The following is a 284,584-nucleotide window of genomic DNA, read 5'->3' as shown; positions in this document are numbered from 1 at the left end:
GTGTAGCAGCCTGAGTGAGAGCAATACAGCATTTGTCTCGACAGAAAAGTCTCACGGGAATATAAAATAATCTGTGCAATTGTTTTTCCTCACAGTCTGTGGAATATCAATAGTGGTCCAATCAGATGGAGGGTAGCAGGAGATAGAGGCTGCGAGTAATTGCAATCTAGCGGAGCTGATAAATGTCTAAAGCCGTTTGGGTTTACTCACAGAGAATTGAGCATGCATTTTAGAAGCATGCAGCGAATTGATCTGAACATTTTTGATGTAACAAGAATTCCTGCTTTGTCTTTAAGGCCAGCCTCACTGGCCGCTTTGTGTCTCTGCATCCAAAACCCTTCAAAGATCCACGTGGCTGCTTTTAGCTTTAGAGCGAGAAAGGTGTGACATGTCCGTCATTAACTAATTCTGTAAACAGTCACACTCTTTAACCTCCTCAAACCATGGCGTGTTCCGTTCTCCTGCCACCAGGGCGTGGTGCTCAATGTCGCCACGAGATGGTGGTATAGAACCACGATTAACCATCACACACATCCACTGCAGTGCAAGAAGAGCTGCACTGTGCAGCAAACCATAAAAAAGATTGACTCGCATGTTGGTGCACTGAGAAATCGCTATTATAAAAATGTACTGACCCGCTCCCCTCTAATATTTTAAGCCAATTACATGTGTGGAACTTTGTTGTTTTGCTGTTGTTCAGGTTTAGTGTTTGTGTCTTCAGGGAGCCGCAGGTTACAGTGACAGGAGAAGACATGATGCTCATTAAAATGGGGTTCAGCTTGTGTGACGGAATGGTTTAAGCAAATTATGAAGCTGAAAATATGACTGCAGCGTTAATAAGAATCTTAATGAATTGACAAAATTGATTGGTTTGACGTTGCTCGTTTATATTTTCTGATGTATAAAACTGAAATGAATCCTTCATAGAAAGAAAAGAACTGTCAGAATGCTGCTCCTGCTGCTGCTGCAGTATTTACCCTTTATAAGAATTTCTGGCTATGTTTATGAAATGAATAAGCTTGCATCCAGTTAATGAACTGATCACCATAATAAGCATCCTCATTGGTGTGATTGCTGATTGCTATGCAGTCGCAATTACGCTCATGTTGTCTTTTTGATTTTATTTTTTTTGCTAACCTGCAGCTCAAAATTTTTCATTTTATTGATATGCATGCAATTTGATGCTGTTTGCTGTGTTTTCATGCATAAAATGTGCATAAATCTGCATTTTTCATGAGATATCCCTGAAAACCACGAAGGCACTTTGCTGCTAATTCATATGCTAAACTGTGCACAGTCCTTTGCACGGTTCTGTTATCTATTTTTCTTTTTTCAAATGATTTAATTAAATTCCCTGACACTCATGTATTATAGCCACTGTATACTGCACGACTAATTTTAATAGTATCACATACTGATTTGTACCTGGGCTTTCTATGATAATATATACAGTTTATTTAGAGTTACATAATGCATTAAGGTATTTGGAGGATCATTCAGTCCACTTACAGTTAGGTAAAAACATAAAAGACAAGTTTGAACCTTTGACGTCTATAGTGAAGGAATCTGAACCCATTATGGTTTTTGCTGACATAGTTTACGACTGTTTCCCTTAGAGGGAAAGGTCACTGCAAATCATCACACAATTGTTTTGAGTGATCACTTTTATCCTGTGATGAAACATTTGTATCCTGTTGTGTGTGCTGGCTATAGATCAACGTGTTAAACCGTTCTCTCTCCATCAACATTTTCAAAACAACAAATGATTGAATATTCAGAGACATAATAGAAAATGTCTTGGGAATATATTTTAGAAAAATGGCCTTTCATCTCTTTAAGAGAATTACAGTGACTTGAAGACTGGCCAACACTTCACTGAGACATGTTCAAGGGGAACAGTAACCCTTTGTCACCCATATTATTATATTTTTAAATGCCCATAACTGGAACAAAATTATGCAAAGTTCCACTGACCACAATTGTAACTCACCACTGGCATACAGTAAAAATCCAGTCTGAACCTGCTTATTACTGCACAGTGACGAGGTCTGGATGAGCTAATTATTAAGACGTATGCGTTATTATTATCATGATGTCTATAATATGCTGTCTAAGGTTCACTTTCTAAGGTGGCCCCATCATTCTCACTGTACTGTACAAGAATATAGGCTACCACACACCAGTGGAATTTTTAAATGATCACCACTCCACACTCATTAAAGTATCTGATGATACAACCGTGTGTAAAATAAAGTTTTCACAGGACTCTCTGCAGTCTCATAAAAAAACACACACCTTATGATTCAGCAGCTTGTAGAACAACCTTTAGCAGTAATAACTTGAAGTTCTTTATGACTTTAACCGTCGCCTACATCGTTATTTACAACATTGATTTAGTTCATGGAGGTTTTGGAAATTAGTTGACATCTGGGCTTTGACTGGATCATTGCAGCACCTTGATTGTTCTCTTTTTCAGCCATTCTGTTGAAGATTTGATGTTATGCTTGGGATCATTGTCCTTGTTGCATCACCCAATGTGGGCCAAGCTGAATCTTTTGAAGAGTTGGCCTTAAATTGGTCTTTGGTTCACGGTCAACTCAGTGACTGCAAGACACCCAAATCACCCCATGGGGACCCCTGCTTTTCAGAAAGAAGAGGTTTTCTCCCGGTAATCCTTCCAAGCATAACATTTACTTACTTAAGGCCTGTAGCATCGGAGATGTAGCTGAGATGTGGATGTTTTTACCTTTTTAAAAATATATCTATAAACATTTCTTAAGAATTCCTGAGCGTGCCAAGATTGTGGCATTGTGTTAACATACACCTGGATGCTTCAGCAAAACGCTGCTTTTACAGGGGCAGCTGATGATCACTTAATTCAAGTGCATTTATCTGATTACTGCTACTTACCCTCTTAGTTCATATGGAAGCAGTAAGGATGTAGCCTGCTTAGTTTTTTAGAGTAAAGTATATACATGTTTTTTTTTTGTGTGCTTTTACTGTAATGCATTGAAATCTATTGTAGAAATCAACTTCAGCTGCATCTGCAACTCAGTCAGTACCAAAACTCAGGTAAAGCATTATAAAAAAAGTAAATCATAAATCAGCTTCTCAGTAAATACCTCAGTAGATGCAGTTTACCTGAAATGATTAAAAATGCAAAACCAGAATCAATAATTCTTGCAGAGCAATCAATCAGTGAAAACTGCACTTTAAATATTACTGACTATATACGACCAAATGCCTGACAATTAAGCTGAATTATAACGATAAGGAAATTATACAAGAATATAAGGGTTTTGACAGTGAGCAGGTAGAATATAAATATAATTATTCACACAGTGATTAAATGAGACAGTAAAACAGAAATCAATTCCAAAATAGAACAGCTCAGGCACAAGTACCTGCTAACTGCTCTGTGCTGCAGCACTTGAACTAAAAATAACTTTCCTCACTTCTTGTGGTCCATTCCGTGTCAGTCAGATTACCTTGCAATTTGCAAATTTGGACCATTGGGGCCATACCCTGCAAATTGAATTTCAATCAAACCATTTAAGCGTTAGCTCACTATGTGTAACACACTCCCCTGTTGTTCATAAAGTACATGGACTAAGCTCTCTGAATGGGGGAGTCTGAGGATCTCCACAGGCTACTTGGAGGACTTATAAAAGGTATATATGGAAGGTATGCAATTATATTAAAGCAAACAGTGCACTTTAAACATGGTGAAGGTTTGAATCACAGATACCAGGAAAACAAACCGGATGACAACCACATGGAGACAGTTTTTCAATTTTTATTGTGATTTTCATACTTTTATAGCAAATATTACTAATCAGATTATTAATGTTTCTGTTCTGTATGCATTAAACCCTGGCCATTTCATTCTAGCATATTATTACAGTCTGCATTGAGTCTGTCATGACTTTGTCGTTTAAAGTCACTTATGTAATCATGCTGTCAGCTCTGTGAATGGCGACTAAAGTGTGTTTACGTCCAGACTTCTGGTATTATGCAAGCTCATGGTAGGTGGCAGTACATTCACACAGCTCTACCTTGAGAGACAAAGCATTCATTTAGCCACCTTTCATTTGTGCAAATAAGGGACATGCAGAGTGGCTCCCTCTGGAAACAAACAAATGAATACTTTTAAACTAAACACTCTAAAAGATTTGTTAACTTCATGGATTCTTTTTCTCATCTCAAATCTTATATATATAAAAAAAAAAAACCCAAAAGACGTTGGTGTGGTCTTTTTGTAATACAGGGGAAAACTTACAATGTGAAATTTGAAACATACAGTGGGTGAATGTTCTTCACATGCACATGCAGGCCAGAGTGTTGCAAGTGCACATGTCAATGCAAACAGTCCATATCCAAAAACAGAGCGGTCATAGGATGAGAAGCTGAAGAAGATGGGTGGATGTATAGAGGAACTAAAATGAAGCTCTGATCATCAAAAGGGCAAACAGAATGGAACCATGCCTTCTTATATGCACTGAAGGAAAGCAAAGGCATCATGGATGATGTGAACATGTGACATGAACAATCACAGTGAGAAAGGTTGCACAGTATCTGCAGGAGCTAAACAGAATACAGATGCCATTCACTGTATTATTTACACTGTGATTTCCCTACTCTGGCAGGTCAAAGTGAGGAAAAAGCACAGCTGAACTGCACCTTTGTGGTTCCTCAACCGACTCAGTAATGCTATTTTGCTGTTATTTTTATTTTTTTTCCACTAGATGAAAGATGAAAATGAAGCGCCATTGCCACTTAAATACAAAGCCAAGAGCCACCTGTCTTTATGCCGGACACATGAGCATTTCAAATTAGTCTGGAACCTCGTACTTGCATTTTTAATCAACAAACTCAGACCAAAATCCCTCAATGCAACTGGACAGAGTTGGCCTACAACCAGTCAGAGCAACAAAGAGCTGAACACCGGACACATGTAAACTGATTACAGCAGACAGAGATGTCAGTCTTTGCACCCACATTAGATAAAGGGGTGTAACTGGACTAGCATGGGCAAGGCTGAGGGGAATCAGTTTGAATGGGAGATACACTCTGGTAGAGCAAATGAAACAGAGCTCAGCCCCTATCATTTTTGTATTTCTTGTCTTATCTGCAGCCAACACCAAGACTCCCTGTGTAACACATTGGACTTGTCATAGCGCGAAACGTATCGGTGTAATTAACAAAATTAATGACCACTTTCTCATATTCAGGTGACTCAGGGAGTCTTACTGCTGAACCAGGGTGCACAATTTGTACAGCTGTTATGAATGTTATTAGCAATATGGGTGCTTTGCTGAAAAAATGTTAAAATGTCTCCTTAAAAAAAAAAAATCCAGTCAAATCATTTAAAGACATAGAAATAAGAGAAATCATTAAATGTGATTTAGCAACTAAATTGAAATACAGTGTCTCTCTTGTACTGCAAACTCCCTCACATAAGCATATGAAATGATCAAAGCGATCGTATTCATGCAGCAATTATTAACATTTATATAATTTTAAAACATATAAATGTTTTAAAATGTTTATAAATCACACTTCTCTGTTTTTTCATATATATTATGTTCATTTCATGATCCCCCTGCAAATGTGATGTTACGTTCTCCATTTGCGTTTCTTTCTTGTGTCACGTTCAACATACGTCACCTGTACGTGACTTAAAGCTCACTCACATTTGTATGTCTCATCAAAATTTTGTTCGGCTCACTTAATACAAAATAAAATATAAAAAATATTAATATAAAATTCATTTAATAAAATTAAATTAATATAAAATAAAATTAAAATTAAAATCTGACAATAATGGCTTGTTTTTCCCCCAAATAACATTCCTTTAAGCAAACAATTCAAGCTCAAACTGGAACTTACTCTTCAGGTAAAATGACTTTCTGAGACTACTGAATACCATCAACCTGAAATCATCCTAAAAGAGTTGCATTTCATACGTAACAATGAAAAGCTTTACAGACATAAAGGGAAAAATACAGAATACACAGTCAGAGTGTGAGTAAGCCCTGCCAGGAACCCTAGTTGCTTAAATCAACTTGGTTTGTGGGGCTTGTTAAAAGTACAGAATTTAAAAGTAGCTACCACCATGTTTTTGCCAGGGTAGGAGGACAGAATGAAAGGCAAGCAGTACAACAACACACTAACACTGCAGTTTTTGCTCTTAATGTGTACTATAGATCATGTTTTTAATGGAAGGCATTTGAACATGCCTTGTGGTTTGCACAAATTCATTCTTCTGTCATTTGGATGAGTGATGAAATGTTTCTCCCAGTGAAAAACATCGTGTCCAGCTTGAACTAAATAAACTTTTTGGGGGGATTTCCTTATGTAACACAGTAACAAGGCTTACTAAATGAATTATACTAATGGACCAATTGGTTTTTATTATAGGAGCACAGTGGTGTGTTTAAATGAGACAGAGACAGAAATGTGAATTTAAAGAATAAGCCGGCTTTAGTGATCTGAACCATAGGTTTGGCCACCACAGTTTTACGGTACTTACAATTATAAAAAAGAAAAATCATTAAAAACTTAATACATAAAACTAGCAGGATAAAGACTTGGCCAAGTGTTAGTTCTCAGTTCTTAATATTGGCTGTAACCAGGTAAACTGACATCTGAACCTTTCTAGAAAAAAACAGATTACTCAAATTCAATTTCCATTCAAATAAAAATCTCAAACAATTCACTTTTTGTAAATTGCAAAACAAAGACTGTTCCAAACATCCATCTGTTTACTCACTGCAACTACTTTTAGCTCGGAAAACCGCTGAAAGTAGCTGAAAGTAGCTGAAAGTAGCTGAACTTATCCACAGCAGGGTTTGTTGCAAGCTTATATCCAGTGCTTTTTCATCTCAAAACTTCAGTCTCTTATGACTCTCCTCCTCATGTCAGCAGGTAACTACACACACAACAATGCGGCAGACAAAAGCAGGTGGGCGGGACACACACACTATCTTTTCTGACCTCTATCATTTCTTACAGAGGTACCCTCATTTTATCTGGGTTATATCCTCCCCTCTTGCCCGTCCCTGGGCATCTGCAGTGTGGCACTGAGTCACATGGCTTTCACATCTCCAACATAATTGCTATTTGGATTCTCAAACTCATTTAAAAGAGCTAATCAATGCCACACTAAGGCCTTGAAAAAGAGAATTCACTATCATTATCAGAGGATTGCCAAGTTTTACATAACGCAATCTCTCAGCTTTGCATGCACTCTTTGAGAGCGATGAAGGGATAGTTCAGTATTTTGAAATTCACTAACCTGGATCTTTACGGGTTCAGGCTGTTCAGCCACAGGTCTATTTACATCACTCAATCCTTCATCACATGCTGCATCAGAGCTCATCTCATCATCTAGAGGAGTTTCCTCAAACCACCACAAATCTGAACTCTGAGGGAATTCTTTGGCTAGTCCAGTCCAGGCAAGATGCCTGCTTCAGATGATATGTCAAGTTCAGGTGAGTTGTCACATTCAAGTGAGTTGTCATCATTACATACATCCTGAATCACTTCCTCACCTTCCACTACTATAAGGGACTCAGTTGCAGGAGGATCAGGTGGAAGGGAAACTATTGACACTCTCTCTTGTTTGGATGAGTTTTGACTATCTCAGCTGCTGATAGAAATCCACACAGGTCCATCTGTACTCTCAGGTTTGACTGTAAAAAATTGGATGTCTCCAGCTTGCTTAAGGACTATGTAAACATCCTCTTCCCACGCAGCCTCAATGCAGCTTCACATTTTGTAGGAGGACTCTGTCTCCAGTTTGCAATGTTGAGTCAACCACTTGCCCATCAAATCTGGCTTTGTTGGGACTTGCATTGTTTTTTGCATTACTGGTGGTAACCCGGTAACTTTCTTCCAAACAAGATTTTAAGTTACTGCTGAGATTTGGACTCTTTCTAATCTTCAGAAGAGAAGATTCTTTGTACACTTATAAACATGTACCAGAGGCTTGACCAAGACTTTCCGGTGGAGTTTATGTGACCAACTGAGTGTCCCAAGCATCTGGAGAAGAGCACGATTGAATCTCTCAAGGGGATTTCCTCTGGGATGGTAAGAGGTTGTATGTACTTTCTTCATGCCAGTAAGTTCACAGATACACTTTGGTACAGTCTGTGCTTGTTGGTTTGGAGTTGGTACCCCTAAGGCATATGATCAGTTATCACAAATACATTAAAGTTAAAATATTAAACAAAAGTAAGAATGCCTGCTTTTGTAACAGAATAAATACACAAAATTAGGCAATGATAAGGCTTCTCATAAAACACTAAATGCAAGAGGGCATTCATATTTGCCAAGTAAGGCTAAAATATGATGCTACAGATGATAATAAATTTTGGGAGCCAAAAGAACCAGCTTTTCTTTGGGAGCCGTACCACAAGAGCCGGCTCTCTGAAAAGACCTGAACTTCCCATCACTGGTGGATGAAAAAGGCAGTACCTGTTCTTGATGGAGTAGTGGACTACAATAAGAACATGGGTGGTGTCTGACGCTCTGATTGGACATTACAGTGCTCGCCACAAAATAATGAAGTGGTATAAGACTTTTTTTGAATGACTTCTTGGACATTGCCGTTATGAAGAGTTTTATTTTGCTTAAGGAGTCAGGAGCAGGAGTCAGGAGCCAGGAACACAAAACAGGCTCCAGGAGCAGCTTGCTACAGAAATGCGGGGCGTTGGTGGTGGTGCTGCCTCAGTACGCCCACACTCACCTGCATGCCACGTTATTATGGCAGCAATGCTACACTATTCAGGAGGTACTGCAGGAGGTGCCAGGATATTGTCATCCAGCGGATGAAAATGCCAATCTATTGTAAGGCTTGCACTGTCCCTCTGTGCCTCATATCCCCCCAAAATATCTGCTTTGAACAGTGGCACAATGAGTAGCAATAAATGCTATAACTGTAAATATGTAAATAGGAACTGAAGGCTTGGGTATTTCCATGTTTGCTTTCTTTCTTGCATGTTAGAACTGTGAGTAAAGTGGCATGATGACCAGAAATAAATGGTAAAAGTGTGAATATGTAGTGTAGGGTTGGACATTTGTTTTTGTTCTTGAAATGCATATTGGAATTTTAATAAATGAGCTCCAATGTGAGTCAAACACAATCCTTTGCTATAGTGTTATTTGAATAATAAAAAATATATTTTTTAGGCATGTTACTAAAGTTAGATACTTTCTGTTATTCAGTAGTTGAGATATTTCAACTTTCACAGATGGTGCCAAATTGAAAAACACCTAAATACATCTTTACTAAAACCTCTGTAACTTTGCTGTATTTCACTTCATTAGCATCAATCTTTGTACAGGTAATGTCCATATGTTTATTCATGATATTCTGGAGTTTGTCTAGCATATTTTCAAAGGGGTTACATGCTATAAAATACAAAAAAATATTTAGACAAGGGGGAAAAAAAAAACCTCTGATGAAATCTCACTAGCATTAGCTTCATTTTGAGATCAAGATTGTTTTCACATAGTTTGTTATTGCAGAGAAATACTCAATTCATTTTGGGCATGTCATTTTCGAGCAGGAACCTCAGAAATACCTTTGGGACTTAAGAGGTTAATCATCTCAGAAGCAGGAGGAAGGAGACGGTCCAGTATGTCATGTGTGCAGTACAAGTCAGACACAGAAGGGTCTTTAATAAGGATTTCAACACTGGCACGCCATGTATCGTAATCTGCCTCATGGCTGGGACATGGACGCTTGCCTGAAAAAGCTCTGAGTCTGATGTGAAGCAAACTGGGGTGAGCTCTCATTGCTGCACACTACTACTGCTGGTGGATTGACATCAATTATGGGTTTAGTACTGGATCAAGATGAGACTGGAAGAGTCTGTGAGGAGCTGAGCTCAATCAGGTTCTCAATGAAAACGGGAGCAGTAAGAGGCTTACTTGCATTATTTGTTGGTGTCAAAATCATGGAGTCTAGAGGTGCCGCTGGTTGTCTTCAGAAAATTCAATAATCATGTGCTTATGGTAATCTGAATCAGGATCGTCTAAGTGGAAATAACATTGATGGAGCCATATTTCTGGAGAAAGGCGGAGACTTCCTCATCAGTCTCTAATCCTGTTAAACTAGCAACTACAGAATGGGGAATTCTGACAGATTCCTGTTGTATGACATCCACTTTTTTTCCAGACTTCATGATTCAGATTTGGCACTTTCGAAAACACGACAGAGAGAGGAATGGGAATTTAAAGAATAAGCCGGCTTTAGTGAACCGAACCATAGATTTGAGCACCACAGTTTTATGGTACCTAGACACAATTATGAAAAATCCCCCACAGAAACAATCCAGGATACAAACAAAAATATAACATCTCAGCACACAGGGTCAGAGGAATGATACAAGTAGTAATTTCGCTGTTCTAGATATAATCCACAACTTGGCTTTTTGTATACATCATATTTGTCAATTTGTAATTAACATAGCAGGTGAGTGGGACACACAGCAGCAGTCTGCATTCCCATTGGTCAAAACAAACAGGAGGCTGTGTATTCTGATTGGTTGGACAGGCTGTCTTTCTTTCTTATCCTCTATCTTTTTTTTTTACAGAAGTACCCTCATTTTATATAGGTTACACTTACCTGGTTTATTATGCGTGCACCATGAAATTATTATCTTTAGAGATTTTGCAGTCAGCATTTCCTTTATTATGCTTTATTTCCAGGTTTAGCAAGTAGCAGTTTTTAAAAGCAAACAGCAAACAGGTTATTTAGCCAGGTGTTTTGCTTTGGTAGTTTAAGACAAAAACGGAGCTAAACAGTAACCTAATTTTAGACCATGGTTAAAAGAAATCCTAGTACAGGTGTAATCGTCTGTTCTTTAGTGTCTGATAATTGTTTAATTATCTTGTAGCCTAGCCTGTAGAAGAGTGTGTCCCTCCATGGATATGAATGCGTCCCCACAATCAACTGGGCTCCAAATGGGCTCCACAGTGCTGGGGAGTGAGCACAGGAGGGCCTGACTTGAGGATGTCAGGCCCTCAGGCTACCCTCATGAACTCTCTTTCTTATTCTTTGGTTAGAGACACTGACACCAGTGTCCTGCTGGAGGTCATTCTGAGGGCTCTGGCAGAAATTAGGCAACATTAGGAGGTAAAGTAGAGAATGCAGAGTCAACTATGACTGAGGCAGTCTTTCCAACATGAAGTCCAAGTTGCTGATTTCCTGTGTGGGTGCCTGGTGGAAAAAAGATGTCTCAAAGTGTTGTCAAAGCTGTACCATCCTCCATGAACCTGGTATATTGTCATCCACAAACAAAAATACACGCACAGAAATCTTTTAAAAATGTAAACATCAAAAAAACTCTCAGCAGGGATTCAACTTCACTTCATGACGTCTGGGAAACTTATTTCCACATCATTTACTGAATGCATCACAGCATTCAGAGCCTTGATGGTCACAGACTATGCAGAGCATACACTGAAAATTAATACATTTCCTTAGGCTTCTGCAGGAAAATCACATCCCAGCTAACGTCACTGCTGAAGATATGATCACTCCTGCACTGAGGGAGAGCAAAAACACACTCGGAGAACAGTGAATTACTCAGACACGTAGAGAGCATCCACCTCACACCTTAAAGTCTGTTTGTAATGAAGAGTAAATGCTGAGATAAAACCTTTGTTTTGGCTCTATTTGAAGGCTTTGGCAGTTTGAATTAGAGGATTTTAATGAAAAGAAGCCTAAGACTAGAAAACTGACAAAAATTGCAGTAATTTGTAGAATTCTTGTCTTATGTTCATTTTCCATTTAAAGAAAACTGTGCTTTTTATGTGTTTTTGTTTCAGATGTATGCAGCAAACATCACAAATAAAATAAAGGACGATGAGTTTCAACCACAGACGCTCCTCAAAGTCACATTTTATATACAATTATTAACAGTTAAACTAGCGTTTCAATATTTAGGTAACAATGAGGATGAAGTCAATTTATTAAACACATTTTCTGTTCAAAGCACAAAAACCTAAAGAACAAATGTATATGGGAGCCTTCTCCTTGAAAGCACAGGTGGTTCCTATTGATATAAGCTAATGAATTTACGCCACAGTATGCCTCTCTCTCTCTCTCTGTTCATATACTGTCAGTTAACATAGCTCACCCAACAGCCTGTTCACTGCATTACTCTCTGACATCAACATGATAGTAATCCTTCAAATAAGGCCACATTTATTTAATTACACTTTGGATCTAAGTGTTTCAGGGATTCCCCACACTGGTCTTTATAATCCACAGCAAAAATAATAATGATAGATTAGTTGCTGTTTTAAAGTATGCATGTGTGAGTATCTGCTTATAATAAATAGAAGTATTAGAAAAATTAACTTCTGCAAATACAAGACTCAGCCTGAGTACCTTCAGTACATTTAGCACTACAAGGGCCCCTCCCAGAGCCTGGTTCTGCTGGAGGTTTCTTCCTTTTGAAAACGAGTTTTTCCTTCCCACTGCCACTGTTGTTAAATTTCTTCCTGTTAATGCTTGTATATCAACAATAGTAGCTGAGATGGGGAAGTAACATAAATGACATACATATCTGCTTCACACCTACTACAGTGGAAATGCTATGCTACTTTGTTAGAGTGAATGTCAGGGTTTCTGGGTCGTTGACCCAGTATTTTTAGTTCATGTTCACTGTTTATTTCCTGCCTGTTCTCACTTCCTGTTTTTCCCATGTCAGCTTGTGTCATTAGTCAGATTATGTTCAGCCCTGTACTCACCCGTTTCCAATCATTGTCATCATTCAACCTGTGTATTTAAGCTCCTGGGTTTCACCAGTTCTTTGTCGTGTCATTGATGTTCTCGTGAGGTTGTGTTGTCGTTTCCGCCCGCGTTCAGTCAGTCAGCCATTCAGCCTTTCAGTCAGTCCTTCAGTCATTCAGCCAGTCGTCCAGCCAGCCAGCCATTGCCTACCTCTGTCTGTTTGTTCACTCCATCGGCAATAAACACCAACCTTCACCTACCTACCTGTGAGTCCAGCGTTTGGGTCCTCCTTCTCTCATCCGCGACACAAATCCTGACAGAGAAGATGTCTGTTCATAGCAGGACCTCAGTGCTTGTGTGTATTCTTTTTGAAAAAATATTAATAAAAGGAACATCTACCTTTAAAATACAACAACAATGCTTTTTCCAGTTTATAAATAAAAAAAACGTTATTTTGCTTGTTCTAATGAAACAGCGTCAGGCAGCTTTAATCAGTACATTTAAACAGTCAGATAGATCAGTAGACTATTAGACTGTCATATGTGACGTCTCTAACTTTTGTGTCTGATAAAATAACAGGAACATGAAGAAAAAAATGGTTATTATAGTGTGTCATATAATTGCACATATTATAAGCCTAATTTAACCTTGTGCTTTTAGATATTTTGCTATTACACCTACGAAACCACGGTACTGTAATTATAGTTCAAGTTTCATAAAAAATAAGTTTGAGCACTGATTTAAACTTTCACAAGTATAAATATAATTACCAATATAACTGATAATTGTTGACAATTATTACACTGTGCCTTGATGATGTAATACCATTACACAATAGGTTAGTTAAGCTGATTATTCTTGCAAGTTTCTGCAAATAAAACATGTGTCTTGTTCACTGGATAAAACTTTAAACAGAATAGTATCCTAAGCATTTTCTTGTTGTGGGTGTAAGAAACCTAAGACTTCCATCTTATACTTATATAAAAATGAAGAAAATAATGCAATGTCAAGCTTGATGCTCCAAGCAAAACTCACTCAATCACAAAATATTTGTCGACGTTTTTTGGTGGAAAAATATCCATTATTGAATTCTGATCAAAATGTCTCAAATGCAACATTTGCAGACTACAGGAGGCAGGAATGGAGGCAGAGAGCAGATCAGCAGGGGTCTCACCTCCTCAGGCTGGGTTATTTATTGTTTTACTTTACCGGATCACAGCCAGCTCAAAGCATAAGCAAACTAAGCAGTTCCCACACCAGCAGGGGTGCGGGGACCCAACCTCTGCCCACATGTATACAGTTAGGAAGTATTTTGTGAATTATCGACACGGCGCTGAATTCATCATTCTATCATACAATTTTAAAACATGTAGTGTATTAAATAATGTGCTAGTTGCTTAATAATATATAGTCCAATCAAACTGTTTTTTATTTTCCCAAACCTCCTCACAGTAGGTAAATAGGACTATTATGGAACAGTACAGTGAATAAAATGACCTCTCTTACAGAATAGAATAGTTTTATTTCAAACATGCAAATATAACTCAAATAATAATGAGTCCACCACAGATGATTCGCAGTCAAATAATCAAGATGTGATTGATGTGCAGATTTTTACTTTTAATTCAAAGGGTTTTACAAGAGATTTACATTAACAGTTTAGGAATTAGATTTCTAGTCGCTCATGTTGAATGGTACACTCACATAAATTTAAATATAATAGTTGTTTATAGTATTTGGGCAAAAATACTTCTCCAGTCTGTAAACGCCTGAAATCTAGAACCATGGACACCAGAAAATGCCGTGTTTGTTCCCTTGAGATGCTCTGCCAGGCCTTTAATGCAGCAGTAACCTTCAGCTGCTGCTTGTTTGGAGGTCTTGCTACCTTCAGTTTTGTCTTCAGTAACTAAAAGGAAGCTTGCTTATTGGCTTATTGGATGGAGACGAGGTGACTGACTTGGCCATTGAAGAATATCCCATTTCTTTCCCTTAAGAAACTCTTGGGTTGCCTTTTTATTACACTTTGGGTTATTATCCAAAGCACTGTAAAGCACTGTGCAATCAGTTTTGCAGCATTTGACTGAATCTGAGCAGAGAGTATAGTCCTGCAATCATCCTGCTGCTTCTATCAGGAGTCACACTCGTGAGCCAATTCCATTGGTAGCCATAGATGCTCCAGATCTCCTTCTCTTTACTTTTTTCTTCCTATCTTGTTTTCATGCATCCAGACAGATTTTTTCCAGAACTGTCCTTTCAGATGATTACTAAAAAAATAATCTGTGGCTTGCTGTTTTTGAGTATAACTTGTGATACTACATAAAGCGACCTAACTGTATCTTGAAATAGTTACGGACATATATGGTTTTTATTATTTAATTACCAGCTCCCAGTTTGAATTTGGGAGACAGACAGCCTCTCTGCTCAAAACTTTTTGATAAAGCATATAGGTAGGGCTGATCGAGTGACCCTGAAACCTCCCTTAACTATGTTACAATAAGTCTAGGTTGCAGGGTGCTTCCCATCAATCCCAAACCAGTCGCAGCTCCACCTCCCTGTGACTGGTTCTGCTGGAGATTTCTTCCTGTTGAAAGGGAGCTTTTCCTTCCCACTGACACCAAGTGCTTGCTCATAGAGGGACCACTGATTATTTGGGTTTTCTATGTATTATTGTTGGTCTTCACCTGTGATTTGGCACTATATGAAGAAAATATATTTAAATTCCTTTATTTCATAAATGATCTTGCACAAATTTAAGATATATGTATTGTATCTATTTCCATAACATTGATCTAAATTTTCACTTGATCTACCAAATATAAACTTTCCTTTTATGCAATTTAGAGGTAATTTGTTAATTGGTTCAATTCCCATTCCACTTTATTCTGAAGTCACTACAAACTTTTTCCACTACAGTAAAGATAATCTGTAGCAGTGGTTTTCAAATTCGGCACTAGACTCATGAAACATTGGCATCAAGTGTCGTGATGCTTACTCAATCATCCCAACAAGTAAATCGCAGATAGTTGAAAGGTGATTCTGTTCATCTGGACATCAAATGCTCTAATGCAATGGGGAAAATAAAGTGTCCACACTTTTTCTACAAATTGCTGATGAGAACCTTTGTGAGACTGTTACAAGAACTGTAACTCCGAATATGCATGCAAACAAAGGAAGGGTTATCACAGACAGTGCTGTGGTCGTCATGCCACCTTCACCCATTCAGTTCTACACAATCACCATCAGCAGCCTTATCAGATGGTGCTATTAGCACGAAATCTTCCCAAAAAGTGCTTTTCCGCTCCTTGTAATGTGCAGCTGCAACACAAGAATGAACCCCCTCGTATTCACCATCTCTCTCACCTTCTCACACAAAGACACACATGCATCTACCTCTGTCTGCCTCTCACTTTGCCCATCTGCGAGATCACTGCAGAATGGCAGTGTTTAGCCTCTATTGAGAGCCCCCGTGCAGGGTGTGCAGGAGTGAGCCCTTATCTGCCCTGAGATCTGTGCTTCTCCCTATGGCCTGCAAACACCATGTAATTGGGCTCCAATTGGAAGCAGGCTCTGAGCTTGTTTATGTAACAAGCGTTTTGTGTGATAACGCCACCATGCTGTTTGTCGCTCTGCCTGACTCTCTGCAGACTTCCATCCATGCCTCTCAGGAGGCAGTGCACACTGAACACAATATCAGTGCTGGCCAAAAAAAGAGGGGCCACACTATCAAACAGACAGTATAAAAGCACAGCAACTTATGGAAGGTTTGTATAATCCAAACCTTCCATAAGTTGCTGTGCAACTCTCTTTTTTTTATACTCTCATAATCCTTCCAAGCTTTATGCAATTCTCTAATCTGTCGTTCTGCATGTTTTGTTATTAAAATCCACATTCTCTTAAAAGCATAGTTAAACTGATCATGCATAACATTATGACCATCTGTTAATATTGTTTGTTCACCTTTTACATGATTCATCTGACCAGACCACCTTTTTCCACTACTCCGTGGTCCAGTTTCAGCAGTGGACATGGGTCAGATGGGGCACCCTGACTGGTCTGCGGCTGGTGTATTTGATATCCTCGCGTTAGGGTTGTTCCTGGATCAACATAATAATGTTTGTCCAGGATTAACATTGCACCTGATTAATCACATTGTTATGATGTCATTGATTTGTGTCTTGGAAAAACACCTGCTGATGTCCACTCGGGAAAAAATCCAAAAAAGGGGGTGGTTATGGTTGGGGTTAGTGTTGGGGGTTAGGTTGTGTTTGCAGTTAGGGTTACGGGGCTATAGGCAGGATTTAGGATTAAGGTTTGGTGTGTGGTGTGACGGTGTTTCCGTGTCACAAAGCCATGACATCACTACAGTGTGATTAAACAATTACAATGTTGAACCAGAACCAACTTTACTACAACACAAACACAACGAAATCAGATATAAGGTTGCAGCTATTTAGCACCATATGCAACAAACTGTGATGCATCATGTAATTCTGTACGGAGCCCCGTAAGGGACATGGGAGAAAAAAAAGTTAAGATGCAAGATCTTGCAAAAGTAACTCGGGATCTCGCAAAACTTTTGCGATATCTCGCAAAATTGACTGCATCCTTTGTAGGTCGCATTTGAAGGCCGAGTCGGTGTATCCTTCATGACCCAACCTATCCCAGAATTCAAAGCGCGGTCCAGCCAATTCGTTTCCAACAATGGCGGCAGCTACTTAGTTTTAACATTACTCTTTCTGAGTCACAAAATTAACTTTTAAGATATTTTTCAGGCATGAATGTAGCTGTGTAAACTTCAAATATCTGCTCGGTTTATCAAGACATCACATATTTGCAAAAGTGCTCCGATGTTTTCCGAGACGTCTGTTACTCACCATCTTGAAGCTAACATGAGGTCGAGGCCCACTACAGCCGGGGGGGACACCGCACTCCCAGGACATCGTGCCTCGACCTCCCGGTCGGCTTTGAGCTGGCGGCCTCCATAGGATGTGGCCAAAACATTTCATCTTTATTTTTTTTTCTCCCATGTCCCTTGCGGGACTCCATAATTCTGACACCTTTTTTTTTTATCAGAACCCGCAATAAAGTTGTTAGTAGTTTAAGCTATAGTAGCTTGTTTCTTGGACCAAATCACACTGATCTACATGCTCCCCATGCAGATTAGTGAGCCTTGGCCACCCATGATCCTTTCACTGGTTCACCACTGTTCCTTCCTTGGACTTTTGATAGATACTGACCACTGCAGACTAGAAATACTCCACAAGAACTGCAGTTTTGGAGATGCTCTGACCCAGTTCTCCAACCATCATAATTTGGCCCTTGTTAGATTTGCTCAAATCCTTACACTTGCCTGTTTTTCCTGCTTTATCAAATCAAATTGTAAGACAAAATACTCACTTGCTCTCTCACATATCCCACCCACTAACAGGCGATGTGATGAAGACATAATCAGTGTTATTCACTTCACCTGTCAGTGGTCATAAAATGCTCTGTGTATAATGCGGTGTATTTTAGTGGAACGGTTAATACCTGGCAGTGGATTTCTAGCCAGTGTCCAAGCGTTTGTTAAGCCCATGCCTCTCTGTATGTCTCTGTGCCGCTCTCTCTGCCTGTATTCTTTTGTGTCTGACCTCAGAGATCTCACTGAGAGCCCATGATGAGTCATAGCTCAGTCTGGAGCCTCTGCATCACAGTAGGGAGTCGGGAATACAGAGCAGCTCTGGTGTTTCAACACACACAGATACACCTTCGCTCAGGCACACGCATTTGCAGATGCATAACGGTGGGCAAACAAACAGGGGAGCAGCAAACTCACAGGAAACGGTGCTGCACAAGTAACATGACCATGCATCTATGTGTGTATAAATATACATGGAGAATGTGTCAGAGAAGTGTGTATGTGGGAAGCAATGAGGTACTAACGTGAACACCTTTGAGAAGCTTATGATCCATACCTTCAAATTAACAAAAAACATTCCTGGACACGTACACGCACATGCACACGCTCACTCACACACAGACATTGTTATTCATAATAATACCTCATCCCAGGCAGCAGATTATCTTATTGTCTAGCCCTGATCCTGTAATATGCAGCACTGTGACGTTCCTGTGATCTTTTTCACTTTTGCAGGAATCGTCAAGAGCCCTCCACGTCCCTGATTAATTTCACTCTGTGCCGTGATTGAAATTCACGCTACCACCTAACGCACCGCTACATTCAGGCACTTTGCGCCGCTGTATTCCTGCCATCTCTCGCCGCTCAGTGTTTGAGTTTCATCTCTCTGTGACTAAAGAGTGTGTTTTCCATTCTCCCACCCCTGCACCCCCTGAGACTGCAGCGGGATCTCATAAGAACAGCATTCTGTGATGTATATTTCAGCTACTTTCTTCAGAAAAACTCCCCTTTTTTCTTTTCTCCATCTTCCATCATGTCTTGCAGAGGCGGTTATGCAGTCATGACATCGACACCTGAAAATGTTTAGCTAGGAAGCTCCTGGATCCTTTTTTTCACCCTCTTTTTTAAGAAAATCTTTAACAAGTTTTCAGCATTGCCCTGATCAGTGACTTGGGTTTGAGCTATGTGATATCACACATCAGATGGGAATAAAGGATTGCACGGAGAAGATCACTCTCCAACTTAGCCAGGTGAGTCACACATGAGTTTAAATGTCTCTGACTTCTAGTGGGTAAAACTACAGAGATGAGCTATGGTTGAGACCTATTTTGTCTCAGGAAAAAAAGCCACAAGTCCTGCAAAAACAATGTTGTGCATGAGTAATGCCAGTTAGTCAATTCCCATTTACAAATCTGGTGTATTTAGACATTCTGAACCTCTGTTGTTACCATGAAACACAGCAAAGGGAGTGTTCAGAGAGGGGAAAGTTTGGTTTAAACTTTCTCTTTGGCTTCCAGTGTGTCCTTATTTTTTGCACATAAACACATGCAGACTGAGTTACGGACTTGTTTTGGATTTGCACTTTTATAAATGTGTTTGACTTGAGAGTTTTAAAATCATGGTCAGAATTGAGACAGCAGGCCACACACTCCAACAATTAAACTCCAAATCCCTAAACTCTTTCCCATCATGCCCCTCATTCTTCAACAGTACTGATGAGTAAATGTTTCTTTTTTGTAAAAGAAAATTTTAATTTAATTTTTGTTTAATTTTTGTTTGGTGGTGTGTGCTGTGGGATTTTTCTAATGTGAAAAATGTGCCGTGGCTCCAAAAGGTTGGGAAACACTGAGCTAGATGACCACCCCTAACTTTGGCCAAATCAGATAATAAAAAGGCTAGTAACGGAAGAGACGGAAGCGGTGCTTGCCAGAAAACTGCTGCAGTATTGACTTCTGAAAATAGTTCACACAATTAGCGTAATGGGCTAACGGCTAATTTACTGTAAACCGTAAACTACTTCCGGATTTGCTTGTGCAATTTTCTTTAGAAATCTGATTTGGTGCAACAAATTCTGATTTCAAGTGCCTGGTGGGAGGCTAGTGAGCGCACTGAGATGAGATTTTTTAGGAAACTAAAAATGCTGATTTTTTCAATAGCTATTACACGTAATGATAGGCTTCATAATAAAAAAGACAAAATGTTATTTAATTCAGTGCTGTATGAATTTGTGTGTGTGAATCAGTGTATGTGGGTTTTAGTAAAAAGTACTCTATAACAGAAATGCAGAAATCCTACCAGATCTAAATGCTGGCGAGATATCAGACTTATCATCCAGAACTACTGCTATAATTACACACAAGCTCAGGATTCTCACAGCAGGGCTTGCGAAAAACCTGTAATCTGCTTTGGCTGCCTTCACTGTGATTTGATGCTGTGTGTCCAGCATTAATAACACTGAATGCGGGCCAAAGGATTCGGGTAGTTCGCTAACCAGCGAAAGAAAATAAATCCTGGTATTCAAAATTGTTTAGGATGTGCGTAATGATGCAACAGTTTAATGGATTAAAAGCCAGTCCTCTCTTTTTGCTCGTTAAATGTCAGATGACTTTAACAGCCAATGAACTCACCACCCATCACCACTGTTAAAAAAAGAAAAGAAAATTTCAGTACAACAGTAATTTTAGAACTGCTTCAGTATAAAATGCACGAGTGTTGCTATTTTGAATCAAAGTTGTGTGCTTTTTGGTAAGTGCGTGGTAGAAGAAATAAAAATAGAGCAACTGGTGTTACTGTTTGTTTTATGTAACACAGAATGACTCATTAATGTGCAGTATGAGAATGACACAATGGAGCAAAGAGGGATTCAAATCGAGGTTAGACAAGTTTCCAACTGGCAGCGCTCCAGAACAGGTTGTGTTCTCCATTCAGAGTGACCAAGTCACAGCGATAAGCTCTTGGCCTCTGCTGAACTGTTTCCACATGCAAGTTTTCTGAACTCATTTGTTTCTCCTGAAAATGAACAAGTTTGTGTTATTCCTCTGGAATGACACCACGTCCCAGGTTTGGGAGATGATTTAACTTTAATTTCCTCAAGTGTATTAATTCAATATTGTCCTTAAGACAAGCCTTTAACAATGGCAAAACAAGTGAAAATGGCTTTGTTATATACGCAAGTGCATGTATGAAATTTGCATAAATCCACTATTAAATTATCATGAATGTAAAGTAGAGAACTAAACTGCAGTGACTCACTCAACCTGACTGAAGACTGTCAAAGGTTGGAAGTCAAAAGACTATTCTGCAGTTTATCAAAGCAGCCAATGTTAGCTCAGAGAGAGAGGAATAAAGAGACCCCTGAAAAAGTAGACAACAAATCAGCAACTAAAGTAGGATTTACATAGGTTTTTGCAACAGTCTGGCTTTTCTGGGGCTTTATTCAGTGCTGTAGCAGCAGCATAACTTCCAAACTGAAATCTGTATGTCTGAGATGCAGCTTGACTGTCTGCTGGATGTATATTGTTCAACTATGCTGGGGTGTCCTTGCTGGATTTTCTACCAAAATAAAGTTTCTGTTCAAGAAGCACTTTTATTTGCAAGGGGTCACCACAGTGCATAGATCTGCATACAGAATTTTGCACAGGTTGCTGATGCAACCTTCGCAGGGATTTGTGTCTCCTCCTGGTGTTATATGGAAGCTCCCTCGCGTGTTAGGTGAATGTGACCACTCAAATCATTTTATATTATTTTTTTATCACATATGGTGACATTAGGGACAGCTGGTTATAGTGATGGTTATGACCAGTGTTGGAGTCATTACACAAAGTAGTGTATTACACATTACTCTTTAATTTTATTAAAATAATGAAATTAATTAATAATTAATTACTCACCCGAGAGAGTAATTTGTTGCACTACTCATTCCATTAGTTTCTTCTTATGCTGTAAAATAACCTGAAATGCATTGTCACCTAATTACCAGTTAAACCTTAGCCTAGAGACCCGTACAGCAACATAAATCCTGAACCTACTCAGGACTCACACAGGATCTTTCTTTTGTATTTACATATAAACACATAGCTGACAACACAAAGAAAACTTTAAAATAAGCCCAAACTCCAAAGAGATAATGAACAGATAGAAACAGGGGCTGCAAGCCAGACTGCTTATCCTCACTGCATTTGTAACCTGTTGAAGATCAGGCTCTGGCTGCTTGACTGGGGTCATCATGCAATCAGCTTTAACATCAGTTTGGGTTCTTACCATGCTGTCTGTGCAGATGCTTTCAAATAGCTGAAGTTCTGTTATTGCCATAATGTGGCCGTTTCTGTCGTGGATGCAGTTTGCACTTTACTGTCATGGCACAGTGGCCCGTGAAAATGGGATGGACTCAAGCGCAGATTCAAAACCGGAGGCTTGAAGTGCTGTGTAACAAAAAATCTTTATTCACAACGTCTGTAGTGGTAAGCAAACTGAAAACTCAGACTAAATTTAGTGCGGAACATAAACTAGACGTCTGAGGCTGGAGAGACTAAAACAATAACTAAACTATGACAGATCACTGTGACGATGGGATGCAGGGACTGGGAACTATGGCAGACCAGGGCACTGAAACCGAGGAGAGAACTGTCAGAGGCATCCAAAGAAAAGTTGCAAGTTAATCCGAGAATTATAGCATTGTGCCCCCTTATGTGCTTGCAGGTGGAGACTGTTTGGAGGGGAAGGCATGAGGCAAAGGTCCAGGTGAGTACTGAGTGCGATGCAGGGAGGCAGGCAGAAAGAACTGGCAGTTTGGGAGGAAACGAGTTACCGGCAGCTGCAAACCAGAATCCAGGAGAACTTATAACAGTAAGGATGGTAGGTGAACTCCGGAAGCCAACTAAAAGACAGAAGAATGAGGTAAGCAACACACTATGATACACCAAGCAAAAGACGAGAGGCTGGGAACTAAGGTTAGCAGATAATCTGGTGAAGACTGCCGGTGTGATTGCCATCAGGTGAGAACCAACAAGGACTCCACCCAGAGGAGGGGAGCCGATGCAGTGGAAAGTTACTCAGATCTGCCCAGACCATGACATTTACCATCACACTCTTGTCTTTTTGCTTAAATATATAAATTTATGAATACAAATGTATAATTTAAGTGTAAAACTGCATAAAAACATAAAATGAAATGGTCACTTTCTACTATGGTGTGCTTGCCATTTCTGTTGTTGCAAAACTAATGTAAAACTACTCCACAATTACTTTTTCTAGTAGTTAATTCAGCATCTGGGCAGCTTCTCACGAAACCTTATAAATTCCCAAATTATTTGAAATAGTTTCTCAATTCATCAATTATTATGTCACCTCTAAAATTCTTAGTTGCAGCCACAGCAGGCTGAGAAAAGGTGCCTCCACCTTTTTCTTCTGCAGAGTACTGTTTATAATTATATTAGGATTCCTAAATCATTCCTTTATGCTGTGGATGTATTCCAGAGTCTAATCGACAGTAGGATGTGCCATTAATCTACTGTGGAACACATCCAAGCTAGACAAAATATATCCTGATCAGATCCTCAAACCTCCTACAGTGTCTCCTGTTAGTATTAAAAAAAACCCAAACAAAACAATACCAAGAAAGCTGATAGGAGTAACATATGCTATGCTAGTTTTATACAATGTAAGTGGAGGAAAATCATTTTTGAGTTTAAAGACGGGCATCATCATTTATCACTAAACACATAGAGACAGACAGCTACACCACTCACACTTATGGTCAGTTTATTGTCACCTAACATGGATGTTCTTTGGACAGAAGGAGGACGCCAGAGTCCACAGAGAGAGCCCACACAGGTACAAGCAAACTCCCAGCTCACCAGTAGATTTAAACTCGGGACTTCCTTGCTGTGAGATTACAGTGTTAACCACTGTATCTGTATATATTGATTTAAATTCAATTTGAACACTTTTTTCTATTTGAGTATCAACACTTTTTTTCGTTGTTTTCATTTTGACAGTGTTTTTCTTCTTTTGTTTGTTTTCCTTTTTTTTGTACCGTGCACTCACCCAAGGATGTGTACACTCTGTTTTCCATTGCTGTCCCTTAAGGTGACATGAATGTACCACCTAGGAATAATGATCAGACCTTGAAGTCACTATCTGTATGTTTTTGAGGGCTAGGAAGGTACACATGTGCACCATTTGTCCCAGAGTTTCAGATTAAAGAACTGTCAGCAGATGTTCAAAACCAGCCTCCGTTATGTACAAGGGTACCAAAAAAGTGCGCCCTGTCAAAGGATCAACAGTTGTACCGAGAGCAAATTGCCCCTGTCACGAGCCTTTGTACTTCCTGAGGTCCAAAAAGCTGCTGTATCCCCTGAAAGTGTACTTCCCATAAAACAAGCAATCATTGTTTTCTGACTTTAAGTGGTGTTCCCATGAATCACGAGACACAAACTAAGGGGGGGAAAAAAGTCAAACCACTGAACCAAGCTCCACCAGAGGACTAGCTTTCAATCTAGCAGTCAAGTGTTTACTGTACAGAACCTCGTCTGTTTGATCCCATTGAATCATCAAGCGCTTGATTATGTTTAACTAAGAAGATTCTCCTTTTTAAGGAATAAGGCACACATTTCAAAAGGTACTCAGAATGGTTGGGTGGTTTTTGATCAGCCGAGTTTGGGGTTTCTTTTTTAAACTGAGTACCCTGTCAAAGATAGCATTTTTCTGCTTTTAAAACAGTTTTTTCTCCCATAAATGGAAAGTGTAGTACCAAAATATGCCAAGGTGAAGATCAAGGTAACTCAGCTCAATAGAAGGTTTTTCACGGAATTTTGAATTCTCTAGCTGTTATGCTCATACTCTTCAAATATTTAAGGGTAGCGAGGGCGAGCAACAGTATCCTTCACGCCTGTGTAGTTTTTAATTTATATAACATTTCAAAATGGCTGCTTATAAGAGGCAGGCATAGAAAGGTGTGAAATGTCAAAGGGTTAAAAGAAAAAAAACACAGAGAAGGCAATTCTACACCACCTGAAATTCATATGCTGCCTTTGTTCCTGCAGAGAAGCTGTTAAAATTGCCAGCGAACACAGCATGAAAGGGAGTAAGGACAAAGAGTGGCAACAGCAGCAGCAAAAGAGAGAGAGAGAGAAAAAAAAGCTATGTTATTGAAATCTCTGATATCGCGTTTCATCTGAAGTAGCTGGTCCTTGTGTTGGGTTGAAGAAACTGGGGAAAGTGGGTTTTTATGGCATACCCCTGTAGTGTAATCAGGAGCGCTGGCTAAGCAGAAGTGACAGCAGCGGTTTGGGATTAGGGTCAGTAGCAGCACACGGCTTGCAGCTGAGAGAGAAAAAGGAAAAGGAGGGGGAGGTATTTTGTTTGCCAGTGGGTAGGGGCCAGCTGGTCGAGGGACCGCCTTGAGGTTTGAAAAAAAAAGAAAAAATCCTAAAGTTTCAATGCTATCAGAAATAACACATCTGCAGCCGAGGCTGATTAACCACCTAGTCACCCAGAAAAAGAAGGTTTCTATTTTTTTTTGACTCTCATGTAGGTCAATTAGCAGGTGTCAGAGGACTTCTTATAAAGTGAAGATTACGACAGGACCCTATTTCACCCTGGACTCTGCGCGACCTTGTGCTCATTAATGGTGCGCTGCAATCAAATGTTAGTGCCCCTCTGAGATTTGGGATAATGTTCTACCCATAATGGCGCCATGTAATGCAGCTGTAAACGCAAATGTTTGGCTCTCAGTGACACTTGTGATGGGTCTGAATCCATTTGCGGTCAGTTTATTTTGGTCCGGAAAAGCGCACAAATAAGCATATAAGCGCAAGTGGACCACTTTAGCTTTGATTGCATGCTGCCCCCTACACTGCTTTACTTACCCCGTACTGTCTTTTAGTGTTTATTCTTGGTATTTTTGACTTTTTGTTAAGAATGTGACCACTCCACAAACCCTCTTCAGGACTAGTCGGGCCTGACCTTATCTCTGCTGCTATAGGGCAAGAAATGCTAGTTTGTTGCAGGGTTAACTCACACAGACAACCATTTACACTCGCATTCACACCTATGGGCAATTTAGAATTACCAAATAAGCTAACCCCACTATCTGCATGTCTTGACCAAATGTTAGATTTGAAGCTGTGAAACAACAATGCTAACAACCACGCCACCGCGTTTAAAGACGTAACCAAAGAAGATTTAACATTCTGGAAGACTCTGAATGCATTCCCCTATTAGATCCTGAACAAGTACTTGAAATTCAGTGTGTGAAGTCTATTTTTTTCAGTACAGAGGAATTTGACTTTACTGTAAAAACAAAAAAGCCCAGCTTACTTTCAGTCAAAAATTCAGAGTCGTGTGTGTCTGTGTGCATATTTTAAGCAAGAAATCAGAGACCTGGAGTCTTTATTTGCAGTCAGCAAACCTGCAGATGGTTGGTGTTTGTGTGTTACCAAAGGAGAGTGGTGGAAAAAGTTTTCACATCATTTATGTTACTGAAATTGGGTGCACCATGCTATACATCTTTAATATCAAGCACAGTCAGAGAGTCAGAGATGTCAGACCATATGTGCTGGACAGGTGACCAGCAAGGGGGCATTATCTCAACTCACACTGTAATTTTGTCAGAGCGCATTTATACCATCGCTTATGTGCATTTCAAACTGTTTGGAAGAGGAATTCCTGTATAATTATAGCCTATACACTTGGCTACCTTTACAGGCTACACAACAAATTCAAGCCTAAACAACTTACTTTAAACAACATCATGAACCCGTAACTAATCACGAACAGGCATGCATAGTATATTTATTTCTAGGTGCTGAAGTGGATTAATGACCTTACCACACCACACATTTCCATTTTTTTTATAGTTTTTGTGTGATATCAGGCACAAAAATGGTCTCTTTTTAGTTCCAAAGAGATGCATACGTGGGGGTTGAGTTATTTGTATTTGTTATATTTTTTAACTGCAGATAAATAATACAATCTTTCACATAAGTTAAATATCTGATAATGATTAGCTTCCAAAGCAAATCTGGTATTTGGTGTTTAAACTTGAACTGAAATATTCGCAGCAGTTGATTTAAATGTGAAAAATTTTGTAAAGTAATTAAACTTTGTGAGGAAAAATATTAAAGGCAAATGATTAATGATGATTTTTTTTTTCAGTTTCAAAACTTACAGCTACTAAAACTACAGCATTGGTGTTATAGTGAAGCTGACACAAGTGCTCCTCCTGCTACAACTGCTGTCACTGCATCTGCTGAGGCTGTTGCTATGTGACTGCTTTTTCAGTCACCAGGTCAGACAACTCAAGGCCTGTAAGTTAATATTTGTATTTAATTTGTGGGAATATGAGAAAAACATTGAACGATTATGTTGACTTATAGCCACAGCAGTATGGAGAGCTAAACATCCTGTCCAAACATTTTCTAACTGCTTTCAGTCCGAGCATTTCTGTCCATACTAGGGTCACAGTTAACTTCACCCAGTGTGGTGCTGCTGACCGGACGTCATCAGCTCGGACAGCATCATTTGCTTCAGCTGAGACTCAATCTGCGGAACCGTTGGCAACTTCATGTGACTCATTGTTAACCTTTGAAGCTGAGAACATGAAGACCGTTCCTGACAGCTGAAGCAGTGCCACAGAGGGCAGTCATCATGGGCGTGGTTACAATGTGTATGAGTGCAGGCTCGTTTGATGCTGCTCTTAGAGCCTCACCCAAATCTTCCTCTGAAGAGGCAGAGTCATCCGTTAATCTGGCAGCGCTCTCTGAGGCTGCTTGAGCAGCTGAGACGGCGTTGTTTCTGCAAGTCATTTCTGATCCAACTGCGGCATCATCTGTAGCAGCGTGAGCCAAAACTGTGGCACAATCTGAGGGTGATTCTTTAGTTGTTGTGGTGTTGCCTTCTCCTGCTGATTTCACCACTGGTGGGGTCTATGCCACTGGATGACGAAAGTTTAATCTCACTGCAGAAGTGTAAGCCAAAAAGTAATACACACAGAAAATGATTCACTCAAAACTGGTGGCATCACTCCGATTTACAGGCGCTCAAGCACGGGTGTGTCAGCGCATCACTTGGTGTAGTGAGGATTCAGATGCAGCATCATCCCCAGAAGGCTGACAAACTTTATCTTGTCCTCATATGTTTTCACATCTGGGTACAGCTGCATTTGGAGACATATTTCATGTATATTTAAAACACCCACTTCCTGACTTACAGATGAATTAAATTCGATTTTACATCCACAGTACAAGGACTACCTACCACCACCAGGTCGTACAGACTTTTGAACTCAGTCGCTTTGCCTCTCTGAGGTGGGAATCCAGTCCCAGTCGGTACGCTTCAGACATCTAAAAAGCAGAGAATATATTTGAGAAGACTTTAAAAAAAAATCAAAAACAGAGAGAGAAAAGGAAAATATCCTTTGATTTGTGCATTTCAGGACAGCATTGCAGACCTGGAGTCCACGTGTGTGTTGAAGAGTCAACCTGGATTGAGTTGAAATATAGGTGAGTTTTGGTGCCTATACTTAGCACATTATCCTTCAGCTGACTGAATATTCAGCATATTACTTATCTAGATAGAGATTGTCAGCAACATTAGACCAAATTACTCTACCATACAAAACGGTAAGGTAACATCCAAGTACATCAGAGGACATACCAGGTAATAGAGACACCACTGAGGGAATAGTGGGCTGCCAAGGTACCCAAATATATCTATTGTCTCTGAGGTAGGAAGACCCAGGAAAACTTCAGGAGATCTCAGAGTGGAAGGCAGGAAGTAGTGATTAGAATGACTTCCTGCAAATGGTTGCATATTAATAAGAGTTATTGACATCAGATCAAATTATCCACAAGGAACCAAACGTAGCCGAAGCTAGAACACAAATCTGGAAACAAAGCGGTATCCAACAGGCTGTGTGATGGAGCTTTGTTACACCTCAGCAGCTTTTATGGCTTAGTGAAAATCTAGTTTAACTGTGAATGGTTGGACTTCCTGGTTTACCAGCATGGTATTGCTGGGTTTAATATTTGAAGCCAGCATTCTTCAGAGAGTTGAGTGCAGAAAACACTTGCATGGACAAAGGAAAAAACTAGACTCTATTGTTCAAATACTTTCAAGCATGCACATTTGCACCCTAAATTAGCAGACACTGCTTCGTGATAGGCTGATGATACCTGCTGTGTTATGGGTTTAATCTCATGAAGGGAGAGTGGTTTGCAGTGTAGCTTCTTTTCCAATATGTCTATATCCACGTGTAGCATTTCAAACACTAGACAAGTGTGCCTTTCTGTTGAAAGTCCTCAAAGAACCGACCAATACTCACAGGGTCAAGCCCACTGATGTTTTTCAGCATGGTCAGCTGGAAAGAAAATATGAGACACCGAGCATGAAATAAAGCCAAATAACATTTAATGTTAATGATGAAATGTGGTGGACAAGAATGACCCACCTCTCTGTTGGGCTTCTGGAACTCATTGGGGCTCTTGAATATCTTTATGGCATAGAACTCTTAGGTACTTCTGCACTTAGCGACTTTGCTAAAGCAGCCATCAAAGCAGAACCGTGAAAACTGGTATTCATTCATTCTGCTGGACAAGTCCTAAGAGACATGGAGAAAACAAATAGCTAGCTATAGTATATTCAGTCAGCACTTGATAGACATGCAGGTATGAAATCAGTGAGGGGGAAAAGTATAAACCAAAGTATATCAGTTGTACTTTATCACTTTTAAAAACATACATTGTCTCACAGCTCCCATTTTTCACAGAACTGTATAATTCTTTTTAGATCGCAAGCTTTTATTCACCCATTTGATCATAAATCTAAATGTAGCCTGAGGCAGATTTCTCTTTATGTTTAACATTTTCTTTCTGTTTTCAACCTGTTCTCACAACTTTACTGGACTTTAATACAGAAGCATAATTGGTAATACTTAGTTTTGTAAAAAAGTACATATGGGAAGTCGAAGATAAGAAACAGTGCTCAGTGACGTCTTTACAGGCTACTGTCTACTATATAGAAACAGAAGCATACTTACACTAACCCTATGAAAAAGAAAACTTCAGCAGAAAACAATCACTAAAGAACAGATGTACATATCTCAGCATGCAGCGTAGGACAGGAACATTTTGCAGTCTGTAATATGTGAAAACATGTTGGTGTGCAGTGTCTCTCACCTGTTTGATTTGAAGATCCTGACAACTGCAGGTTTTGGTTTGCGAGGCTTGGAAATGACATGTTTTTGTCAAGGTTTGTAGAGCAGCTTCACTGTGTTTTTTGTGTCTCCTGCCTCAACAGATGAAACCAAAAAAAAAAAAAAAGAGTTCTGACTGAGTTTCCAAGTATAAAAACCATTTGACATCATTTTGTTCCATTGTATTAAAAAGATGAAGCCTTGAATTTGAGTCAGAGTCCAAAGCACATGCATCGCTTTTAATTCAAAACAACTGAAAACAGAGGAGACACAGGAACGGCGATGCAGGCAGTGTTTGTTTAAATACTGCCATGAATATTCTCATGAAGGGATAAGAAAAGTCTCATCCTTTTGTCTTTCCTGTGCTCGTGCTGAAATAAAACACTATATAGCAGTTCCTTAATTTTTCCTACATTTAAGTTATACTGTGGGATGTTTTTTTGGTTTTTTTTAATTTGGCAAATGGTGCCTTCTAGTTTGGCATACATGCTGTAATAATCAGTGCAGAATTTTAATGTTGCGTTCCATTGCTTTCTGAGGTGAGATATGCCAAAGCAGGCGCTTAGATCCTGCAGATCAGAGCATTCGAACGTCGACAACACACTTGAAAGGTCCTAAAGTTTGATTTATAGGGTTATGCCTACAGACTGTCGACTACCACAAACAACAGCCACTTTTATAGTTGCTAAATAAACGACGAAATAATCTTTTACCTTTTCTGTAATGCAACAAATTCCAATTTTTGTGATTTATCAAGCACATTTCCAGTGGAAACCTTCCTCTGTCATAGCTGTCACTCTATAAAACACAAAGACAAGTAACACCATGTAAAATTTCACATATTCAACAAATGCCCACTGATAAATCCATCATGTGTAACCACTAGGGTAACTATCTCTCAGCTTCCAGTGAAATGAATAACCTTGTTCCTATTGCAGGACTGGAGCTGAGCTGCACAATGTAAACTAAACCAACTGTTCTAGCATCCACCAAGCTTTCTGTACCAGCGCTACATGTGTTGGATTGCAAACAAAAAAGCTGAACAAAAGCATTCAGATAGGAGGTAAAATAGATTTTGAAAAGTAACCCATCTTTGCAGTAATTTAAGCACAGAGTTGTCATTACTTTTTACAGTAATGCATGAGCTGAGTTTCAGTTCCCTTGGTGCTAGCGAACAGTTATTTGACATGCTATTAAACTGGCAATAGTGACACTATCTTTGGTGTTGCTTTAAATGAAATCGGCAGTCGGGATTAAACAACAGCATCATACGCTTTCGTTTTAAGCACCTTAAGACAAATCCACCCCCGTGTGTTCTGACCCAGAGAAACAAATCAGTCATCACTTCTGCGTTGGCTGTGTCACCCTCCACTGTTGCCATCTAGACAGCAATCTAAGTGAGATTTGGCAGCCGCTGGGCTACGCTCGCCTCACCTCGCTGAATCATGATGTATGATATTTACATAGCCATAAAATCCCCTCCAGAAGTGAAATGCTCACTGCTTCCCCTAATTAAGCGCAAGCAGACATAAACATAGACACAACTTCACACAGCGTAGGCACACATATGCAAGGATGCAACATTATACGTGCGTGACTTAACGCTCGCACAGGCACACAGGAATAGAAACTTTTCTGCATGCACACATGCAGAAAAAGACCAGTTCACTTAATGTATTACTCGTATTGCTGTAGGCAAAGGGAAAGGTAGATATCAGAGTTAGTAAGCATCGAGTTTTCCATCTGTCAGAATAAACAATAACATATTTAGATGAGATAGTTGTCTCCCCTGCTACTCTTTTCAGTCAAATACCTAATGTGAAATTGCTGATCAGTATAAATCCTGTAATATCACCTCTCAGATAATACTACCGGCCCGTCTCCTCACTTCATTACTTGAGATTGAAGGCGTTTGGGGATAGTAAAAACAGGTTCAGTGCAATATTTATAAGCGGGAACAGTAAAGTGTTGAGAGAGCTATGATTTTACTGTCAAAGCTTGCAGTGAAATGCAGATTGCTGCACAAACACCTGATGCAGACGCATTTACACACACACACACACACACACACGCATACACACACACACACACACACACGCATACACACACACACACACACACACGCATACACATACACATACACTCTACAAATAAGTCCAGTTGAAGAGCAGTCCACTCTAGATTAACTTGTCACTAAAGTTGAGGACTACAGTCCTCAGGGGTTGTCTTATCCCTGCACAGATTGGCCTGCTAGCTGCTCCTTGTTGTTTGGTGAGCTCTTATCTGCCACTTGGAGCTGTGGCAAGTCAGACTTGGATAAGGACACATTCCTGACATCGCCGACACACTCAAAAAAGCATTTGTGTCAAAAATGGCATTCAGTCTGAAAGCTTTAATTGTAGGGTAACAGTTTTACAAAACAAGATGAAAAGTATCTTTAGAATTTGCATATATACATTTACCAACCACTTCATTAGGTACAGCTTTTCAGCTGCTTCTTAATGCAAATATCTAATCAGCCAATCACATGGCAGCAACTCAGTGCATTGAGGCAGACCTTTTTGAATCTGTGCCACAAGAATTAAAGCAGTTCTGAAAGCAAAAAAGGGTCCAACATAATACAAATGGTAGCTAATAAAGGTGTATCTAATAAAGTGTCCAGTGTTCATTATACATTTGCCGAAGATTATATTTTTATTTTTCAAAAATTTACTTTTAAGCTAATTTTTCTAAAAAAAAACAAAACAGTTTTAATAATAATACTAATAATAAAAATACTACTACTACTAATAATAATAATAAAACGTTCTTTTTTAGCATTCTCTTGATCACCTAAGACTTAAGTGTATATTTATTTTCTTACTCATTTTATATCTATTTATTAGCTTTTTTTGCACTGATGTAACCGGAGCTCATCCTCTTCCTCTCTGTATGCTGTCCTGGATATCGCAGAGATGACAAAAAAGTTTACTTTGACTTTTGACTTTGACTTTGCATCAGGCGACCCCGAACCATCTCTTAGTGTTTCTTCTTCACTCATTTCTTTCCACTATCTATTTAAACGCCAGTACTTTATTTAATTAACAGTAATTATTAAACTTTGTCTCTCTCTTCCATAGCTTGCCTTTTGGCGTGTCGCTCTCTTCTCTTTTCCATCTCCCCCCAGCCTTTAGCGGCTGATGACTGTTCCCCCCATAGCCTGGATCTGCCAGAGGTTTCTTCATGTTAAAAGAGAGTTTTTCCTTCCCACTTTTGCCAAGTGCTTGCTCACAGTATAGGCTACTTTGACCCGTGCCAAATGCAGAAGCAGCCCCTGGTTTGAAAAACAGACTGAGAAGCCCATTGTAACCTTTCCTATCTTGGTGTTTTAAAACACCAGGAGGATCTTAACTCTGAAACCAAGGGACACTTCACACTCTTGTTGTAGTGACTTGTCAGTCACATGGTATGGATGACCTTTTCTTCATTCTTGTTATAATAGGGGACGTTAATTACTGAGTGAACACTGACTTTATATTCTTTAAGGCTTAAAATTAGTACTTGAGCCCATAAACCCATCAGAGTGTTTACTGAGGTCATCAGACAGTCTTATTGACATCTATACTATATAACTACTGTTTGCAACCAGAGGATTTGCCCACTACTGGCCTTATAAAACATAGCAAGCTTAAGGCACTTCTCCACAGGCTTTACTTTTTCAAACCCAGAAGCTAAAAACTATCTTTTGTGTACTGATTGCTGATTGGAATCACTGCATTAAGGCACCACAGAGTGACTCATTCAGGAGTGAAGTACATCTCCTTGCTGCCCCAGGAGGCAACAGAACCTGATGGCATGATAAAATACACCAGCGACCACTGAGCTGGAAAACTGTCAACTACAACCTTGGCTGAAACTGACAGGTGTCTAAAAGCACATGCATGACTGAAGCTTAGTAATAACTTTTCAATGAAGGATGTGCAGTAAAGGTCAAGCAGAATTTGCAATCTCATAAGCTGCAGAGCTGCACGGCAGGTGTGAAGTGTATAAAAAAAAATACAATTTAAAAAGGCTGACCCATTTTCCAGTGAAGGGAGCAGTGTAACACGCACACACACACACCTACACACACACACACACACGCACACACACACACACACACACACACACACACACACAGATTGTAGTGCACTACAACAGTTTCTGTATGTTTTTCAGTCTTCATTTAAGCTTGCTTGTAATTTAAGCTGAACAGACACATCATCAAGAAAGCGGTGAGGATGAAAACATCTGAGGAAGGCAGTGTGAGATTTACATCAGGCCCGTATTAGGACAGATTTTGAAATTACTTGAGATCTCATTTATTCAAACTTCTTGGATGGGTGATGACCGCAGCAATATTTCATTTTTGTGACTAATCATCAGCCTCTCTGAGAGACACGGCACACTTGTTTATCTGTGTGAGTCACAACACCCCCATCCACAGAATAGGAAATAAATAAGTCAATAAGGTAAATGTTAGTATGACTTGAGATAATTTCTTCAACTCTGTGGGGATCTTTGAAGCTGTTACAGCTGCAAGTGTAATTACGCCGACTGCAACAATGACAAGGTTGCCCTCAGGGGATACGCACTGAAGTAGCTTGAGCTGGTGCTAATTGAAGAGGAGGTAAATATGAGTGCACCATAACAGCTTCTTCTTTAAATACATAATTGAGTTGAAGGGCGCTTTAGCATTATTCCCCTTACAGTTTTTATGTTGTAAATACCATGGGGTGATTTGATTTTGTAGCCGGTTTGTTTTCGCAGGAAATCTGACCTCAATCTGTCTTACAGTGACATCATCATTTAATAAACACATCTTGTTTCCTCTTTAGTGAAAATGGTTTTTCTTCGCACTAATCTTCCTGTCAAAATCTAACGGATGATCAGAGTCCGCCGTCAGTAAAGTACGCCTGTAGGTTTTCTGAGCAGATCTGTGTAAATCTCGATAACTGATATGTTTGTAGTCATAAGCCTTGGTAAATAACTGAAATTCAAAACAAGACTAAAAAAAAGAATCTAGCTCAGCTTAGATTGTTTAAAAAAAAAAACCTAAATACCTCTTCCATTAAAATATTTTTGTTCACTGAAGCCATAAAAACAACCCGTAAACAAACTGGAAAATGATGGTGACCCGTCAGCACGCTATGTTTCTGAATCTCCAGTTTAGCTTAGTCAGTTCCATAAGCCTGTGTGAAGGACCTCAGATAGAAGTGTGTTTTGAAAAGAGGTAATCCAAGGCCTCAATACATCAATCATGTGGTATGGATGTATAGATAACACTTAAATCAAAGGATACTAAATAAAGCCGATTCTCACCTCCTTACTGGCCAGCAGGTTCTATAATGTGAAGAAGAGAAGGAGAGCTTGTTTGTCTGAAGTACATTTAAAGGCTTGTTTATCTTAAACTATGCAACATGCCATAATAAACAAATAAAATAATTGTAAATTCTGTCCAGAAATTAACATTAATAGAGAAAAATGGGTGTATTACAGTTACAGTTCAAACAGTATTTTATTTCAGTTTTCCAGTACCTTTTTTTAGGGTACCTGCGAATACTGGCTTCCTGTCTGATACCAGTGTAAAATCAATAAACTGTATTCATCACTGTAACCACGAGACTCTGGGAAACAATCTTTGTGTGTGTGGCAACATCAAGCCAAATAAAAAATAAATTAGAATATATCAAATACATACTTTGCCCAGTATACACTTAATTATTTGAGGATAATAATAAGATAATAAATGACAAATAAAGCAAATAAAAATAAATCAATAAATAAGGGATGGATGAGCAAATCACTTCCTGAGTGGATAACTGTTGACACTTAGTCTCTAGTGGGCATTCCAGGCTCCAGTTGCCTAGGTAACCCTCTCTAATGTATTTATCACCCTGTCATTTGTACTCTCACTTTCACCTCAAATTTAAATTGGGACCCGCCCACTTTACATTGCCAGAGGTTATTTCACCCTCCACTGGTTAAAGTTGTCAAATGTCTTTCACTTTCTGTGATCTTTTTAAGCTTTTCAATATTGTTTGAATAAAAACTGTCATGCCAATAAAACACCTTTGAATTGAGCTGAATTGAATTGATTTGAACATGTTTAAGTGTCCTGAGGTCCATTAGTTCAACTTTGATACTAATCCACAATGTTACAGACAGTGTGTCAAAATGACATCAAACAAGTGTGTAGCATGCCTGGACTGATATGTCTTTTTTAATTGGTTACTATACATATAAGCTAATACTGACACGTCTCCAACATTGTAAAATGTTCCAACGGCTATCGGTCAGTATAATAACTTTTAAATTACCTAATCTGGAAGAGATTTGATAACACGTAAAACCTTTGGCTTCAAACCTCTTTAAAACTAGTGATCATTTATCCAGATGTGTTACATTTTTTTGTGCAATCCTTTTTAGTCATATATTTTCCACACCTCCACAAAAAAGTAATTCTATGAACAATTCATTTTAGAAACAAGAACATGAAAAGACAGCTTCATTGCTCTACAATTATCAAGAGAAATAACATAATTTAACATCTGTAAGACGTAACTAGGAGTACAGGTTGTCAAAAAGAACCAAAGAAGTCAGCTTTATCATGACCCTAATTAATCAGTGTCAGCAAGCTAAACCTGGTGTTCACATTCACAGTGTTTGTAAAGTGAGAAACTGAGTGTTTCGGGCCATTCGAGGACAAATGTGGTTTAGTCTGGTAATGACGTTCAGCAGATGCAATTAGTTGTACATAGTCAAAGTACTTTTTTTTTCAGTGCTTACCAACCCATGACAGAAGCAACTGGCTGTTGTTTATCTGCTATGACTCATACGTCTGGACTAAAGTTTGTTTTTCTTTATAGTTTTCCTCTAATTGTGAGTTCTGTTTTTCTTTGTGGACTGAAGGCGGTAAGAGACTTGATTGGGATGTCACTAGCCCACTCTCTGGTCTGCTTAGCTCTGCGTTCTCAACACAATGACAGGATGCAGGCTGCAGGCAGTCTGGGCCAGGGCTTGCTGGGGTACAGTGGTGACCAGTTACCCACAAATGAATATAAAGACTTTAGTCTCAAAGAGAGCCAGATGGAGAGAAAAGAGTTTATTTCGGTCCGTATTTAGATCCTGTGAATGTGCCTGTAAAAATTGAGTGGTCTGTTTATTTTTGAATGTCTTGAGAATTTTCTGATGTGAATTTTGTTGAATGAAAGGAGAAGGAGTTTTCCCTTATTGAGCGTCTTCGATGTTGAATTATTTTTTTCCCACTGGAGTTTCTGAGAATAGCTTGACCCTTTAGTGACTGACCAGCAGGCACATTAGACATGTCAAGCCCCTTTGAGGATAAATCCTGTTGTCTGCCCCCATCTCCTTGGAGACTCAGGGGCAGCCAGTGCAGAGGTTCTTTCAAAAAGTATAATCTGAAAAAGCTTTCCTCTCACCTAAAACCGAATTCTGGCTATTTCTCAAGTAAGAAATTTGGTCAAAGCGCATTAGCAAATTCTCTAAGGTGTGCTACCTGTTCGCTCGTGGAGGCCAGTCGTTGCTCAGTGCTGTTTGCGGCCAGGGTTCAGACCCCGCAGAACCAGCTTTGTGAGTGACGCCGGGGAATTGGCGTCAACATTTTGCTTGGCGAGCTTCCAGTGTCATGAACTGGAGGGAGTGCGAGGGAAGGGAATGGAATGAGCAGGAGAAAAAAAAGAACGGGAAATAGAGCTAATATTTTTAACTCCTGCAATGCGTCACAGAGATATATGGCCCCATCTGCTGAAAATAAAGGCATCCAGAAAGAAAGGAATCCTCAGCCAGGATCTGATGTTATTCGGTGACATACAATTTGCCTCAGGTTATGACTCCATGATGTCTGTAAGAGGTAGTAAATATCTCCTTGTCTATTTTTGTAGCTATATTTTTATTGCCTTTCTGTGTATATATACAAAAAGGGCCGAGATGCTGCGCATATGTGTGTGTTTGACTGAGACCTCGTCTGTGCAAAGACTGTTGATTCAGCTGGAGCCTCCTGAACGCCTGACAGCCAAGTGACATCCTCCGTCACTGGGTGCCGGTGTGCAATCATGACTCAATAAGCCCAGGAAATCAGGGGAGAGCCGGAGAGTGAAAGAAACACACATTGGGACCGAGCAGAGTGAAGAGCAGTGGAGCAGAGGTTAGCCGGCCTCGGGGGTTTGTGGGCTCCAGAGCTGAGCTTCAACTTGCATACATCATGTTCCAAGACCTCCCTGGAGAGTACAGAATGTGTGAACATGAGAAACCCTTTGGGTGTGTTGGTTCGAACCTGGGTTAATCTTCTCTCCATAGGAGCATATACACAAAGTCAAAACACTGAAGTGTGTTTGGTCATAATAAGTTACTGTGTCACAAAAATATCAACAAGGGAGTGTTAAGCATTATAAAACAAGGTTAAAAATCTTGACAAACCACAGTTATTGCACACCATAAAGTGCATGCAAAAGATGGACGTAGCACAGCGCCTTATACTGGTATTCTTACTACTAGCCAGCAGGGGGCAACTCCTGAGGTTGCAAAATAATGTCAGCTCCCTTGTTCTATGACCTCAAAAACCTATTCACTAGCTGGGCCTGTGTCCTCATTTTAGGTTTGACAGCGTTTTAGTAGATAAAGTGAATGACTTGGACATGAACTGAACTGCGGTTTGGGGAAGGCCTCGAAGGCGACTGGTGGCGGTTCCCAGGCCTAGCAGATCCCCATGTACTAAATAGAAGTGAAGAAGTTAAAGAATTGAAAAGTGGAGGGAGGCTGGGACACGTAAACAAGAATGAACAGCTTGTAGAACTGGGGGAACATATATAGATAAGATCCGGAAGGAGGGTTTGGAGGTGTGGTCCCGCTCCTGAAATTCCGATAATCTCCAATTGAAACCTATTGAATAAAACATGAAGTAAATAATATTCCCCAATATTGTCTGTTAGCACAGTAAAGTAAGGCCTGTGACTGGGAGATTGACAAGTTGTTAGCCAATAAGCAGCCCTTACAATTTGGCCATTACATGCAATTTGATTGCAATAATACAGCTATCATAAATCTTTGCTGTCTACACACACAGATTCACATTTTCTACTCACATTCAGATTTAAGCTAGAACCTCATAGATCTGAAGCAGAAATTTAGAAATTCCTACACAAGTGCTGCTGAATTGGGATTTAACTGCACAAAGACTGAGTTGGATTGATTGCAATGTGTTGCAAATGTGTCTTTATTTAAAATTTAGACATTAATTGTTTGGAAACCAGTCTCTCTGACAGTAGTTGTTATCAGTCCGAGTCCGACCACAATTGTTTGGAGACAGTTTTCCTCCTACCAGATGACCTGTTTAGTTGTCTTCTGATTGAAAGTGGGAGTGCATGGGAAGTTGCTGTCATAATTTTACATGTGACTGAGTCATTATTCAACTTAAAGAATTTGGATTTTGCTGATCTTGCATGTTTCTTATCCCAAACAAGCCTTTAGCCTTGCACCTGATTGGCAACCTGTCCAGGGTGGATGGATGGATGAATGGATGGATGAAACAACTTCCGATGCTTGGTAAATGTATTCATTGTGGGAAATAAAAACCTAGATAAACTCCTGGTAAATATAACTTGAAGCACTAGCCACATTCTGAATGGGAAATTACCTTTAAGAATGTTTAAATTCATATAGTTTACTGATCACAATATAAGCATTAATTTTGCTAACTAGCAAGTTTACAAATTAACCAGGTTTTGTGTCATTTTGTAGGTAAATTACAAGTGTAAAAATGGCATGAAATCAAACCATTACAACCTTTGTGAACAGTTACTAAATTACAGTTTCACTACAGATCTACAGCGTTGTGCAGCAAAAATGACGCCGCCAGGTGCACGACCTCTCGCTCTGTAAAAACTGAAGAGCTTGTTTTGCCAGAGACCTCAGTACCCATCTGCTGAAGCAGCTCCTGCATTCACTCCTTCATTATTGCCAAATGTTGTCATGTTCTCTGAGGAGGACTAATTTTCCTGTGCAGAGTTTTTTTTTTCTTAAGGTTTATATGAGTCAGTCAGGAAGAAATATGTTTGCGTCAGACCTCCACCATTAAGGTCAATATTTTAACAAGGGCAGGGTACTGGCTCATGACAGTTGTGCAATTAAGGTAATAAATTTCCTGCGTATTCCTGCGTTACACTGATGTAGTTATTTTAACAGTAAACTTATCCATGCAGCATGGATATGCTGAAAGATATATTTAACCAAAGCCATGTCTACAATTTGCTGAGTGAAGGGAATTAATTGACATGAACAATAAAAATATTTGAGGATCTTGGCATTGTGTTATCCAGGCCATAAATGTATCACTGTAAGGCTACGCACTGTAGCTGAGACATGGGACGATATCAATTGTAGATTAAAAATGTGGAAACAGACTGGTGGAAATTTCCCAAACAAAAAAAAATCAAAAGAGCATTTAAACTCATACAGTTTTTGCAGTTGGCAACATCTTTAGCACTGTCTGTATTTTCCCAGGTTGATAAATCCCACCCATCTGGCATCTCATCTAGTCAAAATGAATAATTCACACCTGCACACAAGTCTGTTTTTTACCTGTAGTTACTTTCTAAATACACAACATATGCTGAGTGCAGTGATCTGATTTAGCCTGGAGTACACTCACCCACTTTGGTTGCTGTCAGTTTGGATATTTGTGTTGGGGGTTTGTGTACAAACCTACCAAGAGAAAAAACAAAGGCACCAAAAAAAGGGAAAAACTGGAGGTATGAAGGCTTCCTGCTTTTCAACCGAGCCCGTACGCTCGCTCTCTGCAAAGAATATCTCGCCTTTTCTCGTGGGAGCCCTCAGATTTAATGAGCTCAGCTGTTCAAGGCTATCTGCTGTTTAAGTTCTTCTGGGAACGCTCCATGTATGTTTTTCTTTTTCTCCCGGTGATGCCAGCCGTGCCCCTCCTCCTCGTGCCCACAGGGCTGCCGCTTCCTCCCAAGTCTTTGCTGTGGCAGAGAGCTGGTGGAACATTCTGTGTGGAGGCTAAGCCACAAGAGCCAAATAAGAGGTTTTGACCAATTAGAGAGCATTTTGAGCTCAGGGTTCCGGTTTGGATGGCAAACTGAGCGGTTCACAAAAAAGTGTGAAAGCACTGAAGAAGTTGGACGCAGGTGAGGAGGAGAGGGGGAGGATGGGCTGAGGCCGCCGGCAGATCCTGACCATGAAATGCCAGTAAGAATGTGTCACTAAAAAGCCCATCTATTCTCCCTCTTGGCAAACCATCCCCTTGTTGAGGCAGGGCTTAACTGGAGGGGTTTTTTTTTTTTTGGTTAGTAGCATATGCTGTCTTGATTTCCTCCTATCCATCCGCTTTGATGCGGGCGGGAAACAGAAAAGAGATGTTTTTCGTATGAAGGCCGTGTCAAGGATGAGTGGATTTGCAATGAATTAGGGCTGGTTAAAAAATAGAAGCACTTACTGAGTGCGCGCCGTCCTGCAACGGAGATGGAAGCCGACCTCGATGCACTTGCGCCAAAGTGCCCAGCTGTAAGCCCCTCTCAGTGCCGATGAAGAAGACGTCTCCGGAGCAGAGCCAAAGCGTGTCTTTTTAATAGAAGAGGAGGAAACGAGATAAAGAGACATCCACCGACAGGCGTGAAATATCTGCCGTGGGAGAGCTTCGGCTCTGACTCTGCGATGACCTATCTCACTACCGAGAACAAGTAGCAATTATGCTACAGAAAGGGGCATGATAGGGCAGGATATGGGAGCCCTGCTTGTTGCCCCTTGCTATTCAAAGTTTACAGCCACTGAGGTCAGGGTTCACATGCAAGACTCCCCTCAGGGCTGTTTTTAGATTCACGCCATCGCACAAAGCATCCTTGTTTGAAATTGAAGTCTGAAATAGATTCTCTCTGATTCACAATGTGTTACTGCTTTTCTCTTTCCTATTCATTGTTTGTACTATAAATAGAGGACAACCTGAGAACCAGTGTGTTAAACCCAGTCAGGTTATGCAACTTATGCTAACAACAAATCCATTTTGGTGAAGATCACGTTCTCCTCCTCACCCAATTTCCCCAAGAGGGCCCAGTATTGCCATCTAATTCTCATGCCTATAATTGGATCGCACTATTCAGACCTATATATTTTTTCTCTCTATGTGTGTGTGCACATGTACATATCCTGGCCTTTCCCAGCTCTGCGAAATAGACAGTACTGCCCAATAGGTCAGATTACATGTAAAGGGCAGCAGGGAAAGGTTTTCATTCTGCTGTAAAAAATGTCAATAGAAATAAATCTGTTTTTCTAAAATGTTTTAAAAACAATCGGAAAAGCCACAGGAAGGAGTATCTTTATACCAAAGGATCAGCGTGATGTTTTGAAATATCGCTTGTCTTTTTTTTTAAGGAGGGACAGAGAGGAGCTCAAAGGAGCAAGTGAATTTCATCCACCCTGCTGGTAGATTGTTTTCAATATTTTGTTATTTATATGACTTGTTTTAAGACTGGGAATGCGGTTAAAAATTACTTGTGTTTCTTTTATTTCTATGCCCTTTCCTTCCTTTTTTTTCTCTTTTTCTGCCAGGAAATGTTCCCAGGATACCTCATCCTCTCATTGGGTCCCCCGCTCACGCAGCTGGGATTATGGAGAGAGGCTAGAATACTTATAAGGCCGAGTTCAGCGCTGCACCGCAGACAGAGTCGGACCGTGTCTCTCCGCCGGTGCTGCTTGTCAAAGCAACAAAATAAAAGCGGCGGTACGTCAGGCCTGTGCAGCTTTTATTTGTCTCTGACTTATTGTTGTGGATCGACAGACAGGAGCAGAGCGACCTCCATCAGCGCTAATGATGACAAATGAGCAGGCTGATGAAATTTCATGATGACCGTATTGAGATGTGAAAACAAGAGAGGAGTTTATGTGCAGAGATTTTTATGAGACTTCGGGGGAAAGAGTGATTACAAATGAATATACTCGACTTATTGTCCGCAGCCTCCCTTGAAAACAATATCATTGCGAAAGCTGTCATGTGCCCGGTTTGTAAATGAGGTGAAAACGACTGGAGCTCAAGCTCATTGCTGGCATCTGGTTTGTGGTGCTCTGCTTGTATTCTCGGGTGACGGAGAGTGAGAGAAAGCTGCGGAGGCAATAACAAATCCGCACTCTCATAAAAGGGCCTCCAAAGATTCATTCTAGACATCTCTGTTTAGGTCATTATACACGCTCCAAACTTTTACTCAAGTCCTTGCACCGTGCCGCAGTGGTTGGTGGTCAGTGGGTCCACCCAGTCGCTGCAGAAGCGCCGACATGCCAGCCTGCACCGCAGCGTCGTCCATTCTCAAGTTTAAAAGTAGCCCTGGTTTCCCAGATCCTCTTGGCACCTTATTATAGTGAGTCTCAGTTTATTGCTGGTAAATTCATCCCAAGACCCTGTTTAACCAAGAAGGGAAACCAGATTGTTTGGTGTATAACATGTTATTAGATTTTCTACTGTTTTGTACTTCATGCTCTCTGCTTTGAATTACAATTCAACTCTGGCTCTCTTTCACTGTGTCCTTATGTCCTGTTTCCCTCCACTCATCCCTAATCCATCACAGCAGATGTCTGCCCCTGGGCTGGTTCTGCTGGAGGTTTCTTCCTGTTAAAAAGAAGTTTTTTCTTGCCACTGTTGCCAGTTCCTTCCTTGTGGGGGTTGTCTGTTTGTTGGGGTTTTCTTTGTATTATTGTAGGGTCTTACCTAATAATATAAAGCACCTTGAGGTGACTGTTGTTGTGATTTGTGCGCTATATAAATAAAATCAAATAAAATTGAATTGAATCTACGTATCAGCGTAGATGTGTGCCACTCTGGTCTCTCAGTGTTGCATTTTCTTCTCCTTTGTTCTCACTCATATGATGAAGCACTTTAGAAAAATTCATGTATAAATAAACCTGACTTGATTCGACTTGACTTTTGTTGACTAAAGTCCTCTGGGCTTTAAGCTGGTTAAAAGCCATGGGCTCATGTTGGTGTTAGTTGTGTCACAACAATACATGTCACAGGTGCCTAGTGCCCACTCGCATTTTCTCAGACTCCCACAAGCACATGGGAATATGGTAGGGAAAAAAAGATTGCTTGTTTACGCTGAATAGATGTGTGGACAGCTCATATTTGATTCACAGACTCATGACCTCTTGGGATTTGGAAATGAACCTGCCACAGTTCTTTAGAACGAGTTTCTAATCAGTAAGACTGGACAGCAATATGCACTTTGCTTTGCTTTTAAATGAATGGATTACGTATGCAAAAGACATCCATATTAAATACATTACACATAAAGACACATATTTGTAATAAATACAGAGGATTAGTGAGGACACACGTTCTGTCTTGTTATTTTTATGGAAGTATTCTTAAGGAATAGGACGTTAGACATTACCTAAAGGCACGAATTGCAGTTGTCCACCTAATGCCTTCAAAGACCCAATTGTGTTGTTCCACTCATCCATGTTTAGAGCTGAGTTGTGTTGATCTTTTTCTTTTTTTTGGCTGAACTAACGTCGATCATCTCGGCACTCCAGACTGACCTATGAACGAAAGCAAAGAAGAATCCTGCCCCAAAAAGAGCTTTTTAAGCCTCGTTTTTAAGTCCTGGTGACATCAGTCCATCTGTACACTTTCATCTTCTTATCCAATTTAGGGCTGTTAGTGGGGCTGGAACCTGTCACCGCTCTCGAGGCAGGGTACACCCTGGACAGGTCTCCAGTCTGTCACCTGGCTAAGACTTTGAGCCAAACTCTTTTCAGGAAAGTTTGAGGCTTTGTTTTTCATTGAGGCAAGTGTGGCTGTACAACTGACTAATAAATCTTTGTTCCAGTCTTTTCAGTCAGATGCGGTTGTAGTTGTAGTTTTAAATTTCAATGCTTTAAAATGCTTCATATATAGTATTTGTGTGCTTGTGTGTGTCCAGAGGGTGGAGAAACTGAGTTTTGACCAAAGCAAGGAGATTTTGGTGCAGCACTTTCTTTATGACTGATTTCCCTTGGTGTCAGCCAACAACCTCCACTTACCAACTGGTTCGGGACATGCCTTTTTTTCCTTGTGAGATTGCAGTCCGGTTGCAAACTGGTTTCTTTGTCTGTGAGACTGAGAAATTAAACAAAACAATTCAGTAAATGAGAATGTTATAGTTTATATAACTTTTGTTTGACAGTTTGTTGGACTTGATTTAAGTGCAGACTTATGATTCCACGACTTTTCTGGGTCCTTAATGCAGGCCCCACAATTTTATTTTCTAAGTCATATAAATATTACATGACTGCTTTTCACATGCCCAAAGACCATTCGCTTTAAATTCACCTGTATGTTTAATTCTGGGGTCATTTCAACCATCGCCGTCTTTCTTCCAGCCAAAACACAGATGGGGCATTATGGTACTTTTTTATTACTCTTTCACACCCTTCAGATAACACCAGTATTAACGATCGCGCTATGAAACTAGAAACCACCTGTCACATTTGCTTAAAGCCAAAACAGTAGCTTTTTTTAACGCAATATTCCATATTAACGGAACAAGTTTGAACACCTCGAGCCTTTATCCGAAAAGTCATGGACTAATAATGAGTGACTCCCATTTTGCTGTACCCTGGCCTCTTCAAGTTCAGCAGGTAAATATTTAGTGAGGACTGTGATTGCTTGCAGCCAGGGTCTATTCATCTCTGTCACAGAGTAATAATGGAGAGCTGTGAACACTAATGTGCACAAGGGAAAACACAAGAACATGCTCTGCAGACAGACATGTTTGCGTTGCTTGACCAGGACTGACTCCATCCCTTCATTGTGCACTAATGAGGTTTTATTTTGAGTTAATACTGCAGCACTATTTTAACAATAATGTTCAGCGGGATTTCATAGTTTCAATTAAAGTTGTTTGTGCCATTCAAAAGAGGCTGTTGGTGTGAAAATATAGCCGCTGCCAGACAGGAAAACCTTTATAGAACACACTCAAGTACATGGATCTGTTTTCCATTAAGAACATACAAGTAGCTCAGTGAACAGTCATGGCTTGCATCCAAGGAAAGGTTTCCTTAGGGGCTATTAAAGATGGATCACTTCAAATGTTGATGTCAGCTACATCAAGTGACTTTTCTTTGGCTTCCCCAGAGGTCAGCTGGTGGGTAAGATTCTCCTCTGCACTTAGAGGTACGAGGTAAATATACATCTGTGTAAACAAGTGTGACTGACAGTCTGAGGCGGTGTCATGGGAGCACAAGGGCCTCCATATGTGGATAAACAGAGAAGGGAGGGTTGCGTCTTTCTCCGTGTAGCATACTCTTATGGAGAGAAAGGGAGTCCATGTTTGCCTGTCAAAACGGAAGAATAGGAAACACGGGCTGCTTGCAGGGTCAGTGGGAGCGGCTTCAAACCCTCCTTTGTGCTCTCGGGCCTGTGCTGGAGACAATGTGGATAATGAGGGAGGATTTTGGCCCAGGGTGCAATGCACATGGACACACAAACACACAGGGGAAGCACCTCACCCTGGCCCCGGGGAACCTAACTAGCCAGCTGTCTCAGCTTCTGTCCCCCTGGGGCCAAGCCCTCTGTACGGATTATGCCCCAGAAAGAGACGTGATTGATGTCACTGGATACATCGTGTGGGCTGTTCAAAGTCACTATTGCTTGATAAGAATAAGTGCAAGTTATAGGACAGATATTGGGCCAGATTGTTTGCTTTCTGTCTCAAGAGGAAGCAGATGACATCTTGGACAGAATAAAATAAAAAAGACTAGAGTTCATCCAAGCTCATCAGAGTTAATCTAATTTCAAAGAAATGCCCACCGCCTCAGTTCACACTCTCTTTTAAGTACTTCTAAATCCTAAAACATAAAGACATTTAAAGTAGTCTTTTCTGTATTTACTCATTAATCATCTTCATGAGGCCAACAATGCGTTACTGTGTCAACCTTTCCAGCTCATATTCTTTATTTATTGCCATCAGTGAAATGAACGCCAGGTTTACAAGTGTGTCCTCTGCTCGTAAAATGCCAACATCTGCAGCAGCTTTTCACTGCAGCAAATCAAAGCCGAGCCTTTGGAGTTAAAAAACAAGATTCTACTTTCGTTTAGGGGGCATGTAAAATAGTAGAACATCATGTTTCCCAAGATCACAATTCAAGACATTTTTTCCCCAAAAATGTGTGTTTCGCCTGTTCACCAGCGATGTGGCTCATTTTCAGTTTGTGTACAGGTCACGGGAATTGGATACAAACCGGTTCCTTCGTCCCTGAGTGACTGAAGAGACTAAAACAAACAGCAGCACTTTTCATCAGGCAGTGTAAATGTTTGTGTTTGAGAAATCATGGATCTAGAGGACCTCCGGGGACTCTCTGAGGTGGCAAAGACGAGAAAATAGTTTAATTTAGCCCATCTGTGATCTCACTCATTGATTATTATTTGGATGAGAGGATGGGCTTCTTCCCCCTGTTGCTTTCAGTAAGCGCAGTCCGAAAGAAAGAGAAGCCTGAAAGTCTTTTTCAGGACGTTATCTAACGGCCTCTTGTAGCAATGAGAAGTTTATGAGCCCACACCGACGCCTGTAAGGACTCGACGGGGAGGGACTTTCGGGACACTACATGCGCAACAAGTCCAAGGGCGCATAAACTGCGTGATGACAGTGAATGACAACACGGCATGCAGCGGTTCAAACAGAAGCACTTTAAATGGATCGTGAAGGGAATATTTATTGATTTCTCCATGCTGCCAGCGCGAAAGGTAGTGTCGCCGAAAAGTTTACCCGGACGTTGAAAACGCACTTTTGGAAGTTTTCTCCAGAGCACATGACAGAAGCCGGTTTGTAAGACTGTTGTACAGAAATGTCAGCATTTCACACCCGCGATGTTTGACTTTATTCCTGGTTTAAAAGCAAAAAAACAGCGAAAGTATTCAGCTCATTACAGCGCAGCAGGTGACGAGCGGGGTTTGGGATCTGGATTTCGGCTCAGGAACGGAGGGAACTTTATTGTAACGGGAGGCAATGTGAAATGGTCCCTGTTTGTCACAGAAGCTGGGACGACATCACTTGAAAATAGCGGTTTTCTTTCCTTTTTCTTTTCTTCTTCTTATTTTTTAAGTTGTCTCAGTCCACAATGAGGGCGCTGACTTTATTGTGCGTAATAGTCCTGCTGTGCAAGTCGAGCCTGAGCAATAGAAACTGCCCGGATCTGATCATTGACAGCTGTCACTGCTCCGTTGAGAGGTCCAAGGAGTTGAGCAGGCAGCAGGTCCGAATCAAAGTTGTGTGCGACGACGTGGATCTGATGGACACCCTACAGCCCAGCTTCTTACCCAACAGGACCGTTTCGCTGTAAGTAGGAGAAGTCAAGACTTTCACGTCACTAATATAAAGCCCACACACGACGTGGTGTGCGTTTGTGAGACTCTACATATAACGGATTATCAGGAAGAAAATAGTGTGAGAAAAGTGCAAAGATAATTTTATTTCCTCTATTTTCCAATTCATCTACGGGGTCCCCGGGCCCAGTTAGGGCGTCTGCCTGCATGAACAAGAGCATTAAGTGTTATAAATTGATTCCACACGGTTAAACAACTTTGACATAATTTACCGGTAAGTCATTTATCGAGTTGCAGAAGAATAGTACACATGAAAGAATAATGTTACCTTGTACTGTTACCATAAATATGTTGTGAAATATGTGGTTGGCAGCCAGCTTTTCTGTAACCTTATTACATTATTACCCCCGCCCACCCATCCCCACTGCATTAAGGATGCCACTGAAAGGTCACTAAACTTACCCAAGATGCACTCTTCTAACAAAATGATTAAAAAAAAAGTTACACATCAGATTGGTTCCATTTCAAAATCAGAGTGCTAGGAAAATCGCTGAGGTAATCCCCACAGTCATCTGACGTATAATAAGTAAATAATAATGTATAATGTAGTGTACCTACTATTCTTCTTTATCTGCCAAACCTTGAATTAACCTTGTAGTAACTTGCAATTTAAAGAATCTCTTTGTTATCATATTCTGTTTTCCACACTGTAACTGATTTCTGTGATTAGAACAGTATTATAGGGGAGCGCCAAAAGTAAGATACTGTTATAGGTTTATACGGTACGGTTTATACTGGCATCCAACTGCCAAAAAGTTTCTGTTAAATATACAGAAATCTGTTTACACTGCTCCTTTAAAAAAATAAAATCAGGATTTTATTATATACCGCCTTTTCAGTTTGATTTATTCTTATTGCTTATGGTTAAAGAAATGAGGCCGTTAGTTAACACATTATAATTAATTAAATAATGAGATTTTATAACTGGAAAAACTAGTCAAAGACTGATGATAAGTGAAATGAGATCATTGTTAACTCTGATGATCAGTCTATTATTTGGATGGATTAATTATAAACTTTAGCAGCTTTTTTTTTTTTTAATTTTTGAATACAACTGTAAATGAAACTAATGAAAATGATTGCAATTTTAACCCTTTTAACAGTTTTTAATGTGTTAGTCTCGCATTTCCCAAAAGAGCAGCAGGTGAAGAAATGAGAGATAATATGTACAAAGAAATGCAAGAAATGGGTTGCACACACACACATATCAATGGAAGGAATGACAATCACAAAACATATCACAAAAAATGGTCCAAATGAGATGCTCTAGGTTCAATAAGTTCTGTAATTCATTCTGTTTATATGGTGCAACTCAGTCTGTCAGCGTTCTCAGAATGTTTCCTGGTGGGTTACTGGGAATTAGCCCATCCTGAACTCCACTCTGATGAATGACAGTTTTGCATTACAGTCTTATGCATTGGCAGAGTATGCAGGAGGCATTTACTTCTCTTCCTGTTCCTGTACTGACGGGGGTGTTTAGTATGCTGTAATGAAGAGTGATCACTGTTTGTCTGCATGCTGTCTGTAATTTCAAAAGGGAGAGCGCAGAAGCTAGTCCTTGTGAAATCCTGCTCTTATTACTAGATCACTAATTCAAATAATAGTTTGAAAAATCTATTCCTTAGTGTGTTTCTGGACCCAGTTTGAGATCCACCTTCCCCGTGTTAGTGACAGTCAGACCTCATCCATTGCTCACATCTGCATAAATCGCTCTCCCTACCCTCGGTGCTGTTTAGAGGTGCAGTTACCTGTACTGTATTGAAAGTCATTCAAACATTCATAGATTTCGCTCTTCCACACCATCTTGGAGAAACCTCTCTTAGTATTCATCTGTGTCTCTCTTGTGGATGAAATAGCACTTCAAACACTTGAGGGGTTGATAACTTTCCCCCCCCACCTGCTCCCTCTCCCCTTCTCTCTCTGCAGGTGCACAGATTGACGGCAAGATTAATAGACTGCTTTATTCACGGAAACTCGAGGTCTGCCTTTGGAGTGTAAAAGCAAATACTTAATGTAAAGGCCCTTGACAAGTTACAGGCGACTACTCATTCTGAACCACAAGCATAGTTGATTAATGGTAGCACTTTGCTTACAGCAGTTTATCTGGAGTGGTGTTTGTTTCCGTGCAGGCAGAGCTGCTTTTGTTTCTTTTAAGTGGTGAATGGTTAAAAAGCTTTGTTTTATCCTCAGCATTCGTCAAAGTGGAGGCGTTTTTAAGGTTTCGCAGGTACTAACGAGGTTTGATTTTTTTCAAAGCGGTCTACACAGAAAGATAAAGTAAAGGTTAACCTTCACAGTACACGGTAAGTAAGCATCAAACTACAGCGACGCAGGGCGAAGCATCTCTTTCTTTCCAAGTTTGCCTGAGAAATTCGAGGTAGTGTGTGAGCTGTGCTATGAGCCGACATGTACAAGTAATCCTACACCTCACCCAGCACTATTCCTCGGTGAACTCCATTCTACAGCAGAGCTCTTACCGGCCAGGAAGCAGTTTTCCTGCGTTAGGAAATGTGACCTTTGTCAGGCTAAAGTGGCCTCCCCTGCATGCTCCTTTGTTTAGATGTGCTGTACAAATAAACATATATCAGGGGAAGCATGTACATACCAACCCCCCCACCCCATAAACTGTCAGCAAATTTCCCAAATGTCCTTCGGCATGCTCTCTTTATTTTCTCCTGATCTCACCACCTACATAGACAATGAGCCCCTTGTAGAGCCATTTCCTCAATGACAACCTAAGCACAGTATGTCACGTTCAAGTGTACCGGCCCAGATCCGAGCGCCACTTCTGATTAGAGGCACAGATTGTGCTTTGTTGGTTTTCTTTTTGCGTTTCAGTATTGTATCTATAAAATGTTTATGAGGAACAAGCCCTGCAATAATGTGGCGCCCTGCGACTGCCAAAGAAAAACAACTTAACGAGCAAATGAAAGAACATTTGCATAAACGAGAGAGATGAAAATGAACTGTATGAGAGAGAGTGTCAGTAAGTCTGTGAGCCGCACAGCACCCTCGATTAACACCTCCGCCTGTTTTCCTTATCGTCCACGGGGAGGGGTTGGAGTTGAAGAGTTTAGAGCTCGTCCTGACAGCTCGCTTGACCTTGGGACCTATCTGGTGTAATCGTTTCAATGGTGCACAGAAGCACGGGTGCCATTTCATTGCAGAGAGTAGCGGCTGAGATCGTTGCTGACACTTGTCTTAGGCAGTGGTCCAACAGGACGACGCCTCGCTCGTCTCAGGAAGAGGAGGAATAGATTGTGGAAGAGATGCATGGATGGTTGTGGGAGGGGGAGATGGGAGATTAAGAGTAAAAAAAAAGCAGTTAAAGGACTTAAAGGAGTGGCAGAGAGGATGCTGTGAGGATGTCAAGTGTTTGGTAGAAAATCACCTGAGGGCTGAGACTGATGATGAGAGTGATACTGAGGAGATGCGACCACTGCAAACAGTTGGGATGTGGAGGTGCTTGCAGCTTACTGTAAGTGAGCTTGTGAGTCTCTGCTCTGCTGGAATCTACATTCAAAGACATACTGCACATACTGTGCACTTACATAATTGACAACTTTTAATAAACATTACAATGTTTGTACTGCTGCTTTTCTCTCTCTTGCTGAGTTGCTTTGTTGCAGCCTGACCCGGGTCGTGTAATATTTGCATATTGTTTGAATACTCATATATTACCTGCTGAGAGTAGCTCAACGTGTGGAAGCTTAAACTGAGTTTCACATATTTTTCAGCTGACTGTTCTACAACCACACTTTCTCCTGTGGTCCTGTGTGTTAACATAGCACAAAACAGGCAAGTCTGGCTGCAGTTTCTACACATGTTAGAGTGGTATGGATGGATCTAGAGCCCAACCAATACAGGACTTTTAAGACCGATACCAGTACCAATAATTGGTCAATTCAATTCGATTACGTTTCATTTATATAGCACCAATCACAACCTCAGGGTGCTTTATATTGTAAGGTAGATACTCTACAATAATACAGAGAAAACCCTAACAATCAAGCTACTCCAATCACTTGGTGACAGTGGGAAGGAAAAACTCCTTTTAACTGGAAGAACCGTGCAGCAGAACCAGGCTCAGGGAGGGGCAACCATCTGCTGTGATCGGATGGGGGTGATTGGAAGAAGATAAAATATTCCAACATACGAAAAATAAACAGATTACAGCAGGTTGTTGTGTTTGCATTACATTAACAAACAGTTAGCCAATAGCCAATAATATCAGATCGCTAATAAACTGGTTGGGGTCTACATCTGGAAGGAGTCACTGGCTCAAAATAAATAGTTTAAAATATTCCCCTTCTCTTCAAAGCCAAAAATGCATTAACAAATTTGAAAAGAATGGTTTAAGGTGTCAGGGGCCCTGATCCAGTATTTGATACTGGCCAACATCATTGGACTGAATATAGAGAAAAAAAAGTGCAGTGTGATTCATTAGCCTTAATTGTCATTTAAATATATATCCCATAACACAGCATAAAAAGTTCCATAGGTAAGGATGGCAAAACAGCCAACTAAAATGTATGACTGTTGTGTGCAAAGGATAAATAAAAGAAGGAGCAGTATTATTTACGGTCATGTTACTGTACAGGCTGTATTTCTTCATTCAGGGGAATAAAATACTTGTTCCACAGTTTGAGCCTGATGTTTTCTCCACGGCGAATTAAGCAAAGTGCATGTTAACAGTGAGTCAGTTTGTACACTCAAGCACATTTCACAGTTGACAAAGCTGTCAGTACTGCTTGCAGCACATAGTAGTAGTAGAGACAGAATATTGGCCCGTACCTTGATTTCAGTACTCACGAAAAATCAGAAATCCACACTCTGTTGCTTTATTAGGTTGGTTTTCAACCTGTAACATAATGTTTATACTCAAAGTGTTAGTCTATGAGATGAGTGGCTTTGAAATGAAATGCATTCAAGGGTGATTTGTTTTCCTCAAAACAATGTTTCTGTCTTCTACATGTTAGAAAGTGATGAAGATGCTCTTCAGCCCCAGTCTGATCCAATGTTATAGAAATAAACCAAAAAACCTTCTTCTGTTATGTAGTGACTGATTTACGAAGCATAAAGTTTTTTTTTGCTTTATGTTGTTTTGTTTTTGTTTTGTTTTTTTCCCCTTATGAAAATAACTGATTAACCACAGTGGTGTTATGTACTCTGAATCCTGTAAAGGATTTATTATTATGAACTTCAAGTAAATAAATTCAGATGTTCAAGAAAATTGTAAGACACTTGTTTAAATTAAATTAATATGTGCAAAATTTTGAATGTTATATTTTCAATCAGTTTGCCAGTCAAATAAAAGCCTCTTTATTGTCCTTTAAATGGTGCCACATTTGTAAGAAAAATGTGTTTGTGGGTTGAGCAGCAGAATTGAGTATGTGGGTTGCGCCCATGACAAACCAATGAAAAAGCAATGCCAGTGCCAAACAGCTTATTCTTCTATTAACTCTTGTTTTGAGCTTCTGATACCTCAACTGCAGTCAGGTTTGGTGCCTGATTAGCAGCACTGGTGAGCATGGACCCTGCTATAGCAGTCAGTTGGTGTCTGCTCCAAACACACCATGTTGGAGTGATCTGGATAGGTCAACCTTTGGCTGATGTTCCACAAAAGCAAGTTGCAGCATTATTTTTAGTGAGCCCTTATACCATCTCCAAACTGAAGGCCAAATTCCATATAACAGGGGACTATAACATGCCAGATACAGGCAGCGAGGTTGGCGTCCCATGAAGATGACACCGCAAGACGACTGTTTCCTCACTCTGTCAGAACTTAGGAACTGTAGGCAGTCTTCTACAGATTTGCAGACAATACAGAACAGAGTGCACGTAGCCAATATGTGGTCTCAAAGGGTTGCCAGGAGGCCTGCCGCAGCTGCCCTTGACCACCGGGCCAGTTTGTGCTGGTGTCAGCAACATGTGCATTGGAACCTGAACATGTGGAGAAACATATTCAGTGATCAGTCCAGATTCTGCCTACTGCATTTGAATCAATATGTTGATTGCTGCACAGCTTTTGGTGGCAGCATTGTGATGGTGATGTAGAGTGGCATCTCCCTCACTGGAAAAACAAGGCTTGTTATCATTGGAAGCAACGTCAATGTTAAAAGACATCAAAATGCGATTCTGCAGTTTTGGCAACCCCAATATCTCCACAGTCTGGGACCAAACTCTATCCTCCAAGCTTTGTATGGTTCTTCCAGAGCTATTGAGGCATCTGTTTGTTAAATGAATAAATAGTTAAATTGCCAATATGTCTTGTTTCTTCAGATCTTAGTCATCCAATCCAACAAAAGGCACCAGAGAAGACGGAGAACATTTGACAAGTTTTTCACGAACACAGCTCACATACTCAACGCTGTTGCTCAATCCACAAATGCGTTTCCCTTTCCAATGTGGCACCATTTAAGGGGAAATAAACAGGCTTTCATCCTTAGTGCGTCATTGTCTTTTCACCCACATCTGCAAACAGGGAAAAAGGCAACTTGTTACATTAAATGCTGACATTTCAGCCAAATAAATCCCTTTTTAAATATTCATCTCATATCACACAGTAAATGGTTTATTTTTTCTTCTTTTGTGTGGAGCCCAGTATTGTCCTTGTTGCTATGAGCTTCCAGAGTTAAGAGTTCAGCAATAATAAAAAATATAATTGCAGTAGAGCTTTATTTGTCTTCATGTTTTTTTTAATATCTTAATAAAAAAACACAACTATAATAAAATGTTTGTGATTTACAGAAGTGTCAGCTGAAATTGATCTTCTTAATTGGTGCATGTTCTCACGCGCTAAACTCCTTGAAAGCCTGGTTGTTCTCCAGTTTGCCAGAGAGAAAAATGAGGGCATCTGGTTTGGGCTAAAGCCAAATCTGTAGTATCCTCCTCTGTGGACCTTTGCCATCATCATCATCCTTTCAGTTGAAAGACAGGAGGGATGTTTGTGGTGTCAAGAGGGAAGTGATCAGGATAGGGCTGTAGCTCCCTCCAAACCACTACAAGAACATGTCAGTCAAAGTGCTGGCAGGGAAACATTGGAGGAAGCGTGGCCGTAAAATAGTGGGAGGACTTTAGATAATGCGCTTCTTCGCTGTAGGTGGACAGGTTGTGATTAGCATGATCAAAGGATTGAGAAGTTCATATTGATCTGCATTGTCACTGTGAACAAATACTGGATGTCAGAGCATTTTATTTTTTAGTATTGCTATAAATATAATTCTGTATATTCTTTACCCCCCCATTATATTCACTCCAGCTCTTTTCTTCCTTGCTGTTATTCCTTGGGGGCTTTTCTCGTCTGCCGAGGTGCTGTTTGTGCTCTACCCTCCTCTGAGTTCTGAGTACTTCTGCATGAATATTTCATTGCACACATAACCTGCCCATATACTCCTGTGCATTAACTCATTGAACAACCTTGTGAGTGCACAACACATTGGATCAAGACATTCAGAGTGTTAAATGCCTTAAATGATATGACATTCAGATCCACAGAGAGCTGGATGTTAATCTAAAGAGATGTGACCAAAATGACCCTGATAAGACATGATGTATCTACTATCTCACGCTGTGAGGAGTCATGCCAATCTCTTGGTCTTTCTGTCTCTTTCTACTGACTTTTCTCATTCTTATCTCCACTGATATGGAAGATTTTTAAAAAGCAAAAGGTTCATCTTTAGTGCACTCACCAGTATCAGTCATCAAATCTTCAGAGGGTGCAACATTTTAGATCTCCAGCACTTCTATCTTTGCTATTGCCAAGAACCTCTTATGTTATCCGTGTGCTCAAGAACAACAACATGGGCATTGAGCTGCTGCGTATTGGAAACATTAACAGAATATAGAAGATGTAGCTGCAGGGACGTCAGCACTGCCATGTTTGTTTGTTGGAGCTTATTGTAGGAGTTTGTTGGTTTTTAGGCAGAACTAACATTTGCTTCCTCGCTCCCACATCGATGCTATCATTTTATTATTAAACATAACTTGCTAGCTGCTGTTTTAATAATTACTTAAAAGTTGATTAATGCTCATATTTGGATTAGAGTATGGTTAGCAAGCTACATTCATAAATTCGTAAAGCTCAATTCAAAGCTAATTTTACCTGCTAATTAGAGGGTAAGGTCATCGCCATGCTAGAATTTCAAACTTGATATCAATACCCAGGAAAATACTCTCTATTTTTTATTCTTCTTTATTTCTTTAGCTCATGAAATGTATTCAGTAACAGCCCTGTTCATTTCCAGTGCTTCTGGAAACCTGGCACCATTTCATTGATGGTAAAGCAGGCTGTCACCATTTCTGCCTAGGTGCTGGTAGATTACTTCAATTTGGGTCTTTAAGGGAAGCAAAACTCTTTTTACATTCTAATAACTGTGCCTGTTAAATTCCATTTGCTGCCTAGCTCCCACATAACTGTTATGATTGCATTATTAGAAGTAGCTTGCTAGCCGCTGTTTTAATGACAACTCAACAGTTGGCTAATGAGGAGTAACTGCTAGAAGTGAAACAGTAACATTCTTGTTAACTGTTTAATACTTAGGTGTTGTTGAAACAGGAGTTTTACTGACCACACAAAATTCTTCATAAAGACCAGGATGTTGGTCTCTAAGGTGATCTGCAAAGTTTGTGGTACTCCTGTTCATGTGTTCAGCTGATGCTGGCAAATCAATTTTACAAATCTTGGTTATGCCATATTTTAAAACGAGGGATTAGCCACAGTCAATCGAAAGTCATTAGGCAATCAGAAAGCAGTTTTTGAGTCTGCACCCCCTCCCCCCCCACCCTGTCAAATGTCAGCAAAGGCTTGAAAACGAGAAACCAGCGAGTGATGTCGCGGTAGCTATTGTACACCCATCTGTGATAAGCATATCTGAAGAAAACCTAACGTTGATCCTTAACAAAATCCAAATGGCTGCAAATGAATAAATAAATAAATAAAAAAGTCACTCTCCGTACAGTTGGTTAAAGGGGGAAACTATGGAGGCCAAAATCTTTTTGTTCATGTTCATTAAAATTCCCACGGTGCACATTTTTATCATTGGAGTCGATGAGGATTGACATGGTTTTGGAGCCAGCCTAAAGTGACCACTCAAGTGCGGTTTTTACCACTTCCATGTTGGCTTCATTTTACAGTCACAGAGGTGTCTGCTCTTTAAGGAAACTGCCAGTCTTCTTAATAAATAGCCATTACTCAATCTAGTTACCAGCAAATGCCTATGATATTGTCAAGGTTTCTTCAGAGGCTACAGATATATCACTTAGAAGCTGGCCTTCACACTGGCTGCCTGAAAATCTCTCTAACCGCAGTTGACGTGGTTCAGGTCTGATCAGTTCTGCTTTAGACAAAAATGATTCACCGATCGAGAGTTCATGACCACTGGAGCAGTCGCTGTAAATCCTACTGTAGCATGGAAAAACCAAGAATGTGTCAAAACCAGACCTACTACCAAAAAATATTAAGTAAAGACAAATACAGTGTCTGCCAAGGATACTTCTTTGTGCTGCTCTCCCTGCCTCCTTCATACGCCGCTGAGTAAATACTAAAGTTACTTAAAGGGCCATAAATTTGAGAGAGCAGTGGAGGCCAGCTTAGAAGCATGTTGTCTTTACCCCGTTTTCTGACTAACTGTACAACAAGGTGATTAAAACCCTGATGCGTGCTGCTTCTGTTGCAGTGTGTGATCTCAGTGGGAATCGTATTTGCTGTTCTCTTTGTCTCACAGGAGCCTTGGCAGGCTTTTATCAGCGCTGTGTGCTAGTTTATGAGCGTATGCCTGCCTCTGTGTGTGCACGAATCAGGGAGTCACTGTGTATCCATTTGTGTGCATATGTAGGAGCCCTGTGCTTGCATATGTGTTTGTCCCTCAGCTTCTTCACATTTTTCTCCATTCAGTCAACACAAGTCACTGATGCTATATATCTATGTCTGTGGTGAGCCTAATACAGACTGCTTAGGCTTCCAGTCCAGTAGCTTCAGCATTTAGCAATGCCTGTATTTACAAAAAACAAACTTTTAAAAAAATGCTTATTTTCCTATTGAGCTCTACTTTAAATAATTATTAGTGATGTGGCCTTTTTCTTATCTAAATATTATTGCTGGTTAATATATAATTCAATGAATGAACTTTTGAACGTTAAGCTTTTATTATTATAAACTCAAATCTCTGATCTCCAATCGCCTTTATGGCTCAATCAGACTAAAGTTAAAGTAGAATGTCACGCTCCTTGTCAGTAGGAAAAATTGTTGAATTTTTAATTGAATTTCTGAGGTGATCAATTGGTTGTCCTGAAGTTGAGCCGGACTGACTGAAGTCACTCTGTGACTCAAAGGTTTGCAATTACCTGACTGACTATCTACTTTATGAACACAGACTGTTTGCTAATATGTTGCAAACAGTCAATCTGAATCTGTCTGCAGTCATCAGTGCAGAGTGTAGAGCTGTTGATAAGGTAGGACACTAGAGGTGATGTAATCGGAGGTTATTGTTGTGCTGTTTCTGACAACTAAGCAAATTATGAAGTCACATAATGAAAATCAACAAGACATTCCTAAAGGTAAATTCCAAATTTAAGATATGTAATATTTTGCCCTAACAAGAAGATGAAATTTTGCTGTACTATTCAATAGCCAGTGTAAGTCCAAACCCAGTGAACTGTGCACAAAAAGGAAAGTAAGTGAAGACTGCACTCTTCTCTCTGATCCACTCTGATCAGAATGAAGAGCATCTAAGGCATCTGAAAAACTATATAGTTAAAAGCAACAGATAATAATAAAGATTATGATAAGAACTTACTTTTTTGGAATTCCCCAACTGAAGAACTCAACTAAACAGAACTTTCTCTTTTGTGAAAGATAAAGACAACTCAAGCTTCATTTTATTGCTTCATATTTAAGTCAAATCACAAGAATAACACGGAATAACACTCACTTTAGAACATTCTGTAAACCCAAGTAAACAAATCTGACTAACTGACCTCCAACGGTAGAACAATTGTGACTTCAAATTCAGTAATGTGAAGGAAGGACTGTGTCTCAGTCAGATGACCTTCACCATCATTTAGAGGCCATGTGAACATCTGTTGGTAGCTCCTAAAGCAAATTTCCATCCAAGGTCAATGTTAGTAGATGTGAAATATGTTATTTTGGTTAGCCCTGTCTAGTAACTTGATCTTCTAAAAAAACACTGGGTTTGGCTGTTTGAAGAGAAGTGGCTTGAATCCTTGAGGCCAGCAGATCTAAATGTTTGCCATAGTTTAGATTGTGATCTTTACTCCCTTTGCGCCTCATGATCGGTGTGTTGGATTACTTCCGTGGGAGCTATTTTCGTTTCTATTCCTCCATAATGATATAGCTGAACGTCTTTGCTGCAGCCAGACTGGTTTCTAGAGCACTGACTTTGTTCGGCCTCACAGAAATATCCCAGCTGTGGTGTGGAGGGAGATTAAGAGCAAGAGCTCCTGTTTAAAGGAAGAATTAATATATATCTCTTGAGCCACCCCTCCTTTCTTTATATTTGGCTAGGAAAATGGGAAATAGGTGCAGCCATTCATTGAAGCATGTCCAGACATTAGGCAGCTTTCTTGTCATTTCTTTAAGTAGTTCTCCGGGCTCCTTGAAGGACATTCAGTGCCCTTCTTTAGATGTTGGCTGCCTTTTTTTCTGTTCTCTATCAGAATGACCCTACACTGCCTCAGTTATGTGATGGATTAGTATTCTTCTTTGTGTTTTTCTGTCAGGTATGCGTTTGCAGAGGAAGTGTGTTCACAATCATTGTCACGTTTAAAATTAAGCCATAGTAAAAAAAAATCCAGAATGTTTTCATTTATTACATGGTAGATTAGACTATAATTTTCTGTGTTTATAGTCGCATCAATTTTGACATTTTGACAAGATCCCCAACACCATTGGAGTGAAATGCAGTTCTAAATGATGACAGAACCTTCAATTTGTTTTACAGATGACTGTAGACAAGCACTGTCGGACCTCTCTGCTGACGTCCTCCATACATACTGGTGACAGTCATCAGTTTTGCCTTTTCCCCCTGTTTCCAGTTCTTAATAACGGCTCCTTGGCAGCCATCCTTCCACTGAGACCATTTCTAATAAGGCTTAGAAACAGTAGATGGATCAACAAAGGTCCAGACATGTCTCTCAGGTCCCGTGTCGGGTCTTTGCTGGATTTTGTTGTTTTTACTTCTCAAGGATATGACTTTCAGATACTGTTCTTAAGCTGTACATAGTTTTTCGGGTATGTCACTTTTTTATCCTCAACTTGTTCATGTTCCTCAAATTTTTTAAGAGCTCATTGCACACCTTGTTGGGAAAAAACAACACACCACAAAAACAATTTTATGCCTGTTAAACAGTGTTAATGTGAGCAAATGATATGTTTTTGCAACAGGCTGCTAATAAGTGCCCAAAGAAACATTTTTAACATTTTATTTATTCTTGAATTATTAACAGGTTATGTCCAAAACCTTATAAAGACCTTCAGAAAGTCTTGAGAACTATTGCTCAGGACCACTTAAAAAAAAAATTGGGGGTGGCTCAAGACTTTCGCACAGTACTCAGTTCTCATATTTCTCATCAAAACCTTGGCATTTTTATTTGAAAAATGACTCCAGTGTGTATCAGTTATCAAAATACTGTCACACAAATTTACCATCAATTAACTAATCAACTGTTTAACCTTCTGCAGTGCTTCAATCTTCCAATTTTACGCTCGCAAACTCAACATTCACACAAATGAATGCACTACGCCATGTGGGAATTTTGTGAAAATGCAGCATTTACTAGATAAACTATACACATCTGGCTGTGGTTGGCGCTGGAACACAGTAAGCAATGACATAGACCATTTGCTGCAGCCCACAGAGACAATACTGAATCATTTCTCCTCGCTGAAAGCAGCTTATCCACAGAGAACATAATTGATAATGTAAATACAGAGTTGGATGGCTCCTCCACAAGTTTGTCATGGCCTGTTTACATAATGTTCAATTCTGTTTTTCCTGTGATTTCCTGGACGTTGCACAGAGGCCTGAGATAGGCATGCAGGGGTCGGCAAGCAGGCACATCCACACAAATCCGCACACGCATACATGCAGCATAACACAGCACAGGACACGCTTGAGTTTGCACAAACAGTGGCTGCCTGTCCCTGAGTGGGACGTCCGTCCGCAGAGGGAGGTGTAGGAACAGAATGGGAGACACCGGAGAAAACACAGCGACAGCAGTGAGTGTCTCAGCTCGACCACCTTTACTCTGCCACGTTGTTCATATGTGGCTTTAGAAAAGAGGTGCAGCAGTTTTGCCACAATTTATAGTGCTAGCATTTAGAAAAAGCTCAGGAAATACCAGAATCAACTCCACCTGGCCCTTCAAACTGTTTGAGCTCTTTGGTTATCTTTCAGTAATTCTCTGTGTGAAATATTGTGATATTGACCTGCTCGGTTTTCCAAGGAGTTTCTCACCATGTCCGGCTGCTTCCATGCTGGCTTGTATCTGCTGCAATTTTCTGCATGCAGAGAGCTTTTTGTCAAGATGAATTCAAACTGACACAAACGCAGCAGGATACTGATGTCTGGATCAACAACAATAGAAATCCATACAAACTGTTGCTTACTCACATTTGGTGGTCTATAAATCTTGTCTAATCTGACTCAGCTTAAAGGATCAAATTTACAAATTTACTGCACCAATGAAAAACTCTCTTTTGGTGTTAAAAAGCTAAAAAGTGGGTGCAGGTATTTTCATGACTGGGCTTGCTGTGCAGGTCTTTGTAGGAGTTTCAGTTTTAGAGTGGAAAATCAGGAAGGTCTAATGAGGCAATTGGACTAAATTTAATGCATTTAACTTTAGATCATGTGTTATTTTGCAGCTGGTGTGGCTGTGATAGTTGTCCCTAGGAATGCTAATATACTGAAAATGAGACGATTTTATCAGAATGAGTTTGTATATAGTGGATAGCTCAAAGTTACACTGTAAAAAAAGTAACATAATTTTCTGTCAGCACATTATCCTTTTTTAACCGTTTCTGTAAGTGGCAGTTGTAATTGTGAACTGTAATTGTTAATTGTAACATTCAACTGTAGTTAAAAAAATAGGAAAAAACTTAATCGAGAAAATACCTTAAATTGAAAATGGCACATCATAAAATATAAAAATCATAAAATCTTCATCGTTCATGATTTGTTTTTCATGCATATATTGCCAGATTGAAATGACTGTCAAAATGCAGAAATTAATGGGACTCAGACACCTCTAGATAGATCTCTGATGTCTAATGGGTTTTATAAATAAGTCTTCTGAAAATGAGAAAATTGCTTGCATTTCTGCACATAACACAGTAACAGCAAGTTCATCAATGCACAGATGGGTAAGTATTTGATGGTAGATTATGTTTTGTGTTATTCTGCACATCCTACAGATCAGCTGTTGCAGATTTCAGGTTTACAGTGTGGGATAGTTTGTAATAATGCAGCCCTTTTTCTACACAAATCCTGTGCTCCTCTGATTTATCCAGACCGTACGCAGTCCTCAGTCATTTCTAATGGAGAAGTTTGCTTAAAAAAAGACACAAATTACCATTAAGTTGGCTCTCAGTGATCTAAATTGCCATTGCTGTTACTGGAGACTGTTTTATTTTGATTACTAAACTGCTTGTCCATGATCCAGTCTGTTTTTGATTTGTGAATTTAGGTTTTTAGTAAATTAGCACATTGTTAGTTGAGTTGATCACCCACAGAACTTTCTTCCCCTTCAACCCATGACTTAATTTGGCCCTACATTTTCAAAACATGCCCATGCTCCTCCTCATTCCATACTGACGCTGATCATCAGCTGGTGACAGTATGACTTTATGCGGGTGACGAGCAGCTTTGGCCTCAGTCTTCTAACACTAAATTCAGTGGACTGTCAAGCTACAGTCGTTCGTACAGCAGATAAAACAGATTTTCACTTGTTGGCTGGAAATGAGAAGCCTACTGTTTACTTCCATGTGAAATCAGCTGTCCTATCACTGTTTAAAGAATTACTGCAAATTTCAAATGATAAATGTGCCTGTGGTATCAGTGTGTAAAGTGCTTTGTGCAACAATGGAACGCTTGACAGCCATAGCAGCAATAACTGGATGGAGGGGCTTAGTGAAAAGTCTATTATCTCACCCGATTATTTCTATCTTTTTTGTGCATTCTTTGTCTCTTGTATTGGCTCTGCGGATTTTGTCCCGCCTGATCTTCCCACTAGTTCTCTGTCAAAAACAACAACAAAAAAGTAATTTTGGAAGTAATAGAGATACGATCTCCTTGGAAGTTTGCTTATGGGGGAGGTCCAAATATAAATACAAGCTTAGATGTTGACACAAATTTGCTGACACGAGTTTGCGTCCATCCTGGCCTTTTGCTGAGAGGGGACTTCCTGTCATCAATTTAGCTTTTCCTGCCAAGACAACTGTGAGCAGAAAGAGGTGCTTTCCCCAAATATCACCCAGAGCAAACTTGCTCAATTAAATGAGACAATTCTCTGGTGCAAGTGCATTTTTTTTGAGTAAGCAAATATCATTTTTTTATCCTTTCTGTCAAAAACAGAGAGAAATCTTTATAGAATTGTTATTTATTCTCATGACCAAACAGACCAAATATTTATTTCCTGCTGTGAGTTCATGCCTAGTTTGCATGTCTCTTTGTGTCTTCACAAGAACATTTTCATTGTGCACACTCTGCACCCCGAGCAGTTTGGCCAGCGATTTGCCCGTTCAGCACAATGCATTGTGGGATCCCGCTGCTTAATCCTGGGGTTAAAAATGAGCGTGCATCCATAACGAGAGCACCATCGTCACAGAAGAAATCGACACCACACTCTAATTGCCTCTCTCTCCTTAAACCTGGGCAATCATTCCCACAGCCCACTGTGTTAAAAGAAGATGGGAAGATGGGAAGGTGGTGGTGGAAGGTGATAAAAGGATCTGACCTTGTGCAAATCTGCTACTGTCTATCTGTCTGAATGTGTGTGGGTAAGTGAGTGAAGTGGCCATTGGCTGACAAGAAGATACGCAACATGCAAAGGAGAGCTCAAGGCAGCAGATCACATGGGTATGTACGTATCCACAGCATCACAGAGCGAGAGAGAGCAGCCCTGCAGCAGATGATTTAAGAGCTGGCTGGAGAAATCAATATTTTAGCAGATATAAAACCTTGAATCTCCATTGGAGTTGTATTTAAAATTATGTGAATCTGGGCTGCAAAATAAGCGCTGCGTATATCATCATCCCCTCAACTCATGCACCATAGCCTACAGCTATGTATAAAGTTGCATCCATGTGTCTGTAAGGGCAGAGAAAAAGCTTCTTCTTTTTTTTTTTTACCACAACAGTTTCTATCAATACGACTACCTTTAATTACTCTAATTAAATGTGAATGAGAAAATGATGTGTATTAATTTCAATAAATGTTTTACATTTCTTGAAATTTTTACTTTTTTTAGTTTTTTGTTACTTGACACTAATTAGCAGGTGTTTGTATTCATATAATGTGTAACGCACATAATGCATTCATATTGTTCGTGGAAGCTTGGTTAGCAAGTTTGCTGGCATTAGCTAATAACTAAGAACCCACCCAGCTGTTGAAAAAAAAGTCACTTTAGCCACAAAACCCCCACAAAACAAAATACTAATGCAGAAGCAAAACTAATGGATGATCACATGGTAGCAACAACCTCTGTGATCTGAAACTACAGAATGAAATCACGATTCTCTGTTGTTTTTTTAACTACAAGCATCCTCTTCACATAGACAGTGAGTAGTGTAGTGAGTAGTAGTTCCTCATTTATAAAAGCTTTAATCTCCTTTGACAGCGATGTGTCTGTGTGGTTGGATATGATTGATTGGCACCAGGCTTCTGAACTGAGAAGCAAACCGTAGGTGTGGAGTGGCGGTGCAGTAGTTAGCGCTGTCTCACACGGCCAGGGAAGTGTTTGAATCCACTGGCCAGCCTGGGCCCTTTTGTGTGGAGTTTACATGTTCTCCCTGCCTGTCACCTCATGACCTCATGGGAGAGTCTCCAACCCTGAATTAAATCTAAATAAGTCTAAATAGAAGAATAAAGGGATAATTGGTGCATTGTAACATGCATCATGTATTACCACCATCTCGCTGTTTTAAGGAAATCTGAGGAAATCTGTATAATGAAAAAAACTCAAACAGTCTTTATTTGCCAAAACATACTGTGCTCATGGAAGTCTGGCATGAGAGAGAGATTTATTTCAGAGTGGAGCCCTGAACTATCTGTCCTTGTCTGTTGTATCGCTGTATTTCCAGTAGTAACTGGCTCAGAGGTGACTTTGTGTGGTCATGTTATTCTCGACAAACATAGCGAAAGTAATTACTGCAGCGGGCTTCGAGGAGACTCGGGCCCTTATCTGAAATGCCTCTCGCACCCACAGCAGGCGCCCGAGCTTTACGTGGTCTAATAAGTCGCTCTGGGTTTTGTTTTGTTTTTTCTACTGTAAAAAAACCCCACCTGATTACCTTGATATGTCCCGTGTGTGTTTATTTGTTTTAGCTGTGCTCATTTCTGCGGATAGATAACAGAGGTTTAACAGAAATACCGCAAGTGTAGCGTGCGTTAAATTGGATTTGCCTGCGTTTTCGCAACACGATAAGGTTGTGTGCGTGTGTTTGTGCTTTCAAGTACTCTCCGAGAAGTCCTGTCCAGGCGCTATTTTTCCGTTTCCCCCAAACACATGCATCACTCAGAGAAAGTTTCTCATTTTACATTCAGCCCAGACATAATTCATCCCAAAAAAGGGGGAAAAAAAGAGGAAAAGTAGTGATGGCTGTCATAGAAATAATCAAAACGGAGGTACCTCGTCTCTTCTGAATATTAATTCATCACTTAAAGATCCCTGCAGTGCATTTCATTGATTTGTTTGCTGTTGTGGTGTGAGCAATGGATGACTGAATTGTGCTGACCTGGCGTTTCCTTAAGCTTTTCTATTAGGCAGATATTTTGACATGAAGGAGTGCAGGAGGGGGCGTGTGGGGGATGGTGGTGGATGGCTTGGATCATTACACATCTTAACCACAAATGGCCATAAACAAGTCCAAAACGTGGCTTGGATGAGTAATTTACAGCTGCAATCTCATCAGACATAAATCCTTATCTCTTGCCAACATATTGACAGGCAGAGGATAAACAATTTATCAGCCATTTGAATAAGTAATCTCCCCCAGCTCTGTTTTTGTGATATTTACAAATGCGCCTCCCCTCACTTGCTCTGCATGCTCACCTCGACTTCTCTCTCTCTCTCTCATATCTTTTGCCCCTAAACAGAAACCTGAGTAACAACAAGATCTCTCTGCTGAGGAACGGCTCCTTCTATGGCTTGGCTGCCCTGGAAAAGCTGTGAGTACTTAAATCAAGCACTCTTTAATGTTTTGTCCTCCCCAGAGTCCTAATAGCTGTCATCGCAGCAGTAGTCTTGCACTGTAACTGGGAAAAGGCAAACAGGGGACATGGTGGGAATTAGGAGATCCTTGTCAGGTTTTACCCTGCAGGAGGCTTGCCAGTGTTTTTTTTTTTCTTTTACCTTCCAGCCCTTGCGTTTAACCACAATTGCCACAGTAAATGTCCTAAAAGAGATAATATATAGCATCATATTAGGGACTAATGCAGTGTGAGATCAGGGTGCTCTGACAGTGTGACTGACTGTGGCGGGCCCGTGTCGATGACTCTCGCACCATATGCAATCTCCCAGAGGGCTGCATTCATGCAGCCTGATGATGAGCTCCATGATAGCTCTTCCTGTGTGCCCCCCTGAAGTCAGCTATTGATTGCTTTCACCTCCGTGCAGCCCAGTGATAGCTGCTTTTCTACCTGATGGTGACACAGACACTGGCTGATGAGGAAATCAGAAAGGGGCTGAAATCACACAGAGTGGATGGCTTGATAACTTGCTCTGTTTCAGTCAGTCATCCCCAGAGGTATGTGCATGTGAAAGCACACATATTAAGCTCACCATGCACGCCAAAACACACACACACACACACACACACACACACACACACACACACACGCACGCAAACTACATCAGTGACTGCTGTGAATATTATTACAGTCAGTTTTGGCCCCCGTCTCCCCTGACTGCTGACTGACAGTTAAATTTAGATTGGAATAATGGCAGCATTATTTCACTTCTTTTTGGGTGGCTGTGTCGCCTGGTGACCTACAGGATGGTGTCACCTGTCTCTCCGGGCCTTATTAGTGCCATTAAATTGTCCGACTCTCTCTCCAGTTCCATTGGAGTGATAGCGATGATGATTGCAAGGCTTTTAAGGACATTCAGCCAAAGGTCTGTCGCGCCTGACCTTTTGGAGCAGCAGTTTGCGTGGCCCATCCCTTCCTTCACCTCACTCCCTTGGTTCAGTCTTTCCATTCTTCCTGCCACATGCAGCATTTGGCAGAGATACGCCTGTTGCTGAAAGCTGATGCCAAACCAGGTAGCCTCAGTGAGTTGAAAGTGGCGGCCAGCTGTTCCCTCGTCTGGCACAGCCGACTGACTGCCTTCCTGTACGGCTGGCTGACTGAATGGATCTGAGGGTTGTGGAGAATTGGCAGCTGATTGACAAGCTTAATAAGGCATGTGTATATGTTTGCACCACTCCTGCTGCAGCTGCGCTCTCAATGTTCTTCAACAAACAGACCGTTTGGGGCAAGAATGGAAACTTGGATCCCACTGCAAGTTTTTTTTTTTTTTTTTTTTAAATGAAACAGAAACTGATTTGCACATCTTTTCTTATTTAACACTGGCTCTAGATATGCAGATAATTTTAGTTTCATTCATTTTTATTCTGAGGCATTCTGTTTCCTTTCTAATTCAGTTTAGGCACAGACATAATAAGACAGTCAAAGTACTCTGTGCATGACCAACTGAAGTCCAGCAAACATAGAAGGTGGAAGTTGGTAGACGTTTTTAGTACATTTGACGGTTTATTCTCTTTAAGCAGTTTTTATGTCCTGTGGACCACTGAAATTAAAAAAAGTGCTTCAAAATAACCCCCTGCACTGCATGCCGATCTTTGCTTTGGTGTTAGTTCAATAAACAATAACTGTCAAGAATAACTGTCACTTTTTTATCTCTCTGCCATAAAAGGCTGAGGGGGTATTATCGTCACACCACCAGGCGGGTGGGTGGCGTGGACACCCAAGTTTGTGAATGTGATAACCCAAGAACAAGGAGATTTTGAAATTCGTACCGTAGGTGCATCTACTAAAAGTCTCAAATTAGTTTGAATCTCAGTGACGTTGACTTCAAGGTTAAGGTCAAGGTCAGAGTCGAAGTTTTCTTAAGATCTTGTGAACACCATAAATCGAGAAAGATGTCACGTATGATTTTCAAAGTGATACTATAGGTGCATCTACTAGGAGGCTGAGTACCAGATATATTATTGGCACAATATACTAAGCACGCAATTTAATAATTTATTGATGGAAGATCTATATACTGGTACATTTACCAGAATACTGACTTATTAGATTATTTATTAGTTATCAAATCTAAACAATATAAATTAGTAAAATGAAGAATATATTAAATAATATGTATACTGCAAAATTAATGATAAATTCATATAGAAGATTTAATACCTGTTGGGTTGTTCATAAAGTCCCTTATAATATGATGCTTATCCAAACATTGTGTTCTTGTTATGAAACAGCTGTGTGCAGGCAGGAAAAGGACCCAAAGTGCAGACTCCGGAGACAAAACGTAAACTCAAAAAACAGCTTTAATGCTGAACTGAAAAAGCAACAAACTTCCAAATAAACTTACACAAGCAGGCAGCCAGAACACACAGCAAGACGAGGGTGGATAAGGGTAGATCGCAACACAGACACAGAGAAACACAGGGCTTAAATACACAGAGGGAGCAATCAGGGAACGGGAAACAGGAGGGAAACACAGCTGGGGCAACTCAGGCCTAACGAGACAAAGGAAGCAAAACCAGACACATTAACATAAGACATGGACTTTCAAAGTAAAACAGGAAACATAACACAGAGACGCAGACTTGACACGGTGACACAGCAGACAGGGGAGACAGCAACTATGGATCACAGACAGAAAACCAGAACATTAATACAAAACCCACACAGAAAACCTAAACTAAGAATAAACCTATAACCCATAATATAATGAAATAAACAAAATCAAAGAACCAAAACCACAAAACACTGGGTCGATGACCCAGGCACCCTAACAGTTCTTAGCCCCACAATGTTGCTGCCTGCTCTGCTGCAGTATTTTCTAGATTTTAAATGCTTTTATAGTGCCTTATTTCAATAACTTGATCGATAATCAGCGGCCGCTCAGCTGCACCAAAAAGTTAAAAAATTTGCACTGACAGTTAAAGTGCATAACAAACACAAAAACACACTCAATTGAACTGTCAAATGTATAACTATATATGATTTGGGGTTTTTGTATAAGATATTTGTATAAGTCATATGTATGTTAGTGTTCACATTACCAGAATCTTAATTTAGTGCACTTGTTCTTTGGCAAAAGTAGAGCAGAAAAGAAGAGCGTGAAAATTCGATGCACTCATATTTTTAGGTTTAGGCATCAGTTGAATGTTAATCAAATGTAGCACTTTTCATGAAAATCACCACAGTGGTTATACAGTGGCGCTTGGGGAAAAGTTAGGTGCTCCGGAGACAAGGTCTGAGGAAACACTTTAATAGTAATTTCACTCTGAACTAAATGAGCATTAACTTTTTCATCCGAGGTCACGGGGGAGCATTATTAGGCTTCCCAGTCCAATTCTGTGATGAGAGTATACTGTTTTCCTTGTAACTTACTAATCCTAGCTAGGGGCTCGACTCATATATATCATTATTGTTATCATAGTTGATGAATGATGGAATTTCTATAGCACACTAAGCGACTTTATTAATCCCCCATAGAAGTCTCTTTTGATGTGATTTGCTTGCCCCTGTAGGCCAGATAGAGTCCTTTTAATGGAGGGTTCCTGTATTGTGGGTGATGGCCTGAATCCCCCCCATATGGACACCGGCCTACTGCCATCAGCCAAACTGGGTCCCACAGGAGCAAAGCAGAAACAAAGCCCATCACTGTTCTCTGGTCAGGACACTAAATCTAGCTTTTGCCACTTCATCATGTGTTTCCACCGCAGAAGGCCTTGCTGTGCGGAGGGTCTGTCTGAAAGAGACCAGGCTGGCATATCCTTCTCATACTGATTAGACTCATGAGTAAATGTTTTTATACAAAGATTGCACTTAATTTGGAACTATTATGGACATTATAATACTCTATTTACATTCTTTATGCAACATCTAGAGTCCAGTGTAACAATCCAATAACAGCTACAGAAAATAAACGATTCCTTAATGATAAGGTCGAGATTCTTCGAGCACACTTCTGTTGGCTTCAAGCATATTGTTGATTATAGGTGTCAGAGAGAGGAGCGGGTATTTTTGAGATCATGACAGTGGCTATGACAGCAGATTTATCCTTCGCAGACTCTCCAAATGTTTTCTTTACTGAAAGCAGAGGATCTTTTTTTTTTCCGTCTATTTGACCAAACATTATTTGTCTAGCCCTGAGGTGTTTAGAGGCAGGCCGTCAGACTGAGCGGACCACGGCTCAGGCCGGAGACAGTATCAGAATTCAGAGTAGCATCTGCAATTGCTCATCCTGAAAAGTGGATGTCAGAGGTGTGAGGCAGCGTCCTTTAAAAAGTTTTGCGAGTCCTGTTGTTCGTACTGACAAAGTGACGTTTATTCAGTCTTCCCTGTGAACGCCTCTCCTTGGGAGGTGATTGATGATGGAGTGGCAGGTCGCTGAAGGACACATTGCCCCGGCCGGTTGTGCATAAGAATGTGCGGCTGGGTAACGTCCAGGGCTCCGAGTGCAGAGTGCAGGTCCGGAAATGCTCGATGATTATGTGATCATAAACCGGACTGACCCTGAGGTTTTCCTGCAAGGGTTAAAGGTTAATAGAAGGGACAGCTAAAAAAATGAGAGCATTATTAGACTTCTCACAGTCCACATGCAGTTTAAAGGAAAAAAGCCTAAGATTACACGTGTTAGTGTAAAAGAAAAAGAAACAAAATCTAATATTCAAATCATGAACCTTTCCATTACTGATTGACAATTGAATAAGTTCATTTTGTTTTCTCATTAAGAACACTTAATAGATGGAGTGAAGCCATCTGATGAAAGACTCAGAACACATTTCTAGGTAGTGCCACAGCTACTTGTTCAATCTATTTCAATTTGTTAACCATTTATCTGTAATTATTACCAACTTAACTCATAATTGTATTTATCCTTCTTAGGCATGCGCTCTAGTTTTCATGTAAGACAACATTTATGTGGAACATAAACCGCAGGTGAACTTGGGTTTGCTTGCGCAGTGTTAGCTTGCTTTACATTTTCCAGATTTCCCTGCATCACACAGAAGCATTGGTATAACCCCCTCAACCCCCTTTGTTTACCTAAGAGAGGACGTGGAGTATGATCAAGCCTTAAATGGATCAAAGCGCACGCTTGAAATATGAATGCTTTTATTGTTATTTTACAGGAGACCATTGCTGGGTCGCAGCTGAGGTAAAACATGTGAGGAGCATGGGTGTGACCGACTCACTGACCAAGTTTGGAGAAACAGAGGGGGAGACAGAAGAACAATCCGTCTCCCGCTCTGTTTGGGTAATCACAAATAATCGTCACCCGCGATTAAAACAAACAGTAGATGAGGAGCGTAGACTTACAGCGCAGATTGGTTATAATATTCAGGTCTAACGTGGGAGTGTTGGGAGTTGCTGTTTGCTTTGTTGTGTTATGCTATTTAAAAAACCAGCAACCAAGAGGGCATCAAAAGTGTCTCTTAAAAGAACTTCACACTCTCTTTGACCTTTTGTTTTGTTCTAATAGAAATCTCTCACACTGATGAGAGGAGTAGTTCCAAAATTGGATACCGACGCTGAGCTGTTAACAAAGAAATTTTCTTCATATTCCTCAGAAGCATTTCCCCCAGTCTGCTGTAAAACCGCCTTTGATGCTTTTGTGCAACTCTTTTAATTTTAAGTGTTGCTTGACTAAAGGTTATTTTTGCAAATGTGACTGCTTTTACTGTTACTTTTCTTCTAGGTCAGAAGTGAAACCGGAAAAAATCCTGACAAATACTTCACTTGCGCTGTCGATCGACCCGCTAGGAAGGAACCTGCACTCCATCAGTGCTTGAGAAATATTAAGTCGTGGCTTTTAAACCACAGATGTTTAAACTTTTCCCCCCAAAAACAAATATATTCACAGTTCATACAGATTATTTTTAGATTTACATGGGTCTACGGTGACTGTTTGAATAATTCGAATAAGAAGGTTGAATAATTAATTTGTGCCCACAGGTGCTGTGGTGCCTACTGTATGTAATATTTTATAATGCAAACACACACAGGGAAGTCCGCCGTTTTAAGCTCTGGCAACGGTAGCTAGAAGCCTGTCACAATGCATACACATTCACTCTGTTTAATTGGACTGAACTGTCTGACTGTCTGCCTTTTTCCCCTTCTCAGTAAGCTTTCAACACACATTTATTTACAATTCAATAGGTGGTTATCTGTCTCAGTGAGCGTTTGTTATAATTCAGTGGATGTGACCAGGCCTTCCCTCAAAGCACCTGCAAACTCACCCATGAATATTTAACATGTGAATAAATGGTTTTAATAAACACCATCCACATTACAATCAGGTCTGGTGCCAATATACTGTAGGTTACATTTAGTCAAGTTAATGACAGAGCCAGTTAGAGTTTCCATGGGGGCAGCCTTTCATCCAGGTTTAGGTTTAGGGAAGGCTGGAGCCTAGTCTAGATGAGATAAAGGGAAAGGCAGGGTACATATTGACACAGTTCATTACCCACAATTCATTATTATTGCAATTTTCGTTATTTTGCAACATGCAAGGTTTTGCGATTGAATGGGGTCGATTATAAATAGTTGAAAATCACATGTTGCTGCCTTCACAAACAGAAATTCACATTTCTGTGTAACTATTACATTTGCGCTCAGCAATCTTCATGTTCTTTGAGTTGAGTCCTCTTGAACTGGACTCACTGACAAACACTGACGGCAACATGTTGGCGACCTTACACAATCTGTCTAACAGCCAATTAAACAAAAGTTTGCTCGGGTAACTTTATGTCAGGATGATGTTGCATGAGAGGAGCCCTCTTGTTCATAGTATTTCTAAAGTGTTTTCATTTTTTTTAAATAAAATGTTGATATTTGGTGTCCCTGCATTGATACAATATCACCACACAATTTGTCGCAACACTCAGACTGGACTCATTTTAGGTTAGATGTTGCTATCTTCTCCTCTCAGATTACAACATCAGAAAAAATTAAGCAGAATCCACAAAATTGTTATCGAAATTTAGATCACAAATTTGTTATTTTTTAAAATACGCTTGAGTGTGTGATTTGATCTATGAGGTGGATTTTTTTTACACAGCCATATAAGGGAGGAGAGGGTGACTATGAAGGCGGGATGTAGAAAGAAAAGGTAAAAGAAACAGTATAATTTTTTTTTATCTGAAATTTTTGAATTTGCTGAATACAAAGGGTACGTGGCTACAACCCTCTGGAAACCATGAATATGTTTTTTATGGAGCAATTCTTCCAACGGTTGCTAAGATATCTTCAAGTCCATCGATCCATTTTCTTAACTGCATATTAAATTCAAGGCCATGGAGATGCTTAAGCATAACCCAGCTGTCATAGGACAAGTAGCCAGGTCCATCTCCACAGATCTACCACAGAGAGACTGACAATCATTCATATCTGCAATTTAGAGTCACTAATTGATCAAACATCTTTAGACTGTAGAAAAAAGCCAGAATGTCTGGAAAAAACCCATCCAGGCACAGGGAGGAGATGAAAACTTCACACAGAAATGCCCCAGAACCTTCTTGCAGTGAGGCAAGAGTACTAATCACTGCTCCACCAATACAAAACCAGTTGGAGTCAACCTAATAAGCAGCCAGCTTTAGTTTATTACTGATCTAAGAGAAATAATACCAACTGAATATCTAGTCTTTTATACCCTCTCAGTTCTTTCTTAGTTAGGGAAACTCTTCTTTTGTTATCTGTCAGCCTCTATCATCACTCTGTTTACCTACTCTGACAGTGGGGAGTTTTCTACAGTTATGGTTCAGTCACACTAGAATAAAAATAGGTCAGCAACCTCCTTGAGACTTGAATAAAAAACACTGGTTGCCAAGAGAATGCACTGGATTTTTTCAGACTGGGTAACTTTCTGCCAGCAGCTGCAGCAAACAACTGATCGCCGAGATGTTGAACGTGTAACACACTTAACTTCTGCATGACCACTTTCAATTGCAAGACAATTACACCAGTCACCTGCTGGGATGCAACCGGTCTCCAAATATTTGCAGCCCCACAGACTAAACGCAGTCACTCTCAGACAGATAGAACATTCTGCACTGATGACTCGTCTGCGACACATCACTGTGCAATACAGAACTCAAATGGTTTTATTGCTATATTAAACCGAGGTTTCTGGGTACCTTGCATCGTTGGCAGTTAACCTGCCATCCTGCAGCTTCTGCATCACTGTTTGTGGAGGAATTTCAGTTCCAGATCTATGAGGATCTGTCTGGACTCTGAATGTAAGTCATTTCTGTGTATGTATACACACTAGATTTGCTTCATATGGCAACATTTATTCATAAACAGATTGCATGTAATTGTTAATGTGGCCCCATTCAGTCACAAACTGATAGCAGACTGACTCCGTCTTATTGCCGTTTTATTGCTTATTCACTCACACGAACTTGACACACAAAGCAACCATTTCAAAGGCAACACGCTTGTAAGTTAATTACATATGGTGTCAATAATTTTGGTCGTACTGCAGTCCCCGACTACTTTCCCCTAGTGTGACGGTAGCGTTATTCTGGTCGTTCCACTGGCCACCATTGTAGCTACATGGGGAGAGTGATCAACAAAACTGGGATGCTCTTTTTTTTTGGTTGAGCAATGAGGCTTTTATTTTCCTGCAAGATTTTGTAGCTGATGGCAGACTGATTTGAATCGTGAAAATGAGTTTTAGTAGGAACCAGTCAAAATGCAGGTGTTGTCATTATTCTAAGACCACTAGACTGTACAGCTGAGACTTCTATTACTAAGTAAAGATAAGTGAAAGAAAGAAAATCTGTCAAACTTAAGACATGGTGCTTGAACGTTTGGGAATCACTAAAATACAGTGTGAACAGCATTTTGAAATCCTTTGAACAGTTGTTTATTTATTTATTTAATTTTTTGGAATAAAATCGATGAAAAAGTTAAGGAGTTATCCAAGTTGGTGCACTGCTAGTTAAACCATTTTTAACTCTACCCCATCTAGTCTTGCCTGCAGTGGTATGTGTGGGAGTGCAGTATCTTTGTATCGTCACTATTCTGAATATTAGTCTTCTGTTCTCTAAAACCAAGATGGCCTCGCATTCACAAATGCTGAGACAATATTGCGCCACTGAGAAATACGATGCAAGTTCAGTTAATGAAAGCACGTTGTGGCCTCATTTCATTAACTGTGCACACAATCGAATACGTCATGCGGCATCACTTTCCATTTGGACGAGTGTCCGAGTACCCATAGGAGGCTGCAGTTTTATTTGCTTATGTACTTCAAGTAGAATTTGACTTTCAGTGAAACTGATGGCGCTCTGATAATTCAATCAACACTGAGATTTATTTATGGGGACTATGCATGATTAAGTATGGCTTGCTTTTAAAGAGAAGGCAGTATTGTGTCTGGAGCATGTGTGTGGTGTGTTCTGCGTGTGGAGATTTATCACAGCGACTGAACGCCTGTGCACGCTTCTTTATTAGCGTAACAGTGTGGTGCGGTAATCATTTGGATTCGTGGAGGAATCCACACATTAGTGTCACATTGCAAACAGGCTGCTCTCCTCGGGATCACGCGCGTCAGGAGAACCTGAGCTGGCTAAGATATACAGTCCAGTTTAAATTAATTGGGAAGCACTTCAGTAGCTTTTCAAACATTAACCACAAATGGTGGAGTTTAAACTTAGGGTCGCTACTGCTACTCAAACAGGCAGGACCGGGGGAGTAGAAAATGGTTATTGTTTAAACACTCGTCTCATTTGAGCTGCTCCAGCTGTATCTACAGCGGATATGTGGGGCAAGTCTCCCCAAGGTAGTTATCATTTGTTTGTGTGTGTGTGTGTGTGTGTGTGTGTGTGTGTGTGTGTGTGTGTGTGCGCACGCATCATAAATACTCAGTAGTGGCCAGAGCTTTTGTTTACCTCAGCTGAAGAGAGAAGTGGGCTTTTATTTGAGTCGGGCTATATTATCAGACTCACCACTTATATTCGATTTCCCCTTAAATATACTCTATAAGTATATTTAATGTGGTGAAGCTAGGAGACTCCTTTTTTTGACATTTTCTCCACTTTGCTGTTATATGCTGCCACTGTGTCCTGTTACTTCAGATTCAGAGCTTAGAGCCTGAGGTGGCATAATCTCTTTTCTTCCTTAGAAAGCATTTGCTGTAAAACTGCAACTGTTTACGCAGGAAGTGTGGAGTTTTTTTTTTGTCAGTATACACTAATATGCAGATTAAACCAGTGTGAGATATTTTCCTTTCTACATTACAGCCATAATGTAGATTTTACTGAGTTTACAATACAAGTTATTATAGTTGTATTAGCTGTATTTTGTGTGGTTTGTCATTATGCTTGTACACATCTTCTTTATGTTCATAGTCCCCAGGTCTCTGCTGCTGGTCACTTGTCTCACAGCTAGTTTTACAGAATTATGGAAGTTAATGGAGGTTTCCTAACTGGTGAGTTGCAGGCCAAAGTTGCCTCACTGTGAGTGGATCTTGGATGGGTTACAAACATATGGCTTGACTTTGTCAAAAAAAAGAAAAAAAGGTCTGAGTGTTGGTTCTTGCTGTGTGCTGGAGTGGTTTTTCCACTATCAGAGACAGAAAAGAAACAAGTTCACGTCCTAATCTAAGTCAAAAATGACATGGAATATTTGGCACAGATGAGACAATGACAAAGAACGTTTCTTTTCAGTCAGATTTAAAAAAAAAAAAAATTATTACCAGGCTTAGTTACAATTATTTTAGAAAAATGTTTGAATCCTGCAGGGAGATCCTAAATTGGACTGACCTGAATATTACATGCAGAGCTTATAATCCCTCCATAAATCTCTGGAGCTGTATAGAAGTCCATATTTTTCCTACATGTAAAGTCTAGTAAACATTGTATCGGACTAAATATTAGATCTAAAAGGTACAAATAAGTTTTATTAGATTTTAAGATGCAATGAAAAGAAACTACTTGTGTTCAGCCCAGTACTAAAGAAAATGAGGCAATACATTAATTTAACCGATAAATGATTTTCTTTTTTATTCAAGTTAACTGGAAAGCAGATAATATACTCTGACAGGGTGCAGCGGTTCATCAAGACTTCAGGGTAGAACTGGCCTACCTTGAATCCAGAGCTCTCAGCAACTGAAAGCATTTGGCACAAAGAACACCCCGGACTGCTGAGAAGCTTTAATCCTATATTAGGCAACAGTGGGGCAGTATTTGTCTTTCAAAAGTTAAGTAGCTGCTCTCATTAAATCTCAGATGTTAATGGAGTGTTGTTAAAAGAAGAGGGGATGCTACACAGTGGTAAACATGTTGCTGCTGAAAATGACCTAATAGTTCTTTTTTTAAATGGCTCTTTTTCTCAGTTTAAAGATTTGAGATGTTTCCGGTGTTCTTCTTTGAATGAAATATGTATTTATGATATTTTCAAATAACTGCATTCTCTTTTTAATTTACATTTTACACAGTGTCCCGACTTTTTCAGCATTGGTTATGTATTTTGAAGGTGAATGCTCTACATCTCTGGTTTGCTTTGCAAAGCCATGGCCAGGCAGTCACTGATGGGTCACTACGCCTGCATGACTGGAGCTTTAGCAATTTCATAGTGACAGCCACCAATTTCTAGCAACCACTTGCACCCAGTTGTGGAATACTCATTTTTCCGTAGTGGCCAGTAGTTGCCAGGCGGTCTTTAACCAGTTCTCTGGGCCTATGTGACTGAGCCTTGGTTAGAAACAAATGCTTTATTTTGGTGATAGATCTGGGGTACCTTCACTCAGTGTGTGTTGATTTTTTCCCCCCAACTCCTAAACCCCTAAGCCCTAAACAGGATAAGCAGCTAAGAGAATAGATGGATGGAAAATAACCCTGAATGAAACTTAAGCTCTTCGATGTGTCGACTTTACTATAATGACTGAGAGCGAATGTAAATCAAGCCGCCTGGAACCAGTGATGTAAGTGACAGTAAACTCAGCAGGGGTCTCAAAGCTTGTAGCAGGGAAATTACCTTGGCAAAATTAGAAGTGTTAAAAACAGGGTAGAAGACATTATTGCATTTTCTTAGGGTCCTTAACCAACAACTACAAATCCTTCAAGCTTTACACTATGATGAATGAGGACATTATGTCAGGCTGTTAATCACAGAAAAGGATGCAAAACTCAATTTCAAATAACTTCCTCTGATTGTTCTGACTTTTGGCATCTATTCTGTTGCATTATGTAGCAGACTCCACCCATCCTGAGCCAGCTAATGACACACAATCATAATTTATAACATTTATTTGCAGATATTTGTTGGCTCAGGCCTGATGACCCTAAAAGGTTTTGCCTGTGGCTTTAAAAGTGACCGTATACAGGAAACCACTAATACAAACAGGGCCACAGCTGGCATGGTCTGTGAAACCAGGACTACAACATCATGACAGAACAATTATTCTCTTAATATCCAGAGGAAGTTCAGACACATGAGTACCTACTGTAGGAAATGTATAATTACCAATCAGCCAATTGGTTGTTTTCTGTACTTTATTCAACTCAAATCACAGCAACAGTGATTTGCCCCAAGGTGTTTAGATTATAAGGTAAAGACCCTGCAATAATAGAAGGAAAACCTAAAAAATCAAATGAACTCCAGTGAATTTTCCACTTGGCAACAGTGGAAAGGAAAAACTCCCGATTGGGCGTGAGGGGAGGAAAACAGGACAAAAGTAACATTGTGAAAGAGAGCCAGAGATGAATAATAACTAATGAATAAATGGAGAGTCGTGGATAAAGACAAAGAGAGTGAAAAGAAGTGAGTGAAGAAGAAATACTCAGTGCATCATGGGAAGCCCCCAGCAGCCCAAGGGAAGGTTCAGGGTCACCTGATCCAGCCCTAACAATAAGCTATATCATAAAGGCATGAACACCGAAGGCTCTGCCTCTAATTTTTTTTTATCTAAATTAAAAGAATTAAAATTTAAATTCAATTCTTTTTTACTTTTAAAATTTATAACACTGGTTCTCAAATTCGGGTCCAAGACAGGAGTCAGCAAAATAATTTTCTCTCGATCATAAAACTGGGTTATAACCATGACAAAAATGAATATCTAGGTAGTGACCATTCATGACAGTCATCCATGTACATCATCCATAATTAGGGATGGGTATTGATAAGATTTTCACGATTCCGATTCCATTTTCGATTCTGTTTAACGATTCGATTCTTTATCGATTCTCTTATCGATTCTTATTTTTAAAAAAGGAGAACACTAAGGTCGATTAGCTTAGAACTTTGTTTTATATCTTTTCTTTGAACAAGATAGAAATTTAGGAGTAACATGGCCTTACAAACCCAACAGTGAGATCTTAAGAGATCCACAGCCTACGGCTCTTCAATGGGGTGTCACAGGGTCCCCAGGAAAAAAAATTGTAAATGTAAAATAATAAAATAAATATTCTTAACATAACATAAATTATTCTGTAGCAATTACACAAGAATATCCAGTAATGTCACTGCCTACAATTAAACACATTCACTTACCGAAAATCGGGGGCATCTGCTGTGGCAAATGGGTGCAAGCCTTTGACCACAAACTTAGTCACTGCTCGGTGACATTCGTCTATCCTCGCCTGAAAGGAGACGCTACCGGTAGACTGCAGTGAGAACTGCCAGCCAGACTCTGTCTCTCTCATCATGGTCACCTAGATGCAGCGCACAGTAATGGTAGGTTTTGTAATAAGGCAGATCGCGCTAACATAATATGCACTGTTAGCTGATTATTTACCTGCCGCATTAACGGGAGAGGACGTGCAAACGTTACCGCTGCTGCTGGGTTGAGATTCACGAGTCCGGAGCGGAATTAAAAACACGACATTCATTTAAGGTTATCGCGTGTTTTGTGAGCAAATGCTTTTGCATATTCGTAGTGTTTCCTCCTTTAAATGAAATATCTACTTTGCAAGTATTGCAAGTTGCCCCGTTGTCATCCATTCTCGTAAAGTATAACCAAACTTTTGAGCGTTTGAGCCGCTTAGGCGCCCTGCCAGGTAAATAACGCTCCGCAACGTGGTGACGTCATTTGGGGCGACAGGAATCGATAAGGGAATCGTTTGCAAAAATGGCAAACAATTCCAAGGAATTGAAACAGTTTCGATACCCATCCCTATCCATAATCCACTTGCATTTCAACACAGAATACACATTATAAAATTAACAAAAAAAACTGTGGTTAAGTCATGTGGTCTAGTGTATTTTGGGGTTTCTTGAAAGAAAATCAGATGTGAAAAAGATGAAATGTGACATTATCTTTGGATGCAAACTAATGTGATATTTAGAATCCACACATGCCAGTATCATTTCCTAAATGTTGTCAGTACAAACAAGGCAGTAAGAAACATAGTTTTGACAAAGCTTTATGTAGGATTATTATCACATTGACCTACAGATCAATCTGTTGACATTGAAGGAGAGGTCAGAGGTCAAATGTGACATGATATTTTAAATCTTTATATGGTACTGTCTATTTGTTTACCACGTACACCACACTTGTAATAATCATAGTTTCTAATTTGTCAATTTTGTCAAGTTTCATCGAAATTCATTTGAGACTTTTTGAGCGATCCTGTTTACATATAATGACATGCTCGCACAGACGGGCATAAAAAAAACTTTACCTCCTTGGTGGAGGATTTGAGTATTTTTCTCAAATTAGTTATAATTCCATTCAGTAAGTTAATAGGTCATTAAAATAACAGCAATAATGGTTTGCACCTATTAGCCAGTTAGGTAGCTGGTGAGAACAGGCAAAACTTTTACCTGGTCCACGTCATCAAGTGATGCCTGACCCATGCCAGGTTAATTGAGAAACTATGCAGGTGGTAATGTTGTATTTAGTTTTAATGACAATACCATAAGAAGGCCAAAGTGCACCATTGGACTAGAAAATTAGATACTTGAAAAGTCATAATGCTGTCAAGCTGAATCCAAATGCAATGAGATTACCCTCAGAAGTATATAATTGATATAAACATGATTTAAAATGCATTTTTGTGTTTAACACTATAAATTAGAAATATGTCTCTGAAATATGCAGTTTTTACAGTGAGATTTGATCCAGTGGCATGAGAGTATTTATTGTGGTAAGATGGTATATGATACTATGTATATTTAATCAGTGTTAGGATTATAAGGGAGTCCTCTCATGAAATCTTCCGCCACTTCAAACCTGCTTTGTGGGATTCCACATTTCCCAATAACACTTGCAAAGTAACACATTTACTGTGTGTAGACTCACACACACAACAGTGATCTCTGCCCTTTGGTAGGGCACTCAGTCGATAAGGTGGAACGTTTTGAACGTTCAGCAAATTCAGAGGCAGTAGAGCAGTGAGCTACACGACTGTTCGGGATAAAAGGAGGTGCTACAGGCGCAGTGGATGACCTTTTGACCTCAGGCCTGCACCGGCTCTTTTGTAGACTATCATACATAATCAAAGATAACTTTGGATGAGAGCGGAGATGAGAGCTAGCCGTTGGCTGACCCTGTTGGACTAGGAGGTTAGTCAATCAGGAAAGGAACTTCAGTATTCTTCCTAAAGCGTGGTAGCCCCTTCCTGTGTGAATAACAAATCCTGGAGGATGTCCATACAAAGTCTCATTAGTGAGTAAGAGGCATACAAAGCTGGCATGCTGAGATTATGAGGTGTGTGAAGCACACATGACCACTCATATGTGATGAAGAGCATATATTTTTGCATATAACACATAGTTTGGATGAAAGTCCGCTTGGAGAACAAAGTCTTAAGAGTACAGACCAGGCGTGTGTGTGTGGTTTGTGTGTGGGAGTGTTTTTTAGCACGGACCAAACAACAAGACACAGATCATTAACCCTAAATGAGACTCATTTTTCTGCTGCTAATGATGGCTTGTATCAGTATGACTAACTAATGCTTTAAATCAACTGAATTAACACCAGTTACTGTAAAACCGCCACAACCAAGGGTTTTCTTTAAAGTCCACCAACAGTAGGGATATAGCTATCAACGCCTTCAACCTCCAAGGAGAAATCTGCATTATTGAACGGCTCCTATAAATCTTGCAAATCCATTCTGAGCTTTTTGCTCCAAAACTGTCCCATATGTCAAATGGAAGAGCTGAGGCGTTACTTTTATTTTCACTTTGGGATGATTACTGTGTCCTTTTGGTTTTATTTCGTTTCTTCTGGCTGACCCTGAATTGACCTGTTGGATAATTTGCTAAAGTTTTAGTTGAACTTTGTTGTTGCTCACATTTGGAAAAAGGCACTACCCTTCATCTCATTCTCATCACACTGGACATCCAGTTCAGAGTCAAAGGAAACCAGGGACACAATTTCAGGAAGTTTTCTTTGGCCATCTGAGAAAACCGGAGAGGAGATTTTTCTGGAATCCAATTTTAGCATCATCCGAGGTTTTGGGGTAGGCAGAGGGGGTGGATTAGAAGTCCTTGGCTGTAACCGCAACATGTGTGTTTTTGTCTCTTGGCTGGATGTGGTCTGGGTCTCCAGCGTGGAGGAAATTGTCTGTGTCATCCAGCTAACAGGTGCTAGTTAACCCACAAATACTGTCTCAATTAAATGTCAATGTAAAATAGTAAATCTAATATAAATTTACAAATAGCTCAAATATTTAATTAGGGTTTTTTTTTTCCATTTTAAATCCATTGGCTGTTTAGTTCTTCTTGAAAGCTTAAAAAACACTATTCTTTGCTTCAGTTCTAACTGCAAGCAAGCTATTACACGGTGAACTGGACTCTGCTGTGTGCACACTGTCAAAGAAACATGCTTTTGCAGGATGGTGCTGGCTTATATGGTCAGATTTTTTTAAACCAAGCAAATTGAATCTAAGAAATAATTCCTAAACATCCATAGATAGATAGAGAGATAGACTCCTATCTGACTCTTTTTCTGTGTCTCTTTTCTCCAGGGACCTGAGGAATAATTTGATAAGTACAGTGGAGCCTGGGGCTTTCCGTGGTCTGCTAGCACTGAGGAGACTGTAAGTATGATGAAGCCTTGTAATAGCCTTCTCCAGGGGACGCGGGGAGAGTCCTTTGGCTTTAGAGACAACGAGAAAGAGTGTTTTAAAGTACAGAGTTGAAGAGTGGACTGAAGTGTTTAACTTAGGCAAAAGGCCTGCAGTACAGTTTTAGACATTCACAAACCTTCTGTGCCTGAGCAAAGCTAACTCAGGACACAGAGTTAGAGTAAGAACAGAATAGCTGTAAGTTAGCAAACTGACTCCGAGAGCAGTCAGCTTCACAGGATGATGTAGTTACAGTTTGCTAACAGTATCTACCATTGAAACACTCTCAATTGGACTGCTGCAACCCCTCGAGATGAGGAAGAGGATTACGGGATTGACTGAGCTTGTGAGCCCCGGCACTCTGCTGGCATGCTAACTGCCACTGGCTGGTGTTAGGACCTTACCAGGTCGGAAAAATGCAACCTCAGATCATCAACAACACATGACATAACACCCTTATTGCTTCAGCAAGTGTGAGCACCTGTATAAATGCAGTGTGCTGAATGAACACACAGCATGATAAGACAGTAGATTGCAACACTGACACAGAGAAACACAAGGCTTAAATACACAGAGGGAGCAATCAGGGAATGAGAGACAGGAGGGAAACACAGCTGGGGCAAATCAGGGCTAACGAGACAAGTGAAGCAAAACCAGATACATTAACATGAGACACGGACTTTCAAAGTAAAACAGGAAACATAACACAGAGACAAGGGGACACAGCAGACAGGGGAGACAGAGCAACTAAGAAACACAGACAGAAACCAGAACATTAACAAAGAAACCAAAACACTAGAAACAATAAATAATGGCAGAATCAAAGTACAATAGTAAAGAAAACTCAAAACTCTGGGTCAATGACCCAGGTCTCCTAACAGAAAGGACATCAGCAATGTCCTGAAAGAAGCAGTTGTTATTGCCCGTCAGGCCATTTCCAAGTACATCTCAGACTCTACAGACCTCAGTTAGCATGCTATATGCTAAAATTCATTCATTCAGAAGGACCGAACAAGTCTAACTTGTTTGGAAGGGCTGGCATGAGGAAGTGTCTTCTCTTTAAAAAGGACATAGCAACACGACTTAGGTTTGCAAAGTTGAATCTGAACAAACCACAAGACTTCTGGAACAATATTGTTTGGACAGACGAGACCAGAGTGGAGATTTTTGGCCATAAACCACAGTACCACAGTTGTTGAAAACCAAACGCACATATCAGCACAAGCACCACATACCAAATGTCAAGCACAGTAGCGGAGGGGTGATGATTTGGGCTTGTTTTGCAGCCACAGGACCTCGGTGGGCACCTTGCAATCTTTGAGTCGACCACGAATTCCTCTGAATACCAAAGTTTTCTGGAGTCAAATGTGAGGTCATCTATATGACAGCTAAAGCACTGCGCCATGTATAAATCATGGCCTGCAAACTGAAGCAACATTGTTAATGAAGGGTGGGCCAAAATTTCCTCCACAATGGTGTGAGAGACTGAAAGTCATACAGAATGACTTCACATTGTTGCTGCTAAAAGTGGTTACTGCCTCTGAAGCTACTGAATCATGGAGTGTACTTAGTCAGAAGGTGTATTTTCTTTTTACAATGCCTGTAAGTAAGACTATATATAGTCACCAGGGTGTATTTTATTGCCTGCAAGTAAATGTTCTGTGTATAAAAATTACATAGCAATTTTAAAAACTTTGAATGTTACTGCCTTACTAAGTTAAAAATGGCACTATGCTTACATCAAATAAATTCTTCTTTCCAATTTTCGATTAAAGTTATGCTTCTGTTAAAGTTACAGCAACATTTCAAATGTTTTACAGACTTAATTGGAAGGCAAATATTCAAAAAGCAAACGCAGTATTAAAGTTAGGCTTTCCTTTGTTTGTGGTTTTTGTTGATTTCTTCTCTTTGGGTCATTCTCTCAATGATTACCCTCATCCTTTCTACATATAGGCTTAGGGAATGAGTGACATGATTGCAGCCTGATAGTTAGTGGGATCTGGGCTGGCAGGGATGCAAACAGTGAGTTAGCCGCGCTGATTTGGGGCGCGTGTGCGCAAGGCTCGGAGAGCAGCGGAGTGCTAATTTAAGTGCTCCCCAACTGGTGATTATTCGAGTGCTCTGCTTATTTTCCCACAGCTGCTCCAGCAAAGCAGCTCTTTAATTACAGAGTGTGAGGGCACAGAGCCACGGACGCGACAGCGCTCAGCCACTCGCACATGGAAGCCCAATGCGTTTGCACATGTTTGTCCATTTCGTGCTCTGTGTGCCAACAATGGTTATGTGACGAGTAAAAGGTCAGGACAAATATTCCAGGAAGTTGAATAGGCTTTACAGCTGTTTAACTTCTCTGTTCAAGCAGCCATGAAAACAGACATATTGCTTTCCAGTTGGCTCCTGTTCCAACTCGTTCTGCACAATAATATCACCAAAATTCACCATATGAACAGAAGCATTTTTCTCTTTGCCTTTTTGTTCATATAGGGATCTGTCCAACAACAGGATTGGCTGCCTTTCCCCTGAAATGTTTCTCGATCTGGGTAACCTCTCGAAATTGTGAGTAATCCCCTAAAATTGGAAACATGTATTGCATCTCTTTGTGCTTTGTATACACCAAATCTGTAGAGGATATGTTTGATATGGCTTCAGTAATGTATGAAAAAAACCAGTAGTAAAGCCTTTTTGTATGTGAGGAGTGATCTGTTTCTCCCTGTGTATGTTTTTCCCACAAACAGGAATTTATCTGGGAACATCTTCTCCACTCTGACCATGGGACTCTTCACACACCTAGCTGCTCTCCGACTACTGTAAGGGAAACATACATGTGTATAATGGCCCGATCCATTCAGTTTTCTGTGGTTGGGTCACTTGTTTGTTGTAGTTTAGAGCATCGATGCAGTGGTAAAAGTCAGTTATTGGCTGTTTTCACTGCAGTTATTTTGGCTTGTTAGAGGAAGAAATGACATTAATAATAGCTATGTAGCACACACAGTAGGTTGGAAGTCTTGCCAATGAGTGACCATAATACATGCACTCAGTAACTAGACCTGTTTTTCCTGTTATGACATCAAATACGTGTTAGATGAATAAAGTCCAAACATAGGCGCATGGGTTGTAACAGCATGCTGTATTCTCACCAGGCACTTCAGCACCGAGACTTTGTTCTGTGACTGTCAGCTGAAGTGGCTGCTCATCTGGGCTAAAAGCAACTCCGTAAAGATCGGCAATGACACGGTCTGCGTTTTCCCTACCCACCTCCACGGCCTTGAGTTTCGCAACCTACGCGAACCGCAGCTCAAATGTGGTAAGGATTTAGCTAATGGTGGTGGCTGGCATTTACTGTCTCCTAAAACTGGTGTAAATGTTGGGGATATTTAGAACAAAAGAACTTGACTGTTGAAAGTTTTTAGCTTGCAAAATAAAATGACACTACACACTAACCTGTTATTCATATAGGTCATATTAAACATGGCCAAAGTTTCACATAATGGGATAATTGTATTTACAAGTCATCCCTGTGAGCCAAAACCTCAGACTACAGACTGCTCTGTTGCAGTTTCTTTCATGATGTATTTGACATGATACAGCCACTGGTAGCTGGTATAGGCTCCAGCCCCTCATGACCCTTATAAGGATAAGTGGAAGAGATGGATAGATGGATGAAAGGATGGACTGGTTGCAAGGGAAATTTGCAAATTATCTGACTGGTTGCAGTGGTCCCTGGAGGTTGCTGGAAGTCACTAGGCAAAACTGATTGCAAAGAAAGTGCTAAACCAAAATCCCACCTGTGAATGCTTTATTGGCTGGCAGCTTGCGGTGGTTGACTGTAGTTTGCATGGAAGATGCCAACTTGACTGTAAACACTCACAAACTACTAGCTAAGATGTAGTAAAACCTGAGAAAGTATGATGCAAGTTGGAAATGGAGAAAATTTGCCCCACTAGGCAATATGTTTCCAGTTTGTGCTGCACTTTTCACAGTTTCACAAGAATAGCTAGCAAGTGTTTGTAGACAAGTTAGCCTGTGATTGTCACAACCAAAGCAACCACAAAGAAGTATTTCTTAACTGGTTGGGAATACAGATTCTTTGCTAGCAACTGTGTGAGTGAGTGGAGACTGGAGGTCACTGACGACTCGCTAGAACCTTGTTTTTAGCAATCAGTTTCCCAGTGATTTCTGTCAACATCCAGAAACCACTCACCAACCAGTTGGGAAATGGACATTTTTCCTTGGTACTGGCGGATCCCAGATGGTCATTGACCAGTCTCTAGGCCTGTGTGGCTGGAACCTCAGAATTGTCACACGCTCAAAATGGCTGAGACATTAATACCATGTGGTTTGTGGTCATTTGTTTTCCACACCTCACTATGCCCCAGTTCATATAGTTTTTTTTCCTGCTCTTGGATATCTATGATGAAAATGATGGGTTGTCTTTAATATAGCCATCTCAAGCACACAGCTTTGGCTGAAAGTTGACCTAAAACAATTACAACCTTACAGCGAGAGGAGCTGAAAAAAACACAAAAAAATAATAAAAAAAGAAATAAATGTGTAAATGTCTTGATTCTGACAAAGGACAGGCTAATGGGACACTACAGCCCAGTAAAAGGTAAAAAAGAATTAGTTTGAACTTCTAAGGAGCTACTATTTTTGAGTCCAAGGATAAAGTTATGAAAATAGAAATTAATATAGAACCACTTTAGAGTAATAATAAGGGATTTATATTTAAACACACATTTATTTTATTACTAACATTACGCATATTATAGCGGATAGAACACAGATGCTGAGACAAAGAATCTGCAGTGAAGTTAAGTTTTATGGCTGAAGTGACATAACACTGCAAATTATGGCTGTATGATTATGATGTTTTATTCAAACACTTGACATTGTCAAATTGTTGTACTACGTGACTCAAAATTTAGCATCTTTTTTCATTACTTAAGAAAGTGAAGCAAAATATTATATAAATTCTAAGTGTACTTCATTTTCCAAGTAACTGGAGTGTGCAGCAATGTTTTATTTAACATAAATAAAACTGTGAGTCAGCAGTTTCCCGCATTAGTTGTAGCACTGAATTTGTCCCCGCAAAACAATATCCCACAGTCCCCAAATATGCTCCATTTAATTAGCACTTTTGTTAATTTCTTAATTAATTGAGTCCACCTGTCATCCCAGGCGTAAATGAGTTTTTCAGTCCAAGGCCAGAATGAAAGCCAGCAGGTCTCTGAGTTTTGTAATTGACTGTCTGACAGATGTTTACAGGGAGAAAATGTGTGAAAAGTATTATTTTTGTCAGCGGGACACAATTTCATTGTTGATAATTATAAAGACAAAGCAGTGACAGCATATAGCTCAGTTTTTTATGGACGAGAGTTATCATTTCTTTATAGGACTTGCAAATGAACTAAAGTGTATTGAACCACATAACAAAGGGCACTTGGACGTGGCACTGGAGCACCATAATCTAAAAAGAAACCTCCGCCTACCTTCAAATTTACAACCAGAAATGTTCTGTACACTACAATCAAAGCTGTTACAAGTGTTCACTCAAGATAGCACTGTAAATACTCTGAGTGGCCATGCTATGCTGTGAGCTACCTGTTGAGCCCATCGCCATGATGACAGACTACTGCTGTGTTGCTGGTCTCCCCTGCCCTCTCCTTTCCATGTCTGGCTGCACACACTGTGAAACAAAGACCAGAAAGGGCAACAAAACAGATGTGCAGACACTGAAGTGAAACAAGTTTGCTTAAATAATGCTACACAAATAAAGGTAACCTTTTCTTTGTCATCTACAATCCAGAGTGCACTCTGCTATTCTGATTTCAGGTCCACTTTTAGTCTCATTGGGTCTTCATAAACGATGCATGATATGTTACAAAGAAAAAGCAATGTGGGTCACTGAGCCACTGTTTTGAAAGTCCCATATTATGAAATTTAATGATTTGGTTTACTTTAAACGATGTTTAAAGCAAAATCTAAAGAAAATGTCACTCCCAAACTGTGTATAACGTTTCTTTTCACTACAGGAGAGTAAATACGATTTGAGGGAAAAAAAGCAAAGCGAAAGACTAAACAAAGACATATTTCAGTTGTTGGGGTTAAACTGTGGAATGATGTTGACATCAATATAAACATGGTTTTGGTCTTTAAAAGAACGCTAAAATATATTTTGGTGGGTTCCTTGTGACATATTGTTGCTGTCTGTCTGGTTCTTGTTGCTGTTATTTCTTTTTCTACTTGGAAAGTAGGGTAGCTTTAATGATAAGAACATAGGCCAGGCATCTGTACACATGTTCAGTCACTATTTGTGATGTAGTTGTGGTTCCTATCTTAATTGTTTTGCACATTCTATGTAGTCTTTGATGACTGAATGAATAAATAAATATCAATATATAAGAATTAGTTGATTTTCAGACAATAAGGGCAGTCTTATAAGCATTTCAGCATATTCTGATAATGAGAAAAAAACTAACATCATCATCGTATTTTTTATTTGGCTGTCTGACAGCTTTACATTTTCAGGTTTGCTTTTGGTGACTTCTCATAACAAGAAACTCTAATGTCACGAAAGCTGCATTTTCAAGTGTTTCGCCCATGAAAACATGATTAAGTAGAGCTATTTGGATGATAGGTTTCCCCCTCCGCTGTTATCTCTCCACCTACTGTGAACTGTTTGACAAGCTTAACATGAGCCAGTGATTTAGTGCAAATTTGCTCGACAGAAAATTGCAGGCAAAGATTGTCTCATAAAGGTGTTTTTGTGTGGTCTTTGGCCTGTTAGGCACCGCTCGTTCATCTGTAAATCCAGCGTCGGTATCCCTAAAAGGAGGAAGGAGCTCCAAGTTTTGCTCGTTTCTCTTTTCCTCAGATAATAATAAATGCTCTATTCTTTTCCCTGACTCATACACTGATGCCAAAGGACCTTCAGAAAAACCTGCTATTCACTCTGTTGAAGCCAGTGGTTGAAGGCTATAGTGTAACTAGAACTGCAAAGTGCAAAAATGTCTACACAGAGAAAACAGATTGCACTGCATGCTGTTGGAGATTTTGTCTGGGGAGCTTGCTAAATTTGTGGAAAAGTCGTTTTGGCATGCACGTTGGACTTTTAAAGACCAAATATGAGTTTAAAGGCTAAAAGATTAAGACAGATATGTTGTCTGTCAGCAGTGGGTGCATCAGAGTGAGTTCTTTAAGCAGATAAAAATGCTCTCTTTACTGACTGGAAGCTGTTAGCAACAGCGAAGAAAAATCCACGAGTCTTTGCTTTCTTTTTCTTTCCTGAAAGACTGGTTACAGACAGGCAGCCTCCCCCTGCCTCCCTCTGTCTTCCCTCCGTTCCTCTATCTCCCTGCTCCGTGATGCTGTCCACAGGGGAATTGTATCTCATATGTGATAGAATCATCCTCCTCTTCTCCTTACATCTGGCTCGCACAGGGGATATTGCACTGGAATGAGAAAAATCATTGTTTAGTGCTGGTGTATGTCTGTGTGTGTGTATGTGTATATATAATGCAAAGGGACATTACATTGGGATGCACTGTATGCACGATGTGAAATAGTTTGCAGAAGGAAAAAAAAACTAATGTAGCCCATGTGCAGAATACATATCTCTACACTACAGTTTGGATTTTTGCAGTTGCATCCAGACACTGCAATGCAGACATTCTGGAGTAATTCTATGTAATCCTAACTGTATGTGTTTTTCATTTACGTAGAACAAGCCAAACCAATTACAGAGTAATTCTGCATAGTCAGTGGACAAAGAGCCATGAGTGGAGTCCAGTGGCAAGACAGGAGGCACTGCTTTTAGGCCCTAAAGCATCCATCATGGGTTTACAATGATAAAGTCCTGCTCTCAGGCATGCTTGGCTCCATACACTTGTCCACAGTACAACTCTATCTTACAGCACCTTATCCATTAACTTGTGTAGTGCTCTAAGAGTCATATTTTAAATGTCATTTGATGATTGCTATTTTCATATGGTTACAGTTTGTAAAGGAATGTTTTCCACCAATGTACATCCGAGTACGTGAATATCACTCAGCACCTGATACCACATTCTTGTTATCAAGAAAAATGATGGCCTGGAATATAATAAAATTCAAACATGGAATCAAAAGTATGCTTAAAGTGAGATTATCCCCTCACTGTTTTTATGAAAATTTGTCACTGAGGACGAATTTGTTTCTCTCTCCAATGGCTCCTGCCTGATGGGTTGCAGATGTTTACACCATACATTCCAGCAACAAGCTCTCGTCCCTCCAGTGATACAGGTCGGGTGCTGCCTGCAAATGAGGGGGAACGGAAGAGTGCACGCGGCTTCCTTAGGAGATCAGGTGCTTCCTGTGTTGGGGTCAGGGCTGTCTGTTTGATGGACTCCTGGTTCTTTAACCCTGGTAGGAGGAGCACAACAGCCCAGACATAAAGTGCAAAACTAACGCAGCATGTTATACACTGCCCAACAAGACTCTGCTTTCTTTAGCGGTTTTTATTGCATGATGACACAGTAGTGCAACTGCACGGGTATCATGTCATTAAACTGAGTTTCACGTGCAGCACTACGTCTCTTAGCCTGTGGTGTGACTCCAATAATTTAATGATGCAAAAATATCATGAAATATACCTCAAGATAGTCTGTCATACAAGTCTTTGAAGTTCAGTCATGCACCTCTTTTAAAACCAGTTGCTTTGAGAAAGGGATAATGAAGTGACTATACAAACAGACAGTACGTGTTTGAGAATATCTGCTTGTTTTATTTTGTTTTATTTTTAGTGTGGATTCAAATCCAATTCAGTTGTGCATGAATGCAGTAAATGTAGCAATAAAGAAAATAAATCCTCTAGAGGGGCACTGATCCATAACAAATGGGGGATATGGAGGTTGGTCTATACTTTAAAAATTGCTAAAAATTGCTAAATTAAAATGATTGCTCAAATAGCCGTGTGATGGACTGGTGGCCTGTCCAGGGTGTACCCCTCCTCTTGTGGACTGACAGTTGAGATAAGCTCCAGGCCCCTCCGCGACCATGAATTGGATAAGCAGTTAAGGAAATGGATGGATGGATGATTTCTTAAATTGATGAATTGAATTTGCATTTGAATGATGCAGCAGCAAGAGCTCTGAATGACTTGAACCAGGACGCAACTCCTGCTGACACAAAACGGCTGAAGCTTCTGTTGTCTCGCTCGCTCTCTTTGACTTGGACATTCACATTTTAAGTGACTTGTACATTAAGTTGTACTGTAGAAGGCTTTAATATAAATATAAAAGTGCTTATTAAAGTCAAACAGCAGAAAGCTAAGACGAATCACCATTTTGTTGTTTAAGCTTGTGGTAAGCATTCAAGTTGCAGTTTACAGGGATGTAAAATCGCACTACAGCATGTCAATCGAGTTGAATTTGAGGTCTGGACCTTACCATTGCAAGACATTGACCCTTTTGTTTTTGAGCCATTCTGTTGTAGACCTACTGCTGTGCTCAGGATCTTTGTCCTGTTGCGTGAGCCAGCTTCAGTCAGGCTTTAGCTGTCAGACAGATGGCATCACATTTGACTCTAGAATACTTTGGTACACAGAGGAGTTCATTATTGGATCAATGACTTGGTTTTTATTAAAAGTGGCGCTGTCCAGAGATTTCCATCTTGGTGTCACTGCACCAAAGAACATTGTTCCAGAATTCTTGTGTATTGTTTAGATGCAACTTTGCCATACTAAGCTGCGCCATGGTCTTTTTTAGAGAGGAGGTCAAGAAGAGTGGTCCAATAGTGAGTGTCTACAGCCATCTGTAAAACATGGTGGAAGCTGGGTGATGGCTGCATTTTAGCCAGTTGATGTTGTCTAAACCAATGGAGTTATGAACGCAGAAAAGTCCCATCAGATTTTGGTACACCATGCAGTATCGTCTGAAAATTGTCTAATTGGCAATGGCTTCATTATATAGCATGAAAATGATCCCAACAAAGTGCCAGTGCAGTAAAAATACACCTGGACAGAAAACACATAATGAAACACTATCAGCACTACAGAGTGGCCTGGGTTGAAGATCAAATTTAAACTTTCAAGATGATTAGAATCATACTAACTCAATTTTTACCTTTGGTTTTTCAGTCAGTCATCTTCCAGATCTTGACATATCTGAATAACTTGTGCTTACCTGCAATTGACAATCTGCAGTTGTTTAGAAATGGCTCCAAGAGACCTTCCCAGCTTGTGTAGATCTACAATTTTCCTTCTAAGATCTTCACTAAGGTTCTTGGACTTTCCCATTTTTCCAAGCATTGGTGAATCCAATGAGTCCTGTCAAACAAGTAATTTTCATGCTGGCAAAGAGAATCTTCCAGTTGTAGTCTTGAATGAAAAGTTAATTGACACTGTAGCACCTTCAGCACCACTTATTAAAAGATTAAGATGAGTGTATGTATACATTTGAGTCTCTATGTATAGTTGTGTCCCTGTGTAGGTTAGAGAAATTCCAAAACATGAGCACCCAATTATTATTTTTTAATCATTAAAGATGATTGCTGTACAATCATTCGACTCTGGAAAAATACCAGTTAAAGGAAATTGTTAGAAGCTCCAAATTACCATTACATTCATGCACATGATGAGTGTATGTAAACTTCTGGCCACAACTGTATATTTCACATAGGATTTAAAAGAAGATGCATACATATAATCTGGTGCTAAGGCACTGCTAATTCAAAAGCATCGTACTGTTTTATTTTCACAGACTCGGCTACAGTACACATGCCCCTAGTTCTTGCACATATAATTATGTCTCTGTCCCTGTCCCTGAGTTCCTTTGGTTGTCCTACACACACTCCCAAACCCACAGCCAACAATTACATTTTGCTCTGACAGTGTCCAGTGGGCAAAGGCAAGCAGCCACACTCTGATCCTTGCCTCAAAGTGTTGTTTCAACAGTGTCAGCACCAGACTAGTCAACAGTCAATGGCCCCCATGCTGTTTCTGCTGTGTATCATGCAGAGGAGATAGCAAAGCCTCATCTGCCACTACTGTCATAGAGTCTTGACAATCTAACAGGGTCATCAAGCAATTACACTGAGATGTCGCCGTGGAGGAGGCGATATTAGTGACCAGTTTTTAAAGTCACTCTCAAAAGCATGTCACTTTTAATTATACACCTATGATTATAAACTACTTATGTAGAAAGCTGAGGTCAAGGCTCTGCTTGTGTTAATAGCTGTGATTGCCCTGTGGGTTCTATGTTACAATAAGTAATATTGCTAGCTACTCAAGGCTACTCAAGGGAAATGTCAGCTTGTGAACTTAGACCTTTTGCTACCACCCAACATGGATCTTTCACTGTTTTCCTCTTTCAAACCAATTCATCGAGCAATAAAAAGGGTTTATGAGCCACAAATTGAATTGTGTGTCTAGTGCTTTCAGCATATATAACTTATTACAAAAGACACAATGCAGGCAAAGTGCCTGCTTATGTTGCTCTTTAGAGCATGTGCAGAGAACGTGAATAAAAATAAAATACCTTGATTTTCTAAATATTACATTATGTTTATATTTACATTATTTTTTTTAACTTGATTTTTTTTATAGTTTCAAGCTCTGAGAGAATTCCCAGTGCAGTGCACTGAGCTGTCAAGGCACCAATCCATGCCCTGCAAAATAGACAGCACTGATCTCCAAGGGTTCAGTATGATTAGAGACATTACACTGTGTTGTATATCATATTTCAACAGTATGCTTAGATCAGTCATTTTTCCAAAATCAGGTCCATTTTCTGGCACAAGACTAAACACTATGGCTTCTAATCTCCTCCCAGTTGTAGCCTTTTATCTTTGGCAAAAAAGCCTGTTGACCTGGCCAGCTGCTGGCGTTATGGTCGCTTCCTATGTGAAAATTTTAGGTGTCAAGGAGAGTCCAGGGGAGCACTCTAGGCCGTCCTCCTTTATCAGCTCCTGTTGGTTTAGCTGAGCAACAGCAACAGTGTGTGAAGGATGGGGGAGGGGTGTGACCTTGACAAAAGTTTTCTGTGTGTTTATAATATTTTAACGAGCATTCTTGTTTGGTTTTCCTGAGAAGAATGTTTGTGTTTGTGGTGGAATGTGTGGAAAGACCCGATGCCTGATTTGAATCCACATATGTGATGCTGAGTCTGTAGAACTTCCATTCCCTGAAAATCTCCATTCTGGCTTTTTTTTCTGTCTCAAAGAAGCTAAAGGAAGCTTTACAAGATAACCATTCTGCTTTAAATCTTCTTCGTGTTCCAGATGGACCTTTGGAGATGCCCCTGTTTCAGCTCATCCCCTCCCGGAGGCAGCTTGTTTTCCACGGTGACCGCCTCCCCCTGCAGTGCACCGCTTCCTACTTGGACCCATCAGTGGAGCTGCTGTGGCGTCATAACGGGCACATCGTGACCACGCAGGAAGACCGAGGCATCTACGTGGAAGAAACCCTCATTCACGATTGCTGCCTGCTCACAAGGTGTGCACAGAGGATAGGGGAGTGCATCTAATGTCTGATTAGCTGTTGACTGCCCTGTTGCACTGACCCACATATACACAATCAGAGCCCGACTAAGCCCACGCAGTCAAAATCCACATACAAATATGCTGATGCATGAGGAGTTTCGTCAGAATATGCATGTGTTTACTCATGCAGCACAGCCACTTCCACGGGAGCAGATGTAAAATATGCGCGCGGAAACACACACACACGCTGAAACCCTTCCTCTCGATCTCTCACTCGCTCATAGAGGCTGTGATTTACCTTTTGTTATTGCCGCCCTTGATAAGGATCTGAAAGGACAGGGCAAAATTGGCTTGGCACGGTGCCAACACCTCAGAGCAGTCCGCGGCCCGTCTCTAGAGGTTGGCCGTCCAGCCGCTCCCCGAGCACTAGCTGTTTACACGCTAAGAGGAACAGATGCTGAATCATAATTGCAGTGATAAATTAAAGCAGCAACACTGGCTTTTGTGCATTTTTTAAAATGTTTATTTTTTGATATAAGACGTTGCCTCAAACCTCTGTTCTCTTCCCATCTTTGCTGCCTTAGCGCTGGCCTGCTTTGTGTCATGGGCGTGCTCATGCACTCTTCTGTTTGCGTGTTACAGTTAATGTTTTTGACGTAATGCCGTGGCAACAGGGCTCAGACACAAGAACACATTGCTGCCGATTGCTTTAACTGCTGCCTTTTTCATACTTGGCCTCTCTAACATAAATATTGATGGAGTGCTGACAGAAATATGTTTCCCTGTGTTAACGGGGCCAGAACGCCTCTTGTTGTGTGGTGTGTTTGGCAGCAGCAGCACCAGCTACTTTTCCGCTCCATTACTGGGAAGGTATACTGTTTCCCCTGCTGCAAATACCACTGATAGTCAGCGGGGTTTGTTTGCTTTTATTATGTGCAAACTCAGTGGTGAATAATCGTTCTCGGTGATCCCTGTGGTGGGATAATTAGATTAAAGGTAGTGTGGGTGCTTTTAGTGATGTATTGGTGTCTTTGTGTCTCAGTGGTGATGAATGTTTTAGGTTCATTTCAATCAAGGTGTTCACCGTTAGGGATCAATACAATACTTTGTCACTCTCTTCTCAGTGCTTACAGTCGTAACAGGGAAGTGCTACCAAATACTGGCACGTTTCCGAGGTCCTTGAGCTTGAATAGTTTGACATCATCCTGCTTTATATGTTCTTAATTACAATTTAACAAGAAATATTGTACTTTTTTTTTTTTATCCGCTAAACACTATTTGGCGGATTGTGCAGCTTGTATTGCAGATTAAGATTTTACATGCCAAATACTGTATAATCAGCTTAAAATTGTAATGCATTATGGATTTAACTACCTACTAGCATATTAACTAGTAAAATTAATCACCAGTCTTAAATGTTCCTTAAGCCTCATTTGTGGTCACTGCAACGGTTGTTATTTGTGCCAATTGTGACATCATCACAGCTCTTTAATCGTTTACACTGATGCTGGAGGCATACTGGACTTGGCGGGCTTCTAAATGATAGCTATAACAGCTCAGAATAAACCTCAGCATCAGCATCACTTTTCTTTTTTTAGAGTTTTCTCCAAAATGTCTCCTCTTTTTCCAGTTGTCCCTATGCTCCTGCATTGCTACAACACTGAAAACTGCAATAAAGATCGACCCTCAGACACTTGTTTCCAACTGAACTGCATGCACATACACATAATGTAATATGCGGTAACTTTTTCTAATAGTGTAACAAAGGGGACAGTGGAAGTACTGTAGTACTAAACTGTGTAGGTAGTGTAGGTTGTAATTCTTCAAGAAGTGAAGGGTGAAGAAGGATGCCCACAAGCATTACACATGCAAGACATAACACTGCACAGCAAAAACTACATGTTGAGTATGGTGACTAGTGCAGCTGCTACGATAGCTCAGTCCTGTCTTGTTGATAAAGATGGGAATATCAGTTGGGTATGGAAGTACAAACCCAATTGCAAAAGGATGGAAAAGTAAATGGCACTAAACAGTAACAGCTGGAGGAACATTTTGAAACTCATCAGCAATACTTTGGGGTATAAAAAGGGGATCTTAGAGAGGCAGACGTTCTTAGAATTAAAGATGGGCAGAGGTTCATCAGTCTGCAAAAAAACTACATCACAAAAGTGTGGAGCAATGGCATTAATTCAATTTAAGGCAGCACAGCATCAAAAAGTGCCATTATTCTATTATGGAAATCACTGCATGGGTTCATAAACAGTTCTAGAAATCACAGTTCGCCGTACCACCTACAAATACAGGTTAAAGCTCTGTGATGCAAAGAAAAAGCCACATGGGAACATGTTGCAGAAACACTGCCGTGTTCTTTGGGCTGAAGCTTGAAATGGACTGAGACAAAGTGGAAAACTGTTCTGTGGTCAGAAATCTGAGTTTTGAAATTGTTTTTGAAGAGCCTGGAGAAGGAGCATTCAGTTTGTTGTCAGTGCTCAGTTTAAAAATCAGCACTTCTGATGGTATAGGGGTGAATTAGCGGCTATGAAAGTGTCAGCTTGCACATCTGGAAAGGCACCATCAATGCTGAAAGGTTCTACAGGTTTAGAGCAGTGCATGCGCCCATCCAGATGAGGTTTTTTTTAAGGGATGCCTTGCATATTTTAGCAAGACCATGCTAAACTGCATACTGAATCTATTAACTCAGTATGGCTTCATAGGGCAGCACGGTGGCACGGTGGTTAGCACTGTTGCCGCACAGCAAGAAGGTTCTGAGTTCAATTCCACCATCAGGCCGGGGTCTTTCTGTGTGGAGTTTGCATGTTCTCCCCGTGTTTGCGTGGGTTCCCTCCGGGTACTCCGGCTTCCTCCCACTGTCCAAAGACATGCAACTTGTGGGGATAGGTTAATTGGATAATCTAAACTGCCACTAGGTGTGAATGTGCCAGTGAATGTGAGTGTGAATGGTTGTCTGTCCCTGTGTGTTGGCCCTGCGACAGACTGGCGACCTGTCCAGGGTGTACCCCGCCTCTCGCCCTATGACAGCTGGGATAGGCTCCAGCACCCCCCGCGACCCTGAAAAGGATAAGCGGAAGCGAATGGAATGGCTTCATAGTAGAAGAGTCCAAATGCTGAACGGGCCTGTCTGCAGTTTTCACCAGCTGAAAACATTTGGTGCGTTATGACATATGACAAATGACAAAATATGATGAAGAAGATCCAGGACTGTTGAGCAGATAGAAGTCCAGCAGCTGCTCTCCTCACATCCCAGACATTTATAAACTGTTGTTAAAGAAAGAGGGAGTGCTATACACAGTGGTACACATGGCACATGACACAATCTAAAGCACTGTTCCTTATATATGTATAAACAAGGCAGGTGAGTAATGATTTTGCAATATTTTTTCAAGCTAAAAATATGTGAATGCTTTCTTAACTGCAGATTCATCAGCTGTAAAGTCCAGAAAGAATAATAATGCAAAAGCAAATGTAGGCTTTTTTACTTTTTCATCATTATTTTGTTATAATAGTGAAGCGAATGTACTGCTTTTTTACAAATTTATCATATTTCAATATCTTATTTTCCACATTCCTGATATTTTCGTTTTATTTTCAGTTTGATTGAATTTAATCTACAGTTTTGATCTCCAACTTTTGATTTGAGAGCTCAGATTAAGATCAGTTCGATTAAGGTTATTAAACATAATAACTACCCATTATTCCTGTTCCTGCTGTTATGCACCATTCTTCCATAATCCAAAACATTCTTTGCAAACAGTAGCTTAAAGCATTGAGTCTGTGTACAACTTTCGTCAGTCGATGTCATGAGAAAGAAAACTCACTGGCGACAGTGAGTTTTAGGCTTGAAGTCACTCAGCCCTCATTATGCATATTCAGGGGTCAAAACACCTTATGTAACAAACCCTCTATTATGGTTGTGTACAGACTGGTGACGTCTGTCAGTGTCTCTTCCAGCCTTCTGCTTCATCAGCCATATCTCGTAGACTACATGAACCCATCTCCCTCTCCTCAAAACTTTGTCTTTCTTTTCCAGCTCAGTATCCCGATGAATTTCCCAACACTCCCATTCTGATTAGGGCCCCATTTGCAATTACGCACCACTCTTATCCCAGTATACACAAATAATGTAATTTTCTACTCCAAGTGGAACCTATTTAGGTCATGTTTCTCTTGGCACCTGAGAGTGTCTCCCTCATGTAGAAAACCTACAAAAAGCAGACATTAGTTCCATAGCTGATGAGTGAATAACAGAGCTCGGGCCAACAAAAACAATCTGCTGTGCATGGGCTGAACTTCACCCTTCACCCTTTGCTGTATCTTAAAGTGGAGTGCTGAGAGAACTGTGTGTGTGTGTGTGTGTGTGTGTGTGTGTGTGTGTGTGTGTGTGTGTGTGTGTGTGTGTGGGAGGGAGGGAGGGGGGGGGAAATTAGTGCTTTGACTTCATCAGCCCTGCAAACATTTTGTTAAAAAAAGGAAAAAGAAAAAAACTTAACTGATGTTTTGACCTTTGACATGCCAGATGCAGTCGATGCTTATTTAAGCACAGTGGACAAGATATTAGTCATCGCAGGCTGTGTTGGTGTCGTTCACCTTGGATAAATGTCTTCTGAGTCAGTGAGCCTCGCCCTGCATGCCCCATCAGAGGGGAAAGACTGAATACACAGGATTTAGCGCGTAGCTTAAAGCCCTCATCTGGATTTGTTGCACAGCGTTGCAGCAGTGTGAGCAGAGATGCCAAAGCCTCAGTGAAGTGACCTCTTTGAAGGTGAACCCAAAATGTTTTGCGGCTATTTTCTCATCTAAATTCTGCTTTATCCTGCTTTAGGCAGTATCAGGCAGGCAGCCAGTGTAGACATTCAAAGCCTGACAGGGTGTTTTGCTTATTGAAACGGGCATAACATTATGAAAAGTGTTTGGTTTTTTTGTTTTGTGTTTTTTCTTTTTTTTTGTATCTATCAGCTCCCTCTCATTTCATGCTGTGCCATGTCATCATGGCCTCTCATTCGCTAGAGCAGGTGGGCCGATAAGTGAAGCCATTTACATTGCTCACAGTGAATAGCAGCAAAGAAACGGGCCCCATGAGGCCTGGTGGTTCTGCGACGCGGGTCAAACTCCTGCTGAGTAATGGTGTCAGGCCAAACTCCCAGTGTTAGCTATGCTAGCAGCAGCAGTGGGACCAGCCTGTGATTCATGTTTCATTAATCAAACATTTCAGAGCCCTGTAGCTAGCTACAGCAGACACTTTGGATGTATCTTCCTTAATCCTCTCCATTTTTAATCAGGCTAATCTTACACAAAACCTGATGTGGATGCATTACTGAAGGCAAAGAAGGGAAAGTGTTTCTAATGGTGATCTCTCTGAAAGCTCTTTTTCCATTTTGTTGCGCATAAACTAATTTCTTTCAGCTTTTACTAGCATCTCTTTCCTCTCTTATTGCATTCTGCAGTGTTTTCCTTAAATTTCTGTCTCTCTTTCTCTTTTGGTAGCTTTTTTTTTCCTCTCCTTTGTTTTCCGCCATTTGTTTACGAGCTTTTGTGCAGCGTTGGTTGATAAGGAGACCAAATGTGATTATGTCCACACATACTGTAGGGTTTTACCTCTGGGTTCATCACTTTACTGCTTGCCAGTTTCACTCAATAAAGAAAAATAAAAGCTCTTAGTTACATTGGATGAAGTCAAACAACGATAACACGAGGTGTAAATTATTTATAGTCCACATTATATAGCGTAGTGCATCGAGTGTTTTAAGACATGGAGCTAATTTGATGGAAGCTGCCACAGTGGGAGTAGTATCTGTGAATTATCCCACCGTGTATGTGTGTGTGTGTGTGTGCATACCACGGTTGCACACATGTACTCATTTAGGCATTTAAAAATTGACAAAATCAGTTGACGCAAATTCACAAATGATGCTGTTTTGGAACATTTCCTACATAGCTGAGTTGAGGTGGGACAGATTGAAACTTTACAGTCTCATAAGCAACATTGTGTAAACAAACTGTTAAATATCAGTGCACAAGCATAAATGTTCTTAATGAGTCCTGGGGGAGCTGCTCTACAATAGTGCAGTGTTACTGAGGATGTAGGTCAGTGCTTTGTGCGGCTTGTGTGTGCCTCTGCCCTATTGATTTTCACTAAGTGGTGTGATTTCTTCATATGTTCATTATGTGAAAATGACCTTTTTTCCCCTCCCTGAAAACTAAACAGGCTGCTCCATGGTCTCCCTGCTCTTCTTTCTCTCTGTTTTTTTTTTCTGGGTGCAGCAGCTCACCAGGGATGTTTGTGATCATCCCTCAGCAGAATATTTAGCAGCGAAGTTGTCGGGGGGGAGACGGAGGGAAGGAGAAGGAGAGGAAAAGGAGAGGTGAGGGTGGGAGGTTTTGTGTATGGGGGTGGGGGTATTTCCCTCTGTATTTCCCAGCATTCAGAGATTTGGCATTTGTTCAACAGTGATGTAACTGTCCCCTCTGCAGACTATTCATGTCTAGAGATAGAGATAGAGAGACGCTCTAATTTAGAGAAACTGCTATCACACTGATCTGTTTTGGTTTGTGTGCTGCAGTGACACCTATTGTGTAAACATTCCTGATAAGGTTATTATTGACGCCACACCAGCAGGGTTTTTTTTTTTAACCTTTTTTTGTCTGTAAACACAATAGCTTGATTCTGATAAAACTTTATAGGGGTTTAGAGTGAGGTCATGTTAACAGTCTGTTGAAATCTGGGTTATATCCACCAAGGCTCTCTTGGTCAATTTAAGGATTTATTGGGCAAAAATTTAAAATAAGCCTTATAACTTGCTAACATATGAAAAGTACTGGACAAAGATTCAAAATGTCATGTCACATTTGACCTCTGACCTTTGCTTCAAGGTAAATAGATTGATCTGAAAGTCAAAATGACATTAATACTATTAGAACTTTGTTTTATTGTCAATATTGACATAATATAGGTATATAGGGAATGATATATTTACATTCTAAATATAATGTTTCATTACAACCTTGTCATGTATGGCACATTAACAGGTTACAACCATTACAGTACATGTACAATGTTCCTGAATAAGTATTATTGTCTATTGGAAAACAAAATGAAGATTTTTCACACGTGTTTATTACTAAACATGTAAATAAATTTTTTTTAAACGATTAAAGTGATGACATAAATAATTTGAAAAAGCTAACGGTGGTTAGGACTGTTGTCTCGCAGCAAGAAGGTCCTGAGTTCAACTCCGCCATCAGGCCGGGGTCTTTCTGTGTGGAGTTTGCATATTCTCCCCGTGTTTGTGTGGGTTCTCTGTGGGTACTCTGACTTCCTCCCACAGTCCAAAGACATGCAGTTCGTGGAGATAGGTTAATTGGAAACTTTAAATTGCCCATAGGTGTGAATGTAAGTGCGAATGGCTGTATGTGTTAGCCCTGCAACCTGTCCAGGGTGCACCCTGACAAGGATAAGAAGAGAATGGATGGATGGATGGACTTGGTCCATTTTCTCAGAAATGTAACTATGTTTCGACTACTGCCACTGTGTTTATGTACAGCTCATTGTATTTAAATATATGTATCATTAAGGGACCATGTCAACGATCGATAAATGTTCCACTAAAATCATCAGCCAGTCCGCCACCATTAAGTGTATAATGTATATTATAGTGCTTGTTCAAATATACATCCATTAAGTAAAAGAGAATTTCATTGCTTAACTGTTTTCACTGTATGTTTGTATGCCACATGATTTATGGTTTATCTATACAAGTCAAAAATATTCACCTAACAAAATGCATGAAATTATGTGCTGGAAAATTTTGTAGGGTTTGAAATCTCTTTGTCTGAAGTACATTTATACAGTTATTTATCTGACATTAAAGTTTTGATATATCCTAAATACAGCAAACTTGACTTCATGAGTTAATATATAAAATGATGTAAAACAATGTTGATACTGTATTAAACATCACAATTTGGAAATATCAAAATAATACTATATTTCATTAAAAGTAAAAGTAAAAAAGTAAAAGTATAAATGCAAACAACAACACCATTTACCAGGGCAGGGATTCTACTCACTACTATAGATTATACATCGATGCACTGTACATTACATTGAACAATATAAAATTATTATTTATTTATAATTCACTAATTACTTAATTCATTCTAAATTACACTAGTGTTGGATAGTTCCACTATTTTTTAGACACTGTTGACAAAATTGTTTGACAATGAAAGACAGAAACAAAATTGGTATTTTATCACAAAAGCTCCGCCTATTCAGACCTGCTGCTTAGGAGGGGTAGCCAATCAGAGGAAGGTAAACATAAAGGAAGGACAGTCTTAAAGAGACAAGACAACTCCTTTCATATAGTGGATGATGATAGAGCTGCACAGAGGGTCTAAGATAAATAGAAATTAGGTTGAATTGTAAATCAAACAAAGCTACTCCCTTAAAACCAAAAAATGAAAGTGAAGTGTGAAATGAGTACAAAACGTCCTCTTTAAGTAAATACAACGGCATGAGCAACATGAGCAGGTGATCCCAGGCATTAAAAGGTTCCTATGGAAACTGGAGGAGGTATTGGACAAGATGAAGTGGAGGATGGGAGAAGAGAGTTTTGGGTGAAATGACGAAGCTATCCTGTGTAAATTTTATATTACTTTTTTCACTCTAATACGCCACAGAAGAAGGTCTGGAAATACTCGGGTTTCTTCGCATCTCCGTTGCTAAATCAATAAACAATTTACTAAACTTTAGGTTTATAGACAGCAAGTGTTTCCCGTTTCATTATCCTGTGTAAAAACAAAATGTAACCACCACAGAGTTTGATGAGTAATCTATGAATTACTGCAGCTTCCATTTAGTACAGATCCTGTGCAAATAGTCTGAGAAGCTTGACTTGGTCTATGGATTTAGTCTTTCAAAATACCTCCTAATATTTTATCTATATTATCTGTTTATATTGGGTTTCCAGACACCATGTCCTCATTGTTGTATGCTGTGTAACTGTTGTACTGTGAAGACAGGCTTGACTGTGCCAAGAAGGTTTTAATGGAGAGCCCATCCAAAGTTTAACACAACATCCTTTCTGTTCCACAGGGCTTCATTTCAGTTTAAGTGGGGCTGGAGAAGAGACAGGGGGAGAGAGAGGGTGATTGAAAATGTGAGATTTTTGTTCTGTGTCAGACAGAATAAGCATGTAAAATCATCGCAGTCATGTTGGGGAGGATGTTATTCCTAGAGTAAGGTTCAGCAAGGCATGCAAACATTCTTACTGTATATGTAAGAAGATCTGTCATAATGACAGTACGAGGCAAAAAACAGGTCCTTTTCAGACAACTGAAAATGTACTTTTGCTCACAAAATGCCACCACACGTATTTACACTTGCACAAAAACAAAGAGCCAGGCACAGGCCTACACATTTGTTTTGTAGCCCAGAATGTCATCATCTCAGTCAAGCGTTCAAATCTGATTTAGGGTGTCTTAGAAAAGCAATCAGAAAGGAGAGCTTCAGTGGAACACAGAAGATGAAATCAGGACTCATTTCATTCATTTCCATATCTTGCTCACAGAAAGCCATTGGAGCAAAGTCATATGTTGGAAATGTTAACAGCATTCACGGAATTTCCTCCTCTTTCTAAACAAGTAGCAGTGGAGATGAGTTCACATGAAAGCACAATGTGTTTTCATTTGGAAACGTTACTGTATGATCGCGTCACCTCTGTAGTGGATTCAGATCACAAAGTAGAAAGATTTCATTTCAGTAATAGCTCATTTAACTGATGAACTGATTTTGCATTTTAATGCTTGGTCTCTTCATTTCCATTTATTTGCATTAGCAGTTCATATATTAAACATAAGTCGGACTCTTGCTAGTTTAATATTATTTAAATATGTTTTGTGTTTCAATTTTGGATTTTGTTTCAAACAAAATTCACAGCTCTATGCAAATGTTTGTTTTTAGTGTGAAAATATGTTTTAAGCCCAGTGACAGCTTGTCAGCTGTCAAGTAACCAGTCTAATAAAATATATGTTCAAGCAGCATGTGCGGTATGTTTGTGTAAGAATTTTTTTGAAAACCATGCCAACTGGTACTGTATGTGCACAACTGGGGATTTGTCACTAATCAGGTAAAGCAAGATGGTATAAAAATAGATGTTCATGCTGTTTATGGTTGTGTGTTTGTAGAGCCTTTTTATAATCTGTTATCGAACAGTCATATCCATGCAATGACATCTACTTCATGTTTGTACTTTTTAGCATTTTTAGTGATAACTAGGCCTCAAAATAAAATGTTAAGTATCTACTTAGCTCAGCTATATGGAAACAGAGAGAAATTACTCTACCTGCTCTTCTTAAGATTACTGACTACTTAGTAAGCTAATTGTTTAATTTATACTTTTGCATTAATCTATGCAGAGCTGAGGATTTTAGCCTACACAAGTGGCAGACTGTTGCCAGTGTTTATTATATATATTACTGGCTGCATCAGTGGTGATGTGTAGTTATATTTTGTAGGAAGGTACACCTCAGGTTACAGCACAGGGTTTCTGACACGGGGGCCTTCATACCTGTGGTGCAGATTTAACACAGAAGAATACATACACATGCTTTAAGTAGTGGGATTTTCTGGATGAGGACAGTAACTTCTTACAGTTTTTACTGGTTACTTTTCCAGCACATTATTTGGTCTTAGCTAATCTAAAATATAAGATGGCTTGTTTTTCGACCTTAGGTTTACTCTACAAGCATGTGGGTTGTGTTAAACTCTCCACCACAAAGCTGCTAAGAACATTTTCAAAGTTTCTTCAATACCTTATCAATTTGTGATAATCCTTTTATCTGACATTTAATCTTTTATTTAGCTTAGCTTAGTGCAAATATTGAAAGCTAGTATGCATTGATTCCCAGTTATTTCTGTAGATAGCTAATAAAAATGGTAACTCTTTTATTTAACTGAAATTTCAAAACTAATTCTACAGTTTGATGTGGTAATGAGTGGGCTTCTGAAGTGTAAAACTGGCTTTCAGCTATTCTGAGCTTTACTCATATGTTCAGATCAATGCCAGTCTTTCTATTTACTCTAGTAAAGTAGGCTATTGAAAAAGAACTAACCAGGGTAATATACATAAACTATATTGATGCATTCTCAATCATCCAGGAAAGTAAATCTCCAAAAGTTGAATCTGTTCATCTGGACGTAGCGTTTTGTGGGAGAAACGTTTCGTCACTCATCCAAGTGACTTCTTCAGTCTCAGCTGACTGCAGGTTTCCCCAAACCTTATAAACAGTACATTTGCATAATGACTGAAACCAGCCCACTGAAGGAACAATGGGCTGTGAGGTCAGTTCCTTAATCATAATTATGCAAATTCCAAATTCCAAGTTCCTTAATGCATAATTATGATTAAGGAACTGACCTCACAGCCCATTGTTCCTTCAGTGGGCTGGTTTCAGTCATTATGCAAATGTACTGTTTATAAGGTTTGGGGAAACCTGCAGTCAGCTGAGACTGAAGAAGTCACTTGGATGAGTGACGAAACGTTTCTCCCACAAAACGCTACGTCCAGATGAACAGATTCAACTTTTGGAGATACATAAACTATATTGGTATTTTAACTAGTTATTTCACTTACATACTGTACTACGAATATCTGGTTCTAAGATAATATTTCTTTCTTTTTTGGTTGGCTTGGCAAGCAGAGAACTTGTAGGTTTTTCATACTGTGTAGAAGATATTGTCCTATTTTTGTTTGTGCTATTATGTGTGAATATGTTTGGTTGTTGGGATGGTTGTTTTGTCTTTCTTGAAGTACATGCATGGAAGCCGGAAATGATTTTGCTAATAAGCATATTGAGACAAAAAGGGTGACAGGGAGAAGGAGTGAGAGAAGCAGGAAAAAATGAAGGCATTTCATTTTTCGGAATAAATGCCTTCCTCACACCGTCTGATAAATGTTTTCTGGGATTACAGCTTTCGCACATCAGAGCCACTCAGCCACTAATCATCTTTACTCTGAAAGATTTTCGTTTCTTGTCCAGTCTGTCACTTCAGATTTTCCATGTCAGCTGTAATACTTTCCCATTTGTGCAGCATTGTTCCTTAAGTCGCATTTAAAAACTTTATGCAGCCGAGTGGGGGTATACAGTGGCATACTGTGTATTACAGACACATGCAGCTTAATTAACACACAATAAAGGCATTAGGTTTTTACACAGACACAAAGCAAAGTGTATATTTGACTAAAACTGGATTGTATTTGGAAATAAAACAGTCGGCATTTCTTAAGGAGGTAGAATTTCCATGGTGATTATTCCCGTTGCTTAGCCATCTCCACCGGCTTTTCTGCTTTTTTTATAACGAGTAAAATCCTCAAGATTAGTCGCGTTGGCAAATGGCCTGCATTGGCTCTTTGTCACTGTTTCACCATTCTTTGTTTAATCAGGCATTTTCCATTGAGATAGGAATCGCTGTGACAAAGTAGGAAAGATAAGCATGAGTAATGATCATCTTAAGTCACAGCCAACGTTTTAAGCTACCACATACTTGTACATGGACAAAGGTCCCTTGAATGAATTAGATCGGGTGAACCACGCAAGCGCACACACATCATTGCACTCTACAGACTACAGACTTCTTAAGATGACCTTAACTCTTTATGTCTTTTGACTGACTTTAATCCTTAGTCTAATCCAAAAATAATTCAAAGCACCCTAAAATCAAGCCCCAAGAGAAAACTAATCCTAAAACTACATTTAACCCCAAATGTACGACTAGGCTCTAATTCGGGACTTTGAACTTCTCCTAAATCTCATAGGAAGAGGTTCACCGTCACAACCCCCTCATGGATGTGTCATTTTAAAAACACATTTTCATAGTTTTACGTGTCTTCTCTCTTCCTCCAGCGAGGTTATTCTCTCCAGCATCGATGTGCCCATTGCTGGAATCTGGGAGTGCCTGGTGACCAGTTCCCGTGGCAACACTTCTCAGCAAATGGAAATCGTGGTTCTGGAAACGTCAGCATCGTACTGCCCTGCTGACAGAGTCACCAACAATAAGGGGGACTTCAGGTGAGTGACCTTGCAGCCACACACAATGGCAGATTAGTTTTTCAGTTTTATTATATTGGCTGATTTGGAAAAAAAGGTCTCAAAATAATAGTAACTGTATTTTTGAGAGTTAGATAAGAAAACTGGTACATTTCATGTGTTTGTGCAGTTGTGGCTTGGTCAGGCACCACTTCTTCTCATACTCCATCAGCAACATATTCCGACACACATGCAGATACCCCTTCGATGTATGTTTCTCATGTGAGGAGGAAAAATAAGCCCCAGCAACATCTGTATCTGGAGGCACTTACCTGCAACCAGAAGATTGCTGTCCAGAACATCTGCTTTTCCCACATTTATTTTGCTTGCATCACTTGCTTTTGCCTCTATCTAGGGACAAAACTGGTTAGGTAAAGAATCATGTTTTATGTTAAAATAGACCCTTCACAACCCATTAGTGGAATTTTGTTATCATTGGAATGAGGAAGATCAATTGATTAAGAATAATACATGCGTTCAGAGGTGTCAGTACTGTATGTGCCAATTTGGGATTAAGAATGACATGGTTGGAAACAATCAGTCTTGCTCTTTTCAGAGATAATAAAATTCATCTTAACTGACACACTGATTACTGTAATAACCTATAAACCTATAGCTTTTGCAGTTCTGTTAACTGTTAACCTAGCTAGGTTAGTCCCATGGTTGATTCTGTTCATCTGGACGTAGCGTTTTCAGTGGGAGAAATGTTTCGTCACTCATCCAAGTGACTTTCTGAGTCTCAGCTGACTGCAGGTTTCCCCAGCCTTATACACAGTACATTGCACAATAACGGAAACCAGTCCACCGAATGAACAATGCACTGTGAGGTCAGTTCTTTGATCAGTAATATGCAAATTGTCATGACCATTGATCAACAACCTGATCAAAGCCCATTGATCATTGATCAAAGACCACTGATCAATGGCCATGAGTACCATTCACAGAGAGTTGGGGAACGGCTGCTAGGTTAGCTTAACAGTTAGCTTAACCTTACTTATTTAAGCTAGTTGTCTATATGTGTGTGAAGGTTCTCAGTCATACAGGTCATCATAGTCTAAGGAGCTTGGAAAGAAAAGCGTCTGGACTTCTCAAAGTTGCTTGAAGACGTTTCACCTCTCATCCGAGAAGCTTCTTCTGTTCTAACTGTCTGTAGCTGGTAACTCTATCTCTGCATGAAAGTGGAATTAATATTGGCCTTTTCAACTAATAAAGAAAATAAATAATAAAAGTTCTTCTAAATATTGTCTAAATAAACCATTTCCTTCAATCTGCTTGTACAATGTACTTTGGTTTACCATCTCTTGTGCTTGGCATCAATGGACTGGTTTTCAAAGCTGAAACCAGGAGGTCTCCTGATATATAACCCCACTTTTATTTATAGTTAAACCCCACTATTATTTATTTCACAAGAAATATTTCCAGTTATAAAGTAGCATGTTATAAAAATGAATACTTTAATCACAGAACTAACTCACTCTATTGATATCCCTCTATAGAGTGCGCAGTCGAGGTACTTATGTCTGGTCTTAGGTAGTGTCGTGCTGCCTTTCGTTTCATCTTACAACTGGTGTGCCTTCTTCTAAGTTTGGCTCACTAGTACAGCAGAGTCTGGACAGTTCATATTATTTAATAATAATTGTTATGTGCGATAGAAAAACTCCTACACACATTATGGCTCATTGTAGTCCAGATTTATATCATGACTATAGAGAACAAGATGAATAGCTAAAGTCTCACATAGAAAGAAGAAAAACACCACACATCTACTTTGCCCTCCATTTTCGCTGTCCTCAACTCCATGTAACCATGTCAAAGCTGTATTTGTTCACATCCATGCACGCACACCCTCCACCTCTCTTCCCTTGTGGGTGTGCTGTTGTCGTGTACACTCTTTTGTAGCTGCTGTACTTTACAGCCCACTTCTAGTGCAGCAAGCACAGAGGCTTTGTTTCTGCTGGAGCTTTGGAGTAATGGGCTGGAAAATGAGCCCCCTTTTTTGTTGGGGGCGAAATTAATGCCATTTATTACTAAGTAGCTGCTGTTGCAGCAGCAATGTGGATGACTAGAGGTGGGGGTAAAGAGAATGGGGTGGGGAGTAGTGTGATGGCAGGTCTCTACCCTCAGAACAGATTACTAGCCTCCTGAGAGCACTGCTCCTTTATTTTAATTTTGATGAAGTCAAAAGCGTTTGTTTTCACATTAAAAATTTCTTCAGCTTATTTTCTGAAGTACAATTCTGCTGCTGCCTCTAGCACAAAACCACAAACATGAGACACATGCTCCTTCTTTGATTGTTGACAAATTGATCAATATGTGAGAACACAAACCGCTCTTTCCTAAGGCTACAGAAACACAGACCTTTAATATACAGTGATGCCAAGAAACAAAACCTGGAGTTCTTTTGTTATCTGCGAAATACAGGCTGGTGTCCTGGACTGTGAATGTTTGGCTGCCTTTTTACACCCTAATGAGCTTTATTTTATTGAAACACTAACAGGCATTACCCAGAAAATGGAAATGATCCATTTGACTGTAAAATCACACTAGCCCCTGTCATAGGTTGGTCAGTAGAGCAGCTCCAGGACTTGGTTCTTGATGACATTATTGAGAAAGTCTCATTTCTTGCTCCAGAGGAGTCTTCAGTGAACTTTGTATTACCGTAAGAACAACACTTAATTTGAATTTCCCTTTAGGAGTAACAGGCAAGAGCAGGTTTCTGCTTGAAATATAAATCCTTCACTGACACTCTCCATCTGCCACTGTGGTGCATGTTTAAATGGGGTACGCAGGCGATTTTGTAGCACTCTTTCAATATGCTGTGGAAGTTACAAACAGTTCAGAACAGAGTAGAGGATGAGGTATCCTGACTTTCAGGCCCTCCTATGGGTCAAGCTGTGCCACCCCACAAAGCCAGCTTTTCCGAAGATCACCTTGAGAGTATTTATTCTGTTGTGCCTGCAAGATACTAAAAATACCAAAAATAACTGTAACGACGTCACACAAGTTATTTTTTCACACATCTGGAGCCACAGGAGGTAAAGTGGATGTCTTTGGATACTCAAATGTGGGCTAAAGCCAGAGGAAACCATCACAAGCAAAGGGAGAACACATCAACACCTTTAAATGTCTTTTTTGATTAACCAAAAAAAATATTTCACTGCACCAAGTGCATAGACAACTTCATTAATAAAGTTAGTAAATAAAATGAATTCAGAAGTCATTAATAAGACAGACGCATGTTTCACAGTCAAGAATCTGGGAGTCATCTGCAAAATAATTAAGCCTAGCTGTAAATCATTTATGCAAATTAATACTTTCCTAAGTACAGGGAGTATGAAATTGCCATCTGGTGCCGTTTGTGTAGAATCTAATATTTCTGATATTTTTTTTGGCAGGTGGCCAAAGACGCTGGCTGGCATCCTGGCCTTCCTACCCTGCGCTCCTGCCACCTTTGGCTCTGCCCCTCACCCATCTGGCAGGGCTCCTCACCCCTCGACCCGGGCGGAAAAGAAGGCGTGGCGACGTTGCGACCGTGCTGGGCGGTGGGCTGAGGAGGACTACACTCAGTGCCCTTATGCCAGTGAACTGACCCGTGTGCTGCATGAGCTCACCCAGGTATCAGCATTAGTGAAGAACTAGTGCCGAGAACTGCTGGGAAACAGGATTCATTTATGGATTCTATTTCTTTTTTTAAATTGTCTATCAATCCTTATTTAGAAATTTTTGCTTACTCTTAACAGCAAGATTTCAAGTTCAGATTTTCTGAAAACTACCAACTGCTTTGATTCACCTTTAGCCTGCAGGTATTTCCAGATCTGTGTATGAAACATTTATATGCAAGCTGTTTTAGTCTGCTTCTACTCAAAGGATTCCTGCATTAAAGTGACAAAGTTTGCAAAACTACACAAATTCCATGAAATTTTCATTCATTTTATTCATCTTTTCAACTGTGCAATGTTTTGTGGAATTATTATAACAAGCCGTCATGTTCATCCTCTCTGAAAATTGTTGCATACTACACAATATATTGATTTCTCTTCCAGATACCTATTAATACAACCAACGCTCAGCCTTTTGGACAGCAGTTGGTGGCCTTCACCAGCAGGGCAGCGCACTTCACCGATGTCATGGATGTCATTTATGTCACCCACCTGGTGGAGAGACTAACGAGGCTAGTTGAGACACATAAAGATGTAAGAGGAAGCACAGAAATATACTGCATCCAATGCATTTATAGTGGTATCATCCCAATATTTTACAACTGAATTAAACAGAATCAAACCCCTAAGATGCTGTGTACATGAACTGTAAAAGCAATTACAAGGTTTTCAGTGGAATAACCTGTACTTCTTTGCAACCAATGTGAGTGACTGCAAGCAACCTCCTGCAACCACTCACCAACTGGTTTTGGGAATACACATTGTTCCTTGGCAAATGGTGGTTGCCGGGCTGCCACCAGCCGGTCTTTAGACTGCAGTCACTGGGGCCTTAATGACAGTTATTTAGCTTAAATCAGTCCTACTCTTGTCAAAAAGTGCTTATTAAAAGTGAAAACACATGTTGTTTTTAGGTCTCCATTTTAATATCTGACCTGTTTCACTCCCAGCCAGCTTATGCCATCGGCTCGTCTAACTGTCAGAAGAGGGACTTGATTTGCTAAGTAACCTGCAACGTGCTATTCTTGTCAACAGTGACAATTAGACAACAGTTATTAGGCCTAAAGAGAAAGATATTTTGTTTGTTGTTTCAATCAGGGTTGAATTTGCCAAGGTCAGCCCAAGACAGCCTTAGACAATAGTTCTAATTGCAGTTCCTATTCTGATCTGTGCACATGTTCATTCATTCATTTTTCCGTCACCCTAAGAAAGAATAAGGTTTGCTGAATGCTCATCTATAGGTTACCCTAAAGACTACACTATATGACATTACCCATCAGTTAGTTGCTCCTGCACTAGACAAGCAATATGACTGAAAAACCAAAAAACCAAGACATGTCAGCCACTTGTCGATCACAGTGCAGGCCTTCTCTAAAGATACCCTACGTTATCAATCTTTTTCACGGTAACAGGGACCATGATTTACTAATTTTACATGTATTTATTAAGACTTGCAACTAGAAATTAGGACCAATTAACTGATGAACGTCTGCACAACCACTGCTCACCAGATCCCAACAAGAAACCACAGAAGCTTCCTTATAAGACACTGTAACGTGTTTCTCACCTCATACAATATCCCACTGGCCACTGTGGCACTGGACCTGAATGGGAATCATTGTTAAGAAGATGCATCTCGTGTTTGGGCGAGTCATGTTTTTACCCTGAGTGAACTTCTTCAGCTAGAGGCAATGGGATTGTTATACTGGCATCACACTGAAGGTCAGGTTGTGCGAAGGGGAACAGTGCTGGGCTTAGTCAGTGAAAAGAATCAATATTAGCTCTCACTTGTGCAATTATTCATCACAGGTCACTCGGGAGGACATATTATTAGGAGATACTTAGAGTTTTATCATTCCTAAGACAATGGTGATGAGACCACCCTCATTCACGGAATAAGAACAGCCCAATGAAGCAACAATAAAAAGTACAGTAAGTAAATAGTGAAGTGCCATCCTAAGGAAGCAATTATGCCCCATTGGAGCTCCTAATCTAAATTAAATCTCCCTATAATGAATGAAGCCACCATTGCCTCCCTCACAATCCTGACTGCAGATTACAAATGTGCCTGTTGTTCTATGATTGATGTGCATGATGAGTCTGCTTCTTCCTGTGTGTGTGTGTGTGTGCTTTACACATACAGTGCAGTTTGTGTTAGTGTGCATGAGCAACCATTTGCATAAACGTCTGCTTGTGCTTCCTCAGCTCGGGGACTATATATCAGACATTGCCAGCAACATGATGCTGGTGGAAGAGCATATCCTGTGGATGGCACAGAATGAGGCCAGGGCGTGCACTCGAATCGTCCAGTGTGTGGAGCGTATTGCTGACCTGGCACTGACTGGAGACAATCAGGCCATTTCTAAGGTATACTCGCACTCAAGGCCACACTCAGGGCAAGGGTTGCTTATCGCGCTAAATGACCCAAAGCTTTCACTTTTTTCTCGTGCTTTAGAATAATGAGAAGTCAATTTGGCTTAAGTAGATAGTGAAAACAAAGCAAGCTAAAGATAATTTGCTTCCTTTCTTGGTTTCCTCTTCTATTTTTTCCCTCCCCATTGTCATTGCGGATAAAAGCAGTGGCTAAATTAAAAAATATAAAATTGTCTTCCCTCCCCTCGTCGCTCTCCTACCCTTACCTCTCTCTTTCCCCACTCATAAATCCTGGGATGCCCATCTTAGGTATCTGCTAACATAGCTCTGGAGGCCTTTCTGATCCGTCCGTCAAACTTCCACGGTTTGTGCTGCACAGCCCTTCGACAGCCCCCCTCGACTGCCACCTCACCCCGTCCTGACAGCCACTCCCACTCTGATAAGGACATGAGCAGAGAGCGTGATGCCGTGGGGGAATCGTTGCTCAGCTTCAAATGCCACACTGTCAACAACAGTGGCTCACCGGTCAGTCAGCTAAGCAAGGTAAGACGCAAGTTAATAAGCGGTGTGAAGCTTTCTAAAATAACGCCACTATCTTCTACTGCTTGGATGTGTTAGCTGGGGGGGAGGAAAAAAATATGCTTTGACTGTTTCCCTTTCTCACTCCCAGCAGGAATTTTTTCTAAACAGACATTCACTTTTGCAATTTTTGATTCTTAGTCCAAATACAGGAGTGAGAGAAGGAGGGAAGATGCTCTGAGAGAGGACAGAAATAAAATACGAAAACAGGAGTACAGTTTGTATACTAGCTCATGGGCACAATAAAATGAATTCCCTTGCACCACGCCGTTGAAGCATGTGAGAAAGATTACCTCCTGCCCTTAAGTCTGTTGTTGCCTATTTGTCCTGGCAATCTGACACCTTTGTTGGGGTTTGTTGGCACGCTATAGATCATCTCGTTATAGGTGGGGTTGTGGTGGGGGCAGGGACTGCAAGTAGGGCAGCAATTTGTGAGTCAGGGAATGCCGACCACTCCCCAGTGATGCATAAGGTGGCCTTGTGTACCTGTCACTTTAAATCAGCTGAAGCTCTACTGCATCTCCAGTTGTGGTTGTCCCAAATGAGAAATAGACGTGGGGCACTATGCATCTGCAGACAGCAGGCAAAACACTCAACTCCCCTGGCACTGTAGTGTCATATTTGTGCAACATTTGTACAGTTTGCACCCTCTAGCTATTCAGTCCACGGATGAATTCACCAGTGCACGTGCGTGTGAACACACTGTCTGTGCATGTTAGTGTTTATGAGCAGGAAAGAGCTCATGAGTGCGTGTTTGTCTTTAAATCCGCACGCTTGTTTCATTTTCCCCTTTCTTCTTCATCAAGTCTTTCAGGTTTTGTCAGCAATTACACACTTTGTTTGTAGCTCCAGGCTGTGTGTAGCTCGCACGCATGTATATAAATGTACAGCGGTGTCAAAGGTTTTCAGCACAGAAGTAAAGCAGGTTTCAAGAAAGATGTATAGGTTTATTTTTTTTAAATCACCTATTCACATACAAAGTGTAGCAAACGTAATACTGAGCTCAGGGATGAGTGAGGGTCATGCCAACTGTTGCAGTGATCCATTCATCTTCTGATGGAAGACCTTTTTCTTATGATTCATCTCAGCATTTCAAATGTTTCAAACTTTTGCTCGGCACTGTTTCTACTGTATCTCTGGAAGCTGACCTAAATTAGCAGAGTCACAAAAAGGACAATACTGCTCTGGCAGAGGTTGACGAATGTGGAATTAACATTTATTTTCATTATCGACAAGTGATCTCACTGCCAGTACTTTGAGTTTTAAAAGGTTTTCTTACAGCAGAATCCAAACAAAAAATAATATTTTATCTTCCCACTAAACAGTTGCAGCACTGTGTGACCTTGAGAAAAATACTTCAGCTCGAAGCTCGTATGTGATGTGTAAACTTCAAGGGTTCTTATCAGTGACTCATCTCAGCTAAGTGTTTCTTCAACAGCAGCACAGAAAAGGTTCATTATTAAGACAATCAACATTTCAATTACAGATTAACATAAGAAAACCGTTGTTAGCTGAATGTCAAAATAAAAAGGTGAACCTGATTTGACAGCAGGAAATCTTAATGACTGTCAAGTTTAACTATATTGAAGTCATTGCACAACTCCATAAAATCAAATCTTGCTTGCTAACAATGGAGTGCTCAGTGATGCTACTGATAGCTGAAAACAGTTGGTTTTCATAGTCTCAACATGTTCTCAGGGAAGGAAAAAGACTTTTTTTTGTTAAGTTATTTACTACAAGAAAGGGTAAAAGCATCCGTGTTATTGTTGGAGTCTTTTAAACTGTATTGTTTCCAACATCTGAACTGTTAAGCCCGGGGCCTCTCACTAGTCTTACTGCTCTTCTCCTGTTGTTAACAGTCATGTCCACTGTACACATCCCATAGGTTATCATTTAGCTAAATAGTATCTTTGTTTGTTTTGCAATGTAAAAAAGAGAAACAAACAAAAATAGCTATATGTGACCTAGAGATGAGACAAGGAGGCTGCTGCACTAAAAATGTCTTTGTGATGACTTTGGTCACTAGCAAATTGCTCCAGTTACCCATACTTTGCATGGAAAACGCTCATTTCATGTCCATACAGCATTACCACTTGGGGATTATGACATTATCACCACATAGCTGGCATGAAGAAATCAAAATACATCAAACACAAATGCTAGGGCAGCCAAACATATGAAACTAAAGGTACAGTGAATGTTATTTAATCTTAATTTAACAAGCCCCACTGAAGGGCCCCACATAGATGAAATACTTAGATTAAGGCCATGTCCACACTAATACGTTTTCGTTTGAAACTAAAGGTACAAACATCTTTTTCTCTCCGTTTTGGCCTTCCATCCACACTGAGACGGCGTTTTGGGTCAAGGAAAACACAGTGTTTTGAAAACGCTCTCCAAAGCGGACACATTTGAAAACGCTGTTTTTTGCGTCGCAGTGTAGACAGCGAACCCAGAGCCTTTTTGAAAACAATGACACATTTTAGTCAGGTGATGCAGTCATGTGACCAATTAAACTAAGATAGTGGAGGGCATTACACAGCACTTGTTTGCTGTCAATTTTGACGGCCCTATTAAAGATTAATATCAGTCTGTACATGCTCCTGATAGCTTTTCTTCAAATTCTTTAATTCTCACTCGCTTTTGCAACTTTGTACTTTTGTGTTACTCGCAGCAACAACTCCACCTCATTGTTAGTCCATTTAAAAAACTCGGTGCTTTTCCTCAACATTTTGCCACGACGTTTCAAAGAGCCGGAAAGTAAATAAACGGCAGACAGAAATAAGGCAGGTCGAATCGTCTTACGTTTCACGCATGCGCAGGACTGGAACGCAAGTGTTTTCAGCTGTTTCAATGTGGGCGCACAACTCTGTGAAAACGACTGAAAATGATAGTGTGGACACGGAGCATTTTCAGACGATTTTCACATCTATCCGGGCTAGTGTGGACGTAGCCTAAAGCAGCAGGAAGTAGCGTGCCAATGTGTGAAGAGACATTTCTTTAGTCCAGTGTTCAGTGACTAAAAAACATGCTTTATTAGCCTAGGACGAGAACATTTTAAAGAGATAGCAATAAGAGCTTTACTTGTATTGTACATTTCATTATGTGTAAACTCAATAAGCTTAACAGAGAAGACAAAAACATAAAAACTAGTGCAGGTTATAACGCCTTAAGGCAGCAAAAGCAGCACAAACAAAACAAAACAACTCAACAGCACCTATCAAATGTGCGCCTGCGTGAATAAAAAGGTTTTGATTCTGTTTGTGAATATGTGCAAAGTTTTAATTGATCTTAAGTCAGCAGATAGTTTGTTCCACAGAACAGGACTACAATAACTGAAAGCACCTTCAGAAGGCTGACACATTGACAGCTTTGTGAACTAAAGGAAGGATTTTAAAAGTAATTCTACATTTCACTGGGAGCCACTGGGAGAGGTAACATGTTCAATTTTCCACCTACCTGTAAGGATTCTGGCTGCTGCATTTTGAAGTCATCCTAATGTCTCAGTTCTAAAAGCTTTTGAGACATCCAGCATTTAATGTCATCAATGCAGCTCGTTAATATGTGAAGAGAGGTTAGATCAGATTAGATGTAAAATTCAAATTCTGTTCAGCCCCAAATTTAAAAAAGTGGTAGAATTAATCTTAATACCCACAGGTGCAGATTATCTGCAGATGTACTGCTCTTATTTTGCATTTTGATGTAATATTTATGAGGTGCATACAATTGTCAGTGTCACATTTACCTTTAAATAGTTAATATATTTTGGTAATTCTGGCAGAAAAAATCTCTCCAAAGGTCAGTTTTTGGATGTGAGATGAAGAATGTTATATTATTTCCAACTCACTGAATGTGCAGAATGAATAAAGCGAGAACTCTCTGGGCGATTTACACTCTCACACCTGTGTTATGCCTCGTCTTGCTCTTTAAAGGCTCTGGGGTGTGAAGCAGCGCCCTAGTATGGATCACTTCAATGTTAATTGTAAGGTGGACCAGAGTGGCATTATTTGCATGTGAAATACTCTTTTGTAACTAGCAGCACCTTGAAATCAGCCTGCATAGTATCTTTTTATTGGCCTCCTCTGGCCTTAACAGTCTGTCCAAGTTACTCTGGTCTTTACATCTGTCCAGTTCGCAAGCATCCATCTAACACAGTGATGAAGACTGCCTGTTGACTTACTGTCAAATAAAAATATAAAATATAAAATATAAGCAACTTTATCTCTGTGTGGTCATAATATTTTAGTCCATTAGTGTATTTGTAACAGATTTGATTAGAAGATCTGATATTTTTTACACAGTGTGGACACCAGAACGCGCCCAAAAACTGCACTGAATCGTTTTTCTAACCTTGATCACATGGTATCAAATTAGAGTCTTAAATTTAAAGCTTTACATAATCCTACATTCAAATGAAATGCAATCAAAGCATAGTGTGTAAATGTTGCTATGACAATAACTTAACTCAGCATCATTCAGCTGAGATAAAGCTGCTAATTTGGAGTCTTGCACCAAGCTGCCTAAATCAGTGTTAAGTTGATGGATGAGAAAATAGAGGGATAAGCAATGCACACCAACTAATGCTTAAACAGATGCCTGTGATTAAAACCCAAAGCACAGCAGACATAGTAGCAGTTATCAGATATGACAATTGTCACTCTTAAGTGAGAGTGAAGGCCTGTTGTGTGAAAGTAAGCACACTTTTTTTATCCAACGGGAACGTGACGCAGTTGTGCAGAGTGTGAACTTGGTGTGGGCTCAATACATTTAGTGTATCCAGAGCAGGGATAGAAATGCACATAATACACGCTTAAGAACACACACTTCCCCATGAGTCATCAGTCAGCCTGTCTAACACTGCTCAGTTTAACAACACACTGTGAGGGCTACAATAGACACATAGCACCACAGCTTGTTATCGAGCACAGCAGATACTCCTGAGATTAATACACGCTGGAAAGGATTCACAGTCACTTGATAGTCACCAATTCAAGCTAGCTGGGACAATGTCTAAAATGTAAATTAAACCGATGATTGGAAGGATTAGAAAGCCATTGAAATTGTGTATTTGTTTGAAGATAGAGAAGCACAAAACTGAGATAAGTGTGTTGCTTTTTGAAAAGTACACCTACTTTTGATTTGAGCTGGGACAGGAAGGTTTTGGAAAAGATTTAGGGACAATAAAACAGACATGACATGTACAGTGAAAGAAATCCATACCCTGTATTAAATGCTGTAGTTTGTGTAGTTTATATATGAAATGCTTTCATTGTTTGTGACATAGATTCTTTCCCCTCAGCACCCCCATAAAAGCCTCAGACAACCAGTAGATTCAAACCACCACAATTACAATGAAGCAACAGCACTAACCACTGCACAACTGTCCATCAACAGTGATGTTGATGAATGCTTTGATTGTTCAGATGGTCCATACAAATAAGCTCACCATGCGACTGAATTGGCACAATTTACATGAAGATATTTATATATAAATTAAATAAGCATATTTTAATATTACAAATAAATTGCCATCTGGTAACAATCTATTTATCTGGATTGGCTGTGCTCACAATAATTTTTTAATTAAATAAATGACACTAAAAAGAGTCTGGTATCAGTTCTAACAGTAACAGTGACAGAGAACTGCCTTTGGAAGGGGCTGTAAAAGTGAGAAACAAGCCAAGACCTAAAAATCTGCACTTGTCCATAAACTCTTCCTTTTCCAGACTGTTTCCTTCACTATCATGTACCTGACTGATTGGCTGACTGAATGATCCCCTCTCTGTCTCACTCTGGCAGGAGCTCAGCACCGTTTAGAGCCATTTTGAGCCCAACTGGACTTAGACACACAGCATATGGGCCTGCTGTGCCAACACCTTGCCAAAAAGTGGCATAATAAAACAGCCAACATGAAACATGTGATCCTTACTTAACTTTTTAAAGAAGTATTTTTTTCTGTTTCTTTTTTGCTTTTTAAATAGTTATTCACCAACTGTTTGCATACAGAAAAAAAGAGATATGTTATTGGATGTCTAAAAGAAACCACATATTTGTCACGTTTTGTGTCATTTTCTGTCAGAAACAAGACCTTGTGACAGAATAAGATATTCCATGTATTTCATATTGCACATCTGAAGCAGCTTAGAAGTTCTTCCCTGAAAGCATGCTGTGATTTAATGAAGCACCCTGATGTTCACTCAGTGGCAGGTCAAATTTAGTGAGATTTATGTGAGAAAAGAAGAGGATCCAACACTGGCTGTGTAGAGGAACTTAAGCAGATTATAGGTTACTTAAAAACAAAACCAACACAGCATCAAAGTGTCTAAGTGAGCTAAGGCTCGCTGCAGGTATTTGGTCAAAAAGAAAAGCAGTGGACAAGCTGTTTGGTCCAGCGATGGTGCTAGTTGAAAAGGTAAAGGATCAACGGAATTACTGCATGAAGGGAATCCGGGTGTCCAACCTAATCATTATTGAGGGAGGCTGGGATATCTCAATAAACATTATTGCCAGAATTTCACTGTTTTTTCTTGGTATGACATTGATCTTCTCATATCAAGTGTTGCTTATTGAACAAAACACCAAAAATGTTCTAATCCCTGGGTGGACAAAGAAAGCAATCAGTGTCAGGTTACTGACTGTTCATTTATCGGAAGAAGATAAGCATGCACCCTCAAATCAGCCTGAATATTGAGCACCGCATTTTAATGCTGACCTCATTATCCATTTAATTGGGTTTAGTGAACTAGGTGGGACAATTACAATTTCATACTTGACATTTATGTTTTCTTTAAGATTCCCATTAGAATTGAATTCCATGAGCTCGAAATATGTCTACATGTGAATGAACATATGCACGCATTCATCTACAGCCAGCGGCTTTTCTATACTTTCTTCAAATATGAGCTAATGTTAGCAAATGTTAGCTAACATTAGCTAACAAATTCTTGCAGATTAGATTAGATAATATATTCACACTTACTTGAACTACAAAAATGAGTCTAAAGCTCTGGTTTCTATGCCAATTTACCTTGCAGTATCTTAAAATAATACTTTAATGGGCTTTCATCAGTTAACTACAGAAACGATAGCAGTAGTGAAACACAGCAGGGAGCCCGCATTATGTTTGTACCAAACAATGGAATAAATAAACAGCTATTCAATGACAACCAAGTAAAATTACCTTCATTTATGTCCTATATTTCATGTTTTTGAGGGGTCTGAATGTCCAAATCAGCTAATGGTTGGGGCGTGAAAGAGATGAGCTTTGGAAATTAGCTGTGCCCAAAGAACATGTTACCAAAACTGGCAAGGTGTGTGAGAAGAGAGCAAAAGGGAAATCAGACAGTAGGTCAAGTTTTGAAATCTATTTTTCAAAAGTTGTGAAATGCACCTTTTCTGCTTCTTCTTCTTCTGCTACGTCAAGTGGTTAAATGGAATAATGCCCTACAGTCTTCATTTACAACTCCTTGTGTCATCTAAAAGATGTTATCCCTTTCATATTTAGTACAATTTATTTTAAAAAAAAAGTTTCATAAATTTTGTGGTGCAGTTTTTGTAGTGCAGAACTGCTTTCCCAACTCAAGTTTGGGAATCACTTGTTTTATTTGTTATTTATCAGCTGGCTTTGAACTCACTGACATACATTAATCATAAGCTCCAGAATTTACAGTAGCTGTGATGTTTCATTTTCATATCTGAAAAAAAAGGCGTTGTATTTAAATTAGAAATTAAACAAGCTTTTGAAGAAAAAAAAAACCCTGACTGTTTTCGAGATCTTTTCAGCATCTTGCCTGATTACAGCATGCTTGCCGGTTGACCTCTGGTTGGTATCACACAGTTCCACTTTGTTTAGAACAGACTCTGAACTAATTATCCCTAAATTACACAAACATATGGCATCTTATCCTATTTCCCAAGTCAGTGGGCATTATCCTTGAACTGAATTGCAGAGTGTATGGTTCATTGAGGATGACAGTTTGGGACAATATTTACCACTTTAGATCTCCTTCTTCCTTGTCATTGACAGGTAATTAGTGGAGGCCTTTAGGCTGAACGGGTGGAGTATTTGCACCTCCCTCTCCCCTCATATAGCTTTTAGTTGCTCTGCGGAGCTCCAGTGTTTTTTAATTATACCCACCCTGTTTTGCGTGGGTGGGTGTGTTTGTTAGTCTGCTTTTTTTTCTTTTTTTGTCTCTTCATGTGTGCGTTTGTGCTTATTTTTGGAGTGAGGGTGTGTTTGGATGCGTGCCCACCAGTCGCCCTCCAGGTGAAGACTCTATCCGGGGACTCTGTTGTAGGAGAATAGAGCCGCAGGGCTGCCGCGCAGAAAACGAATCCTCTGTGTGTCAGCACTGGCACCACCAAATATGACCCAGTTTGTCCCGATTCAGTAAACACAGAGCTTTACGAATGCGGATACCTAATGTCTCAATAATTTACTTCTAATTGGGATATGTTAGGGATGTGTTGTGTACACTTCCCTAATAAGCAATAGAGGATTTCAAGTACTTAACTCCAACATGAACACTGCAAGGACTCTTCATTAGCTCGTTGACCTGTGTCTCTTTGTACGGGGGCCACAGATTGAGGAAATCCTCCCGCCATATTTGACATGCAAACGACCGGAGGTTAATTGTATGGATGCTGAACTCTGTTAAGCACCAAAGCCAAATGGCAGCAGGCATTGGCAGTTATTAAGTATTAAGGCTTTATTAGTTCATGTTATGCTTCACAATAGGACGTGGGTGTGTTATGCATGTGTGCTGGCTTGTGCGGACAGTGCACATGCATCCTTGCGTGTGTGTGTGTCCGTGTAGGCGAATGACTTAATACATGCTCCGGATTTTGTTTTTATGCAAACTATTTGCAGCTCGTACGGTATGTGTGTGGCTGAGTGTCCATGCAGATGCATTATTCTTCAGCATGAAGGCATATAGAATTTTTACTCCCTCCCCGAGGAATCACATCTTTTTCTCTCTTTGCAGCTCGGTGAAACAAACAGGCCTGTGATGCAGCAGTGAGAGGCCTTGAATGCTAAACACATCATAAGAGAGGAAGGCAGAGAGAGGAGGAGGAGGAGGGCAGGAGGCAAACAGAGAACTGAAATTGAAAAAAAAAAAAAAAGAACAAGACTGAGTGCAATACAGCCAAAAGTGACAAATGAAGGACTAGACACAGACAGGTGGACACATCCAGGAAATAGAGAGTAAGAAGTGAGAAGGAGAGACTTAGCAGGGAACAAGAGAGGGTGATACTAAGAACAGGAGAAGGAGAGAGGAAAAATTGTTCCATCAATGACTGGAGATCAGCACACCCGGGGGACTTCTATCCATTTCCACTGAATGAGAGACAGTGATTTATTTCCCTTTTTAGAAGAGCAGAGGAGCTGATCCTCTACTTCCTGTGTAGATTCTGTGCTGGACAAGTTGTCCCCAACTGAATCAATCAGCCCATCCCATCGTTTCTTAAAGTGCACTCTGGCAACATAAAGGTCATTTCTAACTTTTTTTGTTTTGCTTTTTTAAATTAGAGCCCACATAGCACCTTCACTTTCCTTACTGCCCCATCCAGTTTGTGCCGATACCCCATTAAACATTTTGCTGAATCTTCCAGGATACTCCTGTGTTTTGCGCTGTGCTTACCCAGCCTGTCTGTTGGCTGTGTTGTCCAATGCAGTGTTTTGCTGCTGCATAACAATGTGGGGTTTTTTTCATCTCACTCTGCAGCATTGTGTAGAGATGAATGGAGGCATTTGCTCATCTCTGACTATCCCCCCCTTTTTTTTATATGCATTTAGCCAAGATCTCATTTTCTCTGTGGTGTGACACACTCTCATCAGGAAAGCTGTACCACATACAGACAGCTTTGTCCTGACAGCTTCTGTAGAAAAATGACAACCTGAAGTTTTAGGAAAAGGAATCCATTGGAAAATAGGTCATTTTAAATTATATATTGTGTCTGCATCATAATATTGCTTCCTGTCAAAAAAGACTATGTTTAAAGTATACTGCCCGTAGCCATACTGTAAACCTGCATCACTCATCTCTGGGGCTCCTCACATGAGTAGAGATGTTTCCCTGCGTGACATGAACTGACAAAGACTCAGTTGTAAACATAGCATATACTATAATTACTTTAAAAGATATATTAAATTCATGTTTAGGGTGATTTTGTGTATCCTGACCTCAGTCTCAGGAAAACATAAGAGGTCATAAGAGCGCCTATGATGTCAGCTTTTGTTGTAACTTGTATACCATGCCAAGCATTACTTCACTTTGGCATAAGTCATTAACTAAGTGCTAAAGCATAGTGAGTCTGACCTACCACTGTTTGGATCAAGTATATGAAATAACATTTAGTATTAAACACAAGCAGAAATGACTTGGTAGTTTTCCTTATAGAGTTCAATAAAATTCTGAAGCTTCAGTTGGTGCAGGACACATGGTATCGAAGTGGGAATGTGGGGAACAAGACTCTACACTTGCTGGCATATTGCTCCGTCTTTAGTGTGTTGATTTGGTTATCAAGCCTTGTCCCGTTATTAGTGATCTACAGGAGACATAAAGCTCAGAATAATTAACAGACACAAGGATTTATTGGAGATGAAATCAAGTAGTCCATATTGGAAAAAAACCTCAAACTGAGAAACATGAGATCTTTGTTCATGCATTATCTTGTATCCTTGTCTCCTGATCCTATAAAGCTACTGCCAGGGCATGGTGTACCCTACTAAGACTGACGATAAAGCAAATCTAACTGGAAAAACAGAGCTGTCACATCTACTTGAGCATCTTCTGATTTACAACGAGCTAACATTAGTTTTGTTGACATTGTATTGTAAGTTTTCTGCAGCATCTGTAGTTGTCACAATTCACAAACACAGCATTTCATCTTGGATCATAGGAGCTTGTTCAGATAGCATCACTCAAACTTTGTCACCTTGAAATCTGTGTAAAGGCATGGAGTGCCTTCTTTGGGCTGCTATGAATATTTTGTGGCAGTTCCTAAAATTTAGTTGCATTATACATGTATGTATATTTTGTCCCCAATTATCCAAGTAAAATCTAAAATATTTTTTCTTCTCTCACATTGGATGAATCTGTTGCTGCCCTTGAACTAGTTTCCTCTATTCCACTTGCTGCACTTGTTAAATTAAGTATGATTATTTTTTTATTATTATTTTGGCATCACTGGTACTGAAATGCTAGTTTCAGCATCTTTAGTTAAAGCTGCTGCTTTTTCAAAAAGACAGTTCAACCTAAATTTGTGAATTCAAACATGTAGCTCCTCATTTTTCTTGTTGTGAGTAACACAGGTTAGTTGTAAAGTTTCATATGTGGAAAGCCTAAATATCAGGGATATTTGATCTTTCATGCATGCATGGAAAGCCAAAAGTAAGGGAGCGTAGCTGAATGACCACCCGACAGAACAGAGCGGGATTCCCATGATGCATTGAGTGTTTCTTCTTCAGTCACCTTTCTCACTCAGTATGTGTTAATAGACCTCTCTGTATTTAATCATACATGTTATTAATCTCTGGCTCTCTTCCACAGATGATGTAATATATATAATATATATAGATGATACAATATATGATTGTTGGGCTTTTCTCTGTATGTATTATTGTAGGGTCTACCTTACAATATAAAGCGCCTTAAAGCGCTATATAAATAAAATTGAATTGGATTTAAAGCAAAGGACAGTGCTGAAGAGAGGTGAAGAAGTGATTACAGGCAGTGGATGCTGAAGAAAGTCTGATGTTCCAGTAGAGAAGTGATGGTCGTAGAAGCTGCTACCCCACAATTTCCACTAGGAAGCTGAGACTCACTTGTGAAAAGAATATTGCCAGTCAGTCATTTAGAAGTCACGAACTCTGTGATTTAACATTACAAGTCAGCACATACAACAAGTATAACATAACATAACATTAAGTAAGTTAATCACAGACACTGAACAGACAAGGATCTCCAGCAACTTCCGCCAAAAATCAAAATCAAAAAGCTAATGATGGCAAGTGAACTGTGATGTGTTCAGTGACCTCTGAAAAACCACAGCATACTGTCAGAAAAATTTACACACCAATCTGTTTTTAATCATGAAATAAAATTATGACTGCCATGACAGGTAAGTCTCCTGCTGTCATATAAAAAAAAAACTTTTATATGCTACCTTCAGGATTACATCTCCAGCAGATAAATTCCTCCTTTGAAAAAGTAAAAATAAAGAAAATCTCAGGCAAACTGAAAACTGAATAGTTGTTGATGTTCAGGTTTTCAGCCAACAATAGCAATATGGTTTTTATCCCAGTATAACTCTGAAAGTGAATGAGTCATACATTTCCTCCTCAAATACACAACTCACTCAGCCAGCACTAGAAGACTGGCCAGTACTGGAAGCCTATTGTACTGGGCAGCTGCCAGCTGTCACCACAAATCTAAGGCAAAACAAAAAAAGGCAAAACAATCCACCGTGTGGCTGAGCATACTCGAGTATTACATCACCCGATCACCTGAACAGTTTAAATGGTTTTCTCAACTTAGCGACAGCCGTTGACATTTCATCTCTGAAGCCAGTTAACTGTGTCTCCAGTTTGACATGACATTAGGTTATTATGGTGATCTCACGAGTTGGGCTACCTGCTGTGCTACAGTCAGATGGCATTCATCACCCAGTGCCCTGTCACTGGCACCCCTGGCAGTAATAAAGAAGCACGCTTTAGCACTGGCATTTTACAATCTAGACACCAGTAACCCACTCGCATTTCATATTCGCATAGTTGTCTGATCTTTTGAACTTTGTCCCTTTATCTCTAGAACACACACACACACACACACACACACACACACACGCACAGGCGCACACTTCTGAATATAAGACGTTTTGATTTTACACGAGACTCTTAGCAGGGGTTAAATAATACATAATTTTATTAATAATGTTAAACATCTCTTGTGTCAGATGGCGTGCAGAATATTACAGCACTACTGCTCTGCTCTCTACGCACACTATGATGCCATTAATATTAACTGTTTCATGAATTGCTGTCACAATAGTAAAAAAAGCTCACAAAACCCTACGTGCATATTTTAACTCTTCCTCTCACTCCCTGCTGCTCTCTCGCCTCCTCCCTTTGACCTTCTTTGTGGCTAAAAGCAGTAAAACGCTCATCCAACTAAGTTTGCCTCCCATGCGCTAGTTAATCTGGCCTGTCTAGCTTTATCTTCCACCTTTTGCTTCTGGTCCACAAATCAAAGCTCAATCGACTCCTATTTCTATCATCTCCTTTCCCCCCTTCTGCCCTCCCCTCATGCCCCGCAGCAAGCGCCTCCTTCTCTAAAAAAAAAAGTAGGGTGCAGCAGCAGGGAGTCCTTTGCAATTCTTCTGTGTCTCGTCTCATCAGCCCCACCGCAACGCTGTGTGTTTCTTTCATGTGGCATCCTGCACTTTGCGGATGTAATTAAATGTACACTGATAGAGCATTAGGTTGCTGGTAAAGCTGGATGTCCAAGGTCAGGCTCTTAGTGTTTGACAGCTGTGCAGATAATATCAAGAGTAAACAATTGGCTGCAGACTTTTATAGGATATGCTTCCTCATAAAATTCAGCTGTGCACCTATTGCAGCGTTTGAAATCCACATAAATCTTGCAGCACATCAAAAAAAGCTTTTTTGGTCATCTGCACTCTTCCTTGCACTCAGCTGCTTGAACGCAGCTTTTTGCCATATGGTGATGTAAAGTGCTTGTTAAGAAGTGCTGAAATATGTGGACAGATGTTTTAGACATGTATGCTACGTGTGTTCAGGACAGCATGCCGTATGCTGCTGAGTTGGTACTCACTCAGTCTGTACCTGCGAGATTGGTGGGCACAGGCAGCGACGTCTTTCCTTTGATGAATGAAATCCAAATCTCTCCTCACCCTCGTTTCTTACTTTCACCCCCCTTCACTGTCATTTTGAAGCGATCCCTCTTTTAGGATCTTTTTCTCTAACTTCCCCTCGCTTATATCAGCTCCATCCACATCGTGTTTTCTGTGATACCCTTCAAAAGAAGAGGTTTCGTTGAGGAGGGGGCCTTTTTTCTAATTACTCTGTGGTGTGTTTGCATGTTGCACCATCTGTGAAGCTTCTGCTGTTCCCTCAATTAGAATTCTTAGATCAACGAGATTGGAGTTTTACTGCACTGCCAGTGTTTGCTCAGATGGAGTCTGCTGCAAAAGCACCGACTTTCACAGCTTATAATTACAGTAAAACTGTGCTCCTCTCTCAACAGTGGGATATCACTCTCTCTCTGTATATTTCTCTCTAATTATTGTTATTCCTCATGTGGAAATAGTAGTTTTCACCCCCTACTGTATCTGTTACTGCACTGTGCAAAGCTGTAAATTTGGCATAGCAGTTACAAGTCCTCCCACAGTGTCCATAATTTTGGATTTACTGAAACAATATAAGCTGCTTATTTTGGATGATGCACACACAGACGCAGAAACAAACACACGTACACGGGATCTAAGCCTCGTGGAACGCTACGTTTAGAAGTTATCCATGGGTCCTTAAGGGTGCCCATCACCAAAACTGTTTGGGTACTGTTTAAACAAACTGAACACTTAGCCATTTCTGGTTGGTTTAGTTGTGGTGCAAACTGTCAGTCGCAGTCTGATGCAGACTAAACAGTTGTATTAGTGTTTGATTGTTGTCCTAGCAAAGAAAATGTGTTTATATGAAAGCAAAGCAGCACCTTTTTCCACACACTGTGTGCTTACACACCACTCCTTAATACTAGTTATTATTAATCTCTGGCTCTCTTCCACAGTGTGTTTTTTATCCTGTTTCAATCTCCTCACCCCGACTAGTCGCAGCAGATAGCTGCACCTCCCTCAGCCTGGTTCCACTGAAGGTTTTTTCCTGTCAAAAGGGAGTTTGTCCTTCCCACTGTCACCAAGTGCTTGGGATTTCCCTGTATTATTGTAGGGTCCTTACAATATAAAGCAATATAAACAACATAGAGTGATTTGGTGTTGGATGAATAAAACTGAATTGAATATATATCAGCTGCACATAATGTCACATTAGTTTTCTATGCTATCCATTTTTTGCTGCTTATCCAACTCAGGGTCATGCTGGTCTGGAGATACCAGAGGCAGGGTGCAACCTGGACAGGTCTCACACATGTCAATTTAGAGCAACCAATTAACCTTTGGAGGAAGTCAGAGAAAACCCACACAGATATGGGGAGAACCTGCAACCACCAAACAGAAATGCCCCGTGGGGGATACGAACCCAGGACCTTCTTGTTCTGACATAACAGTGCTAACCAGCACTCTATAATTTGGTGGCTCCTTCTTGAAAAGTAAAAATCTAGTGGCAAAAAAGTAACAGTTGTTAGTTTTTTTTTTAAGTTGTTAAATTTACCCTAGCTTGTGTTCACTGACAGTGATTGTCACATTGAGTGACAACGTTGTGAAAACTCATTGTAAAAGCAACTTTTTCAGTTTCAATTTGCTTTGATAATGCTGTATGACAATTAAAAAAACAAAACAAGAACAAACCTCACATTTGCCAAACAAATATATAATTTGGATTTGTATCAGGTCACAATCAAGGCTAAAAGACAGAACTGTACTCAAAATCACACTTTCCATTTTAATGATACAATAACAAGAAGAATGTCGGCAGCTTTTCTTTAGTTTTCTTTAACTGGACATCACCATTTGAATGTTTGTCTGAGATCTGTTAGATTTCCAAGAGTTTGTATTCTCAGAAATGGAGTCTTTGAAAGATACTTATACCTGTCAACCAACAGTTGCAAGTTCTTGATAGTGCTGAAAAAGTGCTGAGAATAAATCACAGTCTAAACTCATGCCAAGAGTACAATTTCAGAAGCTGGAATCAAATTGGTTCCGATCCCCTTTCTGGTACAATGACAGCTCCACTGTACTCTGTCCATTTAATGAGCTACTTGGGGGCCTGCTGACTTTTATTTACTTGCACTGCTGTGAGTCTAATTGTGATCGTAAATGAGCTAAGCATGAAAAACCATCTCTGCTTCAGGGGAAAGCAAACAAGTTGTAGGTAGAAAGTGCAGATTATTGCTGGACAAGTACTCCAAATACAGCTGAATATCATGTCTGTTAAATATAATGCAATCTCCAATTTAACTGAGTTCAACCTGGCACTAAATTTAGTGCCAAGTTAGCACATGAGTAATTGTGGTGCACTTAAAATAAAGGTCTTACATACAGTAGATGTAGTAAAATATAGATTTACGCTTATACGACAATGTAAAAATGAACCCTTTGAGGAAGCACTGGTGAGGAAAACCACCACAGACAGGACTGGGCTTAGGAAGGGGAGCTATCTGCCTAGACTGGTTAGCGTGAGGGGGAAGGGAAGAGAGAACAGAAAAGCACTGAGAAAAAAGTATCATAATAAACACTTGGCATCGTAATGATTTATAAGCTATGTTAAGTCTGATGGAGGCTGGAATGACACGAACATAATTTGTAAGGGGGTGAATTAAGCTTTTCAAAAGGTGCAGCTAGCTGTGATGCAGTAGATTGTGGCTGCATAACAAACCCCCCCACCTAGTTTTCTTTGTAGGACACATTTCAGCCCTGTACACCATACATTATACAGAGGGTGATGCTGCATCCAGTATCCACAATACATGTATTATTCTGTGCTATCACTACAGAAAGATGGAATCCTCCGTCCTCATTCACACTCACCTCTTGAGTTCATTGCTGCGCCTGCCCAACTGCTCCTTCTGCAGTCTGCTTCTCCCACATACTCCTTCACAAACACCCTGTTTTCACTTTGGAGTCAGACTCGGAATGCACATTAGCTGTCCTCTGCTGCATAAATACAAACCATTTGCTGTAGTTTTATTGTCCAGTTTAAGGGGCTGTCTATAAATTTATGCTTTGGCGGGCTGCATCATGGTTATTCGGTCTGAGTGTAGATGGGAGGAAGTGCAGAACACCATGAATAGTCCATGGGTAGTGCATACTCACACGATGGTGCATTTGGGGGTTTCTTTGCAACAGACTATGGGTTCCCCTGTTCCCCTCTTTTTGTTTACTGGCCACGCTGTTGAGAGACTGTAATCACATTATTCTTCTCTGTACCAAAGTAAAGTTAGATACTGCCGTGCGATACTGGACATTTTGGTACCGATACCAATATTTTTACCAATAAAGGCAGCTTATGTGGGGGGGAGCAGTGTATCATGATTTATGAGATGAACCATCATCAACTTGCAAATTTTAATGTGTTTTGAAACTGTGTGATTTGAAGCGCTGGAATGTAAATGTGCCTGTCTCTAAAGCATTTTGGGTCAGCTTCTGGTGTTCAAATGTTCTACAGACTATAAATAAAAGAGTCAGTCAACATAAAAAGGTTCAGACAGTTTTCATAGAGCATGTTTGAAGTTAATTTTTTTCATTACCCAAAAGATCGTTTATTTAGCACAATTCACTTGGTTACATACTCAAATTAGAGTATAGAAATAAAGTATGGGTCCACTACAACACCAGCGTTGGTGTTGACCTCTAAAGTTAGACATGTTAGACGGTTCCTACATTCCACATTTGAACAGCTATGCAGTGAATGGTGCAAAGCATGCATTCAGGCAGCTCAACCTGCCATTGTCACATACTTGTAAAGTTCCTTGCTCTCCTCACATAATATACAGGTATGCAAGTTGCAACCATGTTTATGCGGCGTCTTCTCTTCCATCCCTCATGTTCGGCTTCATAAAACCAAGATGGCAACATTAAAAATGCTAAAATAAAGGCTTCAGAATAGTTCATGAAACAATTACTAATGTGTTTTTCCACATTATAAAATAGGTATTTGTGTTGCTATGTGGGGATATATAAGGTTTTATAGGTCTGTATTGTCAACTGCATATTACAGGGCAATGAATCTTAGGTGATATAGTTTAATGTAGATGTATGGTAAGAAGCATTTTAAGTAATTGTTTATTCAAGGGAGTAAATAAGTAAAATAAAAGACTGTTTCTCTTGCACTGTGTTACCTTTTATGTATTCCTATCCAGCTTCCAGTGATACCTGCATTGAAATGGCTAGCATGCTAACTCTGTTTAGTCTAATAGCTACCTGCTGTAGATGTGGAGCAGGAGGGAACTGCATTAATTACAACAGAGAAGGCTGATCTTGCTCCACAGGGCTGGAATGCTAATGCCTTATCAGGCCCAGCGCATATGACTGCAGTTGCAGAGGGCAGGCAAGGAAATACCTGAGGAGCTGTTCAAGGCTGTTTTCTGAGTGTGTGTGTGTGCATGTGTGTGTGTGTGCACCTTATAGTGACTTTAGAATCAGACTAATGTCAGATGTCACAGCTGATTCTACACACGGTTATTTGTGTTGTCTGGAAAATGTAAGCAAAACAAAAATGTTTGCTGAAATTGTCCCATTTTTTTTATTTGATACGAAGGAAGATATCTTTCTTGTGCATTTTTTTTGCTCCACCCCCAATTATTTCAAATCAAAATCAAAATCTTTAAAACCATTTTTTAAAAATATCATATAATTTTTACTTTTACCATCCAAAAGGATGGATCAAATTGTAGCTATGCACTGTAGCATTTTATAAACTCTAGACTGTTTTTTAGCAACAGATTTGGTATGCTAGTTAGATTAACTTGCTAATAAACTACTGTGTGTGTGTGTGTGTGTGTGTGTGTTCATACCTAAAAACCCGAGTGAGTAGTCAAGGCCTGTGGCACATGAATAAATTGTATTACAGTTTAGTTTGACAAACAATATGTGTTTTGGCCTTTTCTTGAGATTTCTATAAACTTTTTAAATTGATTATTGATGATTTTCAACCAGATGCCTGGTTAAAGTCTGCAGTTATCTTGGTCTGTCTCTTCCATGCATATACTCTTGACTACACCTAGTAAAAGGTAGGACATTACTACATTATAAAAGTTCATTAAAGAGAATAATTGAACCGAGTGCACAATATCTGCTAACAAGCCAGATCGCAATCAGTGTCAGGCTATGGCCCACTGTGACTAACTTCTTTCTCATGCTAATTAAAGCCATCAAGGCACCGTAATTACCAAATTACAATGAATACACAGCAACTCGTATGGGTGACACCAGCACAGAAATATCAAACATGCAAAGCAGTTACCAGGGAATGGTTTTTTCATTCAAGTAAACAGAACAAAAGTTTAAAAAAAATATTCTCATCCATTCTTCACAGGCACACCTGTCTGACTGTACTGTTAGAAAGAGGATGTGTAGAATTCTCTAATTATCCTTGCTGCTGTGAGCTTGTTCTTTCTGTTCATCCCTCTCTCACATGCATTGAAGTGTGCAACCTTTTCCCCAGCTGTGTAATCCAGTGTGGCGCTACTCTGTGCTCTCCTGAAGAGCGTAAGCAACTCCCAGCTCCACTAATCCATACTGGAGCTCTCAACTCTTTCTATGCACGGCACCTGACACGAATCCTAAGACGAAGGATCATCTATGTGTATTTGCCAGAAGCTCGGCTCATCTCGTTAGCTGCCTTCCTTTCTTAGTGTTCATGCTGCCTGCAGCCATATTGTTCTGCCTCTGCGCGATGACATATATGTAGGTGAAATGCAAGACAAATACTTTAGAGTTTCGAGTTAAAAATATGTTCATGGTTGGTAAGGGAAGCCACCAGCCAAAAGTTAAACCACTTTTTACTATTGACAAGTAAGGATAGATAGCAAGCATTTGTAGTTTTTGGATATATGGCAGGCATGAGCTCTTTGGTGGCTCTTCTTCTCACCTGCAGCTCAATGAAGATCCTTTCAAGGAATTTTCATTGATTTTTCATCATAATTTGAGTGAAATTGCCTTTCAAATAGACCAGAATCAGAGGTGCCACAGTAGATTTGAGATGAAAACAATGACTTCTATGAAGTCTCCCAACAGAGAATACCCAAAATGATTAATTAGTAATGATGATCACAAATCTGCAGGCTGTAATGTTCACAAAATCATTTTATTGCTTTATTTATGATGTAAGAAAACTCCTGTGTGATGAGTTATTTAATGCCTGTAACTTATGGTTTAATAAAATATGTTCAATTCAGTGTTGCTACGCCTTCAGGTTCTGTATTTGATAAAATAATCATTAACTGCAAATACTGAATTTGAATTCAAGGCTGAAAACCCGAATGAGCAATAATCTCGATATCCCTGAGTCTTCTCTCTTCTTCTGACTGCCCCCTATAACCAGGCAACTGAATTTTATCTATAGAGAAGCAGGTGCGCAGTGTGTGCCTCGCCAAGACATGCACATAGGTGCAGGAGTGAGACAGTCGTGTGTGATGTGTAGACCTGAGAGGTCCATCAGTTCACCCCTGGTTGCTTCAAGTTGACCATTCGCAGTACGCAAAAAGGTCAGATCCCTGGGAAATATCCATGGGCAGTCCACTGGCAGATCACCATGATGGACAGTACAACAAAGATGTCCCATCAAGTTTGAGTCTCATTGTGTCTGATGGTGCGCCTGTCTGACAAAAAACCCTGATCTACTGCTGTCTTGTCTCTGTTTGGGGAATAATTAATAGTTATGAGTAATTTGTGAAGCTCTCTTGTTTTCAGGATGGTTAAAGATTCTGCTTTTCAGTGGAGTTGCAGGTATTTAGTAGTGGCAGAGGAGAGACCTCAAACATAAAACCGATGAGCCATACCAGGAAGCTAAAAAGAGTTGTTGAAGCTGGATTGAGAAGAGAGGTGACATCAGCGAACAGCAGTATAGAGAAAGCGCACTACAGATTTGATGTTTGCTTTGAGAATGTTGATGGAGAAGTACAGATCAGGTCAGGAGGAGCTTCAATGTGTCTTGTGGATCTAGAGAAAGCATATGATAGGTTGCCAAGAGAGAAACAATAGTGCTGCATGAGGAAGTCAGGAGTGACAGAGAAGTATGTGAGACTGGTGAAGGACACCTACGAAGACAGCGAGACAGTGGTGAGGTGTGCGGTAGGAGTGACAGGTGGGTTTCCAGTCTTGTTTGCAGTGCTGATGGTAAAGGTGACAGATGAGGACTCTGTGGTCTGTGATGTTTGCATTGTGATCTGTAGTGAGAGGAGAGAGCAGGTGGAAGAGAGCTTCAAAAGGTGGAGGTATTCTCTGGAGAGAAGATGAACGAAAGTCGGTAGAAGCAAGAAAGAATACATGTGTGTGAATGAGAGGGACACGGGTCTAAAGGTGAATGTACAAAGAGACAGATAAGTTTAAATCCCTGAGGTCAGCCATCCAGAGCAACAGAAGAGAGTGAAGGCAGGGTGAAGTGGGTGGAGACAAGTGTCAAGAATGATATGTGACAGAAGGATAGCAGTGAACAGTGAAGGTTTACAGCATGGTACTGAGACTTGTATGATGTAGGATACAGGTCTGATGTATGATGGTGGCACTGACAAACTTCGTCATGGTGATCTCTGGGAACATCTGGAAGTTGAATATTTTATAATCTTCTCCTAAACACTGAAGTCCTGGGAAAATCTGGCCAGAACTTCAGCCAACACTGACGAGTTATTGTTTGTATATATAAGCTCATGTTACAATGTTTGTTTAAAATGATTAGCACACAAAGAAGGCTAACATTTGCCAGTGAGTACAAATCATTATGGAGAGCATACTGCATTTTTTAAGTATGTAGCATGGATTTGGGTGGGAATGTAGTCATTCTTCCCAGTGCTAAGTTGTTCAAAATCTAGTCTTAGATGGGCAGATGAAAGAGAGGCTATTTCGGCAATCTAGCTGAAATAGACTGGGAACAACAGTCACAACAGTCTGGGAACGCAGTTTTGTTCCCAGCCGAATCGCCATTGGGTTCAAAGGTTGACCTGGAGTCAGTCTGCCGGCTTTTTACTTCAGTGTTGAGAAGGTTTCTTGTGTGACAGTTGCGCATGATCTGTTTGGACTGAGGTTTGGCAGGTGTATGGGTGATCCGTGTGTTTTACACACACACACACACACACACACACACACACACACACACACACACACACACAGACAGGTTTTAGGGGTCACAACAGTCTAAATAATTCACCTCACAGACCTACAGAACAAGGTGTTTCTGACTGGAATGCAGTACCTCTCCTTTCTGAGCTGCTTCAACAGAGAGGCAGGCAGACAGTGAGATGTGTTTCTGTCCAGGCCACTGGACAGTGGCCCTTCATAATTCATGAGAGTTTGATAAGGAACTAAAAGCTTTCCCTTACTTAGACAAAAAGCAGGTGACAGAAAGGTAAAGAGAAAAGGGGCCAGATGGCTGAGAGGAAAGAGAGTCCATCAGGTGGAGAGATTAAGGTGTATAGAGCCAAGACACCGAAAGGCAGAGAAAAGGTGAGGGTAATTATAAGTGTGGAGGACTGAGAGGAAGAGACGGGGTAAGAAATAGAGACAGAGGTAGGCATAAATAAAGCATGAATGAAAGAGGGGGAGTGAGTGAATTTAAAGTTCTTTTTCTTTTCATTGAGCACACTCGGGTTGCCATTCCCACCACATATCCCGAGATGCTGTGTTGTGCCACAAGAGAATATAGGGAGAAAAATAGTCCACCACTGAGTCATCCTGCACAATAACCTGCATAAAACCTTTGACCAGCAATGACTCAAGAAGAAACACATTTTCTACAAGAGGAGCATTTCAGAAGGACATATCCATTAGAAAAAGATCTTCTCCAAGTGAATTTAAATAGGATGATTACCGTGGACGACAGGTAGATAGATAGCCCTCAATGTACTTCTGAATAATACAGAAATTGTGACGCCTCCTCCATCCCCCCTGAGCGCTCTGGTTTTTGCAGTTCTTTCTGGGCCTCTGTGTCCTTGGCTCTGCTTCAGTGGCAGTGTGCGATCATTAGAGCTCTTTGCTCCTGGCAGCCACACAGTGGTCCGAGGATCTGGCTGTTGTCTGAAAACCCCTGGAGGACGAAGCAGCAGCCAATCCCACTGGACTACAGGAGGAGAGGAGGTGTGAGCCACGCTCCTTCTGCAATGATTGGTGCATTGTTTCAAGGCGCTAGCTGCCTGGCAGATTGACTGAGTGGGATGCATTGAAAGAGGGTGATAGGAAGGGTAGAAGGTGAGCAGTGAGGGATTGAGGATAAGAGAAACAGACAGGAAAAAAAGCAAGCGGCTGCTGCCTACTGCACTTTTAGATAAGACATTTCTTTGCAGTTGTATTTTGGAGTTTTGGAGGACATTTGATGAGATCTGGGTAAATAGAGAGGTAATTTTCCACATGTAAATTTCACTTATTTAGAGATTGCATACTTTTTTTTTGTTTATACATATTTTTACACATATTGTTTTAGGAAAACTTTTACACCTCCTTATTCATGCAGTTAACCAATCAGCCACACATTGACAAAAAAAAAATGCAGAAATAAAGTCAATTTTCAGCTTACATAAAATGATTTTAGCATCACTGACTGCATCATGATTATTAGACAGGCTTGTTTGATGATTTCTAAAACTGCTGATTGCCTTCACTATTACAGTCTCTATGGTTTATGTGGAATAATAATCAAAAATAAAATAAAACAAAGAAAAACTTGTAGCGAGTAGCAGTTCTGCTGATAAACTGCCACTGAGTTGTGTGATAAAAATGTGACCTAATTAACTAACTTAACTTTGTTTCTACCACAGAGCATGAAACAACCCATGTAGGCATTATTGGAATCACATCTAATAGAGCTGACTTAAAACAGCCCAAAAAAGTCCACGTTAGGAAGCAAAAACACTCAAATTTCAACCAGAGTCCAGCTCTCATCTGCAAGCATTTTAGTTTTCACTGTTAGGCAGGAAAATCGGGTTCAAAGAGTGCACACTTACCAAAAGCTGAAGGCTGGAAAATGTATCCCGCACAGATGAATATCGATCTGTACTCACGCTGCAGATTTGGCATCAACAGCACTGACTCTGTGGATCCCGTCTGGCTTGTGATGGAGTAACGTTGATTGTTTGGTTAATACAGGACAGTCATGCTTTAAATACCACGGCCTATATGAGTCTTTCTAGTAACCATGTGCAAACCTCTATAGCACCAGTTTACCATCTTCCAGCAGGTCAGAGCAACAGTTCCTGCTCTGACCTGCTTTTTGTCTTTGGAAACACCAAACACTGGGTCAGAACTCCCTTTGCTCTCAGAACAAGTCCTCAGTAAGGCTAGCTTACCAAACTAAGGGTGGCAGTGTTTGGACTTTTTAACTTGTTGAAACAGGGTTGTGATAGCCACAGGCTCTCTCACCACTGTGACAGCGTGGGCGCTTTGTGTGGAGCTGGATTGGCTATAATGCAGAACACCTGGTCAGTGTTTTGTAGGGTCACTTTAATCCTACAGGCACTGACCAAATCTTCCATTTATTTGCTTTGTTTTACACTTAAAACACACAGTTCATATATGCCCACATTACCATACATTTCTTTACACTACTTATACTAATCTTCACACTTTGGCATCTTTTTGTCATATACTTCAGTAAACATTTGTTAATTCCACATGAGCTGGCAGTCTATCTCCTTTTCTTGTTGTCATCTCTAGAGCTTTAATTTTCCTGTGACTATGCAGCAGATATCAGTGGAGATGAAAGAAGGTGAGTGTCAGCCAATGGCGTGAGCTTTACCTACTGGAGTACTTCTTTTGGGAGTTGTGTATGTTAGTGTGGAGGCACAGCGGAGCATCCCTGTCCGTCTTCACTCACATTGTTCAGCAGCGTTTCTTTGGTTTTGGGGGTGGTTGTCAATATTCTGTTCACCTTTACGAGACCAGCAGCTGTAACCGCGCTTAATTAAACTTCAGCATAACTGGAGGGTTGAAACAATGAGTTGACTTTGCGTTGTGCGGAATACGATGGGTGGCGCTTGTTTATCTTTTTCTCCGGCCATTCCTTATCTGGAAACAGAGCGTGTGTCGGTCATGGCTCACTACTCAAACAGCACACTGGCAAATCTCATTAGCTGTCAATATTTCAACACTACCAAATAATCTAACTAAAATAATACTGTGAATATGTACCGGACATCAGTGAATTATTATTTTAGAGGCTACCCAGCTAGCATAGAGGGTCAATTATTCTGTGATTTAAACATTTAAGCAGTTAAAACGTTCAGTAAAGTATCTCTTACTCTTTTCATTATCATGCGCATCCAACGTTCAAATGGATGACACATTTGCCAACCTACCTCAAAAATGTTTCATGTTTCATCACTGCCACTGATGTTTATCTTACTGTCCCAGTCACACAGGATAAGGGACTGATGGGCGACCCCCTGGAAACCATGGTTGTTGGGGAAGAAAGTGTATTTGTTGACAGGTTGGCGAGTGATTTCTGGAAGTTGCTACCAGTTGATAGGTGAAAATGGTTGCTATGAGGAACAGTAAAAGTTGCAGCTTTTGCAATTTTTTACAATCAGTAAGGCACAATCTCTACTAGGATGATGATTATTTCCTGTTTTCGTTGCACTCTTCACACCTTCACTACCTCTCGGCCAGCAGCTGGCGACCGTTTGGCGAGATTTCTGCATCTTCCCTGCAAACTATAGGCAACTGCAGCAATCCTTTAGTAATCAAAGAATTCACAAGGACAGTGCAGCACACTCTTTGTGTCCAATTTCACCTATGTAGCGACAGTGAAAAACCTCAAGCAACTACTGTTGCTGTGTGTCTGAGGCGTAAGAGAAGAGACTCTTGATCTATACACAGATAGCAAATTATGGCAAGTGGAATAACTATATAAATTCTATAAACTCTGATGCACAGGCTTAAATAATGCCATGCTCCACTGAGACTAGGATTAAGTTTTGTAGCTTGGATTGGCAACTAGATAGAGATGCAAGGCTTTGTGTAATGGATTTAAAAAAGTCCATAATGCAGTATTTTAATTCTCTACATGTTGTTTTGTGTCTTTATGGGGCAACAGGCTATATGAAAATGACACAGCTATGTGACATGGAGAGCTCTTATTTCCTCATTCCTTAGGACATCTCCTGTCACATCCCATTATGATGCAGCAGCTTTGGGAATAGAAGAGGGCCTGACAGACTGAGATGAATTTAGATGTAGCGATCTTGTCTGGGATAAGCTTTAATAGATTACATTTTATGGTGATGTGGCCTGTCCCTTGTCGTGCAATGTGCACTTATCCTTTACACATGCATGGTCTCACACACACAAACCCACAATCCCAAACAAACACGCACCTGCCCGCTCTCATCAAGACTCTATGTGTCCCTATCGCTCCCTCACTGTCTATTATGCTGCTTCATCTCTGCACCGTTTGGCTCTCGCTCCCCACCTGTGTCTCCTCTCTGATGAGATTTAGAAGCTTCCTGAGTGACGTGTCCATTTGCCTTGACGTTAAGGAATCAGACGGGCTAACGCTAACGACACCGTAACTGCCTAGATTGAATATGCTGTTGTTCCGATTTGCCCTTGTCTCTCCACTCTATTTTTATCAGGACATCGCCCGGAGCGACTGGGTTGTTAGCAGCTAATGGTGGCAAAGCAACAAAAACCTCAAATTACATTTGGCACTGGGGATTTAATGGTTCAATAAAAATCCGTTTTTCCCACCACTGCCTACCTAGCCACCCACCCAGCCATCCCACCAACTACCATCTCTTTTTCACCACTCCAGTGGCCTCTGTCCACACCTCATGTGTGTAAAAGTGCACTCCAATAACACTCTAAATATGGACTCTTGCTGTTTTTTGGCAGTGCTGCTATCCGCACGCTATATGGGTTTTAGGTTAAGAGAAATGGCTTCAAATGATGTGACTTTAACTTGTTGGAGCATTGATTTTCAACTTGGGTCCCATCTGTCTTTTACTGTGAACTTATTGATATTGGTGAGTCCCATGCCAAATCCCAATGTGACCCGACCCTCCCCATGCTGCAACCTTAATCAATATTACTCTGATGAATGATTTCATATTAAGTAAGTGACTTCACTTTCTCATTGTTTTACTGCACCTGAGTGACCTTGATAAAAAAGAAATGGTCAAATCCCCGCTTCATAGTGATTTGATATATGTCAGCGCACAGCATGAATATGAATCACATTTAAAGAAAAAAGCTGGGCAACAGATTTGGAGGGCAAAGGTACTCAGACTGTATCTCAGTTGTATCACATGAGCACATTTTCAACTTATTGTTTAAGCATTCATTTTAAATCCTTTTTTGCCTCCTGGGCAAAAATCTAGTGCTTCCTGATCCAGCCAATCATAATTTATTCATTAAAAGCTGTTATCTGATTATCTCCGTTAATCGGCGTTGCGTTCTTGTAAACAGAGCATGAGGACAAAGACGAGATCCACCTGAACTTGTTTCCAGCTCCTCGGGCCTGCGGCGTGGGAGAGGAGCCAGCAAGATTTGGGCTGTGAGTGAGTGCGGCCATCGATTAAGAATTCATAATGTGAGAAGTAGGGTGGATAGGGCCCGTGTAACAGGGGATGCTAAACAAAACAACCCAAGCCAGTGCCAAACATGCAGCCAAGGCTCTCCTTGAGCCCATGAATAATGTAGCAGAGGAAAACATTTAATTCTGCTGTCGCACCACAGCAGTAAACACACGATTAACATAATAACTCCTATACAAACCCCAGAGTGGGAGGTGTGTCCTTAGTGGTAGTGATAACTCTGACACTGCTTTGCAAATGAACTGGTGAAAGCAAACTTTTATATATGATATGAAAAAGAGGTTTATTTCTTTTTCTCTTTGTTGGCCTTCCTTACAGACATTCAGTTTACTCTGCTTTGAAAAATCCGTCCTCCAAAAAGTATCTTTGTTCTATTTTTATCCTAATGCCCTCATTTTTATTCAGTCCGGTGCTTCTCATAGATTTCCTTATTCAGTACTTATTTGAATGGGATTTTCAAGGCAGCTCTTCTCACACTCCAACTGCAGGAGTTAGTTTGGTTATCATCACTAGGCGGTGGTGTGGCATCACTGAATTTCCCCATATTTATATGGGTCAATTAATGGGCAGACCCCATTTAATGAGCTTAGCCCATTAAGTGGGGTCATATTTGGGGCAGGGCTGAATTCCCTGTCAGGGGTCCGTATTTATGTGTTTAGATTTAGATTTTCTTATTGTGATATGAACTATGTGCAATGAAGCAAATGAATCCAAACTTTCAAAACGAATTAAAGTAGTTTTAAAAAACTATTGCTGGACCTTAAAACTGAGATGATGCTGAGTAAGGCGATGCTTCCTTGTAACATAATGTGTCTTATTTCCTTTTATTTAAAATTTATATTTACTTTTGTGTGAATCTGAATGCTCCATCTGTCTGTCACTTTGCTGCTGGATTATGTGAATTTCCCCAACAAAGGACAATAAAGGATATTTCAATTCAATTCTATTGTATTCTACATTTTAAATGACCTACAAAAACACCTTATACAGCCTTTATTTTTAAAATCTGTAAGCTGTGAGTCCTGGTTGTTTTAGTGATGCTCACGGTCTCTGTTCAAAGATCTGCTACAGGCCTGTTTCCTAATATAAAATGAGACTCTTCTTTGAATCTATTAATAAGACAATGTTTTAATGTCAGGGGTGTTTACTGTCATACAAGACTGCAGGATTTTGCAGTACTCCATGTCTTATTCCTGTTGGACTTTTGTTCTACTTCTAATCTGACAAATTATGCCTGCAGACTTCAGGTGAGAACAAAGAAACCTTTTAGCTGCAGGCGATGAATTTCAGTCAATATCCAAAACACAATCTTGACAGGTGGGAAATTACAGCAAATACCCCGTGAGCAGCTGCTCTGAAAACAACTGACATATTTGTTTATAGTACAATCACATAATACACAACAACTTAACAAAAGCAACATCAATATCAACAAAACAAATTAAAAAGAACAAAAGTAAATAAATAAAATAACAAAACAAACAAACAAAACCAAAAAACAACTTATGCTAAGCTAACACAGCTAATTTATTCCGTAGTGAGGCTAGCTCATTAAACAGTTTTCTTTCTTTAGAACTAACTGAAGCTTCTTTTGTCATGTAAGAAGTTTTCTTGATGTCTGCATCTATATCATCACATATCATCACAGAGAGATACGCACAGTTTGCCTCCCTTCAGCACCCAGAGTCCCGTTTTTTCCATGTATGCTTAATTTTTTCTTCTCATTTGCATTATAATTCTCTCTCTTTTATCGATTAAAGTGTTTATAAGCCACGACTTTACAGCAGTCTGAGCCAGTGACAAGTCAGACTGACAAGACTCACCAGTAATGATTACAATCTTTAAAAAAAAGTTCATTGTTAATCGAGACTTTGTTGCTTCCCGCTATTTGTTGAAGTCTTTCTTCTCAGTGTAATAAATACCTGCAGCGTCAGACAGCAACATTGCGACTCCTTCCTGGTGCTCCTGGTTCCTTTATTTCATTACTCACTGATTGTTTGAATGTCTCATAAGGTGTAGGAAGTGGCTTCTGTAATCTTTAAAGCTAGGTAGTACATGATATTGCGAAGGTACTGTGGCTCATTCTGTGAATTTCATATGTATGCAAGATGAAGTGGAAGGAAAAAGTAAAAAGTAAAATTGATCTATGTCTAAATGACAAAATACTACCATTTTGACATATGAAGTTAGTAAGCCGTGTATTCCTTGCAGCAAAATAATGCTGTTCTGAAAAGGTGTTAGCAGAAGTGATAGGTAGGGAGAAAACATTTTCTGGGACTAGCCCATTAGCTTTAAGTACCATGAAGTGTTGAATGGCTATTGCTGGAAAACGTCCAATTTTTAAAAACAATAAAAGCTGCGATTACTAAATCATTATATCACTGGAAAAATGTTACCTGATGTCAGATGACTTTCTGAACCTGCTCAGGAGCCTCTGGCTTGTATGCACGGCGAATCACCTTACCTAGTTTTGTACTGACAAGAATCTCATTGATTGACAGCGCCTGTTTATGCTGAACTGTTTGGGGCATTTATCTGGATCCTGCAGCCCCAGGAGTGTACTTTGGCCTGGATTGACAGCTTTGGAAGGAGCTTTAGTTGTAAATGAGAAGGCAGATGTGATACATTGTGGCCTTGAGGAAAGAGATGGATGGCAGTGTGTGTTAGGTTAAGTCTTGCAGATAGAAACCTAGGCTGGAGCCTCCCACGGGGAGCCAACAAAGGTCGATTGTGTTTGGGATGACATGACAAGTCAGTTGTGTGTAATCCTGTATACTCCTCTTTCTTTCCCCTGCCCTGGGACTGAGGACTGAGGACTACATGGAAGGTTAGTTTGTTGTTTGGCTGTGGAGCTGTGGAATAGCTGCAGTTATTGCTACATCATGTCAATATTACAATAAAAATAAATCCTTTTGTACATTATTTTTATGTTTTACAATAAAAATACAAATACTCACCATCTGGTGTGCCAGTATAAACTATCTGGATTAAACATGTAAGGAAGAAACATTAATGCAGCTGAAGAGTACTGCTACTTGCTCTTAGCATTAGCACTGCAACTTGAGCTGATAGCTGATAGAGTTGTCCATTGTCTATCGCACAATCTCCAAACTGTTAGCTGAGCTGCTGTACGCGGGTTCCGATAAAAAAAGAGAGCTCTGGATATCACACAAAACCAGACAGCCTTCAGCTAAAACTTCAGTATGTCTCTTGAGACTGCATGCATGTCTATACATGTCATTTTTAAATGTATATTTTAGTTATTTAAATAACTAACAGTGTGCTACTGTACTTTATTTTTGGTATTTTACAGAGTAAAAAGTATTTTACACAGTAAAATACATGCAGATATTTAAGTCTTCTCTGAACTTCATATTGGGTCTGTGGTTAAATGGATTTTGAGATCTTAACCTCAAAATATTGGACATGTGGAATTAGATTTGATTGCCCAGTGCTTTATGCATTGTGTGGATGAATGGCAGTTTAATGGAGTAAAAATGGGACAAACTGCAAGTGCCACAGCACCTGACGATATGCACACACGCATGACCGCGCACTCCGTATGCACGAAAGCATATTGCACAGATTGCCACACATTGCCACACATTGCTTTCATTTCTCACATCACGTGTTGCTGTCTGTCTTTCTTCTTCCTGACTCTCACTCTCACTACTTAATCCTGGATGTGAGGGGAGAGGGTACCTGAGGTGCTTTAGCTGAGTGAAAATTACATTTACACTGACATGGAAAGGCAGGTCCATCCCTGGAGTGGAACTAACGTCTGGCTGGTGCTAGCCACCGTCGAGCATCCATTCTTATACAAAGCTCCCTGGAGGCTGCAGGTTTGCAGCTCACTTTTTTCAGGAGCTTGGTGGAGGGAGGTGTCACAGTCACCGCCAACATCTCAGTCAGCTGTTTTTTTTTTTCATCATTTTACTAGCAGCCTTCCTATACTGAGTGGATGCGACAGAACCAATGTAACATCTGCACATTTTGCTCCGTGTCTGATTTGCGTCTGATGAAACTAAACTGTCCCTTGACTCAGATTCTACTTCACGTGTGTAAGGATTAAGAGTCTTTCTAGCTGTGCGCCTACATTGCATTGATTTGGATTATTACGTGTTAGGGAATAACAAAAATGACACACATGGTAAAAAAAAATTTAAAAATCCAAGAATAACTTGAAGAAAACAAACAGAAAGAACTTTATTTTCAAAAAGCTGTAAACAATTTGGAAGTTATAGATTAACTTTGCAATGAACACGTTTTAGAGAAAAAATAATAAGATGACTGTTTCACTGAGTATCACCACCTTGAGAGAACATCTTAGTAATATTCTTTTCAAGAAACAAATAACAGTGAAATATTTGCTGTTGTTTCTAAAAAAAAAATGTGAAAAATGTGAAAGATAAAAGTGATGAACAGCTACTAATGGATTTTGTATGAAGCTTTGCAAACTAAAGTACCCAATTTGAATAATCCTTGACTTATTTCAAAAGCAACAAAATAAATAAATAAATATAGTGATCTTGGAAACAATCTATATAAGTGTCCTGCATATTTTTTCAGTTGCTGCTGAAAAGTACGAATTGTTTTTTCCACTCTTCAAGGACATGAAAATGAGTTCTTAAAGTAATGCGACTTGAAGGGAGGAGCATTAAGCAGCAAGTCAAATTGCTTTTTAAATGAATTTCAGGGCAAAGAAAGGAGTAGATCTTTGCTTCCTCTTCATCACTGCCACAATGGTCAATTCTCTCTGGGTAATGACACCTTGATGATAGCACTAACCTCTCCTGAAGAGACCAATGGAGACAGGCTTCCTGAAAAGCAACCAATTCGCTCCAACCCCTGAGATCCATGTAGCTTAGATGCTGTGACATGGCGATGGTAGCTGGGGCCATGTGGCAGGCTCCTTAGTTTGATGGAGTTAAACATGGCCAGCGGTGGTGACCCTGAGGTTAAAGGATCACAGACAAATAGCTAGATAGTGTCTCTCTCATGACAGATGGAACAACACCAATGAGCTTGTTCGTCCCCCTCCTCTCCCTCCACCATTACCACAGCTGATCCTACTTCAGCCTGGCACTGCAAGGTAGAGGCAAGAGTCGTGCCTCTTCACAGAAATGCCACACTGTACATCCATGCATACATTATGTTGTTTACTGTTGGCCCTGCAGGGTTCAAGGACCTCTCCCAATAAATTGCTCTCAAAAATATCCTTCTTGACTTTTGTAAGATAGAAGTTTCACTTGTCATGAATCTCATAATTTGATATCACTGTATCCTCCCTCATTAAATGGGTATGTAGATATACAAAATAGTGCCCTATATACTGCCTTCCCTGTTATGTTTGCACATTTGAAAAATCACTCCGCCTATTTCCCACCTACTGTTAACAAATTATGTTTAGAAATTATTCACAGGCTACATTCTGCAGATTTGCATCCATTATTAAGTTTTCAACTCTTCTGATACTTATTCAGTGACCAGGGTGCATACACACAGCTAACTTTAGCTATGACAGAGTGTGGAGTTCTTAAAGAACTGCCACTTCCTCTGAGAAGAAGACCTGAGCTATGTGATCCCAGACTAATCTGAGGAGGTAAATCATTTAGTGTGCTGTCCAATGTGGAACAGCTACAAAAATCAATCATACGCAATTGCTTCAAACCTCTGTCTTGGACTTTTTTAGAGGCTCTGCAGCTTGGACCAAGAGCTGCATTCTCAAACATATGTTAAAGAAGGCGATGAGACAAAGGTTAGACGGTTGTTAACACCATTACATTGCTTGTTTCCTAATCAGGGTGAAAACAAATATCTGTGATGAATGACTTCTCTTCCCCTCCCGTCCTCATTCCCTGTCTCTCTGTGGTCAATGTGTACACTAAGTGGGATGGCTAATAAGTCCCCATTGGGCTGCATGGCTGGCTCCCAGCTAATCACTTTTTTAAACAGAATCTTCAAAGTGTGCCCTCTTGTCTGATGTTAATCTGGGCCAAGTGGAGGCTCTGTAGATTGATGGATGTAGGCAGTGGCTAGATTGGCTCAAGTAAGTTCTGCTCCATCCAAATCATCAGTCTGCCCATTTGAATAATGCGCTATGGGTGACAATGTAAAAACTCAAGTTCTAACATTGACATTATTATGTGCAGCCATTAATTTTAGATAGTGATGGCGGACTTGGGTCAATGACAAGGAAAATGTTGCATTTATTTTTAAATGAAGGGTGCGGATGGAGAAAATGTGTCTCATTTATTTGTTAACGACTTACAAGACTAACTATGGCAGCGATCTCAGTCTGTGTTGAGTATATACTGAGACTCCCAACAGAGTTCCACTAACAAGAGCAAAATAAATGACTCCTGGGTGGGTTTTCTACACTGAGCAGCATTTTGTTATCTGTTAACCTTTAAAGTAGTAGAGAATACACCATTAAGATTGCCTGTGTTTATTCAGTAAGCTTACATGTTATATGACATAAGAACAATTGTAAAAAAAAAAAAAAATTGGTTTATAGGGGGAAGTGGGAGAAATATGATGACACCTTGAACTGTGCTGGCTCAGAAACCAGGAATAATATCAGGTATTGTGGGTAAAGCTTAAGATGTTTCTTGTTTAAGTTCAACCACTGGCCTGTTTTTCTCCCTACCACTTATAATTTCCTGTTTGCAGTTTCATAAAGGCCTTAACCCCACCCCAAAAAGTTCTACCAAAAAATATCACATGGAATTTTTAAACTGCACTGTGTAGGCAGAGACAATTCCCTGGATGATTGTTTCCAAGTTGCGTAGCACCACTTCCATGACAACGTGGATCAGGGCATATTTTGCTGCAGTTGTGCTAAAGAGGCAGCTTACTGACACCAGCTTATTAGCCTTGTTTAACACATTAAATGGCTGATGAATTGAGTGCAGATCCCCGGGGATTTCGTTTGCTCAAATTAAGCTCCAATCATCTTTCTTTTTCTCATCTTACTATGAGATGGCGCTGGAGAAATTGCTGTCGGTCTTTTCGCTGAAATGGTGGACAGAAGCTTTCATCTCCGCTTCCTGAGACATATATGACTCAATTTGCTTTGGTTCCACTGCATCATGTAGGGGGGTGGGGGGTGGGGGGGGGGTGGGGGGGGGGGGGGGGAATGGAACAGTGGATGGACTGTCATTGATTACAGCATGGGGAGGGGCGTCTGAACCACCAAAGTGAGCTGACTATGGTAATGCTTAAACAGATCGATTAAAGTGATGTGCATCTGCGGCACGAGTGCGCTTCAATAAATCCTCCTACCCTTGCTAAGAGTGTTGTGTTTTGGATTCTTCAGCGTGACTGAGACTGAGAGGCTTGTACAGCATAGCAAACAACATCTGTGAACAAAAATCAAAGTGTGCATAAAGACAAGCTGACTACTGCTTTGTATTATGGTAAATTTAAAATAATTTAAAATATAAAGCAATAATGAACAATTATATTTAAATTAAAACTAAATAATTCAAGTTTAGACTTTGCCTGTTTGTTGAACTGAGTTTGTTTGTCTGTCTCTAAACCAAAAACCTACCAAAAAGCATGAATACAGAAGCTGGGCAATGTCATAGCCTGACCAGGTGTTCTCTTTTATTTGGGACTGCGTAGTTTTGTTTTGTAATTTGTCTCCAATCTCACATATGGAGAAAATGTCCCACATTCTGATTGGCTCTATTTTAGAAAAGATTCGGAAGACAAAGACGCTCTCTACATTTAAGATTAGCCTTTTTGATAAAGCATATAGTTAGGGCTGCTGTTGCGATTTGGCACTATATAAATAAAACTGAATAGGAAAACAAATTGAATGGTTGTCCATCTATGTGTTAGCCCTCTGACAGAGTGGCAACTCAGAGCGTACCCCGCCTCTCGCCCTATGACAGTCGGTCTAGGCTCCAGGCCCTTTATACCACCTCTCAGCATTAGTAATATCCTGGATTGTCTCACACTGTGTTTGCTCCACGTTCAGTTTGTTGGAAAAGATGTGCAGCTCACGAGCGTGTTTCACATCTTGGCTGACATATATCAGCTCCCGTTCCAGACCTAATTTAAGACAAACAAGGTCAAGTCCAAGTTCTAAACAAGCCATTTTTAGTCTCTTTGTGCTGGTCTCCACAGCCCAAACACATTTCCCATCTGTTCACACAAAGCGGTTGCAGCTGTTGGATGGATTCCAAGTGTTTCTGTTGAGGGCTGATCTTGTGGTTATCTAGGTAGCAAGTGAAATCCACTAACCCAGGTTGGCTACTGTTAGAAGCCTCTGCAGAGAAGCAAGCTTCAAACATTTCAAAGCCCTGTCTTTTCAAAGGAATCTGCCTTAAGTTGTTGACATTTTATTTCAAACTATTGTTTGAAGAGACTCACCCTTTACTGACTTTAAAATGCGGAGGCTAGATTTTTAATAAAGTCAGTGTGAGTAAGCACAGTGGGCAGAAGCCGAGCAGGTTTGGTGAATATGCCTGCTTTTTTTTCTTCTTTTTTTGTCTCGTTTTGATCTGTTGATTCTAAAGATATTTCTGTTACACTTCTCATCTGTATTTTCATGTTTGAGGATTGAAGGTCTGCATTTGCTTCGTGGCCAAACAATCACCGATCTTCGTGTGGTCTGTGAAAGTCTATCAGACACATGGAGACAAAAGGGGCATAATAATAATGAATGTTTTTTAAAAACTGGCCAAGGGATTGAATTGGTGATTTTGACCACTGAGTTCATCATCACCCTGGTGAGCCAAAAATGGCCATCAAAGCCATTACAGTTTTATTTGGTTCAGCTGAAGGATTAGTGGGAAGGGATTAATATGGTGCAAGAGGGCATAAATATACAGCACTTTCCTTCCCCTCTTCCTCTGCTTTCATTTCCCTCCCAGATCTGTTAGATTTGCCCTGCTGATGCCCAGGAGCATTTTCCAGGAGAGGAGCTTAAATGCAAAATGAGAGAGTAGGTCATTAAAGACAATCACATCTCAGGACAATTCCATTAGCTTTAAATACATTATGGCTAAATGAAACCTTCTTTTGCATTTTTATATAATGCTGTGTTGATTAACGAAAATGGCTCAGTAAACCAACAGTTAATACCTTTTTTAACCACGCAGCGACACCTGATTGTTCATAAATGTTATTATGGCATAAATGCTTTCATGAGGATTTGCCATTATGCATCCTTCGTCTTTACGTATTGAGCATTGAGCGAGCAATTTTATATTGTGTATATATTTATAATTTACAGTTCACTGCCTTTATGCTTTGCCATTCAGCTGGAAGCAGTCGGATGGTTGCATTACCTACCACAGTAGCGGGACCACAGGAGCCCCAAAATGCTTTTTGGTTGCACATGCACGGATCCGCTTGATCTCCAAAGCTTCATTCGTTCTATACAGCATGAGTTGTGTTTGCTGTGTGCAGATGGTGTTGACCTCTCTAGAATCTCACAACAGCTGGTGTGTGTAGGTGGGATCCAGAGAACCATAAGGCCCGGCACGCAACATCAGTGTAAGAGAAGTCCTAAAAGAGGCCAGTGCCACAGTGCGAGTGTTAAATTATCATTAATGAGCTCGCAGACCACTCCGTGTTGCATCACGCTCACAAGAAAATTTAATATTTAGACTTTCCTTGGGTTGATCAAATTACATGTAAAAAATTAATTATGTCTGCTTTTTAAAAAAAGAAAATCTTTGAAATACGGTTCATGTCTGCCGCCGCCGGTCAGAGGATGGTTAATCATGTTCCCCGAGCGGAGGTCTGGAAGTCAGAAATCCCACTCTACCATGTTGTACTCGAGTTTTGCTGATGAATGACCCCCGGTTCCCCACCGTCATGCATATTCATACATACCCATGTTGATGTAAAGGCACTTAACACATGAAGCACTAGCTAGCCCTCCACTCTGTGGAGGAAACTTGTTAATTCACGCAGATTAATAAGCAGGTTTCCATGGAGACAAGATCAGAAATGGGAGGAGGCTCTGTGTGCCATCATATCTTACTGGATATTGCTGTCAACTAATACAGACTATAGATCATGTAAGGGGAACATGATACATGTTTTAAACTTGTGTGTCTGCATAGGGATGTGTGCTAGTGTTTGGATTCCTCGTAGCATGAACATCAGTTGTGAAGGTTACACTTTCATTTTTCGTTTCATTATTTCATTCCAATTGATTTGCAGAGTTCACCTCAGTCCCACGAACTGCAAACTGTTTGACGACGTGCATTTATGCGATCAATACCTGGCCCCGGCTTGCCAAAACTGAGACTGTTGCCACGTGTACAAAAAAAAAAAAAAATCATCAGATGGCAGGTGGAAAGTAATTGAATGATTCAATCTGTGAAGCGCACACACACCAGTCCACATCCATTCCACCTGTGTGGCGGATCTTAAATTACAATCGAAAAAAGTCCCAAAGAGACTGCAATTGTTCTGCCCCCGTCTCTCCTCAAATGGAGATGTGCTTAATCATATTGTTCAAGTCAAATGCACCCTTTTCTGTGTAAATCTGCCTTTACAGCAGCAAGCTGCAACATTTGATATCACTGGAGCAATGTTGTTTCCAGGCTTCAGATGCAGTGTGCTTGAAATAAAGCCATCCGACAAGTGGAACAGAAGTGAGAAATCTATTAATGACTTCGAGCCTAAACATGACTTTAATTGTATAGCTGTCATGTCCTCTTTCACTGCTAGACTACTGACCTGGAATAAGTGAAAGTAAATCTGGAAAAGAGTATAAAGTCAGAGGTTGTATGTGTATTGAATTAAGGGGAACTCAGACATTTATCCACCAGGGCAGTCCGAACAGAGAGAGGACAGGACCCTTTGGCATAATCCAAAGTTATGAATCGGTTTCACCTCTCAGGCAGTGCTAGCACACCCACTTTGTGTGATCGCCAGCTGTTATTGCTACACCGAATGACCGACCATTAATCTTGTCTCTGTAACCAGCAGGTGAATCTAAGTCAAGACGCGAGAGCATAAGATACAGAAAGTGGTGACAGTAAAGCATGAGCCAGATCAACTTCAAGAGGACTTTATGTATGTGTGTGGCAGTGCTGTGGTGGAGGTAGCAGTTGTCTTTGTTCTTACAACTTTCACCTGTAACTAAAGCTGTGGCAGCGGCATTATTATTATTGTCCTTTTACCCGTTGGAAACGGAAACAACAGCACAGATCAGTTACTTTCAGCAGTTTTCATCACTTTTTAAAAATGTCCTACTTCATGCTAATACTTAAAAGTGAGCTATCTAGTGTTAGCTACCTTTTAGCATTTGAATCTCCATGACACACAGAGACGTTGTAATAAACTAAGAGTCAAGGCTTCTTACTGCCTCAATTAAGCATCACTAGGTGCTAACTAAGTGTACTGACCTCCTTCATATAATGTTTGGAAAAGTTCAAGTCTGCAGAGCATGTATCAAAATGATGATACAGTACTGTAATTCTACCACTTCTTGCCTTTCAAAAAGAGTAAACTTCACACAGCGCAGCGATTTGCTCAGTGCTGATCTTTGCAAAGCCGAGCCCTTTCAGTTTGTCTGACAGCTTCACACATGCAAGTGTCTCCAAGGAAAAAGGCGGTGATCGTTTGGGACTGTTCAGAGAAGTCCTTCTCATTGCTAACACTGGTTTCAATTTCACTAATTAGGCATTTTTCACAAAATCCAAAATTCTGATTTATGCAGTCCAATGCCTATTGCTTCTTTAAGGATATTATTTAAATGAATTGTGAGATAGTAAGACGGTGAGCATTGAACACAATGGCAAACTTGTCAGCAAGACACAGGCTGGTGCCAACCAAACTTGAGTTAAAATAAATTCTAAATTTCAGCTTAATATTAAATTCAAGATTACTGTCAAGGCAAATAAAGAATTTATTATTTTAACAACCTGCTCCATAGGGGCAAAACTATATACTTTGGGTCTGAGCCTTACAAAACTACAAGCCCTACAATAGCCTTTCTATAGACTCCTTAAAGATTTGGAGCGATAGTCATTCCATTTTTAGAGGTTTAAAAGTAATTGGAGAAAGCAACATAGTTAAACTGATTATCCACAATACTTGAATGAAAATCCTTTGCAGTCTGTGACTGCCTGGAGTCACCCATGGGCATCACAAAATACTGTGTTGCCTCCCTTGAGATGCTCTGTCTGGCCTTTACCTTCAGCCGCTGCTTGTGTTCGGGTGTTTTTGCATTCAGTTGCGTCTTCAGTGAATGAAATGCATTCTCAGTTGAGGTTAGTTGAGGGCTTGGCCATTTGAGAACATTCTCTTGGGTTGGTTTTTAGATGATGTTTTGGGTCATTATCTATCTGTAATGTGGAGTTCTGTTTCTTTACATTTTGCAGCATTTGACTTTATACACTGTTTCCACATCATCGCTTCTTTTTGCAGAGCTGGACAGGTTTTTCCAGTCCAAATTTGACCTTTCACTTTTTCAGCATTAACAGATGTATAAATCCTCTTTAGAAACACAAACTCTTTTTTCTTCTTCTTTTTTTTATTAATAAGGAAATAATTCTTCAATTATCCACTTTATTGTCTCTTGTGGTTTTTTAGGCCTTTTGTTGTTTGATTTTAAAAGCAAACACATTGTAGTTTTGGCGACTTCTAAAGGTTCTGTCGCCTCGCTGTTAGGTTTCACGTGCATCCACAACACTTCAGATCACATATCAAGGGTTCCTTTCAAATACTACCAATGCAAATTCAATACTTGGAATGAACTCCATACCTTTTATCGCCTTTAATTTTTCAAGAAACACTGAGGAAACAGCAGAACCTGGCTGTCAGCTCTCAAAAGTAAGAGCATATTTTTGTTAAAACCCTTAAAATTAAAGGCGAAAGTCTAGTTTCATTCCCATCCCGATTGCTTCATTTCAAATCTTTTGTGCTGAGCAGAGAGAAAATTACACAAAGTGCCACCGTCCAAATATTTATGGGTCCGACTGTAGATGGGAGATGAGTCAGAGCAATGAATAATTTTTTTTTCTTAGTGTGCCCAAATTGCTTCTTATCATTGTGGTAGTGCATAAAAATGTGTTCTTTCAGAAGGCGCTCTGTAGTGAGTCACGGTTATCTTTGCTTTCACTAATAACGGCCACGTAGGCTACGCTGACGTGGCAATGACTGACTAATGCGACAAACTCTTACTGACCAGTGAAACTCACATATTTGCATTAAAGCACTATGATGGAAATGTGAATTCCCCTTTTAAGGTTCTTTTATGGCTCTTTATCAGTCGCCTCGCAGCTAATTCATGAGTTCTGCTTTTATCCACCACATACTCATTAATTAATCTGTAATCCAAAATGGCCTTTCAGTCAAACAGTGTTGTCCATCTGCTGCGGCCTCTTGAATGTTTTTGTTACGCCACTACGCTGTGATGTGACAGTTTGAGTCAGAGCTGACTGAGGAGAGCGTGGCTGACAGCTGAAGCACAGCTCAGCCTCTCCAAAGACGCTGATTTCCTGCTTCATATCTGCTCAAATGCCCCCACCCAACCAACTAACCAACACAACACAACGACGCCACGTTGGTTGGGTAGGGGGGGGAAGAGATTCCTGTTGGCATGGCAACCGTGTGGGATTGTGTTTAATTTGTCGTGATAGGTAACGCTAACAACGCCATGGCGTAAAAGTGCTTGAGAGCAAAACACATTTGAATCTGGCGAGCAGCAGTCATTTGCTGTAGAGCCGTGTTTCCTTTTGTTTGTATTTTCGGTGTCAGGAGATACAAGTGTGTTCAAATATTGAATAAGCTTTGGCAGAATCCTGTGTACAAGCTTTTTGTTTAAAGAGAAAAAAAATGTTTCTGAGCAAACTGTGATTTATTTTCAGAATCACTCTAAAACATCACGGGTGGAAACAACCCCCCTGAAGTCTCCTGATGTCTACCTATTTGTCATGGACACTGCGCCTTTGACCACGTCTGTGCTGACTGGACTGCCAATGATTATGAGAAAAAAAAAAGAAACAGAAAAATTATGCAAGTCTCCCATCGTGCTTGTCAGCAGTTCTTCTTGGCTGAAGGCGAGCTCAGCGAGCTGCCCTTTGTGCTAAATCCATTCCATTCATACTTAATTTTGAAGTTTCCGCCTGCGCAAATAAATAACTGTATCGCTCCCACAGATATATCTACAAAGGCACAGAGATGTGGCTCTTTCTAATTTTGGATCGTACACTAAAGTGGCTCTCCTAATGTTCCACCTCTTTTGTCTAAACGCATTCAAATAGCAATCGCTCCTGTAAAGTCAAGAATCTGTGTTTAAGCACGATGTTTATGCTGTGATTTGGTGGCCGCCCCAGGTCAAACGCCGCTGTTGTGTTTTGCCCCGCAGGCTGTTTTGCAGCTTGGTGGTTCCATCAAGCAGGGCTGTGCATCAAGGAGCAGGCAGGAGGAGGCTGGAGGGAGGGAGGTGGATGAACAAGGAACAGCTTGAAATAGGAGGTGACTGCTGACATTCACCTAACTGCCCTCTATAAGGAAAAGAATAAGCGGGGGGGGGAGGGAAAGGGCTAGAATGAGAGATGGAGGGGAGCATGTGATTATGGTTACTAAGACTACAGCATGCTGCCCTGTTAGAAAGGGAGGGGCTTGGAGGAAGGTCAGGCAGCTGAGGTACAACCAGCTAAATCAACTCTGAAGTGTGAGGTCCCCGGTGGCGTTGGGGTTGAGGAAATGTAGCTGTTTAGGTTGCTCAGGAGGAACATAGATTGTTGCTGAGAATGGGACCTTACGCACGCCACGGCTTATGGCGCACACACACCCCCCTGGGCTGTAAATCCCTTTGATACGCTACATAAAAAGGGATAAAAGATGTAGGAAGAGATGCAGAGACAAGTATACGAGATAAGGTTTCTTTTTTGAATTTGTGCGATTTGAAAACATTTCCCCTGGGGATGATGGGTCACTCAGAATCTGTGCTCACTGCATTCGAATAGCACGCCAGGGCCAATGTTTAACACCGTCTAGATCGTCACCTAGGCTGAAATCCTCCCTGACTCCATCCCTGATGTCTGTATCCTGTGACGTCTTGGAAACAGACTGCCAAGCTTGAGCTGCTCACAGAAAGGAAATGATGCAACATAAATTTCAAGGCAAAGATCCTCTGTCTTTCTTCCTCTCCCTCCACACGCACACACGCACATACACACACATGCGCAGACACCCTGCAGGGTGAAAATCAACACCTTTTCAAGAGTGAGTCAATGCAGAAACAAATAGCTAACAAAGCTGATGCTGCCGTGGTGCCTCGGACGTAAAAAGAACTGTGCTTAAGCACACAGCTGCTCTTTGGCACCCGTGTACATTTATTTTCTAGGATACAGAAGGAACCAGGACGATCAGGACAAAGCAGAATAAAAGGCTGGACAAACGCCACGGTTACTGTATCCAACATAATACTGGACATGGAAGCTCTTGATTAACTCGATTAAGAAATTTGGCTATCTTCCTCCTCGGCATTGATTGGGCTGAACATCTGACTAAGCAGCTACCCATTAACTGTAAGGGCACTTTCCGTGCATCCACATTCATCTCTGGCAGGAAGCTTCCCTCCCCTTTAGGTTCAAAGTGCTGATCCTCTCACGCCAGGGAGGGTGAAGCGATTGAAAGCTGATCAAAAACAGACTGCATTCGGAAAGCAAGCCGCAAGCATGATGCCGTCATTATGCCTATTATGAACGGGTGTCATCAGCAGCCTTGTCATTAGCATCATTCTCCATCAGGGTCATCTGATGAATCAATGTGCGGGGTCAGTCATTTTGCTTCTTCCGAGAAATCTGTTCATGGCGCGCAAATTCTGTTAATAATCTAAGGTGCTGGCTTCATTTGAAAGAACATTTTCTGTTGTAATCACTTCTTAACAACAACAACAAAGATGTCAGCTTGTTTAATCGCTGCTTCACACTCTGATCAAGGTCCCTGACCAGAGAATTATCGCTTTTCTAAATAAAATCACAGCTCAGATAATGTCAGCAGAAAGCTTTTTCTTTTTAAACAGGCGTTTGTTTAACTTTCCAAGCACGCCACACTTCCCTCCGCTGTATTTGTGCATGGCATGTAGAATTCATGAGCTGATGCAGATATATCAGCTGCGCAGAGTTAAGTGTGTGTGGCCACACATGCTGACAGTGGCACTTTGGAAGCGTTTTTTTATGATTAAACTTGCTCTTTGGCAGCCTAAGTGCTGCCTGTCCTGTCCTAAATGCAGTCACTCAGTGGTCCGCACACCCTTGAGCAACATTTCTGTCCACCAGGATGTCAAGTCACTAAATCGTGAGCTTTGCCAAAGTTCCCGAAGCTGTAATCACGCAGCTCTTGTGGGGCTGCTGGATCTTGATTGTAGCCCAGACTTTCTTGGACAGTATGGGCTACTTAGTTATTTGGTCAGAATATAAAATGATCTGCTTCAGGTCATAACAAATCAGAGGGAATGTGGATCTTGAATGTAACTCTGGTGGGGATTTTTTTTTTTTTACAGGCAAGTTTACATTACGGTTTGGATTTACTTCTGCTTAAAGATGTCAAGAGTCTTCACTTTGGCATTCCCAAGCTGTGCCCCCCCCCCCCCAAAAAAAAAATCTTGCCAGGGATGTTATTTGTGTTCTTTGGTGTTTACAGTTGCTAAAAAGAAGATAAAGTCAGACCGGTTGTCTCTTTAAATCAAGCTGCAGTGTTGATGTGCCCTCAAGCTGAAATGGTAAGAACCATTTCCACCTCTGCGGCAGGGAGCTTGACCAAATAGGCGCACTAGAGCGCTTCAAACGTGATTCTCATTCCCTTGGTCACTTTTGGTCTATGGTCGCCTCCACTCCCGGAGAGGAAGGGATTTTTTTTCAGTTTTTTTCTTCTTCTTTCTTTTTTTAACAGAGTTTTTTTCCCACAGCGCATCACCGACACATTATTTAATTTTTATTTTCTTCTTTCTCTCTCTCTCTCTCTCTCTCTTTTTTTTTGTTCCATCCGCAGAACTCAGTGGCAGTCGCCTCAATCCATTTACCGCTGGCTGGTACGCCTATCTCCTCCTCGCCGTTGCAATCTGTTGATAACTCCACTTGCAAGCTGCAGTTTATTGTGTTTCGCAATGGGAAACTCTTCCCTTGCACCGGCAATTCGTCAAATCTCGCAGACGACGGGAAGCGTAGGAGCGTTTCAACACCAGTTGCTTTCACCAAATTAGGTAAGAGGAAATCCATTTTTATCATCATGCCTGTGATGTCAACGCCGTGCTGTATTTGCAGACACGGACTACATGCTTTACACACGCACACACACGCGGACATAGCCGTAGTCCATCAGTTTGCTCTGCGCAACATGTTGACACACCGCTCCCGTGCGTATTCCCGGAATAAATGAAAGAACTCTGTTGCGGTTTCATTTACTCTGATTAAAGAGAGCAGCGCGTGCTTCAGATCACCCTGCACACTCCGCTGCTGCATCATGTCCGAAGACACTCCATGTTTTAGCAAAAATATTATTATTTTTCAGTTCGATTTGAAATGAAAGTTAACTGCAACACTTCACACACCAGTCTATCACCTGCAGTCAGCTGTCTGACACTTGTCTAGCCTGTGTGCATGTGTGTGTGTGTGTGTGTGTATAGCGGCTGGGGGGTGGGGGTGGGGGGTTCGTGCTCTCATGCCCATGCTTTTTTTGTGCCACAGCACTTACAGACTTTCCACATGATTTCCTTTACTGAATGTGTTGCTTTCCTGGCAGATGGGTGCAGCCTCGGGAGCGCCGTGCACTCCGTTACTATTGCTCTGAGGCACTTCGCGCTGGGTGTAGACCCCACCGCAGCCTATTGGGATTTTGACCTGCTGGATGGACACGGTGGCTGGAGGGCAGAAGGCTGCCACATAACAGGCTCCGGGGGCAACACGACCACCATTCATTGCACCCATCATAATAACTTTGCTGTGCTAATGGTGAGTAGTCTCCTGTGTGGTACCGGTGTCATTCATTTTTTTTTTTTTTTTTTACCATGACCACCCCCCACATAAATGCTTCCTCCACTGCTTAGGGCCTGTTATGGATTAAATGCATCTGTTTTCACCGTGGAATAGGCTGGAGTCACGTGTTTTAAGAAGGGACCTTTAAACGCTTCCTTTTATTGTTGCTCCTCTTCAGCAGAGGGAAAAGGATTTGTCAAATGCGTTACGGGGATTTATTGGCTTTGGAGTATGCGCTATGCTAAAAAAAAAAAAAAGAAAGAAAGAAAGAAAGAAAGAAAGAAAGAAAAAGAAAAAAGAAAAGAAAAAAAAAGAAAAATTCTCCTCCCCACCCCGTATCCTGGAAATGAGAAGTTGCGGGTGTTGTATAGTCTGCCACCTTTTTTCCAAAAAGCAGCACAGCAGCTGAAATAGAAGCGATGCTCAAGAGAAGGAGCGCCTTGTCAGGAGCTATTCGCCTCCGAGCGCAAGTGATGTGCTAATTGGTTGCAACCATCGCAGAGAGAAAAAAAAAGAAAAAAGAAAAAAAAAGAAAAGAAATGTTGGACTGCAAAGCGTAGGATCGTTCATCTGTGTCGCTCAAGTTGGTCTAGACGCCGACGAGATGCCTTCTTCCGACGACGTCCCTCTGTTCGAATTGATTTCATGAGGATAATACCAAAAGCGCAATGGCATCGCATCGCCCAGTCGCTCCATAGAGCTGCTGCGCCTGGTCCGCTTTTTTTGGATGAAAAGAAATCCTCCGGATGTTTACCGAAGAGTGGGATTCGTTAGACTGGGAGGTCAGTCCTCGGCAGAGCATGAAAAGTGTTGTGCTTGAGATGTCGGTGCTTTTCCGAGTTGCTTCTTTTTTGTCTTTCCTTTTATCTGCATATTTTATGAAGCCGCTGTTCAATTTGGTTGTTGTTCCGAGTGTGGAAATGAGCTGGATCGAGGATGGAGGATAAAAAAGGAAGAAGAAGAAAAAACAGCCGCATAGGAATGGGGGGAAAAAGAGTGGGGCATGAGGGGAAAAGCGGCACATAAAAACGGCATGGGGTGGTGGTGGGGTGGTGTTGCTCGAGGGGGGGAGTGGGGTGTCTGTGGAGAACACTGAGCTGTTGTCAGATGGAGAGCAGATGTCAGATTGTCATTGCACATGTATTCTCTATGAAACGCGAGGCTCGGGCAGGCGCGCCGTCAGTGGGCACCTTGTGACTGTCAGAATAAACGCTAGATCGGCATTTTTATTATTATTATTATTTTCCTCAAATTTCCCGGCTGCAGATGAATGATTTGAACTTCAAGACACGTACGATAAGTAGCAGGTAGTCATAGCGATGGTAGAAAGCCGTGACGGGAATGTCCACATCGTGGTCTAATGTGAGCTTTCGCGCCGGGGATTGCGCGTCTAATAATGCAGTCACCACACCCGCCTGGTCTCTGCAGTGCCCAAGAAAGAAGGACCTTTTATTTACGGACTTGTGACATCATTCTCCTGATGGTCTCATCTAAAATACTGTACTATTGCAACAGGGATATTTATAGCCCAGGGCGGCTTCTGCAAGTACTAAACCTGTTGCATAATCTTTTGCATGTCAATCTGAGGGGAATTGCCAATTACAGCCCGACTGCAAGTTGACCATTTTTAATTTACAGTATTCACAAGTGGGGGGGGCTCCATCAGTGAAGCCACCGTTTGTGACTAATGCAGTTAGTAGCACAGCGACCAGCTTAAGCTCAGCTCTTGCTTTTGGTGTTCTAAAGCAAAATCAGAGTAACAAGTTGAGCAGAGTTCCACATTTCAGCTGCTGTGGGTGAAGTTAAACAAGGTGACCGTGATGTGTTTTTTATTCTCTGGGTGTCAAGTCATGGTTTAGCCATCATGCTGGTGTCTTGCATAGCTGTATCACTTCCCTTACATCTGACCCCGAAATGCTTTTATATCAACTGTCTGCAGTGTGCAGTTGAAGTGTCTGTCAGGGTTAGCAAAGAACATACAGGGTGGGTGGATGTTGGGCATTGCAATATCCCATTCCTGTTGATCTTGACTTTTTCTTTTCCATTGAGTTCTTACTGTGTCTGTGTGTGGAGATGATTAGTCTACAAATAGCATGGCAGCCTAATACAATTGTCCCTGGGCACTGATGTTTGGGATATAAAAAGCACTCTAATGAGAATCTTTTTGACTTGGCTCAGAAGGAATTACACGGTAGAGAATATCCCTCCCCTGGCTTTGTGATCAGAATGCCAAAGACGTGACTTTTGGAGAGGATCTGTGTGGAAAACCTCAACTGCAAGAGCCTCTGAGCTTTTGTTTGGGAAAATATTACACTCCTCCTTGCAATGGATTTTGAAAATTCGGTGTAGGTGTAACAAATGCCTTACTTTTTCTCTTTTTTTGACATTGGAAGGCAGGTGGCGCTGACCTGTTACATTCCAACTAGTGATACAAGTTGTTTCAGATGTGGGTCAGGTATTAAAAAAGACAGTCTCCCTCTACTTTGGATTTTTTTTCTTCCTCTCTTTCCTGCACTGAGCTGAACTTGAAGCTGTTACAATGCAGCCGTTCCAGATTTCAGCACCAGGGACAGTTCCCATGCATTTCTCTGTCTCCCTCCTTCTGTCCTGCCTCCTCCTCTTGCACCCCCCCCCCCCCCTCCTCCCCTCCCCCATCTGCCTCCTGCAAGCCTGTGTCTGTCTGACTGAAGGGAGGGCTGACTCACTCGTTTACAGCAATGCAGCCTCATCATCAGTCTTCATCACAGTGACAAGCCTCAACCCCACATTCCCAGCAACCTTTTAACCCCTTCCATGAGACACACCCCTCTTCTGTAACCACGCTGAGTACGGTGTGCTGTCTCGGAGGTAGCAGGATTCATTTATTTATGCATGTATTTGCTGAGGAGATAATGTCGATGAAGGAGTTCATGCATTTTACTGCTGCAGCGCTCCAGACTGTTTAATATGCAGGAGCAGACCTTTAGAACGAAAGAGAGACACGGTGTGGGTGGCTGGCTTTTGTAAGTATCCAATCATAACAAAGGGCCCAAGGCCGAGGTCCAATAAGGGAAGAGCTGTTTAGAGATATATCCCCATGCACTGTACACAATATAAAGAATATGTCAAGGGAAGTGGATTCCTATACAGTTGTGGATCCTCTGTTTTATCCTCAAGTGAAACAGGAGACCTGTTGGTTAAACACGGCAGAGTCACATACAGCGTAAGCGTAAGTTTGTAGTAATGTTTAGTGTTTGCAAATGATGGCTTTAATGAAAAGATGATGACAGATGAAAGAGTCATGGTAGGCTGATTGTTTAGATCCTTTAGTTACAGTACAATCCAACAAGTGCAGAATTTACAATTAAAGCCCAAACAGTATCGGTGGGTAAGATTAGCAGCTTTTTAAGAATGAGAAGCAAAAGAAGTTGACCAATGAAAGATTTGACAGATTGGCCGTGTTGTAGGCAGATCATGAATGTGGATGGAAAGCCATCCAGCTTTAATGTCAGTAACTCATATTGCTAAAAAAAAGTTTGATACATTGGCAGGTCAGAAGCAGAGAATCTGGGTACCAGGAATACCAGGAACTAACATAATGAGATAAAAGTTAAAACTTAACCTAAGACACAGAGAACAACCGCTAACAAAATAAAACAGGAAAAAAGACAGAAGGGAACGGGGGAACACAGACCAACTGGACAGAGGAGATGCTAAAGGACAAAATCATAGAGGCGAGACAAGAGCGGGACGGAACACGAAAGGGAACTAACTAAATACTGTTTAACCTGCTGGAAGATATAAATGATATCAAGGCAAAATCTAAACAATACAAGCTGTGTTACACAAAAAAGGGAACAAAATTCAAACACAAGTGATTCTCAAATCCAAAAGGAATCACCATCCTACAAAAACTCAAAACCATGGGTCCAAGACCGAGGCACCGTTAAACTGTTAATACATCACTGTGACAGCAGCCGACTGAGGGAAAGCAAGTTTCAACTATTTTCTGTTATACAGAATTTGGCATTTTAGATCAGTGTTTCCCACGGTAGAGTCACAAAGGTCATGAGCTCTAAGGAAACTATAAACTGCTTTTAGACACAGGGTCACGAGTAAACAGTAAAAGCCTAGAACCACTGCTTTAATCTCTGATGATGGTATGTTGCATTTTATGAACTTATATTTTTAAAATAAAATAAGGTAACTAAACGTCACACGGTAAAGTGGATTTTTTTCTCTAAAATGTTGTGGTGGTAGATGTTCAATCAAACTTACATACCAGAGTAAAGTCTGGTACCGTGACAAAGTGCGGTGAAATATTTTAAATATCCTTAGTCAGTGGTTGGCAGACTAGCTGATCTCAATGCCAGCCCATGTCAGCAGCCTGTAGCTCAGCTGATCTTCTTATACACGTTCAAAATAGTAAAGCTGTTTTAGCATTAGCCTGCTTACAGTTTCTGCTGCAACTGCAGACTACTTTGCAACCCACCTCCATTCCAACTCCTTTAATGCTGTGTCTGAACTGTAATGGACCATAGACTGAGATTTATTGTGTCATTCTAGCCTGAGTACCTCCCGTTTTAGGAGACTTGCATAGATATTTTCAAAATGACCAAACAAACCATGATTCACTTGGCTGCTGCGCCTCCACCTTGAACCAAACCAACCAAGACAGGATTCCATCTAGATAAATTAACTCTCACTGGCTGAGCCTTCTGTAAGCTCGATACTACTGTGACATTACTGCTGACATCTGGTGCTGACCACTAGGTCCTGTCTCCTATAGAGAGGAAGAAAATATCTGCAGGGCACATGTCCCTAAGAATCCATCCATTCATTGTCTTATCCTTATCCTGGCTGCATTTCTCAAATATTAGATCAGATCATTGCATCAGCTTTGCTTTGGTCTAAGATTCATTCGGAAATGTGTACTGCCACCTGGATCACGATCATTGTCTCTTAAAGGAAATAAAGGATGAAGTTGAAAAGAGGGAATAGGAGCGATACAGTCAGAAATCCTTCTGCCCTTCTGCTTCATCTTAGAGACGCCAACCGGCTGTGTTCTAGAAAACATCATCAAAAGGGAGTTGTTTATTCAAATTCAATCCACATTTGGTGTTTTCGTCTTCGGCAGTAATGGCTAATGCACACAGACTGTAAGTTGTGCTGGATACGTGTTGCTAATTGAAAATAACCTCCCGGCAACTTTCAGATCCTCTGTAGTTCAGAAACACTGTTTTCTTGTTCGGGTCTCATTTTCTCAGTCTGTTTTGTTTTTTTGTGTTTTTTCCAGCAGCACTCTCAAAGTTATGTGTCCTCATTAGTCCTTTGTCCACATCTGTGCTCAAGGCAGACATAATGAGACAACAAGCCAGCTTTCATTGTTCGCCCACAAGCGAGACCCAGCTCCTGCTTCCCTCGACTGTATCCTCACAGCCTGGACTTTTCTATCTCCGAGACGTGTTCATGCTAAAGGAGCTTTGCTGTGTGTGTTTTAGGTGATGAAGGGATTTACAGTGGTAACGATGATGACCTGTTTAGATATGCAACCATGTCTCACAGCACTATGTTGATATTTTCTGTTGATAGGCATTGTTGTGGGAGGGGAAGAGGGATGACAGGCTGTGATATCTACAGAGGGAAAGGGTGGCGATGCCTTGTGATGGTGTGTTAGATGACAGTGGATTGAAAAAAAGGTTTGTTTTGAGAAAACAGGCCACTTGACAATATACACTTTTTAATACGTACAATAGCCATGAACTAAATATCTCACATGCAGTAACTGTGGTTTTCAATTAGGCTACGTGCACCACACATGCTGTTTACTAGCGTTAAAACAGTCTGTAATGTGTAATATTTGCAGTGATCTTTTTACAGATTATAGATTGTGTTGGCAATTTTTGTGAAATGCTCGTTGACATTCTTGTTGGGAGTTAAAGGAGAAGAAAAACACTTTTCTGGTCAGACACAGCTAAAATGTGGTTATCAAGTATTTAAGCTTAAATGATATACAATGTGTTAATTAGTGTCCTTAAGGTCCCTTTCATAACTGGCACTAATATGTGTCTTTAGTAGAGATGGCACGATACCACTTTTTTATGTCCGATACCGATACCGATATCATAAATTTGGATATCTGCCGATACCGATATTAATCCGATATAGTGTGTTTTTTAATCAATAAAACTGTTTTTTTAATATCTTGCTGCGTTTTGTATAAGGTCATACTCAAGTTTAAATAAACAACAACACTAAAGCTATTCTGTTATACCTGTATGTAAAAAAATACACTGCACCCAAAATATTTCATAGTTCAGCAACACTGATCAATCTAATAAACTTAAACCTACACATTCCTCCCTATTCTGGTATTTTAAAGAGTACTTAGCAGAAATATTAAGCAACCTAACTAATAGGGTTGCAAACTCCCAGCAAAAAAAAAAAAAAAGGGAACCACCCACCCTCCACCTCATGATGCTTAATCGACGTAATCAACTTAAATTTGATGCAGTATGAAAAAAAAAAAAATGCACAGAAATAAATTATTTTTCAAGAATAATTAAATGGATTCAACATCTTTCTTCAACAGAATTGCAGACTGCACAGATGGTACCTTCCCAAAGGAAAAAGTAGTATAGCTTACTAGGGTATATTAGACTTAACAGTTACTATATACAGTAATGGACTTCTATATATTTTACATCAGATTAAAACTTTGGGTGTAAGATTCAGATAATTATTTATTAAAAGCTAGACATTTTAAATGAGAATAAGAAAGAAAAGTATGTCTTTGTGCCCCCTTTTCCCTGTTAATACCCTATCGGCCCCCCTGGCTAAACTTTGCTAGATCCGCCCCTGCACAGTTACCAGCCGTCAGCTACGTAGAAAAGGATCCTGGTGTAGAAAGTAATATTAAATAAATTCTAACAACAGCTTATCAAGCTTAAACGTGCTGCTGTTGTTCAGCCGCTGGTTTCCTCTTTCTGGTGCAAAGTGGGCCAAAAACAAAGAAGAGAGACGGACTCGCGACAGAAAAGCCGATCAGCTGATCATTAAGGAGTTTCATGAAGTAGCGGCAGGAGAGGGAGAGAGAGAGAGAGGCAGTCGCTCCATATATCGGTTGTTAAGCTTAAGGTAGGTACGCTTTACAAACATTCAGAGATGAACTTACACACTTGCTTTACTTCTCTCTGGGATAACTTCCTCGGAGATGAAATGCTGGATTGCTAGCGAGGCTACAAATATACACAGCCGCTCTATCACTGAGCACACTGCTCCAACGTGCTACGGTTATGGGGCAAGTTACGCCGTGTCGCAAGTTTTGTGAGGTCCTTTTTTGATATTTAATGGATCGGATTACATTTTTTATTTCTCTCCGATATCCGATCCAGTAATTTACGTCAGTATCGGACCGATACCGATACCTAATATCGGATCGGTCCATCTCTAGTCTTTAGTGATCTGATCACAAGCAGACTGCTCTAAGTACCAATGCGCCAATGACACACAGAGGACACGCTGAGCTCAGACCACATTCGGAGGAAGTTTGGGCAACATATGGCCAATTCTTCTAGCAGTTTGCATGCGAATGAGTCCTTGACCACACAAAAGGATCACCCACTCAACTGATGTGCTTCTTGCTGTGGAAAAACAACAACACGTTTAGTTGATCGCTATAACAGGTTCAGTACGGACAACTATTATTAGTCATTTGTTTTACATAAATCTCATGGACGATTGCGCAGCCCCGTTAGTAAGCCCCGTTAATCATGGTTTGTGTTGACTCGTGATAGCTCCAGGTGACAGGACAAGAAGGCTGCTGAGCTGTGCCTGTAGAGCTGTTGTTGTCCTGCAGACTGGGATTTGGGGTCGGCAAAAGAAAATAATGCGTTTGCTATTTAACAGGATAAGATCTCATCACAATTGGCCACTTGAGACACATACGGAGACCGACATACACTATATTGCCGAAGTATTTGCTCGTCTGCCTTCACGGACATATAAACTGAAGTGACATCCCATTCTTAATCCGTAGGGTTTAATATGATGTTGGCCCACCCTTTCCAGCTATAACAGCTTTAACTCTTCTGGGAAGGCTTTCCACAAGGTTTAGAAGTGTGTTTATAGGATTTTTTTTTTTTACCATTCCTCCAGAAACGTATTTGTGAGGTCAGACACTGATGTTGGACGAAAAGGCCACCGTCTCCGCTCTAATTCATCAAGCATTAAGGGTTCTTTTCACTGGAACTAAGGGGCCTGAAAAACAACCCCACGCAATAAACCCCCTTCCACCAAACTTTACATTTGGCACAGTGTACTCAGACCGTTTTCCTGGAAACCGCCAAACTCAGACTTATCCATCGGATGCAGCTGCTTGGACATGGAAATCCATTCCATGAAACTCTCCATGCAGTGTTCTTGAGCTAATCTAAATGGCCACATCAAGTCTGAAGGTCTGTGGCGATTGATTCTGCAGAAAGTTGGCGACATCTGCACACTATGTGCCTCACCATCCACTGACCCCACTCTGTGGTATTGCGTGGTCAACCACTTCATGGCTGAGTTGCTGTCATTCCCAGTGCTTTCACTTTGTTATAATACCACTAACAGTTTACTGTGGAATATTTAGTAGCGAGGATTTTTCATGACTGGACTTGTTGCACAGGTGGCATCTTATCATAGTATATAAAGAATATAAAATATGATTCCACGAGCATGCAGTAGGCTGCACATAACCTGCTTAATGTGTGTTTGTGCTTCGCTGTAATTATACAGCTTAGGCTAATTCTTTGAGTAAATGCTAATTATTTGCAGCTCACTAAGCATCGTCTAACTTTCACCCTTCACCTCACTTACGCTTGTTCCAAACATGGCAGCTGGCAGACCAACTCTAATCCACCTCATTCTGAGGAGAGGCAACCATGCAGCTTCCTCACCGGCGGCTGGCTTAACCAGGTACGCTGAGGCTCGGGTTTGTGCTACGCTCTGTGAACTTACTGCACTTACAGTCGAGTTTGGCTTAACTTAATATTTAATAAATGCACTCGTGTTCCATTTGAAAGCATTAACTTAAATTTGATGTCGGGCACGGTTACTTTAACACATGAGGTTTGCTGTTTGTGTGTGTGTGTCTGTGTGTGCATTACTGCAGACTTTCTTTCTGTTGCTTCTGTTCTGATTTAAACTCTCTGTGTTTGCTGACTTGCTTTGGTGTGAAATGGGAAAAAAAGGGGGCCGGCCCACCTCCACTCCCACAGCAGATTGCTGCTTGCCAATAAGCTGACATGCAATGCAGATTGTTTTCTTCCTGACTAATGAGTTCAGAGCTCACAGACCACCATTTATCTCAGACATCAACAGTTTTGCTCTGGTGTCTCTACAGTAAGCCAATACTTGGCACTTATTTTCCTTTTTAATGTGTGGCGCTCCGTATCGGACACTCTGTTTTTAATGCAGTATGCCCCTCCTTTAGCCTGTATACAAATTGCATTGCTTTAACCTATTGTTATTCAAATTATGTATGCTCCTCAGCCAGAGCGTATGAAAGATTATAATAGTGCTTCTGGCAGCAGAAAGGATTGTTGCACTTAATGTGTGTGTGCGACCGTTTGTGTGCTAAGAAAGCTAATGGGATATTTGGTGGTCTCACAGTTTTGATGACGTTTATATGCAGTTACTGATTAACTGGCAGCCAAAACGGTGCTCAGAGTTTTACACACGGGCAAACTCGCTCGCTTGAAGTATGAAACTGTCCTTGCTGACAAGCTGTCTTTATAAAAGATAATGATGCAGACGCATTTTGATTTTATTTTCAAGTTGATGATTTTGGCACACATTTTCTCAAACAATTAGTGAGATATGAGCACTTGAATGGGAATCAGTTCTTTTTTTTTCTAGAAATATTGTGCAGAGTACATCTGACGCGCAAGTCCACGATTACTCACAAATGATTAAAATGAAACAGGTCTCGCTTGTCCTCTTGCATGCGATAGGGGCCATCTGACATAAATGATTCATGTACTAGGACACTGTTGGTGCATATAGTCGCATCCAAACAGTATTTGAGCTTAAAAAAAACTGAGCTGTTCACATCATAACATGGCATCTGATCTGAAACTGTCCTGGTCAAATGTCCCCGCCTCCCCATCCCCTTTTACCAGCTGTTCCCTAGTCGTCAGTGCGACCCTCTCTGAACCCGAGACAGCTTGGTAGAAATGAGGGCATGCCGTGTAAACAGCCTCTTTCTGTCTCTCTCTCTCTCTGCCTCTGTTTGAGTTTCTGTCACTGGCTTTCAATTGGGTCGCTGTATTTGTGAACTGCATTTAACTAAACTGGACAGCGACTCATTTGCACAGTGCTGGACAGTCTAGACAAACACATTAAGTGCTTTTTTTTTTCCTCTATTAGGCCAGTGTAGACAGCAATTCTGCCCTGTGGCTGGCTAGATGTTTGGCCGGCTGACTATCTGCATGTCCACTTCTGCTGTCAGCCAAGACAACAGCAGCTCCCAGAATGCCACTGCTGCTGCTGCCGCCTGGCTGATTAGCAGCGATATATCACTGCAAAAACAGAAAAGCCAAAGGGTTAAAGGTGGAGGCATTTTCATAACAGACACGAGAAATGAAACTCTCGCAAGTTATTTTACATCATGGCCCTTCCCGCCTCAACCAGTGACCTATACCATATGACCTTACCTCTTTATTGTTTTTGGAAAAGCACATTAGTCTCATCAGCATGCAAGAACAGTACAGCCTGGCCCAGCAGTTGCATGTTTTCTGCGTGTTTGAGTGTGTGTGTGTGTGTGTGTGTGTGTGTGTGTGTACTGTAAGGGTGGAACTGCTGCTGCTTTTGCTGGTTTCTCTGCCGTAACTAGGGAGAATATATTGATCCAACGTGGCCCCCTGTGAGCTTCTATGTGGAAGATAAGCACAGCAGAAAATGAGACTTAAGTCATTTGAAGGGGTAGCGATAACATGGCAGACAAAGGGGTATATCTTTTCATAAAGTCTGTTAATGGCCCTTCACATTTCAGGGGTGGCACATATTTATGCAGATTTCCAGCTGTTCAATTGTTCCTTTTTTCATTTTGACTTGAAATATGTGCTTCACCTGTGACAGAAAATTCCACACACAGAGCAGTTAACATGCAATTAACTGATAGCACACGCCACGAAACAGTAAGGACAGAGCAGCTGTACAGGAGCAAGCGTCTCTCTCGCACACGATTTCATCCTCCATTATAAGTATTACAAATTTTCCCAATCCTGACACCAAACCTCAGTGTTTTATACCATAGCACCCGATGGCATGCTTCCAAATGACATGCTTGCCTAAAGTGTAGTTTAACAGACTGTCTTGATACCATGAATGAGCACACCCGTAGTTCATTCAGACCACAAAGTCAAGCTCAGGTGGTGATTAGCTCAACTTTATGCTAGCCACATCACTGACAGCCTGCATGCATACCGCTGTATGCATCTAATGTCTAAGTTATGCTTTTTAAGTTGCTTTATGCTGCAAGGTAACGTGTAGAAGGAACTTTGTATAATCTTGCCTTTGAACAGGTTGCTTGAAATGGGGACCATGAAATGGGGACCATGTCCACCTGCAGTCAGTTGCCACCTTCAAAGCAACTTCTGTACATCAAGACAGCAGGAAAACAGAATCAGTCTGCTATCAGTTTGCAATTGATAGCGATCAAGTTGGCAGTTATGTGCATGTGACAGTGGTTAACCATTGCTGTCTTTTTTCAAATCCAACTACATAAACAGAAAATCCCATTAAAGAGAATTTCACATTAACTCCTTGCATTCAGACTCCAGCCAGAACCTCACAGATCTGAAACAGGAATTCTTCTAGTAATGTTGTTGACGGTAATTTAACTCCAAGTTGACATAGACGCTCAGCAACCTTTGCTTTTATAAAGGAATATAACCTGAATGCAGTCAGCTGGCAATCAATTCAAGTCCTCTATTACAAAGACCTATGTCATAGACGACACAGGTTGATTGCAACAAGTTGCCAATCTGTCTGCATGTCTAACCGAGATGGCAATTATTTGCAAAGCTTTGACCGGTGATTGCAGTCAGTCTGAGGCAGACGGCAGTTTTCTGGAGAGAGGCAAACTGTGCAGTTGCGTTGCTGATCGAGAGTGGAAAGTGTCTTGGGTTCAACCTCTCAGCAACTACTTGGTCACCTTAACTACTTGCAGTCTCCAAAAGCAGGCATGTTGATGCTCCAGTTTTTCTGGTATGCACACAAAAGGATGGTTTCTAAAGGATTCCAAAACACATACTTTCAAGTATAAATGCTAGACATCTACATAATGGTCTTTTCATACACTTGTCCTAACAGAGTATCCCATAAATGCACTGTTTACTCCTGTTTGCTTAGCGCCTAGCATTCATGGGAATTTGGTGAAAAAAATAAATAAATAGAGAACGACGTCAGTCTCATGCTTGGCCTCATATATCTTTGGTCACAAGAGGATGGCATCATAGAAAGAAAAACTGTAGTGATGTTTGGTATCAATACTCAGCTGAAATCAAATGGATTCACTTAGCCATTGCAAATGCAACAGGTGTAAAGCACACCTGTTGCATTTGCGGTTCATGTAGGTGCAGCAGCAGAATACGCAAAAGGGATTGTTTAAAGTGGAATATAAACCAGAGGGTGTGACGGTTAATAAATGCACCCTTATCTGGTCACATCAACGATCTCATCGCTCTGAAACAGCTGTGCCAATCTCAGTGACGCATGACGACGAGCGTGCAACAAATGGGAAAAAAAGCCTCTACAGGAAATTATACTGTTGTCTGGATGGTGCAGAGCAGCACGACCTGAACACTGGCAGCTCAAATCTGCAGGCAGAGGCAGGCACTGCACAATAATGATAGGAGACAGCAAAATATGTCAACGTTGTAAATGCCCACGTTATACCTTCCACGTTGGGGGGGTGGGGGGTGGGGGGTGGCTGTAGTGTTGGGTCTGTCAGCTGCTCTAATCTGGAGTCTTCTGCCAAAACAACAGAGTACCAAATTATACCAGACTAGTCAGATGTGTGCAGTATTGAGTAGGATTACTGTGTAGCAGCCTGCTGTCATTTACACATGATTTAATAAAGGTAAACAGTAGACTGTCGTGTGTAATGGCGCTGCGCTCTGGCATGACACTTCTCAAATCACAGGGTGCAGACTTGCCAGCATATGTGCCCTCAGATGGCTGCAGGGATTTAATGAACTGAGGGTGGAGCTTCTTTTTTTGTTTTTTTGCTTTTTTTAAAAACAGCATAAAGCAGATGTGGACAACAAGTTACGGTAGAGTCACATGTATATTTATCAGTGCGCACAGAGCTCCAGACCTCCCGCTTCAAACATAATTTTTAAGCAGTGTTATTTAAATAAACACACCTGCAGGCTGCTGAGTGATAAAAATGGTTTATTTCCATTTTGAGCTTTATTTTTCTCACAGCTCTGTATGCTCTGTTTAGATTCCTCCTGTCAATAAAATGGACAAAGTGGCAGCATGTTGATGCTGGGTACAAACTGGGTACAGAGAGACGTGTTCATATATATATATACATATATATATATATATATATATATATATATATATATATGTATATATATATATATATATATAAATGTCTGTTTATCTCCTGTCACTTTTATAGCTAAGAGTAAGTTGCTGTGAATATATGGGTACCCTCATGTATATTTTCCAACCCATCATATGTCAGTCATGTGTCAGTTGTATGTTTCCCTCCATTTAGTACCTGCTTTAGTTAATATCAGTATAACTTGGTAACCACCCACTTGTTTTTCCTGTCTTAGTCAAATCAGCTTTTCACTGATCATTGCTGGTAGCCTCTTTCTTTGTGTAATAAGCATGTGTAAGACATACAGTATGTGCTTTTATCTGAGTACACTCCAACATGTGTACACCTGTCTTCTCAAATGGGAAATTTTAAATGAACTGGTTCTTATCTAGGACTTTCCTGTTCTACCTGAGCACTCAAAGTGCTTTATGCAACATTCCTTCACTCATTCATACAAGCACTTTGTTTTTCTAAGCTTTAGTGCTTTCTATTTAACATTCACACACACTGACACTCCAGTGCATCCTCCCCAACGATATTTGGCATGCAGACTGGAGCAGCCAGGGCATGCAACAACTGCTGTGGGACGAAAAAATAGTGAATTATTGATCTGTGTGGTGACAGGCCTAATCTGAATAAAAATGTAGTGAAGTGTACATTTTGTTTTCCTCAGGTAGTAATGTGTAGTAGCATGACAGTTGTGCACTACCGCTGGAATGAGCTGGTGACGCTGATCGTGTTGGTAGTCTGGATCGATTTGTTGTTGGTAGTCTATAAATGAAGTGACAATGTCACAGCTTTTTTTATTGATCTGGGCAAAATTGGCAGTTCTTTCAAGCCATGTTCAGTAGATTTGATTGGTGATTTTCGACAGGCAGTTTTTTTGTCCCACTTACTCAGATCTCTCTCCACGTTCATTCAGATAAGGCCTCGGTGCTCTTAACTGCCCAGAGGCATTACCAGAATAGTAGGACTCTGGTATAGTATTTCTGTGATGCAGCAGTACAAGAATGTTTGCATGGATATGGTCTAATTCTCTAAGGGGAAAAAATTGCCCATAGGGTATATCTCCAGTGTACCATTGCCACGTGTTTGCATATGTCACAGTGGGTTAGGATATGTGCAAAAAGTATACAGCATGTTTGAGAGTATGTGTATCTGGAGCTGGGCCTTTGAATAGCTGCTTTTCAGCCTTAAAGCTTACTCAAAAATTTGCCTTTCCAAAATCCCATTCGAGTTGCTGAGCGATATGCTTTGGTATCAAAAGTGAAAACTAATCTAAGAGCTGAAATTCTGTCTTCATTCACTGTCCTGACACTTTGCCTTTGCCTTACAAATGGCCCAAACAAGATGCAAACATGTAAATTGCCGTCGGAGGAGATGGAGTGTCAACTTAAGTGTAAATGGCACAGATAGCGCAACTGTCAGATAGTAAAATGGAACCGGGTTGAGATCACCGTGAGCTATCTGTAATCAGAAATGGAAGAAAATTGCTTTGCTGTGCGAGGGGGATACATGGAATGGGAAAGAAACTAAGGGGAAAATCCAGCCAGACTTACAGTCCCTTCCTAGGCTGAAGGGGATAATGATTTACCTGGGTGTCCTTCTCTCTCCATCTGTCTCTGTGCTTTCTGTCTCTATAATGCCATCATTCTTCATCTCCTTATCCCTCCTATCGCAGCTCTTCATTGTGGTCCCTGCTACAAGCTGTTTTCTGTTAGATGCATCACATAACATATTCTCCGCAAATTTATTCTGTGTGAAACTGACTGCTTTCACTCAAGAGCATCCCCCATCTGTTTTCTCCCTCATCACCCCTGTCTCAGGGGGCTAAATGGCACCACAGTCAGAACACACACCGGCAATGGTCGGTTTCACTTCCTGACCACGCTGAAAGCAGCAACTAAACAAAACCACGCTAAAGCCATTCATTTTCTCTTAGTGTTTAGGGGGGGTGGGGGCGTGACCCCTTACCTGCAAACATGCATTTTATTCCAAGAACCTGAGGTGGTAATGTGGTTTCTATGGCAATGAAAATAGAGTCATCAAAAGCCCAACATTACAGGGTTGCTTTTTATGTAGTCAGCCAGCAGTAAAAAGGGATGATAGAGGTTTGTAGTGGAGACAGAGAGACAGTGAGAGAGAGCGCACATGAAAATGGTGGACAGCAACAGATGTCCGCATGCGAGGCGGGCCTCTGTAAATGCACCACCTCTGCAATGATAAGAACCACACAGGCACACCTAAGCCTATTTACGCGCTGAGACCTCTGTAGCCAGAGATGCATTCTGTTAGAGAGAGGCTGTTTGTATTGTGCTGTTTGCAGAGACTGGGTGTGCATCCCGCCTCTGTCGCGCCGTCTTTAAGCGTTAACAGTGCAGAACCTGTGGAGTCCTGGCCTCCTTCTCATCTATTGTTACAGGACAGAGAGAAAAAAAAAATGGCACGCTTTGGTCCAACGCATCAACCTGCAAAGGAACGAGGTGTGGACCGGTGTAATGTATGCTCCCACTCTGTGTGCTGAACAGCGTGCCGTCTCAGAGAGCTGAGATCAGAGCACGAGTGGGGTGCGCGCGCGAGGGGCCGACGTGTTTCTTTCTGTGTGCTTAGTTTTGCCCTCATGTGGCTCTTTCATGTCCTCGCCTGTGACTAGAAGCTTGTGTGTCTGTGTGTGCGCACATGTGAGCAGGCATCCATTGAGCATTCTGTAGTGTGTAACGATTGTAAGAGATGAGTCACCCCTCTAAGACAACACCTACCAACCATCTCTCTCTGTCTCTCTGTCTCCGTCTCTTACACACACACACATCTAAAAATGATGAGAGACATGGGGAGCAGAGTTTCAGGCTTGCTCATACATTCACATTCAGAGAGAGAGAGACAGAGAGAGAAAGCAGTCTCGTTGCAGCCTCTTTGCTCCACATTTTAAAGCAATTCCTCTCAGATTTATTTTTATTGATTACGGTTCACAGAAGGAACAGATTCTCTCACATTTATTTCAGGAGCAGGGTTTGCGGCTGGAATCTAATAGCTAAACGGGTTGGTGTGATGGTTGTGTCCATGACCACACAGTCGGGTGATATTTATTCTTCTGCTCCTATTTTCACATTTTTAGTTGGCAGTTACTGAAGCTACACAGCAAACAGCTGGTTTCTATATACCTAATATGGTTAATTTGTTTCAATACATTATGAAAATATGACATGTTTTGTCAGTATATTACAGATACAGCACAAGTGAGTATATAAGAAATATATATAGCAGTATGTACGGAGGCTCAGGGTGTAGCTTGTTTAAGTCCAGAGGCCGACCGAGTGGACTTGACCATCTTCTGTAATCACATGAAGGGAAATGTGTGGGTTATTTTTTGTATTAAACCTAGTTGTTGTCTCTGTGGTTTCCCTTTTGGAGTTTACTCAGTGGCTGAGCTGTCTGTCATTTGGGTTGGGTCAGTTTGTTATGTTTTTACATTTTGTTGAGTGTTAATTTTGAGTACGGTTCTTGTTTTTAGTTGACCTCTTTTATGGGCCCACTTTTTCTTAGAAATAGCTTATTTTATTTCTTACATTATTTCTCTGTTTTTCTGGGTCTTTTTTGTTTTGTTTTTTCGGTCGCAGCAGATGGATGCCCTTCGTTGAGCTCGGGTCTGCCTGAGGTTTTTCCTTCCCACTGTTGCCAAAATGCTTGCACCTTTTGTTTTCTCTGTATTATTTGAGGGTCTTTACCTTACAATATAAAGCGTTTTGAGGCAACTGTTGTTGTTATTTGGCGGACATCCCTGGCTGTTTGCTGTTTATATAGGGATGAGCTGAGGTCCAATATCTAAGGGGGTCTTTATCCCTCTTTCCTCCTATTTACTGACAAACACGCAAAAAAGGGTTTTTCCTTGTTCCAGTTTCACCACAGTTGCGGTGGCTATGTGTGCGACCACAGTTAGTCTGCAAACCGTAAAAATGAAGCATCAACAATGCGTTTTCCAGCTAATTACAACCATTTCATGAACAAGGAGGTCTATTATGTTTGAGCAAATGAAAGCTTAATTAACAAAACTGAATAAAAAAATAGTTCATTGCATTGGTGATTTTCATTTGGCTCTGGCTAAAACCTTTTTATGTTTTTGGGGGGCTCCAAACATTTCTGCATACGTCATGCTTCTGTGGTCTAACTTTAAGTTATAGTGCCTCGTGCACGCTGGTGACACTACTGTGATTGCAAATAGACTTGGTGTGTGGAGTATGTGCTAATTGTGAGAGTGAATTGGGGTTTTTTGTAATAATCACACAACCGTCCATATCCACCACCGTGTAAACTGTGGAGAAGGAAATATTTTGTGCAAAGGCCTGACAGACTTTGAATGCGTCACTTACTTTCTCGTGGCTGCGGCGCAGGAGGTAAAAGAGGTCGTTGATTAATCGCAGGGGTGGGCGGTTTAATCCCCGTCTCCCGCTGTCCACATATCAAATTGTCCTGTCCGCTGCTCCCAAACGTTGCATTGCAGCGGAGTGAGTGCAGACTGATGAGCGACAAATTTTCATACCTTGTGTCATGTGTACTGTGCATTCTAGACTGTGATTCATTCTCACAAACTGGCACACAAATCTTTAGGAACAACGCATCTTAAATCCCCGGCTGTTGTAGTGGAGCTGCTCAGTAAACACCAGTCAGCTTGTGGTCAGATTGGGCCGCTACCAGTAGCCAAGTTAGCAGTATGAGAGCAAAATGAGGCATCACGCTCAGGAACTGTTGCTTGAATAAATAAAAGCTGCAGAGAGAGAAGGATTAGTGTAACTGCCCTATATTAAAAAGCAGTCTTCTCCCTGCTTTCACATTTGTCTGTATTGATTCATTCTGTTTGTAGCAGGCTTTGAGTATTCACATTTCTTTGTTCCACTTGGGGGCGGGGAGGGGGGATTCGGTGAATTATGAGCTTGTTCTCTGTTTGCAAGGTTGAACAGTGCACAAGGCTCGTTTATTCGATAGTCATGCTTTGAATATCTGCGCAGAACAGCGATTACAATAAGTTCTGTATAGGAATTTGAATAGCCTAAAGCTAAATACAACACTTCTAATCTCGGGCTCTGGAGAAATTAATGCTAATGAAACAATGCCCCCTTGATGTTCGAGGAGATAAATACAGCACCACTGATATGCGTGCGCATCAAACAACAGTGGGCTTCATCTTTTATTCCGAACAAGCGTCCTCATCAGCTCGTAATGCTTGTTGATTTGATGGATGCGTGCTTGATTCCACGTGATTTGATTACTCGTTCCTCGCAGTGGGCCTCGTTAGAAACTGTTGAACATTCACCGGGCGAGGCGCCGATTACGAGCATGACCGTATCTCAAAGCTATGTGCTGAGTGACAGCCACAAGGTACCGGCCGAAACACTGATGACCCGCGTTAATGGTGCATGACCATTTTCCTGACAAGTCCGGAGGTTATTCTGTCCTGCCTGCTGTCCTGTGTGTGTGTGTCTCCCTCTCTCTCTGTTATTCAGTATGTATGGGCAAGCCAGAGGTTTGATTTGCACACTCGCTGAGGTTCTGTTCCAGCATTGGCGCGGCCACTCAAGGATGATAAAATACAGTGCTTGGATGGGAGCTGTGAGCCGCGAGCCTGCGGGCTGTTCACTAGAGGATTTTAATTTTGTTTTTTTCTCTCAGCTCTTTCCTCTTGCCTCTTTCCCAAATTGTTTGTGCATTCTTGCATTCACCAGTGTGATTACAGCTGGGAATGGGCAAAGCCGTACAGTGATATGTGAAATTCTGTGCGCCACTGGTCCAAATTTCTGTTACCGTGATTAGTTACTCGTGTGATCCCCAAAAGGCATGAAGTTAAAAAAGAAACATAATTTTTTTTACAGTAAAACAAACAAATGAAAAAACAGATGTGTAGACATAGCTTCCCACCATGTGACTGTGTTCTGCCCTTTACATACAAAACATACAAAGCTCGCTAAACTGTGTCGCTCAATTAGAAATCACACCACTCTGTAAGAGACTTTGGCATACCCCTCCCCTGAAGCTGATCGTTCCTTATCTCCTTGAGGTGCACTTAGGGAATTGGAAGAGCCTTCATAAAGGCTAGGGTGGGGAGGGGGGGTCTGTTGATTTCTGGGTTACATACGTAAAGAGGAGGTGAGGAAGCATAGCTTAATGAAATGAAATGTTTCTTCTTTTTTTTAGGGTTAAACCCTGTTTCACCCCAGCTGCAAGGAAAGTTGACTTATTTTTTTCCATTTTATAGCATTTAATGAACAAACAGTTATGTGGACTTCATGAATATACCTAAAGAAGCTGTCATTATCACTTTATTTTTTTCTATTACTGGTTGTTCTCTATAAATGGCCTTTTCTTTGTGTCTGCAGGTTTTCACATTCTAAATCCATCCTCAAGCTGGTTCCATGTTCATACATGCTGGAAAACTTAAAATCAATATGGCCTGTGCTCTTAAAATACTTTACAACTGTTTTCCCGCGAGTTAGATCAGAACTGACCAAAAAAAAGCACCTCCCCGTCCTCTTGGCATAATCTGCAGAAGGAGCTGGTTACTGTGGCATAATTAAAGTCAGTTTTAAAGGATGAAGAAAACAGCCTTCTTGGTTGTGTAACTGCTCTGGTCCTTAAATAACTGATATTTTCCTGCGTGTGAGCTGGCTGTGGTGCTCCACAGCTGTATTTGTCCATTTGTATTGTTTGTGTTTATGTTTTTTGACAACATTTGCCGCCCTTGGCCGGGCGATATTTAAAAAAAAAAGAAAAGACCTTATAAATCTCTCAGCAGCCTTCAGCTGTTAAATAGAGGATATAATAAATAATGATAACGCAAGTTGTGTTGTTCAGCATTATTCCCAATCCCCAGGATGAAACACGACACCGAGCTTATAAGGTCTCGCACATCAGCAGTGTACTTGTCCTAGTTATATTTTCCGGGCCTGATAACCTTGCATTGCGCTGTGCTGGATCGAGATTACGGATCAAGTTTAATTGAGTCTGGTAATCTGATTTTGGCACAGGGATGGAGGATCCTGGATTAAAGTTGTAACTACAACATAAACAGGGGATCAGGGGCCTGTTTAGCTGCAGAGGCTAGGGGACAATGGAGGCATGTTTAGATGTAACATGCCACTGCTAATCCAGCATAGGCTAAACTAAGCTGCCCTGTATGGTAATATAGTTGCCTGGCTATAATGAATTGTACTGTCAGGGGAGGGAGGGGCTGGTCACATTGCCCTGCTGTACAGACACAGTAATAAAGTGGCCACAGTGCTGTGATGTAATATGATAGCAATAATGATAATAACTGGAGTTGAAGAATCACATTTGAAGCTCGCTGCTGCTGTCCCCAGATGACATCCCGCTATTGGCTTCTGCATGCAATGGTACAATAGGGAAGAGCTGTTCAGAGCACGCTGCGAGCTACACCAATAGCCTATCAGTCATCATGACAGCCAGGTTGACAAGGGAGTTGCAACTTCACAGCCTGCGTCTGTTGCACGGGACAGGAAGATCTATACATAACGTAAATATAGAGCATGTAAAACTCAGGAGTGGTAGACTTTTGGAGGCAAGGACGATAGAAAATCCTCTTTACGGTGTTACTAATAAATGAGAAAACGCCAAGTGACAGAAAAAAATGAAAAGAAGACGTGAAAAACTTTATAGCACTCGAGTCAATGCTCAGCACTGCATATTGTGCATTCACCCCACTGAAGTCATCTCTTCTGAATTGCTTCTGCAGTTTGCCCCCACACCACCCCAGGAGCATAAACACTGCTTCTAGAAGCCATATGAACAATTTGTTCTGGGCAGCTTGTAGTCTACCTCACCATTTTTCTCTGGGCTGATCCATCTGCTGAAGGGAGCATCTCCCTTCATCCTTCTTCCTTTCTTCCCCTCTATTTTCTGTCTCTGCGTGCTCTCTGGGCTGTAAGGTCTTTTTTAACCTTTATTTGTCCACTGGAGGTTTCTGCTGAGCGTGCATGTTCCGTTGCAGCTCTGCCCTTCTTCACATTCATACCCCGCTGCTGTATAGTCTATGCTGCCCTATAAAAATGGCAGTTCCTCTACTGTTGGCACCTTGCTCAAGGGTACCTCTGTTGTAGTTGTTGAAGAAGGGCTGTTACTTCACTTTCAGTCAGGCTATTTCCCTCTGCCAGCCGCCTCCTTCTCCTTTAGGCTACCGCTGTCCTTCTTTAGCTTGTCTGTGAGCCGCCAGCTCTTCTGCATAATGCTTGCTTGTTTACTTTTTCTATTCCCGACTGTAACCAAACGTTAACTCTTGCACTGTCGCATCACAGGACAGATGTTTGTAATGGTTGTAATTCATTTGTAATTAATTTTGGAAAATTCTCTGAGAACCTATGTTGCTAGCGTCTGATTTTTCCTGTAGCGCTGGAGATTATTGAACATTTTCATAGTAATATTTCAGCATTCTTCAAATATCTCGTTTAAGCGTTTGATCCATTGAATATCTGAAAATACAAAGACCCATTTTCCACATGGCACAGTAAGTCTGCTTACTTTGGCAGTCTTTGAAACATTTTTATTTTGGTGTTTTTGATTGTGATTAATGAAGGATCAGAATTGCTGCAGATTAATTTACTGTATATCATCTAACTAAATTGTTGTTTCTGCTCTCGTTAATGTATTAACAATACGATTGCTCTCTTGGCAGTCATCACCAAAACTAAATGCCTTCTACATATTAAGAATCTGACTTAAGATGCCCTGTGTGCAAATGCTGTGTCTGCTGGTTAAGCTGTGTAGACCTTTGTTCAGCTTTGGAGGCACCTGATTTTAAGCTCCTCTGTTAACAGCGCAGCTTGGCGATGTTAGTCTGTCTTAGTTTAGCTGGCTGCTGGGAAAAGTACATTCTGCTGTTAGCAGGGCTTTGAGGCTTATAATCAATATCCAATTTGCATAACTAATACTATTTCTAAATGTGTTTCAAGTATCTGAGACGTATGCTGCAGGAAGAAATGAGCAAATTAAGCAGGTTCTAAAATTGCTCGATTATTGACGTGGTGTTAATGGACAAATGTGTCACAATGGCAAAAGCTTGAAAAGATGGTGAAACTCTTTATAATGGCATGCTGTAAATGTTTTGAAAATACACTAAAGGTGATGTTAAGTTGCAAGTCAGTTGATGTTTTTTAGCTATTATACCTCTGTGTTTATTTACACTGATCACTTCATATCAGATACATGTGGAGGTACACTGGTTGTATTCTATAAGGGTTATATGTTATGTCCTATCCTATTTCCCTACAGACAGGGTCTGCTGGGAGTTTCATCCTGTTTAAAGGGTTTTTTTTCCTTTCTGCTGTCACCAAGTGCTTGTTAAAAAAAGGGACCTTTGATTATTGGGGTTTTCTTTGTATTATTTTGGGTCTTTTCATACATTTTAAAGTGCTTTGAGGTGACTGTTGTTGTGATTTGGCGATATACTAATATAACTGAATTGAATATGTCCATCTGGCCCCAAGATGTTGGCAGCAGATCAACTGGGAAGTGGACCATGATGGAACCTTGCTGTATCAAGTTTGTTATTATGCAAAGAAAGTGGGATGTCGAAGCTTAAAACTTTGAGCTTTTTCTCTGCTTTTTACTGTTCCTGGACATGGACATGTCTTGTGGTCAGCAGGGATATTGCCTCACTGAAAACTGGAATTGCCATTAGAGTTTGGGGGGAGGGGGGGGGGTTAGATTAGGTCCTATATAACATACACAATGAATGAATACCAGAACACAAGGTTCTCCAACAGAACATTGCACTGTAAAAGACACAATCATTGTTATACACATCACCTGTTTTTATGTTTAACTCATTGTCCCATAAAAACAGCATTTGACAACCTCCTCGTACCTGCAATGATGAGTTTTGGCACCTTGTTATGTATCAATAAAGAAGTGAATATGTTCCAGGTTTTCCTAAGTGTAGCTGCATAGAGACCATCACTAACTTCAGATGCACATCCAGTCATTTTGTTCTATAACAAATATGACAGGCCTGGCTTTCGAGAGGTAAAAAGAGTACTAGAATAAGTGACTGTCTGATCGGTATGTTACTCAAATACATAACGGCAACATGCATAGCATCTTGTGAATTTTGTGGGAGAAAAACAGCTCAGTAGCTGTTTATTTACTGGTTTGAGAAATGGTTAAAGACTCAGGAGGCAGGAGACTGACATGAGCCAATAGTATAAGCCAAATGATGATGATGATAATGGCTCCCATGAGACTGTTTGACGTCCTCCCATTCCACCTAAAGCCTTTTAACAGGAGCTGCCCTCACTCACCGTGTGATGATTAGCATGGCATTTAACTCCTCAATATGTGTGGGCAGGTTTTTTCCAGTTTTTCCCAAATGCAGACTGATTTCAAAGAGAAATGTTGTTTTTTTAAATTTTTCTTTTAAGTTGAAATGATGTTTGCATGGGGTTCATTTTCATGATCTAAACTCATGTGAAGTGCTGTTTGCTTTTTAAGTATATAAATCAGCTTACTGAATTAGCGGCTTCATTTCAGGAGGATTTCGGATGCTTCGGGCCATGATTCTTTTCAGCACCATCAATTCATTGAGCTGTAATTAACACCAGTTTTGTCCTTCCATGACATCGCTTAAAGACGTCATTCAAACTTAATAATTCCCTGAAAATCTGTAACTACCAAATTATGTGAATAAATTGGAAAGCGTTCTTCATGTTGTATTTTCACCCATAAAGGCCACTTCCTCTCTGTTCTTTCTTTGCTCTGTCTGTCTTTGCTCAGGTCTGATGGCAGACTTTCCTCCGGCTCTCCTTCCATGCCTGCATCTTGTCATTACTGTCCAAGCTCCAAGCTCCAAAGCCATATATGTCAAAGTCAGATCAGTTGTCACGCTGTTTTATCTTCCACCACTTTTCAGAGTTGGGAACAAACATTCTTTAAAAATGTCATGTTTTTCGTCGTTGTCGCTCATAAACCTGCAGAGATTCATTACCTGACTTTCAAGTTACAGTTAAGCTACAGCTCTATAGTGGAGTCTATAGAGGCAGGCAACTGCTTTTAGCGAAAACCTCCCATAAACCCACTACATGCATAGCACCAGATGGAGCAAGTTAGCTCCTAGCTAGTCAACATAGTGAGACATCTGTCAACTGAAGAGATTTCCATCTCTGACTGACTTAACTCAGGTGTCTCCCTGAGTCCAAGGGCATGCTGACATCTTTTCTGGCATAATTGTGGTATAATTCACCACGATAATGTTCTTTGTGATTTTTAAACTAAATATAGTCCTTGATTACAGAGAGATGAAGTCTATTTAGCAGATTAAAATGACCACCCACCACTTCTTTTAGCCATTGCCAATAAAGCTATGGGGAGCTACTGCCCAAAAAGGTTATAGCTGTACCAATAGATGGTTTATTCAACCGCCTGCCAAGTATTTTTGGAAAGTGACGAGGTCTTTTTTTTAAACTTTTGTTCACAGTCTTCGTTAGAAAGACGCCAAGAATTATCTTACAACATTTGAATGGTTCACCCTGTCATCACCTGTTATCTGTGTTTTGAAGGTGCGTGGCGTTTTTCCAAACAGTTTACAAGGAAGATTTCTCAGATCGTTACGCGTAACAAACAGTGTGGTGCGTCAAAGTTGTTGCATCGTGCTGAGATGCATCACCTCTAGCAGTCCTTCTGTGGATGCACGGATGTCTCCCTGGTAGTCATATTGCCAGGGCCACATTTGATGATTTCATCATGGATTTCAAACATCAGATTCTGTGTCAGGCTGACCAAAGTGTCATGCTGACTATGATCATTGGTTGCTTGGACCTGAGCGCACATAGAAACCATCAGTGGAAAAGCTTGCAATGTCCAAACCCATGCCACCAAGAGTATGCTGGTTATTTACTTTGGCATGTGGTGTTGTGCACCATCAATACATTCCCCATGGTTAGACTATCAATGCTAATTTCTACTGTAATATACAATCACACACCATTGCTGCTCACTGCCTTCCCATCCACCAGATACAGGTGTTACTTCATCATCTTCCCTAAGATATAATAATTCAAGCTCAAAGATTGCTGTTTTGGAATATAACTAATATGCAGGCGGTCAGGAGAAGACCGAGAGAGATCCAGCATAGCCGAAATGCTGGAAGCATTGTTTGCAGATCAGTGACTGCCTTGAAGAGAATTTATTTTGTTGTTGTTTTTTATAGGCGCAGTGGCACCTTGTAGCTGAAAAAAACACATTTAAAGGTTACATTGCAATTTGAAGCTTGAACAGATGACTTCCAGTCTTTCCCTTTGCCTCCTTAAACACACATGAAAAGCTTTATTAGATTGATCGATTGAGCCGCGCTTCTATCGCATCTTCTCCTGTTTTACATCTCTCTAACATCCTGTCCTGCACACTCTGGCCGCTGCATTACAGCTGTGTTTAAAAAATGCTTCGTGCAGGTCGAGACCCCACAGAGGCCCCAACAGGCTCATCTGCGTCTAGACAACCAGGGAGAGAGAGAGAGGGAATATCCCACTTGGCTACTCATAGAGACAATGATGCAGTCAGACAGCGTGTCTGTGGATCACTCTCGCAGACACAACCTCACATTGAGCCGGCGGGGTTATGGAGATAAGGTGTGCTTTATTTAGCAACGTCAAGATGATGGAGCCTAAATCATGAAGCCACCGTTGGCTCCACACCTGCCCGTGGCACAAAGCGAGGGCAGTCCAGCGCACGAGAGTCGAGTGCGCAGACTTTAAAGCGGCCTCTTTTATCTGCGCACAGCAGATCCGAACCGTTGACATGCGGCGGTAAAATGGAAGCATTAAAAATGCGTCTGAAGTCTGGGAATTTTTTGTCACCATGTGTGCCGCAAATGCGGAAGAAGTTTGTCTTGCAGATTGCAAAACATATGTAAATAAATTTCCGAGCAAATCGACTGTGATGTTGATAAGGGCTTAATGAACGTCTGATAGCATTACCGTCTTTTAGAAACGCAAAAAATGACTTAACTTTGTTTTCTTTTTCCCCTCTTTCCTTTTTTTCTGTTTTCCTGGCTCCTATCCATTTTTGTTTGGGTTTTCTTTTTATGTTGGCAGACTAGGAAGCTTATGCTATTGTTGCATTCAGTTGCTCCGGCTAAGTGACAGCTAAATGCCTGAAATGCAAAATGTAAATGCAGGAGGAAGAATGTTCCCTCGACAGGGTTGTTACTCTTTTATGCTGATTTGGACCGCATTCTGACTCTAAGACATTTCCTTGACATTCATTTATATTTTGGCTGCATATCTCGTCAGCGCAGCATACTATGCTTATGCATATAGAGAGCTCATCATGCTGTGACTGTGCAGGCCTGGCTCTTGTTCTTGATAGGTTTTTTGATTTTTTTGGATACTGTGTTTATGATGACTTTTTGTCTGATCCCCATTATTTTCCTCTGTCTCTCTTTTTTTTCTGCCTCAGGATCTGAAGAAGGTGCTGTCTTTCCCCCCATACCCTGGGGAGTTTTTGCACCCGGTCGTGTATGCCTGCACGGCGGTCATGTTGCTCTGCCTCTTCGCCTCCATCATCACGTACATAGTGCACCACAGGTATGAAGAAAATCTCCACCTTGATTTTGTTTAAGTATGCATTTGGGCTTTAGTCCTTTCCTGCACGTCTTGCCTCGATTTCTAAAATTGCAGCCATTAATTTCACTTCAACATCTGGACATTCAGGCAGACGCTTATGTAATCTCCTTATTTCCCGCCCTTTTACCTTCATGCTTGTTTTTGACTCTTCTGTCACAGATCCTGAGCTGACTGTGGTGTGAGTCAGATGCTTTAGGCTGGCATAAAGCACTGCAGCGTGTCTGGCTAAGAGGATATAAAACATATACAGAAATGTGTGTATGTGTGTCTGTGTTTTAGACAGCTACAGCAGAGATATATGCGTCTAATGGATTTCTAAGGAGTACTTTTGCCACCTTTGTTCTTTTTATTCGGCATGGAGATGAGGGCAAAAAAATAAAAAAATGGGCCCTGTGGCTCTTGTGGTTTTGTACGGTGGCATCTGTCTGCTCATCTTAGTTTCATCTGCTGTGAATGCTGTTATTAAAGCAGGAGGGAGCCTGACTGGCATATTGTTTCAGCACAGCAATTCATCATCTGTTGTTCTTGTAGAGCATCACTCATTTTATCACATCCTTGGCATTAATGTGGTATTATTGTAATAGCTTTCCATCTATTTTCATATAAAGGAACTAAGAAATATCTCAAATGTCACATTTTCAAAAAATATTGTTTTATTACACAGTTAGCTGATATATTCACAGTCAGATTTTTATTTTTGTTGTGTTTTTTTCTGTGGGTGGGGTCTCTGTTCTTACCGAGACTGAACTGAATTTATTAAACTATACGAAGGCGCAGAGGCTTTCGCAGTTTACATCCATCTGTGACACCTGGGATGGAGACAGGGTGGGTCCTTCTGCAGTCAGACAGTGATGACAGCATCTGGGGCTCCAAACAGCAGCATCACTTGCTGTCGTCTAGCACTGCAGTATTGACGTTTGAAGGAAAAATTGGAAATCGCCATAGAGGCAGGAGACTGAGATGTTGTGGTTTCGGGTGAAATGAAAAAAACAATTCCCAGATACTGGTGTGCAGTTTGTAGTTTTTCCACAAAATGGAATTAGAGACAAAAAGAATCAATTCAAATTCATTTGAATTTCTCTTTGTGGTGTATAGTTAAGGATTGGATTTTTAAACCTGTATTATGATTTTTGATCATTTAAGCTACCAGGGATCTGCCAGGGCTCTGGGTTTTTTTCATTTATCGCAGGGCTGGTTTTAGGTTCCCCATCACCTCATCAGGGATCAAAAATGAGCATAGGACTTTATGAGAGGCCCAGTAACTATGCTGTCAGGGTCACCTTGGCCCACAAGGGAAATCGGTCTTGGGTGAGGGGTCAGACTAAGTGTAATTCAAAATAGTCCTATGAAGACAACATCTTGGCACATGTCAACATTGCCTGGTGAATGAATGTTGTGGCTCTACCCTGAAGCAAGGCCTGGGAAAGGACTCTGTACATAATAAGCCACATGGGTCCAACCTGCTGTAGGCTCACCACTCGCAGGAAGCGTAGCAGCAGTCTGGGATACAGTTACAGGCAAAGGCAGAGACCTTGATAAGACCAGGAGAGACTATTCAGGAGAAGTTCAGAAAGGAGCTGCGGTTCCTCTGCATTGAAAAGAGCTGAGGTGGTTCAGCACCTCACTGGGATGCCCAAGTGGTGCCCAAGAGGCATATCCAACTGGGCACATACAGCTGTGAGGAAACACCAGGGAAGACCCAGGAAATGCTGGAAAGATTATGCATTGCAACTGGCTAGGGATCACCATCGTATTCCCCCAAGAAGAGTTGGAGGAGATAACCAGGGAGACACAGGCTTGGTAGAGCATCGTTGGAATTAAACGATAGTTTAGAGATGTTGTGTTTACATGGATAACACAGCTATGATAATCCCAATAAACTGAACAAAGCCAAGTAGACAGACATTCATTCATCACAGAGCGCTTTTCGGATTCCAGATTAAACTAGAGTGAGAACAAGACCATATTTAAGATATGATGCCAGAGCTTTTGTGGTGTCTGTCACACACAGGGGAGGGTTAGAGGGCTTTTCTTTCAACAGCGCTCACATTAACAAACTCCAACACCTCCTCCTCCTCCACACCTCCCTCCAGGCTCTCCCTAGTACTAAAACACATCTCTGTTTAGTAACACTTTAGTTGTGTAGTATCACTCCAGCTGACTGACAGTATCCAAGCTGTGAAGCGTTGGGACCGTGTTAAATGGGCAGAATAGAATAGAGGCTGTCCAAAGGCACCGTGTGCAGTGGGCACGTTGAATCTGTCACATTCTCACTTCAGCTTACTAACACATACACACATGCATAAATATATGAATACACTGTGTGCTTTAGTTCTTTCTCTGCCGGCAAGATAATAAGACAGAATATGTGATTAAGAGTGCATGTGATGTATGATGTATGAGCCAAGGAAGAACATAGTGGTGGGTATCACGTCTTTGAACCCCAAATCCTTTGAGTCCAATTGATGAAATTTGAGTCAAAAGTGTTTACAGTCATGACTCAGTGAATATTCGAAAACACTGATATCATGCTGTTAGAGTCAGAGGAATACTTCAGTAATTTCCAGTTTATACAGTAACCATCCAGTTTATCTTTATAAACAGATATCTGCATATGAATTTGCATAATATGCATTTGTATCGAGACTTCTTTTGACCCAAAAGCTTTCTGCTTTCAGGTCCGCTAGTCTGCTTGTAGTCTTATCATATTTGAGCAGGCTTTGGTAAAGAGTCTGTGTGGAGTTCAAACAGGGATTTCATATTCCAATGCAATCTCAAAAGCGTCATTTAGGAGCAAAAATGATGGGTCTCCATTCAGCACAATCACAAGCCCTACCTGATTTGAATTTGGCTAATCTTCCCTTCAAGATCGGTCCTTGTGCATCTCAACTGATGCCGGTGTGAAAGCTGTTTTGGTTTTTTTTTCTTTGTTTTTTTCTTTGTTTTTCAGAATGCTTGTGTGTGCAGTCTGCGATTTCACCACAGACCTCAGACTTACAACTCAGGCCTCAAGGATCTCATTAGCGTTGTTTCCAGCTGGAGCAAGCAGTGAGAAAACTTTAAACCAGCTGCAACCCAGTGATGGAGCTCACTAGTGAATAGAGTAGTGCACTCAGTAGATAAAAATATACATATTTTCTAAAGTTGATGGACACCCAAAGTGAATCACAAATATTGCACTCTGGACTCACATTTGTCGGGGAAATTAGTCCAAATGAATTCTAGTGTTTCTCCAAGTGTGCTGGATGTGCAAATACACAACTGCTTGCTTATATATCCTCTACACATACATACATACACATTGGCAAAAGTATTCGCTCGTCTGCCTACACATGCATAGGAACTAGAGTGACATTGCATTTTTAATCCATACGGTTTAAAATAGGCCAGACAATCCCTTGCAGCTATAACAGCTTCAACTCTTCTGGGAAGGATTTTTTATGAGGTTTAGGAGTGTTTATGGGAATTCTTGACCATTATTCCAGAAACACATTCATGAGGTCAGACACTGACAGATGAGAAGGACTGGCTCTCTGCTCTAATCCATCCCAAAGGTGTTGGGTTGTTGCGTTGAGATGAGGACTCTGTGCAGGCCAGTCAGGTTCTTCCACACCAAACTCACTCACCCATGTCTTTATCCACCAAGCGCGTGTGTGCACTTGTGCAAAGTCATGTTGGAACAGAAAGGAGCCATCCCCAAACTGTTCCCACAAAGTTGGGAGCATGAAGTTGTCCAAAATGTCTTGGTATGCTGAAGCATTAAGAGTTCCTTTGACTGGATCTAAGAGGCTGAGCACAACTCCTGAAAAGCAACCCCACACAATAACCCCCCTCAACAAAATTTACATTTGGCACAGTGCAGTCCTGGCAACTGCCAAAGTCAGAATCATCCATCTGATCACCAGATAGAGAAACGTGCTTCATCACTCCGAGTATGGTGGTGGCGTTCTTTATACGACTGCATTTGATACTTTCCATTGTGCTTGGTGATATAAGGCTTGGATGCAGCTGCTTGGCTATTCTATGGAGCTTTCTATGCATTATTTTTGAGCTAATCTGAAGGCCACATGAAGTTTGAAGGTCTGTACATTTGATTCTGCAAAAAGCTGGCGACATCTGAACACTATGCACCTGAGCAGGTGCTCTGTGGTTTTACGTGGCCTACCACTTCATGGCTGAATGGCTGTTGTTGCCAACCACTTTCATAACTTTGTTATAATACCACTAATAGTTGACTGTGGAGTATTCAGTAGTGAGGAACGACTCGCTGTACTCCTTGCATAGGTGGCATCCTATCAAGGTATCATGCTGGAGTTCACTGACCTCCTGAGAGCGATCCATTCTTTCACAGAAGCAGTCTGCATGTGTAGGTGTTTGATTTTATACACCTGTGGCCACGGAAGTGACTTGGCTAGGGCAGTGAATACTTGTGGCAGTATAGTACATGTCATATGTTACTGTTTCTATGAACTTGTCTGATTATAATATAATGTGGTGGGCAACCGTTCTTTGCACTGAACACAAATTATATTATTTTCATATATGATATGGATTTTAACCATATACCCCAATGCTTTTGCCACATTTCCTCCTTTTCCTCCATCATAATTAACATGCATTTCCATGCAGCCAGTACCATCTAACTGTTTAACGGTGCTGCAGCCTATAGTTTATGGGGCTTCAGCAGCATATTTGGAATGTGTCTGCCACCAATAAAAAGACTTGGCTCAAACTACTCATTGTATAATGTGTCATATTACACTGTCCATAGCTTTATTGTCCCGTACATTTGGCTGAGGACCGGACACAGGGTGAGAGAGCAGATGCAAAGTCAGGACAGTTTTATTCCCCCTAGACTCTGGGAGATGGGGACATGGAGGGTTGCCAGGTTAATGTACTTGACCCAGTGAAAGTCCAGAGCAGAGCCTATGAAAACCTCCTTCAAGGGAGGCCTGAAGCCGGCCTGATTTATGGCCTCTTTGCTGGAAGGAGTTCAGTACCTGGACCGCAGGAGAGGCATCGACAACAGTAGCTTTAATTCTCCCTCCCCTCGCACAGAGCAGTGAAGCCCGGCCCCAGAAACACCTCATGGCTCACTGCTGAGCCACTGCTTCATCTACAGTTGGCTCACGTGCAGCTGGGGCTCTGCTCCTCCATTTTGGGGAGTGGAGATTTCCAGCGCATGGTTATATAATTTCAAATGGTGACAGTGACTGTAAGGTTGAAGAGGTTGGAGCTGATGTAGGAAAGTAATTAAAAGAGTAGATGGTCTAGTAATTCACACAGTCCAACTAATGTGTTGGTAATGTCTGACCTATTCAGCTTATTTTCAGCTGGGTGAAAAGCGATGGTTTGGGTTACCATAACTGTACTGCTGCACAGAGCGTGGCTGCTACCATATTTCACAAACAGATGCAGGGCTTAGATGAAAAATGTAAAAACTTCAATTGGCCAAACCAACTGGAGGCAGTCTCCTTTTATTTCATCATCAAACCAGCTGATTGATTCTCATTTGTGCACATATGCTGCATGTATTGTACGCAAGAAGGTGGTAAAAAAAAGCTGTGTGGGAAGGATGTACATTGAGTTCTTGTAAAAGAATCTGCAAATATCCCTTTGCCTGAGGTCCATCATTCTAAAATAAGCATTATGCATTTTGTAGCAAGGAATTAAATTATTCGTATCTTCTTTTGATGACACAATATTCTGTCTTTCACTTTGTACATGTAGGGATCTTCTTTTTCAAAGGGCCGTTTTTGTTTTTTGTGTTTTTTTAATGCACTTTCCTTTTTTATTGTCACAAGACTTCAAACAGCATTGCTGTAAATAGAATTCTTCTAAAAGTTCAATCAGAATGCACTTAAAAGTAGCTGAGCTGCTTTTTGCTGTGTAGAAAATGCTTGTAAAATGTGATTTTTGCAGTTCTTTCTGCTTTTAGCAAACAGTATTGATATAGTAAATACAAAGAAATGTATGTAGTTTTTTGCACTTCAATACTGAGTCTTCTTATAAAATAATATAATAGGGACATCATTTAATTCTTTTTTTTAATAACACAAATGTCATATATTTACTTTTAGTAACTGACTTTGACCATGATTATCTTTTTCTTTGTGTTATGGTGATCTCTATCAACAGATATCTGCATATGAATATGCAGAGTATGTCGGCAAGCGGCAAGATTTCTGGAATTTGAAGCTTTCCGGTTTCCATTTGTACTCAGCTTGTAGTCCATGTTCAGTTTCAAGACGCTTTGGCTACATGTGTCTACATAAACAGTCTGAATGTCTTACAAGTATAAGCTTTTTATTAGCCTTAAAAGACTGATGGAGTACTGTTGTCACCCTGGCAGGCGGGTAGGCGATGTGGAAATCTAAGTTTGTAAATGTGGTAACTCGAGAACGAAGCGACGTAGGAGTTTCATTTTGGATACCATTGGTGTATCTACTTGGAGGCTGACAGGTGCCGCCGGCCACCGCCAGTATTTTTAAAGATATATTTGCATTAGTAAACAGCGACTTTCTGGATAAACCAAGGCCCCAAAATATTGACTGTTGCAAGCTAAGTCAGCACAGTAGTTAATGGGTTTCCAGATTAATATTACCTGGAAGCAACTATTGTTGTGATTTGGTGCTATATGAATAAATAGCATTTAGCCAAGTTGCATTTTTTTCTAGTGTGATGTTCTGCAGTCTTTCATCGCAATACCCTTACTCATTGAGAATGAATGGTGCTGTGGTGCCACAATTGATCTTATGTGCATGGTTGATGATGATTGGCTGGGATGGTGCTTCCCAAGTTCTTCAAGAGAAATCTGGGAAAATTCCATGCTCCTCCATCTAAATGTGGAACTGCCTTCAGACACAAATACAAATAGCTCACAATGTTTCTGCTAATAGTTTTATTTTTGTCATAAAAATGTAAATATCTGTTACTCAGCAGGTGTATTGGTAGTGAAGTATATCAAACTTTGTTTATACTACTCGGTGTAAAGAAAGCTGATGCAGACCTTTGTAAATAATACTGAAAGTAACACAATTTCAACTAAATTAACAAGAGGTAATCCACAAAACTCTTCACAGTATGGTATTTATCAGTATTTATCAACTCTTTTTTTTTTCTCTTGAATCTTTTTTTTGGCAGTGCAATCCGCATCAGTCGGAAGGGATGGCATATGCTGCTCAACTTCTGTTTCCACACAGCGCTGACCTTCGCTGTGTTTGCTGGCGGCATCAATCGAATCAAATACCCCATCATCTGTCAAGCAGTAAGTGCATTCCCTTTTCATTCGTCCCACTCTCAAAGCTTTTCAAAAAATTGATTGTGAATGTCTATTCAGGTGTCAGCAACCAGGCCACTGGGTGCAGTATGTGGATGTACAATAACCCCGCTTTGTGTGTCTTTCATGCTTCAGCTGCATGTATGGTCTGGTCACTCTTTTAGTAAAGTGGTGGCCCAGTGAGTGCGGATGATTCAGGCCTTCCCATCATAACTGCACTCAGTAGCAGGCTCTCTATTGTCTATCTTTGTCTCTTTCTTTTTGCCCAGGGGTTAGTGGTGGGCATTGTGGCACAAACATTGTGGATGTTTTAGAAAGTGTTAGCATATAAAAGATTTTCTGGTCAATAGAATTTTGTACAACCATGCTTTTCTATGGAAATTTCAATGTTGCATTTACCACATCGCTTTTCATTAAAGGCGCCCTGTCTGTGCACTTGAGATGCAACATGATTGTTGTTGATTGCATGTCTGTCTTCATAAATAACCGCAAAAGCAGTTTCAAAGGATTTTTAAATTACTTTAGATGCATCCGAGCACAAATGAAATAAGCTCCAGGATTTTTACATGTTTTAATAGTATTTGTATTTGCTTGATGAAACACTTGTTTGCTATGCTGTGCTCCTATCTGTGACAAGGCAGTAATGTGTTAAGTTTGTGTATGATGGTTTATGGTTCATCATTTGTGTTTTTCTCACTCTAACATCTGCGCAAATTTTGTTTTTTTGCCAAGCTTGTGGGTTACTGTAAAAAATATTGAATGCATTATGGTCCCTGGATAAATTGAGGGTCCCTGCATGCTTAAAGTGTTCTCACTCCTCCGAGGCATTGGGAATCTTATAGTATAGGCATTCTTTAATTTGGTATATGGCGTGCTTTTTAGATGAGTCCTGAAGCTCACATCATTGAAAGTGTTTTAGATTCAGAGTTCAGTCACTGCTCATGAGCTCAGCTCTTGCATGTCCCTGCCTGCAGGTACTGTAGCCCTTTTTATCCTCTACAGCCTTGATGAGGGTTGCATAGATTTAGGTAAATCATATATGGTTAGCTGGACCAAAGACTTAGCGGTGAGGCAGTTGAATGACAATGGAGACCATCACAGCAATCACCGAGCCTAGCTATAGATAGAGAAACAGGCTCTGGATAGCAGACTGCATTTTCATATTGAAATACTTGCATACAAATCTAAATAGCACTCTTTCTAGACTCTGGTACTCCACTTGAACTTAGAGTGTAGCTGTTTTTGACAGAGTTTCTAACTTGAAAACAGAAAAAATACCAGAATAAAATCACATCAAAACTGAAATGCCTCAGTATCTACACAACAGATGTTCATGGTTCCAAGAGGATGTCACCTAAAGAATATACTGATTCGCTGAATTGAAATAATTAGGCACCATAACTTCCCTATCTGTGAATAATAAACACATACATACTTATTATATGCTGTAACTATAAAGCTAATACAATACTGTGCAAAACTCTTGAGCCACGCCTCATTTCTTTATATTTTGCTATGAAAAAAAGGGAAATAGGGGTAAAGAAACATGCAATTTATGAAAGAGTTTGTGAAATTCTAATGTGCTTTAAAGTCAATATTTAGTATGACCACCTTTGTTCTTCACACAGCTTGATCTCACTTAGGCAAGTTTTCTTGTAATTTCTTTGGATAGATTGCAGGAATAGTTCTGCAGGCTTCTCGAAGGAAAGTCGAAACCATCTGCCGTGACCGGTTGGGGGTGAGCGTAAGGAGACATGACAAAAGACACACTGTGGAAGAAAGCCAGAGCTTAATACTAACTAATGATTAAATGCAAAGTGGTGTGTAAACACATAAAGAATGAAGAAGAGTGAGGGAAAAAGAAACCCTCAGTGCACCATGGGAAGCCCCCAGTAGCCAAGCCTTAATTCAGATAAATTAAGGGAGGATTCAGGGTCACCTAACTAAACAGTTTATCAAAAAGGAAAGTTTTGAACCTCATCTTAAAAGTAGAGAGGGTGTCTGTCCCCTGAATCCAAACTGGGAGCTGGTTTCGCAGACAGCTGAAGGCTCTGCCTGCCATTCTACTCTTATCATTTGGTTCAGTGTCATGCTGAAAAATAAAGCCATTACTGATTAGATGTTTTCCAGATGGCTTTGCGTGGTGGATCCACATATCGCCACTTTCCTGTGTTCATAATTTCATTAGTTTTGATGAGATCCCAAACAGCACTGGCTAAAATGCAGCCAAAACAATGATAAAGCCTCCACCATGTTTTAGAGATGGCTGTAGACACTCACTGTTGTTCACTGACCTCCTCCATACATAATTTTGGGGTTTTTTCGGCTGGTCTCTTTAGGGATCGCCAGAGTGGATCATCTGCCTCCATCTCACCCTGTTCTAACATCCTTCTGTTATACCAATCCCCTGCATTTCCTCCTTCTCTATATTGGCAAATCTTCTTTTTTCTTCATGCCTGGCAGCTCCATATTAAACACTCTTTGTCCAATATATCAAACATCCCCCTCTCTAACTTTTACAGAAACCCATGAAAAATATTAAATTAAAATGTCAACATATGTGACTTTGTAAAGAAGCTGGAAAAATCAAAGAGGCTCCTGACATAATTGCTGTGTTATTGAACTGTGTCTCTGATGTTTGCGATGGTTGACAGCGTCAGAAAGAATGAAAGTGAGAATAAAAAACAATATGTCTCTCCTTTAACTTTTTTACATGGTTAGAATACCATATGGTCCCTGTGGATTTCCTATCCATTTGATTGATAGCTTGACCGACCTCAGTAGTGAGCATGAAACATCAGCTGGAGCAGAGCATCTTCCACTGTCAGTTCACCTCAGCAGGGGGGCATTTACTGTATGTAGCCACAAAGAGATTGATGTACACCTCTTTTCTACTTCTCACTCACAGTTTAGACTGTCTTCAGTCACTACTTGTTTGGATCAGCTGGCCTCCGATGCTCCATTTTTTGTGTGCGCTATCACACATTTGGGACTCAACTCCTTCTTCTGCTGTCACAAGCACTTTAGGTGGCCTCCTATTCCATAGTGTAACAACTCTACCTCTGCTGAAATATAGCCAGCTTTTCTTGAGTTGTCTAGCACGAGGCTCGCTGACAGGCATGTCTTAAAAAAGTCACCACTTGTGTCACAGCCGTCAAGTCTTCCCGTACGATGGTAACTGACACAAAATGGCTGGTATTTGTCCCTTTACTCTTAGAGGAATGGTGAAAGGGACACAAGAGTAACTTAACTAGTTTTTGTCTAGTGAAGCACATCAAATCATTTTTGATTACTTGACATAAGAAAACACCCACAGGGATAAGAAATTCAAATCTTCTATCATTTATTTTACGAATAAGGTGCAATTTAGATCAAGTTCAGAACTATTTGCACAGCTCAGATGCACAGTGGTTTTAAATTTGAGAAGAGAAGTGATGTAATGATGTACCTTTTGCAGATCTTAATGAACAGAGAATGTGGTTATCTTCTTCTAATGAATATGAAGGCAAAGTTATATTTTCAAATAATACACAATTAGATTTTTAGCATGTAGCATAGCCTAATGTTGAAGGTTATCCGTGCAGCAATGTAAGAATAAAGACATCTCTTAACAGAAGAACATGGTGGTCCTCACAGAAACATGAGCAATTTCACTATAAGAATTCAACTGTTATCTTTTGTTTCTGTGCCATTTAGTCCTCATTTTCTTAAAAGCTGGATGAAGTTTAGTTTCTGTACCACTGAGTCTATAGGTGGCTGGGAGACATTGACTTTTCAGCATTCAGTACAAGCTTCAGAGGAGAGAAGAATGAATGACATTCAATCATATTGAGGAATGTGTCATCTGCATAAAAAATCAGCTAAACTTAGTATGAGCTATATGTTGTTCTATATGCTTTTGAGTTGTGGCATTGTAAACAAGCACTTTGGCTGGTGTGTCCATGTTTTGAGTTTTTCACTCGATTAGATACCTAAGCATTTTTAAATTTACTACATTAAGCTTTTGTTGCAATAATCTGTTGCCTCTAAATGTTTTTTTCTCTTCTTTTAGAAGGTTTGTCCTTGAATTGTACATCAGTGTTTAATGTTTTGAAAGAACAATAAATAATGTTATTATTTTCTAAAACCTATTTCTTATTAGAAAAAGGTTGTTATTCGAATTCTACTTATGTAGCCACCCACAATCTCCTGCTTTCCCGCAATATCAGTGCAGAGTTTTCTGATGGAGCTGTGTAATTTAGCTGACCTTGCCGCTGGTTTTTAACGTACCTACCTTTCATTCATTTATTCAACTTTGTCCTGGGGCCTTTGAATACTTTTTGATGCTCCTCCTTTACCTAATCACTGCTAGCAAAATCACTCTTGGCAGATTTGGGAAGGAGCCCAGATTGTCTTCAATCCCACTGGGATCGAGGCAGGCCCCACCAGACACAATTTGGGATAATTACAGGAATGCTTGAGGAGATGTGTGATCTCACGAAGCATATACACAGTCAGATTCCCACACGGATACACGCATTGCCTGCTAAATTCACTGTACCCCCCGATCACCCCGCCAACCTCCTTACGCACACACTTACCCCCCTTTCCCTTCCCAGGGGGACAAATAAGTACATGCTCTCGCTCCAAACGAAGCAACTTCAAGGAGCTCTGAATCTAGAGTTGGCAGTTCTCGCAAGACTTCAAGCACGCACTCCCCACCCAGTCTTCACCCATCCCCCCTCCAACGCCCCCCCCACCCCCTCCTTTTCCTTCCACACCTGCATCCCATACTCGTCTGCCTGTTCTTCTATCTGTATGCCAGTCTTCAGTCGTGCACCGCTACTCCACCCACTGTGGCACTGTCGCTATGCAGCATCCAGTGTCTTTACAGCCTCAAAGTCAAAGTCATCTCTAATCTCAATTTCTATCTTTTCTTCAAACAAGGCTTGCTTTATCATTGATTTGAGCAACACCCTAGCTGTCACACTACATTTTCTGCTTGCCCGGGCTAAGCAGAAGAACAACATACAGTATACCACTGTTTCCACTTGACTTACCTCATGTTACCTCAGACCATCAAAATTTGGATTACACATCGCAGATGATTGTTCACTGAGTGTGACCGGTGTTAAATAACCTATTAATTTAGAAAAGAACTTGGCTAAGGATGACCTAGATCTGAGGTTACATCCAAGTGTCAGCTTAAAGATGCTATACAGAGGATTTCCCTAATTAGCACCGCACTGTGAAATTAGTTGTGATGGCAAAAGCTGTGAAAGCAAGAGAGAGAGAGAGGGAGAGAAGGTATTACAGTATAGCAGTGATTTCCATTGGGTCTACATTGACTGTTCCCAAGTTTCCCTATACATAAATAGCTCAGAGTAGACTGGTTACCCATGTACCAAAAATAATTTGGAAACAATATAACAAAGATGAGATAAAAGATAAAACACTTTAAAGGTAGTGCACTGTTAGTCTGTGCCAAATGTTTTAAAACAGATCATCTGACAATATCAACTGAAATAAAAATGTAGTGTAGAGTTCATTGAAAATTCTTAATCGCTTGTTATTTTCCACATTTCTTTTCCCTCCAGAACTATGATAATGTTTATTCAAATTTCAAATCATTTTTCAGGGACTAGGACACTGAAAAAAAATACTATGAAACTGATTATTGTGATTTCCAGTCAGACGGTATAAAGAGCACACATGCTTTTCTAGACTTACAATATTATTGTTGTGCCTTATTATTCTGCTTTTCCTCATTTTCTGTCATATATTTCACAACAGTCACCTTGAAGGGAAGGAAAAAAACAGATTTCTTGCCTTCACCATCATCTAATACAAAGAGTGTCTAATAAATTATTATAATTCTAAAAAACTAAATACACTGTAGTTTACATACAGTTCTGGTCAAAAGGTTCGCGGTCAGGAAATACAATGTGTGTGAAAATAAGTCGAAATCAGAAATGATTTATGATCATTTGTGATAAATGTTTCTATTAACCATTAATGGTGGTTTATGAGATGAAAAAACATGTTTATTTTTTATTTTAGTTTGTCAACAAGACACTTATAGGATTGGTGAGAATACAAAAACGATGCTGATTCCTTATTAATTTAAAATGAATTTCACATGATACTTTTGTTCCTACTCTCCAAAAGTTGAATCTGTTCATCTGGACGTAGCGTTTTGTGGGAGAAACGTTTCGTCACTCATCCAAGTGACTTCTTCAGTCTCAGCTGACTGCAGGTTTCCCCAAACCTTATAAACAGTACATTTGCATAATGACTGAAACCAGCCCACTGAAGGAACAATGGGCTGTGAGGTCAGTTCCTTAATCATAATTATGCAAATTCCCATGACCATTGATCAACAATCACTGACCAAAACCCATTGATCAAAGAACACTGATCAATGGCCATGAGTACCATTCACAGAGGGTTGGGGAATGGCTGCAATCACAGCATTGTAAGATGGCGAAAGATGTACCCTTGTGCCCCCTCCTCGATTCAGAGATGGTCTTTCCCTTTTCACGTAAATGGCCTCCTTGACTCTGCGCTCAAACCAGCGTTCTTCCCTGTCCAGGATGTGTACATCCTCATCGTTGAAAGAGTGTCCTCTGGCCTGTAGGTGTAAATAAACTGCAGAGTCCTGGCCTGATGAGGTTGCTCTTCTGTGTTGTGCCTGACCTCACAGCCCATTGTTCCTTCAGTGGGCTGGTTTCAGTCATTATGCAAATGTACTGTTTATAAGGTTTGGGGAAACCTGCAGTCAGCTGAGACTGAAGAAGTCACTTGGATGAGTGACGAAACGTTTCTCCCACAAAACGCTACGTCCAGATGAACAGATTCAACTTTTGGAGATTTACTTTCCTGGATGATTGAGAATGCGTCAAGACGTTTTGTTCCTACTGAATCTGACTTGGGTAAAAACTGACTTCTCATCTGTTTCTTGTCCCATCTGTTGCTAATTTAGTCGGTCATGAAACGCCATTTATCTGAAAGCCCAGCAAACCTAGCCAGCTACCCATCCTACATGATGTAGTGCGTGTTTAGGATTTTGAAGAATCCTGGGATTCACTCTTGCACTGTGTATTGATACTGCAGAAGGACACGCTAGTGCTTTGACAAGTTGCTACTCTTCTTCCACTGACCACACATGTATGGAGGAAAGTGGCCGACAAATCAAAATCAAAATCAAGCCACTCTTTTTTTTTGTGATGTGTTCATTTTTTTATGTCTCACCAACATCTCCATACGAGATAAAAGAGGGACTTTGAGGAGACGGAAGCGGTGACTGTTTTAATGGGGACACATTGATCAGGCTTCCTGGGCTGCTTCCAGCTTCTGTTTTGTTAACTGTGTGATCATTGTGCTGCTGCTCACTGATCCGATTATTGACTGAAATTTTGTATTTACCCAAATTCTGTGCTAACAATGGCACATCAGGTGAAAGCACACACCAGCTCTGAACAGTAAAACATCAAATATCAAAATATTGCTGTGTTTTTAGGAGTCGGGTCCCTCAAGTATATACCAGTCTAAATTATGCACCTTTCACAGACTCAATAACGAATACAGAGGGTCACAAATAGCTCCAGCCACCAATGGTTACAGCTATAATTGTGACCACCTTCGGTTCTGAAAGACACCAGAAATTCTGCTTTATTATAAAAAAAAAATGTTAGCATAGGGTTTTTTTAAGCACACACTCACACACACACACACACACACTGCAGCTTGTGTGTGATTTTTTTGAAAAACTGCCAGATGGGCAACTATAGCTGTGTCGCTTTATTATTGCTGACTTGTCTCAGCTGATGTGGACATTAAAGTTTTGTTGCCATTTGATTGATCAGGCAGTTGCAACAGCAAAACAATATTCAGGACATTAATCAGCCAGTAACAATCACAGGTCACGCTCCGTACGTTAATATGAGAACCCCCTCCTCCCCCATTAAACCCATATTTAAAAACACACTTCCCTTCTGGCTGTTCTTGGCACTAATGAAGCTCTGAAGAGTGCGGACTCTGAAGCTGTGATTGACTTACCACCCACTCTCTGCTCTCTATAACCAGCTCAAGGACACTTCCAATTAGCATCTGGACTGTGGTAGCTCGAGTCCCTAGGCCTTTCGTGCTGGAGAGAAGCCATTTGATTGGGTACCTCGGGTTGCCAGTACATCATGAACACACTGACTGGTTGGAGAAAAGGCTCAGTGCATTTTAATCTTCTCTATCCATTCTCCTTTCTGTCTTTTTTTTGCAACTGTCATGTCTGTGCTCTCTGTCTGTGAGCTAGCAAAGCCTTTAAACAAAGTTAGATTAGTTTCCCCATTCAAATATAATTCATGAATATTAAAACATGAGGAACGGAGATATGTGTACAGTGCGTTTTTGGAAAAACAATCACACGCTGATAGTTGTCAACGTGACTATCATTTATATTCAGGTTTGTTATTCACGATGCACACCTCGTGTCCTCTAACTCAACTGATAAGGAGCTGCTCAGTATCCACCAGTATAACCTCACTATGCTGCTCTTATCCTAGACAACCTTGATGATTCAATAGCACTTTTTGAACCTGTCTTTCCATCATTCTACTATTGTCTTTTAGTGGAGGATAACACAAAGCAGCCAGGTCTTTAAGGAAAACGTCTGTGGAGACACCCTTGGAGTGACATTGATGGTTATTTTTTCAAGAGGAGTGGCAGCTCATCCTGAACACTTTTCTTCTTTGAGTTACAGGGATATAATGAAGTCTGACATTTTTCACAGAGACACACTTTACAGTATTATGTATAAGCAAAAGTTCAGCAAAGTCAAAGAAGTAACTTGATGCACCCTCCGTCACCCAATCTCAGGTCGGGGTCGTGCTGCACTACTCGTCTTTGTCAACCATGCTGTGGCTCGGGGTGACGGCGAGGAACATTTATAAACAGGTGACCAAGAAGCCTCCACAGAGTCAAGACAGTGACCCGCCTCCGCGCCCTAAACAGCCCCTATTGAGGTAAGCACAGATGTCCTCGCAACCCTTCCCAACCCTGAATGCCGCTCAACAGAAAGTTCATAAACATTTGTGCGCACTTATGTGTTTGTGTGGGTGTGTGGTACTTTTCTGTGGTCTTCTTTGATTGCTTCGTGTGTGCCTTTAGAGGCCAAGGACGGTTCACTGCGCAGTTATTTGCTTTTTTATTTCATTTTTTTGTATATACACAACTTGACTGAGGTTGAGATATACTGTCATAGTGGGTTTATACATTCACATTTTGACGAAAGAAGTCTTCAGATGAGTAAAAATACAAATACAGCGATGATTGATATACTCAGTTATAAGTAAGGGTCCCGCCCCAGACCCCTGGGTCTTATATTGTGTTGTCTATTTTATGTGTCGTGCACTATACATTGATTAGCACTGTTGATTTGGTTTGAATCTACTGGACTTTTTGTCTGGAGTTTGAATGTTTTTCACTGTGCCCTTATAGGTTTCCTCCAGGTAGTCCAGTTTCCTCCCACTGGTTAAACACACAACTATTAGGCTGACTGATGATTCTAAAGGGCCATGGATGTAAGGCCGATAAAGGGCTTAAACTATATAGAGTAAAACGCTGTATGAATGTGTGGTTAAATGTGGCTTGTAATCTAAACCTCTTTGACTGATCAGCAAGGCTGGAAAAGCACTGTATAAATAGCTTCATATTCACTCCCAATATTGTGTGACTTTGAGGATTTAGCACATTAGCTTTCACAGTTGTTAGAACAACAAAGTCACACCATAACATAAACTAGCTAACAGATGGAGGCAGTGGTAGACCAGCACTTTCACTTTGGAGTGAGAAGTAGTTTTTCACAAACAGGTTTTTTTTTTTCACTGGCTTTATAGGTGGAAGAAAAACCTTTTGCCAGTTTGTCATTGTCAGCAGTACAGTGATTAGTAATAAACTATGGATAAGTACCTTCATGCACGTACTAAAGCTAACAGCTAACAATATGTGGCATATTTGCGATAGGCTAACTTTGCAGAGCTAGCAACATAGCATCCTCTATACCAGCGGTCCCCAACCCCCGGGCCAGTCTGTGAGTCGTTTGTTACTGGGCCGCGAGAGTTGAGGCTTGGGTGTGAAATTTATGGTTTTCAGGGTTTTTATCGGTTTTTATCGGGGGTTTTTTAATCGGTTTTATCATTCACTCAGTTTCTCTGGGTCTTTCCCCGTGTCTTATGAATAAATCTTCCCTTTTTTGGTACCAGTACTGGTTTTATTTTGTTGTATTTATCCACGACACCTTAAAGGTCAGTCCGTGAAAATATTTCGGACATAAACCGGTCCGTGGCGCAAAAAAGGTTTGAGACCGCTCCTCCATACCCTTTGACTTTGTGGGATAACGAGTATTGTTAGCTTGACATGGAAACAAAATAAAATTCTTAGTGGCTTTTAAATAGCCAAATATGTGTTTGTCAGATTACCCAGCCATTCTCTTGGGCACGTGTGAGCTACGTGGAGTTTACTGTGGAGTAAACTTTTGCATCTTTGTGTCTCACACTAGTTTAGGCTCAGGTGTTTCAGAGGGGAGCAACTATCATGCAAGTGTTGCATAATTTATATGAAAATAAAAACACAGTTGGTTTGCATTATTCAACGTCAACAGCGAGATGGCTATCAAGACTTTCTGTTTATACACTTTGCATCACCTTATTGATTTCTCCCACATGCCCATGTTAATGTCTTGGGTGTTGAATAGTAAGGAGTGACTTCATGTGAAAAACTGATAAACCACTGATTAGAGAACTTTAAATTCCTTGTAATCAGCCAATTTCCTGAAGAGAGACCACTTAAGATGGATAGAGGTTGTTGTTAGGGGTGACATTCAAGGTTAATGTGAATATGTAGTATACAGTCAGTCATCAGCAGCTCTCAGTAGGGCATTTCCTGAATTTCCCCACTGAGCTTGTCTGGCTAATCAACTTGTCTGATATTTTCAGGACATTAAGAAACAGCCTCACTGAACTATAGCAGACTGACCAGAAAGTGTTTTGATCTGTTTGCTAGAATCATTGCAGTCACCGCTGCAGTCTTGTAATCTGTAGCCCAGAAACACTCTCCTGAATATCTAAGTGTATTTGTGATGTATTGTATTAATTGTAAAAACACAAAAATAAGGATCATGACATAAATCAAATAAACATTTAAAAAAGAAATTGACCTGTAACACTGCCTGTTATACATCTCCATAATATTTGTGTATATCATGAATCACGGACAGTATGAACAACTATGACAAACAAAAAGCAGGCAGTGTTACAGGTTAATCAATGGAGTTTCACCTGAGAGGCAAGGGTTTGATTCCTATGTCGAGACAAGAGTCAGCATTGACTCAATTTGTTTAAAGCACCTGCAGTTTTAAGGTAATAGAGAAACAGCTGCTTTCTGTTATAACATTATTGCCAAGTTGTTTAAATACTTAATTTTGAAATAACCATTCTTACTTAAAATGCTTTGTTAAAGTAGTTTTATTGGATTAATTATCCAAAAATACTATGTCTGCCACTCACACAAGAATGCAACATTGACTAGACTGAGGTCTGACAACATCGACTATTTGATAGTTGCAGTTCAGAATCTATGTAAATCAACACATTTGCAAACCTTCATTAGCTGTTCATCAATAGGCATTTCAAAATAACCTGAAACATCATGTTTTGCCTTTTTATAGATTTTTTTTATAGATGTGAGAACACAGTGTATGATGCATGCGGTACAACTTTTGGTTATTCTGTGTGAGCTTTCCTTCCACACTTAAAGGTTTAGTAAGTTGGAGGGAGTGCAGGTGAATGTGAGGAGGAGAAGGAAGGACGGAGAAGTAATTGACTAAAGCCCTTTACCATAGCATCACCCCCAGTGCTTTTACTAATTACCGCAGTCACCCAGGAGGCCGCTGAGCCAGAAGCTTTATCAAAAATCTAAATGTATTTAGCTTTTTAACCCTTTAATTCCTATTCACTTAGACATACGCGCACATCAGATTAAATTTCTGCTATTTGTGTTGGGTTTTTTTTCCCCTACTTCTTCGTTTTATTACTTTACTGCTTACGTCTAACATTTGGCACATTTAAAAGGATCATCTTTTGGACCCATGTGGCGCTCCTCCTCTGCGGTGAGAAGGTGCTGTGTGAGCTCTTCAGCGCATTGCAACCGTGCTGCAGAAGCTGCTGGAGCTTCAATGAGAAATCCTGTTAGAGGAAGGTTTCAGAGCAGCAACAGAGAGGCAAACAGAGGGCAGACCGTAGCAAATGTATGTTTGTCATTTAATCTGTCATTTTCTTAAAGCCTGCGGGGAAATTTCAGTTGCATGAATTTTCTTGAACTTTTCAGAATATTTTGCAGGAGATACAGCAGACGACCCCAAACTAGAAAATGATTTGAACATGTGGAGCTGCACTGGATATGAACCCTGCTGCAACACCTTACCTGCTTTTAGAATCGCTGTCTGTGGGGTGGTTTAAAAGGATTATTATGACGAATATAGCACTCTCATGGGCATTTATTGCCCATACCACCCGAAACTAATATCTGGAAAATTTATAAAGGGGCAGATTCATATGTCTGACATTATTAAAATTCGAATCTCTCAATAATGTATTCCTGACGAGTCGCTGAAAGTCTGAGGATACGGACGCCACTAAGATAAGGATCCCCTCAACCTATAAGCAGCACTTTCCTTGCAAGGCAAATCCTTAGACACCTGCGTGAATCAGGGGTTTAATATGGAATGTTCTCGAGGCTCTCCCATCATGCACTGCTTGTGAATGAGATAATTTGTCTGGGGGCAGACGGGGGGATTGTGTGGCACAGCAGTCAAGTTGATCCACAGTGATTGACTGTAATGCTCCCCGTCAGACAGGCTCATGCAATGAGACTTAGCAGCTGGAGACAAATCAATTTCTCTCCCCTCCCAACAACCCACCTATTTCTCCTCATCTACCTCTTTTCCCGTCCTTCCACTCTTGACAGCATCTGATGGCATATCCAGCCGACCATTACACCGACCCCTGTCAAAAATCTGCCACACCATGTTGGACCGCACACCTTAAACGCCTCTGTTTTTGCTATTAACTGACAGCGATCCGGCGTGATGAGTGCTGGTCTTTCCTCTAAAACCTAACAGAGGATCCCTTCCACTATAGAATCTCGATCAAATATCTGACAATTATTAATAAAAACTTGTTATAACAGACGTCGGTGTCAGTGATGTCAAAAAGAAAACTCACATGACAAGTGCAGTCATGTAAGTGTAAAATAACACTAAATGTATAGCAGGAAACAAGGGAAAAATCTGAGGTAATGTATTATGTAATGTATTGTAATACTCATTTAAATATTTTTACAGTAGTTTAAATTTATTCATATTAATTTAGATGGACAAACAATTAAAATTTACCTAGCACATGAGATGCTGCAGTGTGTTTTAGAGGGAAAAGTTCACCCATAAAGTCCCTTAATAACCCAAATAAATAGATAAATAAAAACAAGTTTAATCTATTGTCTGTGTGTCATGTGTAATTATCAGTTACAGTAACTTATGGTACCAAGAAGGCGATAGTTATATTTTAGTGGGTACTTTGCTGAGAGGTCATGTTCTATATGTACTTGGGAAGCATCCATAGACCTAAAAATATCTCTGCTGCAAATAGCCTACAGTGAAACTCTAAAACTGAAACTCTGTGAAAAACTAGACATGACAGAAAACTATTTGTGACTTTAGAAAGGAAAATGTCCCAGCAATTATGATGGTGCTCAATACTCAACCTGAGGAAAACCACCGGGTAACAAATTAAGCGACTGTAGCGTATACACTGACACTCTTTGGCAGCTCACCTCTCTCAAATAGAGAAAAGAATATAATGCTGTTTGCAATTATATCCTCCATGTGTTTTGATTAGTGACATGAAATATAATTTACAAAACTTTACAATATTTGTAAAGTTTTGTAAAGTGTATATGTGCAAAACTGTTGATTTGGAGACACACACATGGATCCTGCTGCTGCATGATGCTGCAGGTGCTTAATGAACTGTTTAAAGAGCACTTTCACTCGCTGGGCCCACGTCCTCATTTGAGGTTTGACAGCGCTTTAGTAGATAAAGGTGAATGGCTTGGAGATGAATTAAGCTGCAGTTTGGGGAAGGTCTCGAAGGGGACTGGCGGCGTGGCAGATCCCCATGTACTAAATAGAAGTGAAGAAGTTAAAGAATTGAAAAGGGGAGGGAGGGTGGGGCACGTCAACGAGAACTACAGCTTGTAGAACTGGGGGGGACATATATAGATGAGAACCGGAAGGAGCATGTTTGGAGGCGTGGTCCCACTCCTGAAATTCAGATACTTTATCTCCAACAAAAAGTGATTCTTTGCCTTCATAAATATGAAGCAATAATTTTGAATAAACTGCAACTGAAATAAAATCAAATGTTCGTTTATTCAAATAATTAATCATTAAGGAAAGTATGATTGGTATAAAGTATATACCAGTCAAGTTTATTTTTGTTTTTGACCAGATTCCATTAAATTTAACTTTTTACATTGCACTTACATAACAAAATTACCTGGAATTAAATAACTCAAATTCAGCATTTGGGGCATAATTGTTTTGAATGAGGAGACTACCACACATTTTTTAATAGATGTGAAGTTTCAGAGCAAAGTGAATCTGGCTACACTTAACCTACATAAAGTTGTGTTGTGATTTTTGGAGAAGTATCTGTGTGTGCTTCTTTTAGGCTTGGAACAGGATGGGAACAAAGTGATTTGCAGACTTTGTTCTGTCCTCTGTTAGTTTTATGATTAAGGAGGGATTTTAAGGCTTCCTCTTATTTGTAACAGTGTCTCAAAGCTGTTGTCACATGACAAAAGTAGCAAAAAATGTATCAGAAAATAAAATGGGATATGGAAGAACATCTTTCTTTGAAACAGACTACTTGAAATTAATATAGACTGTTCAGAGTTTTTGCTTGAGTGTTGTCTAAGGAGCTTGGAAAGAAAAGCATCTGGACTTCTTTAAGTTGCTTGAAGACATTTCACTTCCCATCCGAGAAGCTTCTTCAGTTCTAGGGTCAAATGCGGGAGAGTCCCAGATTTAAACTGTGTGGGAGTGTCCCCCCAAGAGGGACAAAAGGACCCCCTCATGATCCTGTACCTAATCACATGAGCCAAGGTGTGAAAACTGGTGTGGGTCACAATCAGCCAAGGTTTCGGGTGAGCTCATTCTGAAAGCTAGCCCCACCCTATCATGTGATTTCCTGAGGTCAGATGGCCCAGGATGTGAGTGGGAGGGTGAGTGAGTCTTGTCCCGTGGAGGTGGCTCTTCTATGTAGTGAAGTGGCTGTTTGGTCTCTCCAATGTAGAGATCTGGGGATTCCTCGCTACACTGTACAGCATACACTGAGCCACCTCCACGGGACAAGACTCAGCGGTCCATCTGCATCTAACGGACAAAGGTCACTCTTTCGAGGGTGCCAATGTTCACATTTTGGACAGAGAAGACAGATGGTTTGAAAGAGGAGTAAAAGAGGCCATTTATTTCCACTGTGAGTGACCATCTTTGAACAGAGGTGGTGGCTTATGACACCAACTGTCTGCCATCTATAATCCAGTTTTCAATTCAATTCAATTCAATTTTATTTATATAGCGCCAAATCACAACACAAGTCGCCTCAAGGCGCTTTATATTGTACAGTAGATCGCACAATAATACATACAGAGAAAAACCCAACAATCATATGACCCCCTATGAGCAAGCACTTTGGCGACAGTGGGAAGGAAAAACTCCCTTTTAACAGGAAGAAACCTCCAGCAGAACCAGGCTCAGGGAGGGGCGGGGCCATCTGCTGCGACCAGTTGGGGTGAGAGAAGGAAAACAGGATAAAGACATGCTGTGGAAGAGAGACAGAGATTAATAACAGATATGATTCGATGCAGAGAGGTCTATTAACACATAGTGAGTGAGAAAGGTGACTGGAAAGGAAAAACTCAATGCATCATGGGAATCCCCGGCAGCCTACGTCTATTGCAGCATAACTAAGGGAGGATTCAGGGTCACCTGGTCCAGCCCTAACTATATGCTTTAGCAAAAAGGAAAGTTTTAAGCCTAATCTTGAAAGTAGAGATAGTGTCTGTCTCCCGAATCCAAACTGGAAGCTGGTTCCACAGAAGAGGGGCCTGAAAACTGAAGGCTCTCCCTCCCATTCTACTTTTAAATACTCTAGGAACAACAAGTAAGCCTGCAGTGCGAGAGCGAAGTGCTCTAATAGGGTGATATGGTACTACAAGGTCATTAAGATAAGATGGGGCCTGATTATTTAAGACCTTGTATGTGAGGAGCAGGATTTTGAATTCAATTCTGGATTTAACAGGAAGCCAATGAAGGGAAGCCAAAACAGGAGAAATATGCTCTCTCTTTCTAGTCCCTGTCAGGACTCTTGCTGCAGCATTTTGGATCAGCTGAAGGCTTTTCAGCGAGTTTTTAGGACATCCTGATAATAAAGAATTACAGTAGTCCAGCCTGGAAGTAATAAATGCATGAACTAGTTTTTCAGCATCACTCTGAGACAGGATATTTCTAATTTTAGAGATGTTGCGCAAATGGAAGAAAGCAGTCTTACATATTTGTTTAATATGTGCATTAAAGGACATGTCCTGGTCAAAAATGACTCCAAGGTTCCTCACAGCATTACTGGAGGCCAAGGTAATGCCATCCAGAGTAAGAATCTGGTTAGATACCATGTTTCTAAGATTTTCAGGGCCGAGTACAATAACCTCAGTTTTATCTGAATTAAGAAGCAGAAAGTTAGCGGCCATCCAGGTCTTTATGTCTTTAAGGCATTCCTGCAGTTTAACTAATTGGTCTGTGATACCTGGCTTCATGGATAGATAGAGCTGCGTGTCATCTGCATAGCAGTGAAAATTTATGCTATGTCTTCTAATGATGCTGCCTAAGGGAAGCATGTATAATGTAAATAGGATTGGTCCTAGCACTGAACCCTGTGGAACACCATAACTGACCTTAGTGGGTGAAGAGGACTCTCCATTCACATGTACAAATTGGAGTCTATTAGATAGATATGATACAAACCACTGCAGTGCAGTACCTGTAATACCTACAGCATGTTCTAATCGCTCTAATAGGATATTATGGTCAACAGTATCGAACGCAGCACTGAGGTCTAGCAGGACAAGCACAGAGATGAGTCCACTGTCAGAGGCCATAAGAAGATCATTTGTAACCTTCACTAAAGCTGTTTCTGTGCTGTGATGAGCTCTGAAACCTGACTGAAACTCTTCAAATAAGCCATTCCTCTGCAGATGATCTGTTAGCTGTTTGACAGCTACTCTTTCAAGGATTTTTGATATGAAAGGAAGGTTGGAGATTGGCCTATAATTAGCTAAGACAGCTGGGTCTAGAGATGGCTTTTTAAGTAAAGGTTTAACTACAGCCAGCTTGAAGGCCTGTGGTACATAGCCGATTATTAGAGATAGGTTGATCATATTTAAGATTGAAGCATTAATTAATGGCAGGACTTCTTTGAGCAGTTTTGTAGGAATGGGGTCTAAAAGACACGTTGATGGTTTGGAGGAAGTAATTATTGAAGTTAACTCAGAAAGATCAATTGGAGAAAAAGAGTCTAACTTAACATCAATGGTACTAAGAGTAGCTGTAGATAATATTACATTTGTGGGATGATTATTGGTAATTTTTTCTCTAATGATAAAAATTTGTGAAGAAGTTCATGAAGTCATTACTAGTTAACGTTAAAGGGATTGTTGGCTCAGTAGAGCTCTGACTTTTTGTCAGCCTGGCTACAGTGCTGAAGAGAAACCTGGGGTTGTTCTTATTTTCTTCAATCAGTGACGAATAGTAAGATGTTCTGGCTTTGCGGAGGGCTTTCTTATAAATCAGCAAACTATTTCTCCAGGCTAAATGATGATCCTCTAAATTTGTGACACGCCATTTCCTCTCCAGCTTACGAGTCATCTGCTTTAGGCTACGTGTTTGAGAATTATACCACGGAGTCAGGTACTTCGGATTTGAGGCCTTAGTTTTCACAGGAGCTACAGTATCCAGAGTCGTACGTAATGAGGAGGTAAAATTATTAACAAGATAATCGACCTCTGTTGGGGTAGCGTTCAGATAGCTGCTCTGCTCTATGTTGGTACAGGGCATTGAAGATGATAACAGCGGGTGGATTATATTCTTAAACTTAGTTACAGCACTTTCAGAAAGACATCTACTTTGATAAAGTCTACTCTCCACTGCTGTGTAATCAATTATTGTAAATGTAAATGTTATCAGGAAATGATCAGACAGCAGAAGGTTTTCAGGAAACACTGTTAAATCTTCAGTTTCTATGCCATACGTTAAAACAAGATCTAGGGTGTGATTCAAGTGGTGGGTGGGTTCTTTTACATTTTGAGAGAAGCCAATTGAGTCTAATAACAGATTAAATGCCATGTTGAGGCTGTCAGTTTTAGCATCTACATGGATGTTAAAATCACCCACAATAATTATTTTATCTGAACTGAGCACTAAATCAGATAAAAAGTCTGAGAAATCAGAGAGAAACTCTGTGTAAGGCCCAGGTGGACGATAGATGATAACAAGTAAGACTGGTTTCTGAGTTTTACAGCTGGGGTGGACAAGGTTAAGCATCAGGCATTCAAATGAATTAAAAGTCTGTCTTGGTCTTTCGTTAATTAATAGGCTGGTGTGAAAAATTGCTGCCACACCGCCCCCTCAGCCTGTGCTTCGAGGTTTCTGGTAGTTAGAATGACTCGGGGGTGTTGATTCATTTAAACTAACGTAATCATCCTGCTGCAACCAGGTTTCTGTAAGGCAGAGTAAATCGATTTGTTGATCAATTATTAAGTCATGTACTAACAGAGACTTGGAGGAGAGAGACCTAATATTTAATAATCCACATTTCACTGTTTTACTCTTTGGTTCAGATGTGGATACTGAGATCACTTCCCAGACGCCTTAACGCCCACTCACACCCTGGGCCATCTGACCTCAGGAAATCACATGATAGGTTGGGGCCAGGTTTCACAATGTGCTCACCCGAAACTTTGGCTGATTGCGACCTACACCTGTTTTCACACCTTGGCTCATGTGATTAGTTAGAGGATCATTAGGGGGTCCTTTTGTCCCTCTTGGGGGGACACTCCCACACGGTTTAAAACTGGGGCTCTCCACCATTTGACCCTAGAACCGGAGAAGCTTCTCGGATGAGAGGTGAAACGTCTTCAAGCAACTTAAAGAAGTCCAGACGCTTTTCTTTCCAAGCTCCTTAGACTATGATGACCTGGATGACTGAGAACCTTCACAGACATATTGCTTGAGTGTTATTTTGTGAGTTGTTTTTATTCTGTTTGCGGTCCTTATGCTAAGCTGTGGTAGTTGGCACAGCTTTCTTTTGGCTGTGGCATCAATCTTCGCATAAATCTTTGCATTTAACTCTTGGCAAGTAAGCTAATGAGTATATTTCCCAAAGTGTTGAACTGTCACTTCATTCAGCTTGCTTTGCCCATTAAAGAGAATTCAGACTTGCAGGACTGTGGTTAATGCCAAGTTTATGCCTTGATGTTCCATCCTCCAGCTTTACTCCAAAGCCCTCGCCCTCTGCTGGAGCTGAATATGACCATCAGTTGTCCCCAGCTGTGCTATGTATATCCTGGACAGGGTCCAGAGAAAGGACAGTGCACAGTCATAAAAACAGAAGATAGTGCAAAGCATAGGAACAAAAAGAGGAGTCGCTGTAGCTACTGACTAAAAGGCACTTTAGGGTCTATTTATATCAGATGATTGCTGTTCCTAAACTCACTCAAAAGCACAACACTGCATACACAGCCATTTTGTTTGAGTTTGTAGGCTTTTTTAAAAAATAGATTGGCCAAAAAAGAGGACGAGTGCATTCAAGGGGGCAGGATTTTGTGTGCCCATTCATATTAGAATGAGTGCATTAGCAAGAATTTTAATGCGGTAGACCTTTTGGAATAAAAACGAGGCAGCAAGTAGACTGAAATATATCACACGCTCTCGATACAGTTTCTGCATGTACTGTACATGTGCTTCGCTTGGGACCACGTCTTAAGGAAACACATGCTGGCTTTCCTAGAAGGGATAAAAGGGGAATGAGGGTTATAAAGCACTGGGTGCTTTAACATCTACTAGCTCTTCTCATTTATGCTTATCTGGCTGACGGGTGTGTAAATGGCTTTCTGCTGGAGCAGGGTCCCCTGGGAGAACCATTCCACTCACACAGACAGTGACAGGCCAGTAATGCCCCCCTCCCGAAACCCCCTGTCTTTGCCTCACCTCCAGCCACCCCTCACCGACCAGCCCAGACAAACATCTTGATTGTAATTGAATTTTCAGGACGGCTGCTGTGTGACGGAGTAACGATTGGAAGGGAGAGCGACAGAGAGAGAGAGAGCCACAGTAAGAAGGGGTGGAAGGGAGGAAACCGAGGATGAAGACGGAGGAAGATGGAGTGGTGGAAAGGTTAGAGTAGTGACAGAGGCTAAGATTGAACAGGAAGGAAGAGGAAATAGCATACTGTTGTATAGCATGACAGTGGAGGGAAAGCCAAGGACAGGAAGCTGCTGGGGGATTAGCTTTGTTTCTGCGCCGGAGTCTTGACGGATCGTAATATACTGTTGCAATGCAAGTTTCATGGTTCACATACCTGCCGTGCGCATGCATAAGTGTAGCTGACATGTGAAAGATCAGGGAGGGGGAAAAAAAGCACCGAATAATTTGCGGTTAACATTAGAATATCATCGCTTAGAACATTTAATCTGACACAAAGTAAACAGAACTAAACATGGTAATACCTAGGGGCATAATGCACTGTTGTTAAGATCATACTTTATTAGTTCCGCTTCACATCTTTCTCCCATTGATATTATTGTTTGTTTGTTTATTTTTTTCTCCAGCTAACCTTATATAGTCTTGATTTAATTGGATAAACCGCCATTACATCAGCTATGTTGGCAAGTGAGGTCAGAGCTAATTCACTTAAAACACATGTTAAATTTAAAGGTAGTGCTGCTAAATTTCTTGATGTCTTACAACATAATGTGAATGCTGTATTTCTGGGGTTGTTGCTATGAAAGCTAAAATAACTGCCACTTAGCTGTATAACTCTGTCCTTCATTGTTGTGTAGTGTTTTTTTATTTTGTCTATTAAGTGACCTGCAGTCTTTATGATAATGAAAGCTGAAGTCGAGGATACAATCCGTTTTCTGTATGTCTGATAAGCCAGTTTTAAGTCCGGCATCCCTTTCCTATTAAATCCACACTCTCTTTCCATATTCGGTGCTCTGATGAATAGCAGACGCCCTAAATGAGCACTGACAAGTTTATCGCTGGGAAAACAGATTTGTTTATATAGGAAAATTTACACTTTGAGTTGTGGCAAAGAAAACAAATTGTAGGTGGCGATTCCTCCCATGGAGTGTGGTCACAGGCACACCGACAAGATCCAGTTACACATCAGTGATCCTTGTTCATTCATTTATTTTAAGACACTCGTAAAGCTGCATTCATCAGTGGCTCCATACTGTAGTGGTTAACACATTTGTCCCAAAACAGAAAAGCTTTCCCAAGAGGAGATACAAATTCTCAGGGGGTTGCTTGAGCGATGCCACATGGTGTTTAAAAGAAAAAGAAAAAAGCTGCCAAATCAAATGTGTGTGTCCATCTGCTGTGGTAACCAGTCCATTCACAGCACAAGTCAGCATCTTTCATCTGTCACCTTCTTTGACAGCTTTTTAATCTTCCTCAAGTCTTATTTTTGACAGTGTGTTTTTATAATCCACATGTGTGACACAGGATTTGTAAATGTCTTTTCACTTCCAACTTTGATATTCTTGCCCTACTGACCTTGTCTCGCTCTCTCTTTTTCTTTTTACCCCCCCACCTATAACCCTCAAAGATTTTATCTAGTCAGCGGTGGAGTGCCCCTCATCATCTGCGGGGTCACGGCAGCTGTCAATATAGACAACTATGGCAGCAGGGAGCAAGCGCTGTAGTAAGTCCCAGATTTGCTTCTTCTTGAGTCAGTCTATGATGATGTTTCACATTGTTATGCAAATAAAGAGTTTTTTTATGTTTTACTCCCAGAAATTAAATTTGATTTAATCTTCTTTAAACGCTGTTAGACGTGTGTATACATAGACACAAGCATACACCCACTGTCCTCGCTTTGTGCACTTTAAGCTCCCTTTGGTGGATGTGTATTTCATTTAGTTACTCTCTTCTCAGTAAACACATAAAGATGATGTGACTTTATGAAGGTAACCATTTAATTAGAAACAGAAAGGAAATTTGAATTGTTCCATATTTCTTAAGGTATTAAAATGCAGTGGTGTGTGTGTGTGTGTGTGTTGCAGCTGCTGGATGGCATGGGAGCCCAGTCTGGGAGCATTCTTTGGCCCCGTGGCTTTCATCGTCCTGGTCACATGCATCTACTTCCTCTGCACCTTCATCCAGCTACGGCGACACCCTGAAAAGAAGTATGAGCTCAAGCAACTGACGGAGGAGCAGCAGAGGCTAGCCGCTGTGGATGTACCGACACACTGCCACCAGGGAGCCGAGCCAGGAGCCCTGGCTGCGCCGCCCAGCGGGAGCCACTGCCCAGCCGGCTGCCCCGGCATTCCCATCAACCCCGCGCTGCTGGCCAACGAGCACTCCTTCAAGGCTCAGTTAAGAACAGCGGCCTTCACCCTTTTCCTCTTCCTGGCAACCTGGACTTTTGGGGCACTAGCTGTGTCACAGGGCCACTTCCTGGACATGATCTTCAGCTGCCTTTATGGTGCCTTCTCCGTCACCCTCGGCCTCTTCGTCCTCATCCATCACTGTGCCAAGCGGGACGATGTTTGGCATTGCTGGTGTTCCTGCTGTCCTGGACGAAGCGCCGACGCCTCCTCTGGTGCCCCCGCGCCCGCTCAAACGCGGCCCAAAGTCAACGTGAACGGAGATACCCCCGGGCACGGCCACGGCCACAGCCACTGCCACCATGACTCACCTTGTCAGGCTAAAGCACTAAGCTGTGGCCATGGCAGCTTAGCTCACTGTAAACACGCTGCCCTTCCTTCCTCACAAAATCATGTGACGTGTCTAGCGCCAGTGACGCCGTGCTGTGCCGCACTACACAGCCAACAGCTGATGGAAGAAGAGCCCGCGGCCACGCATGTGCTGCTGCACGCTGACCCGGAGGGTTACCGGCCGGGAATCCAGTTGCACCCCTGCCTAAAGAGCAGCACCAGGACTAAAGGCCGACATCTCAGCCGCAGGGATGGGGCCGGTGCTTGTGGAGCGGGGAGTGAGAGGGAGTACGCCTATCACATCCCCTCTAGCGTGGATGGAGGCAGCGTGCACAGCTTACACACTGACAGCCCCCACAGCACACACGAGCGTCACGCCCACATCTGTCCACACCTGGCCCACGAAGGCCACCATGACGTGCATCACACATGCCACGCTGCTGCAGAGTCCCTGGCATGCCACAATCCCTGCCACAGGCACATCTGCTGTGCCAAGGCAGACCTTTTCCCTTCTCTGTGCCCGGCAGAAGCAGGAGACACGGGCGTCTTCCTGTGCGGCTGCGGCAAAGTGGCTGAGGAGGACCCTGTGGCAACACATCACCATTTGGAGATGCACGCCCCGCGCAGACAATCCTACCCTCAGAACCCGCCCAATCAGAATGGGATTCTAAAGGGGAGCCTGCATGAAGGTCTCCTCTACACGTCAGACAGCACAGGAAATATACGCACTGGACCCTGGAAGAATGAAACTACTGTGTAGTGTGGGAAGACTGAGAAGAGGGGATGCAAGCAGCACTCCTGCTTCCCCTTCTAGGATAAAAAAAAAACAACAAAGAATTGTATAACATTTTAAAACATCACAATCAGCGTGGGATATTTTTTTATTTTAATGTCCTCTTGATTTTATGTGTGCTGTTTTACTGTACAGAATTTCATTTGAATGCTCTCCAAGGGGGCATCCACTGACAGAAACCGAATTTCTTCCATCACAATGAATTTGTGAAAACGTGTGTCGCATGGCGCCTTCAGATGTAATCGAAGGTGTCGCCACTGTTCCATATTACTACAGATCTATCTCTCTATATATACAAGAAAATGAATGGTTGTACGTATGAATTTGTGTGTGTTAACGCTCAAAGGCAACACGCTGCAAGATATTTTTTACACTTTGAAACGCGTCAAATAGTCTCTGATGACAGTGAACCTCCAGTACTTAAAAGAACTTCTTGGCATCCATGTTTTAGACAACTAAACCAGCAGTTTTAGACTTCATGGGTATTTTTGCCATTCGGTCAAGCAACTGTGAATATCTACTAGAGTTTTCTAAAAAAAAGAAATATATATAAATATATATAAAGATAATGTTGCTTACAAGAGATGTGTGGATGCCAGTTAAGTTGTGAAAATTCAAAGCAACAGAAAAAGAGAAGTGAAATTAAGCATCCTCTTATCCAGGTCAGTATTGATCGTGCTGTCTATATGATGTCTTCACTGTTGTGTTTCTTTTTCTTTTCTGTTCTGGAGAGAATAACGGCACATCAGCAGCAACAGCATTGTGTGTAGAAAGTTACTGTCAGTGAGTCATTGGATCCATTGTGCCATAAAGAGCCAGGTCCTCACAGCAAAGTTCATTGCCAAACAGGTGTGCTGGTTTTTATTCCGTTCAGCTCAGTTTGCACACGCTTCATGTGACGATATCGCATCAGCTTATGTTTCTCTGTAAAATCAATCTAGAAAAAAAAAACAGCAACAACAATAACAGCAAGCTGCGTCAACATAACTTTGGGAAACCAGCCCAGCGTCCTGCAATTTTCCCTCCTATTAAAATGCTAATAAAATATTTCAGCCTCACCTGACATTGGCCGAAGCCAAAAAAATGACACATGGCAGAAACCAGAGCAAATTCGGCCCTGTTGTATTTTATACATTTATAATTTGTCTTATAAAAGCTCCAACGCATGCATGCTTATATGTAGCTGTGTTTTAACGGTGTAAATGAATGCCTCTCCACAGACATATCGTTTGACTCGACCCAATGCAGCTTGCCATGTGTCCTTTTTTGAAGCACTTGTGGATTATTTCACTTCTCAAAGAAACACAGTAATATTTGGCTCTTGTGACCTTCATGTTGGATCACTTTAAAAAGGACTCATTATGCTCATTTACAGCTTCATAGTTTTTTTTATCTTCAATCTTAGAGTCATCTTTGCAAGATTCATAGTTTAAATGAATCCTTCTTTATCTTATACCAGGCTTTAGTGCAGTTATTTCTGGGCAACTGCTTTAGCCCAGAACACCCAGTTTTCTCCTGATTGGTTGCCCTTCGGAAACAGCATATGTGTGGCCAAAAGTAATAGCCAAAGCTGTATGACCACAGGGATAACCCCCTCACTGAATCATACAGAGTCGACACTAGAAAAAAACATTTACAGAGGTTTACAAGATTGCTTTTGACATTGTAACAATATATGTATTACAGAAAATAAGATAAAGCATAAGCTATCCCTTTATTCTTACATTTATTCAGGAGTCCAGTCAGTAAAATCATATGTCCTGCTTCGGTGACAGCTTTTGTCAGGACAGGTTACAGATGAAATGTGGATCATTTCTTTTTTTTGGTTTTTTTTTAAGCCGTGAAGGTCACACTCTCTTTGAAGAATTGCCACTCCAAAGAGAAGCCAAAAGAGTCTCTGTATTGATTTAGAAGCGCTTGTTTGTTTTATGAATTATAATATTTAATGCAATGCTCCAGACAAAACAAATCATACATTTCATCAGACAAGCCAACACTTCATAAAAAAAACAACATCCAAAGCATAATCTCACAGCAAAGCCCGCTCTAGCGAAACCACCTCAGCATGCACACCACCTCTCCATCCATCTCGTGCACTTTTTGTCCGTGTATATAGAATTGGTTTCTGATGAATTATTTTTTATGAGATTTAAGATATTTAAGAATAAAATAAGTCTATGTAAAAGAAAGTTGTATGGGAAAAAACTGACCTCTCAGTGTTATAATGCTCAGTATCTGAGTTTAGAAATGTCCTTTTTGTTTTCAAATGCCTTTTTTTTCTGTCGACTTCATAAAGTATGCAGACTCGCCGTGTGTTGTGAGACTTATCCTGTCATATCAGAAATAGAAATGCACTACCCATTACAGCGTTTGGCCTGCCAGAATGGCATTTGTCACTTACGGTGTCGTTATAATAGAAGTGCTTGTTCAGACAGGCCTGAATTAAGAAAAAAAAAAGTGACTTCCACAGAGAAAGAAAGCAAAATATTAATGTGACAGTCCTTCTGGTTGAATGGCAAGGCTTTGAACAGTAAAGGAAGGCAATGGTAGACATCAAAGGTGATGCATGAACCTCATAGCTTTGCACAGGGCCATTGGAGTTATTGCCAGGGACTGGGACAAAATGGGATGTTATGGGTTCAGCTTATGAGTTATAAAACATTGGCCCACAATTGATCATACAATACAAGCTCCTTTGAGCCACCTTGGATGCTAGCAGCCAGCAGCCCTGGCTTTATAGTTATTGGAAAGGGATTTGTAACAGTATCACAACGAAATCATCCCACATTAAACCGAGAGAACATCGGTCTAGGTTAATTGCTGTACAACATGTGCATTTGCTGGTGGTGTGTCTTAGGAGCAGCCCAAGCTTTTCAGTGTCTGTGAGACGGTGTGTTTGGTATCACAGGCCGCCATAGGCCACCTTCTCTGTCGCCATCAGTAACAGATGTACTGCCCCAAACAAGCTAGCTGGCTTCGTTTCGGCTCACCAGGCGCCTGCTGGAATATTCACCTGTGGTACTGTGACAAAACCTAAAGCCAGTTTTCAATTTTTTCTACATTGACACAGATTCCAATAAATGTATTTTTTCACCATGCAACGGACGAGCGCGTCTTTGGCTTTGTGTTTGTGTGCCTGCCACCTGTGTGTATGTGTGTGAAAGTCCATTTAACATATGTGGAGATGAATCCAAGTGATCGCAAAAGCCTGTTTTTTTTCCCTCTTCTTCTTCTTCATAATTCTCTTTTATAACTTCTGCCAGCGTGATGAAAATTGAGATGTCTTTTGGACTCACCATGGGGGAGGAATTCAAGTGATAACAGGCTTGACTGCTGTTCCTGTTCCTGCTGCTGTGCGAGGATGTGTATCTATGTGTGTGGTGCATGCCCAGACTTTGTCCACATACATGCACAGGCATCTGCACGTGCACACATCTTGCAGGAAATGAGACACTGTGTCTTCCGCGCATCACAAACGGCACCCTGATTTGACAGGCCGTGAAACGCCTGAGCACATTTAATATGCAGCTGGATTTTTTTTTCCTTTCCAAGGCCACACAGCTCTCTCTTCAGCCTCACAACCATCAGATTATTCGTGTGACTGAAAGCCATGTGAAATATCAAACCCCCCAATCTCCTTCTCTGTTGGCTGTGAGGACCCGGGCTTAACATGAGTACTGCAGGGTGTTATGAAAGGTGAGTAATGGATGTCTCGAGCCTCTGTCTTTTAAGGAAACCAAATTATTTTGTGTGCTGCAGTGCCAAATGAGTAGCTGCCATCCATGTATATGACGCTTGCCCGTGTCTTTGAATAAATAAGTGTGTGTTTTCTTTAAAAAAGTGCTCAACGAAGAGTCAATAAAGCACATGGACTGAAGGCCGTGGTAGGTGAGGCCACGGTGGTTTGGCAAAGGGAGAAATTGGCCCGGGGAGGCAGCTGTTTCATTAAAAATTAATCTGATTTTAGCAACACAGATGTGTGTTTATGATACAATTAACAGTGTTTTAATTTCCTGTTGTAATAAATAGGCCTATAAGTAGAATATTAGCCAAAGAAGAAGATCGGAAGATGTTGCTTATGCTTATGTGCCCCTGCAAAGAAATACGCTTCATGTATGGTACGGAAACCATACATAGAGTACAATTAGATTGTATTGAGGGGCTTGTATCATGATGCAAGAACTGTACATATGAACAGGGGCATGATTTGTGAGTCTCTTTGTAGGCCTGTCTCTTAACACGTGTCAAAATTGCTGTTATCTTTCACTATCTCTCATGTAGATCTAACAATGTATGGCACGTAAACAATATTCCTCTGGTGTATAGAGACTTGTATTACTTTGTCTTACTTAATCAAGAATGTCTTTGATTTCTCTCAGACCATGTTATACCGTTTATATGCCTTTGGCTTCCTCCCTTACTCCCCACACGTTTAGCAGCTCTACCCCCCCCCTCCTCCTCCTCCTCTTGTCTTGTCAGACAAGACTTGTGATAGAAGGCTGTGATCGTCATGCTAATGTTGTCCTTGGCTTAAATAACATGCTAGAGATTCGCGGGGTGGGGGGAGCGAGTGGGAGCAGCAGAGTGAAGGCGGGGTGGTGAGGAGGAGGCGGTGGATGGAGGGGAAAGCAGGACGGATAGTTTGAGGCTTATGAGAAGAAAGACACGGCGAGGGAGGTGGAGAGATCAAAGAGGAAGAAAAGACAGAAAGAGGTGGGCAAAACTTCTTATTAGATATCATCACTTGGTTTCTTGGAAGCTACATTTCTAATGGGTGTCCGTGAAATTTGTGTGTGTGTATGTGAGAGTGCATCTCAGGCTTGCTGCAGTGGAAGGTAACCACGTACATTTACTCCAGTGCCAATATCACGACCACTGGTTTTACACATGCAAATCCATTCATCTATCTCGAATAAATCTCCACCTATAAACGCTGTAATGTAACCTATAAAGGTGGAGCTCCTCAAAATACAGTGAGTCCTGATGATATCACACTGATGTCACTATTTAAAATATGTAGTTTTTATGAAAAGTCTGAACTATTACTGATGAAATGAATGTTTATAGTGAACCTCACCTATTCCAGAGACTAATTAATGCAAAGCCTCCAGGTTGCATTAGTGGTAAATACATCATATGGCAAGAAGATACTGAATCTTTTCCTGATGTTTCTGGGAATGTTGTAAAGCACAGATCTGAGGGTGACGTTTCAGATAATGACAGAAAAGAATGTTGTTCCAATAATTTAATAAATTACTATATACACTCATTGCCCACTTTGTTTGATAAACGAGTCTGGTAAACCTTTTTTGCCTTCAGAACTGTCCTAATCAGTTCTGAGGCATCACACAGTTTCAGTAACAATACTCAGGTGTGATTTTAAAACAATGCTCAGTTGGTACTAGGGGCCCAAAGTATGCCAAGAAAATATCCCCTACACCAATAAAACACCAACAACAGTTTTAACTGCTGAAACAAGGCAGGATGCCAAGTTTTGACATAGCCATCCAAATGTCACAGCAGAAATTAAGGCTCAGGCAACATTTTTCCTGTCTTCTGTTGTAGACTTTCCCGTTCTCAGTTAACAGGAGTGGCACATGTGGTCTTCTGCCCATCTGCTTGAAGGTTTGGGTTTGGTGTCTTCAGAGATGCTCTTCTGCATACTTTGGTTGTGATGAGTCTTTATTTGAGTTACTGTTTCCTTTAGGTAATCTACTCTGACCTCTAGCATCAACGTGGCATTTTTTGTCCAAAGAACTGCTGCTCAAACGATATTTTTTCTCATTTCAGACATTCTGTAAAAAAAAGACAAGGCTGTGTTAAAATCCCAGTAGATTACAATTTGTGAAATACAAACACGCCACATTCGAACTCTTTTAAGTCACCTCGCTTCCCCATTCTGATGCTCAGTTTGAACTGGTAGTTTGTCTTGACCATGTCTACATGCGTAAACATCCTGTTTTGCTGCTATGTGAGCTATGTATTAGCTCTTTGTCTTAACAAGCAGTTGAACAGTTGCGCATAACAAGGTGGCCAGTGACTGTGTGAATCACTTTGTTAACGTTTAACTCCATTAAATTGCTGCTTATTCTATGCCTATGTATTTTTACCCTTTACTGTTTTCTTCCTGTTACTGTAGACGGTCTGTTTTACAATATTTTTATGCATTCTGCAGAGAATCTTTACACTGGGCTTTTTCATATTGGAGAAAGAGAGGACAGAAATCACAGGTCTATATAAGAAATGAATGATCAACCAATCACATTTAACCCTTTATTGTGCTGTTAATGTCATACTGTGTTACTGGGACACCTAAAGAAATGTACCATCACTAATGTGTGTTTTCGCTACTTCTAGGAAGTAGTAGTTCTTATCATGCTATCACCAACACTTGCTATGAATCACCCATGACTTGCTCATATCAGCAAAAATGAAAAGAAAACCATAGAAGCTTAACACAGACTGTCTGATTATCACTTTGTGGTCTTTTATTAAGTATGTGTTTAAGGATTCATCTGTCTCATTTGTTTGTCCTCAAAAACAGCAGCTGTGCTCTTTGCAAGCACAGATTGTTTGATTTGATCTCTTTACGTCTCTCTGGGTTGATGATTGCTTAATTTTTACTCTTTGTATACAAGCGCACAGCTTCAATGTGATAAGAATACTCTGGGCATACAGGAGAAAGGCTAGCAGGTAACTTAAGAACAAGCCGAAGCTCTGCATGAATGCAGCCACTTGGACATAAAGACAACTTTAGAACTCAAGGAGCATTGAGGCCTTTACAAAGTGTAATATTACATTTGTTTCACTGTTACTTGAGAAAACTGGTAAAGTTCTCACATTTAGCCTCAATCTCACTATTGTGTAACTTTTTTTCCATACGTTTTTTTTTTCTATTCGTTTTCAGACAGAAATTTCAATTACTTTGTCTCGGTTCATGAAAGCACGGCAGACTCACATTCACTGTTTATGTAGCTTTATTTCTGTCTCCACCATTCCTCTTTAACAGAAAACCAAAACAATACAAAACAGGTTAAAAAGCAACGCTGTTGAACTGGGCAGTTACTAGGCTACACCTGTTAGGCACAACATATGACCACCTGACTAATATTTTACTGTAGGTAAAAGGTAGGAGGTACGTGTCAAAGTAACATTCAATTCCATTTGATTTTTATGGTGCCAAATGGTAACAACAATTGCCTCAAGGCACTTTCTATATGTAAGGTGAAGACCCTACAATAACACAAAGAAAACAGAAAACCCCAACAATCATATGATCCCCTATGAACAAGTGATTTGGAGACAGTGGGAAGGAAAAACTCCCTTTTAACAGGAAAAACTCTCCAGCAGAATCAGGTTCGGGAAGGAGCAGTCATCTGGTGTGAACATTTGGGTTTAGGGGATTAAGACAGGACAAAGACAAGCTGTGAAAGAGACCCAGAGGCCATTAAATGCCATCCACATAGATGGCAGGACCCAAGGTTTAAGGTTTCAGATCATTGCACAAAGCATCACACTGCCTCCACTGGCTTGCCCTCTTCCTATAGTGCATCCTGCTCGTACCAGGTGTTCTCCAGATAACCAATGCACATTCACATGGCCATCCACATGATGTAAAAGAAAGCATGATTCATCAGACCAGGCCACCTTCTTCCTCTGCTGGTCCAGTTCTTCTGCTCATATGCTCATTGTTGGCACTTTTGGCAGTGGACAGGAGTCAGAGTGGGCATTCTGACTGGTCTGCAGCTATGCAGCCCCATGCACAACAAACTGTGATGCACTGTGTATTCTGACAGCTTTCTGTCAAAACCAGCATGAACTTTCTTGTCAATTTAACCTGCAATAGCTCGTCTGTTGGACATGACCACACAGGCCAGCCTTTGCTCCCCACATGCATCGGTGCGCTTTTGCATTTGTCAAACTCGCTCAAATCCTCATGCCCATTTTTCCTGCTTGTAACACATCAACTTTGGGGACAAAATGTTCACTTGCTCCCTAATATATCCCACCCACTAACAGGTGCCAGGATGAAGAGATAATCAGTGTTATTGACTTTGTCTTTCAGTGGTCATAATGTTAATGTATTTATTACTTAATTCCAAGGTTATATAATACATAAAGGTTAATGTTGGTGCTCCAAGTGTGCATATAGTGACATATACGCATGTTAAGCATTGCTGCTGTGTCATCCTACATTATTCGCTTGGCAAAACCAGCCTGCTACACTTACACAGACTTGTACTGTAGTTGTTTGCCTGGCGGGCACAGGATATGATGTGTGATAATGCAGTGCATAGGGCCTCCAAACATAGGAAAACAAAAACAGCTCTATTGGTTTACTTGCTTGTCATAGCTGTGTTTTGCCTCAGCATATGTCTCCCTATACAGAGGATGCCTTCCAGCCAATAGCTATCTCTCAGCTTCTCCAAAAAGACCTCTGAAGACTTACATCCCCCTCTAAGCACATAAAAGTAATGAACAAAAACCCCAACCTATTTTACTGAGCTCAACCCCATTCTGCTATTTCACAGTGGCTTACTGTCAACACATCCACACCTGAATTTCAGTCTGTGATGTGACACTATGAGCTAGCTTCTTGTTCTAAAACGAAAGAAAGAAAAGAATAGAAAAAAGGACTTTGACATCTCGGTGAGTGACATGTCTGAATATTCCCTTTAACTTGTTTTCTCGACACAAGTATTGGCCCCTGCTGCGCTGCTGAATTTCTTTATGCATTAAATCCTTTGTTAGAATTGTGATGTGTGCCATCACAATGCCTAAGTCAGGTAAGTGTGAATATTACTGCGCTCTCTAACTCAAAGCTGCGCTCTGGCTTTGGAGGGAGCCAAAAGCTGCCAATCTGTGTTGTTCTACATATTTAAAAACCCTCCCCCGTATCTCCCCTCCCACCCCCGCAGTCTCTCCTTGTTATTTATAGCTTTCTCTAATGATGACGCAACGCAGAACAACTGCAAGGGAGCAAAGAATCATGTGACCGTTTTAATGCAACAATCCGGTGGATTATGAGGGCCTAAGAGGCTGCCGTTGCAGTATGTAACATCAAGGCTCGTACAACAGCCAGGCAGACAGACAGGGAGGGAGGGCTAGAACCAGCCAGCACCCTGCCCTCCCCTCCAGCCCCCTTCTCCTCCCTCCTTTAGTGGAGGAGAGGGGGCTGGACAGCTGGGGACGACATGGTGGGCCAAGGACCAGTGAGGATGGAGAGGGGGGATTGCAACAAGTAGATTATGCTACAGTAGGTGTTTGTTCTGGGTCTGTTAAATCCCACACAGCTGCCAATAACCAGTGTTCACTGCCGCTACAGGTCATAGTGATTTTTGATCCTGTAAACAGTAGATTCACTTGACAAAATTTGCAAAAAGAACGGAAACTGCAATGGAAAATACACAGTACAATGTCATGTACCCAGCCGTCTTCTCTTTTTTTTAAATTAAAATGTCAAGAGAAGTTGATTTAAATAAACGAAAATACATATGGTTATATTTTCTTTTGTTACATGTTTAAATGTGGCTATTTTATGCCACAAAGTAACAAATAAATATAAATTGGTGGCATCTTAATATAGTGGTGGACAGCAGGTTATTACTGCTAGTACTGTGGATTTCATATTGGCTTTTGGTCCTTAAATAATTCTATTAAATTAAACAATTTATAAGTAATTACAATAATCAGATAAGAAATAAAAAAGGGATTTTATTTTTTGTTCTTTTTCTGTTTTATGTGATTATTATTACATTTTATTATTATTTTGTTATTATTTATTATTTTATAATTTCATTCTTTTTATTATTTGAGTTTTACTTTATTTTTTATTAATATAGTGTTTTTGTTTTCTTTTTCATTTCATAATTTAAAAAAAATACTATGAATTTGTTGGTTGCTGGTTGATTGTTGGTTTTAGCAAACCCTGTCTGACTTAAAAAAAAAAAAACTTATTCAAACACAACTCAGGGTGACTAAAAATATATGTAATTGTAGCTGTGACAATGTGGAAAAGAAGCATGGAATAGTTGCATGACAGCATCATTGTTTTTAAACTGCATCTCTTATCTATTGTTCTGTTGGTGATTCATGTTTTTGCTCACTTCTTATTCAAATCGTAACTTTTCATCATACGTGAAAGTTTGTGCTTAACATTTTTTCTTTCTCGCCATTAATGACTTTGTTTTCCCTGCTTTCCCTAAGCAAGAATTTCTCTTTTCTGTAACCACCATTCACCAACCACAATTAGCCAAGCTGCTCTGGGATTGCACATCAGCCATGTGCTGCACACTGCTCTAGCTTAACCCACATCTTAAGCATTTTAGCCAACATAAAATCAGTTAATTTCTTTTATCAGTTTCACAACCCTACCCTATGCTGTTTCACTTTTCTACAGTCTCCAACATGTGCATATTTATCTATGAGGTATGGTTTATGGTCTTAATTTTCCTTGAGTGGCAGGGGATTCAAATCCTGGCTGTGCCTGAGTACAATTTCTCATTTTAAACTCTACATTCCCTCAGTAGGAATTCAGAGCACCGACTGTATGCTCCAGAAAATCAATCTGTCACCAGTTTCATTTGTTTTCACCAGATGAGCTCTGGGAATCTCAGCCTGCAAATGTGCACTTGACTTGGAAAGGCTCTAAGCATATGGTCCAAGTGTGCAAATGTGACTTCTAAAATGGAGAAGCATTCAGAGGGCTCCTCTGGGTTCCCTTTCGGTGTGACAGAAATCAAAATCCTGGATAAAAGAAACATTGGGAGTTGGGAATAGCGACAGAAATGGCTACTCCTGTTCACCTATGATATGAAAACAGACAGTTATGTTAATGCATGACGTAACATAGTTGGTAGTGGCTTCAAGTGTCAACAGCATGAACCAAGAGGTCTGATTTCATGCAGCCCTGCCTCCGGTTTCAGACTGAGGCTGTTTCCTGCTCTCAATACAGGAATGCCATCTAGTGGTTAAAATCAGTAAGTTGACATGTGGAAACGTATTGGAAAATAGCCCTTATGTACAACAGGTTAATAGGCAGGATAGTGCATGAGCTTTGTGTTAATGACTGCAACACAGCTGCAGCATAACATAGCACAAATGCAACACTGTTCTGCCAGTCACACGGTATTAACTTGGCAAAGTGCACCAAAAAAATCACGATGCACCGATCCAGGCTCTCTAAAGTGTGCCCTCCTAAGACAGAGCCTATTTAACAGATCTTTATTAAGTAAAAGATTAGTCAGCTGAAGTAATTAAGTGTTCACGATGGAGGTAAAACGAAACGGCAGGGTGGGCTTGAACACCAGCCCCCAACCAAATGCAAATGTATGCAGGAATAACTGCTTCCCTTCTCTCTTCCTGTGATGCGTAACCATGAGGCAAGTCTATGGGCGAAGTTCATAAATGTTTGTCCCGCTGTAACATATTGAGTTAGCTGCAGTTATTTAACCTGCACTCATTGCAGAGATTGTGCCCCAACACTGTTTTTGTCTGCAAGGCCTGATGAATATGCATTTTTTCCCTCTCCCTGTCTTTAATGCCTAAGCGCTTCCTCAACCATACACACACACACACACACACACACACACACACGGGCAAAGTGATACATTTGTGCACAATACAAATCGTCATGCATATAGTGCTATTGACATACAGATAACTTTGCAAAATACCTATTAGAGCTCTCTACTTTAAAGATTAGGATGAAAACTTTCCTTTTTGAAAAAGCATATATGACCGCAAACCCTTCCTTCGTTATGCTGCAATAAGGTCTAAGCTGCTGTGGGCGGCTGAGTGTTTCTTCTTCACCCACCTTTTTTCACTGTTTGTGTGTTTATACAGCAATCCTCATTTGATTTTTAGTTATTATTGATCTCTGGCTCTTTTCTACAGCATGTCTTTTGTCCTGTCTCCCTCCGCTCACCCTCAACCGGTTGTGGCAGATGGCTGCCCCTCCCTGAGCCTGGTTCTGCTAAAAGGGGCTTTTTTCCTTTCCACTGTCACCAAGTGCTTCTCATAAGGGGTCTTCTGATTGTTGTCATCTGAGCTATATGTTGTTTATTACAGGGTTTTTAACTTGCATTATAAAATGCCTTGAGGTGACTGCTGTTGGAATTTGGAGCTATATAAATTGAATTCAATTGAATTTATTATGTAAGATTTTTCTTGATGATGAAAATACTCTAATTATAAGTGTAATAGCAAGTAAACAGCCAGATATGCCAAAAAGATCACCAAGAGAACAGAACACATAAATGCATCATTAAATGCACAATTGTGTTTTTAAACAGAAAAATAAAGGGAAAGTAGATGATAGATGTGTTACATAATTAACTGAGTGAAATGATAAGTTGAAATGGAGGAAACAGTCAAATATGGGCTTTTTAAAACATTTTTACATTTTGTCCAACTGGCTTTACTAAAGGCGTGCCAAATTAGTTATGAGCAGCTCTCTATATATTGTGAACTCACACTGAATGTAGGTGGGTTAGCTATGAGTTAGCTATGACCAGAAGACAAAAAGACTACACATCCAAGCCAAATGATGGAACAGATAGTTTAGATCAGTGGTGCCAAACATGAGGCCTGTGGGCCAGAATTGGCCATCCAAGACAGCCTAATGGATAGCCTTGGAAAATATGAAGGAGGGTATACAGCTTGCTGATACAGAAATTCCAATTGACCATTCAGACTACATCATATTAAGTAAGTAATGTATTTCTGTAATTTTAGTGCTTACAATGTATCCTGAAAGAGTTATGCTGACAGATTTATTTGATTTACTACAACAGCATTTCTTTATTATGTAGAAAAACCGAGACTCATTGTTGAAACTACACTTCTTATTCTTATATTAAAATATCTCAGGGATTAAATGTGTAGGTGAGTTTCACTGGTTCTGCCCACATTAGATCAAAGTGGGCTGTGTGTGGCCCTCGTTGTAAAGTGAGTTTGACATTCCTGGTTTAGAGGAAGAATTGAACAGTCAAATCCGAGTGTGGTTTATCACTGTTGTCGCTGACTTAACTTGTGTTTGGAATCAATGGGTAAAATGAAATTTATCTTTCAAGATGTCAGTGCCCCGACATTAAAATTGTGTGAGGAAAAATAAATACTAATAAATTAGTTTTGCAGGTTTTTAAGAATTGTGCAAAGCACGCATACACATATTTAACAGTTAGAATTTGAACTGAGCAATTGCAATCTTATTTTATTTGAGATAAAATGTTTATTCCATCTGGCTAATTGCACTGCACTCAGCTCCACCATCTGTTTCCCAGGTGAGGCAGAAAGACTCTCCTCCACACGTCTGCATCCTGTCCAGGTGAGTAACTCTCGTGCTCGTGCAGTAAACACAGTTTCCATTTATTTTCTTGTGATTTTGAATCCTCCTGATATTACTCCAGGTCTACCCACGCAACACTTGTCATGCTAAATAAAATTGAAAGAGGTACAAGGAGTACACAGTTGCCTAGTAGCAAGTGTTATACTGTGGGCTTTGTGTGTGTTCAAAGTGTTTGTGTAGTTCCCAAAACACTGGCCAAAGGGACCAAACATGTTCCTTTTTCATTTTTTATAACAAGGTAGTCGAAAAACAGATGTCAGTGTTTGCTTGTTCAGGGGGGGTGAGAGTGAAGGTGAGAGCAGGGCGGGCCTTTGGGAGTGCTAAAGAGACTTGGTGGTAAAACTTCAACTTAAAGACACTGCAAACAACAAATACTACCAGGAAGCTGTTATTTACAACAAGCTGCGACTATTGTTCCTTCTGTTTTAGATCTATACTGGGAGGAAATGGATTTTGTGATTTTAATGATATTTTTAAATTATCCTTTATCCATCAAAGTAAAAATATTTTTGCACACTTCTGTGAACTTCTGTGAACAATAGTGCCCGGCAGAGTGTTCACAAAGCTGAGGGATCTAGGACTCAACAGCCGTCTGTGTGCATGGATGTTGGACTTCCTCTCTGGCAGAACTCAGGTGGTGAGGGTGGGTAGGTGCGTCTCCGACAGCATCACCATCAGCACGGGAGCGCCACAGGGGTGTGTCCTCTCACCACTGCTCTACTCCCTCTGCACTTCAGACTGTGTGGGCACCAATGCCTCCAATACCATTGTGAAGTTTGCTGACCACACAGTGGTGTTGGGCGCCATCTCCAACAACGATAAGGCAGCCTACATGGATGAAGTGAAGAATCTGGCATCGTGGTGCCAGCATAACCACCTCCAGCTGAACGTCGGCAAGACCAAGGAGCTGAGCTGGTAGGGACTTCAGAAGGAGTCAGCACAGAGACTACAAGCCCATTATCATTTCACTAGCTGGGACCACATCCTTGGTAATGATGGGCGATGAGGGATGAGGGAGTATGAACTGGGAAAGGCCTCAAAGGGGACTGGAGACAGCACCCGGGCCGGGCAGATCCCAATGTACTAACGAGAAGTGAATGAAGGAAAGGAAGAGAGGAGAAGAGGAGAAGAGAGGGAAAATGGGGGGGAAGTGTGGGGCATGAAAATGTGAAGAGCAGGTATTGGTGAAGGGGGGCTTTTATAGCCTGAAATTCAGATGATATCTCCACTAATGGAGCTCCAGTGGAGAGGGTGCAGTCCTTCAAGTATCTCGGTGTCCACATCTCCTCAGACCTCACATGGTCTGCTCACATTCAGGTCCAGTCCAAAAAGGCTAGGCAGTACCTGTACCACCTACCACAACTGAGGAAGTTCAGGGTCTCTCCAGGGATCCTCAGGACTTTCCACATTCTCATATCATCCTGATCCTTCTGGCTTCACTACAGCACCAGACACTTTAACACCCTACCCACACAATGTACACAAGCTGTAAATTTCCAGGTATTTTATTTTATCTTTATTTATATGATGTATATAACTCACCCACGTGCTGCACATAATGTCTTCTTTGTATATACTCATTCACTGTATGTAAAGTTCTGTCTCTCTTTTTTGCACAGTCGGGGTCACCACAGTGGACCATCTGCCTCCATTTGACCTCGTCTCCTTGTCCTCCTCTGCCACACCAATCCATCAATCTTCTCTGTCTTCATCCTCCTTCCTTTTCCTCCTGCCTGGGAGCTACATCTTCAGCATTCTTTGTCCAGTATATCCAGTATCGTTCCACTGCACGTGTCCAAACCTTTCATGGAAACTGGATCCTAGAACCAGGTTTTGACTTTTTGGGCTGCTTAGGGGTTTTGTAGGTCAGTTTGCCCAGTCTTTTAAGTTCTTTGAGACACTGCTTTGTGTATTTCTAGTGTATTAGCTTTTGTTCTTAGTTCCCAGTAACTTAAGAGTTTAATTCCTCCCTTTGTAGCCCTGTGTCAGGTCACCTGTATTAAGTTTATCCATGTGTCTGTGTCTTCCCTGTTCAGTTATCACTCTTCCTGCTTTGTTTTGTGTGTTTGTTGTTCTGTGTGCGTTGCCTTTAGTTTTGCTTTCATTCACCGGTGTCAAATCCTGCCCAGCTGTCTCCACTTCCCATAACACATAACCACAACACATAACCACGTCCTGTGTATATATTGTCTCAGTCTCCCTTTTTCCTTTGTCATAGTGTCAGCTCAGTTTTCCTTCATGTCTCACAGCTCCAGGATTAGGTCTGGTTAGTTTTCAGTTCCTTTCTGTACCTTTTTTTCCTCACTTTGGATTTTCTTTAAATCAACCTAAAATGGCTAACATTTTGCTAATAAATTTGCCCCTTGAATTTGTTATTTCTTAATGTTTATAGGTCTTCATTCCCTTAACTAATACAAGTTGCTTTTAACTTAGCTCCATGCCTTTAGTTCTATGCTCTTGATCTCATGATCTTTAGGTTCCTTCTGTGTTTTTGATACAGGATTTGTTAAAACTCCTTCTGTTTATGCTGTTATGGCTGTGCTCCTGTTGTCTGTGCCTTTGGGTCCCTGATGGCTTTAGATGATGAGTTGGGTTTTTTCCTCCCTTTTGTGTTCCAATTCTGTCCTTTCAATCTTGTCTCCATGTTTGTCCATGTTCTGTGTCAAGCTTGTATGTCTTTGTCTGTGTTAGTTATTTTTTCTTTATGATTTTGACAGTCTCTTGTCACCAGTGCTTTGGTTAGTTCTAGTTCTCTGTCTCGTCATTAGTCTCAGCAGTTCTGCCACCTTTTGCCTGTTCCTTGTTATCTTATGTTTGTATATATTGTCATTTTAGTCTCTCTTGGCTCTTTGTCACATTCTACCTCCTTGCTCATGTTTTCTCCTGAAAGATTCCTAGCTGTAAATGATATTTTCCTGGCCTGCCTAGTTTATTGCTGAGCTCTTACAAAATAAACAACCTGTTCGTTTGTAACTTGTTTCCAGGTCTTGCATTTTGTGTCCAACTTGTGCCTGCCACACAAGCCACCAGGACACAAACCATCTCAGCCTTGCTTCTTTAAGTTTGTCTCCAAACTGCTCAACATAAAGTTGTCTCTCTTGTAAATTTGTTTCTGATCTTGTCCATTCTGGTCACTCACACACATCAAATCAAACTGTTGTCTTTTTGTCAGTGCCATCATCTCCAAACAACACATCACAACAGGTCTCACTACCATCTTCCTTTTCACTCTTGCTGCTATCCTTCTATCACTAATCACCCCAACACTCGTCTCTACCCTGCCTGAATGCTCTCCTTCACCTCTCATCTGCTCTGTTTGTTGGTTTGGATAAACAGATCACTACAACTTCTCCTTGCGTGTCCATCTTTCTACCGGTCTCCCTCACATCCACATTCTTCTACTGACTTTTATATTTTTGCACACTTGTTTATGTTTATGCTTTTATTTCTACTGATCTACATCTACATAGTTTTACATAAATTATGATATAATGCTAAGACTTGGATATGGACAGTAACATATTAGTATAACATAAAGTTTTACGTAACAGATACAATGGTAAGAAATGATGTCTTTGCAATGACCTTGTTTACTGCATCAACTCATCCTAAAATGTGATCTGATTTTTTTGTAACTCAGGTATGCAGACGAGGTGTGCTTATTCAGCTGAGATATTTATAATTGAATATGCTCAATAAATATTCACTGACTGAACCTTGTTGCGCAGCATTATCCAACAAGTGTTTCTGGCCACAGGTGTAATGACTCTGTGACAGGCCCTGGTACAGAAGCTTAAACTAGGCTACCACAAGCCCAAAACAGATTCAACCTTACTAAAGCAACATAAAGACAACTGTAATGTTTATAAGCATGGAACAAAAGACAGAACTGCATTAACCGTAGGTTCTCACAAACTGACTGGATGGGGTCATTGTGTAATAAGCACACTCGTCATTCAACAATCGTTTCAAGATCAAGGTCAGGAAGTATAAGAATACATCTAGGTTATGCATGTGGACACACATTTGGACACACCATCTACCATAATGTTGGTATCATGGTGTTTTTGACATACTTTACCAAAGCTGAAACCCAACCTGAGAGTTTATAGTGCAACTATAAACTCTCAGGTTAGCACTGGAAGTCAGCCAGAAGTGATAAACCAAGTGGTGTTGGCTTCTCCACAGCACCTTGAGGATCAATTATTCCCTGGATCATGGTGATAGGACTTTTCCACCGTACCACAGGGTCAGTGCTATCGCCTTGTAGCAAGAGTTTGAATCCATTTGAATGTTCTCCCGTGTCTGTTTAGGTGCTCCTGCTTCCTCTCACAGCCCAATGACATGCATGTTAGGGGATTCTAAATTGGCCGTTGGTGTGAATGGTTGGCTATGTGTCTGTGTTAGCCTTCAGATAGACTGGCAACCTGTTCAGCGTGCACCACACACCTTTGCTAGCTTGAATAGACCAAAATCTAACTGTGACCCTGAATTAAATTGGAAGAAGAGGATGGATGAAGGTGAGCTTTCCAGGCTCAAAGTTATGATGTTGGTTTTACTGTTATTCAGTTCTTGGATGATGTTTTTATGCTGGTATGCAGACCCAGTTACACATACAAGCACACACAGCACTAAATATGTCGTGCTATGTGTGCTGGAAAACTTCAACCTTTGTAGCATTCATTTGTAAACTAATAGTGTTTAGATACACATCCATCACCATGTCCTGCCATGGATACCATACATGTTTATGATTTGTGCATGGTACACGTTAGGGACAGCTATCTTAACCACTTAGCTAACAATTGGTGCTTTTTTCCCTTTCAGAACAAAACCTGCAGTTTTTACTTTCTCAATGATTCTCTGCTTTTCAGTTAACAGATTTTATTAGGTGATTAATATAACTTTAACTTCAAGAAAATACTGTCTTTGGCCTACTTTGCAACATTTCCATCTGACTCATTTTAAGATAAGGTTCTGGTAAATGAGATCATTAATATGCATTGTAGGCTACATAATTAAACCATGCTAAAATGCTGAGACTAAAGCTGCATGCCTCAAGAGAACAGTCACAATCCTCAGCTGATGACCCATGAGGAAGAATAATGAAACAGAATTATTACTGCATCAGAAAATAACCCTATTTTGATCTTTAAGTTACAGCTATAGCCCATCACAATTTAAGTGATAAATCTTATAAGTAAGAACTAAAGCACAATCTGGTTGAACTAACCATTCATATTTCGAGTCAAAGCTACTGTTTGGATTTCAGGTGAGCCAGCAGAGCTCTTGACTTCTATAATTTTACTATCATTGATATATGATATGACTTAAATAAAAGAATATAGAGATTCAACATTTGCATGTGGCTGAAAGTCAATATTACATATAGTTCAACATACTGCTCTTGCTCATTTAAACACAACACTTTACTACACTTCCTGCATACCTCAGCACCTCCAAAAGCTTTCTTGCCGTTTTCCCAAGTCAGATATTCTCAGAGGAGCTTCCCCGCTGAGACACAGCCCTGAGCCACACTTTAAAGCTTCATACCAGAACTGAAGACTATAGCAACTTTTGACATCTCTGTGACACATCTGTAAATATTCACCATTTCCAGAAGAGGCTGGCAAGTTTCCACATGCTTGACATTCTATGTCCATCATGGATTTGCTCTGAAACAATGCTTCCCAGACTTCATAGGTCAACTATCAGCCTTGGATACAAACAGGATACCAAATATGGGTCACAGCTTTCTTTTTCTATTCTTTTCGACAACAAATGTGTTCGTGTATAAGGATTTCAAATGGGAACTATCATTTTACACGTCTAGTATGTTTACTGATTTCAGTAAATTAGCAAAATTTTGCATATCTATTAAAACACTTAAAGAATATTAGAATAAATCATTTGTTTTTGGTGGCACAAGCCATGAGCGCATGCATTTGAGGATGTGGGCAGGTTTGAGCTGAAAAGTAGCTCTAGCTTGTAGCTTGCATATAAGCAACTGTGTGTCATGATTAGTATGGAGAATGACTTCCTACCTGGTGTAATTTCTTACTTTTTGTGAAAATGTTAGCTTGAACACTTTAGCATTTAGCTAACAGTCATTATTTCTTAGCCCTTTTCTATAAGTTGACATTCTGTCACTGTCCTTGTTTATTATTACTTGGAATCTCCTGCTCACCTTCCCACTTTTTATGTAAAGTAATTTAGTTTTCCTATCTGCTAGGTTGGTAGTATTTGCAGGCTTCCCAGCACGTTAGGTAACGCTACATCCCATCCCATCTTTTATCAGTTTGGTTCCGACTTAAAAGTGCAAACAGGCCAAAAGTATTTCCTCTTTCTCGCCAATTCTGACAGCTATACCCAAATAAGGAAGGAGGAAAAGAAGTACATCTGAGCCTGAAATATGAAAATAGACAAAACTGAGCAGTCATAATACTTTAAGATGACTTCAGATTACAACATCGGGCTCATCTCTGCCAAGCGCTGCCTCGCTGTAAATGATTCAGTTGTTCCCGGCAGCAAGGAGCTCTGCCGTGTTTCCACATTACAAGCTAATCCTTTTGAAGATGAAATACCTTCTGAATGTATCTCTCACTTGGCTACAGCACAGTGCCAACAAGGATCAAATAGACTGCTTTGTTTTCAAGTAATAAGTCATTGAGGGGATATGCCAGAATATGTATGATCACATTAATTGCCTGGCTGCTAAAGTAAAAGTACTTCCCTCTATTATCTCAACATGCCACAGTACTGAGCAGTCAACAGTTCTAGTGGTTCCCCTCTGCCTGGCCAAAGAGGCCCTTCTATCACCGCTCAGCAGCCACGGGGCACCGCCGGCATAATAGCAATCTCATTCACCACCACCCAGAGCTCAGCTGGCAACCCAAACAGGCTTTCCATCATGACTGGGACACGGCACAAGATGATATTTAAATGGAGTGGACAATTAAGATGGATCAGGGTGTGTGCAGAAAGTACTGGGCTAAAACAAATATGCAATGGGGTGCATTTGTAATAACAATGAGAGAAGGGTCGCATTGCTAATTTGCTTTGACAGGGAAATGATTAACGAAAAAAAAATGTGCAACATTACATTTAGATATTATATACTCTAGTTCTTTAAAATGCTTCAACAATAATTTTGTATAAATAACAGAAAAAAATTCTGATTGGCTTGTAAATGAAATGCTATCGCTGCTTTTTTTCTTTCTTTCTTTTTCCAAAATGCAAACTTTCGCTTTAAAGTAGATGACTGCAGAGAATTCATCACTATAACACAGACATGTTGGTTTTCAGGAGGCAGAAGTGACCCTATCTGGATGAGAGCTTAGTTATCAGACTGGATCTGTAGCTTGTTAGGGTGCAAGGCCCAGACATACATATTTGCTAATTAGCGCTGCACGACAGAATAAATAATGCTCGGTTTCCACTTGGCAAAACTGAAGAAAAAAGTTTCTGGATGGTGTTAATGTCACAGCAAATCATGTTATTTGTTAAACTGTCAAACGATTTCCCAGAAGACACCAACACCACAAACTCAATGACACAGTCCAGGTCAGAGACTCATATGACTCAAGCAGAGGTGGGTGGCTTGATCCAAATATCAATAGTACCAGCACCAATGCTGGTATTGGTATCTGATACTAGTGTTTCAAGATCAATACTTTGGTTTTTTTGTCCTCTAAGTTCACTATGTAGCCCACTGAATTGCGTTTAATAATGTTTTTTTTCCTAGAAAGGAGCAATATTCTGTCATATCACACATTCATATTTAGCCTATAGAACATTTAAACAATAGAAGTTGACCCAAAGTGCTTTAGAGACAGACAGATTTCCAAAACCTGGATTCAAAATACATAAAAAACTGAAAGATGTGTTTTGTCGTGTTAACTAATTATTGTGGAAAGTAAAAAGTCAAAGTGATTTAGTGCTCATTAAAAAGTGTTCAGAATTTCTAAATTCATCTCATTAATCATGACACACTGCTCTCTCCTACATGAACTGCCTTTAGACACTATCCATAGAGAGCATGCTTTTCTCTGTGCCAGCCTGTAAACATAGTTTTTAATGCTGCTAAACTTGGGCATTTTAACAAGAGAGTCCATGGAGAGTCCTGTTTGGAGCCAGCCTCCAGTTGCCACTCCAGGAACTGCAGTTTTTGGCACTTCCACGTTGGTTTTTATTTTTCAGCCCCAGAGGTTGCTACTTGATAATAAACGTAGGATTACAGTTACTCTGGTATAAAATAAATGTCATTTTGCAATACACATGACCTCTAATGGTATACAGTCATGCAAATACTGCAGAACTGGTATTTTTGTCTGTGTTTTGAGGTGTCTGCTTTTGACTATTCTGGCAGTTCTTTAATAAATACTGCATTTCTTTGCTTTGGTGTTCACTAAGAGAACAGGAGATTTCGAGGGCTATTTTGGCAAGTATTATATGAAGAATAGAACATTTTATTCTTGACTATTGAATAGTTTGAGCTAGCCAACTACAAGCTTCATTTGAAGATTTTAACTATAACACAGGCTCTCATCGGTGGATTGAGCTTTGATCAGTTGTCATAGATTAAACTTGTGAACCTGACTTGGTTTCAGGATATTAAATGTGAAAGTGACTTTTGGGCAAAGATAGATGAGAAGCCCTGCTCATTTCTCAATCAAAGCATCAATCAGTACATGTGCAAAGAAGAAATGCTGCTGAGAATGTCGCCTTCTTACTTATGAATGAAACTAAGAGATGATTTCAGATATTTCTATAGGTACAAAAACCAGAACAATGGGAGGAATATTACACATTACTGATCCAATCACGCTCACACTCAAAAAAAAGAAAAGAAAAGTAATTTAAACCTTCCTAAGTTCCTAAACACAATAATAAATGTCAGCTTTGCAGACTGACAGGAGTTTAGAGAATTTGTTGAGGACATAGTTCATATTCAATTAAGAAATGAGTACGTAGCCAGTATGGTGGAATAAATAAGTGTACGTACACACTAGTCCGTACAAAGCCAGATCATTGGAATTAGAAGAGATAATAAGGACTAAGTGATGAATATGACTCACTCAAGCTGCACTGTGAACGGAGGCGTGAAGCCAACTGTAGCATGCAGGCAGCAGTACTCTCCGCTCTGCCAGCACTGGGAAAAGGGAGGATTCAGAGATCCGCAGCTTATGACCGCCTTCAGTGTGTGTAGCCTGATTTTTGTGGTGTTACTGATAGCCTTAAACACCTCCAGCAGCATCACACTGCTGTGGACGGTCGCTTAGGAAGCATCGATTATTCGGCGTCGTTTCTGGACGAGGATTGTCCTGCAGTGACCACCGACTGACTGCTGGACTGCAGCGAGCATTTGAACCCCCACCAGTGGTGCCCAGCGTACCCCGAGAGCTCAGACATGCCATCTGTGTCGACTGGAAACGTTGCGGTGTGCTCCGAAATTCGCTTTACTACTTGAGGGAATCAAAGTTGGTGCAATGGAGACTTCCGGGAGTGATGCGGCGGACGCGTACTTAAGGAAAGCCGAAGACAGAGATTACGATCTTGAGCATCTGCCTCCACTGCTGGAGGATGAGGTGAGAGGCAGCGGGGTTTTTAAAAGGAAGAAGTTATAACTAAACATTGGTATCGTTTTAAAACAAACAAACGCTAATGTCGATTGCTTGGAGCATCCGAATTATATGAAACAGCCTCTTTTTGTGTTTCCTAGAAAGCTGCTGGTTGAAATTTTTAATCCTCTTAGAGGTTAAAGTCAGCCAGAGAAACGTTCTTAGGGCCTTAACATTTAAGATGATTTAATTGCATTTAAGACAAACAAGGGCGAGTAAAAGTCAAAATGTACTCCAGAAATAATTTTAATACCTAAATTTAAAATGTTTCAAGTTTTAGCTGCAAAACAGTATTTTTAGAGTAACCCATTTCCTGCCAGGGTAGCAGCAGATGCATCTGGAACAGTATGGGTGGAGAAGGGTTTGGGGTTTTGGACGTAATTTAATATACTTGTTGACTTTTTTCTTTTTCTTTTTTAGACACACTGGGTTATGTTGCATATCTGACAAGTTTAAGGTAATCTCTCTGCTGTAAGGTGTGGAAGATAAAAAAAACAACTTTTGGGATTCACATTAAACCAAATTCTCAATACTGTATATACTGGTACAAGAGAGCCTTCCTAAAGAGTGCTTCCAAAGAGCTCCCATTGGGAGTGATAGGGGATGCCCACCTTATGGGTAAAATAAAATAGGGTTCCAAATTTAAACCATCAGCAGTCTTTAGTGTTTCCTTGTTGAATTGAAGAAACTTTTTGCATTTTATTTATTTTTTAAACAGAGTTTCAAATGATGCATGATGAAGGAATACCATGTTCTGAGGATTTTGTTTGTTGCTGTTATGAGCACTTCTTCAAGTGCCAGAATTGAAAATTGTCCTCCTCTCCCTCAAGTACATTGTCTCAGTATGCATCTTTACACCGTAATACAGGAGAACAAGCCCTCTCTTTTGCCTTTCCTCCCATTACTGCAGTGCAAAGACATGCACCACACCAAGAGCCTCAACAGAACCTTGAAACTCAGAGGCAAACTTATATAGGACAGCACATTTAACTTGAGGGGAGTGAGAGAGACTAACGTTCCCCTGCACTGTTCTCAAGGGAAACTGTCTATTTATGGGGCGGCTGCTGCTGCTGCTGCTGGTGCTTGAAGTGGGACTTTTCTGCCCTGTAATTTGGCTCTACCCCACTTGATCACATCAGTATGCTTTGTTCGCAATCTGTTGCAACTCTGCTGCACCTACAAGACAGTCGTAAATCAAAACAGAAAGGCCCTTCTCGTGCAATCAAAGATAAAGCAGTGATTGTCAGTGAGAGCAGAGCTGTAGATTATCAGAGAACAGAAGCGTTAAGACATTCAGAGTTAGAGAAAAATGAAGCTGCTGTGATATAAATACTGTCATGAAAGAAGAAAAAAATTGTCCATGGTTGTTAAAGTGCTAGATATAGTGTGACAATCACTTCTTTATGACACCGCCTCCACGCACACACACGCACTCGTTCTCCACTTCCACTCTTCTGCCTGAGTTAAGGCCAGCTTTTGTGTCCACTTGCAAACTGGAGAGAAGTTCCTGTAATAATCAGACCGCAGCATTATGCTTAATGCTTCATGGAATCTGTGAGATCACTGCGTCTGCTGGGGTAAATGGGGCCAGTGGAACACAGACGATGCAGTGTGTTGCTGCAGGTCTGTAGATTCACTTCATGAAATTAAGCGTGCAGGATGCTATGTTATACCAGATATTTTCAGCTGTTAGCGCTAATGAATGAATTAATAAAGGCAAACATATCTTGTAAAGCCTTCAACTTTAGATTATGTAGTGTCTTAGTTACAGTCATATGTTTGAGTTATCTTCAGTGTTAATCACGACATGAGTCAGTTTCCAAGTAAAGACCCGTAAGGGCGTATAAAAACTCAACATGTTTACTTGGCAAAGATTTATTTCCTCATGAAAACCAGACTTATATTGTCATTATTACAATGAGTGTCAGAGTGTCAACGTGTCCATTTTTATAACAGTCAAAGTCAGATGTAGTCAACGTTTTTGATGGTGAAGTCAAGCCTGAAGGCATTTTTGTGGCTAACAAGCTGTGCCAGGCTCCTGCAGATACATCCTGAGACAGCGACTGGACACTCAAAGAATCAAACTGAATTTCTCAGAGACATCTGCAACAGGAAAACCTTTTTAAAAATCTTTATTCTGGGGCAAAGTCAGCAAACTTTTTAAAGTAATCCTTTAAATGCTTTAAACTAACTTAAAACAATGCCTCACAAGATGTCAGCTGAATGGTAAGACAGTACCAACAGGAAATGTGTCATTCTGGTTTAAAAGCTACTTTTCAATTCAACATTATGTTTTGGTTATTGCTCACTCTTACGTACATGAAGGACCTGTTGAAGTGGGAAAGTTCACATTGAATCTGAGTTTAAGATGTATAGGTAACATTAAAGTTTGGAATCCAGCCATGATCCATTATGAAGAGTTGCATATGCTCTGTATGTCCTAATGATGTCGAGGTGATCTTTAAAATAAGAGGATGAATCACCAGCCGACGAGCCGGATCCAACCTGTGAATCAAATTAACTGAGCTCCTAATATAGTCTAATTTTTTTTATTTGTGATTGGTTTTAAGTCTAGGGTTCCATTTCCATATAAGACACTAGTCAAGATATATAATAAAGGAAAGACTAATATGCACAGGAAGTACAACAGAGAACATAAAAGAATGACAAGGGATTGAATTTCCAAACCTGCCATGTCTCTGCTACACAAAGCCAAACGTTATTAAATGGCTGCGTTATCAGTCTCCTTTCTTTCCAAACCTTTAAACAAATGGTTTTTACACCTGCCTTTAAAAAAACTGTCATTTGCGTCATATTTCATGGTCCAAAAATCATCTGTCATGAATTGAATAAGATTTGATGCAAAAGCAAACATAGCTTTATGTGTTGCTTACATTAATGGATTGATGGATCAGTTAATATATCATAATATCCTTAGGAAGTGTTGTGCCCAACCACCGAGAAACTAAATACTAATACAGAATCATATTTTTTATACACCAATTTAAAAATTACCATACACATTGGTCCTATAAATGCCATGCATTATCAAAATATCTGGTATATTGCATCTTTTATGCTGTCTCCTTTTGCATGCTTCTTCCTCCATTCACCCCCAACCGGTTGCAGCAGATGGCTTCCCCTCCCTGTGCCTGGTTCTTCCTGTTAAAAGAGAGGTTTTCCTCCCCAATTGTTTGCAAGAGATTGTCTGACTGTTGGCGTTTTTTTCCCAATAATTTTAGTTATTTGATATTAAGATGACAGAACGCTTCAAAAGAGACTGCAACATCCATCATTTGTAGCTCCAACTACAAAGGTGCCCTTCTCTATGAAGCCATAATCACTCAGAGCAAAAAGTTCCAATTTTTTCAGCAGTGTGATGAAGTGTGTTGATTTGCATTTAACAGAGACCATAAAACAAAACCAAATCTGTCTCTGTTGTACTGTAAGTTGTATCCACGCTGTCCAACACCTTTTACCTTTTGCAATAACACTTTTTATTTCAACTGTAATGCTTCCTCTGCTGCTGTTGCCTCCACATGGCCGCTGTGCTATGATGCACATGAGTCACTTTTACTCCAGCATCAACCTGTTGAATCAAGTTCCTCCAGGGATTAGGTAGAACTTCAGTCTGTGCCGTCCCCTCTGTTCAGCAGGAAGTAATGAGGTCAGAGCTTTTAACGTCTACTTTGCGCGCTCTCTATTTACATTTTAATAAAGCCGTTTCGCACGAGTTGGCTGACTGAAATGCAGTTGAGAGCAAGAGGCTGTTTGATGGTGCATTTAGGTGCTCATGAGGGGAAAAAGGAAGATGTGAAAGCCCTTCTTAAACTAGTTGAATCATTAAATTATAACTGCATGGATGTGCATTAATGTGGATCGCCAGGACCGACTTGGAAGTTCAGTTTTTTTGTGTCTATGCGGGTTCGGTGCCCGTTATTTAATAACTGTTGCGTTTTACCCTCTTGTGTCCCCCTATTGTTTTACTAACAAGCTACAAGCTAATAGAAAATGACCGAATGTTAAATAAAAAAAAGGGCAAAGAGCTCGTCATTAATATTTGCTTTCACTCACACTGTATTAAATGGGAGCACTGGAGCAAATAGTGTTCCTTCAAAGTGTTCATTGTTGAAGAAATTCAAAAGGCAGGCCCTTATCTCTAACCTCAACTACATAAAAACAAATCAGGCTCCCACTGTGGATCGTATTTAGTGTGCATACCCACGGTTGTGTGTATGTGTGTCTTGTCCACAGGAAAATGTTTCTCTGGCAGACATCCTTTCTTTGCGGGACAGCTGTCTGTCTGAGGAGGAGGTGTGGGCAGTGTGTGCAGAGTGTGTTCTGGCCCTGCAGAGCATCAGACCCTCCCACCTCTTCCACACACTGTGCATAACACCAGACACTTTGGCCTTCAACGCCCATGGGAACGTTTGCTTCATGGAGCAGCTCAGTGGTGAGTCTATAGCTCAGGCTTGTGTCCTGTGTTGCTTTTTTCAGACATTAACCCCTTTACAGGCACTTGTTATTGTTTCTGACTATTTTCAGGGCATGTTAGTGAGGCTGAGTGCTGAAGCTCACACATGCTAAAGGGAGAAATCAGTTTTATACTTTGAATATAGCAGATCAGATCAGAGCTACAAACTGTGCCTAAACTCCAGCTCGAGCTTTTTTTCTGACACACAGAGAACAGGCGCCTTTTTTTCCCCTTTAGTGATTTGTTGCCCTGATCTGTATCACTTTCAATTTGAAAATTTCTGCCTGAAAATACTCTGTCAGTGTCTCACTGGATGCGTCGCGCTTTGCTGAGGTCGGCAGGTCTACCCTGATTTGCACAGACAACATCTTTTACCTGGTCACAGGGCTGCGAGGCCCAGTGACATTAAATGAAAAATACTCTGTGAGCAACTATTATGCCTCACCTCTTCTATTCTTCTTGTCTCCTTTGCATCTCATCACATATATGAGCGCTTGCACTGCAGCGTGCACTTACTCCGTCAGAAATTGATAAGCATTGATTAGATCAACAGGGTTGCCAGGGGGATTGTTGTTGTGGTAACAGCGTGGATAGCCTAGCAGCACTCGGCCTGCTCACATTCGCAAACACTTCACAGCCGCCGTGGCATCCGTTAAAGTGGTTGCATCCATTTTTAATTTCCACGCATCTCTTCAGTCAGTAATAGAGACGCTTTGAAGTGATGTCTTGATTACTCTGTCAGCTGAAATTCTTCGCAGTCTCATTTGTTGCCATGCTTTATTGGATTGTGTTCAGTCCGTTGGCTATGATTCACACTGCGAGAAGAGAAAGAAACTGCAGTGCCCACATTACCCTTCTTGCGTTAGTTCTACTGAATACAGTTCATCTATATCGTTCATCAATGCACCGCATTCCCAGCTTTCCATGCTGCACGGCTCCCTATTGATTCCTTTTAATTGAACTGTTTGTCAGATGGCAGTGCAATTTCAAGCAGACACATGCTGCATTGGTCAATCCCATGCCCACACACACAAACAAACAGGCTGTAACGCCGTATCACAGAGTGACCTTGAGGGGCTTTGATGATGGGTCTCAGTGGGAACAACAGTTGCAGCGACACTTTAGTGCTGTTTATTTCAGATGATTTACTATTGCGGTAATATCAGGAAGGTAATTGGATGTCATGGTGGGTGTTTTGGCAGCGTTTGCATCGCCAGAGCAGAGACACGCTAACAAAATGTGCTCTAATGGTTTTTTTATACAGCGATGACCAAGAAAAGCCGCAATTTTTCCCACAAGGTTTCACATCGCAAGCTGTTCAGTTTCTGATGAAACGGTGCCGGCTGTGCGCTGTGGGAAATACGATCAGCACATTTGGAAAGCGTGATGAATCTCTGGTATTGCTTGGCTCATGCTACCTGTTGTGTTAAAATGCTGTAGGCATACATGACTCACCAAGCTCCCACCATCACCCTGGAGGCAACTGCGTCACTGACAACGGCTGTCTTTTTTTTTTTCTTACTTGCCTTCATTGCCCATTTCACTGTGTTACAATATGTCCTGACTACAAAGAGTTTAAATGTCTTGTCCTTTTTTTCTTTTTTTTGCTCCCGTCTGCCCTTTTATCTTTCATGTTTGATTGAAGATTGAGCTTTTTTGAGAGGAGGTGAAAATATAAAAAAATAAATAAATACAGTGAGAGAAAGAAAGGAAACTAGAAAAGGAAGAGAGAAGGATGACGAACAGATAAAAGAAAAGGAGAGTGGGGTAGGCAGGGTTTGTGGGAAGGAATGGTAGTGAGAGATTAGATCAAAAGGTCTAAGGAAGATAGAAGGCTAACAAGGTAAGGAAGGCACTGATGTTGTTGACATATTGTTGAAATTCCAAAATAATTATTAGAAAAAGGGATAAAGGATGAAGAAATTAAAGAAAAGACATGAGGAGCGGAGAGAAGAGGGAGGATGATATGGAACAAAGGAAGCGAGACAGAGGAGATGAAAATAGGTAGGTGTAGGAGATGAAAGACAAGGGGAGATGAAAAAGCAAAGTATGAGAAAGGGGTGACAAAAAGAGAGGTGAGGAAAGAGCAATTTAAAAGAAACGGAAGGAGTCAAATGAAAAAAGATGGGGGAAGAAAAACAAGCAGAGAGTAGAGAGAAGAAAAGACAAGGAGGGGAATGATGAAAGCAAAAGGAAGGAAGATGGTGGGAAAAGATGAGTGAGTGAAAGAACAAAAAAGGAGAGGAGTCAAAAAGTTTAAGAGGTCTGGAGAGGAGATCGGAAATAGAGTAAGGAAGACACGGGAGAGGAGAGAGAAGGAAAGGTAAGAGGAGGGGAGAAGAAGAAAGCATACAGGTGAGTCAAGGCTTGAGAACAAAAAATCAGGTAAAGTTAAACATAACTAAAAAAGGATGAGTTTAAAGAGGTGATAGAAAAGTGAAAGAGGAGAAAAGCACAGAAACTGACACTGACCTCTGTACACCAGGAAGTGATAGCCTAGCTCTAGCAGACAAGCCCCCAGATTGTCCTGACCCACTTTATTCCCCGTCTGCCTTTTCCATCTTTTCCTGAGCCCACTCGAGGGAGTGGATGTTACCTTTTTAGTGATGTTTTCGTGCATCTGGATGTCCAGTCTAAGCGTCGGCCTATTTCAGGAGGACAAAGTGAAGAATGCAGAGCTGCTCCTCTGTGCCTGCTTCCCCGCTCTGATCAGCAGATTGCTCATGTCTTGTTTGCCTGGGATTATCTCTGACACACGCATTAGGCAAATGAAGGGAAGCGTCTGCACTAGCCCACTGGACCGTTGTGGTTTAGCGTGCATATTGGGTGCATATTTCTCTGATTTGCATCTCATTATGGGATATGCTTAGCAAGTAGGTTACAGTACAGAACTGACATGACTGTACGTCTGAGTGTTTACATCAAATGGCCTGTTTGTTCCCCACTTTGATGAAATGATGGTGTACTGTATGCTTTGCATGCTTAATGGTGCAGTTAATTGGTATGCTTTCAACCTGCAGACGATCCAGAAGGCTCCTTCGTGCCGCCTGAGTTTGACAACACGGGCAGCACGTTTGAGGTGAGAAATGCTGAATCTTCTTACAATGTGGTCAAAGGGACAGTGCAGTCATTCACCCCTGGGAGTTTCTCAATAAAGCACACAGTCGGGGGCACCTTGGTGATGTTTACTGAAAGAGAGGAGAGTGTTGTTTGTTCTCTGTTCTCACCTTAAACTCCGTGCAAGGCAGCAGCCATTCAGTTATATGCCCACCTCTGTCACCTCGAGCTGTGAAACAGTTATATTTGTGAACTTTCTAATTCCAAAATAGTTTATATTTTTATAATTTTCACAATGAATTCTATCTGTATGTATGTAATAATTAGCCCTTTTTTCCTCTTTATTGGTCCCTCCAAGTATGCACTGTTTATGACGGCTCTAAAACAGCTGTTATTCATTTGAGCGCACACAATTCAATAAATGAAGCCATTTATTTCCAAAGTGACAGCTGTGCGTTACATCTCTGAAGCTTTAAACTGAATCCATTTATATCCATGGTTTGACACATCACATAGAGACTGAGATGTGGAAGTCACTATAGATTCTGGCCAAGTCAGTGACATTAATTTTATTGATTATATGCTATTTAGGAATATTATAATACTATAATTATAATACTCACTAAAGTGTATTTACTTATGGCAAGAAGGTTGTGTTTTTAGTAGCATTAACGTGCACGGCATTCTGTGTGTAAACACGGTTGCTCGAATAGTTGTGAATGAATTCTGATAAAACTTTGTGGGGAAACTAGGAATCAACTAGGATATTATTGAAGTGATACTATTACATAAGTGATATTATTATTACATATTGAAGTGAAATGGACCGGAATCTGTTAAGTAATGTCAACATATAGAAAGCACTGTATAAAAATTTTATCATGTTATATTTGACCTTTGACCTCTCCTTCAAGGTCAGTAGATTGAGCTGAAGGTCAAAGTGATAACTGTGTTTCTTACTTAGGGAATGATGTATGGGGATTATAAATAGCACGATTGTTTTATTATGACTGTTACAGTACATACATAACAACGTGAATACATGTGCAGTGTTGCTAAATACTGATTATTTGCACAAATTTCAACAGTGTAAAAATGATTTGGCAGGAACTTAAACAAAACAGCTGATTACATGTTCAAGTCTATGGCAATGTCGTGCATACAGTTTGTGCAGCTGTAAATTTAACACCAGAATATAAAGTGTGGATTCGTTATGCAATGCACAGGTTTGCATACGTGACATACTTTCAGCTGAGAATCTACACTGACACATTATTGTTATTGTTCAGAGTAAATTATCAGCGATCTAGGCGGGTGTAAACAAAACCACTTTTATGAAAAAATTCCGACTTCCCAGCCATAGTCGAGGTTTTTTTGTTTTTGCACTTTGTAGCCACTGTGCATATTAACAATGTGCCATTGGGCAAACTGTACAGATGAATATCATTTATTATTAATCACTGTGTATGTTGATATTTCATCACAGTTACGTTTCAGGCAGGCGCACTTTGAGAAAAGCCTTTTTAAATATTTTAAATGTGTGTGTGCTATCTGCGATTTTTAACCAAATAGCAGGTTACACACCATTTTGCCACTTTTGATTACTCATACACGCACGGTCACTTTCACTGCAGTCGAAGAGGTCTCCTGAATCCTGCCCTGCATTACACTTGACTACATTATTCTGAGAGGTGTTTCTAATTTGTTTTCCTCCCCATTTACATTCACGGGCGGTGCGAAATGTCAGAGACACCTGAATCTAAAGCAGTTCAGTCTACACCACCACTAAGTGTGACCTCACTGCTAAAACATTAACACCTACATCTGTGTCAGCAAGAACATTGCAGTAACAGAAGAGTTGTATCAGATTGCATTATATTCATTTTGGATGGGTGGATTAGCAAATGCTTCTTTGCTCTGAGTCAGTCTGAAGTGTAGGAATCAGCCTCACAGCTCATGCCTGATACACAGTCTGACCTCTTTTAAGCAACTGACCTCAGTGATTCACTTGGCTGGTACACAGTGTCATCATGACTAACACAAACTGTGTCCACAGCTATGAAAATAAGCTTACAGTTTAAATCAACCCAAATTTCCCTTTAACATTCAGCAGTCTGAATCTTAAAACAGACTTGATCGAGTTGTTCTTCTGACTAATGCATTTAAGCACGAGCCTCTTTATCTACGAATTTGCATACTTTTCATTGTAAGGTGCTTGCAGCTCCAGGTGTAAACATGTCTGAGTACTCTCCTCTGCACATTTATCTTTGTTCCTGCTGCAATTCTTTTAAAAGTAAGTCTGCATTTCTCTCACTGGGCTTAATAAATGTTCATATCCATTATTTATCCTTTTTCGCTGTGGCTGAGTGCAGCTGTGTAACCATTCTATTCATCTTTATAGACTTCTCTGTACATCTATGTCTGCTGTATTATGGATACAGCGCTGAAAAAACTTTATTGTCAGGAAACAGACAAATGCCTTTCATGCGACTGAATTCTAAAGCATTCTGCTTCCTCCGTAGAAATGCAGAATTCAAATGTGAAAGTCGCACTCTGCCACTGAGCAGTGCGACTTTTCTCACCACCGCATGAATACATTTGCAGCAGACTTATGTAACTGGATTTCAAAGTAAACTGTGCATTCTAATTTTTTGCAGTTTTTCTAAAGAACTTCTTCTTCTTGCACATTTGTTTACCACATAAGAACGGGTCAAGCCCACTTCTGTTGGGAGAGATTGTTATGCGTGGGTCGTGAACTCCGGAGCACCTGGAGTGCCTGCTGTCTCAGGGCTGACCATAATATCCACTGTCAGCGAAGCAAAGCAAAACAAAGGCTCCTTCATAAATATGCCTACATGGCAGTGATGCATAGCAATTATGGCCTATGAAGTTGTTACGGGATAGAGTGTTATTTTGAGCTTTTCTAAACTCATTCATGGATTCAGATCTCTGTGTGTACTGTAAATTCACAGCTGCAGCTGCTTTGTGATAATGACAGTGTTTTCTCCCTGTCTGCCCCTGGCTACAGGGCCATGTTTATTCTCTGGGCTCTACGCTTTCTGCCGCACTGAACTTTGTCATCGAGCCAGAGCTGGAGGCAGATCTGGGAGAAGAAATCCAGAGGCTGCTGGAGCAGATGCAGGAGGAGAAGCCTGAGGACCGGCCGCTCCTGCAGGTACAAAAAAAACCTGCTGACTCTTTATTACTGTTAGAATGATTTATAGAAAGCTGCGTGGTTTAAACTGCATGAGACAGCTGTGGAATAATTAGAGGTCTCGCTTCAGAAGGCGTTTTGTCCTGGGATCACACTAAAATCATTATAACTTTCACACAAATGGGAAAATTGGGTGATTTGCCTTTTTGACATGTAGTGAGACAGGAAAATATGGTTAAATATGAAATGTGTCGTGCTGAACATATAGGAAAAGAACTGAAAAGCAATATTGATCTCGTCATGATCTAATACGATGGATAATGATTGGTCAATAGCAATGTGTAGCCTGTACTGATGCTTTCCTCACATATCAAGCCAAACAGTCCCAGCAGAACACGGAATCACTATTGCTTTACAGTCAGTACAAATGTATGGATGCTTTGTGTGATTACTGCAGTATTAAATCATGTCTGCTTTTCAACTATTAGACAAACTGACAGTCCATATTACTCCAGTCAGTCCGTGCTCTTGAGCAGCACCAAGTGGAAATAATGTGTCACTGCAGGTTTTACAGTCACACAGTCAGAAGTCCCTTTACTGTCAGCCTATTACAAGATAAACCTCAATACCCAAGAAACACAGAAGTAAAATGGCTCATTCTAATTATATATTTGCTCAAAAAATAAAAGCACACTTTGTACAAAACACTGTCTTAAGTGGAAAAAGGTGTTATATGATTGTAATATGTGCTATAACTTTATGAGAACCCTCTCAGACGTCTGCGTATAAGCATACAGAATAAGGCTCATGATGAGTTGATCGTAACAAAATCGCAAAAAAACAGCAACTTGTCAATAATTCTGAGCAGTCGTCCCTCCAGAAACAGCTAATTGGAAGGGGTTGGCAAAACAAAAGCATTTAGATGGTTCACCCAGGCAAAAGTCCAAATCTAGAGATAAACAACAGATTTTAAAAAGAAAAAAAGGAGATTAAACACTAAAAATAAATACAAAACTGCATAAACAGATAAAAAGTCAAAAAATGCTCTAAAGCTCTAACATAGATGCCAATAATCCAGTGAATATCCATGCAGTGAAACACTGTGTAACTGATAGTTTGGGAATTACAATCAGACCAGTGCTTAAAAAAAAATATAGGAGTATGTAGGAGGAATACATTTATTCACAAGTATTTGAAAAAGTAGCACATACACATGGTGCTATGTATGTGTTGTGTGTTCATGTGTTGCAAACCTGCAAGTGTAACACTCCCACAGGACATCCTGTCTCTGGCTGAAGCACGGCTGTCCCGCACCTCCTCTGCAGCTGTGTGCCGGAAACTCTCCTCAATTGGACGACGCGTGCTCTCCATTGAATCGGTTTCAAACTTTCAAGGTTATCATGTTCATCACGTGTATTTAAACAGATCGCCGCTTAGTCTCTTCCATGATTTCTCCTGCTGTTATTTTCTTTCTTTTGGCATCCACAGATGGGCGGGAGAGCTCCTGGGAGGCGAGATGGCAGCATTCCAAACCTAAATGTCTTCTTAAAAGACTGAGCTCAGATGACAACACCAAAGATCAGCGTGACAGTTCTGTTAAAACAAATGGTCTGTCCAGGCAGCAGGTATGGAGCAAGTTTTTAAAAATGCAGCGAGCAGCTGGAGGAAGAAATATTTTTAAAAACCTGTACTGCCAGCAAACTGCTTTTCCAGAATGTTATTGGTACCGATTCAGTCGTTTCATAATTGAAATAAATGTTTCATTTCATTTTCTGACTGTGTGCTAAATGAGCTAGTGATGCAACATCATGTCAGAAACGTTATTGGCAGATTTAAGCAACATGTTAACACATTCCTTAAAGGAATCATATACAGTATTTAACTGTGTTTGCAAAGAGTAGCACATTACTATACAACTTGCTTTACAAGATTTTATTCACATTGTTGTTAGAATTTCAAAAACAGCTATATACCCCTATTAGATTACCAGAGTTTGTACAATCATAGAGAGCTTGAAAGTCAATATTTTGTATGATCACCTTTATTCTTCAACACAGCTTGAACTCTCTTAGGCAGCTTTCTTGGAATTGCTTTAAGTAATCTTCAGGAATACTCCTCCAGGCTTCATGAAGGACAGTCAGAGCTCTTCTTTGGATGTTGGCTGACTTTTATTCTGTTCTCTGTCACGATGATCCCACACTGCTTCGAAAATGTTACAGTCCATGACAGAGCCTCCACCGTGTTTTACAAATTACATTCACTGTTGTACCTCTCTCCAAACCTCCTCTGTGCATATTGACAATGATTTGAACCAAAATGATTCATCTCTGGATTCATCACTCCATAAGACCATTTTCTCCTTGTTTCCCTTCCTTAAGAATGATTTCTTGACAGTTTCTTGATCATCTGAAGGGTATCTCTCAGCTCTTAGCTGGATTTGCTCCAGTTTCTGAAGGACATGACTTTTAGATAGTGTTCATCTGCTGCCATAGATAATTTTTTAGCTCTGTCTTTTCTTTTTTCCTCCTCTTGTCCAATTACCTGAAATTTCTTTAAGGACAGACTGCACATCATGCCGAGACCCGCCAAGCTTTTGGCTAAGAGCTCTCTAAGAATCACAAGTTGGTTGTTTGCTAAGTTGTCTGGCATGTGTAGACACGACACTGCTTAATCACATGAGTTAGGTGCCTTTTTTATGCTTAATGATTCATAGGTCAGTGACTTAACAAACAAACAAACAAACAAACAAACAAACAAACAAACAAACAAACAAACAAACATTCCTCTGAAAATAGTCAGAGGAATGGACTGAAAGTGAAAGAAAAAGCAGCCAAAGAAAAGAAAGAAAAACACTGACAGACCTTCAGAAAGCCTGAAGAACTATTGCTGAAGACCACTTTGAAAAATACAAGAAAGTCTGACTGCTTGAAAGCAAAACATAAAGAAATGGAGAGTGGCTTAAGATCTTTGGGCAGTGCTGTATATTTGCACTGATGCTCATATTAAGCTTGGCAAAAGTTTCAAATCATAAGGACCTAATTTGTATCAGTAATCCCTAAAAGCTCGGGCTTCAGATGCTCCAAACTCTTTGGCCATATTTGTATCCATAGATCTGTGTGATGTCAGAAAGAGAGAATATCTTCATATGGTCATCTAAGGCACAAAACTACAGAATGCAATATAAAATTGTAAAGCATAACAATATCAAGAAAAAAACTATGGAGTTGAAAAAGGGCAGAATTAAGATTTTTGTTCTTTCCAATTCACTTTGCTCAGTTATCTAAACTATGGTTTCTGTTTTACCATCTAGGTAATTAAGTTTATTTTTTGCCTTCAAAACAGCTGAAACCAATGATAATGTTCTCAATCTGCAGCTGTGTGGGGGCTGGGATTCCTCTCTCTGGGCTGAGGACATGGAGGGCAGTGAAAGAGACAGCTTGATCTTGACAGATGAGATGGATTGCCGTTCTCACAACAGCTCCCCAGTGAGGAGGAGAGCGCAGCAGAGGCTGAACAGAGTGAGGGGGGCCCTTAACCGCTCCTGTTCTGTCCCGGACTCCAACAACCCCCCCTGCTTCTCCCCTCCAAGTCACGGAGACATCAGTATACCGGTTTCAGACCTCACTGAGATAGGAGCAGACGAGCACTTGAGCTGCAAGTCTATGTGGAGTAACAGACTTCAGAAATTCAGCCGGGGAAAGTCCTGTGAGACGTACACACACTGTAACAGTGAGGACTGCGGGGAAATGTCCCGAGAAACTGACGATGCTGCTGAGACTGAACACACCAATATTCAAGAGTGCCATGAAAGTCAGTGTGAGGAGTGCGCCCAGGACTTCTTACAGGACTTCGTACAGGAAGTACAGGACTCCTCGTCCTGTACTTCCCTGAACATGGAACAGGACTCTTCTGAAGACCAGACTTCACTGAACCACAGTCTATACATTCCTAATAACTACATGACCAAAAGCATGCTGTGCCTGAATGAAGAATCTCAGGATGAGGTTAGCCATTGCCAGACAGCCTTTAGATTTATGGCTCTATTCTCACATCACATATTTTCTTGCAGTTAAATCTAATGAAAGAGAAACAACAGAGGTCTCAGGTGAAGGCTGAAGTGGGCTCAACTTTTTTGTATCCTCTCAAAAAAGCTTTGAGTTGGCAGTTTTAGAGGAATAAGAAGGGAAGAGCTGGGTTCATTTCATAGCCTTTAACTGCATTGTATGACCTATGTCAGCAGAAGATCTTTGCTCAGCAAGTTGAGATGGCTGAAAAGCTTTGGTGAAAAACGCTTCAGTGGATGATGATGATGATTTAAGATTGTTGAGCTTTCACCGTGCAGCTAGCCAAGGAGGAGATTGCTAAGATTATTAGGGAATAAAATTAGTCCCGAGTACTTCACACCTTCTAAAAAAAAAAGTGGAGAGAAACACAGTAATGTAAAACTGTTACCTGATTTCAGATTTTTGCAAATAATTAACCCTGTTTGAAACAGCTTAGTCAGATGAAAAGCTCACCCACACATTTCTCACACCTGCAAAACCATAAAATTAGAGTCAAGTGACAGAGTAATCACATAGGTACTCAGCAGCAATAGAAGCATTAAAAAAATAGATTGGAATTGCTTCAGTTAGAGTTAATTAGGCCTTCTGAGGGAGCATCTGAAACTCTTTAATCTGTAACACATTCCCTTTTTAAGATTGGTTTGTTCTTGTTTTCTTTCCAGTGGATCTCTCTAAGAGAGTTGCTTGCTCGTTGTGGACGGAGGCTGACAGTTAATGAGCTGTGGGCCCTGTGTTACACCTGCCTAACCTCACTGCAGAGCTACATTGACTTTCCAGGTGATTTTACCCACTGTATTCACAAAACCAGAAAGAAACTATCCCTGCAACAGCAGTTTTCTCTTCATTTTAGAGCTAGCGCTTACAATAGACTGGTAGAAAGTCCCAAAGCGGAGAGAAAAAACTAACTAGAAATATTATGCAAATTATGTTACACGGTTCTAGCTCACAATTCTTCTGTGAAGCTGATTTCTCTCTTTTCTGTTAGCCTATTTATGCCTGGACACGGTGCATGTGGGCTGCAAGGGAGAGGTGCTTTTTTTGAAACCTAAAAACATAGGTAGGTACTTCTTAGTCATCTGCTGTTGGGTTTTTTAATGTTTTTTGGGGGAGGAGTTTGCAATCTCTAGTTGTATACTTTCAAAATACTCACTGAAAATGCACTCTTATCCAACGTGTATGAGTATATGTTGACTTTAGGAACTAACTGTAAGCGTTCTTTGCAGGATCTAGAGATGAATTTTATCTGGCTCCTGAATATCAAGAGCATGGAATTGTAACAGAGAAGGTCGGTCTGTCAGAACTGCTTTCATTAATTAACTCATTAAGCGAAGTTTTAAATAATTTATTTCAAATTAACCCCCACCCCCCTTCTTTTTGTTCTTGTCTTTCTTTGCTCAGGTTTGTGTGTATGGGGTTGCTGCTATTCTCTGGGCCACAGCCAAGTTCAATTTATCGCCTAATCAAAAACTGGCGATGCCTCAGAAATTAAAGAGACTGCTCCTGGAGATGGCTAAGAGGACGCCTATCGAGCGACCTACCATCGACATGGCTAAAAAAGTATCATAACCCGTTATTATTGTTAAAAAAAACATGTACTGTCACCTTAATCTAACACTTTGAGTTGCTAGTTTTTCTCTACTGAAAGTCTTTATGTGGTTGTCAAAGCAAATTATCTGTGGGGCTCTATGCCTGACGCTGCCAGACAAGAAAACTCTTTATCACTAGCTGGCTGTTACTCTGTTTTCTTCTTTGAACAAATACAAAGGCATCACAGTCCTTTACTACATTAGCTTCAAATTAACTATCACAGTGCTTTTCGAATTCCTGAAATTTCTGACAAGAATGTCTCCAGCTAGTGATATTTTTGTCATCAGAAAGTTATTGTAAAAATACAACATGACAATTTGATTTCAGTATTTCTGCTTTTTTTGTTACAAATGAAAACTGGGTTGTAAAACTTAAATTTAGAACAAACACGCTGACATGTTAAACAGAAGCCTGCAGTTATCTTACACATGGAAGGGGGGAATGCTTATATTTATAGAATAGAAGTTAGAGAGTTAATGACTTTTTTTTTAAGCGTTTAAAATGCGGTACAGAATTCCCAGTGCCATTTTAGAGGCCACGGGAAGTCTTTACTGTTGTTAGTTTAAGAGTACTACTGAAGATTTCAGAACAATACTACAGGGTTTTTGATTTTTGATAGCAAAGAGCTACAGCAGCAGCATGATTCCATTGATATCATGGTTTCCTCGTGACTTTTGCTGTAGCACAAATTTTGTTTTCCGTATTTCTGGCCCCTGTAGTCTCTAGAAGACTTGGAGGCTTTTGTGAAGCTTAGGGCATCGAATATTTCCACTTATGAGCAAATAAGTGGCACGGTGGCACGGTGGTTAGCACTGTTGCCGCACAGCAAGAAGGTTCTGAGTTCAATTCCACCATCAGGCCGGGGTCTTTCTGTGTGGAGTTTGCATGTTCTCCCCGTGTTTGCGTGGGTTCTCTCCGGGTAATCCGGCTTCCTCCCACTGTCCAAAGACATGCAGCTTGTGGGGATAGGTTAATTGGAAAATCCAAATTGCCACTACGTGTGAATGTGCGAGTGAATGTGAGTGTGAATGGTTGTCTGTCCCTGTGTGTTAGCCCTGCGACAGACTGGCGACCTGTCCAGGGTGTACCCCGCCTCTCGCCCTATCACAGCTGGGATAGGCTCCAGTGCCCCCCACGACCCTGAAAAGGATAAGCGGCAGTGAATGGATGGATGGATGGATGGAGCAAATAAAAAAATGTCAGACTATGCAACTGTGGCTTCAGTACTAATTAGCATATGTTAACATGCTAAACTGCTAAAGAGGTTTGTCGGGTTTTGAGTTTTATGGTCAGATATAAAGTCATGGTAAAAAAAACAATGTATCCCATCTTTAAATTCTAATGTTTTATTTATCAGGACATAATAAAAAAAAAGATCTGATCCTTACCAGGACTTAAAGTTAGTAAAATAAAACAGATAACCAGCAACAAATGTAAATTGTAGAAGCAGTATGTGGAAAAACTACCAAACCAAATGATTCAACAGCTTGTAGAACTAAGTTTATCAGAACCTGGAGTCTTTGTTTCATAAAAGACTTCATGACACTCTCATGTCATTGTGGAGGAATTTTGGCCCACTTGTCTTTCTGCTTTATTTTATAGAGGGTTTGATTTTATTGAGGTTTGAAGCCATTCATTCAGCACAGCTCTCTTAAGGTGCCACCACAGCATTTCAATCAGGTTGAGGTCTCAACTTTGACTGCAGCATTGCAACACCTTGTTATTTTCTTTTACAGCTATTCTGTTCTAGATTTTCTTGGCATCATTGTCCTGTTGCTTGACCTAATTTCAGCAAAAACTTTCAGCCGTGCTGCCATGTTCCATCTATAGTGAAAGGCTGGTTGCATTATGAGATCTGACATTTGATTGGACAATCAAGTGTCAGTAATGAAAATGAAAAACAAAAAAGGGTCAAGCAGTTCAGCCCTGCTTTCCTCCAGGGCATTGTGTTATCACACATTACAATGATTCAGACCAGCAAACTGACAAAACTTCTCCTTTTACAGAAGTGGTCACACTTATTTATAATCAGTTTAATAAATGCAGCTGATTAGCAGCACCCATTTGATACTGTATGCCACCATGCACTCAGTACTATCCATCCATCCTTTCATCTTCTTCCGCTTATCCGGGGCCGGGTAGCAAGGGCAGCACCCTAAGCAGAGAAGCCCAGACCTCCCTCTCCCCAGCCACCTCCTACAGCTTGTCCGGGGAAACACCAAGGCGTTCCCAGGGAGATATAATCTCTCCAGCCTATCCTGGGTCTGCCCTGGGGCCTCCTCCCAGTGGGACATGCCGGGAAGACCTCACCCAGGAGGCGCCCAGGAAGCATCCTTGTCAGATGCCCAAACTACCTCAACTGGCTCCTTTCGATGTGGAGGAGCAGCAGCTCTACTCTGAGCCTCTCCCAGATGGCTGCACTCCTCACCCTATCTCTGAGGGAGAGGTCAGCCACCCTTCAGAGAAAGCTTGTTTCTGCTGCTTGTCTCCGCGATCTTGTTCTTTCGGTCACTACCCACAGCTCATCATAGGTGAGAGTAGGGATGTAGATGGACCAGTAAATTGAGAGCTTTGCTTTTACACTCAGCTCTCTCTTCAGTACTAACAACATGTTAATGTAAAATGTTAAAAGAGTTATTCAAACACTAAATACAAAGCAAATACAAGCAAAAATGTAACTATCAGTTATCATACATTTATTTCTAACTTATGTTAGAATGCTAAACTATGAAGTGAACATGGTAAACATTGCTTGCTAAAATGTACATTGATTGTGTTAATCAATGTGGATGTCCCTTCCAAATAAATATAAAGATATGCTAACATGAGCATCAAAGCCATATATGGTGCAATAATTATTTAGGCTTTCACACTAAAAAAAATCCCTGCCCATTTTTTTATACTTTTATTCATCATAGACTTTCTATTCTATCACTGATTTGTGTATTCTAATGACACTTTTTTTTAATCATTTTCCAGTCATTTATTATAAAATGCACTTTGCATTACACTTTCTTGTATGCAAAGTTTTCTATAAATAAAGCCCATTTTGATTTTGTTTATTACTGTGCAGATATCACAACTTCAAAGAGAAACATCTTTGCTTAGAGTAATCTCTTTTTTTCCCCTTGTCATTATGTCAACAAAGAGCTCTGTGACAAATACCATAATTTACTGTTACTGTTACCCTGTCAATCATTTTAAAAGGGTTGCTGCGTGTTTTGTTTTTTTAAAACCCTTGAGCTATTTCAGGAGAGAATTAGTTCTGACATTATCCATATCTGTGTATGAAGTGCCTTGTATTGCTATCAGACTTACTCTCATGTGGATCTGTTCCAGAGCTGTCGTGACTACTTATCAAGCCAGGGGACAAATGCTGAGACTGTCTGGAGCAACCTCATCAGCAGAGTTCACCCGGTAAACCTTTTTTCACCACAGATATATTAATGCCATTGTACCTGTGTATTAGTAATCTCAGTGTCAGCTTCTTGTGGTCAGTGTCGGTTGTGTTTTGTCTCACTGAATAGTCAGTTCTGGTTGTCGTGAACATATTATATTTTCTTTTCAGTCAGCCTCAAAATTCTCAGACGCAGAAGATTTGACGACAACTGAAACTTGCCAAGATTCATGTGAAGAGTCTGCTGAAAACAACAGTGGTAGGGCAGCTTTACTTAAGTAGGGATGACCCTCATGCAGTACATTTTACTTTAAAAATGTACAATATTTTACATATACTAAGTGTATGAAATATTAGGAAGCTCCCCTCTGAAATAAACCAATAAAAATGTATTTGGTCTCATTAATTTGAATCAGAATTAAAGCTAATGGTATTTTGTACATTGCATGAGACAATATCACTGATATTGTAAATGGCACTGTGGTAACTGTGTGTAGGCTTTGTCCCCATGGCCACTGAGAGCCGACTGGCTCCTGTGCCTGGCCCTGTTCCCCACAGCTATCCAGTCAATCAGGAACTCCAGCTCCCAGAGGCCTTCACTTCCACCGCCACACACTTCACCCCCATCATCCTGACCAGTGAAGAAGGTTTAGAGGGGGGGGACCAGCATTTTTCAAATGACACTGAAGGGTAGGAATACAAAAGTGATATTATTGCTTTACATTATATTAAACAACAATGATCAATCTATTTGTAAAACAACAGTTTCAGAACCATTTCTGTAAATACACTAATTTGCTTTTTTTCCTGAGAGTTGGATGGGAGGCTGGTTAGCCTAGCTTAGCACAAAGGCTAAAATCAGAAGAAAACAGCTAGTGTGGTTCTCTTTAAAGATAAAGGCCTAAAATTGGGCTCTACTAGCCAACACTTTTTAAAGCAATCAAATAATTTTGATAGTATGAACCAAAATGTCAAAACCACAATCTGTAAGTTCACATTGACCTTTACATGTTTAAAATTCTTATTATGTATAGTTACTTAGTGTCATTGTCATGGTCATAAAAATGTTTGTAAATGATCTGGCAATGAAAACAAAAGTCACTTGTTGATCACTTGACACACCAGCTCTGGTTTTGGGAGCTTGCATCACATAACAGCAGGAAAATTCCTGAGGCACTCTGTTGATTAGAAATATAAAAATATTTTTTAAAATGATATAAAATAGTTGCAGAAAAGTCTTCATCAGGTCTGAGACAAGCCTTCTCTGATTTGTTCATGATAACTTCTGCTAGAGTCACACTGAGGAAAACAGAGCCTGGAGACTGTAGTGTAGCCAAAGTTATTGCAGCCATGTTAATGGTTGAATTTACACTCTTGTTGTCTTTGAATTGTTTTTGTTTTTTTTAAGATGGGGTCCTGGTCTGTGACCACTTGCAGGCGGTTGCCATCTTTAAAGCAATATTGTTGCGATATAAGATGGTGACAAGACAGCAATAGCATGCAGTCAGTCAACACATTGCTCTATGTATTAAACAAACATATAATTTTCTGTTGGTTTTAGTGTCTTACAGGCACATATATAAAAACATGTAAACAAATGGTAACATTTCACTTCTCTAAATCTTGGTAAGCCAGTGAATGAAAATATTTTCCATGAATGCTGAGGCGGTTTGGTAAAGGATATAGCTATAATCCATTGAAAAGTCAACACAAAAAACATTTACAATAAATGTTATGCACCTAATACCTATGAGAAATGATTTGATTGACTGTCTATTTTACAGGACTGTGGATGGATTCACCAAAGGCAGGGATCAAATTGTGAAAAGCAGCCTCGATTTCACTCCACCCTCTGAGTACCAACTTCCTCCACAAACTGAACCCAATCTCCGTACTCAGGAGACAGTTAAAACTACATCTTTTACAACTTCTAGCAGCAAGATGCCGGTCGACTCCCCTTCTGCTCTCCCTGATATATCTTATCTTGAAGTCTCTGTTTCTCTGCCATTATCCACTAACCTCAATGGTTGTGGTATTTTCAATAATTACCTCTTTCGGCAGGACCCCGCAACAGGGCATCTTTCTCTAGTGCCTGTGCAGGTCAAAGCTCCCGAGTCTGTCCTCGGGTTGGATATAAATCTTTCCTTGGTCCCTCAGCCTTTGCAGGGGCTAATCACAGTTCCAGAGAGCACTGATGGCTCGTTTACTGACTGTCTGAATGTGCCTGTTAGGCCTGGACCACAGGAGTATGAACCACCATCATCACATTTTAGTGGGAGCTCAGTCATTTCCGACTCCTGCTTGGAGCACAGTGTGCTTGGAGCATACAAGGTCCAAACAAATCCAAGAACACAAGGTGAGAAGCAGTCTGCTCGAACATCCAGCTCCCCAAACGTCCACCCTGCCTTAAAGGAGGTGATCGATCTGTTGAAGGGGGAGTTTTCCCTTGATGGATATTTGGACAATGGGCATGAGGACATTGCCATGGGTATGTATCTATAGATAGTTATATTTATATCTGTGGGTAGGCATTGGATTTCATAAGAATTTAAAGGATTCCGATTCCATAATTTATATTACTTTTTGGTTTGATTCCTTATCGATTCATGTTGAGTTCTGATTGGCTCCGCTTTGAGAGTCACGACCATCTCTAAGTAGCATATCAGAGACATTACTTTCTTGCACATTAATTGCATACTCTGTGGTAAATTATTTTTGCATGTTAGAGGTATTTCTCCTATTTGCTGTGATCAGTGTTGGGGTCATTATTCCAAAAAAGTAGCCTAACGTTTTGAACATATTACACAGAACACACTACGTTACTTAATTACTCCCAGGGGAAAGTCGTTTTACTACTCGTTACATTACTTTTATGTTTCTTTCTTTGGTTTGTTACCTGTTGAAGTTCAGGGTCTGGTTATGACTGAGTATTAGGGCCACATTAAGAAAAAAAATATTGTTAATCATTTTGAGAATAGAACTTAGAACTTTTTTATTGTCAATGTACAGTTGCTTGCACACTGAAATTTGGAAGCAATATCACAAAGGTGTGAAAGTAAAGAAAACAATATACAAGAAGAAGAAGAACAGACAATATAAGAACACTATGTCGAAATTTCGCAATTAAAGTCAAAAAGAGAAAAAAAAGTCAAAATGTGGAGATTGCCATTGTTGTTTCATGACAAACTGCCACCTTTGCTATACCCTTTAGAAAATGCCTTGTTTAGATGAGTTAGTGAAACAACTCTATCAGCCGCCTTGTGATATAACATACATCCTCATTATTTATATGTGCATTATGCTGCTAATGCAACTTCAGTTCAGCTCTTTGCAAGCCCCTGTATAGACAGCATGCTAATGGTAAGCAATAAAAAAAAAGTCATGTCTAGATCCACACTGCAGACTGATTGTAGCTCAAGTGCAAGTGGAAATGATAATCGGGATTGATAGGCAAGCAGACAAACAATTCCAGTGAATTGGACTACTGTGATCAATTTCTCTACAGAACCCAGGTCTCCACACTCATCCCTATCCGTGGATATTACAGTCAATTCAAAACAGATTGTAAAAGTAAGGATTATACAGCAGGGAGAAACACTGAAGTAGCTAATTTCCTTTTATCAGTCTTTTTAGACTGATAAATGGAAAAATATAATAGCACACGGTCCGGCTTCTCCACCATATGTGCAAACTTTGTAAGACTAATGCAATCATAATCATAACATTAGCTGCTGAATTATATCAATAAATAATAGAAGAATATATACAGTGCTTTATTAACAGCTAATTAACAGTCAAACAACACCCAGCTTAATTTGACAGGGTACAATTGATTCTTTGGTAGTCCAGTCATAATAAAATAAAAACCTCAACTGATTTAAATTTGGCAGATCTCTTCTTCAGAGTTTTCTCTTTGTGCACACTGGGACTTTTCCCAGGATTGGCATTACTTCTACACTCTATGGAAGTCCCCTTCTGATCACTTTGAGTAAGTCAAACTATAACCCAGAGACCAGATGCAAGTTTGTTCCACGCCAACACAGCATTCCAGTCCCAAAGTGCTTCATTGAGTTGGGAGTGCGACTGGAAGCATGCATGTTTTGTTTTGCTTTTGGACTTTGTGATCACACAGTGTAAAATGTTCCTACATTTACTTGGCAAACATGTAACACTGCTGCTTCCTTTAGTTGCCTGTATTCTGGGAATACTAGATACAATATTTGGACAGAAGTATTGGGCCACATATTTGAATTCAGGGGCTTTTTGCCACAGTTATGTAAAAATCAAGCATGTAGCCATGCAGTCGGCCTATACTTACATCTATGAAAGAATTAGTCGTTCTAAAGAGTACACTGAATTCTGCTGTTATAGGATGTCACTATTACAATTATTATTGCAAAGTGGAACAGCAAGTCAGCCAGAAAGCACCACATAAAGTTACAGAGCAGAGTGTCGCCAATTGCTGAGGGGAATAGTGCATAAAAACGCTACGCTAACTCAATAACTTTAGAGTTCTAGACCTCCTCTGGCATTACCATCAACACAAAAACTGTGTGCCAGGAACTTCATGACATAGGTTTCTATGGCTACAGTTCCTGTAGTTGTAATGTGGAGGTGGCCCACTACTTTTGCCCATATAGGGTAGACTTCAGTGTTATAAGGAATAGATGCCCCGAAGTCTAAAATTGTAATGTTCCATTAATGCCAGTTTGCATTATTATTGCACCGATTTTCTTTTTCAGACGTATTCATTTGAAAATCTGCTTTTCATTTTCCGAGGGGAGTTCATCTTCTCTTTGAGGGACCTCCAATACCAGGCGTTTGCCAGCATCGTGAAGGAGAGATTCACTGATCTCTACTGGGAAGATGACTTACTGGGCGTATTGCATTGCTTGGTGAACTGCAGCACTTCCACACTGTAAGCATTGTTTCTCTCTCTTTTTAAACAGTGGTTTTTGTTGGGGGGTTTTGTTTGCTTGTTTTTTCTCATAAAGGCAGCGCCTGTTGTGCAAGTTAATGAAGTGAGGCATAAATCAGCTAATATTAACTTTTAAATGATTTAAAGTAAAACATATCTAATAACAGCACAGTGTAGCTGTATTATAAATTGATGTTGCTTAGAAATAAAAAAAAGTCACCTTGAGATCATGTGACTAGTGTAATATGAACAAACATGGTTTCTGAATGTTAACTTGCAGATTATTCATAGATATTCATATATGCTACAAACTAGCTCGAATACAGATAATATTGCATATCATGATTTTTTTTAATGTAGTTTAATTTGAAGACATCACCTTGGCCTCTGGTAAACTCTTATAGGCATGTTTTCCAAAGTTTTAAATTAGGACCATTATGGAAATACAGACCCCATTAATTGATTTATAATAGACAGTTAGATTTCTAATTTAAGATAAAGCCATGTGGCAGGAGAAGGGAGGTAGCTTATTTACATGTGCAACGGTGCAGAGTACAAAGATGTTGGAATAAGTTATGGGATGCAGTGCTGATTAACGATGACATCTTCTCCTCTGCACGCTTTCACATTCAAAGCCAACATTAAAAAAAAACAAACCTTTTGCAAACCTCGCCAACCACATTAGCTGCTCCTATGGTAATAGCTATGCTGTAAGTTTTTCAGTACAAGTGCTATGTCAACACATTTAAAGCTCTTTCTGCATTGTTACTGATATACTGACAATTAGCCTTGGGCATCGGGTAGACTTAACTGTATGGATGAATGCATGCATATATTTAAACATAAGATAGAGACGAGCACGGAGGCGAGCCTGTCACTTCTCTCAGACGTCTTTTCATCCAGGCGTTGCTCATGCTTGTGCTCAGGGCAATATGACAGACCCTTTAATCTGCTCTGGTAGAGAGACGACACAGCTTTGCAGGGAGATAGACATGTTTTTCCTCTGGCTGTGGGCTCGTTCACAGGGCTCAGCTGTGAAGAGTTTCTCCACTGTTCCTCCACTGCTTCAGTTTCTCTGAAGGGATTGAGGGACTTGATGAAGACACGCTTCATTCTAACCCTGACAAGGACTGGAGTGGACTGTTTTGGCACAGTAATAATTGTGCGGCTCAGTTGGTGTAATTTCCAAGTGCATAATGTTACTGATAAGCTCCAAGGTGTTCAGTGGCTGCCTTGTTTCGTTCTTTGCGAGTTTTCCATTGGAGCCAGCATTCTAGTGCGTTATTGATTAAAGTAGCAAATCCCTTGTGAAGTTGAGTGCTGTATCTGTTTTGCATTGTTGACTGTTTCAGTTATTATCATCACCATGTGTGTTTTCTCTGAATTGCCTATTACCCGCTTACTTGAATGCATGTCATTGGCAATATTCCTCTAATTAGTGCTAATTGTTATTTGCTTTGAACATGCTGTGTGTTTTCTGTGCCCCGTGTAGCAGCTCTAATGATCAGCCTCCATCAAAGGCTGTGAAAAGGGCAACCGTTACCCCACCCTCGATAGCCGCTGTCAGGAGAGTGAAGAGAGAAGTTTGCCTGAGCAGCTGTCTCGATCTGAATGGAAACTTCCGCCCATCCAGTCCTGTTGCTGGGGAGTTTTGGGAAGAAACCAAGGCCCAGTCCTGTCATGCAGAAAATAGGACTGTACTCGAGGATGTCAGATTGAGTTCAGAGCAAAATCAGCACTGCATCAGTGAAGGTAGGAGAAAGATTTGGTTGCTGACCTCTATCTCTTTTTTATTGGAGAGTTCTCACGGTCGGTTATATTTTGGATCCGTTTCTGAAATGCTTAGGCTGAATTGGATGAACAAGTCAAATAAAAGTGCTCCCTCTCAGGCTCTGAGCATCACCTGTTTGAGCCCGCAGACTCAATTTAAATGAGATACATTTAAATTCAACATATAATCCGATTTAAAAAATGACACGTGAGGAAGATGGGATTGTTTAAATTACAAACCTGCTCCCATAAATAGATTAGGGATTAAGAGACATTACTGCTGCTTACAGGAAATGTTACTTGCTCAAGTACAATTAAATAAACTTGTAACTAAGTACTATTTGCAACTGCTGCATTGTAACACAGTACAACAAGCGCAGTACTTTTTTTTTTTTCTCTTCCTCTTAACTAAGTAGATGAAGGGATTTGATATTCATGCAGATTCTGTCCTGTTTTTAGATATCAAACTCCGCCCTCTCTGTGATGTTTTGGTATATTTCTATCGCCTTGGCTGCTGACTGCAGTCATGAGGGCCATTGCCGGCTGTTGGATGCTGTTCTTAAGTTTGTGGCTCATTCAGAAGGGTCCAAGGCATGCTAGCAAACTTGCAAAGACTTTTTTTTTCTTCTCCCTTTTCTCTGAAACTCATTCCCGGTCAGTGACTTTCACACAAACACACACTTGGGTCTGTTTTTGTCATTATTGAAGTATGTTAGACATGGGCTGTCTTGATTACAGACAGGCTCTGAACAGATACTTGAATTTAAAAAAAAAAAGGATAGTGACTGAACTGTGAATTGCTTTAAGGGCATCTGTTAAACAGTAAGTGCATTGTGCAGCCACGAGAGGGTTAGCAACAAACACCCTCAGCACCACCCTTGGATCTCTCCCTCTCTCCCGTCTCTCTGTTTACTTCACAAATCCAGTTTGTCTTTTTTATGCTCTCCATGTGATCCAATCCCTCTCTCTCTCTCTCTTCTGTCTTTATTTACAGTTCCAGGCGTGAACGCTGACAGTTCAGACTCGGGGGTCATGGAAGGAAGAGGTCATTCAGTGGGGGGCAGCGATGAAAGCCCCTCTGAAGCTGAGGTTCTATCAGAGAGAGAGGAAAGGCTTACAGGAGCCCACGACGAGCAGATGAGCCCAGACTGCTCCGAGGACATGGAGGACAGCGACTCTGTGGCGTCAGAGCGGCTTCTCTCCCCCGGTTTCAGAGCAGAGGGTCTGGGCCTCAGTTCGAGCCCGGACTGGGCCTTGGCCTTCTTCAGCGAAGAGTGCTTTAGTCCCGATGTGATCCAGTATGCAGGAAATCTGGGACAGCACACAGGATCGCCATGTCTGGACGTGAAAGCACAGGTGGGTAAAGCTACGATGGCCACAGCCTCTGAATCATCCGTGACCTTAACCCTGAGCGTTTGAACGAACGGGAGACGCCATAATTTATTTATCAGTTTTCATGCCGCTTACATTAAATGTGTATGTATTAAATATTATGCTATTTCAATGGATTATTCTATAAATTCATGTAAATGCAAATGTTTTATCGCTTACTTAAGGCATTTGAAAAAACAAATAAATACAGTCTTCTGTGCCCTGAGCCAAGATAAGTTAAGTCCATCAAAATATCCTCTGAAGTTAAAGTTTAAATCATTTTAGTTGTGCTGCTTGAGGTTGAAATCGAGTGCTTCTCGGTTTCATTCAGCTCCTCACCTGGTCGAGCTTTTTGATTAAGCGCGGGACTTATTTTCCTATCAGTAATGAAGTGGGGCACGGTCAGGCTTTGGGGTAAATAGGACGAGAACATGTGGGGGACTTTAGGATAATTGGCATATTATTCTCTCCAAACTGGATCTGAATATTAATATGTTGAACTTAGCCCTCAGCAGAGAAATTTATTATCATTTGCAAAAGAATATTAATGAATCATCCTTGTGTTTGAGCGCTTTGATGGCACCACTGCTCCTTCTGAAGGTTTGCGTGAAAGCTAATAAAACGTACCTTAAGAGCTGCGATGCTGCGACTTCTTACTCAGTTCACTTCAAAAGGGCTGTTCCTTTCTGTTGCCACGGTGAAGAGAGGACCAAAAAAAAAAAAAAACACTGCCCCATACACACTCTAAACGCCCGACGGCTTCTTTCAGCAAAAGGCATGTGGTGCAGTTTTAGGGCCTTTGTATGATTCTGTGTGATTTCCTTTGAACAGGAACTGCAGCAGCAGCTGGTAATTGAAACAAGGAATCTAAAGAAAACAAGAAATTTCTACCAGAAGTTGATTCAACAAGAGAGGAAAAACAAAGGTTGGGTGCTCGTTTTAAATCGCCGCAGGAGTATGAAAATGGCAAAATGCTGTGTTTCTGATACTGGGTGTAAAGACTGTGTGTGTGTATTGTACCTTTATTGTATTCCAAAGGTCCTGAGAGCAAGCCAATGCTCTTTAAACTCAAGTCACAGCTCGAGGAACTCAGGTCCAAAGTAGCCTTCTTGGATTGTGTGAAGAAATACCTCGAGGTACAGAAGCTTACCCAAAAATCTTATGCTTCATACTTAACAACCCAGTTCTTGTAAGCTTGATAGAATTTCTTTCATTTCCACAGATTCTCAGTGTGGACCAGTGGGGTTTGGAGCTTTCGTTGCTGCCCTCTTTGGCTGTCTGTGGACTCGAGTCGTTGGACCTCGAGTCCTCAGAGGACCCTTCAGTCCTGAGTTTTGGTACCAGCAAAGGGAAGAGCACTCTGCAGGCTGGATCTCCTCTGGGCCTCATGGCTTACCTCTACGCCAGGTACATTTGATTAAGGGTCGATTTTCTTTCTTTCTTTTTTTTTCTAGTCAAGTTTTAGCTCTAGTCAAGCTGTGATCCAGGTCATAGGCTCAGTTATTTAACCTTCCGTCTGCTTTTGATGTGTCCAACAAAGGGATTTTACAGAGTCAAAAGAATGAATTTACTTACAACAGGAAAAAGAACAGGAATATTTGATGTTTTACTGATGTGTCTTTTCTAAAATAAGACCTTTATTACAGCGGGTATTTTATTCGCAGGGTATTTTTTCACTACAATGCTGACTAAATGTAAGGATGTCAGCATACTACACTTACATAGTAAACTGTGTAATAGGGAGCATACTCACTAAACTTTGAGGGCTTAAAAATTTGAACTAGGTATGAAACGTTTGATCAAAAGGTGCAATTGGTTGAAATTGTCAGTGCAGTTTTTCTCTGGTTTGCATTCTGGTTGGCTGTGAAGTCACACTCCACAGTAATCAGCTGATCTCACGTCCAGCCCTCAGCTGACGGCTCAGGTGATCCCCTTTTATTACCTCTAGGTGATATTATCATAATTATCATAAAGCTTTGCTTCATTGGTTATTGGTTAATTGATTTGGGGATTTTTTCTGAGAATTTTAAGACCCTTTCTAGGCTTGCACCAAACTGTGTTTCAGCTCTCCTGACACCGTTTGCTCGTAACCCGAGGTTCTCAGCCGAAACTCTTCTGGTCGTCCCGCGGTCTCAGCTGAGGGCCGAGAGCGATGGGGCTTTTTCTATCAGGGCATGCACGCTTTGAAGCGGTCTATCTGAGGAGATCAGATTGAAGAGCTCCTTCTCATCTTTTAAATCCTTCTTACTGACGCATTTTTTAAACATTTTTTTCTTAACCTGCACTTCAAGTTACTTCCAAGTTGTCATGCTAGCCATCATTATTAATTATTTTAATTATTTTACTTTTTCTGTTCTCAAATTAATTTTCAGTTTTTGTTGTTGTGCTTTTAATTTCCTTGCACCGACAGTTTCCCCCCTACCTCGTTTGGTTTCACCTTTATCTTTCTGTTTGTTTGCTCATCCTGGTTTTTGGTAGGTGCTGTAAGAATAGTTTATTTGTTTATTTATTTTAAAATTATTTATCCATTTTGGGTAATCCAAGTGGTAAATCTTGGATGGAATATGAGTTGCTGGACATGGAAATCTAACTGTCCTTCTGACTGCTGGTCCTGATTGAAGTAGCATTTCATGTTGTCATTTCTGCATTTTTCGAGTTACCAGTTGTCTGATTGTTGTGATGATCATTTAAATGAGCGGCTATAAGATCTACAACAGCTTCTTACCTCAGTCAAATAGCATTTGGAGTATTTCTTCCACCTCTTTGTCTTTCTGCTGTCTTCTCCTGTGCTTAAGAAACCTTTAAGGCTCTAAAACATCATCCTCCCTACGTCGAACTGTTTTCCCCGTAGGAGCTCTCCTAGAGGCTGAGATTTTTTGAAGGGATCTAGCCCTAAATTCAAGGTTAAATTCTTCAAAAACATCATCATCATCAAAAACATAATTCCATGATGTCATAATTTCTCAATTTTTTTTGCAATTATGCTTTTTTTGGGGGGGGGGGGTCTTTACAATTTTACACACAAAAACAAAACAAAACAAAACAAAAAGGAGGAAAAACGAAAAACATAGAGATTAGCTATTTTTCAGATAAATTTACACATCAAGCAAGGCAGACAGTCCATCTTGGACTGGTAGGTTTTCATCACAGTCACAGCTTTTCTAATAATGCGTCATACGGGGTCAACAAAATCTTCCTGATGAATCTAAATGTTTTAGTGTCTGTGCTCAGATCTGTTGCTGTAGAAAATGGCACCAACAGTCAGGAAAAAAGGTCATGATCAATGTATTGTTTAACTTCCTCTGGCTCAAGCTGAAGAACACTTTAATTTAAAGGCATTTTTTGTCCTCAACAATTGGCTCACAGACTAGTAGCTTTTAATTTGCCTTAAAGTCAAAGTGCAGGTTCAGCTAAACACAGGAGATCTTTATAAATTCCCATTTGTTTGGCGGCTCACATGAGACCCACCACCACTGACAATGTTGTGATTTTAGTGACGTCACTGCTCCCTCACGTTGAAAGGAGTCGTTAAAGTAGCTCAGGGCACCTCGGAAGCATCTCTCCCCAGAAATGCTTTGTGAAATTTACACATCTGTGTGGGAAAAGATCCAGATGTAGGACATGTAGGGTAACTCACACATAGCGGGAAGTTGCTTCAGAGCTCCTTCAACTTCACCTCTTCTATGTTATATTTGCCAGGTTTGGACAGTTTTCAAATGTTTTTATATTCCTTCCTGTATATTATGTATCTGTTCTATATATCATGTTTCTAATAATGCCTCATGTGCTGATTTCTATTCAGTGTCTCTATGATTGTTTTAATCACAGAAATGCTGCTGTGGAGGGCTACATCCAGCAGTTCCTGTATACGTATCGTTTCTTCTGCACTCCTGAGCAGTTACTGCAGTTCATAATGAATAAATTCATCTGTGCTTTAAGGTAAAGTACAACCAGCAGCTCAGGACAACAGAGGAACAACTCTGAGCAGTGTGCAGTCCCAATTTTTCCAGTAAATGACTATTCAAAATGTGGCACATGGTGTGAAACACGTTAATGTGGGCTTTATCTCTTCTCCCATTCCAGGGAGGGACCGGATTTGACCGGAGACAGTGAAAAGGTCTTCCATCGGAGTTTGCACTTGCTTCACTTCTGGATAACAGACTGCAGAACAGTGGACTTTGCGCCTAACTCCAGCCTCGTGGACGTGTTAGAAAAGTTCCTTAATACTGAGGTAGCCAAATATGTACACGTTGTGTACAGCGCCATTCCTTTGAATGAAAAAGAAAACAATGTTCAAATATTCTCCATTAAATGCATCCACAGGTGATTCCTGTAGACAGCCAAGGGGAAGCCCTGCTTGTTGGTCTTCACAGCCCGCTGAGTATGAGTGCAGCAAGCCATCTGACAGGGAGCCTAATCAGCTTTGATGAAGTCGATGACTCTGGGTGTTTGCATTCATCTACTGAGGATCTTGGGAAAAAGGTCAATATTTACATTCTTGTTGTTGAGCCAAATTTCATCTTGATTTATTTTCCAATAAGATCAGATCCCTTAACAAGAAGTCTACCAGAAGTCTTTATTGCCCTAAACATGGCTTCCTAGATTTCTAAGCCTCTGTGTGAACTTTTCAGTGGAGGATCTCGCGAGTGGTGGAGCCCTCTGCATCTATGTCTAAAGAGAAGGCCTTCTCCATTGCTGCGGCTCTGCCCATGCCTTGTCACCGCTCCCTGATGGATGAGCTCTCCAGCGCTTGCTTGCACAATGAAGAACGACTGCCCTTCAGCCAAAATGAGTACAGTGCACAGCACATAGCCCAACAGCTCACCCTCCTGCAGCAGGTAGCGCACCATTTATGTGACTGGTACACCACCTAATGTTGTTATCATTTCAAGCCACTAGAGGGAGCCGTGTCACTAAGAATGCACCAGCTTGTCATGTTGCATCTTGTATTTGTAACTCTTGTAATGCAGGAAATGTTCCAAGGATGCCATCCAGTTCATTTCCTCAACTCCAGAATACAAGGAGTCAGGGACAAAGTCTCGACCCCGAATAAGTGAGTACAAAAGCTATAAAGCCTGCATTAGAGAGCCTCTGAAAGCCTCTGAAATAGCTTTCACAGCACCTTGGCAAACGATCAGAGGTCTCTGGCCCTCTATTATGAAAGGATTTTTAGGTGGAGAGCATTTGAATGTTTATGCAGAATCACCCACAGCTGCTCAATTATGCTGAGAAGTGTTTCCTGTGAAGGTCGCAGTGTATGATTAACATCATTTTCATACCCCATCAAACATTCAGTGACCTGTATAGAAAAACTGTTCAGCGTCCCCACTCACAGATTCACTTCATTTCTTTCTCTGCTCTTTCTTCCAGTCTTTATACAGAATATGTGTTCCATATACAAACACCTGTTTGCACAGTACATGAAGTCCAGATGACTTAATACTAAAATGATCATATGTCTATATGACTATACTGATGATTTTACTACTGTAGTTTCCATGAACACCTAGGTCTGCTCTAGGTGGTTGGTAACTACACGGTTGGTAGTTCGATAACTGGCTTTTGTAATCTTGGGCAAGAAACTGAACCCCAACTTGCTTCTGATGAGTTCATCAGAGTGTGAAAGTGTGTGAAGCACACAGACTTTGGACGAGGGAGTTGGCAGGTTAAAGACAGTTTAGTTGTGATACTGAGCTCAAACAAAACTGCCTAATCTTCATTGGCTCATTTTCCAGAATGAGCCAATGATTTGACCTTTGAGGATGTCAAAGGTCCAAAGACCTTTGACATCCTCCAGTGTCAAAGGTCTTTGGATCCACCTTGGACAATACTTTACTGCCCACAGTAGTGTCTCACCTTCAGTCTGCTTCCACCCACATTTCTACAGCTTTTCCTTTTGCTTTAGGAAAATGGGTAAATAAAAGATTAAATGACAAAAAACTTCCTGTTTTTCATATCTGCTATGGAATTTTTGTTTTACTGTCCATCCACAGCAAGAATTATTTTCTGCGAATTAACTAATTCTTCATGTTTTATAAATACAACACACTTTGAGCAATGAGCTAAAAGGACTTTTTCTGCAATTACACATTTGTGACATAAAAAACCTGGTTAGTTAAATGTTTTTACACTGACAGAAATAGGAGTTTCACTAGTGTGGCCCACTTAATATCACAGTGGGCAGTATGTTGCCCACCATGCAAAATGAGTTTGACATCCCTGAACTAGACTCTGTAAAACAGTTTAAATCACAGCTCTAAACCCACCTGTAGCAATCATTTCTGTGGGCTTTCACAACGCTTGACCTGAGCGTTCATCACAGCTAACCTTTGACTGAATGGTATGCAGGTGACTTCTTCTGCTTTTATAGTCGAACAGAGTTAAAAGAAAATCAAGATTTTAGACTTTAGTGAGTTTAAATTTATCAGAAAAACGCTGTTACTGCTTCACAAAAGACACAAACAAAGAGGAGCTATGAATAATCGTGGGCTTCACTGTATATCAAATGTAAATTGTGCTTCTCAGGCAGTTATGTCTCGTAGTGTGTGGGTGGGACGACTCTTCAGGTGACATCTAGAAAAACATGAAAGATCCAGGTGAATGCCAGATAAGCGAAGTATAATATTTTCCACAAGTGGAAGTACCATCACAGCTTCCCTGGGAAATTACAACATTTGAAAATCTAAAGATGTTCTTGGACTTTTGTTGGGCTCTTTTTTAGAGCCATAAAATCCAGTGAAGATTTTCCTACGTCTCACACTCTCCTAACAGAAATGTGTCACAGCATATTCCACCAGCAGAGGGGAGCAGTGGGCTTGCACGTGAGGGGCCAGCTTCAGACAGCTACCTTCAGCGGCTGCTCACGTACGCTGATAGTGTCACTAACTGGATCTCTGCTGAAATAGTCATCTGCGACTCTGTCAAGGTGAGAGGACCCATAACTCATGATAGTAACGGGGTCAGGTGGGAATAAAAGGGAGTCATCGCTGTCACAGCGCGGGCTTTGATTTCTCACTGGATGTGAACTCTGGTGTCAGTCACAGGCTGAAAGTAGCTTTTTTATTTAACTGTTTAATAAGCTTTTTTTTTTCTGTGTCTAACAAAAAACTGAGAAAACCAATGAGAATACATCTAGAGAACACACTAGATGTGCAGCTGTTTCAGGACTTATCCCTGCACTTTGGAACGTTTTTCACTCCGTTATGAAAAATACTCTGAGTATTTAAAAAGCACTTAAACTATCTTTGCACTTCCTCACCTCAGATTTACCTCATGCTTTCAGTTATTTGTGTTGCTTATGATTTCTATGACAGCACAACAGCTTTCATTCCTTCCCTAAAAAGCAGCTCCTGGATAAATGTGGATTCACTTCGACTGATTTAAGCTGTCCTCCTAAAGGAGCTTCAGCTCTCAGATGAACACGTTCCACACACGTTAAATCATTCTCACACCAATATCTTTTTCAAGAAAGCAGATGAGTAATAGATAAAAAAAACAGAATCCACAAAGCACTTTGACATGTAACATTTTTCATATATTGCCAGTGTACGTGTGTATTAATGCAGCTGCGTGATTTTAGCATTTTGCTTTGTCTGCCTTTTTTTTGTTTTGTTTATTTTTGTTTCTCTTGCAATCTCTCCTCTCCTGCAGAAACAAGTAGCTTTGCTGACCAAGTATCTGTGGATAGGAAAGCACTGCTACGAATCGAGGAACTTTGCCACGGCCATGCAGGTCCTCGGAGGTCTGGAGAACGTGATTGTCAGGCAATTACCGGTAAGGCTCCGTGGCGATGCTTTCCTCCTCACACAAGTTTGTGCAATAACTCGCTGCCCCTCAAGCTAAATGTTTCCCTCTACTCCGAGAGGGTTTGGATGGCGTTTAATTAGTTTCACAAATAAAAAAATTCTTATTAATCTATTCAAATAAGATGTAGGAAGAACAAACACAGCGAGGAGGAATGTGCCCCCCCACCCCCACCCTGAAAAGCAGTGATTAAAAAAAACAAAACAAAAAAAACAGAGTTGGGGAAAATAGAAGAAATTTCCATATATTCATCTGCAGGGAGGTAACGTTCACTGAGTGTTGCTATATGGAAGCTGCTGTTTTGGTAATGATTAATAAAACTACTGTTGCCTTTGCCAACAGGCTTGGAAACATCTGTCGTCCAAGGTGTGCGAGATCCTGGAGGAGCTACGAGCCGTGCAGGTGTGTGCGTGTGTGTGTGTGTGTTTGAGCATGAGCACACACGGATGGTGTTTGCAACTGAAGGCTAGGATGGCCACATATTGTGAAACTGGGCTGCAGGGCAAACAAATCAATAGAAAAACAGCTTCGAGCTACTTTCCGGGGTGTTGTGTGCTTACAGCTGGTTCTCCTTCTCCAAGTTTCCCTCAAAAAAAAAAACCTGACACATTACACAAAATGAAACACTTACCGACTTCTCTTTAGCTGTAATAGTTTGTAAGATAAATAACGTGGCTCATCGACTATGAAATGTCCAAAGGGTTGACTGTTTGTTTTTTTAATCTTCCGAGGCTCTCGCTATCACCTCTGCACTGGACTCCATCAAGTATCTTTGACTTAATTTTCTCTGCCAGTAAGAGCGTATTTATTCACTGTGTGGATGTATTGCTTCCTAATCAGGTTTTTCTGAAGAGTGATGATCTGTGTCTTATGGGAGGTGAACATACAACAAAGAAGCCCACGCTGCCCTCAGCCCACATCCTGGCTATGCACGTGCAGCAGCTGGAGATCGGAGCTTTCACTCTCACCACCGGGGCTTACAAATGGACCAAACTGAGGTACGCCTGTGTCTGATGTCACGATCGGTGACCGTGTGACCTGACGCCGTATTTATGGTATAGTGTTTATGGTACTATCTTGCTAACCTGCTCACCTTTGGATTTTTATCTTAAATAATAAAAACAGTGCCGGGTGTGAGGCATGACCACTGGACAGGACTTTCTGTCAATCTTCGACCAATAGGGTTAGGGGTTAGTGTAAATCACTAAGTTGACCTTGAAGATCTTGGTGACCTCACTTTACACCCCTATAAGGTTTTATCAGAAGTCATTCAAAACTTGTTGAGCTGTTGTGTTTAGAGACAGAATGAAACACGCTCACAGAAGCTGCCAAATAACATGAGCACCTTGGCGAAGGTAAAAATTAAAATAGTGGTGAGGTAACACTTGGCAAAACACATTAAGTGAAAGTATGCTTTTGTTACTACTGATGATAAAACGCTGCATTAATTAACTTAAATAAGGATAAATTCATGCCACATTAGACTCAAGTGGAGTTCCTTCTGTCTCATTTCATAGACGCTAATATGGAGGAATATAACAGCAAGCATGGCTAATTATGTGTACACACATTAGAAAAACACACATGCCAACACATTCTGAGCAGTCATCATGAGGACTGCTAACTAATGACTGCCAGTAACAAACGGCAAGTTGTGCCGGTCGAATATTTGTTGAAACGTGGAATCAAAGTGATGACAAGCAGCCAAAGTCCTACATGCACATAATCCTCCTCCTCATCAAGATCCCCACAAAAATATCACTGGGAATCATAAAGTGCGTGAAAAACACCTCTGTCATCATACTGCATGCTGGAATTTGCACTAATGTCAGAGTTAAAGGAGTGATGCTGTTCAAACATGCATACAGCCAGTAAAGTTAGCTTGCTACCTGTCCCTGGAGTAACCTAAAGTATGAATAGTTAGTGCCATTAACTTAAAATGAGCTCAGGCCTCATATTCTGTGAATCCATCCATGACAAAGTCAGCCAGCAGGAAGCATTTTCCTGTGTCCTTCTCCTTCGTTCCAATATGGCTGACCAGATGCTGAGGTCACAACACGTGGCGGCTGGATGGTAATGGCACAGCTGTTGAATTCGGGGTGTCGGTGAGGGTAGCGCTAGCACCAGATTGCGCCTGTGGGATGGCGTTTGATTGGAAGAAAAGGTTTCGGGCCAGATGCTGAGAGGTGACGCAGTGTAGCCAGATGCTGGGGTCACGAGCATGTCTAGCAGAGACAGCTGGTTACTGTGGACCCTGGGCTATCCCTGCTCTCTAAACCAGGTCGCAGGCAAAGCTAAGAATGCTGCTTACAAGAAAAAAAAACACCGCCTACGTATTCTTATAATGGTGTGACTGTTACTTTTTGTGTCTCCCCATTTCATGTTCTGCTCATCCTCGTACTTCCGTCACTGGTCGTAGGAGCATAGCAAAGGTTGTGAGTCAGGTCCATGCCTTCCAAGAGGCCGTGTACCCTTACAGCCCAGACCGGGACCTGCAGGGCTACCTTCGCCGCCGTATTGCCCGGTTCACCACCTCGGACATCCACCTCTTGGCCGCCAACAGCGATGCCAACTTCCAGCAGTCGAGTGAGCGCCAGACACGGAGGATCCAGGACACACTGAGGAGGGTTAAGGCCACCTTCCAGTGAGACGTGCTTTCACAGCCCGGCGTTAGAGGTCAACACCTGGATATGTACGAGCCCAAAGTGAGGCACCATGCCCAGACCACAGTGCACAGACACTCCCTGGTCCCAGACTGGAAAATATTTTCTGATATTAATTCACTGTTTGTCAAACAGTAATATAGAATCCGAGGTGAACTTAGCTCACAGCTCTGTGTATGAACAGGTTCTGCTGTTGTTCCCACATGCTTGATTTTCATGTTAGCGTTTTTTTCCTATAAACCAACAGGAGTAGTGGGTCATTTTTTCTTCCTCGGCTAATACTGACATTCTTCTTATGTAATTTAGCTGTTAAAACCTGTATGTAAGCATATCTGAACTAAAAATGGCAGCTGTACAATGCTTGTCCAACACCAAGGTCGGATTAAAAAAGTGAGTTACTGTGCGAGGGCCTAAAACACGAAAAGCCAAAGGTTCTTTATATAGCAGTGTAGTAATATGATCAATTATAAAATATTTTGAATATGCACCATTAAGCAAAATATCAGTTGATATGTGAGGAGCATTAAGGGGAACTTCCAAAATGACCTTTTTTGGCACCTTTTGGAAGTATTGAAGCATTTGTGAAGGTTTTATTTCTGCAAATATTTTTGTTTTATACAGAAGAACATTAAAAATCCTCTCACTAGTTTCCTCATACCAGTAGTTTGGTTTTCACTTAAATCTCCCGACAACTAACTGACTGTTACAGCTTCACCGATTCTTAACTCTTAATTTAGTGCCATCGTGAGGTCAACAGGTTTGTTTCATTAATACTTCAGCTCTGGATGTCACACTTATTAAGTCCCGGGGCACATACGGCATAATTTGAACTTCAATGAATAAAATTGTCACGTCATAATCGTTATTTTAAAAAAGCTTTTCCACTCTCAGTAAAGCTGTCATCATGCTTTAATTACAATTTACAGATCACAGCAGATCTATGAAGTCAAAAAAAAGCTTTTGTAACTTGTGGTTCTTTTATGATTCAAATAATTTTTCTAGATATAAAACTGCTTTTTCATTTTCTGATATATTTTTACTACAGCGGAGTTATGCTAGCACTGCATGAACACACCAGGAATACTAGTGCATTTTAATAAAAGCAGAAAGAAGAAGTCATTAATGACTTCACAGCAATTTCTATACTTCGGACTGCAGTGGAGCCTCTGGCAGGCAGGTTCTAGTTGCATGCTTGACATTTCTGCTTTTAGTTTAGAGCAGACTAATAAAACTTTGTGTTTACGTGTAACTCAAAATTTAGCAACACATTAAACTTTGAGTGTAAAATGTGGCTTGCAAACTTTAACACTAGCAGCAGTGTAATGGTGAGCATGTTGGAATGCTGACGTTAGCATTTAGCGCAAAGCACCGATGTGTTGTGGTTGTTATAAGAACTGGACGCTGGATTCAAAGACAGTTCCTGCTCAGCAGCAATTAACATGCCTGTCAGCCCATAAGACAAAAAGACAACATTTTCAGGTAAATGATGTCGTCGTGTCACTTCTTTGGGATTTTTATTGTAACCAGAACTGCTCTGGCTGCAGTGTTAATCAAACTGCCAGGACTTGGTCATAAATTCTCTTCATTATGATTTTTATTGATCTCAGCTCGGTGAATATGCCACAAAGGCGGTCTCCACAGTTTCAATCTTTTAACAGGTACAGTAAGAAAATGCTGTTGTAGTTGAGCACTCAGTGATGCCAGTGACATCAAAAAGTTTCAGAATCTCTGGAAAGCAGTGAGCACTGAGCGGGAACTTTTTCCTGTTTCAATTGACACGACATTTAATTTAGACCCTGTTAATATCATTGGAAATGCAGTTCCTCAAAATGTTCTCGGTTCCTTAGAACTTGTGGGAGATCCAAGTTCTGTTCTGAAGAGAATTCATATGGTGTTGTACACAAACATGACTGAAATAACTGTGAAAACATAATGAAAGAGAGAACTAAACACTGATTCTGCACAAATGGCAGTCACAGTGTAAAGTGAATGCGAGATTATTGAGGACTCCATTATTTCAGCTGATATTGTGCGTACACGGTGCATATTCCTAAATGATTAAAGGCCCGCGTTTCATTATATCACCACACAGCAAAACCTGCAGAGCCTGAGTAATTGCAGCAGAGGAAAGTAGTGGAGGTAAATAGGTTGCAAACTTTGAATCCAGCCATGTCAGTCATTCAAATGAAATAAAGCACGATCATTTCTTCTTTTTTTATTTCTTTTTAAAGTTCAACACAGAGGTGGTACAAGATCAAGTGGCACAGTTTGGCTCCAGTTGTCCCCAGAGAGGGAAGGCTCGCTTCAGATCCAAAAATGTGTTTCTGATTGATCACCTTATTTTTTTTTGTATAAAGAATCCTTTCTATCTATTATGAGATTTCTCTTATCCAGGATTGCAGTGGGCCCATCCACTGCTCCTTCACAGTCAGCAGATCTCAACCTAATTGAGGGGACATTGCAGTCTGATGAATTCTCCAAAACATCAAATGAGGGGATGGTTTTGGGGGGAATGGTTTTCCATCCCTCCAGTAGCTTTCCAGACACCTGAAAAATCAATGCCAAGGGCACTGAAGATATTCCTGTGACACATGGTGGGCGAACACCTTTCTAAAACACTTGATGTTGTTTTTCCTCTCGCTGGTCACAAGCCGATAGCTTCTATTTGTTTACCAATTAGGATTCGAAATAAGAATTACATGACTAGATTGATAAATTAAAATATAATAATCCCATTTAAACAGCACCATGTGTAGTAATTGCATTCATTAAGAATAGCGCGTGGTGAAATACAAAAAGACACGCTCACAGTCGTGACAAAAACTTGCCATTACCGAGCAAATGATGGAACATAATGAGATGTCGGCATGCAAAATGTTACTGGAGGAATGATGCTCAGCCTGTGTCTGCTGTCTGTTCTCGCGCTCGGTGAAACCCAGCGTGGAGATGGAATGTGACGTGCTATGACGATTTGCTTAATATGGCCAAATAAATGAGATTTTATAAACCTTCTCTTGCCAGAGCTCATTATTGTCAGACAACACCCGTGATAGATTGGCCGTATGGCAGGTTAGAGTGCTGTTGTATCAGGCAGAGAATGTGAGCTGGTGCTTGGGTTTCCCTCTTCCTGCAGTTTACAGGATTAAAATGTCATTTATAGTGTGGGGAGTTTTATTATGATGGCTACACTAAGTTTTAAGCTGGTGTAAACCTTCTGACC

The 284,584-nt window shown here is 40.7% G+C and overlaps 2 protein-coding genes and 4 long non-coding RNA genes across 7 annotated transcripts; 3 read left to right on the top strand and 3 right to left on the bottom strand.

The window, feature by feature from the left end:
* Positions 1 to 26,321: 26,321 nt before the first annotated feature.
* LOC112841938 (uncharacterized) lies at positions 26,322 to 30,429 on the bottom strand. The gene is made up of 5 exons (XR_003213435.1): positions 30,323 to 30,429; positions 29,596 to 29,745; positions 29,321 to 29,505; positions 28,404 to 28,489; positions 26,322 to 28,302 (listed from the first exon to the last, which is right to left on the bottom strand). It is a non-coding gene; the product is annotated as an uncharacterized LOC112841938 (long non-coding RNA).
* Positions 28,396 to 43,970, top strand: LOC112841939 (uncharacterized). The gene is made up of 4 exons (XR_003213436.1): positions 28,396 to 28,474; positions 28,582 to 28,648; positions 42,763 to 42,813; positions 42,940 to 43,970. It is a non-coding gene; the product is annotated as an uncharacterized LOC112841939 (long non-coding RNA).
* Positions 43,971 to 47,865: 3,895 nt separating this feature from the next.
* Positions 47,866 to 223,243, top strand: adgra1b (adhesion G protein-coupled receptor A1b). The gene is made up of 19 exons (XM_005462956.4): positions 47,866 to 48,695; positions 67,075 to 67,146; positions 84,132 to 84,203; positions 86,715 to 86,786; positions 86,966 to 87,037; positions 87,371 to 87,534; positions 96,486 to 96,699; positions 109,608 to 109,772; positions 113,186 to 113,405; positions 113,834 to 113,983; positions 115,652 to 115,813; positions 116,129 to 116,362; positions 160,804 to 161,014; positions 161,554 to 161,762; positions 188,818 to 188,945; positions 196,128 to 196,251; positions 205,114 to 205,259; positions 218,235 to 218,330; positions 218,692 to 223,243. The coding sequence occupies exons 1-19, from the start codon at positions 48,478 to 48,480 to the stop codon at positions 220,103 to 220,105; spliced, it is 4,143 nt and encodes a 1,380-aa protein (XP_005463013.1). The 5' UTR covers positions 47,866 to 48,477; the 3' UTR covers positions 220,106 to 223,243.
* LOC112841985 (uncharacterized) lies at positions 69,510 to 80,767 on the bottom strand. The gene is made up of 2 exons (XR_003213511.1): positions 80,710 to 80,767; positions 69,510 to 71,738 (listed from the first exon to the last, which is right to left on the bottom strand). It is a non-coding gene; the product is annotated as an uncharacterized LOC112841985 (long non-coding RNA).
* Positions 136,379 to 140,795, bottom strand: LOC109204855 (uncharacterized). 2 transcript variants are annotated; one of them, XR_002064382.2, is made up of 3 exons: positions 140,245 to 140,795; positions 139,116 to 139,364; positions 136,379 to 138,326 (listed from the first exon to the last, which is right to left on the bottom strand). It is a non-coding gene; the product is annotated as an uncharacterized LOC109204855 (long non-coding RNA). The 2 variants fall into 2 exon arrangements; XR_003213510.1 differs by lacking the exon at positions 140,245 to 140,795 and having other exon boundaries at positions 139,116 to 139,700.
* A 19,351-nt stretch (positions 223,244 to 242,594) lies between the features above and the next one.
* Positions 242,595 to 284,375, top strand: kndc1 (kinase non-catalytic C-lobe domain containing 1). The gene is made up of 31 exons (XM_005462955.4): positions 242,595 to 243,073; positions 247,361 to 247,559; positions 250,601 to 250,659; positions 253,666 to 253,812; positions 255,068 to 255,185; positions 255,280 to 255,416; positions 257,166 to 257,795; positions 258,518 to 258,632; positions 258,841 to 258,912; positions 259,079 to 259,140; positions 259,254 to 259,412; positions 262,782 to 262,859; positions 263,011 to 263,098; positions 263,337 to 263,529; positions 264,624 to 265,327; positions 267,619 to 267,757; positions 269,250 to 269,509; positions 270,522 to 270,883; positions 271,730 to 271,823; positions 271,937 to 272,034; positions 272,121 to 272,305; positions 274,727 to 274,837; positions 274,982 to 275,129; positions 275,222 to 275,380; positions 275,530 to 275,736; positions 275,869 to 275,951; positions 277,670 to 277,823; positions 278,549 to 278,671; positions 279,044 to 279,103; positions 279,542 to 279,699; positions 281,121 to 284,375. Exons 1-31 carry the CDS (start codon positions 242,975 to 242,977, stop codon positions 281,347 to 281,349), a joined length of 5,430 nt encoding a protein of 1,809 aa, XP_005463012.1. The 5' UTR covers positions 242,595 to 242,974; the 3' UTR covers positions 281,350 to 284,375.
* The last annotated feature ends 209 nt before the right edge of the window (positions 284,376 to 284,584 follow it).

This window comes from Oreochromis niloticus, linkage group LG13 (assembly GCF_001858045.2).
Source record: "Oreochromis niloticus isolate F11D_XX linkage group LG13, O_niloticus_UMD_NMBU, whole genome shotgun sequence".
NCBI lineage: Eukaryota > Metazoa > Chordata > Actinopteri > Cichliformes > Cichlidae > Oreochromis > Oreochromis niloticus.
This window is presented reverse-complemented; position numbering and strand designations above follow the sequence as displayed.

Excerpts from the sequence above, each read along its gene's own strand:
- adgra1b (XM_005462956.4), top strand. The coding sequence starts at position 48,478 with ATGAGGGCGCTGACTTTATTGTGCGTAATAGTCCTGCTGTGCAAGTCG. Across the intron at positions 188,946-196,127 it reads ACGTACATAGTGCACCACAG|TGCAATCCGCATCAGTCGGA; the intron begins GTATGAAGAAAA and ends TTTTTTTGGCAG. Across the intron at positions 205,260-218,234 it reads CCTAAACAGCCCCTATTGAG|ATTTTATCTAGTCAGCGGTG; the intron begins GTAAGCACAGAT and ends TAACCCTCAAAG.
- kndc1 (XM_005462955.4), top strand. The coding sequence starts at position 242,975 with ATGGAGACTTCCGGGAGTGATGCGGCGGACGCGTACTTAAGGAAAGCC. Across the intron at positions 243,074-247,360 it reads CTCCACTGCTGGAGGATGAG|GAAAATGTTTCTCTGGCAGA; the intron begins GTGAGAGGCAGC and ends TCTTGTCCACAG. Across the intron at positions 275,952-277,669 it reads AAAGTCTCGACCCCGAATAA|AAATGTGTCACAGCATATTC; the intron begins GTGAGTACAAAA and ends CTCTCCTAACAG.